The sequence below is a fragment of the Narcine bancroftii genome, chromosome 8, assembly GCF_036971445.1.
Source record: "Narcine bancroftii isolate sNarBan1 chromosome 8, sNarBan1.hap1, whole genome shotgun sequence".
Taxonomy (NCBI): Eukaryota; Metazoa; Chordata; class Chondrichthyes; order Torpediniformes; family Narcinidae; genus Narcine; species Narcine bancroftii.
In genome coordinates, this window is record NC_091476.1 from 157,404,410 (window position 1) to 157,692,767 (window position 288,358).

The 288,358-nt window shown below is 40.5% G+C and overlaps 6 protein-coding genes, 1 long non-coding RNA gene and 1 pseudogene across 19 annotated transcripts; 3 read left to right on the forward strand and 5 right to left on the reverse strand.

Annotated features, from left to right (window-relative positions):
• Positions 1 to 4,604: 4,604 nt before the first annotated feature.
• maco1b (macoilin 1b) lies at positions 4,605 to 138,890 on the reverse strand. Of its 4 annotated transcripts, XM_069895605.1 has the most exons (13): positions 138,814 to 138,883; positions 137,636 to 137,721; positions 116,071 to 116,190; positions 71,533 to 71,674; positions 56,201 to 56,327; positions 49,432 to 49,555; positions 43,541 to 43,719; positions 35,695 to 36,199; positions 14,124 to 14,282; positions 13,544 to 13,726; positions 8,671 to 8,791; positions 8,127 to 8,301; positions 4,605 to 4,973 (listed from the first exon to the last, which is right to left on the reverse strand). In XM_069895605.1, the coding sequence occupies exons 3-13, from the start codon at positions 116,148 to 116,150 to the stop codon at positions 4,771 to 4,773; spliced, it is 1,998 nt and encodes a 665-aa protein (XP_069751706.1). In that variant the 5' UTR covers positions 116,151 to 116,190; positions 137,636 to 137,721; positions 138,814 to 138,883; the 3' UTR covers positions 4,605 to 4,770. The 4 variants fall into 4 exon arrangements, with proteins under 4 accessions (XP_069751706.1, XP_069751707.1, XP_069751708.1 ...); XM_069895606.1 differs by lacking the exon at positions 137,636 to 137,721 and having other exon boundaries at positions 138,814 to 138,890; XM_069895607.1 differs by lacking the exons at positions 137,636 to 137,721; positions 138,814 to 138,883 and adding an exon at positions 88,012 to 88,055 and having other exon boundaries at positions 116,071 to 116,157.
• Positions 135,880 to 136,971, reverse strand: LOC138741915 (heterogeneous nuclear ribonucleoprotein D-like pseudogene; annotated as a pseudogene).
• An 88-nt stretch (positions 138,891 to 138,978) lies between the features above and the next one.
• LOC138741916 (uncharacterized) lies at positions 138,979 to 141,706 on the forward strand. The gene is made up of 2 exons (XR_011343878.1): positions 138,979 to 139,082; positions 141,491 to 141,706. It is a non-coding gene; the product is annotated as an uncharacterized lncRNA (long non-coding RNA).
• Positions 141,707 to 167,815: 26,109 nt separating this feature from the next.
• tmem50a (transmembrane protein 50A) lies at positions 167,816 to 183,281 on the reverse strand. Its single transcript, XM_069895610.1, has 7 exons — positions 183,173 to 183,281; positions 178,018 to 178,117; positions 176,715 to 176,827; positions 175,422 to 175,489; positions 173,817 to 173,909; positions 169,684 to 169,744; positions 167,816 to 169,582 (listed from the first exon to the last, which is right to left on the reverse strand). The coding sequence occupies exons 2-7, from the start codon at positions 178,114 to 178,116 to the stop codon at positions 169,537 to 169,539; spliced, it is 480 nt and encodes a 159-aa protein (XP_069751711.1). The 5' UTR covers position 178,117; positions 183,173 to 183,281; the 3' UTR covers positions 167,816 to 169,536.
• A 428-nt stretch (positions 183,282 to 183,709) lies between these two features.
• Positions 183,710 to 184,588, forward strand: snrpc (small nuclear ribonucleoprotein polypeptide C). Its single transcript, XM_069895609.1, has one exon. The coding sequence runs from the start codon at positions 183,773 to 183,775 to the stop codon at positions 184,256 to 184,258; it is 486 nt and encodes a 161-aa protein (XP_069751710.1). The 5' UTR covers positions 183,710 to 183,772; the 3' UTR covers positions 184,259 to 184,588.
• A 6,047-nt stretch (positions 184,589 to 190,635) lies between these two features.
• mgst3b (microsomal glutathione S-transferase 3b) lies at positions 190,636 to 205,087 on the reverse strand. Its single transcript, XM_069895611.1, has 4 exons — positions 204,827 to 205,087; positions 200,516 to 200,638; positions 198,206 to 198,278; positions 190,636 to 190,786 (listed from the first exon to the last, which is right to left on the reverse strand). Exons 1-4 carry the CDS (start codon positions 204,980 to 204,982, stop codon positions 190,686 to 190,688), a joined length of 453 nt encoding a protein of 150 aa, XP_069751712.1. The 5' UTR covers positions 204,983 to 205,087; the 3' UTR covers positions 190,636 to 190,685.
• A 3,170-nt stretch (positions 205,088 to 208,257) lies between these two features.
• On the forward strand, positions 208,258 to 222,887 carry rsrp1 (arginine/serine-rich protein 1). 8 transcript variants are annotated; one of them, XM_069895617.1, is made up of 7 exons: positions 208,258 to 208,357; positions 211,838 to 211,890; positions 213,063 to 213,893; positions 215,150 to 215,298; positions 215,460 to 215,493; positions 215,889 to 215,921; positions 221,124 to 221,146. In XM_069895617.1, exons 1-5 carry the CDS (start codon positions 208,284 to 208,286, stop codon positions 215,481 to 215,483), a joined length of 1,131 nt encoding a protein of 376 aa, XP_069751718.1. In that variant the 5' UTR covers positions 208,258 to 208,283; the 3' UTR covers positions 215,484 to 215,493; positions 215,889 to 215,921; positions 221,124 to 221,146. The 8 variants fall into 8 exon arrangements, with proteins under 8 accessions (XP_069751718.1, XP_069751717.1, XP_069751719.1 ...); XM_069895616.1 differs by lacking the exon at positions 221,124 to 221,146 and adding an exon at positions 218,978 to 219,004; XM_069895618.1 differs by lacking the exon at positions 215,889 to 215,921 and having other exon boundaries at positions 221,124 to 221,186.
• Positions 222,888 to 233,373: 10,486 nt separating this feature from the next.
• On the reverse strand, positions 233,374 to 246,994 carry syf2 (SYF2 pre-mRNA-splicing factor). Of its 3 annotated transcripts, XM_069895622.1 has the most exons (8): positions 246,372 to 246,552; positions 245,439 to 245,526; positions 241,124 to 241,228; positions 240,898 to 241,023; positions 237,907 to 238,024; positions 237,173 to 237,263; positions 235,994 to 236,092; positions 233,374 to 233,785 (listed from the first exon to the last, which is right to left on the reverse strand). In XM_069895622.1, exons 2-8 carry the CDS (start codon positions 245,511 to 245,513, stop codon positions 233,620 to 233,622), a joined length of 780 nt encoding a protein of 259 aa, XP_069751723.1. In that variant the 5' UTR covers positions 245,514 to 245,526; positions 246,372 to 246,552; the 3' UTR covers positions 233,374 to 233,619. The 3 variants fall into 3 exon arrangements, with proteins under 3 accessions (XP_069751723.1, XP_069751724.1, XP_069751725.1); XM_069895623.1 differs by lacking the exons at positions 245,439 to 245,526; positions 246,372 to 246,552 and adding an exon at positions 246,900 to 246,994; XM_069895624.1 differs by lacking the exon at positions 246,372 to 246,552 and having other exon boundaries at positions 245,471 to 245,491.
• Positions 246,995 to 288,358: the final 41,364 nt, after the last annotated feature.

The following is a 288,358-nucleotide window of genomic DNA, read 5'->3' on the forward strand; positions in this document are numbered from 1 at the left end:
TTTGAGGAGATCTAGCATGTCACCGAAGATGCCTGCAAATTTCTACAGGTGTACCCAAGGTTGGAGGAAACCCACAGACAGTGCTGGATTTGAACCCCCAATCACTCGCACTGCAAAAAAACAATGTGCCAACCACTATGTTAACCATGCCACCCATAGTTATATCTCAGTTTGAAATTCAAGATTTTAATTTAATGCTAACTCTATGCGGCATACTATATCATACACACTAAATGGCCAGATCATCATCAATTAAGAATTAATGTTAGGCTTTAGGATGCATAACATTTACCCTTGGCAAAGCCAATATTCTCTACCTTGATAAAGTACCTGTTATTTACAATCAGTGTGACAGAAAAGCTTTCAACAACTTAGAAATTAAGTCATTGTTTATACTCAAATAGCGTTGCGTAATTACCTGAATCTCCTGGTGCAAGTGGTACTTAGCAATCTAACACATGCATGTCATTTCTTTTTCGCCAAGATTTAAGTATACTTGGACATGAATTTTGTAATGAATGAAAAACAGCAGAATCCATCTGCAAGAAAAAATGTTTATTCTTTGTAAACCCCACAGAAAGAGAATGCAGCCAAGACCAGTTATATAAAGAAAAGTGCCAAAATGGCCACAGGAGGAGACGGGGTTGTTAACTTCAACACAAGAAAGAGTCAGTGACAATACTCATGTTCTGCACAATGCTCAAAGAATCCATGAGACCATTTTCTGCAACATTTTTATGGTGACAATTATACAAGGTGAATAAAAAAAATGACAGTCAAAGCCACTCTGATCTGGCTTTAAGTCAAAGAAAAATAACCAAGCACTATTTGCTGGTTGCAACAAAGTTCTGTCCGAAAAAAAAAGGCTAATTGTCATTTAAACAGGGTCTTCATATTGAACCAAGGGAGATGCATCAGTAAAACAAAGTTTTAAAAATACAAATCTGGAAATTGCTAACCCATTTGGAGTCTACTGCAAGCACACAAAGAGTTCTTGTAATAGTTCAGAATGAAAATCAAGCATCCAAATTAAGAGAATGTGGTTGAGGAAAATGACATTTGGACATCAAGAGCCACTGCATACTTTTGTAGACTTCAAAATCTGAAAATGGAGCTGCAGTGTTCATAGTTTAGCTTACAAAACTATTCACTCAGTTTGCCAAGGCTATAAAAGGTAACATATCGGAATAGATGGACAAGAACAATGTCTAAAAGTCAACTCCTGACCAAAAAAATTTGTTTGGATGAATTTTGAACAAGTTTATTTAAATCATTTAAATTACGTCCTGTACAGACAATGGTGATATTATTTGAGGTTCCTTTGGGATGGTATCACAATATAAACCAATACTCAATATTGTAGAATACTCTTTAAAGTATCAATTTGCTATGTTTTTGAAAAAGTAAATGTATCGCATTGTAACTCACCAAGGCTAATGTTCATTTCAAGGGAACAGCTGAATAGCTTCTTCCCACCTAATTGATGACAAGACAGCTTGGTACATGGACATGCCTGCCACAACGGAATAATCTTTGCTGGCATTATAGGGTTGTACTTTCTAATTATGGGAGAGGAAGTTGCAAGTCATGGACCACTGGACTAGATGGAGGGATACTCTTTTGGTAATCAAAACAAAGAATCGTAACTGCAAAACAAAAGTATTTCAAATTTAAAAAAAAGTTCTATGGGATTCGAACAGAATTCTAGTCTCATAATACATGGTGAAGATCTGCCAAATATGCATTTGCTTTCAAAAGTATATTTCATTAAATTGAACTGTAAACTGTCTAAATATATCACGTTTTCTAGACACATCTTACAACTGAGAGTCAGTTCTTTGTACAGTGCCACCTTTACTTTTGGGCTTAGGTGTTGGATGGATGCAAGGTGGACTTCATTTCAATCCAATAATTTATATTCATCCATTTATAAATTATTCATTTTTAGTATCTATGATGCACTAGTTAATGATAGTAACTTGTTTAAAGTCAAAACTAATTTTGTATAATTTAGTAACAAAGTTCTCTCAAGACTAATAGCTTTTTTAATGCTATCTTTGATGACCAGGAGGAACTCAAATCAGCCCAACATAAAATAATTTTAAACAAAACATTCACACTTGTGAATCCATACCTTGCTTTTTAACTTTTTATTTTAAAAACCAAAATTAATTCTCCTTTGCCCTATTCCACTCAAAACAATCACATTCTGGCATACACCAGGTAATAATATATATATGCCTCATGGTAAGAGAGTGGGGCACTTAAGCATTGGAAAAACTTAAACTAGATCTCGTTAGGTCAGATTATATACTGGAAACTCCTTCCTTCAGGGTAAATTTACATTCCATTTGGTCTGTATATTTTCTTATGCACTAAGTTTGTAGTACAGTAAATAATGGAAAATAGAGGTCGGTCTTTAATCAATAGTTTAACATCTGTCCATAACTGATTAATCAAGATCATTTATATAATTTGATCTAGCACAGCCCAATTTTTATAAAATCAAAAATATTTGCTTGAAGAAATTGGAATACAAGGGATTTCTCCTTTAACTGAATGCTAAGTGGTAATGTGAGCGACCATGTACAACAACTCTGGCACTGACCTGTGCAATACAAAAAAAATTGATAATACTTAGAATTGAGGAAGCGATGTCATGTATGCACGCTAGCTGTGTCAATACTTAAGGTTAAAGAGCATAACACTAATTTCAAATGCGTCAAGTGGTCTTAACTAAAGATCATTTGAAAATTTGACAAAACCTTGAACAGGATAAAAGGAGAGTGGGTGCTGAAGATGTAGTTTCCTCTGGCCACAAATCTGAAGGCACTAAGATTACTACTGTTCAGAATCGAAGGTAAAAACATTTCTCTTAACTGTGAGGCTTTGTTGCATTTTGTTACCCATTAAAGCCCGCAATTATACGTTGAACTCCAACTTGCCCTAGAGTATAGGGTTGTTAGACCTTAAATGGTAACGTGAAATATTGGAGAACACTTGAAAAGATTTTGTTAAAACTGTGTTGTTAATATGGTAATCATTGCAGTGTATGCATAGTATAAAAGAAATTCCAAAAATAGTAACATTGAAAAGTAATTAGGGAGTACTTTAACTAATCAGTTACTTACAAATGTACACCTTAATGATTCTCCCACTGATGAAGGAATGGCACCTTTAGGATTTATTTTTTCGCTAAATTTTACAGGAAAACAAATCATGTGACCCCTCCCCAAGATTACACTCTTCACCAATTGCCAAGATCTGTGGCAAATATTACGACACTGCATAAGCTTGGATTTCTATAGCACAATTATATTTTTTGTCAAAATAAAGTGTTGGCTTTTTCATATATAGAATTATTTGGGTAATTGTCAGCTTAACCAGTTGTGTAAATAATGTTAGCCTTTTAAATTGTCCAGTTACATGAGTGAAATAATAGATTGCTACAAAATGGAATTACTGCATTTATATTCCATTTACTGAGGAACTTTGTGGAAAAACACTCGGGTGTTTAGTGGTGCATACCAAAACAGTCAAATGTGTTATCAAATCTAACATCCAAACCACTCCACTCATTTTCCACCTTAATCATTTTCAACTGCTTGAATAGTGTCTTGTGTCTACAATGTCTTGACATTAGATTATTCAAGAGAAGCGGCATTCTGGTGAGTTTTTCCTGCTGCAATAATATTATGTCCATTAATATTGTTTGGATGCCATTAATAATGAATTTCAGAAAAGTATGTACATTTTGTGAATAAGAGCCTGGGAAAGAGATCCTTTAACTTGCAGATGTGCATGTTGGAGTTCTTCACAAATAAATTCAGTGTTCAATTTAAATTTATGGGAGCATTAATATTTTACTAGCATAGCCTTTTGTACTTCTCCAGGTATCTTAAGTCCCATTTTGGATAACCTCAAATTGCAAGGACCTCAAAGTCGGAGATAAACAAATCATATCTCACAACCTAATTGACAGATTTAATTTTTGTATTTCAATATCTAATTGACACTGTATATAAACTTATGACTAAGTTTGTTCCCTCTCCATTTGAAGTCTGCAGTCTTCTTCAATGTGATTAATGGGAATCAAAACATTTATTTTCCAGCTTGTACTGAGAAATTCACTGTTAAAATGTATATACATTTTGTTATCCTTAACAGCATCAGATAAGTTTAGAGCTAGAAATGCAAGTTAACAAATCTCAGAGGGACTGAAGTTACCCAGTCGATTCAGCAACTGATGCACATGAACTTGTCAGAAATTTAGTCAAAGTCTGTACTCCTGCACTCATGGTAGGTAGGACAGGTGATATGGCATTCAACAGATTAAATGGGTCATCAGTGAAGGAGCTAGTCAGCAACAACGATTCAAAATCAATCTAAAATTTATTGCTGAGTTTCTAACCCTGTCATTCTGCACGAGTGTGGGTTTGCAGATCTGCATTTTTTTTAAAAATTCTCCAAGAGGAAACAAAACCAAAATCAAAAGAAAGAACCTAGGAAAAGTCACAATGCACTGACCAAACTTTCCAAAAACAAACTGCAAAGTTCAGGGAATTTTCTAAAAATTTACAGGAAAAGAAGCAGCCATCAGGCAGTTCTAGTCGACACCATGATGTCATTTTTTGTATTTTTTTTACTACAACTAGTACGTACACACGTTACATTGTCATCTTGACTGCAGAACACTCTTGCATGATGTCACCACATCGATAAAGTTCAGGAAAGGATGGGGGAAATAGGAAGGACAGAAGAGTCACGTAGTCACTTCTTCATGGGCTGATAAACTGATGCATTTGGATCAAGTCCTGAAGGGCTAGTCTCCACAAATTTGGAGGAATAATGTGGTGTCACAGGGCTTAGAGTGCTGGTTGCTGCTGTGTAGGCAATACTGGGCATTACAGCCATGACTTCTGCAATTTTTTGTTTTAACTCCTTGATCTCCTGATCCTTCTGAATGATTTGCCCTGGATAAGACAACAAACACAATTAAGGTTGGAAACTTCCCCAATATGTAGACATATAACAAGTTTTTTTTGGGTATACAAAAGAGCAAAAAATAAAACATATAATAAAAAAAATTCTAATTCAAGATCTATTAATATGTGCTAACATCTCATTGATATAAAAAGTAAACAATTTATTTACAGAAGAATAGACAATCTACTACTTAAAGAAATCAGGATTAAATTATTAGATTTTATACCAATGGTGCAGCACGGCTGGCATAGCAGTTATTGCAATGCCATTACAGCACCAGCGATCGGGACTGGGTTCAAATCCCTCGCTGTCTGTAAGGAGTTGGTATGTTACGTTCTCATGTCTGCGAGGGTTTTCCCCGGATGCTTTGGTTTCCTCCCACCATTTGAAGCGTATCGGGGATTGTAGGTTAATTGGGCAGCGTGGGCTGAAAAGGCCTGTTACTGCATTTTTAATTTTAAAATTTAAATTTAACATTTAATTATTTCATATTCAGAAATGCTCAGCTTTATTGAATAGGATGTAGAGCAATAAACAAGCGGGTACATCATTCACCAACACACCATGAGGTGCATCATAGAGCAGCTCTCCAATTTCCTGGCCTTGAGAAAACATCTGCATATTGCCAATGACAGAAAGAGTCACTAAATAACATTTAGGCTCCAGTGATAAAAAGAAACAGCTATATTATGGTAGTAGAAAATGATGCAATAGAAAGAGTAAGATCGAGAAAAAAAACTCCAATTACCATTGCTGAAAGTTCAAGTTTAAAAGCTGAGGAAATGATTAAAAAAAAAACAAATTTTTCCACGTATCCAAAACCAACTTGGATTCTTCATTAGTTACCCAATTGGATTACGTCATTAAATTATTGAAAAACTGGTGATAAACCAAATACATCTCACTATATGATCAGAGGAGACCAGATATCTAACTGATCAGATTTATTGATCTGCTTAAGAGGAACACCTAGAGAACAGACAGAAGTTACATCACAGCAACCATCTGAAAATATCAAAGGGCAGACAATGACGAAATCCTTAGTGCCAAGACGTTAAAGCAAAAAGCCATTAAATGTGCTTAAGAAAAAGCTGTTCATACTTCACAAACTTTTATTTGATTAGAAATGATTATTATTCATCACATTTACTTTCTTCTAATTTTGATGAAAAGCCATCAACCTGAAATTACAAATGTTTTCTTTTCATAGGAAATCGCTGCTACCATCAGGAAAAGGGTGTAGGTGCCACAAGACTCGCACTGCCAGGTTCAGGAACAGCTGCTATCCCTCCACCATCAGACTCCTCAACAACAACCTCAATCAAAGTCTCATTTAGGGACTCTTGTGCACTTCATAGATTTTATTCTATTCTCTCTGTATTGCAATTTGTTTATATTTATTTGTTTACGGTGGTAATACTGCTTCATCCACAGGAAAAAGAATGTTCTCTGACAATAAATCTGAAATCTTCAAATTATTTTTAAAAAGGCCCTGCATCCAAGCTTTTATATCTTCCTTTATTGTCAAGGTCCTTTTGAGATTCAGATTCATTGTCAAGAGTACATACAACCTTGAGGTTCCTTTTTCCTGTGAGGCAGAATTACCACTAATTGGTAGTGCAAAAAATAAATTGGACACAGTGTAAAACTTGAAAACAAAGAACTGTAAATAGATAATGAATGAAAACAAACTGACTGGAATACAGAGAGAACAAAAAGAAAATCAATAAAGTGCACAAGTACTTTTGCAGAGGAGTAACAAAGTATCAACATACAGCTTGCCTCGGAGAGCATGTGATTTTAGCAGGCAGGGGCAGAACAGCTTTGCTCTCAGAGGGAGGGAGTGAGAGAAAGTCACAGAAATCAGTTCCAGAGGGATAAGCTGGCAAACTTTGGAAGGCTGCCTGGTCAAAGGAGAAGACTTGTGGTCTGAAAGGTGATCTGAAAGAAAGAGGATCATCTGGAGAACCCTGAAGGGGGCAAGTTTCGTCAGCAAGACTGATTGAGAAGGAATCAGTTGCGAATGTCCTGGAAAAGGAATCTCTCTCTGAAAACCAGCAAAAACCCTCCTGAGTGGTAACCATTTGCCTGTTAAGCACCAAAGACTGGTGAACGTTGTTAATGCTAACTTCTGGGCACAGTACAAGAATTGCCTGCAATCCGTGAGATTGGACTGTGATCCAAAGAACTTTTCTAATCTTAAATATACATTAAACACACCTGTGCTTAGTATTAGAGAGGGGATTAAGTGGGTTAGGTTGGTTAAGTAAGTAGGATAAGTAATAAGTTAAACTTTAAGTCTGTTTTCTTGTTCAAATAGAATTAAAAACTACTTTTGTTTAAATAACCCTGTGTGGTGGTGCAGATCTATTGCTGCTGGGTTTTAGGGCCCTCTGGACTCTGTAAGACTACCTTTTGAAGGACTTTACACTCAGGAGTATTGACCGAGATGCAGGCGGTCAGCACACTTTCCACCACACATCTATAGAAATTTTCCAGGGTTTCTGGCATCATACCAAACCACTGCAAACTTCTGAAGTAGAGGTGCTTTTTAAACACGATGCCACTGATGTGTTGGATCCAGGAAAGATCCTCTGAGAAAGTGACTCCCAAGAACTTTTCACCCTCTCCACCTCTGATCCCCAATGATCACTGGATTGAATACCTCTGGCTTTCCTTTCCTGAAGTCAACATTCAGCTCCTTAGTTTTGGTGACACTGAGTGCAAGGTTGTTGTTGGTGCACCATTCAGCCAAGTTTTCAATCTCCATCCTGTAAGATGACTCATCCCCTTCCTTTATACAACCCACTACTATGGTATCGTTGGCAAATTTGTCGAATGGTGTTAGTATTGTACCGAGATGTAGGCCAGACTACTCTAATTCTACAGAAAGAGGTATCTCCTCGGATGAAGCAAAATTTAGTTCACTTTCAATATTGCACAATAACGCATGAGCATCAATCTTATTTTGGATTAGAGGAGATGTGGAAAATCAACATTTTATTCAAACAATTTATTGATGGAGAGGCTATATTTTAGCTGCAACCTTAATTATGGATCAAACTCTCCTGTGATTTCATTTCCATTAAACCCATTCAATTGAGCAGGCAATGTAACCGCAGAAAATGTGAGTTTATTACCTTGTGCAATTTCCAGCTGTCGTTTGGCATCTCCTAATGCTGAGAAGAGGTCCAATTTAATCCGAGTTTCAGCACTCAGACTATTCTCCAAGTGCTGTGTCTTGTCCTGCATGGCTGAAAGCGCTGACATCAATACCTCAGTGTCTTTTTCATTTTCTTTATACTTACGCAGTTCCTTTGTTAAAAGAAGGAAAATTAAATAAATGCCACGAAAAATCGACAAATAGACTTTAAACCCAACATTTTCCATAGGTAAAGAATTCTGTTTCATGTCGAGTAAAATTTTGGCTGAATGAAAGTTTAATTAAAATTTAATTCCTTCTTCAAAACCAGCATACAATCTCGTGTTCGGACACATCTTCGGCCCTAAATTTAGATGACAGTAGGAAAACAAAATTACAGTAATTTGGGTGGAGAAAGAAGTTGAGGAAGTTGTGTGAAAAAGTTTTGTTCAATCCATCATTGAGTCGAATAAAGGCTTTCTGGAATAATATTAATAATTTCTATTTTCTATCACCAGACGCATTTTAAACTGCAGATTTACCTGTACTTTCATCTCTAGCTCGCGGATTTGGTCTTCTTTGACTTTCATGTCCATTGTTAACTTCTTGCACTCTGCCTCCAGGTCTCGAATACGTGTCCGTAGAGTTTCTGTACATTCCCCTCTTGAAAATACAAAAGGTTAAACTCTATTTTATTGCACAAGTATAAATCTTTAATGATGTTAAGTGGAAGTTAATAGCTTACAAATGTAAATTACATTATAGAACTTCAGCTACGTCATTGGAGTTTGGAATTTGTCTATCATACATTGTTTAATTATGAATAGTCCTGTTCTTTTTCATCGTATAGTAGTAAGTTTAAAAAGAATATAAACAAATTGTTGGTAAGTGATTATACACCTTTTTCATCTGTTATGAATAGATATTATTCATGTTTCATATACTTTGTAGGTGAAATGAAGGATGAAGGATTTCCTCCACAACATGGTTTGATTACAGTGAGGTCATCATTCTCCACTGTAGGAATTTTGTGACCAAGCATTCATAGAACACCCAAGAGATCTTCAAGTCTGTGTACTCCTGGGGGCGTGGCAAGATGGCGTAGGGAACAGACGTGCCTTCCAGACCTCTCCTGACTCTGATTTATTGTTTTGTCTTTAAGTGCCCGTTAAAGTTCTTTTAAAAGTTTATAAATAATAAGAGGTGTTGGATTAGTGCCTAATGGTTTATATGCAAAAAAAGGTAAAAGAAAATATCAACAGACTGTTAAAGAACTACATTTTCTGAAATTGTCTGAGCCTACTTGTTTACAAGAAGCCAGGTCTTAACGTAGAATGGATCCAGAGGAGGACGTGCAGAGTTCGGCATTGAAGCTTCGTTTTAAGCCGATGAGGCTCTCTGAAGGTCGCACTCAACAGCTTTCAGAACAAGGGGCTGGACGGGTGCCAGTGTTTCGCACGGTGGCCACTGTGGGAGCTGTTGCTGAGGCTTTGACAGTTGAATCAGCTGGGGCGCCACCAGCTGGAGAGTTAAAGAGTTGTCATTCGACTGCTACAGTGGTGGCGCTGCAAAATGCATCTTCAATTACAACGGTTTTTCCAGTCATCGATTCAGTGAAGATGATTAAAGAGATTTGGCTTAAAGATAACCCTGATCTTCAGTCTCCTGGCATTGCGACTTTGAGAGGGATTTTTACACGAAGTCAAACTGCTAGAAAAGATACTAAATTAAGGGAAGGGACAGAAGATCCCGTGGTCTCTAAGGAACAGCAAGACCCCATTATGCCTGAATCTACTTCTGTTGAAATGTCTGTTAAGGATCTTGAAGATAAGATATATTCTGTATCGAGTCACTTAGCTAATTTTGTGAACCTGTTTATTTCCAAGATTAATGCGATGGCGGAAGTCATTAATGGAGCTTTTAAGCTTGAAACCATTGAAAGATTTGAAATGTGTGATCAAGGTTTAGTCGATGCACAGGATCAACTGCAAGATGAAAATAGAATAATTGAAACATTGCAGATCCAAAATAAAAATTTAGCAAAAAAGGTTGATTATTTGGAGAATCAATCTAGACAGAACAACGTGAAAATTGTTGGTTTGCCAGAAGGCATAGAAGGACCAGATCCAAGAAAATTTTTTACTGAATGGATTCCACGAGTGTTAGGACAGGATAAATTCCCTGAAGGTTTAATACTGGAACGTGCTTATAGAGTTTTAAGAAGAAAATCTTTTTCAGGACAGAATCCAAGATCTGTTTTGATCCGTTGTTTAAACTATTGTGACAGAGAGACAATTTTACGTACGGCTATTAGAAATGCCCAGCAAAATAGATCTCCTTTGATGGTTCAGAATAATCCTGTTTTCTTCTATCAAGATTTGAGTCAAGAAATTATGTTTCAATGACGCGAATTTAATTCTGTGAAAGAACGGTTGTGGAGAAAAAGACATAAGGGAACATTCAGGTATTCTGCAGTACTGAAGATTTTTTAGGATGGAAATTAGCCAAAGTTCTTTGACAATCCTAAAGAGGTTATGGACTTTGCTCAGTCTCTACCAATCATGCAGTTTCAGGAACGATGTAGTCCTTCAAGGTCTCCAAAGAGAGTAGAGATGTAAGGTGGGATCCAGTTTTTTAAAAGAAATGGAAGCAATGGTGACCGAAGTGGTAACGTTGATTTAAAAAAAATAAATCTTTTATCTTTTTTTTGAGAAGAGTTTAAATAATGATGATAGTTTAATGAAATGGGAGTTGGGAGAGGGAACTGGGTGGGCACTAGTTTCCAGAAGTCATCAGCTACCTGTGAGTTATCTCACACCCAATATTTTGGGGGAATTACCGCTTTGGGCGGTTTAAACAGGAGGAGGTAGTTGTGACCGCTGACCTGTTTTTTTTTTCTTTTTAATTTTTGGGTTAAGAAGTGAAGGTTTTTTTATTATTATTTTTTTTTAATAAATAATTTTTTTTAAACTCTTTGTTTTCTGATTGTAATTGAGAGGGAATTAGGAGGTTTTTTTTCTCTCCTTTTTTTTCTCTTTTTTTGGGGGGGTTTTCTCTTTTTTCTTTCTTTTTTAAGAGGATGATGTCACAGAAGATAATAAGTCAAAAATTGAGGATGTTGAATTAGATGAAGAGGAAGATGAGGGGAAAGGTGATAAGAAAAAGAAGAAAATTAAGTACAAATACATTGAGGGAGAAGAGTTTAATAAAATTAAGTTAATTTCGATAGAGAATTTTGAAGATGTTATAAATGAAGAATATGGAGAATTTTATAAGAGTTTGAACTTTTTTCTTTTTTTATATAAGGGGAGGGGAAGGGAATAAAAAGTTTATCTGATTGTTTTTCCAAGGGATGTTTTTGTTCTCTCGATGAATTATAAAGGAAACTTGGTATTAATGGAAATTCTGTATTTATGTATTATTAATTATGATTTTTTTGAATAACAGATATGTGGTTGATATATGATTTAAATATTTGAACTTAGTTTTAAAGTGGATTTCATTTGTTAAATACATGTATTCTTTGGCTTGGCTTCGCGGACGAAGATTTATGGAGGGGGTAAAAAGTCCACGTCAGCTGCAGGCTCGTTTGTGGCTGACAAGTCCGATGCGGGACAGGCAGACACGATTGCAGCGGTTGCAGGGGAAAATTGGTTGGTTGGGGTTGGGTGTTGGGTTTTTCCTCCTTTGCCTTTTGTCAGTGAGGTGGGCTCTGCGGTCTTCTTCAAAGGAGGTTGCTGCCCGCCAAACTGTGAGGCGCCAAGATGCACGGTTTGAGGCGTTATCAGCCCACTGGCGGTGGTCAATGTGGCAGGCACCAAGAGACTCTTTGCAGATGATGCCGCTTTAGTTGCCCATTCAGAGCCAGCTCTTCAGCGCTTGACGTCCTGCTTTGCGGAAACTGCCAAAATGTTTGGCCTGGAAGTCAGCCTGAAGAAAACTGAGGTCCTCCATCAGCCAGCTCCCCACCATGACTATTATGTTTGATTTAAATATATGTTTAAGGGTATTATTTTAGTATTGATTTTTTTTGTTAGTAATTTTTTGTTGTTAAGTTTTATCCTTTTTTTGTAAGTGGGGTTTTTTCTATTTTATTTACAATATTGTTAATTAATTCTTCACTCTTTATTTTGGGGGGGGGAGGGTTGGACTAATTTTAAATTAGATGATTAATGTTGTGTTATAATTATTGGGGGGGTTAATTTGTGTAGTTTAATGATGTAGTATTCTAATTTTTATTATCTTATTTTTTATTATTTCTTTAAATGTAATTTTTATTTTATTCATGTCATAAAATTTTAAATAAAGTTTAAAAAAAAGTCTGTGTACTCCTGACTACTGGAATTAATACTGAAGTTTGGGTGTCACTGCACTGTGGACAGAGGAATAGCAAATCTGCATCCAGCTCTGTTTCCATCGATTCATTCTACTGGAATATCATTTGAAGGCTCACCATGTTTTCTGATCCAATATATAGGAACCATTTTAATGCCCATTTCTCCACTTTTGAATTGACCATTTGACCCTTGAAATATAGGATGGGATCACAATATTCAAATGACTAAAAATGGTAATACAGGCACCTAACCTTTTATCTGGGATTCCAAGCACTGGCAACCTCCAAAACCGGCACTTTCTTGGGTAATGAAAGCACTTGACCGCCTTGTTCCTAGCCCCCACCCCTGGCTGTTTGCTGCCCCTCAAGTAACTCCTGATACAGCAGCAGGGGTGCAGTGTTGGTTAGCGCAGAATTCACTTGCAGCTGCAGCTGGCGACAGCCCAATATGTGAGCAATGTCAGTCTTCGTTACCCATAATCCCCCAGGCAGCTGGAAGCACTCTCCTAGTGCCAGAGTGGTTCACAGCTGCCTGGGGGAATTATGGGTAAGGAAGACGGCCATTGATTCTGCATTGAGCCAGCCACTGCCTGCTTCACTCCCACAGGGTGCTTGGGTCTGAGAGTCACTTTTCTACCGAAGGTAAGAGAGAGCACCTACGGGAGTGGGGACGGGGTTGTGAGCCAGTTTTATTTTGAAGTTTTACTTTAAAATAAAAAAAACCCACATGTTTAGTGATATTTATGGCTTTTATTTAACAACCCACAACCCGTATTGCATGACTTTGAAACATCACATTTGCTTAAAGGACCACCATTTTAAAATGATTCTGAAATCCGAAGATTCTGAACAATGGCAGGTGTCCAGTCCCGACAATCCCAGATAAAAGGTTAGGCACCTGTAACACATTATCATTTGCACGATGATATCACTGCAGATTTAAAATACTGTAGCCTAAAAACGGAACAATTTGGTGCTGGAGTAGATCTGTGGAACTACATATGGCACATATAATATCTGAAGATGCTTATTTATTTTCTAATAATTTATGTGCCTTGTTGAATTGGCAATATTATTACCTAGTGGCTGCAGCAAGGGCCACGGCTCGAGCCGCTGATGCCTCCTCCAGTTTCTTCCTCTTCTTCTCTTCTATCAATTGTTTTTCAAGACAGGTCTTTGCCTCTTGCTCTGCCTTGAGTTTCTTTTCCAACTGGCTGATTGTTTGTTTGTCCTTCTGTTTGCCTTGCACTGCGGTATGTAATCTGAACCAAAGAGTAGTGAACTTCAATCTAAGCCTACTAAACTTCCCCCCCCCCCCCCCCACAGAAAATGGGATCTCCACATGTGGCATTACATTACCAAGTTCATGTTTTCACGTTTACTTCAGTGCACAAATATTTCTGGATTCTTAAATTATATTCAATTTTTTAAAAACCATATAAACAGATCTTTATTACAGACCAATTTGCAGTCATACAAGGGACTGGCCACTTATCTAGGAAAACGAGTTGAAATAAAATGCTATTAGAATTCAACTTAAGGGATTTCACCAATAGAATTTCTTAAGCCTTAATATGAAGATTATGGTAGCGCTGATCTGATTATTTGAAAAATAGGTAAAATACATTTACAAATACCACAGAATCATCCATTTCTTACTTGTTCTGGAGTAGCTCATTCTCTTGTCGGAGCTGCCCTACTTCTGAACGGATACTACGCTCAGTGCTGGTCAGGGAGTTGATCTGACTGCGCAATTCCTGTTCACACTGTCTGCTGGCTTGCAGGTCTGCTTTCAGCTTCTTAATGTCCTGTTCCAACCTAAAGAAAGCAAAGTCTTTAGTGCAAAATCTCAAGCTGTGTTGCTTAGAAAGAATGAGATTTACGTTGAGCAAAACTGAATGCTGATAATTCTTATTCAAGTTTTAAAAATCAAACAGGATTGGTTCATATGAAATTGGCAAGTTTAATGAGAAGCGCAGATGGGGGTGGCAGAAGAACACGAATGACCAATCTTTCATAACTTTAACATAGAACACGAGAAATATTCTATAACACTGTCAGAAAAGCCTAAGTAGATATTTTACATTACAAGCCATTTTCTGCATTGGATTATGTTCATCAATTCCTACCACCACACTCCCCCCAAAACCAGCACAATATACAATGAGCCACGGTGACTAATGAAATTATTAACAAGTGCAAAACTTCAGGGTCAATTTCTGAATTAATTCCTTTAAATGCATTGCTCTAATTACTTAGCTATAAAATCAGTACTATGGGTTAAATATTTTTAGATAAAAATTATTCTATGTATTTAGATTCCAAGTGGAGCTCTTTAACATACACACAAACACACGCAGAATATGCAAGCCAAACCTTGCCACTGAATTGAGAGAGCAGTGTGATCCTTCTTCCTCACTAGCAGGATGGAGCCCGCCTGGGTGAAAACACTCAAGTATACATGCTGAATGAACTAAATTGCGCTGATACACCACAAGCATCTCTATACTGGCAAGTTTTCAGCTTGTCAAGTTTCATATTCATATCCAAATCCTGGATAGCAGGATGGGTTGGTGACTCATTTTATCATTCCATTTCTTTAAGAAGCTAGTGTCTACTTCTAGGTCACTTTAAAGAAACTTTGAGGCTCCAGATTATTAATTAACACTGATGTTGCAAGAATTTCCAAAATATTTCAATTTTTTCCCCTCTGTATGTAACTTGGCTCTCACATATAACTGTTAATCATGTGGGTTTAAAACATTTTCTATCACAAGGCCCATTGCTTTGATTGGTCAGCTTCCACTGACTTTTGAACTAAATCCCCGTTTTGATGAATGCCATCAAGATAAAATCATCACACACTTGAGGACAAGGTGGTGGGGGGGGGGGGGTTTAAAAACTGAGCATGATGGGTGCTTGGAACAGGTTGCCAGGAGTAGCGGTGGAGGCAAATAGAAGAGTAGCAATGATAGACATGAATATGAATGGTATGGAGAGATATCCATCACAAGTAGCAAAGTTTTAGTTTGATTTGGAGATCAGATCACAACAAAACTGCTGACTATGGGGAGGAACATGCCAGGAGTAGCGGTGGAGGCAAATAGAAGAGTAGCAATGATAGACATGAATATGAATGGTATGGAGAGATATCCATCACAAGTAGCAAAGTTTTAGTTTGATTTGGAGATCAGATCACAACAAAACTGCTGACTATGGGGAGGAACATGCTAAGAGAGTTTGAGGCTGACAATATTCATGCAAATATAGTTCTCCAACAAGAGCATGCTCAGATGCACTTGTAAATTGTGGTTCCAACGATGAGAATATGTGCAACAATTTGTTCAGCCAAGGTATTTAGCAAAATTTTTATCGGAGTAATTACACAGGCATTTGTTGAAAATTTCTGGTATCAAAAGTCCATAGGAGTCCATGAATATCTCTTCTGCTTACTGGCAGAATATGTCCTTAAGAAATTATTCAAACTCTGCTTTATCTTAATGCATTTAATCCAGGGCACATGATTCTACAGTGATGCACCATTAACAACAATTTGTTTTTAATGAAGCAATGTTGAAGGTACAAGGTCCTCAAGGAGAAATTAGGAGTAAAAAGGTATGTTTTAAGGAAGGATTAGTGGCAGAGAAAGGTTCAAGAGCAAATTCTGAATCCTTCAGACCAAGGCAACTTGACAGTAAGCTACCATTGGAATAGCAAAAAGAAAGACAAAAAAAACCTCTACATTTGAAGGAATATGAATTTCTAGGAGGCAAGGGTTAAGTGCTGGAGATAAGAAAGACTAAAACAATGGAAGAATTTGAAAACAAATATAAATAATTTATTAACATACTTTCTTCAAATTTGAATAAGCAAACAAGTGATTGATGAGAAGAACTTTCGGCAAGTTAGAAGAGTTTTGGAACAAAATGAATTTTAGGAGGTTAGAATTGCATCGAAATAGTCAAATCTAAAGGACAGAAAGCATCAGCGTGTTTCACAGATCACTGTTGGATCCAAATCCTGAGGCTCTCCATACAGATAGAAATAGTTGATGTCTGCGGTCTTCAACCACTTTTGCAAGGTTTTTTTTCCAATTCAGGCAATAAAGGATTGCAATGAATATTGGTTATATCAGCAACATTCTTGCCCAATAAATGCATGAGAAAAGTTGAAACTCTGGTAGAAGTGGCCAATTTTTAAAGGTGTTACAATACTATCCAAGTGAATTAAAGATCAGAAACCAATCTTGGTAGCAAACGTTCAACAGTCCAATTCAAACTCAGACTTGGCAAGAAATAGGAATCAAGTTGGCTTCCATGGAATAATATTTATGAGAGTGGAAAAGACAAAGATTTCAATCTTCTCAATACATGGGAAACTTCTGTTTATCCAGTACTGGATAATAGACAAATGGCCTATAAATTTAGAGACATGGGAGGAGTCTACAGTGGTGGCAATGTAGCAGAGCAATACCGTGTCAATATTCAGGCATACCTTGGAAAACACGGTTTTGAAATGCATGGGTTTTGATATAACAGTTTGAAATTTCTGACAGTTTGAAATTTTCAACTTAAAATTTTATTGTTGTTGCAGTTTAAACTGCCTCATAATACTTTGTAAGACTCTAGTTTAAAATATTTGAAATCTAGGCACTGAGTTATGTTGAGAGTTATTGCTTTCCGTTGTGATCGGGCTCCCTGCACTATCCCGCAGCACACTGCCTTACACTGATGTGAATCTGGTTTTATTTAGTCTCTGCTCTGGTGTGGCCAAACCAGCAGAACAATGCCAGTTTGTATGGCGGGGAACCACTGGAATCTGCAGTAGAATAGAGAGAGTTAAGTGGCTGCATTGAAAGTTATTGCTGTCCCTCCTGCGATCGGGCATCCTGCACTATACCGCAGTGGTACTGATCTAACTTTGGAGAAAGTCTCAAGTGGGCGATTTGATGCAAATCTACATTACATAAATATTTTCTTAAATAAATAAGGTTCACTTATTGCCAATAAAGATCTATTGCCAATAAAGATCAGTTTTATATATCCTTTTTTATAGGATTGTAACACATAAAAGGAATAATGCTTTGAACAGTGAAGTTTTCCATAGCACTGAACATGCTTGGAACTTTTAATCTTCTTATACAGGGTATGCCTATATATGCAAATTTTTTAGATTTTGACATGTATCACTGTAACAGGCCAATTCAGCCCCTTGAGTCCATGCCACCCAGTTTACATCCCATTAACCTACACCCCTATACCTTTTTAAAGGGTGGGAGGAAACCAGAGCCCCTGGAGAATGTGTAAACTCGGCGAGGAGTCACGTGATGGAGTAGTGGCCGGTAGGGTAATACCAGCCCTCTCCAGAAAAAAGAAAAAAGTGAAGAAAACAATGGGGGGCAAAAAGAAAAGACGCTGGAAAAGAAAGGAGAAGGCCTTACCTGCACAAAGAAACAGGGACCCATAGTGGAGAAGACTGCCCGATCACAGAGGTTGGTGTCGGCCCCGTGGAGTTGTGACCCCCCACCCCCCGACCACTGGACTGCAAAAATGGCTCTCTGAGCCAAACAAAAGTGCGCCAACCAAGGAGAACACTGACGGGAGGGGTCTCAGCCAAGGAGCGGGCAACCACAGCACGACTAGCTGAGGGATGCCTGACACCAGAGCTCTCAACTGGAAGAGGAAAGCGGCAGGAGAGGGAGTGAAAGGAAAGAAGAGCAGCAGCAGGAGGCTCAGATGAGCAGCTCAGAAGAAGAGGACCAACAGCAAGAGGCCAAGCAAGAAGAGGCCTGACAAAGTGAGACAAGCAACTCATCAGGAAAGTCAGAAGAGACACAGATACAAAGAGAAGACAACAAATATAGGTAGAGACACAGAAGAAGAGGAAGACCAAGATCTTCACAGAGAAATAGAAGGTAAAACAGATGGAGTAGTGGTGGAGGCAAATAGAAAGCTATTTTTCAAGAACAAATGAAAGCATTAAAAGAATGGTTGTCATTGGAATTTAGTGCAATTAAAAGAAAAATGAAAAGAACAGAAGATAAAGTGCAAAGATTAGAGCTAGTCATGACAGAAATAGGGAAAAGAGTAGAAAATGTGGAAGAAAGTGATAAAAAAAATTAGACTCACAAGAGTTGTTAGCTCAGAAAATTGATATGTTTGAAAATTATAGTAGGCGAAACAACATAAAAATAGTGGACCTAAAGGAAGATGAAGGCACAGATATGAAGGAATTTATAAAAGAATGGATCCCAAAGGACCTGGAAATGACAGAAATGCAGGAAGGAATGGAAATAGAAAGGGCATACAGAACATTAGCTCAGAAACCGCAGACGCATCAAAAACCAAGATCCATTTTAGTAAAAGTTTTGAGATATACGACAAGAGAAAATATACTGGAGCGGGCAAGGAATAAAATTAGAGAAGACAATAAACCACTGGAATACAAGGGTCAAAAAATATATTTTTTTTTAACCCAGACACAAGTTTTGAACTCTTAAGGAAGAGGAAAGAGTTTAATACAACAAAATCGATCCTACGAAAAAAAGGTTATAAATTTATGTTAAGACATCCAGCTGTGCTTTAAAATATTTATCCCTAGGAAGCAAAACAGACTGTTCTCGGATCCGGAGGAAGCACAAGAATTTGCAGAATGCTTGCAGGACAGAAGGAGAGATGAAGAGATGTAACAAGAATGAAGAATGGCGATAAAGTATATATAAAGATGTAAAAACAATGTACAAGTAAAGAACTAAAGAAAGGAAAGAGAAGGGAAGAAAGGAAATAAGATGAAAAAAGGGAAAACCTTGTTACGTGTAAAAAAGTGTTTTCGGGGGATGTTGGGGGGGGGGGAAGAATAACCATCACTGCGAAATCAGTTGACGCATGCGAGCAGGTTCGCAATCCAAATGGAAAGGGGAGTTGTGGTTGCCCTGCAAGGGATAAGGGGCAACTCAGAGGTGGTGGTGGGGGGGGGGGATATTTGGGGTTAAGGGAATATTGGATGTAGGAGTTGTTAAGTATTTTATGTTTTAAATGTGTTGTCATACATCGAGTTTAAAAAGGGAAAACTGAGAGATGAAAATGGGGAAAAGGGGGATGGTGGTGGTGAGGAAGCGGAAATGAGGTATAAACAGGATATGAGATGGCCATGTTGAACTATATGACTATAAACATTAATGGAATACATAACCAAATTAAAAGGAAGAGGCTATTAAATTTACTGAAAAAAGAAAAAAATAGATATAGCATTTGTGCAGGAAACGCATCTAACTGAAGTGGAACATAACAAATTAAAGAGAGACTGGGTAGGGCACGTAGCGACAGCATCATATAATTCAAAAGCTGGAGGTGCAGCCATACTAGTTAACAAAAATCTACCAATCAAAGTAGAGGAGGAAATAATAGATCCAGCAGGGAGGTATGTAATGATAAAGTGTCAGATATATTCAGAATTTTGGAATTTGCTCAATATATATGCACCTAATGAAGAGGATCAAAAGTTTATGCAAGATTTTTTTTGAAGATTGTAGATACATAAGGAAATATATTGATAGGAGGGGATTTTAACCTTAATTTGGATCCAATGTTGGATAAAACTGGACAAAAGACTAGCAAAAGGAATAAAGTGGCCAAATTTATGGTTAAATCAATGAATGAAATGAAACTTATGGATATGTGGAGGAGGCAGCACCCAAGAGAGAAGGAATACTCATATTATTCGAGTAGGCATAAAACATACTCAAGGATTGATATGTTTTTGTTGTCGGCCCATATTCAAGGGAGAGTTAGGAAAACTGAAAATAAAGCTAGATTGTTATCTGATCATTCACCCCTGTTATTAGCAATAGAACTGGAGGACATCTCACCAAGAAGATATATATGGAGGTTAAACTCCATGCTACTTAAAAGGCAGGAATTTAGAGAGTTTATTGAACGCCAAATTAAAACATATTTTGAAATAAATATGGAATCAGTGAAAGACAAATTTATATTATGGGACACAATGAAAGCCTTCATTAGAGGGCTGATAATAAGTTATGTAACTAAGATGAAAAAGGACTACAATCGAGAAATAGAGCAGTTGGAAAGGGAGATAGTAAGTACAGAAAAGGAACTAGTAAAAAGGGATGATATAACAAAAAGGAGAGAATTGGCAGACAAAATATAAAATATGCAACATTCCAAACGTATAAGGAGGAGAAGAACAATAAAAAATAAAGCAAAAGTATTACGAACTAGGAGAAAAAAAAACACAAAATATTAGCCTGGCAACTTAGAACAAGGTAAAGAACTGTATTGGCATCAAGGAAAAAGGACAAACAAATTACATATAATCCAATAGAGATTAATGAGAACTTCAAGGAATTTTATGAACAATTATACCAAACAGAACGAGGGAAAGATGATAAAGTAGAAGAGTTTTTAGCTAAAATTGAACTGCTGAAATTGCAAGAAGAGGAACAAAACAAACTAATAAAACCATTTGAAATAGAGGAAGTACAGGATATATTAAAAAAGCTGCTGAACAATAAAATGCCTGGAGAGGATGGATTCCCAATGGAATTCTATAAAACATTTAAAGAGTTATTAATTCCTCCTCTCCTGGAAGTAATGAACCAGATATAAGAAACACAAAACTTGTCAGATTCATGTAAGACAGCAATAATTACAGTAATACCAAAGACAGGAAAGGATCCACTAACACCACCATCATATAGACCAATATCTCTACTTAAGTCAGATTATAAGATAATAGCAAAATTATTAGCAAACAGATTGGCCGATTGTGTACCAAAAATAGTTAAACAAGATCAAACTGGATTTATTAAGAAAAGACGAACAGCGGATAATGTCTGTAAATGTATTAATCTAATTCATGCAGTTCAAGGAAATAAGAAGCCAACAGTGGCTGTTGCTTTAGACGCAGAAAAAGCCTTTGACAGAGTAGAATGGAATTATTTATTCAAAGTATTACAGAGGTTCAATCTACCAGAAAAATATATTAATTGGATTAAAACATTGTATAATGGACCATTGGCCAAGGTAACAGTAAATGGATATGTATCGAACCAATTTAAATTAAGTAGGTCAACTAGGCAGGGATGTCCATTATCCCCCTCATTGTTCGCTTTAGCAATAGAACCATAGAAATGATAAGAACAGAAAATAAAAGGGATAAAAATAAAGGAGGAGTATAAAATCAGTTTATTTGCAGATGACATCATTGTATACTTAACAGAACCTGAAATATCAATAAAAGAATTACATAAGAAATTGAAGGAGTATGGAGAAATATCGGGGTACAAGATCAACGCAAATAAAAGTGAAGTGATGCCAATGAGTAATGCGGATTATACAGAATTTTAAAAAGAATCACCTTTTAAATGGCAAACACAAGCAATCCGATACCTAGGTATTAGGTTAGATAATAACTTCAGCCACCTGTACAAATTAAATTATCAGCCACTAATAAAGAAATTGCAGGAAGACTTAGAACATTGGAAAGAATTACCGCTAACATTGATAGGGAAGGTAAATTGCATTAAAATGAATGTTTTCAATCGTTACCAATTCCCTCAACAGAGAAATTCTTTAATGAACTAAAGAGAATAATAAGGAAATTCTTGTGGAAAGGGGGGAAACCGAGGATAGCGTTAGATAAATTAACAGAGAGGTACAACCAAGGTGGTTTGCAGTTACCAAACTTCAGCACAATTAAGGTATTCATCAGATTTTTACCAGACAAAGGAAAAACCAGACTGAACTAAGATAGAACTAGATAAAAAAGGGGAGAAGGTACCGGAACATATACTTTATAAGTGGGATGAAAAGCTGGTACAATATAAAACCTCACCAGTACTGCATCATTTACTCAATATATGGAAGAAGATTCACTTAGAAAGGAAAAAAAACGAATGATCAAATACCAAAATTACTATTGACGCAAAATCCGCTAATCCCTTTTACAATAGATAACCTTTCCTTTAGAGAATGGGAGAGAAAAGGAATTAAAAGAATAGAAATTTGTTTTTCGGGAAATAATTTATTAACATTTGAACAGTTGAAGTACAAATATGGAATAACTCATGGTACAATGTTTGCATATCATCAACTGAAAGCTTATTTAAAGGATAAATTGGGAAACAGACTGAGATTACCAGAAGGAAGCAACTTTGAATATGTGATTACAGACACAATGATAATTAAAGGATTTATAATGAACATGTACATTCTTCTTTCTTTGGCTTGGCTTCGCGGACGAAGATTTATGGAGGGGGTAAAGCTGAAATAAGCTATAAACCCAAACAAAAGTGGGAAAAGGATTTAAACAAAGATAAAAAATGAAACATGGGGAAAGTTACGTTCTGGAACTATGAAGAATATAATAAACACAAGGTTATGCATGATACAGTATAATTGGTTACACAAGTTATATATCACGACCCAAAATTTAAAAAAATGGGATCCAACATTATCAGATAGATGTTTTTGCTGTCAGGAGGAAATGGGAACAACAGTACATGCAATTTGGGCACATGAGAAAGTGAAAATGTTTTGGGAAGATCTAAATCAGATATTAAATAAAATCACAAAAAATAACAAACCTAAAAATCTTTCTTCTAAGTAATACAAGTAGTAAGGAATTAGGCCTCAAATTGGACAAAGCGCAAAAAAAAATTATTACGATAGCCTTAGCAGTAGCAAAAAAAATGTATAATGTCAACGTGGAAAATGGAAGAGCATGAGAATACAGCAATGGTACATTGAAATGAATAAATGTATTCCATTGGAAAAAAATAACATACAAGTTAAAAAAAATAAAGTCTCATTATTTGAACAAATTTGGGAACCATACATGGAACATAACAGAGAGGACTTGCCTCGGACCTCCACCCCCTAAAATGATAAGAAGACAAAACGACTTGATCCAGTGTGTAAAAGTAGATCACACATTTTTCTTGTTTATTTTTCACTGTGTGATGACATTTAATGGTTTTATTGTATTGAAAATGTTGAATATTATTGGTTTTGGAGGGGGTGGGAAGGAGGGAAGGAGGGGGAAAAAAGGATAAAATGCCACTGTGTATATTTAATGAGAAACATTTGTATATATTTTGGTTGATATGGTTCACAGTATGAAAAATAAAAAATTATTAAAAAAAGAGAATGTGTAAACTCCTTACAGACATTGCAGGATTCGAACCCTTGTCTGGTCCCAATTGCTGGCACTGTAAGGCGTTGCACTAACTGCTACACCAACTGTGCCACCCTATTTGATGTTCTGTTTTTGTACATTAAGGAAACATGTCGATAAAGCCAAAGATAGTTTTCCGAGCACGACAGAGGTAATGAAACATAGAAGATAGGAGCAGGTCATTTGACCCTTTGAGCCTGCTCCGCCATTCAACGAGATCATGGCTGATCTTAAAATTCAGTACCCCGTCCCCGCCTTCTCTCCGTAACCTTTAATACCCTTATACTGAAAAAATATATCTAATTCCCTCTTAAATATATTTAATGAACCTGCCTCTACTGCCCTCTGTGGCAATGAATTCCACAGATTCACCACCCTCTGGGTCAAGAAATTCCTCCTCATCTCGGTCCTAAATGGTTTGCCTATTATCCTCAAACCATGGCCCCGGGTTCTGGATTTTCCCATCCTTGGAAACATCCCATCTGCATCCATTCTGTCAAGTCCTGCCAGAATTTTATAGGTCTCTATGAGATCCCCTCTCAATCTTCTAAACTCCAGCGAGTACAATCCCAATTTGCGCAATCTTTCCTCATAAGTCATTCCTGCCATTCCAGGTATCAACCTGGTGAATCGCCTCTGCTCTCCCTCCATTGCAAGAACATCCTTCCTTAGATAAGGTGACCAAAACCGCACACAATACTCCAGATGGGGTCTCACCAAGGCCCTGTACAGCTGCAGTAAGGTATCCTTGTTCCTATACTCAAACCCTCTTGATATGAAGGCCAACATACCATTTGCCTTTTTAACCGCCTGCTGTACCTGCATGCTCGCCTTCAGAGACTGGTGTACAAGTACCCCTAGGTCTCTCTGCACTTCCCCATCTCTTAATCTATTGCCATTCAAATAGTAATCTGCCCTCCGGTTTGTGTTACCAAAGTGGACAACCTCACATTTATCCACATTGTAGTACATTTGCCATGGATCTGCCCAGTCCCTCAATTTATCCAAATTGGAACTTCCAGAAACAAAGTCATCAGAGATACTCTTCTACGATTAAATAGAAACCAACAGATTAGGTGAGCATGTTCCTTTTGCTTTGGATAGCAGAGGTGTTGGGAGAAAGCAATGTGATTAACAATGTACAATAAAAAGCTTAGAAAGTGAAGAGATTGTTCATCACAAATGGTATCTCATGAGGACTTACCAATAAGGTGATGATTGGAGACTTTCAGACAAAGTTTGGGAAAGATAAACAGTGATCCCACAATCAGAGAGGATTGGTAAAAACAGCTCCATAATCTCAGTTAGGACTAGACACCACAGGGCTGTTTTCTTAGCCCCCTGCTCCACTAGCTATTCACCTATTATTGTGTGGCTCAGTATGATAACACCACCATATACCAATTCACTGACGATGTCATGGTAGTAGGTGGTATCAAAAGGGGCGACGAGTCAGCATATAGGATGGAGATTGAATGGTGCAACAACAACAATAACAACCAAGGAGCTGTTTGTTGGCTTTTGGAAGGAAAAACCAAAGGTGCATAACCCAGTGATCATTGGGGGAAATCAAAGGTGGATAGGGTGAGAAAATGTAAGTTCTTAGAAGTCACAATCTCAGAGGATCTTTCCTGGATTCAACATAGCACGCCAAAGCCTCTACTTCCTCAGGAGTTTGGGGAAGTTTAGAATGACATCAGAAACCCTGGCAAATTTCTACAGATGTGTGGTGGATCATGGTCTGATATGGAGACACCAAGACCCCTGAGCATAAAGCCATGTAAAAGGTATTGATCACAAACCAGGATATCACAGACATAACTCCACCCCCCTCTCCCCGCCCCCCCCCCCCCCACCTGCCATCAAGGACATCTTCAGAGAATGCTGCTGTAGAGAGCTGCAGCAATTATCAAGGATCCACATTACCCAGCACACGCTTTGTTCTCGCTGCTAACATCAGGACAGGAAAGAGATAGATGCTACCAGACTCACACCACCTGGTTCAGGAACAGCTGCTACCCCATCACATCAGACTCCTCAACAATAAACTCATTCAGGGACTCATTTTAAGGATTTTTACCATAGAACATTACAACACAGAAACAAACCACTTTGGCCTTTCTAATCTGTGCTGAACCATTTTTCTGCCTAGTCCCACTGACCTGCATCCAGTCCGTAGCCCTCCATATTCCTCCCATCCAGGCACCTGTCCAAAATCTTCTTAAATGTTAAAATTGAGCCTGCATTCACCACTTTAGCTGGCAGATTGCTCCACACTCCCAACACTCTGTGCATGAAGAAGTTCCCTCACGTTCCCCCTGAACTTTTCCCTCCTTCTCCCTTAACCCATGTCTTCTAGTTTGGATCCATAAAAGTCTACCTATATTTAATCTGTCCCTTATCCCCCTTATCAATTTGTACACCTCTATCAAATCTCCCCTCATTCCTCTATGCTCCAGTGAATAAAGTCCTAACCTGATTTACCTTTTCCTCGTAAATCTCTGCACTCTTTCAATCTTATTGATTTATTTCCTGTCAATAGGTGACCCTCACACAATACTCTAAATTTGGCCTCACCAATGTCTTGTACAACTTTACCATAATATCCCAACTCCTATTCTCAATGCTTTGAATTATGAAGGCCAAGATGCCAAAAGCTCTCTTTACACCTGACACCACTTTCAGGGAATTATTACTTGATCCCTCTGTTCTACTGCACACCTCAGTGCCCTCCTATTTACTGTGCATGTCCTTTCATAGTTTGTCCTTCCAAAATGCAATTCCTCATATTTGTCTACATTAAATTTTATCTGCCATTTTTCCAGCTGGCCCAGATCCCTCTGCAAGCTGTGAAAACCTTTGCTGTCCACAACAGCTCCAATCTTAGTGTCATCTGCAAACTTTCTGATCCAATTTACAACATTATCATCCAAATCAATGATACAAATTACAAACAACAACGATCCCTGTACTGTTCGCTGAGGCACACCACTAGTCACAGGCCTCCAGTCTGAGAAGCCATCATCCATCACTACTCTCTGGCTTCTCCCGTCCAGCCATTGTCAAATCCACTTTCCTACTTCACCATGAATACCTAGTGTCTGAACCTTCCTGACTAACCTCCTACATGGGGCTTTGTCAAAGTCCTTACTGAAGTCCATGAAGACAACATACACAGCCTTCATCAACTTTCCTGGTAACCTCCTCAAAAAATTCCACAAGATTGGTTAAACACGACCTCCCATGCACAAAGGCATGTTAGCTATCCCTAATCAGCCCATGGCTATCCAAATAAGTGTATATCCGATCTCTTGGAACATCTTCCAATAATTTACCTACTACTGATATCAAGCTCACCGGCCTATCATTTCCAGGGTTACTTTTGGAGCCTTATTTAAATATGGAACAACATGAGCTACACTCCAATCCTCCAGCACCTCACCAGTGGATAAGGAGATTTTAAACATTTCGGCCAGAGCCCCTGCAATTTTAAAGTCCAAGGGCCCTGGGGATTTATCCACCCTTATTTGCTTTAAGTCAGCAAGCACCTCCTCCTTTTTAATCTGTCTAGGTTCCATGACCTCACTGCTTGTTTCGCTTACTTCCCTTGTCTCTGTGCCAGTTTCTCGAGTTAATACTAATGTTAAAAAAAACATTCAAGATCTCCCCCAACTCTTTTGGCTCAATACATAACCAACCACTCTGATCTTCAAGGGGACCAATTTTATCCCTTAATATCTTTTTGTTTTTAATATACCTGTAGAAACCCTTAGGATTTTCCTTCACATTGTCTGCCAAAGCAACCTCATGTCTTCTTTTAACATTCCGGATTTCTTTCCTGGGGTTTTTCTTGCATTTTTTATATTCTTCCAGTACCCCATTTGCTCCATGTTGCCTATACCTCCTATACACCTCTCTCTTCCTCTGAGCCTTATCCCCAATATCTCTCAAAAACCATGGTTCCCTATGCCTGCTAATTTTGCTTTTAATCGTGACAGGAAAAGACAAAATCTGTACTCTCAAAATTTCACCGTTGAAGGTCTTCCACTTAACTCGCAAAACCTTGCCCAAAAACCCCAATCCACACATTCTCGATCCTTATTTCCCCAAATTTGCCTTTCCTCAATTTAGAACCTCAACCTGAGGCCCAGACCTATCCTTCTCCATAATCAACTTGAAACTAATGGCATTATGATCACTGGACCCAAAATGTTCCCCTATAAATGTTTCTGTCACCTGTCTTGTCCCAGAAACAAGATGGAGTATTGCACTCTCTCTAGTTGGTACCTCTATATATGGATTTAGAAAACTTTCCTGAACACATTTGACAAACTCCAAGCCATCCAGTCCTTTTATAGTAGGAGAATCACAGTCAATGTGTGGAAAGTTAAAATCTCCTCGTCTCACAACCTTATGTTTCCTGTTGTGTCTGCTACCCCTCTACTGATTTGCTCCTCCAATTCTCATTGACTATTGAGCGGTCTATAATACAACACCATGATTGTGGTCATATCTTCCCTGTTACTCACATTCACCCATATAACTTCAGTAGATGAGCTTTCTGGTCTTCCTGCCTGAGCACAGCTGCGATATTTTCCCTGACAAGTAATGCCATTCCATACCACCACTGCCCCCAGCCCATTATAGTTCAGAAACAACGGAAGCCTGGAATACGGAGTTGCCAGTCCTGCCCCTCCTGCAACCAAGTTTCATGAATGGCCACAATGTCATAATTCCACATGCCAATCCATGCTCAAAGCTCGTTTGCCTTTCCCGAAATATTCCTTGCATTGAAACAGATGCACCTGAGAACATTTCCACCTTTTGACACCTAACATTACATTCAATTTTCACAATCTTTTCCCTCATCCACTCCTCTATCTGTTCTGGCACTCTGGTCCCCATCCCCTGCAAATCTAGCTTAAACTCCCCAGAGTAGCTCCAGCAAACCTTTCCACAAGGATATTAGTCCCCCTCCATTTCAGATGTAAACCCTCCTGTCGGAACAGGTTCCACCTTCCCTGATCCAGAAACTTGAAGCCCTCCTGCACCATGATTTTAGCAGCATTATTCTCCAATTTCTAAATCACTGGCACATGGCTCAGGTAGCAATCCTGAGATTACAACGCTGCTTTCAACCGGCGACCAACTCCCTAAACTCTCTTTGCAGGATCTCTTCACCCTTCCTACCCAAGTCATTGGTCCCTTCGTGGACCACGACATCTAGTTGCTCATCCTCCCCTCCTGAAAACACCGTGAACTTGATCTGAGATACCTCGCACCCTAGCAACAGGGAGGCAACATACCATCTGGAATTTTCAATCCCTTCCATAGAACCTCTTATTTTTGGCCCATACTATGGAATCTCCCATCACTACAGCTCACCTTTTTTTCCTCCCTTCTCTTCTTAGCCAAAGGCCCAGACTCAGATCACTGTGGTTGTCCCTGGTAGGTCAACCCTCCCAACAGTATCTCAAATGGTATACTTGTTATTGAGGGGAATGACCACAGGGAGTCTTTTGGCACATTTTATTTTTTTTCCTTTCTGTATTGCAGTTTGTTTACATTTATTTGTTTACATGTGCATGTGTGTACATTTTTTTGCACTACCAGTAAGTGATAGTTTTGCCTTGCCCGCAGGAAAACGAACCTCAGGGTTGCATGAGATGTCATGCATTTATTCTGACAATAAATCTGAAATTTGATTCAAGCAGCAAGAATGCATTCGAGGAAGATAAAGACCGACAGAGGTGAAATAAGTCCAGATTTGAAGGATGGGGCTGGGATAAACGTTCAAGTAGATGAGCAAAAGTATCTGCTCCTCAGGAATTTTTAAAAATAAATATCAGAAAGGGAAAATGAGTTATCAGTTTAGTGGGTAGAGCTGTCAATGAACATTGCCTGGGGCTCATGGGCATGTTCAGCTATGAAACTATAGCATATCGCTTTATCAACTTAATTGCTGTAGAATGATGTTTGTTGCTGCAAACAATTAAGCAAATTGTTGCAAGGTTAATGATCGTTCATCACTTTTTATATCTCAAGTACACCACATTTCACTATTATATGTTAGCAAATTCAGCAAATACTTTCCACAGGACAAGATTACAGAAGTATTCAAATAATAATTAGTTAGGGTTGCATTTTCAACATTTATTAACTTCAAAAGTTTGGCCCCTACTCCTGACTTTGAACACAAGTACTGTGAAAAATGCTGCGCCAGAATATAAATGTTCCCACAAGAAACTAATTTTTCATACTGGCGTTAAATTTTTCATTCCATATTTCAAAACATTGCCTATAACCATACAATTTACCAATTTATTTTAGAAATGGATATAATTTTGTGCTCTCTCTATGCGATTCAATTTTCTAATATAACATTACCAAGAAATTTTAATAAAACTATGTTCTCAACACTAACTTTCCCATTCTTTTTACCTATCATATAAGAATCATCTGTCAGAGTAAGAAATCCAAGAATCTCTAATGGTTTAATGAGCGCACGTCTCCAGTTTACTAATTGACCAACAGCTTCAGGACTCTAATACCAGTTTCCTCTCTCAGAACATTTAAATGGCACTAAACACTTAACCATAGAATCACAACATAATAAACAATTTCAATTCACCAACAGCAACTTTAAGTTGAAGTATTACAAGCAATTGAAATCTACATTTAACCAACATCTTAATTACTGTTGTGGGTTTTTGCACATAAATTATCAAGTGCACAATTATAAACTATGGATGTGGCATGACTAAAATTAGTTCAGTAAGCCTTTATTAGTTATGTCTTCTCAACTCTATGAACAGTCAGGGGTATTTCTACATTCAAAAATATCAGTTCAATTTTGAATCAAACTTTGCCCTCCAACAAAAAAAAATGTAATCCCTTTATTCCAGCTATTTTCATAACCATTTTCTCTTAAGTTTATGCCTCTTCTACCTTCCTTCGAAGATCAGCAAAGCACTAAAGTGTTCTTCCCGTGTGCTGAAATTTGTCCAAAAACGTCTGTTTTCAAACAGCCAAGGTTACGTTTTAATTAACTTTGACTACCACATCCACAGCTATCCCAAATTATTTTAATTAAATACCTCTGAAGAGTGGCTATTAACAAGGTCAATAGGAAGACAGACAGGTGAACTGCTCTTCCTGGTTCAGCATCTTGATGGGTCAGTGAATGTAAAGAATTTCAAGATGAAACCTTTGTGGTGAACCGCCATCAAAAACATAATCTCATTGTATTTTTTTCCAAGAGGCAGCAGGTCAGCAGTGGTGAGCTTCCTACATCATTCATTATTCATTAGAGCTTCAGAATGCAGCATCAAATGGGTCAAAATTCAAGCATTGGTATTTGGAGTAAAACTCAAATTGCTTAATCAAATTATTGAAGTCATTTTCATTCTTCCCTTTAAATTTATTTATTTTTTGAAATTTAGACATACAGCACTGTAACAGGCCCTTTTAGTCCATGAGCCTCTGCCGCCCAATCACACCCAATTGACTTACCCGGTGAAAACCCACGCAGACACAGGGAGAACATATAAACTCCTTACAGACAGCGTGGAATTTGAACCCATCCCAATCACTTGTGCTGGAACAGCATTGTGCTAACTGCTACACCAACCGTGCTGCCCTTGACTTGAAAGTAACAAGGATTGCAAAGCTCAACGTTTGATGAATATGTGAAAAGTAAAATCTAATATCAAACACACCGTTTGTTCTGTTAAAGTTAATTAATTTCATTGAAAAAGATCTCCCAATTATTTTTCATTAGGTACTCAGTTTAAAATTCTTGCAGTTCTTACCATTTGGATATTTTGTCTACATTTTCTTATCTACTTTGGTATGAATTGCAATCTCTTCTCCCCAAATTGTTTCATCTGCAAATGTTGCAAAGTTGCCTTAAAATTTGACCATAACTTGATCAGTAAAGAAAGTGTTCAGCGGTAACAAGGGACATCTACTCTTGCATCACCTGCAGCTTGGTTGGTTTTAAAATTAAAATTATATCTACTGTAGAAGCAGCTCACATGAAATTTTAAGATGATTTCCAGGAAGTGAGAATGAACTGCAGAGCTTAACATTCAATAAGAATCTGAGCAGCTGCTGAGGCTGCCGGAGCCCTGGAGGAGAATCCACAGAAGGGACAGTGAAAGGATTCTCTTTCTCTTTTGTTAGGGGCACGAGGCAATGCTCATGGTGATTCAGTTTTCCTTAGGGGAGACAAAAGTTGAAGTATATCTACATAACATTTTTATGTATTATAACGTGACAATAAAAGGAATCTAATGCAATTTCCTTAAAAAAAAGTCAGTTTGCTATATTTTTGAAAAAAAGGCAACCAAATTTTGAAGCAACACAAGTTGCGAAATCCAGCATACAATTTGTAAAGCTTCTATCAAGAGTCACAATTCTATTTTAAAAACTCTAAACATAGAAGCATGCATAGAAATATAGAAAATAGGTGTAGGAGTAGGCCATTTGGCCCTTCAAGCCTACACCACAGTTCATTATGATCATGGCTAATCAGTACCCGGTTCCTGCCTTCTCCCCATACCCCCTAATCCCCTTGGTCATAAGGGCCAAATCTAACCTACACTTAAATATTGACAGGGAACCAGCCTCAACTACTTCCTGTGGCAAAGAATTCCACACCTTTACCATTCTCTGAGAGAAGAAATTTTTCCTCATCTCAGTCCTAAAAAACTTCCCCCTTATCCTTAAACTATGGCTCCTGCTTCTGGTTTTTCCCAGCATTGGAAACAACCTACCTGCATCTAGTCTGTCTAAACCCTTAAGAATTTTATGTTTCTATAAGATCTCCCTCAATCTTCTAAATTCCAGAGAATACAAGCCTAGTCTATCCAACCTTTCTTCATATGCAAGTTCTTCCATTCCTGCTATCAGTCTAGTGAATCTTGTCTGCACCCCCTCCAGGGCGAGGATGTCCTTCTTCAGATAAGGTGACCAAACCTGCACGCAGTACTCCAGGTGTGGTCTCACCAAGGCCCTGTACAGCTGCAGCAGGATCTCCCTACTCCTGGACTCAAATCCTCTTGCTATGAACGCCAACATACCATTCGGCCTCCTCACCGCCTGCTGCACTTGCTCATCCACTTTCAACGACTGATGCACAGCAACATCCAAGTCTCGCTGCATCTCCCCTTTTCCTAAACAGATACCATTTAAATAATAATCCTCTTTCCTGTTCTTACCTCCAAAATGGATAACCTCGTATCTATCCACATTACACTGCATCTGCCACGTCCTGGCCCACTCGCCTAACTTGTCCAAATCACCCTACACTCTTCTAGCATCCTCCACACAGCTAACCCTGCCACCCAACTTCATATCGTCTGCAAATTTCGAGATACTGCTATCTATTCCCACATCCAAGTCGGTGATATATATCGTAAACAACTGTGGCCCCAGCACTGAGCCCTGCGGTACCCCACTAGTCTCTGGCTGCCATTCTGAAAAGAATCCATTTATTCCTACTCTTTACTTCCTGTCCCTCAATCAATTCTCTATCCACCTTAATACCATATCTCCTATACCATGCTCTTTAAGTTTATACGCTAGTCTTCTGTGCGGAACCTTATCAAACGCCTTACTAAAGTCCAGATACACTACATCCACTGGTTCTCCCCTATCCACTTGACTGGTTACATCCTCAAAAAACTCTTAGATTCATCACACATGATTTCCCCTTCACAAAGCCATGCTGACTCTGGGCGATGATACCACTACTTTCCAAATGTACTGCAATTGCATCTTTAATAACCGATTCTAGCACCTTCCCTACTACCGATGTCAGGCTAACTGGTCTGTAGTTTCCCGATTTCTCTCTCCCTCCCTTCTTAAAGAATGGGGTTACGTTGGCCACCCTTCAATCCTCAGGAACGAATCCAGTATCCAGAGGTTTGAAACATTATCACCAACACATCCACTATTTCCTAGGCTACTTCCTTCAGCACTCTCGGATGCAGACTATCCGGCCCCGGGGATTTATCCACCTTTAATCCCTGCAATTTAACTAATACAACTTCTCGACTTACAATTATTTCCTTTAGTCCCTCCGCCACAATAGATCCTTGATCCTCAATAATTTCCTGTAGATTAGTTATGTCTTCCTTGGTGAAAACAGAACTAAAATAGTCATTTAAACAGTCTGCCATACTCTTGTTCTCCATGATCAACTCACCCGTTTCTGTCCGCAACGGACCCACATTTGTCTTAACATATCTCGAAAAGCATCAGTTTCAAGTCCTGAATTATCTATTCCTATTTTCTTCTCCCTTGATTTTTTTCTTCCTCTGATTTAGTCAAGTCTATTGTCATCTGATTGTATAAGTACAACCCATTGGAATGGTGCTCTCTGGTCCTCAGTGCAAAAACATGCAAACAACCAGAAATAACACATACAGACAGACAATATATATGCAGGACAAGTAGTTCATCTATAATAAATATTGTTTTGTACAAATAAGAGTATCGGATGGTTAGTGTGAGTAGTTCCTGTGGTTGTTCAGCTTTCTCACTGCCTGTGGGGGAAAAAGCTGTTCCTCAGCCTGGGGGTGCTGGCTCTGATCCTCCTGTATCTCTTCCCCAGTGGGAGCAGCCGAAAGATGTTGTGTGTAGGGTGGAAGGGGGTCCTCAAGGATTTTGCATGTCCTCTTCAGACAACGATCCTGGTAGATCACATCAATTGTGGGGTGGGGTGGGGGGGGAAAGAGGATTGCAGTGATCCTCTCTGCTACTCAGTGTCCTGTGGACGTTTTAATCCTCTAAATCTTTATCATGCCTACTATCTTACATTTTTGGATATAAAGAACATTTTCTTTTTGCAGCTTACCAGTTTAGAGTGCATTTTTTTGATTTTAAAATGTAAGCTCTTTATCAAAACACAAAAGATGCTAAACAAACTACAGTGATAAACAGACAGTCTGAAGTTTAAAGATTTTTAATAGCTGGAAGCTAATCCTCTCATTTTATTTGCAAAAATATAATGGTAAATAAACACCATATTCTATTTAGTTCTAAGTTATATCATGTACATTTCCAGTCTTAATGGTTACAAACAATTGCATTAGATTATTTAGTTGGAGATGGTTTGAAAATAGACCTTAAAAAAAAGGCAAAAAAGCAACATCTGTTAATAAGTTGTTGTGTTTCAACTTTTACCTTGTTCTCAAATGGAACAAATCATTTATGTTAAAATAATCTTCATCTTAATCAGTTCAGCAAATAAACTGAAACCATTTGCTCCAAAATTTAAGAAATCTACTTCTCCAAAAGCTTCAGTATGCCAAGTGTCCCCTAAATTTATGTGTGAAAGTCTTCAACAGATAAATTTTGAATTCAAGGGAACGATTAACAAATACAAAGTTCTCAATAGGTTCCAGTGCAGAGCATCTTCAACACCTTTGGAACACAACACCTTTATGCAACTTTGAAACTATTTCATTCACCAGCAGCTATTTTGGTTTTTTTCCCCTATGGAACAAAACCACTATTTCACATTCAAAAGTAGATGCTGAAGAGATGTGTCTGTTTTCAGTCAGAAATTGGGAAGGGGGGTGGGGGGGTGGGGCAGGACAGAGCAGGGAAGTACCTCATTTAAAGTTCTGATTTTAATAAGTTTTACACCGGCAGCTAGATACATCATTTCAATATCATGCTATAATTACATAGATAACTTTCATTGTAACTACATTAGAAAATGGTTATCAACTCAAAACTTCCCTTTTCTAAAGGAAAATAGACATTAAAGAACTACAATTGGTCTTAAACAGTTTATTTAACAGCTTCTTTGACCAACGTCCTATACAAAAAAATTTCTATCGAATTCATCACAATTGAGATGCTGAAGATATTCCAAGAACTATCCGAAGAACAAACATGGAAAACTTAGGCCTTCGTCTTGTTTTCCAACAGTACCTTCACATTCATCTGGCACATTGTGATACCAACAATTCTTTGAAAATCTAAGAGAACAAATTTCCAAATATGAAAATAAAGATATTACCTTAATAATGTGTCTGGCTTGCTAAGCTGATTATTAGGTATACAGTTTTCCATTATTTCCTTATGCGTACTCAAGCTCTTGCCAGTGCATTTTTGCTTCTTTTCATTCTTAGCAGAAGAGGAGGAAGGAATGCTACCATTGGATGTACAATGACTCCTGGGTGAAGAATTTATCCCTCCAGGAGCGTTCTTGTAATTTTTTGAAGAAGCCGTAAATGAGTCTTCTTTCAAGAGATTCTCTGTACTTCCTACAAGCTCATTATTCAATCTTTTATTGATGTGATTTTCCATGTACTCAATTTCTTGTATTTTTGAGTCTACAGGCTGCAAAATATTATTGTTAATCCCAAGGTTGGGTTTTTTGGCTTCTTTGTCCTTATCTTTGCCTTTTTCTTTGTATTCTAGTTCTGGTAAAGCTGTTGTCAACTTTCTTGCTGCTGGAATTCCTCCATTGTGCTGAGGGAGTTGTGCAGAATCTAGATCGGTGATTCCTTTGGCTGCAGCAGCTGAGGGAAAAAAAGTGAGCGCAAAGAAAAATTTATACAAGACCAGCCTCATTCTCAATAAGTGAAACATTATGCATCTTCAACAAACACTTAAAATGATACACAAATTATCATATCCAGGGAGTACAATAGCTATCAGTTAAGTATTTTATTGCCAATCTAATGAGAACCAAACAACAAAATAAAAATGACTATGGTCGATTTGGGTATTTATTCGACACTGGCCCAAAGCCCAATTATTCTCAAATCCTCAAATAATTTTGCTTCTTCTGAACAATTGAGGGCAGCATTTAAATTACCTAATAGTCATTTTTTCAGATATCTACAAGTTGGGACATTTCATTCAGTCCAAACTTTCTGATTTTCCAGATTTCAGAAACAAATGTTCTTGATTTAGTTTTTGACTTTCAATTTTCTCATAGAGGCTCAAAATCAATTATTAATAGTAATTTGATGGATTTGAGAACAGCTTCTCTAGTTAAGATCAAGAGCGATTGGGGGCATGATTTGGATTTGTCACTTCCAGATGAGGACTGGGATATTGTTCTAAATTTAATTAATGAATCCTCATTTTGTGTGCGATGTTTTCTGTTGCAATTTTAGGTTGTGCACAGAGCACATAGTTCAAAAGTTGTTGTCTCACTTCTATTCTGATATTGATCCATTATGTGATAAATGTAAAATTTTTGAGGCCTCATTGATATATATGTTTTGGACTTGCCCTAGTTTAGAAAGATTTTGGAAAAATTACTTTGAAACTTTATCATTTTTTAGGTCAAATTAGAACCATAATTGCAGGTGTGCTCTGGAGAGAAAAGGGACAGCTGCGCTGTAGTGTACAGTTGCTAGGCCACACACGCAGCGAACATCAAGGCCACAACAACTGAACCACAAGAGGACTCCCCCATTGACCAGTACTGTTTCTAACATCAACGATGGGGTATGAAGGCCTGCGGATCCCACCCCCCATCCCGCGAGTTTCAGTGATACGCCGTGGCCAACTATCATTAATGGCTACGGCAGTTGGTCAACGATACACCCTCCTCCATGGCTGTGGCTCTCTCTCAGGATGGCATTTCCTGGTTGGCATGGGTGCCAAGATCATAGTCCTTTCCTCTTCAGCCCATGACACCCAGAACAGGAAGCCAGGCTTGACCCTGAGGTCAGCAAATAGTAGCAGTATAAAGACCTTCAACATCCGCACCATCCCACTCCACTTTGGCAACAGCCACTTCACATGGACCTTCACACTGGCAGTGCTGGCACAACCACTCCTGGGTGCAGACTTCCTCCAGGCCCACTGTCTACTAGTGGACCTCAAAGGGTGGCTTTTGGTGCATGCCAGGATTTTCCAGACTTTCTTTCTGGGTGAAGCGAAGTTACTGGTCGAACCAGCAGGTTCGTCGGCACAGCCTCTGAAAGCAGGTAAGTCAATGGGCAAAGGCCCGTAAACTCTGCCAGGCATCGAAGGTACCCACATATCAAGGCACCCCTCCCAAACCTTCGAGCCATCATGAAGGTGGTTCAGTTATGTCCACATAGACATTGTAGGACTATTGCCAGTCTTTTGGGTGGCAAGATACCTTTTGACAATGGTCAATCGCTTTATGAGGTGGACAGAAGCGGTCCCACTGGCAGAAACAATGACCGAGGCCTGCACCAGAGCCTTGATCAACACCTGGGTGGCAAGGTTTGGAGTTCATGAGCACACGACTTCAGATAGGGGTGTGCAATTCACCTTGAGGCTTTGGGCAGCACTGGCTAACCTTCTGGGAACCCAACTCCACCACACAACAGCATATCATCCTCTGGCCAACAGGTTGGTGGAGCGGTTCCACAGAAGGTGGCTCTGATGGCTTGGCTCAAGGGACCACATTGGACAGACAAACTACCATGGGTCTTCCTGGGGATCCACATGGCCATCAAAAGAAGACTTCAACATCTTGCGGCGTAAATTATATACAGTGTGCCCTTTGTCATCCGGGGGAGTTCTTGGCTGCTGCCAAGAACACAGGAGAATCACTAGTGGCAATGTTGTAAAAACAAAGGGAGCAACTAGGCACTCTAGCCCCGACACAGCCTTCTCTGCATGGCCAACCCAAAACATTCGACCCCAAAGATCTAGAGGCATGTAAATACATCTTTGTATGATGGGGAGCACACCGCATGTCTTTGCAGTGACCGTACAAGGGGCCCTACCAAGTGACCAGAAACAATGGATCCACATGCATGCTGGTCATTGGCGGTAAGGGGGAGGCATTCACTATTGCCACCTCAAACCAGCACACAAGGACACGACCCAATCAGTCACCATGCAGTCCCCATGATGCAAGGGCATGCTTCCAAAATCAGTGCCTGGATCGCCGGTTCTGGAGTGGGGGTCGTGTGGCGGCCCTCTATCCAGGAGGCAACCCAATGCACAGAATGGTGGATGAACAAGGCAATCCTGCAAAGCCTGCACAGACTAATAGCCTTTTCTTTTTGACCAACAGTCCACGCGACTGGAAAGCCGCTCAGCAGCCGGATTGCCATCGACGTCACTTCCACCACCAGCAACTGCAGGAAAACTGGGCCCAGCGGCACGAACCTAGGCCTATATAAGCAAGGGCAGGGAGAGATAATCGCATCGAGTGTGTCATTTTCCACTCTCTGCTGCAGCTTGCACTGCACCCTCTCCTTTTTTTGCTCCTAATTGTAAAAAAAAAACTCCATGGCCCTTGTTTGCACTATAGCAGTGAGCATATAAATGGAATGGCAGCAGTGTTCAGGGAAGTGGATGTTCCTCATAAAAGGACATTTTTTGAAGAAAAACTATGCCCAATACACATGCAGCCGATCTTAAAAACTAGCCAAATTGTGCATGGAAATCACCCAACTGGCAACTTTCAATGCAGTTCCTCTGTTTGCCGCTCCCACACTTTAGCTCACACGTAAACTGGATTTTGGGCTTAAAACTCTTCAGTGTCTGGAGTGGGTGGGTTAAAAATCTCAACATGACCCTCACATTTCATGCAGACTTACTCTAATAAAGTGGAAAGGAGTGACACAACTCTGCAAGGGATTGTGGGAGGTGAACGTTCAGACTGAAAGTATCTCACTCGAAACCAATCCTAACAACAATTCACTTCGAAATGAACAGTGGACACACACAGAGACAGGTGGGGATGGGGGTGAAATGAGACCAATCCCAAATTAAAAGACAAATGAGGAGATATAGCGATGGCAAAACAATCAGGTAGGAAACATGACCGATGGCTATTAAATTGACTGTGAAATAAGTGGTTTAAAGTATATGTTTTATTAACTGTTCTTTCGTTACTCTATACTGTGCTTGCAAATATAATTACTACAATTTTTTCTTCCTCCCAAATGCTCCCATACATCTGAGCGATTAATTCATCTATCTTGGCCAAAACTTCTACCATACGAGTCCAGCAATAATCAGAATATTTACATTGCCATCTCTGGTGGAACTTCCTGTCAGTGCGTAACGCGTCACTCGCAATGTCCCCCTTAAAATGTACAGTTGCCGAATTTCCAGCTAAGTAAGGTGAAAGGTCCAGGAGGTGCAGCCTTCCCAGGAACTTCACCCAGGTCCCAGGAGCATGGCCTAGATTCAACGATGTGAAAAGGCCTAGTGACTCCAGAAAATTATTCCACTACCTTTTTGAATTGCTAGTCTTAACTGCATTGGAGCTGCAATCAGCCGGAGATGTGGAAAGGAATCACTCCATTAGTCTCTGCCTCGTACCTTGCAGATGATGAGCAACTCAGCACAAAATAATGTCAATGTAGTCAATTTCATTCCCTCCCCCCTGCTCCCAGCAGGTGCAAGTGTTGGAGATGAATTAGAACAGGGTAGCAAAATATTAGACTAGTTCTGGAACACATCTTGAGTGCTATAATCAAAATAACTTTGGAGGCCAAAGCCTTTGTTATATCCAGTGCATTCAGCTGTTTCTTGACATGTGGTGTAAATGATAGTGGCAATGAAAATTGGTTGTGAGGACAGAGGGGTCAACAACACTAGCTTAAGGTGAACTCAAAAGCTTCAAGTTTTATTTCTGGACAGACATGCTGGTCTTTATTTCTAGGGAGGTTTCCTTCCATCAGTAGTTTAATTATTGACCACCAGACTGTAGACCTTATTTGTTCATGTAGGATCACTTGGTTCTGTCCAGAGCAGTGGTTTTCAAACTTTTTCTTTCCACTCACATACCACCTTAAGTAATCCCTATGCCATCGGTGCTTGTGATTAGAAAGAGATTACTTAAGATGGTATGTGAGTGGAAAGAAAAAGGTTGAGGACCACTGGTCTAGAGCATATTATCACCACCATTAAAGATGGAAGAAATTCTACACTGCAGTTTCACTAGGACCTCAAAATATGAATTACAATCCCAAGAACAAGGCCCTTCATTATTTTCCAGCTTTAAAGTGCTACATCTGCTCTGACATTATCCCAATTAGCATGCTGTTGGAGCTAACGAAGGGTACCCTGAGTGAACAGGCAGGACATCATCTCCACAAGGCTGAGAAAGAATCACTTTAGCAATATAATCACTGGCAGATGTATTTATGCAGGTAGAATAATTGGCTCCTACCACCACAGGAGATCTAGACTCTGTCCAATAGATAGAACCTTGAAGAATGGCCAGCTGTTCTGTTACTGAGACATTGTGTTTCCCTGCCACCCACCCCCCCCCCCGCCCCCACAAAATTAATTCCTCTGCTTCAAAACAGAGGAGCACAATGTCTTGAGCTAAATGCATAATGATAATTAGGAGGATTTTCATGGCAATATCTGACTTCCAGAACCAACACTGAGGCCACTAGTGACACTCCCACACTTTCATGCACAGCTGAAATTCACTGCTGGAAGGCCTACCCTGCTAGTAGGATGAGGCATATCTGGAAATCTCAGTGGAGGAACCTGGAACACTAGCTGAAAGATGAGACTCCGTGGTGACTATGACTATATTAGGCTGTTTGACTAGTTTTGTAATTAAAGCACAGGTGCAAAGATTTAAATAAGGAGGAATTTAAAACATTTACTGGAATTGTGCCTTTCCCCACCAGCCAAACAGAAAAAAAATTTGCAAATCACAAAATGACAAGGAGGAAATTCCAGTATAATAGATTAAAAGAATAGAATTACAGAGTAATCCAGTAACTAGCCTGTGTCCAAGTCAATAATAGAGAACTGAATACATCATACAATTCACTCATTCTTGAGCCAAGGCAACTGGAAGTAAAATTTGTCAGGAGAATATTGCAAAAGTCAGTACACCGCATTGGGCTCCTAACCAAACAGTTGCAACACAATGAATTTTTAGGACCATAACTAGTTTAATGACAATTATTAGTAAATAACTGATTTCATTAATAAATGACAAAAATCTCAGTCATCTTTTTGAATTAGTAACTTTGATGCAGAATTTTTATAATATACTTCATATCCTAATATATCAAGTAACAGATTTAAATTATTTGGGAGGATAATTAAAACTAAATTATAATAAATAAAAGAAAGATGGTATCAAATGCCATTCATTAAGTACTGCAGACATTCACAATACTTCCACAATTTCTGTAATTCTGACTTGTATAAATCGCCTCAAATTTGTTGCATCACTTGGAATTTGAGTGGCCTAACAAGACTTCCAAAACTAAAATATTACTCTGCCATGCGTTCCACCCCCCCCCCCCCCCACCACCCACCCCACCAAATAAACATGTGTCATTCAAATGACTCGAGTTCTATTGAGGCTAGCAAGGCATGATGAAATTGATCAGTGCTTTAGTCAAATAGTGGATGTACAACTGCTGTGCAATGAAAGTGGAAAGAAGCATCTTGCAACCTTACCACTTTTAGTTAATGAATGAGAAAACTTAATCACCTTCTTTATACAGGTCTTCCCTGAGTTATAATTGCCCAGACCAGTGGGATAGATTTGATGCTGCTGCAGGACAACAAGCATCTTCTGCCAGGTTGGAATGAGGCAGTTTCACATGCTTCCTTTCCCACAACTGAGCCATACAATTGGGGAGCAAATTGAGCAGGTTCACTCTCTTACTGAGTCAGTAAGCCAGGTTGGTGGTTACTCTTTTGCTTTCCCTTCACAGTCCTTTCCCACAAGTCAGATTTGTTCATTTCTGAAATAAGAACATTTCTCAAGACCAGAATCCTGCAATAACCCGGAAACTTCCTCTAGTGCACACGTGACAGATTATGTTGTGTTTGGATTGTATGTAGATAGGTTTCTGGGAGATAAATTAGGGAAGGGTTTTTAGTATAGGTCACATACAAACATTTTAAAATAGATCTTATTTAAAATACTGGAGCTCTGCTAATGTTCGACATGTTGGGGCCAGGAGCCTTTGCAAAAGCTTTGGAGAGTACCAAGAGACTTCACTAATGGATTGTTGTTTACAAAAAGGCAAAAAATGAAAGAACTTGGCGGAGCCGCATATTGTCTGCAGTGGAACTTGCTGTTCTAAGAGGGTCATGTGGTTTGGCAAGCAGAGAGAGTAAAACAGGCTTTTCTCTCAGGGAGAGAGACATACACAGAGATCAGTTCTGCAGTTTTACAGTCAGCAGCAACAGCTAGGACTGGAAAAAGACAAGCTGGCAAGCTTGTGGAAAACCCCATTTGGAAGATGGGTTGTGAGTTCTTAGTTCAGCCTGGTCAAAGCCCTTGTGGTCCATACAAGAGGAGAGGACTGGCTGCCTAATATTTCGCTTGAAATAAGGGAAACAAAAATGAACTCTGTGATGACCTGAAAGAAAGAGGTTATCATCTGGAGAACCCTGAGTGGGCAAGTTTCTTTGGCAAGACAATGAAGTGGCTGATTAAAAAGGAATCAGTTGTGGGTGTCCAGTGTACAACAAATCTCTCTCTGAAAAATCGACAAGAACCTTCCTGAGCGGAAACCATTTAATTTTCAAGCACCGAAGCCTGGTGAACTTTATAAATGTTAAATTCTGTGCACAGTATAAGAATTCCCTGCAGCCAGTGAACTTGGAGGAATGAGAAGTGAGATTGGACTGTGAATCAAAGAACTTTTATGAACTTACACACACATTACATATACGTGCACTTAGAATTAGAAGTTGGTTAAATTAGGTTAGTTCAGTCAATAGTGATAAGTTAAAGTTCGATCCTGTTTTCATGTTTAAAGATAATTAAAAGCAACTTTTGTTTAAGTAACCATTTGTCTTGGTGAATATCTATTGCTGCTGGGTTTTGAGGTCCTCAGGGCTCATAACACACACAATTCCAAATTACTGCAGCATTCATTAGTAAAACCATCGACAAACATTACTCAATAAATGCTTACCTTCTTCAGCTTCTCTTTCTTGCCTCTGTAGCATCTGTTGCTCTGGCGGCAACGCCTGTTGCAGGAGCTGCATATAGAACTCATTCTCCTTCTGGACTTCTTTCTGTTTTCTTAATCGCATTTTGTAGCTTACGTAACTTTTGAAGCCAAATCCCAGTGTCACCACAGGATAACCAATGCTTTATTTACAGGATGAGAAGAGAAAAGTCAAACTCCTAATCAATCACCAAACAGTTATCTTTCAAAAATCAATTCAATGAAAATAATAAAATATTTTGTGAAAACTACATCTCAAGATCCTCATTATTAAAACCTTGCATAAAATACATATCTCAGCAATAGAAAGAAGCTACTTAGGGCTAATTCGGCAATCCAGGAAGCACAGAAGCAGAATTGAATAAATAAATTCAGGATTTTTCACCATTCTCCAATTTCTCCTGCTCTTAAAAGATCTTCATTTTTTTTCTGGGCTGTGGTGCACAACCACAAGAAACATTACGGGCAGTCATTCTTGTGTACTTTTAAGCAGGAGATAACAGGTCACAGGAGACTTTTTCTCCTGCTTTGGCCTTCTCCAAAGATACCAAGGACACCAGTGGTGCTTTGAGTTGGGGAGTCTTAAATGAGACGGCAGGCTGAATGACAGAAGGGAACGATACAAGGGGGAATGAGTTGCCAGAGGAAGTGGCAGAGGCTGGGACACTTGCAAAGTTTAAAAAAGCATTTAGACAAGTACAGAGATAGGAAAGGCTTAACAGGATATAGGCCAAACACTAGCAAATGGGATTAGAAGGCTGGCATGGACAAGTTGGGACTAAGGATCTTTTGTTTTTATGCTGTGGAACTTTATGACTATGATTCTTTAAAAAAAAATTATGGTCGTAGAAACGATGGGAGGCATGGTTGGCGTAGCAGTTAGTGCAATGCTGTTACAGCTCAGAAATCAGGACTGGGGGTTGAATCCCATGCTTTCTGTAAGGAGTTTGTACATTCTCCCCGTGTCTGCATGGGTTTTCCCCAAGGGCTTCAGTTTTCTCCCACCCTTCAAAACTTATCGGGAGTGTAGGTCAATTGGGTGTAATTGGGCAGCACGAACTCATGAGCCAAAATGGCCTGTTACTGTGATATATGTCTAAATTTAAATAGTTTTCAAATGGTTGACAACTTCCAAATTATAAGAATTATTATAAGGCAATGTAAATTAGATTTCTCTCTTTTTTGAAGAGGAAGAGAAGCCAGCATGGATTAAGATACAGGTGGAAAACATAGTAAAGAAGTCGCTAGAAGATCTTACATATAAAAATGGTAATTGAGATTAATATCTGGTGAAAGGAAAACTCCACTGTTGAAGCATTTGATTAATATATGGTATAAAGTAAATCCTTAAATGGGAATGAGGAATTCGGTGTTATCTAAAATGCCTCCGAACCAAAATGTACATTAAATAATCATTGAAATTTAAAATATTTGGTTTTATAAGGGAATTAGAAACATAGCAGACTATTATGAATGAGGAAATTCGTCAGATAAATGTTTTATATGTAGTCAAGAGACATGGTCATGTCCAAAATTGATACCTTTTTTAATAGAATTAGGAAATTTTTTGGAACAAGTCACGGGAGTTAAATTTCCACAAGATCCAATGTTGTTTTTAATGGGTAATATTTTGGAGGTAAGACTAAAATTGATATTGAATTTATAACAAAAAGAATTGCATTAGCAGTTGCAATAAAATGTATAGCAGTGACATGGAAATCGGATTCATATTTAGGAATGAAATGATGACATGTAGAAATACAAAGATATCTACCTCTTGAGAAGATTTCATATAATTTAAGGATTAAATATGACACTTTTTGAAAATTTGGTGCCCATATTTACATATGTATAAATTTATAAATGGTTTTCCTTAAACCTCATGAAACTTGGTTAACTCCTCGGACTAAATAAATATATAAAGCTGAAAAGGCTAGAAATGAGTGATATCTTAGAAGCCAGGTTTTCTTCTTTCTTTTTCATTTCTTTCCTTACAAATCTCTTTTCTTTCTTCCTTTCTTATAACCATATAACCACTTACAGCACAGAACAGGCCAGTTCGGCCCTACTAGTCCATGCCGTAGCAAATCCCCACCCTCCTAGTCCCACTGACCAGCACCCGGTCCATACCCCTCTAGTCCCCTCCTATCCATGTAACGATCCAGTCTTTCCTTAAATGTAACCAATGATCCTGCCTCGACCACGTCTGCCGGAAGCTCATTCCACATCCCCACCACCCTCTGCGTAAAGAAATTTCCCCTCATGTTCCCCTTATAATTTTCCCCCTTCAATCTTAAACCATGCCCTCTAGTTTGAATCTCCCCCTTTCTTAATTGAAAAAGCCTATCCACATTTACTCTGTCTGTCCCTTTTAAAATCTTAAACACCTCTATCAAGTTCCACCTCAATCTTCTACGCTCCAGAGAAAAAAGCCCTAGTCTGCACCACCTTTCCCTGTAACTCAAACCTTGAAATCCTGTCAACATTCTCGTGAACCTTCTCTGCACTCTCTCTATTTTGTTTATATCTTTCCTATAATTTCGTGACCAAAACTGTACACAGTACTCCAAATTTGGCCTCACCAATGCCTTGTACAATTTCATCATAGCCTCCCTATTCTTGAATTCAATACTCCAATTTATGAAGGCCAACATTCCAAATGCCTTCTTCACCACACCATCTACCTGAGTATCAGCCTTGAGGGTACTATTTACCATCACTCCTAAATCCCTTTGTTGCTCTGCACTCCTCAATTGTCTACCATTCAATGTATATGACCTATTTAAATTTGCCTTTCCAAAATGCAGCACCTCACATTTATCTGTATTAAATTCCATCAGCCATTTCTCAGCCCACACCTCCAGCCTTCCTAAATCACCTTTTAATCTACGGTAATCTACCTCACTGTCCACAACACCACCAATCTTTGTGTCATCCGCAAACTTGCTTATCCAATTTTCTACCCCTACATCCAGATCATTAATATATATAACAAATAATAGTGGACCCAGGACCGAACCCTGAGGAACTCCACTAGTCACCGGCCTCCAATTGGACAAATAATTTTCTACCACTACTCTCTGACACCTTCCATCCAACCACTGCTGAATCCATTTTACTACCTCCTTATTTATACCTAATGCTTCCACCTTTTTCCTAACCTCCTGTGGGGAACTTTGTCAAAAGCTTTACTAAAGTCCAAATAGACAACATCCACAGCTTTCCCTTCATCAACCTTTTTTGTAACCCCCTTGAAGAACTCAATCAGGTTTGTCAAGCATGATCTACCCCTGACAAAACCATGCTGATTACTCCCTATCAATCCTTGTACCTCCAAAAATTTGTAAATAGCATCCCTCAGAACACTTTCCATCAACTTGCCCACCACAGACGTCAGACTTACAGGCCTATAATTCCCAGGTTTGCATTTGGACCCTTTCTTAAACAGAGGAACTACATGCGCCACCCTCCAATCCTTTGGTATCACCCCCGTGGCCAGTGACATCCTAAATATCTCTGTTAATGGCCCCACTAACTGTCCACTAGCCTCCCTGAGTGTCCTAGGGAATATTTTGTCTGGTCCGGGAGATTTATCCACCTTTATCTTTTTTAACACAGCAATCACTACCTCCTCGGTTATCCTTATATGCTTCATGACCTCCCCACTATTTTTCTTTACTTCAACTGGTTCAACATTTTTTTCCCTAGTGAATACCGAGGCAAAGAAATCATTCAAAATTTCCCCCATTTCCTCAGACTTCTCACTCAGTCTACCCTCGCTATCTACAAGGGGTCCAATTTTATCTCTCACTAATCTTTTACTTTTAATGTACTTATAGAAACCCTTTGGATTTATTTCTACTCTGTCAGCCAAAGCCTCTTCATGCCTTTTTTTGGCCTTTCTAATTTCTTTCTTAAGATTCCTTCTACACTCCTTATAGTCCTCCTTCTTTTTCTTTTTTTGTTTTTCATGGGGTTATTATTGGGGGGGAGGGGTTGGTGGCCTTTTTTGCGGGGGGGGGGGGGGTGGGGTATACAAACTATCACGTATAATAGATTAGATATAGTCATGACTATTACACTTTGTAGTTTGATGTAAATACATGTATGGAAAATAAAATGTTAAAAAAATCGCTTCAGGACAGTTAGTGTCATGTCAATCACCACTCAAAGCACAAAAACTAAATTACAATATTCATAAACACACAGAATCCATGCATTCACTTAAACTGATCCTTTTTTTATTCTCTGGACACTTCCACTGACACCAGATTCAAGACAATTTACAGTGGCCAATTAAGCCTCATTTCTTTGGGGTGTGGGAGGGAAATTGGGGAAAACCAGGCCATCATTGGGAGAATATACAAATTCCACACAGAAAGCACCTGGTCATAATTGAACCTGGAAGCCTCGGGTTACAAGGCAGCAGCTGAATGACTGGGCCACAGTTTCATCAGAACTATTAATCTCATCTCCTGCTAATCTGGTTTTCATGAAGATAATGAGACACTTTACAAAGTAAAACACTGCTCATAGGATACAAATTAAATACTGAACTCCAGGGTAAAGATGCTCTTTAAAACAAAGAAATGTGAAAAGACCACTCGGAACAAGAAGCCCAAAACATTTACACGAGTATGTTCTATTATAGATTCAGCCAAATTTAACTTTAGGAAAAAAATAAAATTTGATTTAAATATTCTACAAATTAAAAAAAGCAATGAAGACAGATGCCGGGTGACACATGGTTTCCATTCTCACGATCAGAAAATTCCAGTTGGATAATCTCTTAAAACTACCTATAATTAAACAAATAGAATAAAAACTGCATCCAGTCATTAATGAATACCATGACAAATTATTACGATTAGTTTGAAAGCTGCTTGAAAAACGTATGGAAAAATTCGTGAGAAGTTCGGTCATTTGTAACCCAGGGAGCCCCTGCATTGGGAAACAATAATCCCTACCAAACCACCACTCTCTAGAATAAAAACATAAAATACTGGAAAAACTCAGCAAGACAGATTGCATCCGTGGAAATTTAAACAGCTAAAATCTTGGGATGAAGACCCTTCAGAATTTTTTGATTTTCCTCTCCTAATTAAACCTGGCTTCTTGCTGTTACTGCGTCATTTGGAATTTTATCAGACCAGACTTTGCCTAATTTGGTCTCCAATTTCACCTCCACCCAGATGTTTACCACCTTCATTTTAAATTAATGAGTAACTTTTGCTGGGAGATGATTTACGCAATATTCCTAATCATAAGTGAAGATTTAAATTGTTTCCCTTGTGGCATAATTAAAACTAATTTACGCATTGTAAACAGCATCACACAAATTAAAATAATGTGGAAAAGTTATTTGAGCTCAAGAATTTCAAGAGGATTTTTAATATCTTCATTTCCTAATTCCCCAGTAAATTGATTCTCCTGCCAAACTAGATAACGTAAATAGAATATCACATGGAACAGAGGAAATGCTCAAAAAAGATTATAACTAAACATAACTATGTAAAATCATAATTTATAAAAACCTTCAAAATATGGGGCAACGGGTATCTTCAATGGTGTTGCATGCCTAGAGGTTGTTACAAGTGTCACAAGCAGTGCTTAAGGAGCAAAAGCTTATCGAATCACATCTCAATGTTATTCTGCTTAACATACAACAACCTTTGTTTTGTAGTGTTTGTTTTTGTAGTTCAAACGGAAGGGAGCTGTTGCTAGAATAAACAGCAGCAAAGACAAGATTGCACAAAAATCATTCCGGTATTGGGTTAACCTGACTGAATGATATGCAGATCCCAAAAGATCATAATTAAATTCACTAATGGATACGATGAAAAAAAATAACTTACCAGTGTGCAGCAAAAGGACGACAAAGATCCACATGAAAATTTTTTAAATCTTTAAATCTGATTGCTGCTTCTATATAAACAAATAATATCCATAGTGATACAGTTGGTAAACAAACACCTCTTTCTGAAAAAGAAAAAGTATCACCTGGTTAACCAAAAGTTTCAGTGGTCAATAAAACAACAGATTATCAGCAAAAACAAAAATGATCAAAGGTAATTTCTATTTATTTACATTGCATTGAAAATCATTCTTGTACAGAAAAACATGAATTTGCAAGTTATCTTACTTTTTTAAAAAATGTGTTCCATGCCATTAACAGCAACAGATGAAACATCTGTATTTAAAATATCAGAAACTGGAGGATTCAAATAAAGGAGTTGGATATGGTTTCAAGTTTTTTTTCAATACATTGGAACAAATAGAAGTTTATTAAAAATATCCAAATTTACTCTCATGTTTTTGATTCCTAAAATTACATCTAAATTGGAATGGAAAATATTGCAAAATGTACTTTTAATGCATATCAAATTACTTATCCTTTTTAAAGTCAAAGCTTATTACAAATCAAGGAAACATGAGAAAAGAAGATCATACATTTCAGAAGAATTTTGTACTCTTGTCGGTTGTGTGGGTTCTAACATTATTTTTTAATCTTAACTCAGTCATTTGTGAATGAATCTGCCAGCAATTCAAGATAATTTAGCATACTCATACAGCAGGGATTGAATAAGGAAATGGAATATGGCATGACAAAGATCAAACTATATCTCATGTTCTTATCTTTATCGCAGATACATCTGCATTGTAAGTTAGAATGAAGTGAAACTTACTATTTAATTCATGCCACAATTTTGTACATTTAAACACTTTTGTATTACCTTCCCTTGCACATGCCAGGCAATCTATTCACCACACTCCATTCCATTGCAGATGAAAAAATGCAATTATTTGCAAAATTGATTGAGCAAGATTTGTTCTTGACTCTTTTAGAATTAGAGTTTGCCTCTATGCAGTGTCTTCCCAAGCAAATTAGTTAAATTGCCAAGTCTGGGAGAACTTTGGGTCAACCTATGGGCTTTACCACATTCTAGCATTGCCCAGTGTGTTCAACTGTTAAAATGATTTGGGATAGAGTGGGTGAGAAAGCAACATAAAACAGAGCAATCAAATGCTCAGGAAAGAAGCTTTGCGAGACATAAATTTGAAAACTATCTTCCATTTCTTTGCAGTTTTCACTCAGTCTGAACCCAACTTGTAAATTAAAGACTTTTAAAATTAGGACCTTGCCCAAACGGAAAGCGATTGCTGAACAACACAGAAAAAGAGCTGATATTAAATAAAGTAAAAGATGGATATGTAGCTGCAAGATACTCAAAAGAAGACACACGCACATAGCGTAGTCAGGTTAAGCGCTGAGTTTTATTAGGGCTCAGACCCGACTTTTATACTTGTACTGTTCCTGCCGTGGTCCCCCCCTTGGCTGATGTTACAATATGCATAACAAAAGCAGGTTTCCTGCACATGGGTAATTTCCTGCATAACAATGCCCTTCCCCAAGCACTATCCCTATCTGTTGGTTGCCCAGCAAGGCCAGTGCCATTTTGGGGTCTCTGGCCTTTAAGCTGTCCTTACCGTTCACCCACCAGTTCACCTGTTGGGGCCAGTGCTGCAGCGCGGGCTGGTGGCCTTTGGTTGCGCTCACTGCTCAGATCACCAGCTCGATCATCGCAGCAGCAGGCCGCCCCTTGATCCCCCCCCCCCACCCCCCCGCACCCCTCCCCATAACAGGTTGAATTGTCTTTGTTATTCTCCTTGGTGCCCGGAGGCAAAGTCTCTGGCGCCTTCAGTGGCTTGCCTCTTTGGCATGGTGCTGGTGTCTCGACCAGGCCCGTCAGGTCCAAGTGTGCTGGCTTCAGCCTGTCTATGGTGAAGACCTCTGTCTTGCCTTCAACCGCCATCTCTAACGTGGCCCCATGGTTTCAGATGACCCGGAACGGATCCTCATATGGACCCCTGTGATTGAAAACAAACTCACAGTCCTGCAGGTCTTTGGGTATGTTGGTCTTCACATGTCCGTGTCTGAAAGGTAGAATCGGGGCCAGGTTGGCGACTCTTTCTCTTAGCCTGCTGAGGAATGCTGCTGAGTCATCCTGCTGTCCGCCTGGGGATGGTATGAATTCTCCTGGAACCACCAGTAGACAAGTTCGGCCAAAGAGGTGTTGATGTCCTCCTTGAGTGCCATGTGGATGCCCAACAGTGCCCATGGTAGCTCGCCTACCCAGTTGGGTCCTTGGAGACTGGTCATGAGCGAGATTTCCAGGTGCAGTTTGATGTCCTTGGGCAGTTGGTCAAGGAATGCCTGCTCAATCATGATGCAAGGCTCATGTTTGCCCAGGAGGTCAGCATCTCATTCCTGAGGGCTGATGGGAGCCTGTCCCCTAGCCCATCCCGGTGGAGCAGACGTGCCCCTCTCTCACACGGTGAGAGCCTGAAGGTCTACATCTGCAAGGCCTCAAAGATGGTATACGCGCCTTCCGATGGGGGGTCCTGGATGAAGTTGGCCACCTGGCCTGCTATGTTCTGGTCCAGGGCTCTCACTACATGGCAGTTCTGGGTGGATTCTGCTGTGATGTGCCGGATCTGGAACTATGCCTCAGCCTGGTCAAACCACACACATGGTCAATTCGTCCAGAAGGTCAGAAGCTTGAGAGCGACTGCATTGACTGCTGCCAAAGAAGATACACACACATTGTGTAGTCAGGTTAAGCTCTGAGTTTTATTAGGGCTCAAGCACAACTTTTATCCTTGTACTGTTTCCGGTGTGGTCCTCCTGGCTGACGTCACAACATGAATAACAAAAGTATGTTTCCCACGCGTGGTTACTTTCCCACATAACAATGCCCTTCTTCCCCGTGTGCTGTTCTCATCTGTTGGCTGCACAGCAAGGCCAACACCATTTTAGGGTCGCAGGTCTTTCAGCTGCCTTTGCCATTCACCTGCCGGTTCACTTGTTGGGGCCAGTGCCGTTGTGCGGGCTGCTGGCCTTTGATTGCGCTCACCACCCAGAGATCCAGCTCGATCACTGCAGCGGTGGGCCGCCACAGATATCATAATATATTTATTTTTCTTCATGGAAAAAAGCTTATTCAAAATCAGTTTGGAGTACAAGTTGTGCATTCATTGACCTTTGGCCTACAATATATTGGCAATGATATTAACAAACATTGGTTAACTTAACAATCCCATATCCTTGCTAGAGCTATGGAAATCATTTCACGAAATAAAAACCCATTTGTTTGACAGAAAGCTCGCATCAATGAAATTCAACACTACTAATAGATTTTTGTTTTCTTTAAAGTTAAAATTTATCAATGTATTTGAATGAAAAATTACAATGCATTTTATGCCGCATAACTGAGGATAAATTGGTAATGAGGAAAACTGCATCACTTCTTCAGTCACAATCCATTCAAGATCATTTCCTTTTAAATTTCACTTTCATAAGAAACAATTTAGGTCATAAAGCACATAAAAGTGAATAATCCTCTGGGCCTGACCAAACGTATTGTATAAAACCATAGGAAGCTAGGAAAGAAATTGTTGGGGACCTAGCAAAGATTTATGTATTATCATTAGCCAAGGGAAAAGAATTAGAAGACTGGAGGGTGACAATGTGCCTTCTTTAATCCTGGGAACTACAAGTCAGTGAGCCCAACAACAGTGCTGGGAAAGTTACTGGAGGGATTCCAAGAGTTGAGATCTATCAGCATTTGGAAAAGCAAAGATTGATTAGAGATTGTCAGCACAGTTTTGCATATGGGAAATCATGTCTCACAAATCTTGAGTGTTTTTGAAAAGATGACCAAAAGTGAAAGGACTTTAGTAAGAGTTTGACAAGGATTTGCAGAGGAAGCTAGTCCAGAAGGTTAGATCACATGGGATCTAGGCTGAGCCAGACAATTAGCTACAAAATTGGCTTGTTGTTCAATGTCAGAGGGTTTAAGAGGAAGACTGTTTTCAGGTTGGAGGCCTGTGACCAGTAGTCTGTGCTGAGTCTACTGTTGTTCATCATTAATATTAATAATTTGGATGAAAATATAGCTTGCATGATTAGTAGGTATGTGGTACAAGGGTTATCTCAGATGACAGTAGGAGTTAAATAAATGGATCAAGGAATAACAGATGGGATTTAACTTTGACAAGTGCAAACTGCTGCATTTTAGGAAGTTAAACCAGGGCAGGAATTGTACAGTAAATGGCAGGGCCTGGAGAATGTTGTAAAACATTAAGACCTTAGGTCTTATTACACAGTTCCCTGAAAGTGATGGCACAGGTAGAAAGAGTGCTGAAGAACTCAAGAGATAGGAGGAGCAGGAGTAGGCCATACAGCCTGATAAGCCTGCTCCACTATTCAATGTGATTATGGCTGATCTGATGATAGATTCATCTCCACCCATCTGCCTTTTCCTCTATATCCCTTAATTCCCTTACTATGGAGAAATCTATCCAACCTTGTCTTAAATACATTTACTGAAGTCGGCTCCACTGCTTCAATGGGGAGTAAATTCCACAGATTCACCACCTCTGGGGAAAAACAGTTCCTCTCATCTCTGTCCCAAATTTACTACCCTCAATTTTGAGGCCATGTCCCATATTTCTGATCTGCACTATCAATGGAAACAACTTAACTACCTAAATCTTATTTATGCCTTTCATAATTTTATATGTTTCTGTAAGATCCCCTCTCGTTCTTCTAAATTTCAGTGAGTACAGTCCCACACAACTCAATTTCTCCACATAGGCCAACCCCTTCATCCCTGGAATCAACCTGGGTGATGTTCAACATGCCTGCTTTCATACTGAGATCTCAGTAAATTGACATGTCAATGACCTGTGTTTAAAGCCAAGTTGGGTTGGATCGGAGCATTCACACTGGACCAAGAAAAGTGCGACATTTACACTGGAGCTGATGCAAAACAAATCGGCTCTGATACGACCTACCTTGGCGGATAAGTACCAGGATGAAAATGACCCCCACCCAAAACCGAGTTGGTCATGTTCACACACGCAAGTGAAACGGTAAAAAGGCAATTATATACCAGCTTTCAGGGGCAGTGTGAAAGTAACTAGAGAGGGCATGAAGTACCAGAGTTACAACTGTACAAGATATTGGTGAGAGCAAAGTTGTATATTGTGTGCAGTTCAGCCTACCTAGATGCTAGGACTGGACCATTTCCAAAAATATCAGAGATAAACACAATTTTAATATTCCACGTTAGGCTGCTTCAAAAAGCACAATAAAATGCAAAAGCATGAAGTATAGAAAAACATGAACTAAACTGGACAAAGAACCAAAGGACAATTATTCAATATTTACTCCATGACGTTTAACCTATTAATCACTATAAATGCTTAAAATTGTGATTGGACGTTATCTTCTGCTAATTTCAATAAAGTGGATTTCAAAGTCAAGAAACAGCAAACCATAAACCACATCCAAGTGAGTGGAAAAAGATATCAAGTGGAATTAAATTCTTCCACACGAGGACAAGTTAACCAGGAGCTAGACCTAAAAATTTGGATAATCCAAATCCAAAGCAGAAATCACAAGTACTCAGTATGTCAGGCAACATATTCACAAAAATAGAATGAATCACCATGAAGGATCTTTGACCAAAATTGTTGACTTGCAGATGCTGTCTGATCTGTTTAATATTTCTGGCATTTGATTTTTACAGCCAGAACATTCCCTAAACTCAACCCACCAGACTGAAGTAATGTCATGCCTTGAGGTGGTCATCCATCAAGTAGAAGATATGGGGGTGGGGGTGGAGAAAGAGAAGGGGAAAAGCAGAACTAACAAATAAACAAGTTGAGAAAACACTCACACATTTAAAAGTGTTTAAATGGATGAAATTCAAAGCTGAAAAATATTCATGTTGTGTTTCAATTTTGAATAATGAAGTGACTTTCAAAAATTGGAAAAAAAATTCAAGATATTCAATGAACATTAAAGCTCCAATGACCAGCTTTCAGATGTGGCTATAGCCTGATGTTGATAAAGCAAAATGCACACTAACTACATGAATAGCTTGTTTTTCATGCTTTAATATATAGAAACCAAAGCCATGTGCAGCATGTTTTGAAATTGTTATCATCTGAAAAAGTGTTAATCTGAAGAAAAAGTGCTCCTTTCTGTTCACAGCAATAATAGTTTTCTTAACTCTGCATGAAATGCTCCAGTTAATGTTTCAACACTGTTATATATAACATTAGTTTGCATAGAACATTAGGGATTAATATGCAGATCTTAAATGGCTTATGTCCATTCAAATCTTAAATGGCTTATGTCCATTCAAATCTTAAATGGCTTATGTCCATTCAAATCTTAAATGGCTTATGTCCATTCAAACAAATGCAATCAGGACAGGGAAGAAAAGGTATATTATAAATTCATTAGAATTAATGTCAAAAGCCAACAAGATGCAACATCTTAAACAGGATTAAGGGTATGCAAGAATGCCAATACTCAGTTACACAATCAATCCAACATTTACAAGTTAATTTTTTGAGAAAGTGCATTGTAAATGCTAAATGGTGGCATTCTCTTTCTCTTGGAATGGGTCTTCCTTTCCATGGTACTGCACCAATCTGCCATGGACTACATCAATAAGGTTAACACAAATTCCCCTAATTTAGTCATCCAAGTAATCCTACAGTTTATTTTTCTTCAAAGACAAACACATGTTGGAAAAAAATTGAACATACCTGTATGCCAGACATACTGAACCCATACGTAAGTACTGGCAGCAAAGAAAAGCCACTGCACTGGTATGAAGAGTAGGCATATTATATCTGATGTGAATGCTACACAAACAAAAAATACTGAAAAAGCCTGCAAGATAAACAGAGCAAAGGAATGCATTACAATCTCAAACCATCTTTCAAATTAATACATTGAGCTTCCTGAAGATCAATTGTTATTTCCTAAGGGCAAAAAAAATTGTGAAACAGGATTTTTTTTTTAAATGAGAGTCATTAGAAGTGTCTGGTAAAAAGGTAACTGCAATATAAAGTACTGTAGGTTTAAGAGGGTAGTTTACATTTCTCTTCCATTCTCTATTCATCACAATGCAACCATTAAATAACTTTCAGAGCAGATTCTCAATAGTTAAACAATATTTAATTGAATCATATGTTTAAGCATACCCCAATCGTTCCTGCTCTTTTACATGCTATGTTGATACTAGCCTAGAAAACCTTCAAAAAACAATTTCACTGGGTCAATTGGTTTTTTAAGTTAGAAAATGCATCAACATTAAAAAAAAGGCTGGACATTTTTAAAATATTTATACCAAAGCCAAGTGCTAACACATTAATGGTGTACAATAATCAACATACCCCTGTTGAACAGGAAAATATGTTGGACTTCATGAGCTCCTATTATTAATTTAGATATTCATTTGAAATGGCTAGTGGAAGAAACTAAAAACAAAAATAATTGAAGACATTATAGCAGGATGCTTAGTTGGGAAGAAAAGTGCCAGATGGAATTCAATCTGGAAAAGTGTGAAGTGATGCATTTTGGAAGATCAAACTTGAAGGGAGAGTACATGGTTAATGGCAGGATTCTTAACAGTGAGGAAAAACAGAGGGACCATGGTGTCTAAATTCATAGATCTCTCAAGGTTTGTCGCACAGGTTGATAAGGGAGTTAAAGCATATGGAATGCTGTTCCTCATTAGTCAGGGGATTGAGTTCAAGAGTCCCGAGGTAATGTTACAGCTCTATAAAAGTCTCCTATTCTCTCATGCATTATTTACCTAAAATAGGATTAATAAAAAGAATGAAAAAGTTCTGGTCACCTCATTATAGGAAGCTATGGAGAGGGTACAGAGGAGATTTACCAGGATGTTGTTTGGATTGGAGAATACATCTTATAAGACAAAGTAAACAGAGTTAGCTCATTTCTCTTTGGAGCAAAAAGGATGAGAGGTGACTTGGTGCCTGCCACATTGACCACCGCCAGTGGGCTGATAACGCCTCAAACCGTGCATCTTGGCGCCTCACAGTTTGGCGGGCAGCAGCCTCCTTTGAAGAAGACCGCAGAGCCCACCTCTCTGACAAAAGGCAAAGGAGGAAAAACCCAACACCCAACCCCAACCAACCAATTTTCCCTTGCAACCGCTGCAATCGTGTCTGCCTGTCCCGCATCGGACTGGTCAGCCACAAACGAGCCTGCAGCTGACGTGGACTTTTTACCCCCTCCATAAATCTTCGTCCGCGAAGCCAAGCCAAAGAAAGATAAAAGTCTAGTCAGACCATACTTGGAATATTGTGTTCAGTTCTGATCGTCTCAATTAAATTTTATTAATAAATTCTCAGGATACGCTGCCCAGTCTTTTTCTTTTTTAAGATTAGGTAGGGATTTATATAATTTTTAAAAACTTTTTTTGAAGATTTCAGTTTGAGGAGATAAGAACATTCGTTAATTGTAGTGGGGAATACAATATGTTATATCATATGATGTCAAACAGTGATTTTTTTTTCCCCTTTTTAATTATGTACTCCTATTCTCTCATGCATTATTTACCTAAAATAGGATTAATAAAAAGAATGAAAAAGTTCTGGTCACCTCATTATAGGAAGCTATGGAGAGGGTACAGAGGAGATTTACCAGGATGTTGTTTGGATTGGAGAATACATCTTATAAGACAAAGTAAACAGAGTTAGCTCATTTCTCTTTGGAGCAAAAAGGATGAGAGGTGACTTAATAAGAGGATTACAAGGTTATGAGATATCTATATAGGGTGGAGAGCCAACACCTCCCCCCCAAGGGTGAGCGCAGCAAACATCAGAAGACACCTGTAAAAGGTGAAGGGAGGAAAGTTTAGCAGAAACGTCAGGCGTAAATGTTTTATATGGAGAGTAGTGGATGCCTGGAATGCATTGTCAGGGGTGTTGATGGCGACTGTCATAATTTAAAGGACATGGATGTAAATAAAATAGAGGATTATGGGTGCGAGGTTGGGAAGGTTTAGTTTGTTGAATAGGTTTATATAGGTTGGCACAACACCATGGACCAAAGGGCCTGTGCTGTAATGTTCTATGTTTATCTGACAAATTTTCCAATGAAAATTCTGAATATGATTGTGTTTGATTTTCAATTAATCATTTTCACGTACACTCACTCTTGAGCCACATATTTTAATTTTTTTTAAATTTAGACATCACAGTAACAGGCCATTTCAGCCCAAGAGCCCCTGCTGTCTAATTTACACCCAATTAACCTACACCCCAGGTATATTTCGAATGGTGGGAGGAAACAGGAGATCTCAGGGAAAACCCATTCAGATATGCAGAGAACATACCAACTCCTTACAGACAGTGCGGGATTTGAACCCTGGACCTGATTGCTGGCACTGTAAAGGCACTGTGCGGCACAAGGTGAGAAATAGAAAGCCAAGAATTCTGTGACAGAGTTTAACTAGTTTCCAACATTATTTATATTAAATGAACAAAATAGGAAGTAGGTATTTAGGTCAAAATATGCTATAGTATTACTGTGGAATGCAATCTACTTTAGAATACATGAGTTTGAACATCTTGCATTGAAAATTATATTTGTTCAGCAAAATACAGGTATTATAAATTTTCCCATTTAGTTTCACTCTCTTCTTTGCACCTTTATTTTGGTTTGTAATACATAGCTATATTAAATTTAATTGCTCCAAATGTTTTCCAAATTGACATTTTTACTACATTTCTCATAGAAACTTCTGTAAACCAAATTATCCTGACACAGCCCCAAAATGTAAGTTTTCAAGAGCTAACCTTTAATCATTACACAGTAGTGTGTGCAGAGAAGGGCACACATCCTTTATTTTAAATTAAGAATAACTAAATTATTCCAGATCTTCACACTTAATGAGTCCACTGGTCAAGTTAATATGACTACAGAACAAGTTCACTCTTCAATAATACATCTTTTCTTGAAAGAAGCAGTGGATCCATAAAGCAAGCTGACAGTGTGAAATTAACAGGTTATGTGAAATAATAAAATTGGCCTAATTATCAGCTGGCAATTTTTTTTGTAGTCAATGAATGATTAGTCAAGTGTCTGTCCAAACATTCTCTTCAAAAGTTCAATGCTGACCTAATTTTAATACAAGTATCCCTGTCAAATTTCTGATAGTCCAAGTTTTCAAGCAAACTCTATGGCATTCTGCAATGAGATGCAGTAGTATTGTACTTGGAATTAGTCCTCTGCAACTCTCTGTTACACAGAGGACATGCCACTGCACAGCTGACACATAACTATATTGCTCGATGTAGATCAATTTCAAGAGACCCGACTGGAGATTTTGAAATCATCGGTCCTGATTTTACAATTTTGATGATAAAAAATTTATAGACATTTTGATAGGAAAATTGTGAAACTGCTGTCAGTGAGATAGAGTTCATTTAAACAATGTCCAGCTGAAATCTTTGCTCTAGGAATACTTAAAAATAGTGGAACTTCAACACTTGATCCAATCCCATCATTATGGCATTTTTAAAGTGAAGTTTAGCCCTATTGAAAAGAGATGCAACTGCAATTTTAAATGGCATGCCAAAGTACAGGTATTGAGCAAACCCTCTGCAGGATCTAATCACTTAAACTTTAAAATACCACGGTTATAAATTTTGTAACATTAACATCCCAGCTGCTACGTGTACATCCCAATAAGGCTGTTCATCACAATCTTCTCAAGAGCAATCATGAATAATAAATGTGTAGAAATATTAGTTATAGAATATCAAGTTATGCGAATTATGATGAAGAAACCATCACACAGACTTTGCCAGTAAAATGGAAAAGAGAGACAGAGAGAAACCAAGAACATTCCAGACAGGAATCAATTCTCACCCCTTCCACTGAGCCATACCCTAATGCCTGCCGCATCTCTTTTTAACACAATAGTGCTAACTGACTACTTACTACCTGTTACATGCAATCTAAACGCTGCAATAAGACATTCAGTCCCCGAGTGGCACCGTGGCAGTCTCCCTCCCCGAGTGGCACCGTGGCAGTCTCCCTCCCCGAGTGGCACCGTGGCAGTCTCCCTCCCCGAGTGGCACCGTGGCAGTCTCCCTCCCCGAGTGGCACCGTGGCAGTCTCCCTCCCCGAGTGGCACCGTGGCAGTCTCCCTCCCCGAGTGGCACCGTGGCAGTCTCCCTCCCCGAGTGGCACCGTGGCAGTCTCCCTCCCCGAGTGGCACCGTGGCAGTCTCCCTCCCCGAGTGGCACCGTGGCAGTCTCCCTCCCCGAGTGGCACCGTCTCCCTCCCCGAGTGGCACCGTCTCCCTCCCCGAGTGGCACCGTCTCCCTCCCCGAGTGGCACCGTCTCCCTCCCCGAGTGGCACCGTCTCCCTCCCCGAGTGGCACCGTCTCCCTCCCCGAGTGGCACCGTCTCCCTCCCCGAGTGGCACCGTCTCCCTCCCCGAGTGGCACCGTCTCCGTCCCCGAGTGGCACCGTCTCCGTCCCCGAGTGGCACCGTCTCCGTCCCCGAGTGGCACCGTCTCCGTCCCCGAGTGGCACCGTCTCCGTCCCCGAGTGGCACCGTCTCCGTCCCCGAGTGGCACCGTCTCCGTCCCCGAGTGGCACCGTCTCCGTCCCCGAGTGGCACCGTCTCCGTCCCCGAGTGGCACCGTCTCCCTCCCCGAGTGGCACCGTGGCAGTCTCCCTCCCCGAGTGGCACCGTGGCAGTCTCCCTCCCCGAGTGGCACCGTGGCAGTCTCCCTCCCCGAGTGGCACCGTGGCAGTCTCCCTCCCCGAGTGGCACCGTGGCAGTCTCCCTCCCCGAGTGGCACCGTGGCAGTCTCCCTCCCCGAGTGGCACCGTGGCAGTCTCCCTCCCCGAGTGGCACCGTGGCAGTCTCCCTCCCCGAGTGGCACCGTGGCAGTCTCCCTCCCCGAGTGGCACCGTCTCCCTCCCCGAGTGGCACCGTCTCCCTCCCCGAGTGGCACCGTCTCCCTCCCCGAGTGGCACCGTCTCCCTCCCCGAGTGGCACCGTCTCCCTCCCCGAGTGGCACCGTCTCCCTCCCCGAGTGGCACCGTCTCCGTCCCCGAGTGGCACCGTCTCCGTCCCCGAGTGGCACCGTCTCCGTCCCCGAGTGGCACCGTCTCCGTCCCCGAGTGGCACCGTCTCCGTCCCCGAGTGGCACCGTCTCCGTCCCCGAGTGGCACCGTCTCCGTCCCCGAGTGGCACCGTCTCCGTCCCCGAGTGGCACCGTCTCCGTCCCCGAGTGGCACCGTCTCCGTCCCCGAGTGGCACCGTCTCCGTCCCCGAGTGGCACCGTCTCCGTCCCCGAGTGGCACCGTCTCCGTCCCCGAATGGCACCGTCTCAGTCCCCGAATGGCATTGTCTCAGTCCCCGAATGGCATTGTCTCAGTCCCCGAATGGCATTGTCTCAGTCCCCGAATGGCATTGTCTCAGTCCCCGAATGGCATTGTCTCAGTCCCCGAATGGCATTGTCTCAGTCCCCGAATGGCATTGTCTCAGTCCCCGAAAGGCATTGTCTCAGTCCCCGAATGGCATTGTCTCAGTCCCCGAATGGCATTGTCTCAGTCCCCGAATGGCATTGTCTCAGTCCCCGAATGGCATTGTCTCAGTCCCCGAATGGCATTGTCTCAGTCCCCGAATGGCATTGTCTCAGTCCCCGAATGGCATTGTCTCAGTCCCCGAATGGCATTGTCTCAGTCCCCGAATGGCATTGTCTCAGTCCCCGAATGGCATTGTCTCAGTCCCCGAATGGCATTGTCTCAGTCCCCGAATGGCATTGTCTCAGTCCCCGAATGGCATTGTCTCAGTCCCCGAATGGCATTGTCTCAGTCCCCGAATGGCATTGTCTCAGTCCCCGAATGGCATTGTCTCAGTCCCCGAAATGCATTGTCTCAGTCCCCGAATGGCATTGTCTCAGTCCCCGAATGGCATTGTCTCAGTCCCCGAATGGCATTGTCTCAGTCCCCGAATGGCATTGTCTCAGTCCCCGAATGGCATTGTCTCAGTCCCCGAATGGCATTGTCTCAGTCCCCGAATGGCATTGTCTCAGTCCCCGAATGGCATTGTCTCAGTCCCCGAATGGCATTGTCTCAGTCCCCGAATGGCATTGTCTCAGTCGCTGAATGGCATTTTCTCAGTCCCTGAATGGCATTGTCTCAGTCCCTGAATGGCATTGTTTCAGTGCTGAAGTTTTGGTCACCATTGTCAACTTCAAGAATCTAAGATTAACTAAACTATCCATTTTCATGTGCAAATTGGAAACCAAAAATCAGACAGCCAGCGAATAAGCACTCATGTGTACTGTGAGCAACCCTTCCAGACTTCTGTTGATTTTTTGTATGTCAGAAGGATGTTAATTATAACTTGTACATTAGGTTAAATGACCAACAACAAATCATTTCCCTGTCTTTAGGAAGAGTATATGCAAAATGTAAAACATAAGCTGTAGCAATACCTTCAAAGAAATGTTATCCAATTTGTAAGCAGAAAATGCCTTAAATATTGTATCTGTGACCGTGTTCTTTAAATGAGTCCAGTCTTAGTGAGGTGACCTTCTCTACCCACCACTACAGACTGCTCATTCCCGCTAGCGTTATTCGAATAAAGTCGGTTTGAATTGTACTGCGTAGCTTGGTTGTACTTTTTGTATCTTGACAGGAGCCAGACTTTAACAAATGCTGGCCTAGTCACCTTTCATCAGCTCCTAAAAGAAAAAAAATCCTTTTTTCCTGTAAGAAGCAAGTTAAAAATGACAGGTTTTTTTTAAAAAAAACCTTCAAGTTTCCCACAAGAGAATTCTTAATTTTAACTTTTGCATAGCTTACTTGATGAGATCATGGTGGCTAAACACATGGATCCTATCTGACTGAAGAGAGATAATATTTAGTTGGCAAAATAAATTGTTCTATTGTTGCAGGCAACTTTTAAGAAAAGCAGATTGTGCTGCCAATTTGCCATTGACTACAAAATTCTTTAATTTATGTTACTGTTACAATTTGCATGCAATGGTAATACACAAATTGTGACAGTTTTGTACAAAATGGAGTAAGAAATCGCTCATGCAAAATTTTACAAAAACTTAGGATATTTAGGAATTAGGTTTTTATTAAAAGTTTATAGAATTTAAAGTCCAGTCCACCGACCCACCTTACTTTCCAAGCAAAAATTAGCAAGCAACTGGAAACTCAAAATCACTGCTGCAGACTGTGGGCAGGTGCTTCACAAAGCAATCACTCAAACGGTGTTTGGATTCTCTAGCATAGAGGCCACCCTTATGAACATCAAACACAGAGGACTACCTTGGAAGATGTGCTCTGCTTGGAAAGACCGTTTGGGAAAGGAGGTAAAGAGGTGAATGGACGGATACTACACTCCAGTGCAAAACGACAAGGGGTTGCAGTTGGGGTTGGAAGAGTGGACCAGGAAGACTAGAGGGGAGTGATCCATTTGAAATGCTCAGAAAGGAAGTGTAGGGGAAATCTATAGTTCTGGTTGTTGGATATAGTGGAAATTGCAAAAGGTGACCTATTGAAATGCTACTGGAGTGGAAGGCAAAGACAGGACATATTTGTTCTTGGTCTCATTAGCAACATCATCCAGACTTCACAACGTCACCCACACATTGCTTAGGTACAGCTTGACTAGTCATTTAATAGCTGGGTTATTTCAGCATATTATACACACTCTCTTTGTTCCACTTATTGCACTCGCCCTTCTCTACTATCAAGACTAACTATTAATTCGGACAAAAAAAAATTCAACCCAAAACAAAAACTGTTCCTCTCTCCAAAGAGGTGGCCTGACCCAAGTTTTTCCCCAACATTTTGTTTTTATTACAGATTTCTAGCCCCTGAATTTTATTTTTTATTTTCACCCACGTTTCCAAGATCCAGTTGCTGTTCCTTTGCTTTGATGGTAAACAATGCAAGAATAGGAAGTACTGCCAAAATAAGCTCATGTGATTTACTGCAGTGAATCCAGTAGCAGAAAAAAAAGTGCAAAAAATAGCCTGCGCTTATCATTATATTAAGTCTTTAGGATAAAGTCAAAGTTCACATTGATTGACAGAGTACATATAGGAGCACATGACCACAAAACATAGGTTATTCAGCACATTGAGTTGCCCTGCCATTCAATCATGAGTTGATCCATTTTCCTACTCAGCCCCACAACCTGGCCTTCTCCCTGTAACCTTTGATGCCCTGGATAATCAAGAACCTATCGATCTCTATCTTAAATACACCCAATGACATGGTCTCCTCAACTGCATGTGGCAACAAATTCCAAAGATTTACCACCTGCTGGCTGAAGTAATTCCTATGTTCTAAGTGGACACCCTTCAATTCTGAAGTTGCACCCTCTTGTCCTAGACTCTCCCACCATGGGGAAACAACCTTTTTACATCTACTCTGTCCATGCCTTTCAACATTCAAAATGTTTCAATGAGATTCTTTCCCCCTCCCCCCCACCCCCCACTCCCACCACTCTAAATGCGAATGAATACAGATGAACCGCAATTGAACTCTTCAACATTCGCAGATCTGTTCTTAACTGAGGAGCCCAAAACTAAACACAATACTTCAAGCGATGTCTCACCAGTACCTTATAAAACCTCAACATCATATCCCTGCTTTTGTATTCTATTCTTCTTGAAATGAATGCCAGAATTGAATTTGCCTTCTTAACCACTGTTTCAACATGCAAGTTTACCTTCAGGCTATCCTGCACAAGAACTCCTAGGTGACTATACATCTAGTATTTTCAATTTTCTCCCCACTTCGAAAAGTCTCCCCATTTATTTTTCTACCAAAGTGCATGACAGTACTCTTTCTGACATTATATTTCATTTGCCACATCTCTGCCCTTTCTCCTAATCTATAGCCTCAGTTTCCTCTACACTACTTGCTCCTCCACCTACTTTTGTATCATTTGCAAACTTGGCCACAAACCCATTCATTCCATAATCCAAATCATTAATATACAACATAAAAAGAAGCAGCCCCAACACGACCCCTGTGGAACACCACTGGCAACTAGGAGCCAATCAGAATACGATCATTGTATTCATATCCTCTTGACATATCATCATATGACATCACATACAACCCCAAGATTCTTTTTTCTGCATGCCAGGCAGAATTCCCACTTAACAGTAACTGTACTCAAGAAAAAGATACATATACAAAAAAATTGAAATGTAAATAAAGCAAGACATGTGAACAAAATGACTGTGTAATACAGAAAAAATATTCAGTAATAAATGAGGTGCAAAAAAGTAAGAGTTCTTCAACGAGTCTCTGATTGAGTTTGTTGTTGAGGAGTCTGATAGTGGAGGGGTAGCAACTGCTGCTGAACCTGGTGGTACAAGTCTTGTAGCACTTACCGTATACCTTTTTCCTGATGGCAGCAGTGAACAGAGTACTCCTAGGTGGTGTGGATCCTTGATGATTGTTGCTGCTCTCTGACGACAGTATTCCATGTATATTTTCTTGATTGTGGGGATAGTGGGCTGTTCCACTATCTTTTGACGAGCTTTCCGCTTAGAGGTTTTTGTGTCCCCCATACTAGGCTGTGATGCAGCTGGTCAGTATACTTTCCATGACATATCTGTGGAAGTTTGACAAGGTTTCCAATGTCATATCGAAAGTCCACAAATTCCTGAAGAAGTAGAGGCCCGGGCGTGCTTTCTTCACACATGTTGGGTCCAGGAAAATTCAGAAATTTCAATTTGTTCACCCTCTCTGCCTCTGAATCCCAGATGATCGCTGGATTGTACATTTGTTTTTTCCCTTCCTAATCAACTCCTTGGTTTTGCCAACATTGAAAACTTGGCTGAACGGTAACCTCACATTCAATCTCCCTCCTGTATGCTGACTCATCACATCTTTTTATATAGTCCATTACTGTGGTATCGTCAACAAATATGCAAATGATGTTGTTGCACCAAGCCACACAGTCTTAGATGCAAAATGAGTGAAGCAGGGGCTTAAGTACGCAGTCCTGCGGTACTCTCTGGTGCTGATGGAGATTTTGCATTGATTGTGGTCTGGAGGTAAGGGAACACAGGATCAAATTGCATACTGGGGTACTGAGGCCCAGGTCTTACATTTTACTGATCAGTTTTGAGGGGATGATTCTGTAGAATGCCACACTGATGTATATACCTTTGATGTCCAGGTGTTCCAGAGCTTTGTGTAGAGCTAATGAAATGGCTTCTTCTGTAGACCTTTTGCTGCAGTAGGCAAATTGGAATAAATCCATTTTGCTGATCAGACAGGAGTTGATATACTTCAACAGCGGCCTTTCAAAACACCAACACTGTGGACAGGTGGCCACACTCTTCTTGGGCACCAGTATGACTGAGGCCTGCTTGAAACAGGTGGGTAATATGCTCTGTGGGAGTGAGATGTTGAAGATATTTATGAAATCAATGGCCAGTTGATCAGCACAGGTTTTTGGTACTCAGCCAAGTACTCCACCTGGACCAGATGCTTTCCTTGGATTCACTCTCCTGAAGGCAGTCCACACATCATCCTTGAATATTGACAGTAGACGATCATGAGGGGACATGGGGATGTAGTGATTCTTCATTGTTCTGGTGGTCAAGTCAGGCATAGAAGCGATTGAGCAGTGAAGCTTTGCTTTCTCCTTCTGTACTGGATTTGTAGCATGTCATTTATGCTATACAACAGCAACAGCTGTTGGGTATCCTTCATTGTTTCATTATAACTGTAATAACAGTCATCCAGTATCTATCCCCTTGTTGTAACGCTCTATCAATTCAAAGCATTTCTCTTGAAACTTATTTTCTCACTGAGTGGAATGTTGCCTTGATAAGCAAAGATAGTTACACTCATATTCTTTGGCATTCAAACTTCTGGAAAACTCGGATCAAAGTTCAAGCAATGGGTCATTCTGTCAGAATTTAAAGTGAGAGCCACTGAACAGAGTTCCTTCAACATTTCAGTAAATAATCAGGAGCGTCATGGCAAAAGTTGGCTGGATGAACAAAATAGTCTACACTTGTGCAAAATTAGCAATTTTCAACATTGCTGAGAAGACATTATTGTCACTGACATAACTCTGTTGAAAAAGCTCCTTGATCCAGTGTAAACTCGAATTACAATATTTTATAACCCATCATATTTACCATAGCCAATCCTCCAATGTCTTAATATCAGGTAAAATAAAATAAAATAATCAAAAACTCACATTGATAAAGATGGAAATCACACCACAAGGTTATGGAATTATCCATCTGGTATTTTTGATTAAAATACCTACCAGCAAGTTATTGGAGCCTAATTCCATTCAAAATGGATATGGTACTTATAGTTGATTGCAGCATGGCTCAGGTGTTCAGTTCATGATCAAAGTGCAAGTAGTATTGTGCTGGGATCTCACGCTCACATAGAGCACAGTCCAAATGACCAATCCAAATGTTCAGTTAGTCTTACTTCTTTTCATCATCATCAAGCTTTGACCCAAGCTAGGAGACTGTACCTTTTAGTAGCATGCAAATAATAGGTTTTAAAGGCCCACAAAGCAACTAATGTCCTTTCTAATATGCTCTACTTCATATGGAAAATATGGATCTGCAGAGGGGAGGGTAGTTCTATGATAAAAATCTAATGTTGACAAAATAACTGTATGGTAGTCATTCCCAGTAATACTATTTTATTACATTACGATTGAACCAATTCTGGCAGAAAATTCTGTGCCTTAACTTTTGACAAGGCTTTCCCCAAAGAGCAAGTTTTTTGACATTGAAGTCCAGAGGGTTCAGGTTAAACAATGTACCTGAACTCAATTGTTATTCATGTAACTGCAAATACAAAAACCTGGATTTTGATAGCAGCAATTACACCTTTGCCACTGTTCTTAAAAGGGAACTGACCAGAAAGGTACAACAATCTGAGGCACACATTTCATCTCTTTGTCCAAAAGTTGTGCTCTAGGAATCTTTAGCAGATAAAGCAGCCAATCACCTTGACAAATTCTCAAGCAGCAAACTAAGTAATAGAAGATTCAGTAACATTAAACTAAGTTTTAAAATATTTTTTACAAGGAAGAAAAATCTGAATCCCCATGATTAAAACAGCAGAAATATCAAACTTGCTCAAAGAATTTTGAAATATCTCTGAGAATGCCAATTCATATTTTTTTTAATTAATTTTGTACTTGTGTTTATGTGCATTAAGCAATTTGAATTGTAATTGCTCCCATGAAAAAATATTACACTAAACCAAGTTTTTTAAAAATAAAACCAATGCAGAATTTTTGCAATTCCCATATCCACATTTGTTGACAGATTTCAGAAAATTACATTGGAAAACATTCCAAAGTAGTAGATTCTATAGTGGGTAATTCAATGCAAATAGTAATTTGTGGACTTCTTTTGTGGTTATAATGTTTTTGCAAACTCTAAAATCTACTCAAAATTTTCTCCAGTATAGCAACAAATTAATCACTACAAATTATCAAACTTAAATTCATCCATTATCTTAATATTTCCAAAACTTCATTTTGGAAATCACAAGTATGTTTATTCCATACATTTCTTCTTTCTGATATACATTTTAAATTTCTGCAGCATTAAATATTACTTCAAAAGGACAATTGGAAATTTTCTTTTGTTTTGTTAAATGGCCAAGTTTCAAAACTTTATTTCCACGTGTCACAATAAGTGCATTCTTTGCAATATGAAGGGCACAGAAAACTTATACCTATTTTCTTAGTCATCAATAGTAATAGACCCTGATCTTCATAGTAACAATCAATGAAGTCTAATATGCTTAGTCTAGCTCTTCAGAAACTTTGAAAATATAGCTTCAGCAAACCAAAGGGCAGTTGGGGAAAAGAAGGAGCATTTTTAAAAGTAATACATATCTTAAGAACCAAGAAAGATATTGTTAAATATGCAAAATCAAATATATGTGAAAGTTGGAATTATGGGAATTGAATTTTTTTAAAAACTTGCTCATCAGTACTCTTCACATCAGAATAAAGGAAACCAGAATGAGGGAAAGGGTACAGAAAGGCTTGCCTGAGTAGTTATCAAGCAAGTTTAAAAAACTTAAGACTTTTACCAAAGTAGATAAAAGTAAAGGGAACCAAGGAATCTTTACAAAGTTTTGCAAATGTAATTCATATTAAAAAAACTTCCAAATCAGTAACACAGAATAAGTTTAAAACAAATCAAGAAATGGCTTTTATAACACTGATAGTTAAAATACTATATTGGTATTTGAAAATAATATAGAAATAAGTGAAATGGAATTAGTGTACACTTTCAATTGACAATGGAATCACAAAGGAGGCAATAGATTAAGTGTCCTCTTTCCTTCATTCTAAAAGTTTTTTTTTGCCCAAATTAAACAAGCTTACCTTTAATTTTTACATCATTAATGTCTATTGCAAAAATGAGCTTGCTTTACCAGTTTACATGCTTTAAAATCGCATTAGATTTGGCTGTAAAAACTAAGCATATGAGATAATGCTTTAACTGGGTATTTGCAAATAAAAACAACCAAAAAACCTTGCCTCCAATTTGCAGCAAGAAAATTATAAAACACACAGGACATTCATGCTCTTTAAAAGCAACAGCCAATGAGCGCCATAAATAATATTTTCTCAATGCCTCTTTGAATATGATCAAATCTATTTCCACTATCCTTCTGGTGCATTCACAATCATAACTTTGAGCAAGGCTTACTACCTTGCTTTGCATTTGTGGGCAATTGTCCAATTCTGTGTCTTCGTGATATGGGTCCTTCCAAAAACTGACCAGAAAATGATTTTGAAAAGTATTCAGGATTTTGATTCTTGCATCAAATCTCATTACTCTAAGAACAATCTATCCCCACTTCCTAGTTTTCTATCCTGCTCCTGAGAAAGGATTCAAGTCCAAACCATTGACTGCCTTTTATTTACTGTGGATGCTGCGTGACCTGCTGAATTTCTCATCACTTTTGTCTATTGCCCTTGACCCCAGCATTGCATTTTTCTTGTTTAATCCCAAGCCCACCACCCAGTTATCTAACCTGCAGAAGTAATTGGAAACAACATTTTAATAAATCTCCTCTACATCCTTTATAAAATGTTGACAATTTCCAAAAAAGTACGACTCCTCGAGTTGACCACAATACTAATACTGAGCCACAAGTTCAAGTTAATACAAATTTGGAACAACTCCTATAGGGGCGACACGGTTAGCGAATGTTTAGTGCAATGGTGGTACAGTGCCAGCAACCGAGGTTGCTGTATGGAGTTTGTACATTCTTTCAATGTTTGTGTGGGTTTTCCCCGGGTGCTCCAGTTTCCTCCTGCCCTTCAAAAAGTACCGGAGTTGTAGGTCAATTGGGCACCATAGACTCGTGGGCCAAAAGATCCTGTTACTGTGCTGCATGTCTAAATTAAAATTTTTGTACTATCAGAACACAAGGAGATTAGCAATAAAGTGAGTAAGCTGTTCAGCTTGTCAAACATCCTCTGCCATTCATTGAAATAATTTTTGAACCTCAAGACCATTCTCTGACCTGATCTTGACATCCAGATGGCCAACTGCACACCAACCTCCTCACTTTTGCTAGTGTCCAAAAAGTTCATTTCAGTTTGGAAATACTCAACTGAGTTCTCACAACATTGTGTTTGAGAATTCCAAACATTTACAATCCTCGACCCAAATAAATTCATACCTCAGTCCTAAATGGCCGAAACAGCCTATCAACAACTATTCCATTGATCTTTCTTAGTCTTGTACATCTCAGAAAATATTGACCAACTTCCAGTGAGGACAAATCAATACATGCTTACATGTTTGATATAGCCAAGAGCACTGCACATTCTTAAACCTTTTCTACATCTCTACATGACTTTCTGCCTTCAAAGGCATATCCCCACTGGACTCTGAAACGGATTAAAATTGTATTATTTTAAACTAAAATGGGCTTTGATCACAGCTTCTTAATTAGAAGAGTGTATTAGTCGGTGTCAAACATATAACAGATTGTATGGTATATTTTAAGAACCATCAGAAGTCTCTAACCAACTTACCAGACCCTGGTATCTGAAGGAATCATAAACACTCCTGATGAAGAGCCAGAAAGGCCAAAGATATTCAAAGCGGAATTCGAGGACAAAATCAGCCAGCAACACCAGTGCCCACACAACAAGGAACTTAAGGTACAAGAAAGTGCTGCAAAATGGGAAAAAGAAAACAATTTAGACATTGAACTACAGATTGCAAAATTTGCTTTGAAATCAAGTACTCAGAACTTAGAAAGTCATCCATTTAAACAGATCAGTTGATGGAAATGTCTAGAAGTTAATAAATTTAGTTGACTAAAAGCATTCAACTCAGGCATTCATTTTTTTTATATAAATGATTGCCTTATACCTGGTTCCTAACTTCCCCTGGCTTGAACTACCTAACTTTTTCTTAAACTTCAATCAGTCTCTGCTTTGATAAATAGGGAATGCAGTGATTATGATGAAGCTTTTCACATCACCTTCATTAAATTTATTATAATCTTGTTATTTTGTATTGCTTTGCCCTTTTGTTTGCAATGATTCAAATGCTTTAAAACTGACAACCTATCTCAATTCCACCACCTCTAAATGGAAAAACTATTAAACCCTTCCACATGAGGGGTTTCTTCATTCACTGTAAGGAAATTCAGCTAATTCTTCCTGGTTTCATTAAACAGCGTTTGCATTATGCCATCTCCTTTATCTTCCTTCCAACAACATCATCACATTTTAAGTAAAAAAAAACACAAAAATGCTGGAGAAACACAGCTGGTCAAATAGTTTCCTTAACGTCGCAAAGGTAAAAATACATCACTGGCGTTTTGGGCTTGAGCCCTTCATCGAGACAAGAATGTCAGCAGGCATCAGAACAAAAGTGTCGGGGGGGGGGAGGGGGAGGCAGGAGGTGTGAGGTGGAGAAGGGAGGGAGGGTACAGCAGCGTTTAAATATTGCAAAAAGTTTTCCATTTATATTTAAAGAATCACAATCATTGACATTTTTTTCTTGGGGAAAATTGCATTTTAATTGGCAAAATGTTTAAAAGCTACAAAGCGAGTTTAAAAACTCAACAATGCAGGATTAAAGTCACAAGAATTCAATCAGCATGGGTCAGCCTTGCTGCCATTTTTCATGAAAACTGCAAATGTCAATATGGAATGTATCAACATTTTATAAGGCACCTTCAAAAGTGCTGCATCAAAGGTTATTGTGAAAAATAAAAGCTGACTAAGAGATAAAACCAACATAAATTGGAGATAAAACTAACATAAATTGAAGATTTGCTAACAGAAAACATTTGGCATTAATTGGTCCTTTTCTGGTTGATAAGATGCAACAAGTGGTGTGCCAAGGAGAGTGATGCCAGGATCCCACTCTTTTACAATTAGTCGAAAAGTTGAATGATGCCCCAAGGTGCTTTAACATGATTTAAATATTTCAGATATTCACTCATATGATGTGTACCTAACAGAATATTCACAGTTATTGTTGCTGCCTCAATAGACCAGTTACTAAGGTTTTATCCTGACCTTAGCTGATGTCTGTGTGAAATGTCCACTTTTTTTTTGAGAATTAAGGCAGAGGTGGACAGATTCTTAATAAGCAAAGAACTGAAAGATAACTTGGGGTAGTCAGGAATTCAGAGTTGAGGTTATAATCAAATTAGTGAGGAGGTGCAATCTTACTGAATGTATGTGTTTTGAGGGGAGGTCATAGGGTGCCCCTATTCCTAATTTAAATGTTTGTGTTATTGATCCACAGAAAATCTCTACATATTGATACTTCAAAAAAGAATCAATAAAACAAGCACACACAACTCCAGTGGAAGCTCTGTTCCTCAGTTCGACTGTGCTCAGGGCAAATGAATTCTTCTCTGTCTGAGGCAAGTTACCTCAAAAAAACTTCAAAGTTCAGATTTACTGTCAGAGTACATACATGACGTCAAACACAATCGTGAAATTTTTTTTTTTCCCTGCGGGCCAGTGTAAAAATTTGTACCCAAGAAAAGGTATGTATATAAAATAGAAATGTAAACAAACTGACTGTACAATACAGAAAAAAAACATTCAGCAATAAATAAAGTGCACAGTAAGAGTCCCTAAAGGAGTCTCTGAGTTTGTGGTTTAGGAATTTAATGGTGGAGTGTAACTGTTCCTGAACCTGGTGGCATGAGTCTTGCGGCAACTACACCTCTTTCCTGATGGCAGCAGCAAGAAGAGTACATCCTGAGCAGTGTGGTTCCTCGATGATTACTACTGCTCTCTTATGGCAGCATTCCATGTACATTTTCTCAACGGAGGGGAGAGTTTTGCCCGTGATGTACTGGGGTGTCTCTACAACCTTTTGTAGGGCTTTCCGTGACTGTTACCACTCTGCAGTTACTTGCAGTCTTGGGCAGAGAGCACTTAGTAGGCTGTGATGCATCTGAACAGGTGTGGCTAAGGTTTTCTCAGGCTTCCAAGGCTTTGGTGAGTTTTGATAGTTGTAACATAAATGTGGTTAGATGAAGCCAGGTTGTAACTGAGATGTACTAAAAACTACATTTTCCAAGAAAAAGTTAATACTTCAGGTTAATTCTGATGAAAGATCTTTAACGCAAGCTGGAAATCAGGCACATTTCAAGTTGCAGGAGGGAAAGGGGTGGAAAAACAGAGGAAATGTCCATAACAGAATAAACAGAGGAGAGGGTGAATAACAAACAATAGTTGTACCAGCCAAATTAGACTTCAGGCATTCCTAATTCAAATGAAAGATATTCAAATGTTAATTATATTTCTCTCTACACCAATGCTAATTCAACTGCTATTTCCAAAATGTTTTTATTTCAAATTTCCAACCTCTCTATTTTTGTCTTTCTTTTCAATCACCTTTGATTTCATTACAATTTGTTTTTTAATCTGGTGTTTGGAAAGACCAAAGTTTAGTCCCAAACCCTATTTTACCAAATCCTGCAGATAGAGGAAAGGCCTTTTGTGCACAAAGTGTCTGTTATGAATGGTAGGTGCCCTGGGCCTCACACTGAGCATTTGTGTTGGCCATTGACAGCATCAACATTCCATGCAATTTCCAGTCCAGTGAAAATGCATTCTTCTGTAATCGTACACGATGTTCACTCACGTATGAAAAAAAATTCTGGCAAACTATATGAAATGTTAAAAATGCTGGAATAATATGGTCATGGAAATGTTCCTCTCCAGCCAGAATCAGAAATCCAAGATGGTTACAGGAAAATTTATAATTGGCTTTTTTTTTGAGGAAAATAATTGCAGCTTCCTGCCACAGGTGGAGAGATCCGTTTCCTGCCACAGGTGGAGAGATCCGTTTCCTGCCACAGGTGGAGAGATCCGTTTCCTGCCACAGGTGGAGAGATCCGTTTCCTGCCACAGGTGGAGAGATCCGTTTCCTGCCACAGGTGGAGAGATCCGTTTCCTGCCACAGGTGGAGAGATCCGTTTCCTGCCACAGGTGGAGAGATCCGTTTCCTGCCACAGGTGGAGAGATCCGTTTCCTGCCACAGGTGGAGAGATCCGTTTCCTGCCACAGGTGGAGAGATCCGTTTCCTGCCACAGGTGGAGAGATCCGTTTCCTGCCACAGGTGGAGAGATCCGTTTCCTGCCACAGGTGGAGAGATCCGTTTCCTGCCACAGGTGGAGAGATCCGTTTCCTGCCACAGGTGGAGAGATCCGTTTCCTGCCACAGGTGGAGAGATCCGTTTCCTGCCACAGGTGGAGAGATCCGTTTCCTGCCACAGGTGGAGAGATCCGTTTCCTGCCACAGGTGGAGAGATCCGTTTCCTGCCACAGGTGGAGAGATCCGTTTCCTGCCACAGGTGGAGAGATCCGTTTCCTGCCACAGGTGGAGAGATCCGTTTCCAAGGCTCCCCTTCCTTACATTTCACTTTATCCACAAGGTCATTTGCATGCTTCAGTAAATTAAGCCCATGAGAAAGAAAAGGATTGAGCCATTTGGCCATGCAATATTCATTTGTTGAAAACTGTAAAAAATGAAATCGGGTTTAATATTTCAATTGGATAATTTTGTTAAATAACCTTTGTTAAAAGTTTAAATTTTGTAATTCAAGATATTCAAAAATCTTAACACCTGAGAAAAGTTAGATTATCACAGCTGAAATGTTGCATGAAACCTTGATAAAACAATCAGCATTTACCAGCTTAATGTCCAACATACTACAATAGAGAAATTAAACCCCATCATTTTAACTGGATTTATATGGAGTTCTAATCATTGAACTATCAATTCCGTTTAAAGCAAAAAAAAATTGCATTGCAATAGAAAAAGATTCAACTCCACATAATTTGAATGAACACTTGTTTTCTGGAGGACAAAAAAAGGACCAGATCTCATCATGTACTGTACTTCCTGCAGTCACCCATGCTTAAATTCACCTGGCACAAATGTGTTGGATCTATCACACTGGCCTAAGTTTTAGGCCTCAGTAGCAATACTCTAGTGGCTGCAAAGACACAAATAGATCACTGGAAAATCTGGTTTCCACCCCCATCCAGCCCCAAATTTCCCTGAAAGCTTTAATTAGCTTATAAAATTTTGTAAGTTTCAAACCTACAAACAATTAAAATCATGATAGAAAATCAGTTCAAAACAATTTATGTAACTTCAAACTGGGGGTAGGTGAAATTATAAACCAGAGGACAGTGGCAGTGCACATCTCTCGAGGCGAACCGGCCCCGCTTGTATCGCCGCGCCGGCAGGGCAGCCGCGGGAAGATGGGTCCGTCGGGGGACCTCGGTGTCTTGTGGCTTAGGCCAAAGCATGCGCCTTGAGCGAACATGATGATGTCACTGCCAGCGTGGCGCGGAGCCAACGCCGCCCTTAAAGGGCACGCGTGACGTTTGAATAAATCAGTTCAACTGAAACCCCTCAGTGTCCTGTGGTGTGTTTCAGAGTTAGTAGCTGCCGCTACATTGGTGACCTGAGCGAGTCCAGACGTTTTTCTGGCCGCCATGATGTTTACCACGTCGAGAGTGCGCTCGATCAAGAAACCACGGCTAGGGTGGTGACCTGTTCCACAACCCACCGGATGAAGGTAAATACCTCTCTCTCAAAAGCCTCCTCCTCGGTATCTTTGGCCTCTCCCATCGCCAGCGTGCTGCCAGGTTCCTACACCTGGATGGTTTGGGCGACAGAACTCCATCTGCCCTCATTGATGAGATGCTCGCATTGGCAGAAGTCCACAGACCCTGTCTGATGTTTGAGCAGGCTTTCCTTAAGCAGACGCCTGAAGACATCCAACTCCTGCCGGCAGATGAGAATTTCTCGGATCCACAGAGTTGAAGCCCGCGCGTACGTGCCGGATCCACAGAGTTGAAGCCCGCGCGTACGTGCCGGATCCACAGAGTTGAAGCCCGCGCGTATGTGCTCTGGCAAACAAAGCGAGGCCACCCTCAGCCAGGTCACCCGCCCTGGACCCAGCCGACCACAGGTGCCGCCCAAGCACAAACTGGAAGAGCCCCTCTCCACCTGGTGCTTCTATCATCAACGCCAGGAGGCCCATGCCCGCAAGTGCAGGTAGCCCTGTTCGCTTCAGGGAAACGACCCGGCCAGCCGCCGTTGATGGCTGGAACGGATGGGCACACTAATAGCCTCCTGTACGTGACCGATAAGACCAATAGCCGACGTTTCCTGGTAGATACTAGAGCAGAGTGGAGTGTGCTTCCCCCGACTGCCCTCGAGATCTGCACCCGAGCACAAGGCCCCATGCTACAGGCAGCCAACGGATCCACGATCAAGATTTTTGGCACACGCAGCACCCAGATGCAGATTGGCAAGGACAGGTTTCGCTGGAAGTTCGTACTGGCCACGATGGGCACAGTGCTGTTGGGAGCCGATTTCCTCCGGGCACACAGCCTGTTGGTGGTCATTAAAGACAAGCAGTTGGTGCATGCCCGCACGTTTCAATCCATCCGCCTCAAGTCCACAAGCATGTGCTGCCCCAGGGATAGCTTCCATTAGCGCCCCCAAGAACAATATTCTCGTATACTCAATGAATTCCCCACCATCCTGTGGCTTGAGTTAACTTCCACCATGCTGCAGCACAGCACCCAACACCACATTTCGACCCAAGGCTCCCCCTACGCCAAAGCCAGACATTTGCCCCTCCCACCCCAAGAAACTACAACTGGCAAAGGAGGAGTTCTCCCAACTAGAGGAGCTGGGGATCGTCCGCAGGTCGGATAGCCCTTGGGCCACCCCCTTCCACATGGTCCCAAAGGCTTTCAGGGGCTGGTGCCCATGCGGTGACTACCATCACCTGAACTATGCGACCACGCCGGACCAATACTCTATCCCACATATACAGGACTTCACACCCAACTTGCACAGTGCCAGTTTTCTCGAAGGTCGACCTGGTACGTGGATACCATCAAATCCCTGTCCACCCCAATGATATCGGCAAGACCGCCATCATCACCCACTTTGGCCTATTCGAGTTTCTGCGGATGCCCTTTGGTCTTAAAAATGCGGCCCAGACATTTCAACGGCTAATGGATGCAGTGGACAGAGACCTGGATTTTCTGTTTATCTATCTCGATGACATTCTCAGTGCCAGTCGGGACCACGATGAACACAAAGTCCATCTCTGCGCACCATTTGCTCGCCTGGCAGAGTTTGGCCTCACCGTCAAAGTGGCCAGGTCCCAGTTCGGCAAGGAATCCCTGCAGTTCCTGGGCCATACTATTTCTGCAGACGGGGCCGCCCCATCACCCGAGAAGGTCACAGCTGTATACCAGTTCCCGAGGCCAGACAACCTCAAGGGTTTTCAAGAATTCACCAGGATGGTCAACTTCTACCACCTTTTCATCCTGGGTGCAGCTTACATCATGCAGTCGTTGTTCACACTGCTCACCACCAAAAGTAAGACTCTGGAATGGACAGAAGAGGCAGAGAACACTTTCAACGCGACGAAGGACACCCTGGCGAGCGCCAATCTACTGGCCCACCCACAGCCTGACGCCCACCCTGCACTCTCAGCGAACACATCAGTTACGGCCATCGGGGGTGTCCTGGAACAGTCGGTCAATGTCCACTTACATTCTTCAGCAAGCACCTCCGCCCTCCTGATCTTAAATACAGTGCCTTTGACAGGGAGATCCTGGCCCTGTATCTTTCCATCAGGCACTTCTCTTATTTCCTGGAGGGCAGGCCATTCACGGTATTCACTGATCACAAACCGCTCGCCCAGGCCCGAGCAATGTCCAAAGATCCATGGTCAACGCAGCAGCAGTGACATCTGTCCTACGTCTCGGAATTCACCACTGACGTTTGACACTGAGAAGGTTAGGACAATGTCGTTGCAGACATGCTCTCAAGGCGCACCATCCACAACCTGTCCCCCAGCCTGGACTATGCCCAGCTAGCGTAGGCGCAGAAGGGGAACGAGGAAACACAGACCTTCCGCACCGCCATCACGGGCCTCCACCTCAAGGACCTTAAACTGCCAGACAGTCCTAACACTCTGCTCTGCGACATCTCCACCGGCTCACAAATGGAGGTCACAGGCTTTCAGCATGGACAACGACTTGACTAACCCCTCAATCAAGGCCTTGGTGCACATGGTAGAACATTTCAGATACGCCCGCTACTTGTTGACGGTGGCCGACTGCACGGCCAGGTGGCCGACTGCACGGCCAGGTGGCCGACTGCACGGCCAGGTGGCCGACTGCACGGCCAGGTGGCCGACTGCACGGCCAGGTGGCCGACTGCACGGCCAGGTGGCCGACTGCACGGCCAGGTGGCCGACTGCACGGCCAGGTGGCCGACTGCACGGCCAGGTGGCCGACTGCACGGCCAGGTGGCCGACTGCACGGCCAGGTGGCCGACTGCACGGCCAGGTGGCCGACTGCACGGCCAGGTGGCCGACTGCACGGCCAGGTGGCCGACTGCACGGCCAGGTGGCCGACTGCACGGCCAGGTGGCCGACTGCACGGCCAGGTGGCCGACTGCACGGCCAGGTGGCCGACTGCACGGCCAGGTGGCCGACTGCACGGCCAGGTGGCCGACTGCACGGCCAGGTGGCCGACTGCACGGCCAGGTGGCCGACTGCACGGCCAGGTGGCCGACTGCACGGCCAGGTGGCCGACTGCACGGCCAGGTGGCCGACTGCACGGCCAGGTGGCCGACTGCACGGCCAGGTGGCCGACTGCACGGCCAGGTGGCCGACTGCACGGCCAGGTGGCCGACTGCACGGCCAGGTGGCCGACTGCACGGCCAGGTGGCCGACTGCACGGCCAGGTGGCCGACTGCACGGCCAGGTGGCCGACTGCACGGCCAGGTGGCCGACTGCACGGCCAGGTGGCCGACTGCACGGCCAGGTGGCCGACTGCACGGCCAGGTGGCCGACTGCACGGCCAGGTGGCCGACTGCACGGCCAGGTGGCCGACTGCACGGCCAGGTGGCCGACTGCACGGCCAGGTGGCCGACTGCACGGCCAGGTGGCCGACTGCACGGCCAGGTGGCCGACTGCACGGCCAGGTGGCCGACTGCACGGCCAGGTGGCCGACTGCACGGCCAGGTGGCCGACTGCACGGCCAGGTGGCCGACTGCACGGCCAGGTGGCCGACTGCACGGCCAGGTGGCCGACTGCACGGCCAGGTGGCCGACTGCACGGCCAGGTGGCCGACTGCACGGCCAGGTGGCCGGACACCATCCTGCTGAAAGACACTTCCACCGATTCCTGCACACTCACTGGATCGCCAGTTTCAGTATTCTGGCACAAATGACGAGTAACAGGGGCGCCCTTTGGTCACAGCTGGCAAACTCTTGGGCATCAAGCTCCATCATACCACCGCATACTACCCCCAGGTCAACGGTCTCGTGGAGTGTTTCCACCAGCACCTCAAGTCAGCTCTCATGGCATGCCTCACTGGCCCCAACTGGGTGGACGAATTGCCCTGGGACCTGCTCGGCATCAGAACGGCCCCAAAGGAAGACCTACAGGTATAGTCCACAGAGCTGGTCAACGGCGCACTATTGTCGCTGCCCGGGGAGTTCTTTGACCCAAGCATTGGTTCTGCGACAGAGAATCAGACCCTACTGGCAGACTTGTGGGACAAGCTCACCTCTCTTGCGCCCCCACCACTGACCCACCGCGGCAGCCGTGCGTCTTGCACCCCCAAGGAACTGGCCATGACAAATTCCACACCCTGTGCCCCTGCAGTGCCCCTACGAGAGCCCCTACAAAGTCCTGAAACGCTCAGGCAAGACGTTCACTTTGGACATTGGGGGCAAGGAGGAGATAATGATGGTTGGTAAACTCAAGGAGGCACACTTGGACCTTAGCCAGCCAGTACTGACGGCCCAACTAAAACGACGGGGTTGGCCGCCAAGCGGCGAGACGCATAAGTCAGTTCTGGGAGGGGTGGGGGGGTTGTGTGGCAGCTCACATCTCTCGTGGTAAACCGGTCCCGTTTGCCATGGGAAGATGGCGCCGTTGGGGGACCTCAGTGCTTCGTGGCTTAGGCCAAAGGACAAACATGATGATGTCACCGCCAGAGTGGGGCAGAGCTCACGCCGCCCTTAAAGGGCACGCACGAAGTTTGAATAAATCAATTCAATTGAAACCCCTCCGCGTCCTGTGGTGTGTTTCAGAGTTAGTAGCTGCCGCTACATGTCATTAGTTAAGGGTGAAAGGGAAAAGTTAGGGGAAACATCAGGGGAATTTCTTCACACAGAGAGAAGTGAAAATGTGGAATGAGCTGCCAGCTGAAGTAGTAAATGCAGGCTCAATTTTAACATTTAAGAATTTTGACAGGTACATAGGAGGACTATGGACTGAATGCAGGTCAGTGGGACAAGACAGAATAATAGATTGGCACAGACTAGACGGGCCAAAGGGCTTGTTTCTGTGCTGTAAAAAAGAAAAAAAAACACCTGAATTTATCATTCACTCTTCATATATTCCTAACATATTATTGTAACATGTATCCTGTACACATTAATTGCGAGGAGTGGGTGGATGGACGCTTAATGATGAAATCTATATATGGTTTCCAAATCATATAAAAATTCTCAGGTTGATTCCTTAAATTATAAGTAATCTTTTCCAATGAAATACAATTTTGAATTTCCGTATGCCATCTATCCAACCTTATAAAATTATTTGACTTCCATGTTACTGCATTTCCATACCACTGCTATTGCTACACTCAAGAATTTTCATTGATATTTGTCTAACTTCATTTTAGTATCAGTGTTATATAATTCACCAAGCAAAAATATTCTGGAATCTTTTGGTATCTGTATCTTCATAATTTGTCCCAATAAGATATTCAAGTCTTCCCAAAATGTTCTCACTTTTTCACAAAACCAAACTGCATGTCATAATGTTTCTGTTTCTTTAGTTACATCTGAAACATTTGTCAGAACAATTTGAAATGACCATGTAATTTATATGGAGTGTAGTATAATTGGTGTAAAAGATTATATTGTACAATTTGATATCTAACATTAATTGTACTATCCTGGCAAAATTTCTTGATCTTTCTCCAACTGAGCACTACAATCCTTACATAACTGATGTGGTCAAGATGAATTACAGTAGGGTGGAACCCTGCCAAATCTTGCCCATTTTTGTGTTTGACTAAGCATCAAGTACCAAATAATGGCATTTAAATGGGTAAATTCCAGAGGTTGCCTCTGGCATTTACCAGCAAACTGGGTCAATTAACTAAGGAAACAATTTTTTCAGAACCATTCCAAGCTCATCCTGGAATTTAAAGGTTGACCTCAATTTGTTTGCTCTATTGCAAACAATATCCATCATCTGAAACCCACATTTGCCCCTCTTCACCTTCCGTAGGGTCCGATCCCTTCATGACTCCTCATCCACTTGCCCTTTCTACTAATTGCCCCTTGGTACCTTCTGTTGTGACCACAGGAAGGGCCACACTTGTGCCCACCACCATTCAAAGCAATGAGTCATCAACTGCATTCTGTGCTCCCGTTGTGGTTTTCTCTACATCACAGAGACTGGATGCAGACAGGAAGGTGGAGTGGCTGACCTCTGCTTTGTCTGCATCAATAACAGGGATCTCCCAGTGGCTACCCATTTCAATTCTGCGCTGACATGTCTGTTCACGGCCTCGTGCACTGCCAAACTAAGGCTACCCATAAATTGGAGGAGCAACACCTCGTATTCCATTTGTGTAAATCTTCGTCCGTGAAGCCAAGCCAAAGAAACTATGGGATTAACATCGACTTCTCCAGTTTCTGGTAGACCACTCACCATTCTCCCTCTCTTCCCTATCTGTCTCCTTTCCTCCACTTCTCCACCCCTTTCCACCTCCATTCACAGAGCTATCCCCTTCCCCTCTTTTCTCTTGTGTTCTCTCTCCTTTATCCACCTATTACATCTTACCTATACATCTCCCCCAGACCCCCACAACCATTTTATTCCAGCACCTGTCTACATTTTGCTCATAACCTGCCAAGTTGCTCCAGCATTGTGTTTTCACTTCAAACACTGTGACTGCAGACTTTCATGTTTTACTCCAATCAAACTTTTTTCCTCATTACCTCAGCCTCACAACAACTCCATGGAGTTCTATTGACAAGGTTCAGGACATTCAGTCAACCACCTCTCAGTGCTTCCAACCTTTTCCATTTAACAACTTTCTTAATTTTCCTCATCTTCTAAATAAATCTCAGCCATGCAATACTCCTTCAGCTCTCTCAGTTCTATTCCTACAAAATTGCTGGCTACAATTTTCATTGGTCCCACATTACCTGTCATCAGTTATTTCTCCTCTGGTACTAACTTCTTCAAACCTGCCATATCAACCCATTCCTTAAAAAGCAAGTCTTAATCCTTATATCCATGATCTCTAAACATTTATTTTCCATTACATAGGTCTTTGTACATGCTGCCCTTCCCAAATCTAATGTTTTGTAGAAACATTCCCATCTAAATTCTTTGGCCCATTTGCTGTCTCATGTAAGGTTATTTGCACCACTTTTTAAAAAAAGATTTTACCACCATCCTTTGTGATCTTGCTCCAAACATCTGATTTTGTGTGTTGACAACTGCCAAGACTACAAATCCTATTCGTCATCTGTATTCAATCTTTGATTTAATTTTCTCCACTGCAAGCAAGCACGTCCTAACCTGTAAAAGGTCCTAAGCTCTGGAACTTCTCTCAAATTCTCTGCCTCATTTGTCCTCAAGATGCTCAATAAAGCATGCCTCTGAACAAGATCCTGTAACCATGAAAGTCATTGAAAATATTTAAACATTATTTATGCCATCTTTATGTACTGTTTTTGTGTGTGCACCATGGTCTGGAGAGACATTGTTTCATCGGATTGTACATGTACAATCAGAAGATAATAAACATGAACTTATCCCTGTCACCCAATATTTGATGTGAAAGACCTCTTAGTTGCAAACAATCTTAGAATATTATTTGGATATGAAAAGAAAAAAATTGCATCTACATAGTTTAAGGCAAGATATTTAAATTGCATGAGTCAATATGTCAGGAACAACTAGTCAAAAAAATTAGAGCAGAGGTCAAGTGGTTCAGACATTTGCAAACATGATTCCAATAGTATGAATTTAATTTTATAGTTAAAAGGATTGAACAATATTACAGAAGGCAGATGGAAGAATATCTTATACAAACAAACTATATTTTTATTAGATCAATTATTTCATTGGTAAAAATACTATTCTTTGTGCCAATTCCCAACAACGTATCAGTCAACCATTGGGAGTTGAATGAGATTAGCATCTGCCAAGGATTAGCAATAAAATTACAGGCTTAAACATGTATCTTATATTTTTCAGCCAATTCCCAGTTAATATAACCATATAACCATTACAGCACGGAAACAGGCCAATTTGGCCCTTCTAGTCCGCACTGATCCAAGTACCCTCCTCTAATCCCACTTACCAGCACTCTGCCCATATCCCTCCATCTGCCCTCCCATCCATATCCTTATCCAACTCTTTCTTAAATGACAAAATTGACCCTGCCTCCACCACCTTTCCCGGAAGCCCATTCCATACAGTAACCACTCTCCGAGTAAAGACGTTCCCCCTCATGATACTCCTAAACCTTTGCCTGTCATCTCTCAACCCATGACCTCTTGTATCCATCTCTCCTACTCTCAATGGGAAAAGCCTTTCCACATCAACTCTATCTATCCCTCTCATTATCTTAAATACCTCTATCAAATCCCCTCTCAGCCTTCTACGTTCCAAGGAATAAAGACCTAATTTGCTCAATCTCTCCTTGTGTTCAAGATGCTGAAACCCAGGTCACATTTTTGTAAATCTTCTCAGCACTCTTTCTATCCTGTTAATATCCTTCCTATAAATCGGTGACCAGAACTGCACAAAGTACTCTAAATTTGGCCTCATAATGCCTTGTACAGTTTCATCATTACTTCACAACTCCTATATTCTGTGCACTGGTTTATATAGGCAAGCACCACCCTATCCACATGCGCTCCTACCTTCAGGGAACAATGCACCGTTATTCCTAGATCTTTCTGCTCCACTGCATTCTTCAATGCCCTCTCATTTACCACATATGTCTTGCTTTAATTATTCTTTCCAAAATGAAGCACCTCATACTTATCAGCATTAAACTCCATCTGCCATCTTTCTGCCCACTCCTCTAATTTTTCAATCAAATTATTCTTTAAAACAAATTCAAACTCACAAACTTATTGTAGTACAAGCAAAGCAAATGAAACAATTAGAGATTTAAGCATCCACAACAGTTAAGCAAAGTTCTCTCTTACACTGTTAAAATAAACAATGACTAAAACCAATGTTTACACAAGCAGGGCCTACAGATAACCAATAGTTGGGCAACACAATTTCTGCCTGTTTCTTGATCAACATAATTGAGCAAGAAAAATAAAGTGCATGGGTTCATCATGATCGAAAAGCAAATCATTGGAGATCCTAAATGAAATTGTATCTTATCCATTCATTAAAATGAAATCCAGTTTAATTCCCAAGTGTATGCAAGGAAGGAACAGAATCAGAATTTATTGTTAGGAACAAGTCACAAAATTCGGTGCTTTGCAGCAGCATCTTAGAGCAAATGTTTATATTATAAACAATCTTAAAACAGTAAATATTAAAAAAAATAATAGTGCAAAAAAGTAGCCAGCATGTTTGGTTCATTAATTTTTTAGGAGTCGGATGACAGCAGGGAAGAAGCTGCCCTTGTGCTGCTGAATGCCTGTCTTTCGGCTCCTGTACCTCTCTTTCCCCCACCCCCCCCCCCCCACCAAATGGGAGCAGAATGGTGGTCTTTTGAGGATAGAGGCTGTTTTTTTTTTTAAAAAGACACTGCTTCATGTCAACATCCTCCATGAAGTCTGGTGCCTGTGATGTCAGAGGCAGAGTTAAAGACCCTCTGGAGTTTTTTCTTGTCCTGAAATTTGGCGCTTCCAACCAGCCAGAATGGTCTACACAGTACACCTGTAGAGATTTTCGACAGTTTTTGGTCACATACCTAATCTCCTCAAACACCTCACAAAGTATAACCGTTGGCGAGCCTTCCTTGTGATTGCATCAACATGGAGGCTCCAGGACAGATCTTGGAATCCTGGTTGACACCCAGGAATTTGAAGTTCTTGATCCTCTCCACCTCTGAGCCCTCGAAGAGGACTGGTCGTGCTCCCCTGACTTCCTCCTGAAGTCCACAATGGTCTCCTTGGTTTTGCTAACATTGAGCGCAAGGTTGTTGGTGTGACACCACTCAAAGAGCTGATCTATCTTTCTCCTGTACATTTCTTCATTGCCATTTGTGGTTTTGCCGACAACTGTGGTGTCATCGGCTAATTTGTATATAACCCTCCACTAACCACATTTAACCAACAGGATTGTGCAGCTCTCGCTCGCCACCCCCCCCACTTTGTTTTTTCACTTTACATATTGTCCAATTTGTCTTTTGCCTCTCCCTTGCAGCTTCCATCATCATCATCTTCTCAATTTGAGGTTCCAGCATCAAGAGCCTTTGTCACCACTTATCACCTCGACCTACCCACCTTCTTCATCCAGAACTTCTTCCCCTCCCCCATTTTTATAATGTCGCATAAACCTTCCTTCCCTCATTCAACCAAGATATTGAAGAGATCCATTACACCCTGGCCACTCTCCTTCCTCCCATCATTGGGGGAAGTACATAGGTGTGTGAGCACGCATCAACAGGTTCAAAGTGTCTCTTCCCTGCAGCCATCAGGCTCCTGAATTAAATTCACAACAGTGCTCTCATGTTGCCCACCCCATGTACTAATTTATCTTTTTGAGCACTTTTTGTAAAGTGCTCTTGTTTGTCTACTTCATAAATCTGTATGCATATTGGTGAAGACTTGCTGGAGAGCTCACAAAATGGACCCTTGCCAATGTGACAAAATTAAATTAAAACTATGTAGAGAACTATAACAGAACAATGGTTAAAAGAGAATAAATAGATACTTGCAATACATAACAGAAAATACAATAAATGAAAATATTTTGGGGCATGGAAGAAATTGTATAATCAATTCATATTGATATATTAGAACAATTATTTTGTTGGTAATAATTTACACTGTAATCAACCTGTACTATGTTGCTATACATGTTGACAAGAATTGCAAACATATACAGGTACACGATCCTTTATCTGGGACCCTTGGGGGACAGTGTGTTCAGAATTTCGGATTTTTCCAGATTTCAGAAAGCCCACTCGAATTGTGCTACCATATCCACACCCTCCCCCTTCCAGTCCTGCTGACGTCTCTTCCCCACACCCCCCCCATGCCCCCACCTAGCGCTGCCGGTCTCTCGCCCTTGCCTGCCCAACCTGCCATATTTTGGAGCCTTCCGGATTTTAGATGTCCGGATAAAGGATTGTGCACCTGTACAATTTACTGTGCTCCACCCAAATGCCTACAAGTGTCTGTCATACCATATGCTTATAGATATTTCAATAAGAATGAAATGAATAAATATTGTGACATTCAAATCAGCTGGGAATTAACAGATTAAAGCTAATTTATCCATACAAATATAATAAATTATAAAACTATTTTTCAAAAAGTTTCACAATTTACTCAAGTACCAAGAATTGTGATAATTTATTTAGATAATCCCTTTAGTATGATATTAAACAATTGGAAATTGATGACCAAAGTAGTTCAAGATCTTACCTAACAAGGCTAATTTCGCCCTCCTGTTTATAGTACTCCACATAAATTCCATACCCTGTTCACAAGCAACAGATGTAGGAATATTCGATCAAACATTAAATCCCAAAACATCACCCAAATGTTGAATCCTAAAACTGCCACAAACAGAAATATTACATTGACATGATTCTAAACCTGTACATTTTAATGCTAAAAAGCTTACAGGTCTGTTTTATTAAAAATAAAAGTTTTTTTTTAAAATGATGAATAGTTACCTCCAGCACCTCTGCAATGCCACCAAGATTTGACAAATAACTCATTTCTTCACAGTCATCTTACCTATCAATATAATCCATTCCTTTGAATCTTAAAAACTTTAAAATCTGCAGGAAAAATAACAAATTTTCAAAGATCCACCAAATCACAAGAGCTGATGCAATTTTAACCATCACAACTTGATTAAAATACTTTCCGATTTTAATGGCAAATTCTGCATGGTCATCAGAATTCCATCAATATCAATGGGTGAATACCTGAAGAATTCATTATACACATTTTAAAAAAGCAAATTAAAAGTGTGTTGATGCATAAAGAGCCAAGTAAACCTGCCAACCCAGCACCAAATTATCAGAATTGTGTTGTACTTTTCATCAGGGCTAAGTTGTAAAAAAATACTGTAATGAATGATAACAAAAAAGGCACAAAAATGTTTTTTTGAACTTTGAAATGCTGAAAGAGGTCAACAAATTCCTTTTCCAAGATTCTAGCTTATTTTTTGAAAATAAATTTAGACATAACAGGCCATTTCAGCTCACGAGACTGTGCTACCAAATTTACACTCAAAAAAAAACCTCCACCCTGGTACATTTCAAACAGTTGGAGGAAACTGGAGCTCCCAGGAAAACCCACACAGACAGGGAAGAACGTACCAACTCCTTACAGACAGCATGGGTTTCGAACCCAATCGCTGGCACTGTAAGGGTATTGTGCTAACCACTACACCAACTGTACCGCTCCTTGTGAAAAGGTAAAATGTAAAGACATTTGGCAAATAATGTTTTACGCTCAAAACTCCAATCAGGTTTGTACAGTCATTTGTTAAGAATTAGTCTCTCTTTGCCAACCAAATGGGAAGTTTGAATCAGACAAACGTTAACCCAGACAGTTCCTATTTCCAAGGTCTTTACTGCCAAGAACTACATGTGAACAGGAACAATATAACACCAATTTTTGTTGTGATTAAATCCGAAGCAGAATTCAGTGAAAAAGAATAGGACTGTTTTATCGTCAAATAAAATCTCTTCCAAAAAGACAAATGTTCACAACTCCCACTTTGTAGCAAAATAACTTGACAGCATAATACAGGCTGATTGCAAACATACAAAACAGATGAGCATTAATTTTGTGAGATAGACACAAAGGGTGATCTCTTTCTGAAATTATTTCATCCTTTCCAACAGCTGGAAAAGCACAGATTACTTTTTTTTAAATACACAATTGCTAGATCCCAATGAAATGGACTAAATTAAGTCACAAACAGACTTCACTTTTGAAGTGTGAACATATTCCTACCTAGTTTTGATCTTGCAATATGAAAGATGCTCATATAAAACCTAAATCAGTTTGTACAGACTCCCAAATAAAGTTTCTAACGACAGAGACAAAGAGAAAACAAACATACTTTTTTTCCATAATCTTCAGGTCTGTAAACAAAACCAAAGCACTGGGATGAAAATGCATTAGCAAAGACACCTAAAGCATATTTATTCCAGATTGTATTGAGCACAAAATATAACAAACACATTGTTACGCTGAAATCTCAATAGCATGCTGCATAATAAAATATTGCACTTAAAAGACCCTCAAAACAACACTGGAATTTTGCTGAATTAGAACATCAATCTACAATTTGAGACATCATGTGCTCAATTACTAAAATCTACTGTAAAGGTGAATCTGATCAGCTGTTGAGTGACTAAATCTTGGATGTGAAGCTAAAAGGTGCAATACAAAAGTCATTTTGGTCAAAGAATCAGACTCATTTCAACATGTAGACAGGACAAAGAGGAAGAAGGTTTATTCCAAGAGCAGGAATAACCAAGAGTTGAAATATTTTCCATACATTTCCACAGTAGAAGACAATGAATAAACAGAACCAATCTGTGCCAACTCCAAGTATAAAGAGTCGACACTACCACATAAGAATTTTGTTTACCTCACTGAAGTCTCCAAAGCTATCAACCCCCAGGAGTCAATTTAAATAGTGCCTCCACACCAGCCCCACCGATCCAGCACAGTTTGGGAGGTAGGGGGGGTGAGGCTTACCTGCCATGAACCTTCCTCCTCATCGCACTTACTCCAACTGGCCACGCACAGCCTGCGGTGGCTGGAATGCCGCATTTAACAGGTAAGTGCCCCTCCCGTCCTTTCTGCCCCTTAATTTGTTCTCCATTTAGAGGTGTAGGGCCAAATTAACATCTAGTTCAAGGTGGCACCAGACAGAAACTGGACATCTGACCACCCTACCCATCCCCAACCCCTTTCCAATGCCAGAATTCCATGCCTGGGGGGTTGATGAGGGACCACATAATCCCTGAAGGGGTTGATGGTCTAAAATGTTTGGGGACACCTGAACTTGAGCATCCTTCTGTCCACATAAATTCACCTCCCTTATAGATCTACTACACGATAGCATGCACTGGGTTGAGCATTAGCATGTCCGTTCCTAACAATTTTCCCTCAATCTTTCTTGGGCCATGCTGCACTTCACCTCAAAAAAAACTTCCTTTCACAGTAGAACTAATCTGCTGAGACAAATGGGAAACCATTCAACTGACATAATCTCTTTCCACAACCAGGATCACTCCAATTTGAATTGTTTATTGTCGCATATCAAAAATACCACAAAAAGCTTGTTTTGCATACTATGCTGGTAAATCACCTTGTACAATAGCAACAAAAGGAAAGAAATTGTCCTTGAATCTGGAGTTTTGTTTAAAAGCATGTGCATCTTCTGCCTGACAGAAGGAGGGAGGAGAATATGACCAATTTGGGATAGGTCCTGGAATATTTCAAGTAGCTTTTCAAGTAGCTGGAGGTACAAGCAGAGCTCGTGTGATGGCCTGAGCTGTGTTTACAACTCTGTATTAGTTTAATCTTGGGCAGAGCAGTTTCTGTACCCAGCAGCAATGCATCAAGACAGAATACTTTCTGTAGTGCATCTGTAAAAGTTGCCAAGACACTCAGGATGTGTGAGAAAGTAGAACCTTTGGTATGTTCCTTGCTTGTAACATGGTGGTTGGATCTGGGCAGATCACTGATGATATTTACTCCAAGAACTTAAAGTTCTCCATCATCTCCACCTCAGCATCATTGATATATTTAGACGTGTGATCTGATCCATTTCCTGAGTCTCTGAACAGCTCCTTCACTTTGCTGGCATTAATCGAAAGGTTGTTATTTGGCAACCATGATACCAGACACTTCATCACCTTCCTAATTCCATCCAGTCTTTGTCGGACATCAGTCCTGCGAATTGTAGATGGAGTTAGAGCAGTGTGACCATACAATCACAGTACATTGAGAAAATAAGAGATTCAGTATGCAGTCTTGTAAGCCTCTGGCGTTAAAGATAATTGTGAAGCATTATTAATCCCAATCCTTGCAATTTGTGGTCGACAGGTCAAGGACTCTGATGAAGATAGGGGTGCCGAGACCCACATCTTGGAATTTGAGGTTGATCTTATTTGGGAGTATTATGTTGAAGGCAGAACAGTGGTCATAAATATATAGGTGTTCCAGTTATCCAGGTGTACCAGGATACAGTGCAAGGCCAGGGACACAGCATCTGCCATGGAACTGTTGTGATAGTAGGCAAATTGTATTGAATTGATGCCACTTAAGAGGCTGGAGTTAATATAGACCATGATCATCTTTCAAAGAACTTCATAATGATGCCAGAACTACCAGGCAACAGTCATTGAAGAACAATGTCTTACTTTTCTTTGGTACCAGATTAACAGGGAGGGGTTAAAATGTTTAAAAAATGAATACTCCCACCAGCTGACTTGTACAGATTTTCAGGATTTAGCGATCCATAGTACACAGATGATACTTGCATATCTTCATAATTAAAGGCAGAACTCCAGGTCATCATCACTCATTCACTAAATGGGCTTTACACTTAATATATACAAGACAATATCCTCTCCCAATCTTTCCAACACCTGCCAACAATACGGTCTGCGGACCATTTCTCATATTTTGGAATATACCCCTGCAATGAAGGCAAATCCTGATGATGCAATTCATCGTCACTTTCAGTGAGAAAAGTTATTCTGAAGATCAAGACCTCAGTCTAGTGATCTCTGCTTTCCTCTTTACTTCTGAAGCATGGACTGCCTTATTGAAACACCTGAGAAGGTCTAATTCATCAGATCTGAGAAGTAGGCAAAGATGCTCACACATCCATCAAACTCCAAAATTTTTTTCAAAGCTATCATGGCAAAAGATTTCCTTTGTCTATCTGGCAAAGAATCTAGAATCATGTTACAGCCCGCTTAGAGTAGTAAGGTAACTGGCTTAATAACTATCAACCAGTAGCACTTACATCAAGAGTGAGGAGGGATTTTGAAAGGCTGGTTTGGAAGCATATCAGCTCATGTCTGACCGGTTACATGGATACATTCCTGTTCACATATTGTAGAAACAAGTCTACAGCGGATGCCATCTCACTGGCTCTACACAAGGCCATGGAACACCTGGACAGCAAAGATGCATACATCAGGATGCTCTTTATCGACTGTAGTTTGCTATTTAACACCATCGTCCCCTCAAAACTGATCAGCAAACTCCAAACCTGGGTCTCGACACCCTACTGTGTAATTGGATCATGGATTTCTTCACCTCCTGACCCAATCAGTGAAGAATGGCAAGAACTTCTTCTTCACAATCTCCATCAGTTCCGGAGCACCACAGGTCTGTGTTCTTAGCTCCCTGCTCTACTCACTTTACACCTAAGATTGTTGTAGCACAGTACGACAATAATTCCATCTCCAATCTTGCTGACAACAGTGGGTTATATAAAGGAAGGGGACAGCATACAGAATGGAGATTGAAAACTTGGCTGAATAGTGCACCAACAACAACTTGCACACAATGTCATCAAAACAAAGGAGCTGATTGTCAACTTCAGGAAAGGAAAGCCAGAAGTATACAATCCAGTGACCACTGGGGGAAATCAGAGGTGGAGAGCATGAGCAGATTCTTGGGAGTCACTATCTCGGAAGATCTTCCTTGGTCCCAACACACCAATGGCAGCGTGAATAAAGTTTGTCCTCAGGAGTTTGCGGAGGTTTGGTATGACACCTGAAACCCTAGCAAATTTCTACAGAGGTGTGGTGGAAAGTGTGCTGACCAACTGCATCATGGTCTGGTATTAGAACACCAATACCCGAGCGTAAAGCCCTCCAAAAGGTAGTGGACACAGTCCAGGACAAAGGCAAAACACTCCCCGCTATAGAGTACATCTACAGGGAATGCTGCCGTCAGAGGACAGCAAAAATCATCAAAGATCCACACCACCCTGCACACACTGTTCTCGCTGCTGCCATCAGGAAAAGGAGACAGGTGCCACAAGGTTCAGGAACTCCAGCTACACCATCAGATTCCTCAACAACAAACTCAATCAGGGACTCAGTTAAGGAACTTACTTGTGCACTTTTTTGATTTTCTTTTGTTCTCTTTGTATTGCACAGTTTGTTTTCATTTGTTATCTGTTTACAGTTCTTTTATTTGTTTACGCTGTGTGAAGTTAATTTTTTTGGCACTACCTTCCGTCGCGCATGCAGCCATCTTCAGCGCAAACTCCGGGAGATCCAAAATGAGTGGTGGACTAGCCTCGCCAAACGAACACAGCTCAGCGCGGACATTGGCGACTTCAGGGGTTTCTACGAGGCTCTAAAGGCTGTGTACGGCCCCTCACCCCAAGTCCAAAGCCCGCTGCGCAGCTCAGACGGCAAAGTCCTCCTCAGCGACAAGATCTCCATCCTCAACCGATGGTCAGAACACTTCCAATCTCTTTTCAGTGCCAACCGCTCAGTCCAAGATTCCGCCCTGCTCCAGCTCCCTCAACAGCCCCTAAGGCTAGAGCTGGATGAGGTTCCTACCCTGGATGAGACATATAAGGCAATCGAACAACTAAAAAGTGGCAAAGCAGCAGGTATGGATGGAATCCCCCCAGAAGTCTGGAAGGCTGGCGGCAAAACTCTGCATGCCAAACTGCATGAGTTTTTCAAGCTTTGTTGGGACCAAGGTAAACTGCCTCAGGATCTTCGTGATGCCACCATCATCACCCTGTACAAAAACAAAGGCGAGAAATCAGACTGCTCAAACTACAGGGGAATCACGTTGCTCTCCATTGCAGGCAAAATCTTCGCTAGGATTCTACTAAATAGAATAATACCTAGTGTCGCCGAGAATATTCTCCCAGAATCACAGTGCGGCTTTCGCGCAAACAGAGGAACCACTGACATGGTCTTTGCCCTCAGACAGCTCCAAGAAAAGTGCAGAGAACAAAACAAAGGACTCTACATCACCTTTGTTGACCTCACCAAAGCCTTCGACACCGTGAGCAGGAAAGGGCTTTGGCAAATACTAGAGCGCATCGGATGTCCCCCAAAGTTCCTCAACATGATTATCCAACTGCACGAAAACCAACAAGGTCGGGTCAGATACAGCAATGAGCTCTCTGAACCCTTCTCCATTAACAATGGCGTGAAGCAAGGCTGTGTTCTCGCACCAACCCTCTTTTCAATCTTCTTCAGCATGATGCTGAACCAAGCCATGAAAGACCCCAACAATGAAGACGCTGTTTACATCCGGTACCGCATGGATGGCAGTCTCTTCAATCTGAGGCGCCTGCACGCTCACACCAAGACACAAGAGAAACTTGTCCGTGAACTACTCTTTGCAGATGATGCCGCTTTAGTTGCCCATTCAGAGCCAGCTCTTCAGCGCTTGACGTCCTGCTTTGCGGAAACTGCCAAAATGTTTGGCCTGGAAGTCAGCCTGAAGAAAACTGAGGTCCTCCATCAGCCAGCTCCCCACCATGACTACCAGCCCCCCCACATCTCCATCGGGCACACAAAACTCAAAACGGTCAACCAGTTTACCTATCTCGGCTGCACCATTTCATCAGATGCAAGGATCGACAATGAGATAGACAGCAGACTCGCCAAGGCAAATAGCGCCTTTGGAAGACTACACAAAAGAGTCTGGAAAAACAACCAACTGAAAAACCTCACAAAGGTAAGCGTATACAGAGCCGTTGTCATACCCACACTCCTGTTCGGCTCCGAATCATGGGTCCTCTACCGGCACCACCTACGGCTCCTAGAACGCTTCCACCAGCGTTGTCTCCGCTCCATCCTCAACATCCATTGGAGCGCTTACACCCCTAACGTCGAAGTACTCGAGATGGCAGAGGTCGACAGCATTGAGTCCACGCTGCTGAAGATCCAGCTGCGCTGGATGGGTCACGTCTCCAGAATGGAGGACCATCGCCTTCCCAAGATATATGGCGAGCTCTCCACTGGCCACCGTGACAGAGGTGCACCAAAGAAAAGGTACAAGGACTGCCTAAAGAAATCTCTTGGTGCCTGCCACATTGACCACCGCCAGTGGGCTGATAACGCCTCAAACCGTGCATCTTGGCGCCTCACAGTTTGGCGGGCAGCAACCTCCTTTGAAGAAGACCGCAGAGCCCACCTCACTGACAAAAGGCAAAGGAGGAAAAACCCAACACCCAACCCCAACCAACCAATTTTCCCTTGCAACCGCTGCAATCGTGTCTGCCTGTCCCGCATCGGACTTGTCAGCCACAAACGAGCCTGCAGCTGACGTGGACTTTTTACCCCCTCCATAAATCTTCGTCCGCGAAGCCAAGCCAAAGAGAAGACCAATTAATGGTAATTCAGCTACGCCTGCAGAAAAAAGGAGGTGCTGACGTGCTTTCTTCATGATGCCATTTGTGTGTTGGGACCAGGAAAGATCTTCTGAGAGGGACTCCCAAGAACTTAAATTTGCTCACCCTCTCCACCTCTGATCACCCAATGATCACTGGATTGTACACCTCTGGATTCCCTCTCCTTTCTTAAAGTCAACAATCAGTTCCTTAGGTTTGGTGACAATGAGTGCAAGATTGTTGTTAGTCCACCATTCAGCCAAATTTTCAATCTCCATCCTGTAAGATGACTCATCCCCTTCCAGAGATCTGCACTGGGCAAATTTGTAGATAGTATTATCATTGTACCGTGCTACGACAATTGTAGGTGTAAAGTGAGTAGAGCAAGGCGCTAAGAACACAGCCCTGTGGTCCTCCGGTACTGATGGAGATTGTGGAGAAGTTCTTCGCCATGACATCAAATCGGGTGTGGAAGGCATTGAGTTCACACTTGAAGCTATGCCTATGAAAATCTAAAAATCAATGTGGATGGATTTGCCACAGCAGTGGAATAATTACTGGTTTGGGCTTAATTCTTGGCAGACTGAAGAATCAGGTATCAGACTATATTGAGTTCACACTTGAAGCTATGCCTATGAAAATCTAAAAATCAATGTGGATGGATTTGCCACAGCAGTGGAATAATTACTGGTTTGGGCTTAATTCTTGGCAGACTGAAGAATCAGGTATCAGACTACAAAGTAAAATTCAAAATCTCTCAGAGAGCTGGAAGCTTCTGTCTTCATGGTTATGAAACTAGTCCTAAAACATCCACTAAGTCAATGAGCTTGACAATTTTCAGCTGTGCTATTTTACACATATCCAGGCGACAACCTAACCCACTGCAACACGTCAAAATGTGGAAAATCAGCAAAAACAGAAAAGAGCACAAGTCAGACTATGGATGGAGCATACAAGATAGATGGAAACACCTCTGATCATGTGCTGCACAGGTTACAACAAAACAGATATTTGTGCATTAGACAAGTTTTGCATTGAGAATGCATTGAAATGCAATATAGTCACAAAAGATGTATATATTCGTAAGACAGCATACAAATACTGCACAGTCAATAGAATGAGAAAAGTTGTTGACTGAAATGGACCAAAACAGAAATGTTTGGCCAACATTTAATGGATTTTGCAACAGCCAGAAGTCAGCGAATTTAAAAAAAGCAAACTCATTTTCATAATCTAAAAGAATTACAATGCAAAGTAATGATATTAAAAGGAAATATTAAAAGAACTGAAAAAAAGAGCTACACACACATTTCACAAAATGCAGTAATGAATAAATACAAATATGCAATATTAAAAATTGAAATTAACTTATAGGATATTTTGGAGAGAAGTTCATTCATCTGCTCGTGGAAGCTAATTGGGTTATGGGGCTGTAATAAAAAATTCCTTTAGGTCTCTGAAGATTCATATAGTTTGCATTTAAAAGATCAAGGAACAAGACTGGTGAATTTGTACAGAGATAAAGTCAAGGATATTGTGGTGGCTTAAAGAGAAAAGTCAGCTAATATTGTTGTACTACAATTAGCCTCTCATACTACAACGAATTATTAATAGGCCCCCATACAGCTGTAAAAATGTGCAACTACAGGAGTCATCCCTTTAAGAGGTTTTTAAATACATTGCAAATTTTATTCTTTAGCTAGTCTTCAGGGTCAAGGATGACTTACCCCCACTCTGATTTTGCGTGTTATGTGGCGGTTAATAATGTCAATGTGGAAACCACAGTTGAGACTGGTGTTGATTGACAAGACAGACAGCTTCAGAAAGTGGACTGTTCATTTAGCCACTTCAGAATATCTGTGTGCTGATTCATGGTCTCAATGTTCTGACTACAACCCCAAATGATGCTTCTCCATTTTGATCAGCCATGGGCCAATCAGATTCCCATTGGTGATGTTCCATTTCTTCAAGTCAATTTTGAGCACAAGCTTTTTTTCTCTGTCCACCTGGTAATATTATTTTGAGCTGTGTCTTGGGATTGAGTGAGTGCAATTCCAACATTTGATATCTGGAAGGATAACAATTTGGCATACCCTTTGTAGCCGACGGAGTGGAAAAAAAACACGCTAATGCAAAAGGTTTGTGGTCTGGAAGATGAGACTGATGTTGATTCATTTCTTCTTCCATTAACTTTAGGATTCTGTGAAAATCTTAATAGTATTGTTTTGTCAATGCTTTGGGATGGTCAAAAAACACAAAGCGTAGGGATCACTGCTGTCTGGCAAGTTGAGTCAGGTTGGTCAAAAGACTGGACTTGCAGATGTTGAACGTCAGAATTGTGAATACCATATATTTAACATCCTCTGAGCAGAGAAAAAGGGGTACAAGGAAGGGAAAACATCGCAAGAAAAAGGTGAAGCAAATAGTTTAGACTTGATTTGTGTCAAGCTTTACAAACTATTGTTGAAGTTCAATCCCAGCAGATTACTACACAACTCCAATTACATAATTTCTGCTTTGGGTCTTGCAAACCGTGAAGTAACCATAGAGGTCAGGTACCTAACTCGGCCAGTAAGAGAATGCCTAATGTCACAGAAAAGCTACACATCTTCTCGTATGAGAGAGGAACACCAATAAGCATCAAGGTGACAGAAAAAAAGTTATCTGCAGATGGCTTGGCTTGATTTGTTGCCAAAATCTGTTGCAAATTGGGATGGGTAACTTCATTACATGAGGATGTGTCATCAAAGCCATTTATTGAAATCATGAACAAATAGCTTTTTCCTGGTGTCATAAAAGGATTTGAAGATGGCTAGAATGAAGGCACTACCATTAAAGATGGACAACGTGACCAGAAGGATTTTCCATCAAAAACCATCGCAAACTGAGTCAGATATGACTGGAAGATATTCTCCTTGATCTTAGATCGCTCAAATACTATCCTGATACCAAGATGGGTCATTCATCTCTCTTTAGAATTAAGGTTTCCTGCAATGGTTATTTAAAACTGTGAAAAGGTTTGGAGCAAAAAAAAAATTCCAGGTGGAACCCTGAACAGTACACAACCTATCAAGTATTCTTGATCAAGGATTCTGCTGGAATCATTGATAGTCCCATCTACAATTTAAACAGTTGAAGATCAACAACATTTGTGGGCATTATATATTCTTATGTAGATGCCAATTATTACCACACTGGAATAATTTGATTTAATCAGATCTTCGTACAGGAACCACAATATTGTTATGGACCACACAAGTTATTCCATACTGTACACTCTGCTGAAAGTCCCATTACATTCACATGGATGAAGGTTAACATCTGGAGACATGAGCAGGGTGGTAAGATTGGCAATGAATTTACAATAACCTCTCCATGGTTGAGATATTCAAAACTCAAAAGATTAACAAATGAAAAATCTCATGGCCTCAAGAACTCCATCTTCCAGAAAGTACAAAAATTCAAGAAGAAAATACAAATGGTTTTAAAAATAAGTACTGGAATCAACGAAAAGAAAGTGTCTATTTTTCAACAGTTGGCTAATAACAGTGATAGTTGTTTGGGAATAAATGCACTTTAGGCTTTGTTTCGTCAGTTTAAAGAAGAATATTATGCTGCAATTTAGACAAGCTGACTAGTTCTGAGAACATCCCTCTTCATTCAGAACTTTAAACATTCAATCCAGAAGTTCAGATGTTGGATTTGAACTTTGATCACCCAATCAGGCTATCGAACCTGTATAGCTTTTTATTTGTGGATGCCATCACAAGTATTCATTAATCCAACAAAATTTGAATCCACACATTACATTTTTTTTTGCAAATTTTTAAACTGGTGTACTTTTTTATTTTTTTCCTCCCATTAATTTTTTTTTTAAAAAGACAACTTTATAAAAAATGAAACAGAAACAAATTGATGGAAGAATATGTCTGTCTATGGTCTGCCAGACTGAGACCACCCACATATAGGAGGAACATATTCTGCCTGGGCACCCTCCAACCATCTGGTATTAACATCGGTTTCTCTTAATCACCCCTTCCCCCTGTCACCTTTCCTCCAGGTCTCTCAATTTTCACCTCTCCTCTTGTATCCAATTAACACCTTTTGTTGGTCTGGACCTCCCCCGGAGAGTCTTCAGTATTTATTCTGACGCCTTCCTGTTCTTTGCTTATTCCTGAAAGAAGGGCTCAGGTCAAAATTTCAGTAATATACAGTGTCCTCCATAATGTTTGGCATCAAGATACTTTTTTTTCCTTTTTTGCCCCTGTGTGCCACAATTTTAAATTTGGTATCAAACGATTCACAGGCGATTCAAGTGCACGTTCCAGATTTTATTCAAAGTTATTTCGGTTTGACCATGTAGAAATTACTGCACATTTTTTTCTATATATACATAGTTCCCCCATTTCGGAGCACTGTTTGGGACTTCACAAGTATTTTTGATTAATCAGGTATATGTAATTGCTTCAATGGTGCAGGTTTAAGAGAGCTAAGCTTGCTTCTTTTGTGGAGTCTGTTGTTGCCATTTTTCAACACGAGTATCGGAGTTGTGCCAATGAAAATCAAAGAAAACATTATGAGGCTGAAAAACAAGAATAAAATATTAAGAGACATTGTCCAAACCTTAGGATTACCAAAATCAACTACTTACAATATCATTAAGAAGAAAGAGCCTACTGGTAAGCTCAATAATCGCAAAGGAACTGGTAGGCCAAGGAAGACCGCCACTGCTGATGGCAGAAGAATTCTCATCACAATGAAGAAAAAAAAAATCCCCAAACATCTGTCCAACTGATCAGAAACACTCTTCAGGAGGCAGATGTGGATGTGTCAATGACTACTGTCCACAGAAGATTTCATGAACAAAAATACAGAGGTTGCGACGCAAGCCACTAGTTAGCCGCAGAAACACGATGGCCAGATTACAGTTTGCTAAGAAGTATTTTAAAAAAACTGTAGATTTATGGAAAAACGTCTTGGAGACAAATGAGATCAAGATTAACTGTATCAGTGTGATGGCAAGAACAAAGTGTGGTGGTGTAAAGGAACTGCCCAAGATCGAAAGCATACCCACTCATCTGCGAAACATGGTGGGTGTGTTATGCCCTGAGTACGTATGGCTGCCCTCATCTTCAATGATGTAACTGCTGATGGCGGTAGTAAAATGAATTCTGAGGTGAATAATCTTTTCTACTCACGTTTGAGGAAATCCCTCCAAACTCATGGAGGGTGCTTCATCCTTCTGCCAGACAATGATCCCAAACATACTGCTAAAGCAACAAAGAAATTTTTCAAAGCTAAAAACTGGAAAATTCCTGAATGGCCAAGTCAGCCACGAGATCCAAATACAATTGAGCATGCCTTCCATATGCTGACGAGGAGATTTAAGGTGACAAGTCCCCGAAACAAGCAGAAGCTGAAGATTGCTGCAGTGGAGGCATGGCAGAGAATCACCAGAGAAGATACTCAGCACCTGGTGATATCTATGAATCACAGACTTCAAGCAGCCATTGCATGCAAGGGATATGCAACAAAGTACTAAGCATGACTACTTTAATATACACACCATTGCTATGTCCCAAATATTATGTTGCCCTGAAATGAGGGGACTATGTATAAAAATTACTGTAATTTCTCCAAGGTCACAGCAAAATATACACAAATACCCTTGAGTAAAATCTAGAATGTGCACTTTAACAACATGTGAATTGTTTAGTTACAAATTTAAAATTGTGGAGCACAGGAGCAAATAAAGGGAAAAAGTGTATTTGCCCCAAACATTATGGAGGGCACTGTAGTCTTTACCTCCTACACCACTGCGAGTTCTTTGAGCATTTCTTTGTGTTTTTGCTTACCATTGGATTTATACCAAATGGCTTCTGTAAATCAATTTCAAATCATAGGATCTCACAACCCGGAAGTTAATAATTTACCTCCATCCTGAAGGCAATTGGAGGAGTGAGCCATTTGGCCTTTTGAGTCATCTCAACTATTCAACAATATTATGACTAACAATTAATTTCAATATTTCTATCCTTGACTTTTCTAATATCCAGAAAAGTATGAATTGTTTCTGGAAATGCATACTGATAAGCGCAAGGCTATTAAATGACTAACCAATGGTGCACCTAAACAACTAACAAAATTTAAAGACAATATGTGAAAGATGATAGAGAAGGGTTTAAAAAAACTACATTAGGCAAAGCATTCATGAAAATATTGCCATAAACAGGTAATCAGATAAGGTTCCATCTCTATTATGAAAATAAATCTGCCATAAAAAGAGTTAACATGAAAATTATGCATCAGGAATACATACACCATTAAGTCCCTTGAGCCTATATCATTTGATTAGTTCAGGACATGATTCGTGACCCAACTCCATGCTTTTTCCTCACATCTCAATGCCTTTGGTTAACAATCTAAAACATAAGTAAACAATTGGCCTGGCATCAGTCATTCTTTACAGTCAAGCTCCAAATTTCTACCACACTCCAATCATACATATAATGTTTTCAATTTCACCCTTGAGAGGTCTGGCAACGAAACTTAGACATGGTTCTCGGATCCTAGATAATCCAACAGAAATAGTTTCTTGCTCATTAACCTACTGATTGTACTTAATAGTAAGACAACTTCAATCAAATCACTACTTTGCCTTCCAACTTTCATAGAAGACTAAATTCAAATTTATTGTCAAAGTACATACAACATCCCGTACAACCCTGAGGTTCTATTTCCTGTAGACCAGGCAGAATATCTATCAATAGTGTAAATTGCACTCAAGAAGAAAAATTAGATTCAAGATTCAATTTATTATCATACACTAAAATATGCCCTTTTACATGAAATTTCCTTTTGTCTGCTGCAAGGTAGACAGATTTGACATGAGCAGAAATTGTCTGAAGCACCACTGACAGTCAGGGAAAGCAGCAAAAGCATCTCCAGCCACACAGAGTCTAGGCCAAGACATCAGCAACTTGACCCCCAGATCCAAACCTCCATACGATTAAGAACTTTCGGCACCCTCTGCACCTTCTAGCATCCCAGTTCCAACACCTGGTACCCATTCAGCCAGGTTCAAGCCAGTCTCCAGCAGCCCACAGAGTGTGTGGGTTCCTCTACAAGTCATCAACAGCCCACCGCCTGTGGGAGTCCTTCAGCCACAATACCCCTCATTGGACCGTTGCCGTGGTCACCATCTTGTGGGTCATCTCCTCTGCATATTCTTCTCAGACAGGGGTGTTCTGGTGTCCTCGTGGATCTTGCCGATCATAGGCGCCACCATCTTGGTGCAGAACCCGCAGTTGTACACAAAAATATAAACAAACTGACTGTGTAAATGCAGAAATAAATATTCAGTAATAAATAAGATCCAAAGTAAGAGTCCTTAAATGAGTCTCTGATTAAGTCTGCTGTTTTGGACTTTGATAGTACTGTTTCTAAACCTGGTAGTACAAGTCATTTGGCACCTGCACCTCTTTCTTGATGACAGCAGCGAAAACAGAGCATGGGATGGGTGGTGTGGATCCTTGATGAGGACTGCTGTTCTCCAATGGCAGCGTTCCATGCATACGTTCTCAATAGTGGGGAGAATTTTGCCTGTGGATCTACTGGGCTACGTCCACTACCTTTTGCAGGACTTTCTGCTGAGTTATTGGTACATCCATATCTGGCCACGTTGCAGCTGATCAGCACAATTTCCATTAAACATCTGTAGAAGTTTGTCAAGGTTTTCAATATTGTTACCAAACCTCTGCAAACTCCTGAGGAAGCAGAGCTGCTGTGGTTTCTACATGATTACATTAGTAAGATGGGCCCAAAAAAAATCCTCCAAGATAGTAGGCACTTTCATGCCAGGCCTCCCCATGGAGGCTGACTATAAACGCGGAGGGGAAACATGGAACAGCCCTAAAAGGCTGCTCCTGCGCCACATTCATGTCGAGCAGCACCTCATAGTGCCTCTGGTGCCGATGGAGGAGTCATCAGCCAGCCCCTAACAAACCACAACAGCAGCTGTACAAGCCAGGCACTGGAGCACTGCGCTCTGCCGATTATCCTTCCCCGAATTATCAAAGTCGGCGCCTCAGAGCCCGCCAGAGCATAACAAGAAATTAAGTCCCCCGATGGAAGGGCAGAGAATCTCCGCCTTTACAGTTAGGTTTTTTTGTTGCCTTAAAGGGCCTAGTGACTCCCAGGAATTTAAATTTACTCACCTTCTCCACCTCTCCCCAATGATCATGGGATCACAGACCTCTGGTTTTTCCTTCCTAAAATCTATAATTAGATTCTTGGTTTTGGTGACTGACTGAGATGGTTGTTAGTACTCCATTCATTCATGCAATAAACCCAACAAGTTAATAAAATTAATGGGTCCAGGACAGTACATCAACTGCACCATGGTGAAGCAACAGAAATCATCTGCTATTTTCAGTAAATTCACAGCACTTGCTACATCTGAACTTGCCAACCAAGCTTGTTAATAAAAGGGTGTCTCATTATTAGGATTATTTTGTAAACCCAAGATATCCCTCTAATTTTTCTGACAAATTGCCCTTCACCAGAAGATCTATCCTGATGTTTTTAATTGACAAATCAAATTTTAACTGTTTGGATTTACCTGGTGAATAAATCAAATTCAGTCTTTACACCAGATTGTTGTAATCCATTCCTACATGAAATTCACATTAAATTTATAACAGAATACAAAAGCATTACAAGCATGAAACTCAACTGATTATGCTAAGTGAATATGAAAAAAGTTTCAACCTGTGTTTACAATGAACTCTAGGAAGGCTAAATATCAACCACGTGTAACAATATGAAATCTGTGCCATGGCATGAGAAAAATAATTTATACTGGCAACAAAAAGTACCTGTGAATAAATTCTCACCGTTTACATCCTTTCACTAATAGATGAAGCAGGTATGTGTTGCACTGACATGCCATCTCCAAAAATGCAAATTGTTAAACAGCTCAAATAAGAACACCTACCCAACTCAGAATTGTTGCAAAGAAACTAATTAACACAGCACCTTTACATTTTAAAGTATGAACACAGAGGTGAATTTGAAATTCAATGCATACCACCCAGTTTCAATTTTAAAAGCAACCAAACCTACATTGGATTAGTATTGACAATAACATGACAGAGGATTCAAATAGTTGACCACTTTGACATCAGTACAGAATCAGAGAGCTTTTAGTATTTATTTTGGTCCAAAAAAGTTAGAATCAAGTGTTCTTTTGGATAACTTCAAGCTTTTTAAAAAATATCTATAACACTCCAATCTTCTCAGGAACTTTTAGATCAATCTTGTAAACGATGCTCAATCCAAAGACTTGGAAGAATCTACGTTAGACTTTTCTTTTGAAAACTCTTACAGCTAGTCCCTTAATTCAGTATATTGCAGAGCTGGTGCTTATGAACAAAAGACAAATATTAGCAGTCAGGCTGCCTGGAATCCTCCAAGGAACTACTGCCCACATAACAGTTCAATCTAGCCCACAGCTGAAACTGGACACTAAATTGCTTAACATCCAAATTTAAGATTGCAAAGTAAAGATAATTGACTATGCGAAAGAACAACTTTCAAGTAGGTATTATTTTCTGATTGGTCGGAGACAACAATTTTGTTCCAATTATGCACCAGTGGATTAGATGACCATTCATAAGATATGCAAACTTTAACATGAATCATTTTGAACCTAACTGAACTGCAGGTCAAACTTTTGGGTGTTGTTTTCAAGCCCTGAAGAAGACCACTGAAAGATTAATTATAACTTTGCAGTTTCTGAATCAATACTTTGCTGCATTTTCCACTGATATTCTAAAAAAAACTTGCTTCTTCTGAACACAATTTTGTCACTTCTTAATCAAGTTCCACCTTCAACAATTGTACACTACTACCAATACAAGGCTCAGTCACGAATATCAGATGTGCATTGTAAATATTTAATTATAGGAAACAATTATAAATGATCAACTGAAAGTTCCTCTTAAGGTTGACATCAACCTTACCCAATAAATGCAATTCAGTTTCAAAGAAATCAAATTTTGCTCCTAACCCTGGGGAACAAGCAACCTCACCTAGCACAGAAAGATACCCGTTCAAGCTGCAGTCCCGAAGTTCATTCTCAGCTGATACTTCAATACATACAGTTGCAGTGTTACACCAGCACTAGTGCTTTCCCAATTAGACATTTACCCTATTGTTATTAACCCACTTAACTATACATTAAAAAGCCTATAGCACTACTTTTAAGTACAAGAAGTTCTCATAACTACACCTGCATTTCTCTTTCAGATTATGTAATTTAATACAAACATACATCATTTAGCTATTTACTTCTTGTTGTTGCAGGGACGGGTGGGGGTCTTGGTGTGGGTATATATTAATTTCCATGATTCTACTCATTAAAATAGTGACAATGTTAAAAAGAACTAGAATGCCTTTGAATTATTTCAGATCAATAATCAAGTACATGCTTAGAACACTACACGTTAGCCAGGTATAAATAGGCTTGATTATAAATGCCTGTATTCAGTTTAATATGCAAACAAAATCTGTCATTCTCAATTGATGCATTGTTGCATTATTAATTTTGCAAGATACTTTTAATACAACCACCAAAAAAAAAGACTTGGTCAATGATTTCAGAATGTCTGTTGTTAACATTCAACTTTCATTAAATGTGTTAGTTTAATCCACACGGACTAAACTTAGTATAGTTTTCATTTCACATCTGCCACAAAGAAAACAAGAACAGATCCAAAGAAATTAATTTTTCTTTTGGCAGAAATAAATGTTTAAAATCCCATAAAGTTAAAGTTTTTAAGAACAATGACAATTATAATCAATGGTACAGGTTTTACATTTAACCTGTGTGAAAAGTAATCAAACTTAGTGCTGGAGAGAGCGGCAACGTTACAATATGCAGGGAGAGGGAGGGGGGGAAAGAGAACAAGCAGAGAGAGAGAGAGAGGGAGAGAGGGAACAGAGAGAGAGAGGGGGAACAAACCGAGGGAGGGGGAACAAGCAGAGAGAGAGAGAGAGGGAGAGAGGGAACAGAGAGAGAGAGGGGGAACAGAGAGAGAGAGAGGGGGAACAGAGAGAGAGAGAGGGGGAACAGAGAGAGAGAGAGGGGGAACAGAGAGAGAGAGAGGGGGAACAGAGAGAGAGAGAGGGGGAACAGAGAGAGAGAGAGGGGGAACAGAGAGAGAGAGAGGGGGAACAGAGAGAGAGAGAGGGGGAACAGAGAGAGAGAGAGGGGGAACAGAGAGAGAGAGAGGGGGAACAGAGAGAGAGAGAGGGGGAACAGAGAGAGAGAGAGGGGGAACAGAGAGAGAGAGAGGGGGAACAGAGAGAGAGAGAGGGGGAACAGAGAGAGAGAGAGGGGGAACAGAGAGAGAGAGAGGGGGAACAGAGAGAGAGAGAGGGGGAACAGAGAGAGAGAGAGGGGGAACAGAGAGAGAGAGAGGGGGAACAGAGAGAGAGAGAGGGGGAACAGAGAGAGAGAGAGGGGGAACAGAGAGAGAGAGAGGGGGAACAGAGAGAGAGAGAGGGGGAACAGAGAGAGAGAGAGGGGGAACAGAGAGAGAGAGAGGGGGAACAGAGAGAGAGAGAGGGGGAACAGAGAGAGAGAGAGGGGGAACAGAGAGAGAGAGAGGGGGAACAGAGAGAGAGAGAGGGGGAACAGAGAGAGAGAGAGGGGGAACAGAGAGAGAGAGAGGGGGAACAGAGAGAGAGAGAGGGGGAACAGAGAGAGAGAGAGGGGGAACAGAGAGAGAGAGAGGGGGAACAGAGAGAGAGAGAGGGGGAACAGAGAGAGAGAGAGGGGGAACAGAGAGAGAGAGAGGGGGAACAGAGAGAGAGAGAGGGGGAACAGAGAGAGAGAGAGGGGGAACAGAGAGAGAGAGAGGGGGAACAGAGAGAGAGAGAGGGGGAACAGAGAGAGAGAGAGGGGGAACAGAGAGAGAGAGAGGGGGAACAGAGAGAGAGAGAGGGGGAACAGAGAGAGAGAGAGGGGGAACAGAGAGAGAGAGAGGGGGAACAGAGAGAGAGAGAGGGGGAACAGAGAGAGAGAGAGGGGGAACAGAGAGAGAGAGAGGGGGAACAGAGAGAGAGAGAGGGGGAACAGAGAGAGAGAGAGGGGGAACAGAGAGAGAGAGAGGGGGAACAGAGAGAGAGAGAGGGGGAACAGAGAGAGAGAGAGGGGGAACAGAGAGAGAGAGAGGGGGAACAGAGAGAGGGAGGGGGAACAGAGAGAGGGAGGGGGAACAGAGAGAGGGAGGGGGAACAGAGAGAGGGAGGGGGAACAGAGAGAGGGAGGGGGAACAGAGAGAGGGAGGGGGAACAGAGAGAGGGAGGGGGAACAGAGAGAGGGAGGGGGAACAAACGAGGGAGAGGGAACAAACCGAGGGAGAGGGAACAAACCGAGGGAGAGGGAACAAACCGAGGGAGAGGGAACAAACCGAGGGAGAGGGAACAAACCGAGGGAGAGGGAACAAACCGAGGGAGAGGGAACAAACCGAGGGAGAGGGAACAAACCGAGGGAGAGGGAACAAACCGAGGGAGAGGGAACAAACCGAGGGAGAGGGAACAAACCGAGGGAGAGGGAACAAACCGAGGGAGAGGGAACAAACCGAGGGAGAGGGAACAAACCGAGGGAGAGGGAACAAACCGAGGGAGAGGGAACAAACCGAGGGAGAGGGAACAAACCGAGGGAGAGGGAACAAACCGAGGGAGAGGGAACAAACCGAGGGAGAGGGAACAAACCGAGGAGAGGGAACAAACCGAGGGAGAGGGAACAAACCGAGGGAGAGGGAACAAACCGAGGGAGAGGGAACAAACCGAGGGAGAGGGAACAAACCGAGAGAGAGGGAACAAACCGAGAGAGAGGGAACAAACCGAGAGAGAGGGAACAAACCGAGAGAGAGGGAACAAACCGAGAGAGAGGGAACAAACCGAGAGAGAGGGAACAAACCGAGAGAGAGGGAACAAACCGAGAGAGAGGGAACAAACCGAGAGAGAGGGAACAAACCGAGAGAGAGGGAACAAACCGAGAGAGAGGGAACAAACCGAGAGAGAGGGAACAAACCGAGAGAGAGGGAACAAACCGAGAGAGAGGGAACAAACCGAGAGAGAGGGAACAAACCGAGAGAGAGGGAACAAACCGAGAGAGAGGGAACAAACCGAGAGAGAGGGAACAAACCGAGAGAGAGGGAACAAACCGAGAGAGAGGGAAACAAACCGAGAGAGAGGGAACAAACCGAGAGAGAGGGAACAAACCGAGAGAGAGGGAACAAACCGAGAGAGAGGGAACAAACCGAGAGAGAGGGAACAAACCGAGAGAGAGGGAACAAACCGAGAGAGAGGGAACAAACCGAGAGAGAGGGAACAAACCGAGAGAGAGGGAACAAACCGAGAGAGAGGGAACAAACCGAGAGAGAGGGAACAAACCGAGAGAGAGGGAACAAACCGAGAGAGAGGGAACAAACCGAGAGAGAGGGAACAAACCGAGAGAGAGGGAACAAACCGAGAGAGAGGGAACAAACCGAGAGAGAGGGAACAAACCGAGAGAGAGGGAACAAACCGAGAGAGAGGGAACAAACCGAGAGAGAGGGAACAAACCGAGAGAGAGGGAACAAACCGAGAGAGAGGGAACAAACCGAGAGAGAGGGAACAAACCGAGAGAGAGGGAACAAACCGAGAGAGAGGGAACAAACCGAGAGAGAGGGAACAAACCGAGAGAGAGGGAACAAACCGAGAGAGAGGGAACAAACCGAGAGAGAGGGAACAAACCGAGAGAGAGGGAACAAACCGAGAGAGAGGGAACAAACCGAGAGAGAGGGAACAAACCGAGAGAGAGGGAACAAACCGAGAGAGAGGGAACAAACCGAGAGAGAGGGAACAAACCGAGAGAGAGGGAACAAACCGAGAGAGAGGGAACAAACCGAGAGAGAGGGAACAAACCGAGAGAGAGGGAACAAACCGAGAGAGAGGGAACAAACCGAGAGAGAGGGAACAAACCGAGAGAGAGGGAACAAACCGAGAGAGAGGGAACAAACCGAGAGAGAGGGAACAAACCGAGAGAGAGGGAACAAACCGAGAGAGAGGGAACAAACCGAGAGAGAGGGAACAAACCGAGAGAGAGGGAACAAACCGAGAGAGAGGGAACAAACCGAGAGAGAGGGAACAAACCGAGAGAGAGGGAACAAACCGAGAGAGAGGGAACAAACCGAGAGAGAGGGAACAAACCGAGAGAGAGGGAACAAACCGAGAGAGAGGGAACAAACCGAGAGAGAGGGAACAAACCGAGAGAGAGGGAACAAACCGAGAGAGAGGGAACAAACCGAGAGAGAGGGAACAAACCGAGAGAGAGGGAACAAACCGAGAGAGAGGGAACAAACCGAGAGAGAGGGAACAAACCGAGAGAGAGGGAACAAACCGAGAGAGAGGGAACAAACCGAGAGAGAGGGAACAAACCGAGAGAGAGGGAACAAACCGAGAGAGAGGGAACAAACCGAGAGAGAGGGAACAAACCGAGAGAGAGGGAACAAACCGAGAGAGAGGGAACAAACCGAGAGAGAGGGAACAAACCGAGAGAGAGGGAACAAACCGAGAGAGAGGGAACAAACCGAGAGAGAGGGAACAAACCGAGAGAGAGGGAACAAACCGAGAGAGAGGGAACAAACCGAGAGAGAGGGAACAAACCGAGAGAGAGGGAACAAACCGAGAGAGAGGGAACAAACCGAGAGAGAGGGAACAAACCGAGAGAGAGGGAACAAACCGAGAGAGAGGGAACAAACCGAGAGAGAGGGAACAAACCGAGAGAGAGGGAACAAACCGAGAGAGAGGGAACAAACCGAGAGAGAGGGAACAAACCGAGAGAGAGGGAACAAACCGAGAGAGAGGGAACAAACCGAGAGAGAGGGAACAAACCGAGAGAGAGGGAACAAACCGAGAGAGAGGGAACAAACCGAGAGAGAGGGAACAAACCGAGAGAGAGGGAACAAACCGAGAGAGAGGGAACAAACCGAGAGAGAGGGAACAAACCGAGAGAGAGGGAACAAACCGAGAGAGAGGGAACAAACCGAGAGAGAGGGAACAAACCGAGAGAGAGGGAACAAACCGAGAGAGAGGGAACAAACCGAGAGAGAGGGAACAAACCGAGAGAGAGGGAACAAACCGAGAGAGAGGGAACAAACCGAGAGAGAGGGAACAAACCGAGAGAGAGGGAACAAACCGAGAGAGAGGGAACAAACCGAGAGAGAGGGAACAAACCGAGAGAGAGGGAACAAACCGAGAGAGAGGGAACAAACCGAGAGAGAGGGAACAAACCGAGAGAGAGGGAACAAACCGAGAGAGAGGGAACAAACCGAGAGAGAGGGAACAAACCGAGAGAGAGGGAACAAACCGAGAGAGAGGAACAAACCGAGAGAGAGGGAACAAACCGAGAGAGAGGGAACAAACCGAGAGAGAGGGAACAAACCGAGAGAGAGGGAACAAACCGAGAGAGAGGGAACAAACCGAGAGAGAGGGAACAAACCGAGAGAGAGGGAACAAACCGAGAGAGAGGGAACAAACCGAGAGAGAGGGAACAAACCGAGAGAGAGGGAACAAACCGAGAGAGAGGGAACAAACCGAGAGAGAGGGAACAAACCGAGAGAGAGGGAACAAACCGAGAGAGAGGGAACAAACCGAGAGAGAGGGAACAAACCGAGAGAGAGGGAACAAACCGAGAGAGAGGGAACAAACCGAGAGAGAGGGAACAAACCGAGAGAGAGGGAACAAACCGAGAGAGAGGGAACAAACCGAGAGAGAGGGAACAAACCGAGAGAGAGGGAACAAACCGAGAGAGAGGGAACAAACCGAGAGAGAGAGGGAACAAACCGAGAGAGAGGGAACAAACCGAGAGAGAGGGAACAAACCGAGAGAGAGGGAACAAACCGAGAGAGAGGGAACAAACCGAGAGAGAGAGGGAACAAACCGAGAGAGAGAGGGAACAAACCGAGAGAGAGAGGGAACAAACCGAGAGAGAGAGGGAACAAACCGAGAGAGAGAGGAACAAACCGAGAGAGAGAGGGAACAAACCGAGAGAGAGAGAGAACAAACCGAGAGAGAGAGAGAACAAACCGAGAGAGAGAGAGAACAAACCGAGAGAGAGAGAGAACAAACCGAGAGAGAGAGAGAACAAACCGAGAGAGAGGGAACAAACCGAGAGAGAGAGGGAACAAACCGAGAGAGAGAGGGAACAAACCGAGAGAGAGAGGGAACAAACCGAGAGAGAGAGGGAACAAACCGAGAGAGAGAGAGAACAAACCGAGAGAGAGAGAGAACAAACCGAGAGAGAGAACAAACCGAGAGAGAGAGAGAACAAACCGAGAGAGAGAGAGAACAAACCGAGAGAGAGAGAGAACAAACCGAGAGAGAGAGAGAACAAACCGAGAGAGAGAGAGAACAAACCGAGAGAGAGAGAGAACAAACCGAGAGAGAGAGAGAACAAACCGAGAGAGAGAGAGAACAAACCGAGAGAGAGAGAGAACAAACCGAGAGAGAGAGAGAACAAACCGAGAGAGAGAGAGAACAAACCGAGAGAGAGAGAGAACAAACCGAGAGAGAGAGAGAACAAACCGAGAGAGAGAGAGAACAAACCGAGAGAGAGAGAGAACAAACCGAGAGAGAGAGAGAACAAACCGAGAGAGAGAGAGAACAAACCGAGAGAGAGAGAGAACAAACCGAGAGAGAGAGAGAACAAACCGAGAGAGAGAGAACAAACCGAGAGAGAGAGAGAACAAACCGAGAGAGAGAGAGAACAAACCGAGAGAGAGAGAGAACAAACCGAGAGAGAGAGAGAACAAACCGAGAGAGAGAGAGAACAAACCGAGAGAGAGAGAGAACAAACCGAGAGAGAGAGAGAACAAACCGAGAGAGAGAGAGAACAAACCGAGAGAGAGAGAGAACAAACCGAGAGAGAGAGAACAAACCGAGAGAGAGAGAACAAACCGAGAGAGAGAGAGAACAAACCGAGAGAGAGAGAGAACAAACCGAGAGAGAGAGAGAACAAACCGAGAGAGAGAGAGAACAAACCGAGAGAGAGAGAGAACAAACCGAGAGAGAGAGAGAACAAACCGAGAGAGAGAGAGAACAAACCGAGAGAGAGAGAGAACAAACCGAGAGAGAGAGAGAACAAACCGAGAGAGAGAGAGAACAAACCGAGAGAGAGAGAGAACAAACCGAGAGAGAGAGAGAACAAACCGAGAGAGAGAGAGAACAAACCGAGAGAGAGAGAGAACAAACCGAGAGAGAGAGAGAACAAACCGAGAGAGAGAGAGAACAAACCGAGAGAGAGAGAGAACAAACCGAGAGAGAGAGAGAACAAACCGAGAGAGAGAGAGAACAAACCGAGAGAGAGAGAGAACAAACCGAGAGAGAGAGAACAAACCGAGAGAGAGAGAGAACAAACCGAGAGAGAGAGAGAACAAACCGAGAGAGAGAGAGAAGAAACCGAGAGAGAGAGAGAACAAACCGAGAGAGAGAGAGAACAAACCGAGAGAGAGAGAGAACAAACCGAGAGAGAGAGAGAACAAACCGAGAGAGAGAGAGAACAAACCGAGAGAGAGAGAGAACAAACCGAGAGAGAGAGAGAGAACAAACCGAGAGAGAGAGAGAGAACAAACCGAGAGAGAGAGAGAGAACAAACCGAGAGAGAGAGAGAGAACAAACCGAGAGAGGGAGAGAACAAACCGAGAGAGGGAGAGAACAAACCGAGAGAGGGAGAGAACAAACCGAGAGAGGGAGAGAACAAACCAAGAGAGAGAGAGAACAAACCAAGAGAGAGAGAGAACAAACCAAGAGAGAGAACAAACCAAGAGAGAGAACAAACCAAGAGAGAGAACAAACCAAGAGAGAGAACAAACCAAGAGAGAGAACAAACCAAGAGAGAGAACAAACCAAGAGAGAGAACAAACCAAGAGAGAGAACAAACCAAGAGAGAGAACAAACCAAGAGAGAGAGAGAACAAACCAAGAGAGAGAGAGAACAAACCAAGAGAGAGAGAGAACAAACCAAGAGAGAGAGAGAACAAACCAAGAGAGAGAGAGAACAAACCAAGAGAGAGAGAGAACAAACCAAGAGAGAGAACAAACCAAGAGAGAGAGTGATCAAACCGAGAGAGAGTGATCAAACCGAGAGAGAGTGATCAAACCGAGAGAGAGTGATCAAACCGAGAGAGAGTGATCAAACCGAGAGAGAGTGATCAAACCGAGAGAGAGTGATCAAACCGAGAGAGAGAGTGATCAAACCAAGAGAGAGAGTGATCAAACCAAGAGAGAGAGTGAACAAACCAAGAGAGAGAGTGAACAAACCAAGAGAGAGAGTGAACAAACCAAGAGAGAGAGTGAACAAACCAAGAGAGAGAGTGAACAAACCAAGAGAGAGAGAGAGAACAAACCAAGAGAGAGAGAGAACAAACCAAGAGAGAGAGAGAACAAACCAAGAGAGAGAGAGAACAAACCAAGAGAGAGAGAGAACAAACCAAGAGAGAGAGAGAACAAACCGAGAGAGAGAGAGAACAAACCGAGAGAGAGAGAGAACAAACCGAGAGAGAGAGAGAGAACAAACCGAGAGAGAGAGAGAGAACAAACCGAGAGAGAGAGAGAGAACAAACCGAGAGAGGGAGAGAACAAACCGAGAGAGGGAGAGAACAAACCGAGAGAGGGAGAGAACAAACCGAGAGAGGGAGAGAACAAACCGAGAGAGGGAGAGAACAAACCAAGAGAGAGAGAGAACAAACCAAGAGAGAGAGAGAACAAACCAAGAGAGAGAACAAACCAAGAGAGAGAACAAACCAAGAGAGAGAACAAACCAAGAGAGAGAACAAACCAAGAGAGAGAACAAACCAAGAGAGAGAACAAACCAAGAGAGAGAACAAACCAAGAGAGAGAACAAACCAAGAGAGAGAACAAACCAAGAGAGAGAACAAACCAAGAGAGAGAGAGAACAAACCAAGAGAGAGAGAGAACAAACCAAGAGAGAGAGAGAACAAACCAAGAGAGAGAGAGAACAAACCAAGAGAGAGAGAGAACAAACCAAGAGAGAGAGAGAACAAACCAAGAGAGAGAACAAACCAAGAGAGAGAGTGATCAAACCGAGAGAGAGTGATCAAACCGAGAGAGAGTGATCAAACCGAGAGAGAGTGATCAAACCGAGAGAGAGTGATCAAACCGAGAGAGAGTGATCAAACCGAGAGAGAGTGATCAAACCGAGAGAGAGTGATCAAACCGAGAGAGAGAGTGATCAAACCAAGAGAGAGAGTGATCAAACCAAGAGAGAGAGTGAACAAACCAAGAGAGAGAGTGAACAAACCAAGAGAGAGAGTGAACAAACCAAGAGAGAGAGTGAACAAACCAAGAGAGAGAGTGAACAAACCAAGAGAGAGAGAGAGAACAAACCAAGAGAGAGAGAGAACAAACCAAGAGAGAGAGAACAAACCAAGAGAGAGAGAACAAACCAAGAGAGAGAGAGAACAAACCAAGAGAGAGAGAGAACAAACCAAGAGAGAGAGAGAACAAACCAAGAGAGAGAGAGAACAAACCGAGAGAGAGAGAGAACAAACCGAGAGAGAGAGAGAACAAACCGAGAGAGAGAGAACAAACCGAGAGAGAGGGAACAAACCGAGAGAGAGGGAACAAACCGAGAGAGAGGGAACAAACGGAGAGAGAGGGAACAAACCGAGAGAGAGGGAACAAACCGAGAGAGAGGGAACAAACCGAGAGAGAGGGAACAAACCGAGAGAGAGGGAACAAACCGAGAGAGAGGGAACAAACCGAGAGAGAGGGAACAAACCGAGAGAGAGGGAACAAACGGAGAGAGAGGGAACAAACGGAGAGAGAGGGAACAAACCGAGAGAGAGGGAACAAACCGAGAGAGAGGGAACAAACCGAGAGAGAGGGAACAAACCGAGAGAGAGGGAACAAACAAACGGAAGAAAAATGGATCCAGCAGTGCCCTGACGGGATAGAATTGCTTGCAAAGACCAGAGTTCCTTGGAGAAGGAGCTAAAACTGAGCGCACAGGCTCGAGGAGGAACTTTCCCCGTGACGCCCTGGCATTTTGCGAGCACGTTGACAGCTCTCCTCCAAGTGTCTGGGGCTGATCAGGATCCAAACTCCAATGTCATCGGAAACGGTGCCACTTGGTCCAGATTTGGTTAGTTTTAACTATAGATCCAAAATACTTTTTTTTTTAAATAAGAACAATTCTCCAGATCTCCTAAATACCCACCCCCCCCCCTCCCCCTCACACACACACACTTCCCTCACGCGAGCCCCAGGCTTTTCCGCGGCCTACGCCGCAGCCTCACCCGAAGCGGCCCCCGCGGTTTATGTTCGCCCTGAAGCCCAGGCTCGGTGCTTTCTGTTGTAACCTACCTGCCGTAGATCCCCTCGGTGATCCGGTTCCGTTTTAACGGCCTCCTGATCTTGCTGCAATCAGCATTGCGCCTCTTCATTGTCCTTCGCTGCCTTTCCCTTCTTCCACACTGTTTGCTCCTTGTATTAAATATATTACACACACAAAAAAAAAGGGATCATTAATTGCACTCGCATTAAAATTGTGGAAATGCTATTTCTCTCCCTCCGCTTCTCTTCTTCTTCCAAACAAAGAATTAAATCAAATGAAACCAGCCCCTCTCAATTCAAACCCCGATCTTCTCTCTTCTATCTTTGGGCTCCAGGCTGGCCGAGGGGCGGGACCGGCTGCGCTCGCCTGCCCCAATCAGGTTGACGAACAGCGCCGCCTACCCAATCGTCGGTCCGGTTCCTCTGATTGACGCGTCCGCTCGCCTCTCGGCGCTGCAGACACCCGCGCCAACGGTGGATGTCAATCACTCGCGGTGACCCAATAGACGGACGTCAGGGGCGGACGTCAGGGTGGGCAGAGCGCTCTCTCACGCAGGCGCGTTGGCGGCGAAAGGGTCCGCGCAAGGTCCCGCGCAATCGCTGTTCAGAGTTTCATTCCAATCGGTGTCAATCACCAGCGGGGAGCCAATGAGCCACGGGCAAAGGTAGGGCGGGAGAATTCGCGGGAGCATGGTTTGGTTGGTTGACGCTCATTAAGGAGGTGTTTTCACTTGGAGAAATGGATGGGCTTCCACGTCCGCAGGTTTCCCATTCAACCGTAGGCCAGCGCTTTGCAATTTTTAAAAGTGCCATTTGAGCCCCATTCACCTGAATTCTGCTACTAAATAGGAACTTCTAGGGTTCTCTAGACACTACTTCACCATCTGATCCAAAAGTGGCTACCTGGTGTGCAAATATGCAAGCAAGACCCTTGGCTTAAAAAAGAATTTGGCAAACTGTGAGATGGAAAATGTCTTGGGCGTTTTCTTTGTCATGTGGCTTTCTTTAATGTGGCATATTCCCAAAGACTCAATATCTGCTTCCCAAAATGCGATTAAGTCTTTTTGAGGTGTGTCGCGCTGCAGTCTGCCAAAATCATGCAACGAATGGGTAACTAGCTTCTGATGAAGGGTGTCAGACTTGAAATAATTAATTGCTTCTGTTTACACAGATCCCGGAATGTTCTCCGGCATTTTCTGTGTTTATTTCAGATTTTTAAAACCTCCAGTTTTTTTTAAAAAATAGTCAATTATGGATGGAAACTGGAAATACAGTACAACTCCAATTACCCAAAATCCTCAGTTATCCAAAAAGTGGCATTATTCACCTCCAAAAAAAAAATTGGGACAAATGAGGATAACTCGAAACAATCAGAAATCTTCATTTATCCCAATTTTTTTTGGAGATGAACAGATGTGATAGGTTAAAAAGAATTTTGAGTTTTTGGTGTTGGATTTATCTTTTTTTCAGGGTTTTTTTTGGTGAGAATTATAAACATTTCATACTTTAAAAGCCTTCCCTTGTTGTTTGTTGTTGTTTAACACCGTTACAAGTGATTTGCTGTTGCTACTGGGCTGTTTTTAAAAAATGACCAGTTATCCTAAAATAGGATCCCAACCATTTCAGATAATTGGAGTTGCACTGTACTCTAAACAAGCTACCAATCTTTTCTCATACAGATTACTTCTGAGTGTCCATCACTTTTGGATTGTTTTGCAATTCCTGAATTATTATCAATTGGGCAACAGGGGACATTATCTCACTCCTCATTGTCAATGTTTCAGGTGCACCAAATAGATTTGTTCTGATCAAGTTTATGGAACCCAGCAGCACAGTTACTCATAGCACAATTTTTCATTTCCTTTTGCAGCCCCCACCCAACTTCACTCTGTTCCAGTGAAAACAACAGTCTGCAGATGATAGTAAAAATCTAACTTGGTCTTGCAGCATCCATAGGAGATAAAGATGTATTACTTGTGTTTTGGTCCTGAGCCCATCCTCAAGGTTTGAGTGAAAAAACACGGGTGTCTGAATTAAAGGCTCAGAAAAGAATGGGAAGGGGAGGAGAACAGACCAACAGACAAGCGATGTTAAGAGGAACAGTGAAATTGATTTTGGCTCTGTGAAAAGAGACAGAGGGAGAGAGAGAGAGAGACACACACAGGAGACAGGGAAGAAGATAGGGATGAGAATTCTCTAACTGAAACATGAGGCGTTGTTCCTCCAATTTGTGGGTGGTTTCAGCTGGCAGTGCATGAGACCCTGGATATAGACATGCCAGCAAGAGAATAGGGAAGGGAATTGAAATGGGTGGTCACTGGGAGATCCACACTATTGCAGCGGACGAAGCTGAGATGCTTATCGAAGCCATCTCCCCAGTTTGTGACCTGTCTCTCCAAAGTAGAGAGGACCACAACGGGAGCACCAGATGCAGATTCACAAGTGTTGCTTCACTTGGAAGGAAAGTTGGGGCCCTGAACGATGGTAAGGGAGGAGGTATGGGCGCAAGTGGAACATCTGCAATCACGGGGGTAGTTGCCAAGGGACGATTGGTGGGGAGGGGGGGTGTGGACAAGGGAATCATGGAGGAAGCAATCCTCCATGGAGAGGGGAATATGTGTCTCGTGGTAGGGTCACGTATGAAATGGCGGAGGAAGGTGTATGGATGTGGAGCTGGTGGGGTGGTAGGTGAGGACAAAGAGAATCCTGTCCTTGTCGTGCTTGGGGGCAGAGGGGGCCAGGGCAGATATGCGGGTAGTGGCAGAGTTAATGGTGGTAGAGGGGAAGCCTCGTTTGAAGAAGGGGGTATCTCCTGACACAATCAGGAAGCCTTCAGCCCCTGAGGCCCTTCAGGAGCCTGTCTTGCCCTCAGCACCCTCTTGAATTCTGGCTCTGATACTTAGTTAGCATGACACAGTTTCTAGCAGCCCACAAGCCTGTGTGGGTCCCCTGAATGTAAGTCACCTGCAGCCTGTGTGGGTCCCTCAGCTGCTGAGCCCTTCGCTAGTCCACTGCTGTAGGGTCATCTCCTCTGCTTTGCCTTCTTAACAGATGGTATTATCGCCATTTCTGATGCCCTGACCTAGACTACTGCTCTCTAGAGTTTGCAATCCCTTGTGGCTGCTGTTGAGCTCAGGTGCTGCCATCTTGGGTGTGGAGCTCGCAGTTGCAGGATTTTACTACTTCGAAACCCCGTTGGCTCTTTTAATAGGCTGTTTAAAGCCTATACAGATCCACCAACATTAGGGCTCTGTCTCCACTATCTGGAGTCTGCGCCAGCAGCAGGGCCAGCAGCACCACCCCCATTGTTTAAACAATTTGTTACTTAACTTTATTACTTAACAATTTGACTCGTACCCCTTTAAAACTATGGTTAGTTCCTATCAGATGGTGACAAATATTTTCTAACCGAACATCTTCACTTGGAGCAATGCAATTGTCCCCTATAACTGTACTTGGATCTGAATTTACTTAAAATATGGGAAGTATATTCAACAAATAAAAACATATAGTATTCAGTCACAGAAATATATTTGAAAGTTCATACTATAATCCTGTTGCTCCACTACAACACTTGCTTTATAAACTCAAAAGAGTTTTACTATATTATATGGCAACCAACGTGACCACAAGATGAAGAGCTGGCAATTTAAGAGGGATTTAGCATCACTGTATTAATGCTTTTTTATTACAAATCTTTCAAATCAGTTTTAAATGATATGCCACCATCCATATTTTCTAATATTCAGGTTATGAGTTAGGAGTCATTATCTTCTAAACTATATATTTGTATTCAGTAAACACTTGCTGACCTCTCATCAGAAGCCTTGGAATTTATGACCTTCCCACATTTAATATATTCTCTTTTGATTGCACTTAACCTAGAGGCAATGTGGCGTGTGTGTTTTTTTTTTGGATTCTTAATGTTTAGAGTGATTTACCATTGATTGCTGCCCCTTTAAACTCAGCAAGACATGTCATGTTTCATTTACAGAACTAGATATAGGTTACATACCCCATAAATCTGAAGACTGCTCTGTATTTTAATAGACAATAGCTATCTGTATTATTATTTGTGTAGTTTAATGAGATCATATAACACACCCAATTCTAAAGTGATTTTATGTTTGCTGGATGTGGAAAACCATTGTTATACTGTGGACACGGCCGGACATGACTCGCGAGACCGATCCTACCCATAGCCCCTTTGCAAGCTCCCCATTCACCCTGCCATGATCAGTCGATAAGGTTGGTTGCTGATCCAGTCTATAGTAAATAAATGCCAAGTAGTTTCACAGCCTCAGTCTTTTGTGGAAATTGATGGTGCATCAATTTTATTGACTATAAACTTTCAAGAAAATGGAGCAATATCTGAAGCCCAAGAGACTCAACATAGACCCTCGATCGTCCGTCGCCCGTTAGAACTCTGGCTACGCTGCTTCAAGGACTTCCTGATAGTGACCACTAGTGTCGTTAACATGGATGAGGAAGACTGAATTTCGTCTTCTCACAAGTCCAACCCTTGGTCTTCCCAATGATCAATGACACCAAATAGTATGTGGAGTCCATGGGTATACTGAAGGTCCAGTATTGCAGAAGGGTGAACGAGGTCTACGCAAGGCACCACCTTGGCCGCCAGGAAGCAGCGACCCGGTGAGGGCCCTCTGGAGGGCGTGCAACTGCAAACCCATGTCAGCTGCCCAGAATGCAGAGGACCTCATCTATGAGGTTATATGTGGCTAGGATCCTCTTTGGGTATGTAAGACAATGACTCCTGGAACAGAAGTTACTCGATCTGTAAGGGGTGGTTGAATTAACAGAGACGCTGGAGAATGCCCTCCAAAACTCAGGTGACTACTCAGCTGCACTTTGGCCACCACAGGTGCCGTTATCTTGGGGCAGGGGAATCATCCTGCACCATGAGTGACTGTTCGTAGACATCATTGAACTCCTTTAGCAATCTGACCTCAGCTGCCATGGCAGGTGATCACCCCAAATGCTACTTCTGCAGGCAGGGCAAGCACCCAAGGAAATGCTGCCCTGCCAACGATGCAGTGTGAGCTAGATGCGGGAAAAGAGAACATTACGCAAAGTATGGCCAGTTAACCATAAGATATCACTCGTGTCCAAATCCCATATGGCAGACGTCCATGTGTCCTGAGTAGTGACTTTGACCGTTTGAGGCACAGTTTACAAATACTTCAAGCTCCTTGTCATGCCTCAGCTCTGTGCCCCCTTGCTACTTGGGCTGGACTTATAATGCCAACTTAAGAGTGTTACATTGGAGTTCAATCCCCCGTCCCCCCCTTCAAGGTTTGCAACTAACAGTTCCTAGATGGTCCTCTGCGCACGACCTGTTAGCGTTCGATCCTAAAGGTTACCACTTCACTGCTGTTTGCGAATTTCACCCCTGACTGCAAGCCGGTGGTCAGCAGAAGGAGGCAATACTGAGCCACAAACAAAGTATTCATCAAGTCAGAGATTCAGCGTTTGTTGGGCGAGGTCATCACCGAGGCCAGTAACAACCCCTGGGGATGGCCCAGGTGGTCATAGTAAAGAACAGGGAAAAGAACAGAATGGTCATAGATTATAGCCAGACCATCAACCGGTACACACAGCTCAATGCGTACCCCCTTTCCTGTTTATTCGATATTGTTAATCAGATTGTGCAATATCAGGTGTTTTCCACAAACTATCTGAAGTCGGCCTATCACCAACTCCTGATCCACCTAGAGGACCACCAGTATAGTGCAGTTATCTCTACCCCTTCCTCCGGGTCCCTTTCGGCGTCACCAACAAGGTGTTCGTTTTCCAGCGGGAGATGGACTGCATGGTGGACCACTATAAACGGCAGGCCGCCTTCCCATACCTCAATAATGTGACTATCTGTGGCCACAACCTGCCAATTTTCAAAAATTCCTCTGGGCTACAAAACTCCTGAACCTTACTTATAACAAGGAGAAATGTGTGTTCCAGACCACCCGACTAGCCATTCGTGGTAGCGTGGTCAAAAACAGCATCATTGGTCCTGACCCTGCTGTATGCGCCCTCTACTGGAGCTACCCCTTCCCCACACCCTCAGAGCCTTGATTTCTTCTCATATGTTTTCCCAACTATGCGGACGAGGCTTGGCCATTGGACAAACGCACCTCTTTCTACCTGTCGGTAGAGGCCCGCGCAGCTTTCAGCCAAATCAAGGACAACATCGCCAAGGCGGCTATGCATTCTATGGAGAGCGATGCATCCAACTTTGCCCTGGCTGCCACACTCAACCAAGTGGGCAGACCCATCGCCTTCTTCTCAAACACCCTCCAAGACCCCAAAATCCACCATTCTTCAGTTGTAAAGGTGGCCTAGGCCATCATGGAGGCAGTTCTCCTCAAGAGGCACTATCTCATTGGCAAACGATTCACCCTCCTCACAGACCAGTGGGCGGTCACCTTCATGTTCAATAATAAGCAGAGGGGCAAAATCAAGAATGATAAAATCCTCAAGTGGAGAATTGAACTGTCCACCTATAATTACGATATCCTATACTGGCTTTGCAAACTTAATGAGCCCTCAGACACCCTATCCCACAGGATCTGCCAGTATCCAAATGGACAAATTCCATACCCTCCACAACAACCTCTGCCACCCCGGAATGATTAGGTTCTTCCATTTCATCAAAGCCCAGAACCTGCCATACTCGATTGAGAAAGTCAGAACAATGACTAAAAACTGCCAGGTCTGCAGTGAGTGCCAACAACACTTTTACCACCCTGACAAGGCACACCTGATCAAAGCTACCTGCCCCTTTGAGCTCCTGAGCATTGATTTCAAGGGGCCATCATCAATGAATACTCTCGCTTCCCTTTCACCACCCCCTGTCCGACGTGACCACAGCTACAGTCATCAAGGCCCTCCACAATGTCTTCAGGCTCTTTGGATACCCCTGCTTCATCCACAGCCACCAGGGGACCTCATTCATGAGTGATGAGCTGAGGCAGTACCTGCTGGCCAAGGGCATCACCATGAGCAGGACCACCAGCTAGAATCCTGAAGGGAACAGGCAGGCAGAAAGGGAGAATACAACAGTCTAGAAAACTATCCTCCTGACACTAAGGTTTCCACTGCCAAGAGGTCCTCGCTGACGCGCTCCACTCCGTATGGTCACTCTTATGTATGGCAACAAACAATATGCTTCATGAAAGCATGTTTACCTTCCCTAGAAAGTCTACATCAGGCATTATGTTGCCTGCCTGGCTGACCTCCTTGGGACTGGTCGTGAGAGTCCACCTCCTACATGCAAACCCCCAGAATACCTACATGGCCTTCCCTCATGGGTGCCAGGACATGGTCTTGATCAAAGATTTTGCACCACTGGACGCCCCTCTGACCGCTATCAACCACCAACAGACACTTTCTCCCACAGCCATCTTGAGGGACCCTAAACTTGCTGCCGACCACAATCCACCCTGACAACTTTCGTTGCCCATGATGCACCAGTAGCACATTCCCTCCTCCCTTCACCTGTCCCTTCCCCCCAAAGAACTGTAACTGCTGACAGCAGACCACCCCACAGGCTGCTCAGGTTGCCATGGCTGCGCCCCAACCATTACCATGCCATTTGCTACGGCAGAGGAGATCCTCGTGACAGACTTGACCTGTAAAATATGTATACGTTTATATATTTTCTTCATTTTGCTTTTTTTTCTCACCCCGCAGGACTCTTCTTAAAAAGGAGGGTGAATGTGGTTATACTGTGATTGATTACTGCCGGCTAGACATGCTTCTTGAGACCGATCCTACCCATAACTCCTTTGCATGCTCCCCATTCACCCTGCCATGATCAGTCAGAGGTTGGTTGCTGCTCCAGTTTATAGTCAATAAAAGCCTATCAGTTTCACAAATTCAGTCTTTTGTGATGCATCACTGATAAATTAATTAAAAAGAAAAATATTGTTCAACTAATGTTGGTTCAAATTCTCAATTCTTTGTATGCAGAAACGTCCGAGGAAACAGAAAATCTCTCACCATGTCATAATGATAGGAATACATCAATATATAGTTTCTCCTGAATGTTCTTAGGCTCTATACATGTGATTGATGAATTTAAGTTGGCATTCTTATGGCCAAAACCACATACATTTCATACGCTTGAATAAACTAGAAATAAGGACAAGGAATCACTCTCAGTTGAAGTAAAAAAAAACCTACCTATATATTAACTCAACAAAGATGGCAACATACAATGCAAGAAATCAGTGCCTCTTCCCACCAGTAAGGTAGTGGAAGTATCAGAGCTAGTGCATTGTATTTAACCAAACTAAATATTATGCTTCAGCAGAGAATAGAAAGTTGTCCTCCAGAATCACAAGATAGAAGAATTTTGTCTGTTCCAACTGGATGGGCCTAGCATTGGAAAATCAGAAAAACCAGTTCATCTAACAGATATGAAAGCAGATTTAAAAAAAAACCTGGACTTAAATTGCACTTGCTTCAGATCCTCAGGTCATCTTGACATGGTTTCCAAAGGATTGCATGAGGTGTAATGGCAGTTACTGTGCTAAATGCACTTATCATTTCAACATATACCAAATGAACCTGGTGTTGATGGCATTGATTAAAAACAAATACAGTATGTTGAATACAAGAGAAATACATTGATATGGAATTTCTTGTATCTATCTGAATTAGAAGGGTTGGAGTATTCAACATGATTTTTGTGAAATTAAGTAATTTTGCATGCTAGGCTAACCACATCTACCTGTCCTCTTCTATGGCCAGATTACCTAAGCTTATTGCCATGCTCATATGTACATATTAATTTTTACATTTATGATAATAATTATAATGTCTTGCACCTTTTTAAAAAAGCATCTATTCTTGGTGTTACAAATTGAAGTAAAAATTCAAATGTTGTTCGTATGGTTTTGAACACACAATATATAACTATTGGGATCACAAAGCAGTTTTGTTACTGGAATTGTAATCCAGACACCAGATCTAATGATCCAAGGACAAGTGATCAAAACCACCAGGTAATTTAAATTTTGTTGAAAAAATAAACTGGAATAAAAACCTAATATCAGTAATATGGCAGCTATATGAAGTAATAATCCTTCAAGTCCATCAATGGACCTGAAAGAAGGAAGCATTTCATTAGCCTAACTATCCTTTGAAGTGAATAAGTAACTCACTTAGTTCAATGGGACATTTCTGTCATGATCTCCAAGGCAGCTGGTGCTGGAGCTTGAATCTCAAGGCTTCTGCTCTACATTACCAAATCAACTTGCTTCATAGTCCAGTTGTCCACATGTTGTATGCTTTGGAGCTATTAAACTTTGGAGTCCATGATCCTGAGATGACTGCTTGGCTGCCATATCTCAGGGTTCCTGCCTCCCTCAAAACTAGATAGACTTGTTATCTTCTCCATTTGATATTGCCAATCTGCTATGAATTGATCATTTCTCCAAAACCTCAAAAAACCAAACACCTACTAACAATCTCAAGATCCAACATTCTTACGTGACATTTCAGAAAAATAAAAGAATCACAAATACAAATACTGCCAGCAAACTGTAAAGCCACTTTAGAAATATATTAGGAAAGAAGCCCGGGGGTGCAGGTTCAGACTAAAGATCTGACATCAACAATATTTAGCTTCAGCAAAGATTTCCCATAGTTATTGCTGGCCAAACCATTTTAAGAATGTAATCAAACCATCTTTACTATTAACAAATACCACCCCACCCTTCTACTGAAAGAAGCTATCATTCATCACCCCGCACTTCTGTTAGCTTCTCTCATCTGGTGTTTCTCCAATGTCCCTACATCTACAATTTTCTTTTACCCCACAGGTAATCTTTTGCCTGAGGAAAGGTTTATTGACAGAATTTTGTCAACAGTATTATACATCATCTTACCAAATCTAGAACCATTGGTGTATCCAATACTCCTCCATTTCAGCTCTTTAACACACAACACTGCCCTCCCAATGTTGCCAGACACCTTAAGGTAGTATTCAGCATTGACATCTTTCTCCCACCATTTTCCCTTCCCTGAACTTCCATTTATTATAATTGTCTCGCCATTTTCCCTCATCTCCCACAAGATTTTCCAGATCCTTCACAATCATCAAAACCACTGGGTAAATTAAATTTTGTTGAATAAATAAACCTGGAATAAAATACTGCTATGGCATCCATATGAAGTAATAACCCTTAAAGTCCATCAATGCACCTGAAAGAAGGAAGCATTTCATTAGCCTAACTATCCTTTGAAGTGAACAAGTAACTCATTTAGTTCAATGGGACATTTCTGTCATGATCCCCAAGGCAGCTGGTGATCGAGCTTGAATCTCAAGACTTCTGCTCTACATTACCAAATCAACTTGTTTCATGGTCCAATTGTCCACATGTTGTATATTTTGGAGCTATTAAACTTTGGAGTCCATTTGTAATTGCACTTGGTTGTTGAAGCAGTTACAAGAGTGTTTGTTGAAATTTGGAGAATTATATGGATATAAAGTTAATTGGGATAAGAGTGAAATTTTACCAGTTGGAACAGGAGATTATTCTGAATTTAAAATTATTACAAAATTAAAGTGGACAAATAAAATTAAATATTTGGGTATGTTTGTAGATGCTAACTATCAATCATTGTATCAGTTAAATTATGTGCCTATATTAAAATAGATTAAAGCGGATTTGATTAAATGGAAAGATCTTCCATTAACTTTGATTGGCTGTGTCAATTGTATTAAAATGAATATTTTTCCCCAAATTCAATATTTATTTCAGTCACTACCTTGTTTACTTTCAAAGGGCTTTTTTTCAGGATCTGAATAAGGCAGTGTGGGAGTCTTTATGGAAGGGTAAATTAGCTTGAGTGGCTTTGCATAAACTTACATGGAAATACGCGTTGGGTGAACTTCAGTTACTACATTTTCAAAATTATTACGAAGCAGCCCAGTTGAAATTTATTAGTAGATTGATGGATTTAGATCAACCCCCGAGCTGGGCCAGGATGGAAATGGTGTGTATTTCTGAGGCTGAAGTACATAAATTTATATTTAGTTGGAATTCAAATTTGTTACAGGAACATAATATGCCAGTATTGAAATATTTGTTAAAGATTTGAATTAAAAGAAATATGGTTTTGAGATCAAAAGGTAAATTATCAATTTTAACTCCGTTGTATAATAACCAGCTTATTCCTTTTTCAATGTTTAATAATTATTTAGAGTTGGGATTCTTAGGGCATAAAGACAATACAGGATTGTTTTGAGGAGGGACAATTTCTTTCTTTTAATCAAGTGAGGGAAAGATTTGGTATATCTGTAAATTCTTTGTTTGTGTGTTATCAACTCAGAGCCTTGGTAAAAAGATAATTATGTTAGAGAGAAGAATTTACCTACTTTGACAAGATTTGAATCTTTGATTTCCTCTGTACCAAAGAAGGATTATATTTCGATTATGTACCACTTGTTAAAGGATAATATGGATAAACCGGATTGGGAAAAATCTAAACTTAAATGGGAAAGTGACTTAGGATTTATTTTCCCTGAAGATGATTGGGCGGGGAGGAGTCACGTGATGGAGTAGTGGCCGGACGGTGAACTCCAGCCCTCTCCAGAAAAGTCGGGAAAAACAAAGAAAAACACAAAGGCACAGAAATAAAAGTTACAGAAAAGTGAGTATAAAGGTGGAAAGAAGATGGCGACAAAAAAAGAAAAATCGAAAGCAACGGTAAGAAGAGAGGAAGAGAAGACAAAGGAGGAAAAAGGTGAAGGCCTTACCTGTCCGAAGAGGCCCGCTGCGGAGAGAGAAACCCGCTCCCTCAGGTCGGTAAATAATGGACTACAAAAATGGCTCGCAGAGCCGAGTAAAAGTGTGCAACCGCGCATGCGCGATACTTCGCGCATGCGCGATGCGAAAGAAAAAAAACACACCGACGGGAGGGGGGACCAGCTGGGGAGTCGATCTCCACAGCCGGCAACGACAGCTGCAGAACACCTGCAGCAAGAAGAGACCACAGAAGACAATAGAAACAAGAAAGAAGAGGAGGAAAGGGCACCAAAGAAACAACAGATGGCCAACCCAGAGGAAGAAGAAGAGGAAGAGGAAGAGTACAGAGAAATAGAAGAAGAAAAGAAAGGCAAGGTAAAGGATATACTTGCTCTTATTAAAGGATACATGGAGTCATTTAAAGAATGGCAAACACAGGAATTTAAGGATTTAAGAAAAAGAATAAACAACACAGAAGAGAAAATAAATAAAATGGAGATGACCTTAACAGAAATGGGAAAGAAAATGGACAAGATGGAAGAGCGGGCAGTAGCAGCAGAAATGGAGGTAGAAGACTTAAAAAAGAAATTGGAGAAATCTAATAAAAAAACTAAAGAGACACAAGAACTACTAGCTCAAAAAATAGATACAATGGAAAACCATAACAGAAGAAATAACATAAAGATAGTGGGCCTTAAGGAAGATGAAGAAGGCAAGAATATGAGGGAGTTTATAAAAGAGTGGATCCCTAAGACCCTAGGATGTCCAGAACTACAGCATGAAATGGAAATAGAAAGGGCACATAGAGTATTGGCCTCTAAACCACAACCACAACAAAAACCAAGATCAATTGTAGTAAAATTCCTAAGATATACTACAAGAGAAAAGGTACTGGAGAAGACAATGGAAAAAGTAAGAGAGGGCAACAAACCACTGGAGTATAAAGGGCAAAAAATCTTCATTTATCCAGATATAAGTTTTGAACTCCTAAAGAAGAGAAAAGAGTTCAATACAGCAAAGGCGATTTTATGGAAGAAAGGGTATAAATTTATACTAAAGCATTCAGCGGTATTGAAAATATTTATTCCAGGACAACAAAACAGACTATTCTCGGATCCAGAAGAAGCACGAAAATTTGCAGAACAATTACAAAAATAGACTGAGGGAGGAAGACGGGTAATGAGAGTTAAAATGATCACGATTGATATGTATGTGGGTAAAGACAAAAATAGACTGAGGGATGAAGACGGGTAATGAGAGTAAAAATGATCACGATTGATATGTATGCGGGTAAAGAGGTATAAGAGTGAATAGAGACAATGAGCATACTTAGAGGAAAATATAGATAGTATAGACAAGAATTAATAAGGGAAGGTAATGGAATAGAGAGAATAAGGAGGGAATTAAAAGAGTGACCTTTGTGACATATGAAAAGTGAAATCTTTTCTGGGGGAGGCGGGGTGGGGGGAAATAGCGGTCACTGCAAAATCAGTTGACGCTTGCGAGTGGATTCGCAAATCCAAATGGAGAGGGGAGATGTGGTTGTCCGACAAGGGATAAAGGACAACTCAGGAGGTGAAGGGGAGATTGGGGATAAATAAGATAGAAATAGGAGAATAAGGAAAATGTTGGATGTTGTAGGAATGTTGTCTTATAAAGAGTTGAAAATAAGAAAACAGAAATGGAAAAGGAGGAAAGGTAATGATGGAAAAACGGAAAGAGAAGATAAACAAAATATAAAAGGGCTACGCTGAACTATATGTCTTTAAATATTATTGGAATACATAACCAAATTAAAAGGAAGAAACTACTAAATTTAAATGAATAAATGTATTCCATTAGAAAATATAACAGATAGGTTAAGAAATAATATTGAAATATTCGAGCAAGTATAGGAGCCTTACATTAAATACAATAGCGAAAACCTACCGGGGACAAACAGTACCTAAGTTGATGGAAGGAGAAGGAGAGAAAAGAATGGACTCAGTAGAATTTCTGGTGTAATTATGTTGAATGACAACATTGTCTGACTGGCTTAATGCAACCTAGATTGTATACCTAAAATGGATGAGGGGGGGGGTGGGGGGGTGGTTTGGGAGGAAAGGGGGGGGAGAAAAAGTCACTGTATATGTGTGAAAAAGAAATAGTGTATATCATGGCTAATGTGATTTATGGTGTGAAAAATAAAAAATTTTAAAAAAAAATTAAAAAAAAAGATGATTGGGCGGATATATGTCAGGATAATGTAATTAAATTGACTAATGTAAGATATGGAATGGTTAATTATAATTTTCTACATCAATTATATTTGACCCCGGAGAAATTGAAAAAAATATGGGTTTAGTAATTTGGATTCTTGTTTTAGATGTGGTTTATGTACTGAAACTTTTTTATATGCTGTTTGGTCTTGTGTTAAAGTTCAACCATTTTGGCAAGGAATTAAGATAGATTTGGAAAAATTATATAACTTTAAATTACCATTAGATCCAATGATTTTTTTTGTTGGGTGATATAGTTTCTCTGAGAGGAATGGGGCGGATAAAATTCAAATTGCTTTTGTACGTTTAGTGCTATCAGTAGCGCGTAAATGTGTAGCTAGTACCTGAAAAGATACTACAGAGATTAATATAGCACGCGGGCATAATGAATCGAAAGCTTGTATTGTTATGGAAAAAAATTACATAATTTACATGAAAATTATTCTTTCTTTGTTGATAAATGGTTTCCATATTTGGAGTATATGCATTTAGATATACTCTGAATTGTTATTAATACATAATAATTTTTTATATAATTCATATTTTTGGCTCCCCTTAAGGGAACTGGCTGATGGGGTGGGTGGGTGGGATGGTTGTTTTTTTTTTGGGTTGTTGTTTTTTTATATATATCTATTTCTGTAAAATTACTTTTTGATTGTTATTAGATTGCATGTTATGTTTTTATTATCTTTTAAATAAAGCTTGGAAAAAAAAGAACAGCAAGGAAGTTATTGTTAATAGGCTGAGTATTGTCACTCCACGTGTCTAAAATGTTGACGAGTCATTTTTAACACAGGCTGACTGTGTGCAAATTGCCTTGAAGAATCTCCTATATACACAGTAACTCATAAATTCTTCGTTGATTGTAAATTACTTTGAAACTTCCTGAAAGGTCACTATATAAATGCAAATCTCCATTTTAACTGAATCTGAAAAATGAGTCAAACAAGAATCCAATAATACATTTTATAAAAATCCAATCTAACATGAAGATGCTGATAATATGGTTGACTTTTACAATTCAAATTAAATCGTAAACCTTCCTGACATACACTGCCATGGATGTCCACAATTCAAATTAATGAGAATATGATTTATAATCACGAGTAGGTGAAGGTATTTCTTTGAAAAATCCAACTCTGTTTAAAGTTAAATGCAAACTCATTGTAGAAATATTCATATCAGAATGATTTATGTTGGGTATGCTGTCATTGATATTTATCAAACTGGGAATTTGATCCTAACTGTAACTAGGAAGCAATTTTTGTGTCACCGGAGTCAGTTATCATTTTCCTAGCCAAGAAATGACACACTATGGACACCATTCTGAAATCTATTCATATAAAAAATATGTCATCATTGTCAATGTGTTATCAAAATGATTAATTCACCCTCATATTTTTCTACATTCTAATTTCACATATTTGAAGTGATTGATGATTGACTTCATAATATTTGCTGAAGAATGGAATAAAGTTAAAACGGGCCTCCCTGACCCATGGAAATCTCACTCTATTTAAGTGATAAAAATTAGGATAACACCATGGAAACTTGCAATTTAATACTTTGTTTCTGAACTGTTGATGTGCCACATGCATTGATTACTGCACTGGATTTGTTCATTTTACTTGACCACATGTAATAAATTCATCTGCATTACTTTGACACCTTCACAATGAAAATAACTAAACCTAACAAAAGTTCATAATCTGTAAATTACAATCATGTTGTAACAAAGAGAAAGTTGGGTGCTCCCTTCAGTACTATGGCAATGGCTTAAACATTTTAAATTTGAATGCTTCCATCAAAAATGTGAAAATTAACTTTGCCATTACTGTAACACATTTGCATTACAAGAAGGTTGTAATTATTGATTCACAACCATCTTTCCATTATAACCGTCTTAGTCCCCTACTCTATTCACCATCCACCTACAACCCTATGGTAGGTTGCGTAAAAAGGGGTGATGAGTCAGCATACAGGACGTGTGAAAGAATAAGTGTAACAAATATGCTTAACAAAGGGTTAATGGATTATGTGAGAAAATTCAGTAGCTGCTTGTTCAATGGTGGGAACATGTTTGCCTTCTTAAGATCTGTGTCATAGCTAACTCCACAAGAACGTCAATATACCTTGAGTGAAGGACACTGACATTTCCCACACATTTCTAGACACTACAGGGTAACATGTTATTGTCAACACAAAATTGCCAGGTGTGTGAAACTTGTAAGGGTCTCATGCAGACCCTTTCCCAAAATGTGTATAAAAGTACTATGAGCACTCCGGTGCTTTGAGTGTGGGTTCAGTGTATAGAACGAGTTAATAAACTCTTTCTTTAACACTCCTCACTCCTGCTTACATTACCAAGGTGAAATAAAGAAACGCTGATTTGGTTTGGATGTTTTCTGCTGTTCATTTTATTACAGTGCAGGATGACTTTAACAGATGGAGATTGAAAACTTGGCGGAATGATGCATCAACGTCACACACAATTTCACCAAAACCAAGGAGATGATTGTTGACTTCAGGAAGAGAAAATCAAAGGTGTGTGATCTGTGATCATTGGGCGATCAGATGACGAGAGGGTGAGTAAATTTAAATTCCTGGGAGTCACTATCTTGAAGGATCTTTTTTAGACTCAACACACAAATGGCATCATGAAGAAAGCACATAAGTGCCTCTACTTCGTCAGGAGTTTGCAGAAGTTTGGTATGACATTGGAAACCCTGGCAAATTTCTACAGATGTGTGGTGGAAAGTGTGCCAATACGCCTGAGCATAAAGCTCTGCAAAAAGTAATGGACATAGCCTAGGATATCATGGTAAAATCCATTGAGAATATCTACAGGAAACACTGCCATTGGAGAGCTCCAGCCATCATCAAGGATCTACACCACCCAGCACACACTCTGTTCTTGCTGCTACCAACAGGAAAGAAGTATAGTTGCTACAAGACTTGCACCACCAGGTTTGGGACCAGCAGTTATTCCTCCGCCATCAGACTCCTCACAACAAACTCAATCAAGGGCTTATTTAAGAACTCTTACTTTTACACTTTATTGATTTTTTTTTCTCTATCTCTGAATTGCACAGTCAGTTTGTTTACATTTCTTTATTAGTTTACATGTGTATGTGGAGTCCGGTTTTTTTCACACTGCTGATAAGTGGTGATTCTGCCTCGTCCAAAGGAAAACAAATCTCAGGGTTGTATGTGATGCCATATATGTACTCTGACAATAAATTTGAAATTTAAAAGTGGGCATTATATGAAAAAATAATTGCTTGATTTGAAATACTCCTCTCTTTTGAAAGGGGTTAATCATCTACTATGAATGGTTTGATGAGAAGAGCAGGCTGATGCCAAAGAAAGCTTTGTGTCTCCTCGATGAATGGGCCCCTGCACAGCTTCAGCTGAGGTGAGGACAACCCTATCCAAGGTGAATCCATACAAGACACGGGGATCAGAAAATATACCTGGTTGGGTACTGAAGGACTGCACAGACAAACTGATGGCGGTCCTTACAGATATATTCAACACATCACTGCAGCAGTCCATCATCCTCGCGCGTTTCAAAGCAGCTACCACCATCCCAGTATCCAAGGGCTCAATGACTACCACTCTGTGGCACTGACCTCCATCGTTATAAAATGCTTTGAGCGTCTAGTGATAGAACGCATCAAAGCACACCTCCCAGTTGGAACTGTTCCACTGATGATGTTATAGCCTGTCCCTCCATACCGTCCTGATCCACCTAGAGAACGGATGCTGTTCAATACTTCAGCTAGGCATTTAATAGGGTCATTCCCAGAGCTACTGGAGAAGCTGTCCTTGCTGGGACTCATCACGCCTCTCTGAAACTTGATTCTGGACTTCCTAACAGAAAAACCACCATCTGTCTGGGTTGGCAGCAGAATGTCGAGCATCGTTACACTGAGCACTGGTGTACCTCAGGGTACACTCAGCTCACTCCTGTTCACGCTGCTGACCCATGACTGCAACACCAGATCCAGCTCCAACAATCATCAAGTTTGCAGATGATATGACAGTGGTTGGCCTCATGAGCAACAATGATGAGTCGCACTACAGAGAAGAGAGAAAAATCTCATGAAATGGTGCGAGAATGACAACCTAAGTCAAAACGTGGACAAGAGAAAGTGGACAATTGTGGACTTCAGGTCAGGTGGACCAGAGATCCACGCCATTGCAGCAGAGAGAGCCGAGGTGCTCAACAAAGCCATCTCTCAGTCTGCATTCAATCTCTCCGATGTAGAGGAGACCACAGCGGGAGGACTGGATGCCGTGGATGATCCCTGCAGATTCACAAGTGAAATATTGCTTCAGTTAGAAGGACTGTTTGGGGCCCTGAATGGTGAAGAGGAAGGAGGTGTGGGCACAAGTGGAGCATCTCCTGCAGTCGCAGGAGTAGATCCCAAGGAGACAATTGGTGGAGAGTGGACAAGGGAGTCATGGATGGAGCGGTCCCTGTGGAAGATGTAGAGGGGAGGAGATGGGAATATGTGTCTAGTGGCAGGATCACATTGTAGGTGGCAGAAATTTTGGAGGAGGCTGGTGACGTGGTAGGTGAGTACAAGGGGAATCTTGTCCTTGTTGCATGCAGGAGCGGAGAGGGCTAGGGCAGATGTGCAGGTAATGGAGGCTATGCGGGTGATGGTGGTAGAGGGAAAGCCACATTGTTTGAAGAAGGAGGACATCTCTGATGATCTAGCATGAAAGTTAGAACTGCCATTGCTGCATCTGCCAAGCATTCTGCATATACTCACTGAATCTGGACACAATTATCTCAACCAACACCACAAGCAAGTTCAAAGGGGTCATCCCCAGGATGATCCATCGCTGACTCCTTCTATGCATCTCCACACAAGTTTTCTACCCATTTTATTTTTGGCTCTTCAGCCTGACTAACCAATGCTGAACAAGTTGGCATTCTGGGCTAGTCTCATTTATCTGCATTTTATTTTTAAATTACATTTTTTTTTAATTTAGACGTACAGTATGACAACAGGCCCTTTCGACCCTTGAACACATGCTGCCCAATTTACAACCAATTAACTTACACCCCCGGAACGTTTTTAAACGGTGGGATAAAACCAGTGACCCCCCCTCCCCGGGGAATCCTTACAGGCAGAGTGGGATTCGAACCCCAGTCCCGATTGGTGGCACTGTAACGGCATTGTGCTAACCGCTACACCAACAGTGCCACCCTAATTTGATCCATATCCTTCTGTAGTAAAAGTCCAAAAATCTGGATGCCAGAAATCCAGATCACCTGAAAATCCGGGCTTCTCGAAAGCACCTAGCTGAAATCCAGATCACCCAAGATTCTGGATTTCTCAAAACTTCTTAGCTTTTGTGTGTGTGCGTGCATTGCATAAGTGCCACAGATGTACTGACCAAGAATCCGGAAAATCCGAAAATCCAGACTGACCCAATCGCAGGTCTTTTACTGTATACCCTTCATTTTGAATGTCAGAATTCTGCCCAATTACATTTTCATCTGGCTGCTTTTTCCAGATTTGGACTAACTTCTAAGTGAAAAAGTTGCCCTTCAGCTCCCTCTTAAATCTCTCCTTTCTCACCTTAAATCTATGTCCTCTGTTCTCGAATCATCTACCTTGGAAAAAAGGCTATGATGATATTATTAACCTTGATATGATCACCTCTCAGCCTTTTGCATTCTAAGAAGTAAAGACCCAAGCCGATCTAACTTTTCTCTATAATTCATGTAAAATTTTTTTTTTTTTTTTCATATTCATACTCCTTTTTTTAAGCAACAGATGCAATGCAGCACATAACAGGGTACGCTAACAAACAAGTGTTGCATCACACCAGTTAGTAGCAACTTTATTGTATACTATCACACTACACAAAAGTTAAGGAATGTGTTTCTCAAGTAATAAAAAGCAGTAACCAGAACAAAAAAAATGTTGAGATGCTATATACATTTGGGACACAAAAAGATGCCGGCGTTGTATTTCATGTGGTACAAAAGTCTCAAAGGAAAACACAGATGCTCTCAGGTATAACATTTCCTCTTGACATGCGCTTCGGCTATACTGATGTTTATACCTCCGTTTCTCCACTATTGTAGGTATCATATTCTGGAGCATATCCGTAGTTGTTGTAGTTATACCCAGAGTAATCATAACCTCCATATCCATTGTAACCCGGATTGCTGTAGCCATTGTTGTAACTACTATAACCGTGATTCCAGTAGCTGTTGTATCCCTGGTTCCAGTTCTGATTTTGTCCTCCACCTCTGCCTCCTCGTTGCTGCTGTTGCCTGTAGACTTCCTTGGGCTGTGCCACTTTAATTTCACACTTGCTTGAGCCTATGTTGTGATACTTATTCTCCAGCAGCCTTTTCACTGGTTCTTCTTCCTTGAATGTGATAAAGCAGAATCCTCTTCGTTCATTCGTTTTGTTGTCGATGCCTTCAATCTTTCCATATGCTGCAAAGTAGTCCTTAACCATTTCTTCAGGTACATCAGGACTGAGGCCACCAACAAAAACTTTCTTAGCTGGCTCCTTGCCTTTTATTGCCTTTGCTCTTTTTGGGTCAATAAGTCTCCCGTCAAGCTTGTGTTCCTTCAGTTCCAACACCCTGTCCACACTTGCAGGTTCTCTGAATAGTACAAATCCAAATCCTCTTGACCGTCCCGTCACAGCGTCCATTTTTATCGTACAGTCCACTACTTCACTGAACCTGGACAAGTAATCTGTCAAATCCTTCTTGCTTGTATCCCAGCTCAGGCCACCAATGAACATTTTTCCTTCGTCCTCCTCGTTTTTACTGGCGTTTATTTTCGCTCCTTCAGGAAACTCCTCGGAGCCCGCGGCTGCAATGGGCTGCTCCATGAGACTGACGGACGGGGACTTGTATCCGTACATTTACTATGAATGTCTTTTCTTGGTTTGTCCTTCCAAAATGCAACACTTCAGACTTGTCTGCATTAAATTCCATCTGCTATTTTTCCAGCTGGTCCAGATACCTCTGCAAGCTTTGAATTCCTTCTTTGCTGTCCATGACACCTCAAGTCTTATTGTCATCTCTGTAAAAATTTCTTCATGTAAACATACATCACAGCACAACCTTCAATTTGGCACACATTGAGGAATCAATGCAGCCATATTTATTGCATGGAAGGAAAATTGCAATGCCCACCTGATGCCAATTTCTTGGCATTGCTTTTAAACACAGAAAATATTCACGAACAATAACTAGAGTGCTGTTCCTTTGGTACCAATTTAGCAAACTACAGGCAAAAAATATGCCGGACATTCAAGACTTAAAGCAATACAAGAGGAGAGAGTGGATGGTTTACCAACATAAAGAGGCTGAATCATCTGGAAGAAGATGTCTTATCCCCAAAGTATGTGAACAGGAAAATGAGAACAAATTGAAATGTGCCTGCAACAACATAATGACCATGAAAGGCTGTTCAAATACTGACCAGGTCCAGATCAAAATATATATTTTTCACATTTAACTGTTTAACTTTGCACAAACAAACCTTTCCCTGTGATTAAAAAAACTAGACCACCTACCCTGGGAAATAGAGTATCCCATGATAAGAGTGTTAATTTCATCAGGCTTCTTCTGTGATTATAATTTTTGTTGATCCATGGAATAACTGCCACATAATAACAGAGGAAAGCATAAGATATTCAAAGCAATAGAACAGAGTTGGGTGAGTCCTGATCTGTGAAGAAGCAGATCACAGATAATTTAACCTGATAAACAAGCATTGAATATGTGGCACCATACAAAGAATTATGAATATATGATTACTTGTCTATATATTTGTCTTAAATCTCTGGTAGAAAGATTCACGGTGTATCATTCAATTGCCTAACTACAACTGGACGAAGCAGGATTCTTCGATCCTCAGTGTAAAAGCATAGACACGTATATAGACATAGCACACATATTTTCCAGTGATTTATGTGCAGTACATTCTGTATGTAAAAATAAATAAATACTGTTAAATAAATAGTAGAATCTCGGAGGGTTTGTATCAGTCATTCGGCAGACTGCCTGTGGGAAAAAGCTGTTTCTTAGCCTGGTGGTTCTGGCCCTGGTACTTCTGTATTTCTTTCCCGACAGGAGCAGCTGAAAGATGCTGTGTGCAGGGTGGTAGGGGTCGCCAACGATTGTACAAGTCGTCTTTAGACAATGATCTCGGTAGATCTCGTCAATGGGGGGGGGGGGGGGGGGGAGGTGGACCCAAGTGATCCTCTTTGCCACTCCTATGATACTGTGGATTGTCTTTCAATCCAATGCTCAACAGCAACCTTACCACACTGTGATGCAGTTGGTCAGGACGCTCTCTGTACAGCTCCTGTAGAAAGATGATAGAATGGTGGCCAGTAGCCTTGCCCACCTCAGTCTTCATGCTTGCACAGTTACATAGCCATGTAGTTACTTTGATCAGTTACATCATATAATTTATCTCAGAATATAAACAATGAATCAACATTAAGGAAATAGAAAATTATCCAGTTTATAATGAGCTCGTATTATAACAAACTAAATTATTTAATTTTATAATTTTCTATCAATCTAAAGTTTTCAATGTTGACTTTAAGTGAATGGAACAGGATTATTACAGTTCACGTTGCCTGGTGAGTTAAATAATGTTCTTCAATAACTCTTTGCCATTATTTGCTTTATTTAAACTTTATCAACCTTAAATACATCATAAAACTAACTATAATTCCATTACCTGAAAAACCTGTAACACTTAGCGGTGTTCCATAATCTCTTCTTGAAAGCTAGATTATCCTGTAGAATTGTTGGAAGCTGACATTTTGAGTGGAACTCTGCTTTCTATGACATCATGAATGGAGGATTCTACCCATAATGCATTTTCCATTAATGATGGCAATGGGATGGAACTTTTTGAAAGCTAAAGGGGATTACATTTGGAACAAAAAGTCTGGTGTCATGTTGCCTGTATCAACAGCTTTAGGGCACGTTACAGGGCAACAACAGGTAATTATGTGATATGGGGGTGAATTTGTTAGTGGGATGGTTGCATCACCAGAGGAGAGCCAGAATAGGATTTTTGGCATCTGTGATTGTGTGAGTTTGATTAATTATCTAGGGTGAGCTCCAGATTACATCTCTATTGCCTTGGAAATGGAACAGAACAAATAGTATTCCAACAAGGCACTCAAGCATGTATGCCTCGTTTAAAGATGGCAGGAAAATCCTTAACTATCAAGGACTTCAGTAAAGGTGTGTGTGAGGAACAGGAGCTCATGACATAGATCCATAAAATTTACGTGAGTAAGCTTATCCTATGAGCAATCTTATCCCTGGTGGACGATAGAAGGCAGGGAAATTCATTAGACTACTGGGTTATCGTTGCTCATTGTGAGATTAATCCATTTCTCTAATTCACCATACTTTAAGCAAATCCATCCTCGTGCAATTCCCATCTATTTTGAATCTACACCTGTGGTGGTACACCACTGGCCTACTGCAGGGGGGCAACCTACCTGCAGGAGTGTAAGGGGACAGGACAACGCCTGGCCGGCTGTCAATCAGTCGGCCTGAATGGATCAAGCCCCACCCGGTCGGGTGTCAATCACCCTCCGGGATATAAGCCTGCGCCGGCCTCCCGAGGCCTCACTCAGAGTTGCTGCAGCCATAGCCAACCTGGCTCTGTGAACGTCTTTGTGGATTAAAGCCTGTTGTACAGTCTTTATCTTTTATGTGTTTCTGATTCTGGCTAACAGCGCACCACAACACCCATTCAAGCATGGGAACTTAATCAAATACATTCATTAAGTTTTACAGCATGAAAGCAGGCCCTTATGCCCAATGTCCACACTGACCATGCTAGTCCCATTTGTCCACATGCATCTAATTTAACTCTAAATGTCCTTACCATCTACCTGTCAAAAGATCTTTTTAAATGTTCCACATACCCACCACCCTCTGTGACAAAGGTACCCTTCAGGTCTCTTTTAAATCTTTCCCCTCTCATCTTAAATGCATGACCTCTCGTTTTTGATTCCCCTATCCTGGGAAAAAGACTGCCACTATTTTCCTTGTCTGTGCCCTTCATGTTTTTATATTGCTCGATAAGGTGCCCACTCAGCCTCCTACGCACCAGGGAGAAAAGTCCCAACTTATCCGGCCCCTCCTTGTAATTCAAGCCCAATAGAACTAGTTATATTCTCCTGAATCTTACCTGCCCCATTTTCAGACATTTTTCCATGGATGAGTGAGCAGAATTGTGCACAGTACTCAAACTGCAGCTTAGCCAATGTCTTGTACAGTTACATTGCCATATCGTTACTTAGATCAGTTACAGTATGAATTTAAATTTAGATGTAAAGTACCCCCCAAATACACCAACAGGCCTACAACCCCTGTAAGTTTTTGGAATGTGGGAAGAAACTGGAGCACCCAGAAGAAACCCATGCAGACATGGAACCTCCTTACAGACAGCACTGGAATTGAACCTGGGTGGCTGGTGTTGTTACAGCGTTATGCTATTGCTACTCGAGCTGTGTTGTCTATGATTTCATCTTGTAATTCTAAAGCAGACAATAAATTTGAAGAAGTATTGGAGAACAGTTGATGGGTATATCTTCTTGAATCGGCATCTGGTACATTGAGGGGTAAAAGCCCCCATTCAGCATTTAATAGACACTATGGGCAGTACAATTGGCTCAGCGGTTAGTGCATCACCTCTACAGCACCAGCGATCAGGGTTCGAATCCTGCGCTGTCTACAAAGACATTGTACGTTCTCCTAATCTTTTTGTGGGTTTTCTCTGGGGACTCCGGTTTCCTCCCACCATTCAAAATGTATTGGGGGTTGTAAGGTAAAACATCATGAGATGGGAATGTGTAGGGAGTTACCCTGTACAGGGCTGTAACAAGAAGGGGAGGTGTCCTTGTACTCCTGTTAGGTAAAACATCATGAGATGGGAATGTGCAGGGCTGTAACAAGATGTGAATGCATCCTTGTACTTACAAGATAAGAGAGACATTGATGGATTGAGAGGCAGGAAGCTAGCAGGGAAAGGATAGCAACAGTTTTAGTCATTGGACAAGTAATGATATGATGATGTTCTAAGCACATATCCAAGGGTATAAAAAATCACCATTTTGCTGATAACGGCAGAATGCATTCTCCGACTAACATGTTTAGTCGCAAGTGTTACAATCCGGTAATAAAGAACAAAGAACCCTGATTTCGACTCAGCCTGGTGTTTGTCTCACTCATTCATGAACAAAGCAGACTTAACAGGGTGCAGGTTCATTGGGTGTAAACTGAGCAGCATGGACTCATTGCCAAAATGGCCTGTTACTGTGCTGTATGTCTAAATATTTTTTTAAATTAAAATTGAAAATTAATATTTAATCCATTTCTCAATTCCTCAGTTCATTGAAGAAATATAATAATGCACCTGCCATGGAGAGCAATTATAAATGAAGCATTCTAAACCTAAAGTGTTTGGGCCATGCAAGGTCAAAGCACATTCTGGAGCAGACGATCCCTGCCACTGAATCTTCTGCAACATTGCATAGTATTACCACTGGTGTTACAAATGTGGATCGCTTTTTCTTGTGACTGAATAAGAGCAAAGTGAAAAAATATTCATGTGGACTTCATACTTGGTCTTTTTACTGGTGTGTTGAATCTGTGGAAGTCAAGTATTAGAAACATCACTGTCTCCAAAGTTAGTTACCAGCATTAGAAATCACTGGCTCTGATTAATGCAATTTACAATAGGAATGGTATTACACATGTTCACTAGTCAGAGAAAATTCACCACTAGGTAAGAATGAGTAAAATTATTGTCCTATATGCCGTCTTATAGGATGATCCTCGAAACTTAAAAATGATACCTCAAAATCAGGGTCGTCTGATACGCCGAGTATAAAATCCAAATCTTGGATCTATAGGACATTACAGTACACAAATAGGCCCCTTCGGACCTTCTCCCCATCATAAAGGACATCTTCAGGAAATGCTGCTGTAGAGAGGCTGCAGCAATCATCAAGGATCCACATTACCCAGCGCATGCTTTGTTCTCACTGCTAACATTAGGAAAATGGCACAGGTGCCACAAGACTCACACCACCAGGTTCAGGAACAGCTGCTACCCCTCCACCATCAGACTCCTCAACAATAAACTCAATCAGGGACTCATTTAAGGATTTTTACCATAGAACATTACAACACAGAAACAAACCCCTTCGGCCTTTCTAATCTGTGCCGAACCATTTTTCTGCCTCGTCCCACTGACTTGAATCCAGTCTGTAGCCCTCCATACTTCTTCCATTCATGTACCTGTCCAAATTCTTCTAAAGTATTAAAATTAAGCCTACTTTCACCACTTTAGCTGGAAGCTCGTTCCACACTCCCACCCCACTCTGTGTGAAGGAGTTCCCCCTAAACTTGTCCCCTTTCACCCTTAACCCATGTCCTCTGGTTTGTATCTCACCTACCCTTAGTGGAAAAAGCCTACCTACATTTACCCTACACCTCATGATTTTAAGTACTTCTATCAAATCTCCCCTCATTTTTCTACACTCCTGGGAATAGAGGCTGTAAAAGGCAGGAGCCGACGGTAGTTTATTTTAAAATATGATAATAAAATTAAAACCTATACAGGGAAATTTGGTATTAAAATATTGTGATTTTCTTTTAACAGCATCCACTGGTCAGTGATAAGTGCCAAACTTGGGATGTCATCCTATACAATGGGTATCACTCAAAACAAATTTTAGGTGGAAATTCCAGGGCTGTCCTATATGCCAGCAAGTACTTTATATTATTTTATCCATTCATAGAATTTGGAGGGCATTGGTAAAGCGGATATTTGTCCATCACCTCCAAATGAACATGTACTGAGGAGATTGGTGGGTCTGGACTTACAGATGCACTTGGCAAAGACAGCAGGTTTCCTTCTCCTAAGGAAGTGGTTTTCAAACTTTTTCTTTCCACTCACATACCACCTTAATTTATCCCTACGCCATAGGTTTTCTTTGATTAGTAAAGGATACTTAAGGTGGTACGTGAGTGGGAATGGAAGGTTGAGAACCACTGCTCTAAATCCAATTGTTACTGAAATATTTGGCTTGAGAAAAATTGTCATTGTCCCATTTTCTTTGGAGTTATGAAACCGTGCATCTAACGAGTCAATTGGGTACGATGAAAGCAGTGCTTTTCAAACTTTTTCTTTCCTCCTACATTCCACCTTAAACAATCCCTTACTGATCACAGAGTACCTATGGCATAGGAGTGGAAAGAAAAAGCTTGAACAACTACTGACCTAAAGCAATGTTTCTCAATCTTTATTTTTCCATTCACATACACCTTAAATAATCCCTAACTAACCAAAGAGCACATCTTGAATCCTATGACATAGGAGCTCTGTGGTCTGTAAGGGATTAATTAAGGTGGTATGTGGGTCGAAAAAAGGTTGAGAACCACTGACCTAAGAATTTTAGTAAAGAAGATGTGTTACATGGTTACAGTCAGTGAAACTATTTTTAAAAAATGTTTCAGATATATTTATTGTTTCAAAATGTGTGCAAAATACGTTAATACATATGAATTAGAAGTAAAAAGTCAAAGAATCATAAAGCACAGAACAGGCCCTTTGGCCCAACTTGTCCATGCTAACTCAGTTGACAGTCTATTCAAGTTGATTGAGACTAGTTTCACTTAACTGATCCATATCCTTCTCAATCCATCCTTCTCAATCAAATGCCTTTTCAACATCATAATTGAACCCACTTTATAGATTCCAATTGAAACTATAGAATTACTTGATGCAGGAACCTTATGAAAATCTTCAACTATGAACGACAATAGCAAGTTTCTTTTATGCACCTGTCTGTATAATTATTGCAAAAACAATAAAAGGGATTAGAATTGCAATTTTTTGAGGCAAGGCTATTTAGGTTAAAAATACAGGAATGATATTTAGCCTCAGCCAATATGGCTGAGGCTAAAATGTTATCATGAATGTAGACTGGAGTTCCATTTTGCCGTGGCTTAACTATTTTTCATTGAACACCAGAGCCCAAAAATAAAGTTAACAAATACGTAGGTTCAGAGATTAAGATCAGCATCTTGGGGGTGCTGCTGTTAACCCACTAATGACTCAAGGTTTTTTATGATTAATCTTATGCAAAATTTCATTTTATTTGTAGTTTCATTGCCATGTTTCCTCTCCTTTTATTATTCAATTATCTTCCCACTCTTGTTAATATTCCCACACACTCTCTGACTCATCAATCTGAGAAGTAAATCAAAAGGGCAAGAATAGCTCACCATGCAATTTCTCCGTTTACTATGGAGAATAAACTGCTATTAAACTTCATTTAATGTACTGAAAAATCCCAAATTTGTCATGTGCTGTGTGACAAGCAAGAACTTTGTTTTTATTCACTAGTGGGAACGTCACTGGAGGCTACTCACTTGCTCCTGCAGCATTTTATTACATTTGTTCACATTTCTCTAACATTCCAAATCAAAAATATTTTCAATATTGAAAATTATATTTTGAAACAGGTGCTCTTTCTTTTCTTTCTTTGGCTTGGCTTCGCGGACGAAGATTTATGGAGGGGGTAAAAAAGTCCACGTCAGCTGCAGGCTCGTTTGTGGCTGACCAGTCCGATGCGGGACAGGCAGACACGATTGCAGCGGTTGCAAGGGAAAATTGGTTGGTTGGGGTTGGGTGTTGGGTTTTTCCTCCTTTGCCTTTTGTCAGTGAGGTGGGCTCTGCGGTCTTCTTCAAAGGAGGCTGCTGCCCGCCAAACTGTGAGGCGCCAAGATGCACGGTTTGAGGCGTTATCAGCCCACTGGCGGTGGTCAATGTGGCAGGCACCAAGAGATTTCTTTAGGCAGTCCTTGTACCTTTTCTTTGGTGCACCTCTGTCACGGTGGCCAGTGGAGAGCTCTCCATATAATACGATCTTGGGAAGGCGATGGTCCTCCATTCTGGAGACGTGACCCATCCAGCGCAGCTGGATCTTCAGCAGCGTGGACTCGATGCTGTCGACCTCTGCCATCTCGAGTACCTCGACGTTAGGGGTGTGAGCGCTCCAATGGATGTTGAGGATGGAGCGGAGACAACGCTGGTGGAAGCGTTCTAGGAGCCGTAGGTGGTGCCGGTAGAGGACCCATGATTCGGAGCCGAACAGGAGTGTGGGTATGACAACGGCTCTGTATACGCTTATCTTTGTGAGGTTTTTCAGTTGGTTGTTTTTCCAGACTCTTTTGTGTAGTCTTCCAAAGGCACTATTTGCCTTGGCGAGTCTGTTGTCTATTTCATTGTCGATCCTTGCATCTGATGAAATGGTGCAGCCGAGATAGGTAAACTGGTTGACCGTTTTGAGTTTTGTGTGCCCGATGGAGATGTGGGGGGGCTGGTAGTCATGGTGGGGAGCTGGCTGATGGAGGACCTCAGTTTTCTTCAGGCTGACTTCCAGGCCAAACATTTTGGCAGTTTCCGCAAAGCAGGACGTCAAGCGCTGAAGAGCTGGCTCTGAATGGGCAACTAAAGCGGCATCATCTGCAAAGAGTAGTTCACGGACAAGTTTCTCTTGTGTCTTGGTGTGAGCTTGCAGGCGCCTCAGATTGAAGAGACTGCCATCCGTGCGGTACCGGATGTAAACAGCGTCTTCATTGTTGGGGTCTTTCATGGCTTGGTTCAGCATCATGCTGAAGAAGATTGAAAAGAGGGTTGGTGCGAGAACACAGCCTTGCTTCACGCCATTGTTAATGGAGAAGGGTTCAGAGAGCTCATTGCTGTATCTGACCCGACCTTGTTGGTTTTCGTGCAGTTGGATAATCATGTTGAGGAACTTTGGGGGACATCCGATGCGCTCTAGTATTTGCCAAAGCCCTTTCCTGCTCACGGTGTCGAAGGCTTTGGTGAGGTCAACAAAGGTGATGTAGAGTCCTTTTTTTTGTTCTCTGCACTTTTCTTGGAGCTGTCTGAGGGCAAAGACCATGTCAGTGGTTCCTCTGTTTGCGCGAAAGCCGCACTGTGATTCTGGGAGAATATTCTCAGCGACACTAGGTATTATTCTATTTAGTAGAATCCTAGCGAAGATTTTGCCTGCAATGGAGAGCAACGTGATTCCCCTGTAGTTTGAGCAGTCTGATTTCTCGCCTTTGTTTTTGTACAGGGTGATGATGGTGGCATCACGAAGATCCTGAGGCAGTTTACCTTGGTCCCAACAAAGCTTGAAAAACTCATGCAGTTTGGCATGCAGAGTTTTGCCGCCAGCCTTCCAGACTTCTGGGGGGATTCCATCCATACCTGCTGCTTTGCCACTTTTCAGTTGTTCGATTGCCTTATATGTCTCATCCAGGGTGGGAACCTCATCCAGCTCTAGCCTTAGGGGCTGTTGAGGGAGCTGGAGCAGGGCGGAATCTTGGACTGAGCGGTTGGTACTGAAAAGAGATTGGAAGTGTTCTGACCATCGGTTGAGGATGGAGATCTTGTCGCTGAGGAGGACTTTGCCGTCTGAGCTGCGCAGCGGGCTTTGGACTTGGGGTGAGGGGCCGTACACAGCCTTTAGAGCCTCGTAGAAACCCCTGAAGTCGCCAATGTCCGCGCTGAGCTGTGTTCGTTTGGCGAGGCTAGTCCACCACTCATTTTGGATCTCCCGGAGTTTGCGCTGAAGATGGCTGCATGCGCGACGGAAGGCTTGTTTCTTCTCTGGACAGGTGCTCTACTAACACAGTAAAACCCCTGGTGGACAGCATCTATGGGGATTGGTAGATGCTGGAAAAGTGTATTTTCCGGTGGCTTAAGACTTATTCTTACAATGCCTAACGAATACATGTGCATTCAGAATAATCAGTTTGTTAGAAACTGAAGTACCTTCACAGAATTTGCTTGAGACAAAAATTGAGAACAAAGAACATTTATTATACCTCAATGCAAAGTTGGGTGCTTCCCCTTACCCTGGGAATACACACATACACTGGGGCTCACCCAACTTTTATATAGTTTATTTCAGTATAGGAATACCCTCCCCCTTACATTCTTCTGCCTCCTGTCGGTGTCATCATGTCATTATCCTCATTGTCCTTATTCACAAACCTGTCTTTCTAATTTACACCTTCCCAACTCTCAGGGCTACAACCTCTTCATATGTAGAACTTGCTAATACTAGGGCTTACTAATTACACATGCAAAACCTGCTAATTCTATCTAGGGCTAGAAGACCCTTATCTTATTTCAGACTAACTCTACTTCCTACATTCTAATATCCATTTCTTATCCTGTTCATACTGGCTTTATTCATTTACCCATATATCTATATTAGTTTCCTCATCCTCATATATTTATATCAGTTTTACTCATCTCTCACAAGTTCAAAAGACAAAAATACTGGTCTGCTCACAAAACAACCTCTATCGTTGCATTTTGCTGCATGTAGCCAATAAACTTGAACTTGATGTTGAAAGTGATACCAGTAGAAAGGATGAGAGAAATTATTTATACACTTGACTTAAAGTATGACTCCAAATGGATGCAACAAAGGAACCTAAATAATATAGATCATCTGAGTTGGTTTGCCCAGCAGTTTAATTTAAAGGAATTATACACTGTTCCATTTGGCAAGGTGTCAATAACAAACTAAATTACTAAAATGTCAACAGTTCACCAAGTTCAACTCATTGATGTGCATCTCCATGTGGCTTTATAACAATTTTGAGAAAAACATTTAATGGAGTCAATCTTCAAGAGTTTTGTACTTTATTTCTGTCACATTTTTGAATGGATCTTCTAATGTGCGGTGTGAATACATTTGAAGGCCACACACATGGGTAGGCTATAAAGCTCTATAATTCACAACAGTAAATCCCAAGACTTGATCAGGCCAAGCCACTGGTGTCAGTGTCAATAGGAGTTATGCTCTATGAGAAACCATTTCTTTCTAAAAAGCCATTTGGAAGTCTATTCATCCCATTGGATTTTAAACTGAGAAACGATACAGAAAGAAATTGGAAACTGTGAAAGTAGTATTTACCTGAACTGAAAATGTAGTTTGTTTTCATCCAGCTAGTGTCCATTCCTGTGAACATGATCCTTGTGTGGTTTTCTCATTCCTAGAAAAATTGATTTGGAATGGCACAAAATCACTTTTCTTTTTTTAATTTTTTTTATTTTTCACACTATGAACCATACTGACCAAAATGCACACAAACATTTCCCTCTTGAATATACAGTGTCATTTTCTCCCCTTTCCCCCCTCCCTTCCCTCCCTCCTTCACCCCCCTCCCCACCCACTCAACGTTCAACATATATGATACATTAAACCCATTAAACAATGTCATCACACAATGAAAATAAACAAGAAATTTGTGTCTTCTACTTTTACACTGGGTCAGTTCATTTTGCCTTCTTCTCCTTCTGTCATTTTCTTGAAGAAACTTTGAAGCATTTCACCAATGGTTGAAGGAGGAATATTGACAGGTCAGACAAGTATACACTAACTAAAACATTGTCATTAACTCCTCAATATTCATCTGTACATCGAGACTAGAAAGGAGTACGACTTGTATTGTCTTGCAACATCACAGTGATGTGTGATATATGTTCAAGTCATAAGGCTTAGATTTTCTTATCAATTTTGACATACCTGGTCCATGTTCCATGACTTAATTTGCATCTGGTTCTCGAAACAGCCAGAAGAAGACAACTAGATCCTTTGTGGCAGGGGCTTGAGTGATAGAAGGTTCATTATAACTGAGGCATGAGTGCAGAAGTATACCTTCATGAAAGGTCAAGGTGCTGAGGGCTATTGTGAACTGGGACAGAAGAGGAGTTGAGGCTAACGTGGAGCAGCCAAGATTAAATTGAATACTCCTGCTCCTCTTGTGTTCTTATCTACAGCTTGCTGGATGAAGCTTTAATCATAACAAACACAATCTTTGGTTAAACCACAGTGTGAGAGATGAGCAACATTGATCTAAAAGAGAAGTAAGGATTGTGAGAGATGAGTAAAACTGATATAAAAATATGAAGATGAGGAAACTAGTATAGATATATGGGTAAATGAATAAAGCCAGTGTGAACAGGATAAGAATAGATATTAGAATGTAGGAAGTAAAGTTTGTCTGAATAAGATAAGGGTCTTCTAGCCTTTTAGACGGAATCAGCAAGTTCACCAGTATGAATAAGATAAGGATAGATAATAGATAATAGAATGTCGGAAGTAAAGTTTGTCTGAATAAGATAAGGGTCTTCTAGCCTTTTAGACGGAATCAGCAAGTTCACTAGTATGAATAAGATAAGGATAGATAATTGAATGTAGGAAGTAAAGTAGTCTGAATAAGATAAGGTCTTCTAGCCTTAGACAGAATTAGCAAGTTCTGCCTTAGTCAGCCCTGAGAGTCAGGAAGGTGTGAATAAGGACAATGACATGATGGGACACTGACAGGATACCCCCTGGTCCTCCAAGTTCACAGAAACAGCACGTAGGCAGACAGGATTGCCTAATGCCAAACTCATCCAGGAGGCAGAAGAATGTAAGGGGGAGGGTACTAACTGTATAAAAGTTGGGTGAGCCCCAGTGTATGTGTGTATTCCCAGGGTAAGGAGAAGCACCCAACTTTGCATTGTTGTATAATAAATGTTCTTTGTTCTCAATTTTTGTCTCGAGCAATTTCTGTGAAGGTACTTCTGTTTCTAACAACAGCTATAAACAATATTAAAAACGTTAATATTGTTTTGGATCATACACCACAGAAACAAGTCCTTTAGCCAAACTCATTTCTGCTGATCAGGTTGTCTACCTGAGCCCATCTCATTAGTTTGCCGTAGGCCTATATCTCTTAAGCCTTTCTTATCCATATAGCTTTAAAAGTATTTAAACAAAAAAAAAATTGTACCCATCTCTATCACTTGCTGTGCCAGCTTGTTCCACTGTGTGTGTGGAAAAGGTGCTAAGGAGCAGGACAGGTACCAATTGAGAAGAGTCATACGGTGAATTCGTAGACACCACATCCCTAACAAGTGCCTCTACCTGGAAACACCACCAAATTTAGTGTCTCCTCTAAGCTCCACCACATCCTGTTTTGGAAATATACTGTTGTAATCTCTGTAAGTCTCTCCCCAACGGTATTGAAGGCAACTCAATGATCACTGGAGTCTCCCTCCCTCCACCATCGACATGATTTACTGGGATCGCTGTCTGAAGAGAGGGCGGCACGGTTAAGAGAACACTGTTTCGTCGGGTGCACTTGTGCCATCATATGACAATAAGTTTCGCTTGACTATGGGAAATGAGGGCATACAATACATACCGGCTAAGGCAGTGTGCTGTTACTTAAATAAAAAAAAAACATTGCTTACATTTTATATTTTGCAAAGAAAACAATGAACATTTTAATGCTTCATGAGAAATAGATTTGAAGAACATGATAATGATAATTAGTTTATTATACAATGTACATATGCCCTGGAATTCTTACTTGCTACAACTGAACAGGTATTTATAAAGGAAATCAAAAATAGTGAACTAATTGAATTAAATTAAAAGAGGCAATAAAAAGATAACATAGATAATAAATCGTCACAGTAATCCTAGTGCAAACAAAGTGGCTGGCAATAGCACGGACAGTCCCCTTGTGGTGTCTCTAAGTGTAACAAGAATTGGATGGCCAAAGAAAAGAAACAATTCTTGAACCAAGAGGTACTGGTCTTCAGGCTTCTGACTGGCTTTGCACTGTTTATAGCTGGGGGTTAACCAAAGATTGTGTTTGTTATGATTAAAGCTTCATCCAGCAAGAGGAGCAGGAGTATTCAATTTAATCTTGGCTGCTCCACGTTAGCCTCAACACCTCTTCTGTCCCAGTTCACAATAGCCCTCAGCACCTTGACCTTTCATGAAGGTATACTTCTGCACTCATGCCTCAGTTATAATGAACCTTCTATCACTCAAGCCCCTGCCACTGCTACCATGGAAATGGGAGTCCTTTATGGTATTGGCTGCCTCATAAAGGATCAATGGTGTTACTATATAGATAAACATGCCACCCTATTTCCATGAAAGATATTATTAAAGGCATTGCACCTTTGCGAGCATCACCAGTTGGGGGAGGTGGGGGGGGGGGGGGGCGGGGGGGAGGGGGACACATTTCCAGAGAACTCTTCAATCATTGATTGTAATAAAGATGTATCACAGGAACAGGCAAATGGAAACTCAGGGTGACAATTTCATCTACTTGCTAATAGATTTATTTCTGCAGTCATAATGTTTTAGAAAACCAGTCCCATCCATTAAAAACTGCGACTAGTACTTTTTCAAAATAAGCAAAAGGAAAAAAATGCTCAAATTTTGTAAAATAACTAAACTGTATTAGTTAAATGAGAGAAAATGAATTCAAAAACTTTCCTCAAAATCTCCATAGAAGCATTTGGGGTCTGATTTCTGAATTGAATTTTTTTCTTCTTGTCATGTGTACCAAAATACATGGGAAAACTTTGTTTAGCGTGCAGTTAAAAGTGCAGTTAAATGTGCAGGGGCTGCAATGAGGACACTTTGTGAGATCAAGAGATCAGCTTTGGCATACGAGAGGCCTGTTCAAGAGTCTGGTCACAGCTGGGAAGAACCTATGCTTGAATGTGTGCTGGAAATTTTTGGAACATTCCAGTTTGGTTTACATTGTGTTATTTTGATATGACACGTAGCTGCCCGATAAATTTGCTCTCGTTCCAACCTCAGAGTCCACCAAGTGTTCACAAGCATTATCTTTCTGTGCATGCTCCAGGCCACTTTTAATTCAGTCCTAGATATGTAATCTAGGATATGTAATCTGATGAATCAGATGCAAGGATCGACAATGAGATAGACAACAGACTCGCCAAGGCAAATAGCGCCTTTGGAAGACTACACAAAAGAGTCTGGAAAAACAACCAACTGAAAAACCTCACAAAGATAAGCGTATACAGAGCCGTTGTCATACCCACACTCCTGTTCGGCTCCGAATCATGGGTCCTCTACCGGCATCACCTACGGCTCCTAGAACGCTTCCACCAGCGTTGTCTCCGCTCCATCCTCAACATCCATTGGAGCGCTTTCATCCCTAACGTCGAAGTACTCGAGATGGCAGAGGTCGACAGCATCGAGTCCACGCTGCTGAAGATCCAGCTGCGCTGGGTGGGTCACGTCTCCAGAATGGAGGACCATCGCCTTCCCAAGATCGTGTTATATGGCGAGCTCTCCACTGGCCACCGTGACAGAGGTGCACCAAAGAAAAGGTACAAGGACTGCTTAAAGAAATCTCTTGGTGCCTGCCCCATTGACCACCGCCAGTGGGCTGATCTCGCCTCAAACCGTGCATATTGGCGCCTCACAGTTTGGCGGGCAGCAACCTCCTTTGAAGAAGACCGCAGAGCCCACCTCACTGACAAAAGGCAAAGGAGGAAAAACCCAACACCCAACCAACCAATTTTCCCCTGCAGCCGCTGCAGCCGCTGCAACCGTGTCTGCCTGTCCCGCATCGGACTTGTCAGCCACAAACGAGCCTGCAGCAGACGTGGACTTTTACCCCCTCCATAAATCTTCATCCGTGAAGCCAAGCCAAAGAAAGAGAAACAGAGAGCAATTTTCACATCTTTTAACCCTGGACTGCATATATTGTTGCAACCCTTGCAGTTGCCAGTCATATCTAAAATAAAGTTAGACATGAAATAGAATACCTTAATTTACATTGATCAAGTGTGTTGATCAAAATTCTACCAGTGACAGTTACCCTGCTTGTTCCCTATAATTACTGTACTACTGTTGCCAGGTTATTATTCTGAGCTGTAAACAATGATCTTGAGTGGGATCACATAGCTTAATTATTCACTCAAAATGAAAAATATATACCAGCAAAGCAGAGTGCTTTAAATAATAGCTTTTTTTTAAACTTGAAAGTAGGCAATTCATTCTTGCATCAAACAAACTGAAACAATACAATGAACAGTAAGAGTAATGCATTTGTTAAAAAGAAGTATCTTATTACTGTGCCAAGATGTATTGTCACTGGTTAAACCGATGCTTAAATACGAGCAAAGTAGAAAGAATAAAAATGTGTTTAGAGTTTCACTTTAAGGATCATGCCCATGTAATGCAACATTTTCCTTTCTTACGGCAACGTGATGTACGTAATTTATTAAATAGCTGCCAGAAACAAACCCAATGGAGATTGCTTTCCTTTATAATCCCATTTAGTTAAAAACAAAATGCAGGAATAAAGGGAATCGAGCGGCACGGTGAGCATAGCACTGTAGCATGGTTGGTGTAATGGTTAGCGCAATGCTGTTACAGCGCCAGCAACCCAGATTCGAATCTGGCGCTGTCTGTAAGGAGTTTGTGCATTCTCCCTATGTCTGTGTGGGTTTCCTCGTGGGCTTGGGTTTCTTCCCACCATTCAGATGATGTTTTAGTTGAGCTTTTAGATTCCAAATTTGTTTAGAATGGATATTGCTTCCTGTTTGGAATTATAATTTTTCATTATTTAAAGACTAAACAGGTGGGATCAGGTGGCAGTACTGGGTCGACCTTCACTGAAGGTGGGCCCCAAGGTTGGCTGCACAGACCTGGCTTCGTTGAAGTTGGGGTCTGAAAACAATTAACGGTGATGCTGATCTACCTCCACTGGGGTGGGATCAGGCAGCAGAGATCTACCTTCACTGAAGGTGGGGTCCGAGTCTAGCTGTACTGATCTGGCTTTGTGGAAGTCAGGGTCTCAGAAAGCAAGCAGTGATACCATTATGCCACTGCATAAGGTGAGCTGCAGGAGACGATTGGACCTCAGTGTGAGTGGCAGTGAGGGGGATTACCCCACTCAAGAGCAGGTAGGACCTGAGCCAAACTTAACACGTCGTGTAGCGAAGCCGCCCACTCAACGGGCGAGAATAACCAGAAAAAGCCCGAAGAAGGACGTGGTCTCTGCACGACGGGCACCCGCTCGATCGGGGCCCGAGAGTAAGGCCTGCCAGAAAGCAGAGGCCTTGACCAGCGACAAAATTGTAAGTCTGGACAAATTAGAGGAACTGGTGACAGCCATGGTGTAGGTTTCCTACATCATCAGAGCAGGGGGAGGACATTTATGATTATACATGGGAAGATGATGAAGGGCCGGTAATGGAGGCCAAGTCACCCAAATCCCCATATACTGCTCAGGCAAGTCAGGAGGAGAATATACCGGCTATTGCTATGAAGTTTGCAGTACCGAGGGGTAGAGGCCAGCCACTAGTGGAGAATATTGCGGAATCAATAACTTATATGGTATCGAATGCTTTTCAGGAGACGGTACTAGAAGAATCCATCAAGAGGTACCCCTGCCCTGTTAACTGCCCTCTGTTGGAAGTGACCAAGGTAAACCCCACGATATGGGACAATTTGAAGGATCCCATAAGGGCAAAAGACATGAAATTGCAAAGACTACAGGGGTCAGTGGTTAAAGGTATCACTCCATTCGTACAAACACTCTCACATGATCTATCAGAGACCCAACAAGACACTCTGGGGCTGTTATCCCATGCAAACTATGAACTGAATGCCTTCAGGAAGGAGCTGATTAAACCTGACCTAAATGTAAGCTATGCTCATCTGTGCAGACCATCTAACCCTGTAATGAAATTTCTATTTGGTGACGATCTCAGCAAACAAGTGAAAGATTTGAATGAGCAGCAGAGGGCAGCGGTTGGCGTGGTCAGAGGTCCGAGACCACCGGCATGAGAACCTGTTATGTTTCACCCCTATCTCGGGTATGGAGGGGAATTTAAGCAGGTTACCCGAGGCGGTTTCCCACTCCAAGAGGCAACAGCCAGCAGGACTTTTTTAGGGAAATGCCCTCTGTGGAGACAGTGACAGCAGAATTTTCCCACTCAAAGTGCTTCACGGAGGTGGGCCCAGAATGCATCAGCCCACGGACTAGGCAGGTCGAGGAAGTGAACATTACGCATTTACAGTTGAGTGCACTTGATAATTACAAGGCTTTAAAGGTTGGCTGTTCTATCGGTATTCTATGATAGATGGTGTAATATTACCACTGATGCTTCTATTCGGCAAACAGTGAAGGGGTATAAAATCGATCCCAAGAAAACCGCTCTGATAAGGAGGAAGCATCCATATGCATACATACGCAGACTGCAACTGACGGAGGCTGTATGTGCTGAGATCATGGCATTAAAAAAGAAAAACATTATTGAATGTTGTAGCCATGCGTTTGTATCAAACATCTTTACACGACCCAAAAGAAGTGGCGACACTAGAATGATACTGGATCGATCGGATCTTAATGAATATGTCTTGTACAGGAATTTTAAAATGGATAACGTATATTCTGTGATGCCTATGTTATGTAAGGGCTATTACATGGCCTCGATGGATTTGCAAGACACATACTATTTGGTTGCGATCTGCCCACAGTACAGGAAATTCTTGAAACTTACCTGGAAGGGAGAGCTATGGCAGTATAAGGCCTTGCTGAATGGGCTGAGCTCAGTGCCCAGGGCATTTACCAAGTTACTGAAGCTAGTGTTTGCAAGGCTCAGGAAAGAGGGGCACATGGTAATTGGTTACCTAGATAATACCCTTATTGAGGAAACAAAAAGGGCAGTAGCAGCCATCTCGAGATTATTAAGCCATGTGGGGTTTATTATACATCCCAAGAAATCAGTGCTAGTGCCTACTAAAAGGTTAAAGTTCCTCGTCTTCATTATTTGTCTTTTTCAGGTGCATTCTACGCTAAGAATGCGCCTGAAGAAGCAGAAGCGGCCCTTTAAATTGACGTTCAGGTGGCAGCGTTTAAAGCACAACGCTGACCACCTGAAGGACACAACTGCACAGGATGTGGCTTTGAGCACATTCGGCTCCTGCCCAGTATCAGCTGTGATCCCGCCCACTGACATGATGTCATTTTGAGCGCAACAAGAAGGAACACAGGACAATGGCCGACCCTGTGCAGGAAGGAGACATAATGATGATGATTTCAGTGTTTCTGAGTGTTCAGAATGAGATAAAGCAGATCCTTGGTAAGGCTATTTGTGCTGGTAAAGCTCTTCAATCTTCCTTGAGATCTGAAAATCGCATGGGTGCCATCAGGAGAAGGTTCCTGCAAAGGTTGAGGGCAAGAAGACAGCAGTTAGCGGTCAAAAGGCACGTGGAGCGTAAGCACCGCAGATGAAGGCAAATGCTGGTGGTCAGTCAATTAGCTATGGTGACACATTGGTCTCTCTGGAGGTTGAATCGACTGCAGGGTGCTGAGTTCTGGAGTAATGTCCTCACCAAATATGATGATGCTGAGTAGAGCAGACACTTTCGTATGTCACGTGGCACCTTTCACTTCATGCTGGAACTCATAGAACCTCACCTGAAGGTGCATTGACCGGACTTGCAACGACCATTGGAGCCCGGACTTCGATTAGCTGTGGCCTTGTGGTGGTATGCCATCCCTTGTGAGTATTGATCCATCAGTACCATCTTTGGAATAGGCGTCAGCACCGTGTGCATGGTGGTGCAGGAGGTGACTGCTGCCTTGAGGAAGTTCCTCGGTAAATGTTTAATCTCCTTGCCAAGTGGAACACATCTCCAGGAGACCATTGATGATTTTGCGCAAAAGGGGATACCCAATGTGATGGGTCACACATTCCCATTATCACACCCAGCGTGGATGCTGCAGCCTACTTCAATCGCAAAGGGTGGCATTTGGCGGTTCTGCAAGTGGTGGTTGACCACAGATTCTGGTGAGTTAAGCCTCTATTGATGTACATCACATCACATTTCCAATGACTATGACTTCACTGTGTGATTTCCACTCATGTTACAGCTTCTCAGATGTGTTTGTGGGGTAACTGGGCTGCACGCATGACGTCCGAGTGCTTGCCAACTCTCCTCTGTATAGAAAAGCTGAGGACCAGGGCAGGTACCTCTTCCCAGGTGACGTGAGTGTTCACCCTTCAAAGCTTCATGTTTCAAATGTTATGCATGCTTGCTGTGTCAACATTCAGGTGCATGAATTAACTACATGTCTGCATTGTTGTGCCTGCAGGTGTCCAAGGATGTTGAGGGAGTGGAGGTTCCAGTGCATCTTGTGGGTGATGCGGCGAACCCCCTACGAAACTGGCTGATGAAGGGGTTCACACAGCACCGAGTACTGGATCAGCGAAGATTTAACAAGGCCCTTAATTCAGTAAGGATAGTGGTGGAACATGCATTTGGCCGTCTAAAAGGTTGCTGGCGATGCCTGTCGAAGCGTCTAGATATCTCTACCACCTTAGTCCCAGATGTTGTGTTTGCCTGCTGTGTACTGCACAACATATGTGAGATTAACAAGGAAAACTTCCCTTCAGAGTGGACATTGGTTGAAGCAGATGGTCCTGCACCCAATAGCGCAGATTGTGCTGATCAGCAGGGCCATGGGCATCAGGCCATTCGTTCTGTCATCATGTCCGTCCTGTAAGGGTACGTCCCTGCTACCCAGCTCCCCATTTTCCATGACTTGTACCCCCCTCCACCCTCCCCACCCAATGTGGTGACATGAGCCTGCTGCCGGGCATGTTATGTGCTCTCGCGAATGAATAGGTGCATATAAATGAAACTTGTGACTTGTGTGCTTGTTAAAAAATTTAATAATATTTTATAAAAGACATTCTTTGAGAAATCACACTGCTTCATAAATATCTGAGGTAGATATCTGAACGTTAACATTTCACATCATTCTTAAACTTGAAGGAAACCATGGAGTGGACAAATAACAGTGCAAATCCACTCCACACTTGAACACAGCAGATAAAACACTGAAACAGTAAACACAACCACCCGGCACCACAGCATCTCACTGCTAAATGTTTCCATCCTTGAAGTGTCGCACAGAACATTACACTTCTGCGGGGCTTCATGAACAACAAAAGTGAATAGTGTGTTAGCAGCATTAAGGATGTTTAGCCCGACATAAACTTCATTCCAGCATTGAGAGGAACGAGTTGGAGGAGGGGTGGGGGATGAGGAACTGGTACCAGACTCCAGCATCTCAGTCATGCCAAAGCGTCCACTACTATGATGCACTGGTGTGGAATGAAATGGCATACTGGATGGAGGGGCCAGGTACATGGGATGAGACTGACCATACGACTGTGGCCTCCAATCGTTTGACTATACGACTGTGGCCTCCAATCTGTTGAAGATGACTGACTGCCTGTCCATTGTGGCACTCAGTCCCCACAGGGAAGCCGCAAACTCGGACATCGACTGGGCATCCTTCTCCACTTCGGAGCGGTGCGTTGCTTCCTTGTCCTCCCTCTGGTCGGCAAGCATGACTCTCTCGCGATCCAGCGCCTCCTCTGCACGCTGGCGGTCTCTCTCAGTCCTCCCTGTCAAGTGCCAACATCATCGCTTGCAGCTTCTTTGCGAGAACCTGCCCCTTCGTCAGTCACTGGCGCTTGCATCTGGGACCAGAGGCTGTGGGTGGAAACAGGAAAAGTGCATCAGCATTGGACTTAAGTGCTTCTCCATAAACACAACCTCATTGCTACTGTACCTGTATTCTCTGTTGAGAGTGCCACCTCGCCACTTCCAGGGACAGTGACCTCTGCGCTTCCTCTCTCGGAGGCATCCAAATCCATGGCTGCTGGGTCCTTGGCGGTGGCCTCCTCCTCCTGGACTGGCATGTCTACTCCATTGCTGCTGTGTGAACCCTGAGATTCCTCAGGGATGAGTTCTGGGGATTCAGGGGTCTCCAGAGTGCTGGCTACATTCAAGGGAGTAGCTGAGCACCTATCCTCCCCAGAGAGTGTGGCACTGGTCGAAGTACTGCCACTCCTTGTGCCCATTGCCACTCCTCCTCTTGTGGTCCAGGACTGCGTGGAATTTCTTCCTCATGCTCTTCAGCTTCGTGTCCACCTGATTTTTACTGTGCTTGTGCCCAGGTGCTGCGAGCACTCTGGACAGCTGCTCAAAAGTGGAACCATCCCTAACTGTCCCAGTGAGCTCCCTTTCCTGGGATTCCTGAGTCAGATGGTCTAGAAGCAGTCTTACCTCTTCTTCAGACCAGTTATTAGCCTTTCTTGGAGCCATTGTTCAAATACACTCTTCCTTCACTGCTAAACAGAATGACTGAACCTACACTAGCCTGCCTGCGCAACGTGCTTCAAGACTTGAGCCAGGCATCTCAGGCTGACGACGTCACTGCCATGTCAGCAGCCTGACCCTTTAACATCCACTTTCAGACAGCTGCATTCAGGTGGCTGGGGGAGCCACTGAGCTGAGCTGATTATCCCTCTCGGAGGAGGGTTATGTAGCTCGCCTCAAGTGCGCCTCCTGCACATTCAGGTGGCCTCAAAACAGCCGCATATTGCCTAAACATGCAGCTTTACATGCGGGGCAATTGGCCACCTGAAAGTGCCTATTGATACAGAAGGAATGAAAATTAACCTGCCAGAGGATAAAGTGGCAGAGATTAGGACAGCCTGCAGAGGGCTCATGACAGAGTCTTGTCCCTCCAATAAGAAAGGTGGCCAGGTTGATTGGGAAACTGGTGGCGGCTTTCCCGGTGGTACAATATGGTCTGCTAAATTATAGGTTCCTACAAAGAGACAAAGTATCAGCTCTAAGGCAGCTAGGGAACATTTTGACAGGCCCATGAGGCTAACCATATCTTGCTGGCTTAAGCAAGGATCGAGCTCAGAAAGGTGGAGCTGAAGATCAGGTCAGACACCAGTGGTGAAGGTTGGGAAGCCACGAATCTAAAGGTCTCTACTGGGGGCAGATGGACAGATGTAGAGCTCAGGGTGGCCTCTAAATCAGGCATCAATTACTTAGAAATTAAAATGAGGTTTCTAGCACTAAAGTCTTTCTGTGCGAGGGAAGCTGACATTCATGTATTGCTGAGGTTAGATAACACTTCAGCTGTGGCCCACCTCAATAATATGGGAGGTCTTAAATCTTCTTCCTGTAACAAGCTAGCCATTGAGACTTGGAGCTGGCATATTCAGAGGAGCATTTGGGTTACTGCCACCTACCTGCCGGGTCGGATCAACGTACAGGCGGACCGAATGTCTGGACTCTGGGTAAAAAATATTTTAAACCGCCGGAGATAAATTTGTTTGCCTCCAGGCTTAATGCCCAGGTTCTGAGGCTCGTGTCCTGGCTGCGGGATCCACAAGCGGAGGCCATTGACACCTTTACCCTAGTCTGGTCAAAATTTAATTTTTATGCGTTCCCTCTATTCGCCTTGGTGGGGAAGTGCCTGAATAAGATACAGGAAGACGGTGCCTCGGGATTGCTGGTAATGCCAAATTGGCCTTCCCAATGTTCGTTCCCCGAACTCCTTAGGCTTATGGTGGGGAGTCCATTGGTATTCACAAACAACAAAGGGCTGCTAATTCAACTGGTGTCAAAGATATCTCATCCATTGTGAGGATCGACATAAACACTCTGCAGACTAGAACTCTAGACATCCAGCGGGCATCTTGGAGAAAGTCTACAAATACAGAATGCCTCCTATGAAGGGAAATGGAAAAGTACTGTGCCCAAATCAGACTGAATGAATAGACAGCCTCTATCGGAGGTGAACTGGGTTTTCCAACCGATATGTTCTACGTGCAGGGAGCCAGCTACAGCACGGTGAATACAGCAAAGAGTGCACTGGCTGCTTTCTTGCTACACCAGGACTCTGAGCATGAGATGATGAACCATCCCCTGATCAAAAGATTCATGAGGAGTGTTTCACTTGCATCCTCAGCTACACAGATATAAATTAATTTGGGACGTAAAGATTGTTTTGGACTATTTAAGGCTACTGTCACCAACTTCCAGTTTGGACTTGCATAGCCTGTCTCATAAGCCGATAATGATAGCAGCCTTGACATTGGCCCAGAGGGTATAAACCTTGTCTTTCATTCATATGGACGACATCCATTGGGAATATGACTGTAAACATTCAAGTTACAGACATTTTGTAACATAACAGGCAAAGGAGAATCGCGACAGAATTTTCATTGTATGCATATGGGAAAAATTATGTGTGTTGGATTGTTCAAAAAGATGCATTACATGTACAAAACATATTAGACTAAATGAGAAATACCTCTTTATATGTAATAAAAAACTGCATCAGCAGGCTACCTCCCAGACATTGGCCAGATGGCTACAGGAGGTAATGAGAGCGGCTGGAGTGGATATTTCTCAGTTTAGGTTACAATCAGCCAATAGGGCTGAGGTTCCAGGCAGGATTGAGTAATGAGAGAACCTTTAATAGGTTTTACAATAAGGCTTTAAATTCAGAGGGGCAGAGTTTCACGGCTTCCATCCCACATGCGACAGATTGAGTAAGACCATGGGAAGGGGACCCGTTGAACTGATTATGGTCTGTCGGACCACCCGAAGGGGATAAGCCACTGAGCTACAAACTCTCACGTTGGTGAACCAACGAACATCGTGAGGAATAATGGAACATTAAATGAGCACTTACCTGTGCGAAGTTCAATGATTATTATTTGAGTAATGGGAGTTGGTGAGTCAATGTGCCCACCTCTCCCTCCCTTTTTTCTTGTTTATGGATAAAGATGTTTGTTATATAATAAATAATGTTCAGTCGCAGGTTCGTGTTATGGTTGGCTTGTTTAGTTTAGCTCATTTAAGTTCAATGGCTTCTCCCTTCTGGACTGCAAAGGAATGGCTGCGCATGCGCAGATAGGATCTCACGTTGACTCACCAACTCCCATTACTCGAATAATCATCATCAAATTTCTCACAGGTAAGTGCTCATTTAATGTTCGATTTTATAGCTTTTGTTTACATGTCAGAATCTTCTGAAATGCAAGTTCTGAGGCTAAAATAAGGAATAGAGAATTATGGGGCAGGGATACTTGCAAAAATCATTTCCCAGTAGCTAAAGCCTCCTTATCCAATCCATTTGAGAGTTGGGGCTGCAACTCAGGCCATCATGCACCGACCTCCCCTCGACTCTGTCCATACCTCCCACTGCCTCAGGAAGGTTGCTCACATTAAAAGGCACATCCAGTCTCAGTCACACTCTCTTCTTCCTCCCTTCAGACAGAAGGTACACGAGCATGAAAACACAAACCTTCAGATTCAAGAGCAGTTTCTTTCATGTTAATTTACACATACAGCATTGGTAACAGTTCCATTTCATCCCATAAGTCCATGCCACCCAATTTACACCCCATTAACCTACACCACTGGTATGTTTTGAATGGTGGGAGGAAACTGGAGCCCTGGAAAAAACCCATGTAGACACAGGGTCCTTACAGTGTGGGATTTGAAACCCAGTCCAGTCCCAATCGCTGGCGCTGTAAAGGTGTTGCACCAACTGTGCAGCCCTGCTGTGATTAGTCAGAAATGGATCTCACTAGAAAAACATGATGTCCTTGCACCGTTCTTGTTTCTTTTCATTTGTACTTAACCATATTTTTTTGGCTAGATCCCACCAGGACTCTCAAAATTTATGGGCCTGCTCCCCTGTGAAGCAGTGAAGTTTAGTTGGTTTCTTTTGTACTTCTCTCCTACTGACAACTTCTAAAATATTTTAATGATTTATCCATGATTCCCCCTTAAATGTGCAGTGACACCCCCCCCACCCAGTAGAGAGGGGGTGTACATCCCCTGTTGAGAATGGCTGCCCTAGAACCTGCACAATTTTACTTATTGAAACACACTTCCCTCTGATGTTGACTTGCCTGGATAGCATGCTAAACAAAGCTTTTCACTGTATCTTGGAATCCATGACAATAATTTAATTTAGAAATCTTATCAATTTGCTGCTCTATATTAATTTGTAAATGCACCTTTAAGACTGAGCAACATCTTTGCTGCGTTTTAAGCCACATCATTGTTAAGGCACAGATGGCTATCAGAAACAGATTGTGGAAAGTCTGTTTGAGGAGCTCTCCAGCAGCCAGTCAAATGTACTGAGCATATGCTAATACAAGGAAGCATCCATGCATGCTCTCTGCAAGGTCCCAGGTTTAATCTCCCTGGTTTGTGCTGAGGTGTTTTGTTGGCATGGTCTAAACAAGAACAAAAATAAAATCCCAGCGAGAGTCCAGAGTGCAGTGACACACAAGGACCACAGAAATCTGCTTGGTTCCTCTAAATATCCACAGCTGAGCTACCTGCTGATATGTGCTGCCAAAATTTACATGTGAAGAAAGGGGAGTTGGCTGATGTAGCAGTTATTTGACTGCACACGTGTGAAACTGTAAACTAAAAGTGAACTTTTTTTTTAAAAAAGCCTTTGAATTATAACTGGGTGCACTTTCTGCACCCAATGCTTAACAGGGTCATTGAATATTTATAAAGATATATTTGGCAAGAATAGCCAAACTGCCAGAGCCCTTTTGTCCTACAATAACATTATCCAAACCTTTAACATGAAATTAACACTCAATTTCGTAATCCAGGATTTAAAATATAAACATATTCATTATGCGTGAAATATTATTTTGTTAAAAGTTCTTTATTTCTTCCCCACATATTTTTTAAAAACTATTCTTACAATGTCCATGAAAAATTCAAATTTTGTCATTTTTGTTAAAATCATATATTTCCAATTTTTGTAAATGTCCGAGGAAAAGCATTCTCACAATCGGCAATTTGTCGTAATGTTACCTCTAATCTGAACCAGACTTCACTCCATCGACATCAGGTGGTGTCTTAAAAGAGCAGCCTCTATTTTCAAAGTCCCCCACCACCTCGGCTCTTCTCGATGTTATTAATTTTGCCACGTTCCCCACAATCACACCACATAATTACCTGTAATCCCAAGGCCCTTGGAATTCTGCCCAAAGGGAATTTGTTGTTTCTCAGAAAAAGAGCATTTGTAACTTGTCTCAGTGTGAAGCAGCGTTCATCAGGTTAATAAGGCAATTGACAAGAGACAACACTTCAAATGCATAGATAGAGTTGCCCTTTAGTGATGGCTGCATCAAAGGTCTCAGCTGCAGGAATTTTGCGTTTGTCAGTCATCAACATATTTGCATTCAAGATGCAGTTAGATTTCCTTTGGGGGGGGGTGGGAAATTGGAATGTTTCTCTATTGTGAAAAATATCAATAGCTAGACAATAGAGAGCTTCTGAATCCCCCCCCCCCAAGGCTCGAGACCACCAACTTGTTAACTGACAATAAGATAGTCATTTGCCTGTGTCCAATCATCTATCAATAGACTGGTGCCTCACTTTAGATGTCTTGCAGCTGATCCCAAGTCTTAGCTTCCATGCATGCTCAATTTTATGTAGCAATTCTTCCTCCATAACCAACTCCCACTGTTACACATTTCTCAAGGGTCAAAATTAGACAGCAAACTTGGTACTTTGTTGCAGAATTTACATGGCCCTGAGTGTCAACATTTCAGAGGATCTGTCCTAGAACGTCCATGTGGATGCAATCACAAAGAAGGCCTGCCAGTGGCTATACTTTGAGGTGTCACCGAAGACGCTCAAAAACTTCTACAGGTGTACTGTGGAAATCATTCTGGCTGGTTGCATCACTGTCTGGTATGGAGGCACCAAATCTCAGAACAAGAAAAAAAAACTCTTGGTTTGTTAACTCGGCCTGTGAGATCACCAGACTTCACTCCATCGACATCAGGTGGTGTCTTAAAAGAGGAGCCTCTATTTTCAAAGTCCCCCACCACCTAGGCCATGGCCTCCTCACGCCGATACCATTGGAAAGGAGGTACAGGAGCCTGAAGACGAGCACTCAGAGGCACAGGAATTCTTCCCTGTTGCCATCAAACCAAAGACACTGCCTTACTTTTCATGCACAACTAATTTTATTTATACATTAGTATTGTAAGATGGATCATAATATGAATGTTTGCACTACAATGCTGTCCAACCAACCAATTTTCCCCTGCAACCGCTGCAATCGTGTCTGCCTGTCCCGCATCGGACTTGTCAGCCACAAACGAGCCTGCAGCTGACGTGGACTTTTTACCCCCTCCATAAATCTTCGTCCGCGAAGCCAAGCCAAAGAAGAAAGACAATGCTGTCACAAACACCGAATTTCATGACAATAAATTCTGATTCTAATTGGAGAGCTCATTCAAATATCCACTAGGAGCACCTGGGCCAAAGTAGTCGCCCTTTCCTGTAGCATTGTTTGACTATTATTTTCTGTTGTAGAAATTTACTTAATTGCTCCAGGATTATACTCTGAGGTGCTGCAGAATTCAAGGGATCCAGCTTAGAAAAATAATTGTTGGGAGGAACTCAGCAAGTGCCAGACACCATCCATGGGTAGAAATGGTTAGTCAATATTTTGGGTATGAACCTTTCTCAATCCTAGAGTACTGGCCAGGTGATTGGGATGTGGAGACAGACTTTATTTTCAAATCTGTTTAAGTCAGTGGTTCTCAACCTTTTGTTTCCCTATGCCATTGGTGTTGTGATTAGTAAGGGAGTACTTAAGGTACTCAAACCGTGCATCTTGGCGCCTCACAGTTTGGCGGGCAGCAACTTCCTTTGAAGAAGACCGCAGAGCCCACCTCACGAACAAAAGGCAAAGGAGGAAAAACCCAACACCCAACCCCAACCAACCAATTTTCCCTTGCAACCGCTGCAATCGTGTCTGCCTGTCCCGCATCGGACAGGTCAGCCACAAACGAGCCTGCAGCAGACGTGGACTTTTTACCCCCTCCATAAATCTTCGTCCGCGAAGCCAAGCCAAAGAACTTAAGGTAGTACGTCGCTGGGAAGGGAAGGTTGAGAATCTTTCTCTAGACCAAATTATTACTGAAATATATTACTTGAGAAAAATTGTCGTTGGCCCATTTCCTTTGAAGTTATGAAACTGGGCACATGGTCAATAAGGTACTATTAAAACAGTGGTTTTCAAACATTTTCCTTTCCACCCTCATACCACCTTAAGCAATCCCTTACTAATCAGAGTACCCATGGCATAGGGAATACTTAAGGTGGAGTGAGAGTGGAAAGAAAAACGTTGAGAACCATTGGTTTGTGGCTGAAATCAAGGACATCACTATTGTTTATTCAAGCAGTGGAGGGGGGGGAAATAATAGGGGAGTGTGTACAGAAGTAGCTAAAGAGATGGAATCGGGTAGGGATGGAGGTTGCTCAAAAGGAGAAAAAAAATCGATGTTCATGCTTTTCCTTCCCCAGCACTTCCTCTCCTCCTCTCCCCCCCCCCCCCCCAATTTTTCTCCCCCATCTCTGGAAAGATATGTCAAATCAGTTTGGGTTCCTTTTTCACATCCCTCCAGCTTCTCATTGTTTGGTCTAGATTCTGGTTTTGCTTGATAGACCAAAGCTGGTATCCAGATAGTGGCATAGAGATCAGGAAGAACAGTCAGTTACACTAGATCTCCTCCCAGCCCCAACTCCATAGAGCACGGTGAACTGATTTGCTCCCAGAAAGTTGTGAAGGCCCAATTTGTCACAGATACTTATGAATATTTGCTGATGGATATCGATTCCAAATCCACCAGGGAACATATTTGGGCAGTAACTTTAAAAACAAAATTTGTATAGTATTTTAATAATTTTTCTTCTTTCAAATGATAACCAAAGATCTTCCAGCCACTGCGACCAAGGATCGTGACCATAAATTTTTGCAAAATGGATAAAGCTGACATTCAACAGCATTTTTCCCCTTTTCATTTAAATTGATCTCTCCTCCATTGCTTATTTATTTCTCCACTTTGCCTTGACAAAATGCAGGCCTGAAGAGGCAGCACACACCTGTTTTGTGTAAGGCTGCCTATGGAATTAAAAGACCCTTTATAAGAACACTTACCATTTCTCTCCAATGGATGCAACCTGACCTGCAGTTTCTTCGTTCGCTCAGCATTTGCCATTTGTGTATCAGCCAGATTCTGCCTCTGGAGACTTGCTTGTGTTGGCTCTGCTGTGGAAATTAGTGTAAGGCCTCCCCCTTGTGGTTCGAGGAATAAACCGTTACACAGAAACTTGAAATAAAACACAAAAGTCTGTAGACATCATGGTTTAAATAGAAATGCAATGCTGGAGAAACTCCGATCTTTATATAGCAAAGATGAAGAAAGATAACCAATGTTTCGGGCTTGAGCCCTTCATACCCTAAAGCCTCAAGCCTGAAACATTGGTTATGTATCTTTATCTTTGCTACGTAAAGAACAAGTCGACCTGCTGAGTTCCTCCAGTATTGTTTTTACTCAGCAGCTTGAATTGGGCAGTGCCATGAAAACACAGCTGCTTGGGGTTGAACAAGGAATGACGAGTTTTTTCCCCTCATTGTAAACATCACTATGGAAATCCCATGTAATTCATATCAGAGAGCAAACAGACCATTTTCAGAATTGAAGCAGGGCTTTAGGTATATGAATCCTTTATAATTTGCTTTAAAATACAATTTTGAACGAGTTGAAATATCATCATCCTAAGCAGTTAGAAATCACCCAGAAGTTATCTTGGGGAAAATATTCTGCAGATAAATGGTCATGATTCCCAGAAACCTGGAGGTGACCAAGGTGGAGATGGCAATCATGGCAGAGATCAACCAAATCCCTGCCAGAGGTGCTTTATTTAGCACGGTGCAGAATTGTTTCACAGCTTTGGGAAGTGCGAGGAAACAAGGGTCCTTGAAGGAACTAGAGCTGTGAGGCAGCAACTCTGCTGCCTGTAGTAATTTACAGACCCTTCATTTATCCTTCTATTAAAGTATATTATACAAACAACTACATGTGCAAAAACATGCCAATTGAATTCACTGTCATATGGACTTTGAAATCTGACTTTAATTGAACTGATTTTTTTTAAACAATACATCAAATTAAATATCAATTACTCAAAATAGCAAGTCATTAAAATACATAATTTAGCCTCATGCTAACTTGCCAAGAGAAAGGTTGTCAGTAATTGCATTAAACTTAAGTTTGCATTGCATTTCTGTGCAAAACTAAATTAGGTCCAAAAGGAATGAATATACAAAAAGCATTTGAATCTTTTGCACTTTAACAAACCCCAAATGGAACAGCAAAGTGACTTATTAGCTACCTATTTACTGCACAACAATTAGGATTATGATGACCATCTAACACAAAAAAAGGGCAGGTGCTGGAAACTTGAAACGAGGAGGCGGTGGGCTCCTAATGTCCGTTATTTCCCTGTCCCACTGATTCTGCTTGACTTGCTGAGCACTTCCAGCGGGGGTTCCCCCCCCATCCCCCATCATGATTAATAGTGGACAGGTCAGTCAGCTTTGTTTATTTGCAAATCTTGTTCAAGTGGTTGAAATCAAGCACATGACCACTGCTTATTCAATTATCTGTTGTGTCCTCAATGCTTAATTGTTTAATGAAAGTTGTAATACAAAACTAGCCATGTCTCCCTCAAAATTTGACAAATAACCTTCTAACCAAATTCTCGGTTTCTTCTCGCTTTTAAATCAACTGAAAACACAAATTCATAACTTTGAGCAACTTTTTTTAAAAAAGGGAAAAAGAGCATGAAAGCTGGAGATCTTTATCAGGATTCCCTACAACTTGTGAAATCTTTGAAGTATCAAACATGCTGTAGATAATCAGCTCATCATCAGATTCAACTTTAAAGTTGCTTGAAATCTGCTAAATTTTCACTCATTATTTATGGAGCAGGTTAATTGGTAGACATATAGCAATAATGGTTTGCAAATGCACGTCATTGCAAAGCTCGAAGACATTAGCATCATACAAATTAGTTATTTTTCTATAGATATTTTCCACATTTAAAATCCATTGGATACAAATTTCCCAGAAAGGCCTACAAATATGATGCAGCTTTGTCATATCGTAGTTTTCCAGTCTGAAACTCAAGTGGAAAATATTGTGGTGTAATTAGCTCACATTTCAAATTTCCTTTATATTTTTGTAAACAATTCCAATTCTCCCAGTTTTAAATTAGCTTCAATTATGATTTTCTGGAATCATAATGAGAATGGGCCTGGTGACAATTACAGTAGCTTCCATCGTGACTTGCAGGATGCTCAGCCAGGCAGGACCATTCACAATTTAGTTCACGATGATTTCCTTTACCGAACTATTTTCCGGACTAAGAGTCTTGGTCTCTAATCAATGGGTTCAAAAATGACAAAGCATTCTCATTTGTTGAACAGCTTTATGAAAATGCTCCCACACTTAGTCACATCTGGTCTGTTACAGAGATGAACAATTTCCAAAGTATGAAATATTGCAACTGAATGTTGAGCATGAAAACCACTAAAAGTTACTAAATAAACTCTGCCAGTTAATTTCCACCCATTAAAACTTTACACTATACTGCAATCTGCAATAATTCTGAATCATGTTCCAACTTCATGTTTCAATTTTGTCCATCCTGATAATGCACCTTTTAAAGGAAGCTATATTACAGAGTCAAATAAAAGTGTCAGTATTGAGAAAAATAAAACAGATATAGGAAGGACAAGGAAAATGGACAAATATAGTGCATTTCCTGGATATTTACTGCCACAGATCCTCAGTGCGCCCAAATTTGAAGACCAAGCCCCTGCAAAAAAAAAAGTTACAATTTCAATGACTGAGAGGTACTTCTGTTTTATAAAAGCTTCAGGATTAGATCGGAGATCAGAACTCTCCTCTTCTACTTACCCAAAGAAGATAAAAGCATTTTGGAAGAAGACAGCAATCCCAGGGTAAACATCATCCTTTTCTAAAGAGGTAAAAAAACATCCAATTTCTTTTGTACAATGTAAATGAAAGTAATTCAAAACAGACAACATTAAATGCATAAAACATCCAGTTGCATAGCTTTTCAATTGAACTCAAGTATTCAGGTCATTAAATCAAACAAGTATGGGGATCTTCCACCTTCAGTCAGTCCTAGTTTCTCCATCTTTACCCCTCAAGTACACTTCTTTAAGTCCTTAATATTTCATTTCGAAAGCCACACTTTTCAACATTGGCAGAATTATAAAGCCACAATAACTCAACCTTCCCAAAGAAATCCAGTTTGGATTGTGCCATGACCACTTCACTGAAGACTTATTCACAGCCTGCAATCAAACCTGGATCAAACAACGAGCCAGGCAAAAGTAACTGCTTTGGCAGAATGAAACAAAAATCTCTGGCAGAATTGAAGTTAATAACATTGAGGGGAGAGCATTCCAATGGCTGGAGTTGTTGATCATATACAAGGAAGAAAGGTTGTCGTTGAGGGAATACACAAATATGCTGGAGGAATTCAGGTCATGCAGCATCCACAAAATCACAAGACCCAGGAGCAGAAATAGGCTATTCAGCCCATCAAGTCTACTCGTTATGTGCCAATCTATTTTTGCATTCAGCTCTACTTCCTGGGCTTCTCCCCATAACCTTTGATGTCCATCAATCTCACGAACCCATCAATCTCACGAACCCATCAATCTCACGAACCCATCAATCTCACGAACCCATCAATCTCACGAACCCATCAATCTCACGAACCCATCAATCTCACGAACCCATCAATCTCACGAACCCATCAATCTCACGAACCCATCAATCTCACGAACCCATCAATCTCACGAACCCATCAATCTCACGAACCCATCAATCTCACGAACCCATCAATCTCACGAACCCATCAATCTCACGAACCCATCAATCTCACGAACCCATCAATCTCACGAACCCATCAATCTCACGAACCCATCAATCTCACGAACCCATCAATCTCACGAACCCATCAATCTCACGAACCCATCAATCTCACGAACCCATCAATCTCACGAACCCATCAATCTCACGAACCCATCAATCTCACGAACCCATCAATCTCACGAACCCATCAATCTCACGAACCCATCAATCTCACGAACCCATCAATCTCACGAACCCATCAATCTCACGAACCCATCAATCTCACGAACCCATCAATCTCACGAACCCATCAATCTCACGAACCCATCAATCTCACGAACCCATCAATCTCACGAACCCATCAATCTCACGAACCCATCAATCTCACGAACCCATCAATCTCACGAACCCATCAATCTCACGAACCCATCAATCTCACGAACCCATCAATCTCACGAACCCATCAATCTCACGAACCCATCAATCTCACGAACCCATCAATCTCACGAACCCATCAATCTCACGAACCCATCAATCTCACGAACCCATCAATCTCACGAACCCATCAATCTCACGAACCCATCAATCTCACGAACCCATCAATCTCACGAACCCATCAATCTCACGAACCCATCAATCTCACGAACCCATCAATCTCACGAACCCATCAATCTCACGAACCCATCAATCTCACGAACCCATCAATCTCACGAACCCATCAATCTCACGAACCCATCAATCTCACGAACCCATCAATCTCACGAACCCATCAATCTCACGAACCCATCAATCTCACGAACCCATCAATCTCACGAACCCATCAATCTCACGAACCCATCAATCTCACGAACCCATCAATCTCACGAACCCATCAATCTCACGAACCCATCAATCTCACGAACCCATCAATCTCACGAACCCATCAATCTCACGAACCCATCAATCTCACGAACCCATCAATCTCACGAACCCATCAATCTCACGAACCCATCAATCTCACGAACCCATCAATCTCACGAACCCATCAATCTCACGAACCCATCAATCTCACGAACCCATCAATCTCACGAACCCATCAATCTCACGAACCCATCAATCTCACGAACCCATCAATCTCACGAACCCATCAATCTCACGAACCCATCAATCTCACGAACCCATCAATCTCACGAACCCATCAATCTCACGAACCCATCAATCTCACGAACCCATCAATCTCACGAACCCATCAATCTCACGAACCCATCAATCTGTCTTGAATGCATCCTGGATTCCACAACTGGGTGGCAACAAATTCCACATATTTACCACTCTCTGACTGAAGAAATGCCTGCTCATTTCTATACTCAGCAGATACCCTTCAAGCTTGACGTTGTGCCTTCTTGACCGAGAGGTAAAGGGCAACTAACGCTTCAGGCCTGGGCCTTTCGTCAGATACATATTTACTTTCTATGAATGTTGCATGATCTGCTGAATTTCTCCAGCATACTTATGTATTGCACTCAACCCAGCTTCTTCAGACTTTGTCTAACTGTAGATGTTGGAAGTCAAACAAGCCGGACTGAGGATATTATCACACACATTTGTCAGATTAGAAGGGGGGGGGGGGGGGGGGCGGAATGTTTACTTACAGTTGCACAACATTCATTTCTATTTGCAACTCCTCAGCAATCAGTTCATGCCTGCATGCAGAAAATCCAGACAATATTCAGGCCTGGGCAGATAAATGGTGAGCCAGGCAATGACCATTTCGAATAAGTACTGAATATGGATTTTCAATGATAACACCATCGCTCAGTTACCCCTCACAACAACATAGAGCTATCACTGACCAAAAGCTCAATTGAACCAGCTACAGAAACACAGTGGCTACAAGGACAGACCAGTGGTTGGGTATTGTGTGGGTGATTCACCTTCTGACATCTCAGGCCTTTTCACCATCTCTTCACTTGCCTGGACAAATGCAACTCCAACAATGGCCATCAGGATAAAGCAGCCCACTTGCCTGGCACTCACCAACCATCTTAAACATTCATTTCCTTCACTACCATTACACAATATTTACTGTTGTATCATCTACACAAGGCACCAAGGTATTTACCTTTCAAGAAAGAACAAAGGTGGCATATGCACAAGAGCACCATCACCCTAGATATGCCCTTGAACATTCCAATTTAGATCACTCCCAATTTCTCAAGGGTAATTAGAACCTAACCCTAAAAATGAATTACAAAAACTGAATCTGCATTCACTGTGATTTCATGCAAATGTTTCTCCTCGTTACCTCGAGACTTTAAGCCCATGTCCCAGTTATGGTAACATTTCTCTATTTACCCTATCCAAACCAATCAACTGCTTGAGCCCTAGATAGAATTTCTAAAATTTTTTCTCCTCCATTCCTAGAAACACATTAATCCCAAAGATTAGAGACTTTATTTTGGATATTTTAGCTGTTGATGGCAAGAAAAATATTTAGTTCTTTTTACATTTTCAGGATATTCCTGAAGTATTTGAAAGTTTCTGAATTTGTTGTAAAATACTTTGGGAATATCCTGAAAAATGCACAATGAAATTAGACAAATGCTTTAATGACTTGCGTTTCATGGTGATGGTTCAAGACTGTGGGGGTATTGAATATTAAAACACAGTACAGGCCCTTTGCCAACAATGCTGTACTGACCTATATAAACCTACTCCACAAGCTAATCCTTGAATGTTCCTGCCTGGTTTTGAACCAGGAACCTTTCGTATGTTAGGCGAACATGATAACCACTACACTGGAGGGTATATTCTAATGGCACTTGACATATTGGTGCAGCTAGAGGAACACATGATAGCACAATAGTTCTGGTCTTATTAAACAGGTCATGTTTGAATAATTACGGGAGGTAGAATGTGACCAGCTCCCAAAATGGCAAAGTTAACATGAACACACAACTAAATGTAATCTCAAACTGAAACAGTAACTATTTGTTAGTTACATTTCTTAGCAATGTGATCAATCAGTACATTTTTGTTAATTAAAAAAAAATCTTCACAAGACATTGACATAAGGAAGAAATTAATCATACCCACTTATTTCTGTCAATTTTAGTCTACGTGGGACAAAGCAGGTCAACCATTTTCATAAAGCAAAATTGGAAGAATTATTTTCATAAACTTACGTGGGACTACATAACCTCCAAAAAGAATCCACATAGATGCAATGAGAGATCCAAATGCCAACATAAAACCAATGAACAACCAAATTCGAGCACCTGAAAATCAAATGACTACTTGAGGGTATGGCAACACATTGAGAACAAAATTGTCAATTTGATTAAAATGAATGGAAGCACTTTCTTCAAAATGTCATCTGAAGAAATGTTCTAAGCAGTACACAAGATTGAGATTACCTTAATGGGCCATAAGTCATTGCATAATTGCAATGTTCGGAGGAATTATTGTACCAATATTTGAACACATCCATTTTAATTATGGTATATAACAAAAGGATGAATAACTGTATGTGCGAGTTATAGATGCAATATCTTTGAATTGATTAAGAGATCATCCTTCAAATCAAGTGGTTCAAGAGATAGATGGAAAATCTAGGCTGCTACTCTACTGAAGGAGTGCTCCACTGTTGGAGGTGTCAGGTTTCAGATGAGATTAAAAAAGATTCAATTGCAAAATATCTAACATCAGAAAGTGAGTTTTGGATCAATGAAATCACTGGAATAGTCTGGTCATTACTGCAGTTGTGTGAGACTTTCACAATGTCTGCTGTACGATTGAATAGCAACACATTTCAAATCCACTTCCTTGATAGCTGAATGAATCGAGCCAAATTTCCCAAGCCAGCAGAATCAAGCAAAAGTTGGCATGATCCACAAAAGCAGAGACAGCCAAATGTTTGCAGGAGAACACAAGAAGGAATTTAAGAGGTTTGGGCTTTGGTTGAAATCCAGCAACCCACTGATGGCTCTGGTCTTTGAAATATTTACTTGGAAATTTCTCCTCATCCAGTGTTGGATGTCATCTGCATACGCGAGGATGTTAATGTTATTTTCAGAAGGTGGCAACATGTAGATGAGAAGTGAGAAGGTGAAGAGTGTCGTGAAGAGACACTTGCTAGATGCAAGAGGGAATGTTTCAATTGAGGGAATTGCTTGCACCTGATTCTCTAGCTACAACTAGATGGTTAGAATGGAATGATGCATGGATGGTCCTGCTGAGAGATGACCAGAAGAAAGCTTAGCCAGGTATATCAGAGGCTTCAAATGGATTGAAGGTGAGAAGCGATGGATTGCCTTGACAATGATTACAGAAGGTACCATTAGTGTCTGCAATGCCACATTGGTGCTGTGTGGCTGACCATGTTATTTTAGGAAAATCAATTTTTCTGAGTTGAAACTCATTTTGTTAAATCAAGTTGCATCTGTTAGGATTGATAAGACTGGTTGAAGCTAATTGTAGCACATCCAATCAGAATAGAATAAAATGGTCAAAAAGCCCAAAAGGGCAGTATAATTAGCACAACGGTATTACTGCACCAGAGTCCCAGGTTAGAATCCAGCACTATCGATAAGGAGTTTGTATGCTCTCCCTATGACTGTGTTGATTTCTTCCCACCCTTCCAAAATATACAGGGTTTTGTAGAATAATTAGTGCATTTGGGCCTCTTGGGTTTAAAGGCTGGAAGGGCGTGTTACTGTGTTGTATATCAAAATTTAAATTAAGAACAAGATTTAACAAAAACAGATTTAAATCTAAATTAAATGAGATACCTGTTTGGCCCATACAGCCTTCACTGTAGCCATCTCCACGGACCTGTCCATTTGAAACAGCATTTATCCTAAAAAAAAAACACACCACCGATTCAAGCTTCATCAGCAATATCAAAGTGGGAATGAAACAAACCCTTTTTTGTCAGGGAAAAAAATTGTTACCCTTCATAACATATGGTGGTTGTAGGTTAATTGGGTGGCATGGGCTCATGGGCTGGATGGGCCTGTTGCCAAGCTGCACGTCTAAATTTAAAATTTAGAAACAAAGGCCAAAAATGCTGGAAACCCTCTGCAGGTCAGGTAGTAACTGAAGAGAAAACAGATGCTGCCTTTCAGGTTGAATCTTCCAGCATTTTCTGTTTCTCTTTCCAATTTAAAGAAAATAAAGAACATGGTTAAGGTTTTCATCATAACCATATACCATAACCATATAACCGTTTACAGCATGGAAACAGGCTACGTCGGCCCTTCAAGTCCATACCGGTTCACTTGAACAACTCCACTAACTCCTCCGCAAACTCCTGAGGAAGTAGAACACTGTTCAAAAGAAAAACTACAAGAAAAATCAGTCATGAGTACTGGTTTGATAAATAATTCATGTTATTTAATGCTCTGGTCAGGTAACACCTTGATTCAGCTCACTGATACTTGAGAGATGTTTAAGAGTCCGAGGCAGGACTTGAAATTGATCAGAGGTCCAAGGTAAACAAGAATCCTCTGTAGTTTCAAAAGGAAGAGATTAGCTAACAGGCCATATTTGCATAATGGATCACATCATGTTCATTCAAGGTTATTATTATTTCACTCTATATTTGTATTTCTTTAGAGATGCAAACACTTGGCATCTCCAAAGAAATACAAATACAAGAGGGAAAATTCTGCTTCATTCAGTTGAATCAGGAGAGGGGGCGAGCATCTAAACATTAATGTGACTTTTATTTACACAAATCACACAAACATACAGAAATGGCATCAAGGCAAATTACCTTTTAGACATTAAAATAAACTTCTAAGAGTTCATCAATGAGGCAGTTTAGGGCAGAAGAGTAGCCAGTTGAAGTTCAAACAAATTCAAATTGAACTACTTGGCCATCTTGTAAAATTTAAATTTTTACCCTCTAAGAATTGGTCAGATCAGAATACTACTAGAAGTGAAAGAGACTTCAAAAAGGTTTAGCACCAGTGTGCTGTCCTTTTATCATTAAGACAGGGAATATAAATATCGATATAGAGGCATATTCAAAACCCAAGAAACAAGTACAACTCTCATTGCTAAAATTAATCTGTACTTACATGAGAAATGCAAGTGTAGCTATAACACCACAGGTATGGTAGGAGTGGTTGAACCGGTCCATATCAGGGTACTTCACAGCAGCATCAATGATAATCCACCAGCCTGTGAAAAACTGAGAGCAAGTCATTTAAAATTTTCCTAGTATATGTAGTAGTCATTTTCCCCAATTCACATTAGTCCCAAGGATACAAAATATTGGTAAAACATCATCAGAATGAAAGGCAGAGAGAAAGCAACACCAACTGGAATACTCCTGGATTCGGGGTCTCATCCCTGCAGTTTGATGCTCAAGGCAAAGGTAGTCACAACAATGACTTCTCTCAATCCTTCAGGTTGGGATAATCAGACAAAATTCCTCATCACAACTGTGTACATCGTTCATCTAATGATGTACAAGGATAAGATTTGGCTTGACTTTCTATATCCCAAATTCAAACAGTCCATAGACTTCATTAATGAGACACCATAATCTAATTGTAAAAGATTTATTACTTTCTGCAAAAAGGGAGGGGAAATGCCACATCCTTTCCTCACAATATGGAAGGAGGCATTCTGCTCAGTCTATGCTGGCTCTCAGAGCAGATCCATTTATTTCCCAGTTGCCACAAGGAACCCTCCCCATCCCATTTTTCCATCACCTATCCACACCAGGGGCACCTTAGAGCTGCCAATTAACCCAAAAGCCAACATACTTTGGGATGTGGGAAGAAACCAGAAGACCCGAGGAAAGCAACACAGTGACAGGGAGAAAGTGCAAATTGCACAAGCACAGGAGTTAGGATTGATCATGGACTGAAAGAGCTCCAAGGGAAATGCAGCACTAATGTGCTTGCTTGGAAAATGGAGATGGGAATTAAAAAGTACATTTATATACATGTGAATAGTTCGCATGTTCAACGTGTTGAACTCTGAACTAATTTAGCAACTAGCTCATGTTTTACTTGGTGCTCTTCTAAAATACACCCGTGAATGTTATGGAGGCATTATTTAATACTGAAGAATAATTTGAGTGGGTGTTTAAAAGCAAAAACATCTGCATATACTGGAAACCAAGCAAACACAAAATACTGTATATTAAAAATATTTAGGTCAGATAACATCAATTAAAAAGATTTCACCTTTCATCAGAATCGATGCTATTTGGATGAAGCAGGCAAATTCTGAAATCAAGATATTCTAGACCTTTGCTATAATGTCATTATTGCTATTATTTTCTTAAGTCATAAGGTTTCTTCAACCTAATCTTTCACAAAATATTACTACTATAATTATCAAAAAGTCTAGTTTGCAAGAAATACATACCAAAACACCAGCTGCTATGGATGCAATGGCATTTCGCTTCTCACTCCAATCAATACATTCACATTCTGGACATTTGATGTTATCTAAAAATCCTGACATCCTGCAAGACCAAAATGGAATATTTATAATTTCAATTTAGAAAGTTGTTCTTGTCACACAAATCAGAAATTTAATAGAAGCTCAAAGTCTACCTCGGCTGTTTTAAAACAACAAAATTCTTCCTCAATTTGCTTGGAAAGGCTCATTTTGAGGGGGGGGGGGAGGTTCTTTTTTTTCCCTTTTTTTTTAATATAAAATTTTTTTATTGTTCACAATATGTACTTTTTTTTACTGTATGTAATAACCTTGTTGAATGAATAAATAAAGTTGTGAAAAAAAAGGAAAGGCTCATTTTGCCAAGTATTTCAATTTTTTTTAGGCTCCTGTTTTATATACTCCCAACTTTTATTTCATGTGTTTTTTTTCTTGAACTAATTTCTGCTTCTTTTGTTTTAAACCTATGCCCTCAGTGATCTCCACACACCAAACCAAATTTCTTTATTACAATCAAGATTTTATCCCCCATCATGTCAGCTCTTAGAAGATCAGCAGGTGAAACATTGTCCTTTATGTAGCAAAGATAAAAAGACATAACTGACATTTACGGCTTGAACTCTTCATCAAGTTATGATGAAAGGCTCAAGGTTGAACCCTTCACCATGCCTTGAAGTATTCAGATGAAGCAAGTTGTTTAGAAAGGTTAGAGTTTAGAAATAGAAAGGCATTGTTACAATTGTACAGAATGTTGGTGTGCACTCAGAATATTGTGTACAGCTTTGGCCTCTAAAATTTAAGCAGGAATAATATTAACAATAAAGGTAAATTAGAAGCAATCCATGAGTCCAATTCCTAGGATGAGAGGGTTATCCCATCACAAACGGCTAAGATAGATTCATAATCTTTGTATTAAGAACAAGAGATGATCGTATTGAAATATACAACTCCTATGGGGACAATGAAGGGGTAGATAGATGTTAGGATGACTGAGCCTTGACAAGGAGACAGGCATTAAAACTCAAGTTGTATAGAAATTGCTTCTTGTAGAAGTTGATGAATTTATGGAATTCTCTATTCCAGAAGGTGTGGAAGCTGCAATCAGTGCCACATTTAGAAAGATTGATACATTTTTGAAAGATCAGGGAACTGATCTGGTGCAGACGAGTTGAGATTGATACAGGCCAGCTATGATTATAATGTATCCCAAGGCAGGCTCATGGAGTCAGGTGGCTTAATCCTGCTTCCGTTTTCTTCTGTACAGAGCGCTGCTGCATGGAGAGTTCTGGGTGCCCACACACTTGAAACATGGGTCGCAAAGGCAAGCAAGTCTTGCTGAAATTATGCTGGGTACTGGCAAGACCACATGTGGAGTAGGCATAACATTTTGGCTTGCTTATACAAGGAAGAATCTCCTTGCATTATGGACATGTCAGAAAATTCACTTGGTTGATTCCTGAGAATGAAGGGTTACTGCATGAAGAATAATTGAGCAGGGTGGGCCCAGATTCATTGGAATTTAGATGAGGCAATAGTTTGGAACACACAGACGAAGTAGATAAATTTATGAAAAATAAACAAATAAAAGGCTCATAGATATCAAATAAAACTGTAGAGGTTGAAATTAGATCAATCATGATTTTTTTTTCAAATTATAGAGTTGTCACCTTTACTTGTCATTCATACCTCGCATTTCATGGTAAAGATGAGATAGCGTTTCTCCAGGACTACGGAGCAGATTACACAAATACAAGATAAAATAGAACTTAAAATATTAAAACATATACAATAAAAGTCCACGGTGCACTATCTACACATGTTCTGGGAATTCAAGAGCTTGATGGCTTGGGGGGATAAAACTGTTGCCCAATGTGGACATCAACACTCAGTCATATTTTATCCTTTGCATACAGAGTCTCCCTCACAACTTGCTTTCCCGAGCTAAAATGGCATTCTCTTATTCCTATTTTGGATTCTATTGTGTTTTTCAAATGCTGGAATTCTGAAATGAAAAATTATTGTAAACATTCTCTGCATTCGGTAACAACTGTGGAGAAAGTTAACATTTTCAGCCCTTAAACATAGAAAATAGGTGTAGGAATAGGCCATTTGGCCCTTCAAGCCTACACCACCATTCATTTTGATCATGGCTGATCATCCACTCAGCACCCTGTTCCAGCTCTCTCTCCATACCCCCGATCCCCCTCGTCACAAATACTAAATCTAACCCTCTCTTAAATATAGCTATGGAACCGGCCTCAATCACTTCCTGTGGCAAAGAATTCCATAAATTCACCACCCTCTGAGTGAAAAAAATTCTTCCTCATCTCAGTCCTAAAGGACTTCCCCTTCATCCTTAAACTGTGACCCCTGGTTCTAGACTTGCTCAACATTGAGAACAATCTTCCTGCATCTAGCCTGTCAAATCCCTTAAGAATTTTGAACGTTTCTATTAAATCTCCTCTTAATCATCTAAACTCCAGCGAGTACAAGCCCAGTCATTCTGGCCTTTCTTCATGTGCAAGTCCTGCCATCCCTGGTATCAATCTGGTAAACCTTTTCTGCACTCTCTCCATGGCAATGATGTCCTTCCTCAGATAAGGAGACCAAAACTGAACACAATACTCCAGGTGAGGTCTCACCAAGGCCCTGTACAACTGCATCAATACCTCCCTGCTCCTGAACTTGAATCCTCTTGATATGAATGGCAACATACCATTCGCCTTTTTTACTGCTTGCTGCACCTGCCTGCCCACTTGGAATGCTGTTCTCTATTTCCTCATCTAAATCATTAATATATATCGTAAATAACTGGGGTCCTAGCACTGAGCCTTGTGGTACCCCACTAGTAACTGACTGCCATTCTGAAAAGTACCCGTTTATTCCTACTCTTTGCTTCCTATCTGTCAACCAATTCTCTATCCACCTCAATACCATATCCCCTAGACCGTGTGCCTTAAGTTTGTATAGTAATCTCCTGTGTGGGACCTTATCAAAAGCCTTCTGAAAATCCAGGTAAACCATATCTACTGGTTCTCCCCTATCCACTCTACTAGTTTCATCCTCAAAAAATTCAATAAGATTAGTCAGACACGATTTTCCCTTCATAAAACCATGCTGCTCTGACCAATGAATTCACCAATTTCCAGATGTGCCGCAATCACATCTTTAATAACTGACTCTAACATTTTCCCCACTACTAATGTCAAGCTAACTGGTCTATAATTCCCTGATTTCTCGTTCCCTCCCTTTTTAAAAAAGTGGAGTTACATTAGCCACCCTCCAGTCCTCAGGAACTACTCCAGAATCTAAAGAGTTTTGAAAAATGATCCACAATGCATCCACTATTTCATGGGCTACTTCCTTTAGCACTCTGGGATGCAGACCATCTGGCCCTGGGGACTTGTCCGCCTTTAATCCCTTCTATTTATCAACACGACCTCATAACTGACATTTATTTTCCCCAGTCCTTCCGTCACATTAGCCCCATGGTCCCCTAATATTTCCTGAAGATTATTCCGATTACTGGGTACATCGAGGGGGAAACTGGACTTTAAATGGCAGAAAAGATGGGAAGAACAGAAAGGGCAAAAAGGCAGGTTGGTTAAGTGATGATGACAGTGCAAAGGTCGTGTCAAATTTGAGGTACCGGAAACTACAATTCATAACAAGGCGTCACATGCAGATCACATGGGTGGAGAGACCAGAGACTGAAGATGCTGGCATCTGGAACAAAAAACCAAAGAGCTGGAGGCCTTCAGTCAATTAAGCAACATGCATGGAGGAAAACAGACACTTGATGCTTCTGGTCAAAACACTACATTAGGACTGAGAAGGGAGAAAAGACAGAAGAGAGGGGTCAGTAGGTGATACTGAGGGGTGAAGGAAGGCAGACAGATATTGGTAATGGGTGAAGGAAAAAGGCAAAGTGAGCTAGAAGAGGGAAGAGGGTGGTGAATTTAGAGACAGCTGCTGAAGGAAGGAGATTGACAGAAGTAAGGGACAGGATACAGTGCAGTGAGAAGCTTATTTCTTTGCAAATTTTGGTTGTCTAAAAACTTTTCTACCTCTCAATTAGATTTGAAACTTTTAAAACATTAACTTTCTTCATATAATCCCATGCAACATTAGCTTAAAGCTCCTCCCACTCTCCTTAAGGACCTCAACAGCACTGGGATTACAAAGCCTACAATACCCCTTCCTCCCAGAGAACTAGATCCAATGCCCAGGAACTAAAACATTCCCTCTACCACACTTTTATTGTAGCTGGTGCACACGAGTTGTCCAGTCATTGTTGTTCTGAGATCCTGCTTCCTATCTCCATCTTACCTTAATCAAAGTAAGCCTGGAAATCCCCACCCCTTTTTCAAAATACAGTTACAATCTGGACCAAAACTTCAGGCTGTCCAGTCTTCCAAAGTTTTCTGCAGTTCTTTAGCAATGTCATTCACCCTCACAACAAGAAACCAACATATTTTTTTCTTCCAAAAAAACTTTATTCGCAATAAATAATTTACAAAAGAGAAAGCTGTTCAAAGCCTTTTCACACGCACAGTGTCCATCATATTTATACATTACATTTGTCCTCTAAACACACTGTGGTACCTTGTCTCTTCTCTCCTTCTGCCACCCCCACCCACACAAACCAACTCAGACTCATCTTTGCAACTACCTGCTATGCAAACCATTCAATCCCTTTTGCTCTCTTGGCCTTTCATCCCGTTGCCTTAGACAGACAAGCCACTAGCTCTGGCTTTAGTTCTGGTTATACACCCCAGGGGACATCTCTCCGCCATCATAACTCAGTAAAAAGCCAGTTAGCCAAAATATTTTTGCTGAATGCTGAAATAGGCCAACTGATGGCGATGAACGCTCTCTGGGGTAGCTACCTCTCCATATTCAAATGTTAGCAGCTTAAATAAAAAGCCCCATTAACTGGACTGAGAGAAATGGACAGATTTGCATCCAAACTTTGGTGCACAACTGCGGAGAGCCTTTAACAATTCAGCTTTGGCCCAAGGAGAGCCAGGTCCACCACTGGAAAAATGCACGACACGTGCTGTGAACCAAGAGCAGTCGAACGGCGCCTCGAGTTTTCACAAAAAACACAACCGACACCAACCTTTCCACCTCCAGATCCCACCACAGACAATAGGGAGCCCCGGGCCGAGGGAGGACTAAATGCGCATGCCTGAAAAAAGGCGATTAACTATCACGTGACCGCTCGCTTCCTCCTCCCCCGCGCGCTTCAGTCTCTTCCTCTCAAAGTGCCAGGTCACGGTCCGGAGCGGAACAACGCGCATGCGCGGCGCTCCGGTGACGTCATCCCATTGGTTCTCCAAGCACTTGTCCTGCGACAAGAGGCACTTGGAAAACGGGAGCCTTCCCGTCAAAATACGAATTTGCAGCAATTTCTGAAATAAAAATACGAGTGGCTGTGGAAAGACACACAATTAAAATTTCAGCTTTCAGAACCTGAAACCCTATTTCTCTTTCCGCAGACGTTGCACGACCTGATAAGAGTTCCAACCCTAAATGGTTTCATTTTCAGATCTGCAGCTCGTCCCTAATTGCGTTTTTTTTAAAATTAACTTGCAGTGGAGTCATGTGACCAGCGGCATCACAACCCGGGTCATTCCCTATTACTGCGCATGTCTCTTCCTCGGCGATCACGTGTTTCTCGTCGCCTGCGCCTGCGCGGAAGTCCAGCCGAGAAGACAAGATGCCGAAGTATTACTGCGATTACTGTGACACCTACCTCACCCACGACTCTCCGTCCGTCCGCAAAACGCACTGTGAGGGCCGCAAGCACAAGGAAAATGTCAAGGACTACTACCAGAAGTGGATGGAGGAACAGGCCCAGAGCCTGATCGACAAGACCACCGCCGCTTTCCGCCAGGGCAAGATCCCGCCCACTGCTCCGTTCCCGGCGCCGACTGGGCCTCCCCCGGCCGGGGCCACCATTCCGCCCCCGCCTGGTAACGTCGGCGTGCCTCCGCCGCGGCCCGCCATTCTCCCTGGGCCGCCGATGGGGGGGCCGCCCATGATGCCGATGATGGGCCCCGCGCCGCCTGGTATGATGTTGGTGGGCCCGGGTATGAGGCCGCCGATCGGTGGGCCGGTGCCCATGATGCCGGGCCCGATGATGGGGCCACACCGGCCCATGATGGTGCCTTCGAGACCCGGATTAATACGATCGACCAGATAGAGAGACTGGAAGATGGACATTAGCCAGTGCAACGTTTCACCACCCACCCAACCAAGACGACAGTGCCGCCGTTTCAAAGGCTGTTGATGAGGTGCCCCCGCTCCCAACCAGGAGAGAATGCGAACGGATTTCCAATTTGCAATTGAACGTGCAACGTCCAGTGTGGAGATGCACTGAATCTGCCTCAGTTTTGCAGGAGTCGATGGGCTTGCGTGCTATTTTTCTCGCTGTACTATTGTTTTCCCCAAAATATTTGGCAGATAAAAGACAACGATTTCAGTTGTCCATATTTTGGCTAAAAAAATAAAGATGGATAGTTTAAAAACCTTATTCTTTTGTGGGTCTAAATTTTGTCGAAAGAATTGAAGACCCCAAAACACAATGTTGGACCCATCTATATTGAGGTGTTTGGTCAAAATATTGATAAACACCTACACATTGTTCTTTTGCATGTTTTGTATGCAGGTGAATCGACTCTGAAAACCTTTTACTTGAAAGTGCACTGTTAGTAAAAAAATTGTTTTGCCATCTTTGGTAGCAGAAATATTAATTTTGTTACAATTTTTAATAAACTTATTTGGTTGATTTAATAATATTTTGGCAGCTGCTTTACAATTGTCTCCAGGCAAATTTCTACTAAATCAGCTGTGAATGGTCTTAATATCTGATGTTATAATCATTCACCCTATTATCACCTCTTGGTCAGCTGTTTAAAACAGAACACGTGATTGCTATCAAATCACAACTTAGCAAGAGATTTATCATTAGAGCTTTCAGATTTATTGTCAGAGTTCATACAACCCTGAGATTCTGTCTCCTTAGGGCAAGGTGAGGGTAAAAAATATTGTGCAATGTACATATATAAACAAATAAATGTAAACAAACTAACTGCAATACCAAAAGTTTAAAAAAAAATTCCTTAAATGAGACCCTGAATGAGTCTATTGTTGAGGAGTCTGATGGTGGAGGGGTAGCAGCTGTTTCTGAACCTGATGGTGACACTCTTCCTCTTTCCTGTTGGTAGCAGTGGGAACAGCATGTGGTAGGTGATGTGGATCCTTGATGATTGCTGCTGGTGAGAGCAGTTTTTTCTGTAGATGTTTTCAATGGTGGGGAGAGTTTTTCATGTGATGTCCTGGACTGTGTCCACTACCTTTTGCAGGGCTTTATGCTCAAGGGTATTGTTGCCCTATACCAGACTGATGTAGCCAGACAATGCACTTTCTACCTGTATGCATCTAGAAGTTTGCCAGGGTTTTCCGGGTCATACTAAATCACCTGAGGAAGTAGAGGTGCTGATGTGCTTTATTCATGATGCCATTAGTGTGTTGGGTCCAGGAAAGATTCTCCAAGATAGTGACTCCCGAGAACATTACTGATTTCCCATGAATATTCCCAAGCATCTATTAATTTCTCTTCTATCTAATACTTTTTGATGATGCAGTCCAACTTTTGGAATTGCTTCCTTTAACTTGCCTTGCTGACCAAATCTTTGGTCTTGTATCCTATTATTCATTATAGTGTGACAAAACTGTTCGATAACACTTGTATGAAGTACAGCTTTAAAGACATCACAGAAGTTGTTAACTAACAATTGATCCCATTTCGGATGGGCTTACCAATGATTAAAATAGGTTAGCTGATTTGACCCAAGAATTTGCAAATAATATTTCACTTGAGAAAATCTTGTGCAGCATTATTCTGCCAAGCAAATTTGCTAAATGAATTGATGTAGTTATACTAGAGCTTGTGAATTCACATACATAGAATTCTTGCTTTAAATGTATTTGTTTTCTACTACTTTTGTGTGATACATGTACATCACGTCAGTTCTGCTAAAAATGAGATTTAGAATCAGCAAAAAATTTCTAGCCTGCCATCAAACTAATGGTACCGTACATGGAAGAATATGTTTGCAGCCAATATTATCTTCATGAATATTCTGATTTATGCACATTGTTGCATTTTCATTGCAATTTTTTGACATTAGTAATTCTCAAATTGTCCATATTCAGTGATAGCAATCTGAATTTCTAGGTCAAAATTTGAAATTTAATCTGATAATTAAATTTTTTATATGTAATGGAGACTGAAATATTGGTATTCGTAATCACTTGTATTATTTCTAGATATAATAGATGGACATGGATTTAAATGGAAAAAAGCATTCTGTCACAAAAATCTTTGTTCTCTCCTTGCTGAAAGAATGTTGGTTGTCATCTGCAGGTCTAATTAATTCTCCAGGACATCTCAGTATGGGTTGGAATCAGATATCCAGTTTTGTTGAACAGCCATGTAGCTAGTATTTCAAGGTGAAAACTTGTTTAAAAGTGGTCTTGATGCAATGAGGCAGCAATTTGAACAAAATCTTTCAAAAATATACTTTGAATTTACTCGTGGACAAATTCATGCTTCAGAAGTGCTTCTAATGAAATCACATCTTTTATGAGAAATGAAACAAATTAATATTAACTGAACCCTATATAATAGTTTCCTACTGAATCATCAATACATTTTTCTCTCTTCTGCTTACTCCATTGAGATATGGCGTAGAGTCTAGACATGTAATCTCGACCTCTCTGGCCAGACTTTTAAGAACCCCTTTTTAACTCTTTGTTTTCAGGTTTAAATTTTTTAAAACTTAGTTTAAAGTATCAAGGAATTGTTATGGCTATTAATGGTAAAAAGATTAAACCTCAAGTACAGAAGAAACTACATTTTCGGAGAGTTGAAGATTTAGAGCCTAAACAGTCTGCTACAACTTCAGGTTTGCTTTCTTTCAAGCCTAAATCACAGAGATTGCCTGTGGGAGCTGAAAAAATGACTACTACTCACCAGGAGAAGGACATCGCTGGAATTACCCGTTCTCAGGAGGAAGGTGCATGCGCCTCCAATGTGGATCCTGATTCTGGCAGCCTGCCGACTTTAACGGAGGAGGCACGCAAGAAGACGACTCCATTGCTTGAACCCCAGGAAATACTCCAATCTGAATATTTTGATCTTCTTTGTGAGTTTTTGAAACAACAATGGGCTGTGGGGGGAGAACAGCGTCGGCCCCCTGAGGAAGTTGGGGTGCCGTCGCTGGGAGTCCAGACCCGCAGTAAAACTCTTAAACTGCCTGTTGTTGAGATGCAGCAGGAGCTGCAGTTACCTGGTTCTGCCACTACACAAGAGAAAGCAGGGCTGAGCTTTTCTGAATTACTATGTAAACAGCTAAGCCTTATCATTCAGCCTATGTTGAATGAAATGTCTCAGAGGCTCAGTTTGGAACTGGATACAGTTAAAATACGCGTGGAAGCATCTTGTGAGGATTTTAAGCAATTTCAGGCTGCTTTTTTGAAATGTCAACTACAAATGGCTTCTAATACAGAAAAAGTGTTGGAGGTGGAAGAATCCGTTAAAGAATTGTGAGAACGTGAGAGAGAGTTAGAGAGGAAAGTAGATTATTTGGAGAATCAAAGTAGAAGGAATAATGTGAAGATTGTTGGTTTGCCAGAAGGTATGGAAGAACAAGACCCTCTTCGTTTTTTTTACTGAATGGATTCCACAAATACTGGAGCAGGAATTTTTCTCTGGAGGTCTGGTATTGGAAAGAGCTCATAGAGCCTTAAGAAGAAGACCTCTACCTGGTCAACCACCGAGACCCGTGATAATTCGATGTTTGAATTATTTGGACAGAGAAACGATACTTCGTCTAGCAGTGCAAAATGCGAGACAACGACAAGCTCCGTTAATGATTCAGAATAGTAGAGTTTTTTTCTATCCTGATTTGAGTCAAGAGGTTATTCAGTGTCGGCATCGATTTAATCCAGTTGAAGAAGTTTTGTGGCGTAAAGGTTATAAGTCTACTTTTCACTATCCGGCAGTGTTGAAGGTGTTGTGGAGACTTTCAATCTCGGTTTTTTGAGAATGAGTGTGAGGCAATGAGTTTTGCTGACTCGTTGCCAGATGTAAGAGGACAAAGACGTAGTCCACCATTGTCTCCTAAAGAAAAATCTGGTTGTTCTGGGAATGGAAGAAACGGCAGAAATGGGAATGGAAAGAGTCCGTTTCCTTGAAATGGGGTCACCAAGTCTGGAATTTCTTGGATGAATAGAAGAACTTTTTTATTTTTATTTTCTTTTTATGTCATTACGATATCTTGTTGTTATTCTTTGTTTGGCTGAGGAGGGAGAAATTTGTTCCATGTTCTACTAGTCATCAGCCATTGGTGGGTGATCCACACCCAACTTTTGTTTAGGGATTACTACCTTTCGGTAGTTTTTTTTTGGGGGGGGGTTTCTTTTTAATTTTTTTTATTTAGACTTTAATTTGTAGTTTCTTTTTCTCCTATTGGAGGGCCTATTTATGTTGATCTGAGTCTTTATATATTGATATTATTAGTTTTTAGTAATATTAATGGATATGTCAAAGTTGAGGTTTGCTACTTTTAATGTTTGGGGTTTAAACAGTCTGATTAAGCATAAGCATATTTTTATCAAGTTCGATCTTTGGTAAAACATGTGTTTGGTAGAGATATGATTTTACCTGAAATGATTAAATTTGAGACTTTGGCATAATGAGATGAAATATTGTTTAATAATGGAAAAAATTACATGTTTCGTGGATAACTATAGTTTTTTTTATTAATAGGTGGTTGTTATATTCAGAATATTTACATTTTGATTTATATTGACTAGATTTTAATATGTATGCTTTACTTTTCTTTATTTTTTTCTTTTTTCTTTATGGCTCTCCTTAGGAGAGTTGGCTGAAAGAGGGGGGGTGGGTTTTCCTTTTTCTTTTTTTTAAAAATATATATAAAATATAACGTTCATGCTTTGTTTATTGTTATATATGTTACTTATTATCTGTACTTTGAACAAATAAATAAAGTTTAAAAAAAAAATAGCATGTTAAAAACATTGTTTGGTAATAGTACATTATTCACCTTTGTGTATAGTTCATTTCAACTGTAGCACCATCTAACAATGCCAAGCTCTGAGGCTGAGGAGCTCAATTTTTTTTCATCTGTCAAAGCCTAATCCTAGATTACTCTTTTAACTTGGTAGATTTGACAGTTGAATATTCCCCTTTATTTACTGTGAACCAAAAATGGAAATAGAAAGTTGAGTGGGTATACAAACTAAACCATTTTTGCAATAGAATAAAATGCCCTTTTGCTTCGCCTTCCTGACAACAAGAATTAAAATAACAAAGGGGCAGATGATTGGGTGAAGGAAAAGAAAATTTTTGTACCACTGTGTATATTTGAGTAGGCACAAATTTTATTTTTTATTGCATAAAGGAAATAAAGGAATAAATATTTTAGTGTTGTTTACAGTAGTTCACTATAATTTGTGTGTAGAATTTTACCTGACTCTCATTGCAGTTTCTTACTTGGATGGATTGTTGCTGCCATTTATAGATTGGTATAAAACAGTAAGAAAGCGGCTTGTATGTTTTTAAAGAAAAATAACTATCATTGGGCTTTAAAATTGACATTTCTTTAGAAATTAATTCTGAAACAGCCACATCAATATTTGTACTTGAAGAAATGCACTTTTGAGGAAATAATTAACTATAGTCGGATCCTGATAAATTGTTACAAAATGCATAAAATTTAAGGCAAAATTATACTTCAAGCTATTTCATTGTTTAATCTGGAAAATAAAGTTTAATTTTTTAAAATTTAAATTTAGACATACAGCACAGTAACAGGCCATTTTGGCCCATGAGCCAATTGACCTACAACTCCTGGTACGTTTTGAACTGTGGGAGGAAATCGGAGCTCCTGGGGAAAACCCATGCAGACATGATAACATACAAACTCCTTAAAGCTAGTGTGGGATTTTAACTCCGGTCCCAATTGCTGGTGCCATAACAGTGTTGTGCTAACCGGCCACCCTAAAATAGATAACTAAAAATAGCTAATGTACAAATCAGTGAATGTATATGAAAGATTGTCAAAAACTGATAAAGAATCAGACACGCTTCCATTAACTTAAGTATAGCCTAGTTTTCTTTCAAATGTTCTGTACGCTTATACCATTCTCCATATGTGCTTCAGATGATTTTAAATTTAAATCATAACATAATCTTGGGTCTTGGATTAAACTTTTGAAATAACTTGAGTTACTGAGCATCCTAAAAGGTGGAAAAAAAAAAGTAAACTCAATTCAATACTGCATATTCACTTTAAACTAGTAGAAAATACATATCCTTTAGCAAAAGAACAAAAATCACTTTGGCAGAAGAAGCCACGGTTATCTGCGTAATCATTTTTTTAAAATTAGAATTTAATCTTGTTTTTTAGTGTACCATTTTACGATGAACAAGAAGCAGGAATTTCTAAAATGATATTCGTTTCAAAATGGCTGGATATGTACAATAGCTGATAAATATCACAGGTACTTTTATTCAACCCATTGAAGTGGTAGAAAGTTTATCAAATTGAAATGAGGTTTTGAAAAGCAATGAATGTCGATAGGAAAATGACTCCCAGAGAACCAATGTATCCATAGGACCCAGCCATTCTTCTCTCTGGAACTGGAGAAAAAGCAGATAACATAGCTGAACTATGATCCAAAAATCATAAATACAATTTTTTTATACGAGATAGCTAATATTTTGAAAATCTAAATTGCAGGTTTTATATGGTTGAGATTTATTTTAATGAAGGATTTCACACAGAGGTTATTGAAGCCTTTCTGGAGTATGGGACCTCGATGGATGATAATGAGAGAAAAGAGTCAGGAATGGACAATTTGGTGGATGTGGCCAGGATTACAGTGCTGGAAGAGACCAGGCATTTGAAGCTGAGAATGATTTGAGAGGCAGTGTTATTTGTAAAAGGTGAGTCATGCCTAGGAATATTAATAAATTATTTAAAGTACAAATTATGGTGGAAAAGAGAAGGTCCACATCCCCTAAAATTATAAAAAGACAAAATGACTTGATCCAGTGTGTAAAAGTAGATGACACAATTTTCTTGTTTATTTTCAATGTGTGATGACATTGTTTAATGGTTTTATCGTATATGTTGAAGGGGGGAGGGAAGGTGGGGGGGGTGAAGAAAATGCCAATGTACATATTCAAGAGGGAAATGTTTGTATGTATTTTGATTGATATGGTTCATAGTGTGAAAAATTTAAAAAAGAGAAGGTCCAGACAGCAGAAGCCATTCAAGATTTCTCAAAACAATGAAATTGAAAGCTCATGAAACTGGAGGCAACCTGCTGGCTTGAGCAAGGAATAAGATAGTGGGGAAAGAACATGCGGTCAAGTTGGATCAACATAACAATCTGTTGGAGGAATCTGGGTTGAGTGGCGTCAGTGGAAGAAAAAGAATGTTTGAGCTCAAAATTATCTGCTTCGTTCCTCCAGTAGATTGTTTGTTGCTCCAGATTCCAAAATCTGCAGTCTCTCCTTTGTTTCTCCAGATGGGTCAATGCAAGATTTCACCAGTGATGAAATCAGTCATTTAATCATCATTCAAATAAATAACAGTGTTGTATCATACAGTTGTTATCCCAATAAATAGAGAAAAGTTGATGGATTATAACCTAAAAAAAAATGATCAAAGGATTGTCTAAAATGGCAATCTACATAAATGAACATTAAGGAACATAAATCACTGGTGGACAGGCAAATGAAATAGTATCTTTTATCTTGAAGGGAATAAAAACAATAAAGGGTGGATGTTATATCACAGCCTTACTCTAGCCCAAGTTCTATATTCCACCTTTCATAATACATTGGCCTTGGACAGGTATTTGAAGTGATTAATTAACATGACAGTTAATTTTAACATTCACAAGGCTTGTATTCATTTCAAAATTGGGGAACAAATCTTGATCAACTCGATGCTTGGGATGATTAGAGTTTTTTTTTAGGATGGATGGAAAAACAATTTCCTGTGCTGCAAGAACAAAGGAGCATTGCCTTGCTTCTCAATGCACCAATTCACCCAAAGGGTAGTGAAGATCTGGAATTATTCCAGTGAGTATTCAGTTTAATACTGATTTTTTTTTGTCAAGCAATGATGTTACAGGCTGCAAACCCACTCCATGAAAAGCTACTTGTAACAGATCTGTTTTAATATCAATCCTTAGTTTAATGTTAAAACTATATTTTATATAGATATGGTTTAATAAATGTTTTGGGTGTTCAGGGAAACAGATAACACATTAGCATTTTAAACACACAGTTCTTTGCAGCTAGTAGTTGGGTTCAGCATCAAGTGCATTTGGATTTTAAACATCATTGACCATAGAAGCCAGTTTGAAAGATGGATTGGCTGCCGATTGCAGTTGAGAAGATACGAAAGATTTTTAATGATGCCTCTGAGATAAGTGGGACAATGGATTGTTTGTTTGAGTATACAAGAAGCCATTTTGTTGGTAAATTCCAGACAGCCTGGAACCAGAGAGAACCATCAAACAATGTTAATTTGATTCTGTGAGTTAAATGGACAGAGTTTTTAATTTGTGATTTTTATTTATTGGAGGGCCAAAATATATTGATTTAAGTTTTTATATAAAGATATTTTTAGTATTTAGTAATATAGTAGATATGTCAAAGTTGAGGTTTGCTACTTTTAATGTTCGAGGATTAAATAGTACGATTAAACGTAAGTGAGTCTTGGCGTATATTAAGAAAATGAAAATTGATATTGCCTTTTTACAAGAAACACATTTGAATATGAAGGAAAGCGTGAAATTAAAAAGGGATTGGGTTGGGCATTATATTCTTCTTTATTTAATTCTAGAGCTAAAGGTGTAGCAATTTTGATACATAAAAATTTATCTTTTGAATTACAATCAATGGACGAAAAGGCAGGATGTATTCTTAAATTGAATTATAAGATTTTTAGTGAATTTTGGACTTAATATTTATGCTCCAAATGCGATGAAGTATTTATTTTGGATGCATTTTTATGATTGGGTCAAGCTAATGATAATATTTTAGTTGGTGGTGATTTTAATTGTGTTTTGGAACCTTTATTAAATCTCCGAAGAAAGTTTAAAAAAATCCAAGGTGGCAATCCAGGTCCAAGCATTGATGAAAGATCTTAATTTAGTAGATATTTGGAGACGCCTTAATCCGACAGAGAAAGACTTTTCCTTTTATTCATCTAGACATGAATCGTTTTCATGGATCGACTTCTTTTTAGTATCGGCACATTTACAAGGGAAAATACAACAAGTGGAATATAAAAATAGGGTGATTTCAGATCATTCTCTGTTATATTTTACATATGAAACTTCTGAGAAAATTCAAATTGCTTATCGTTGGAGATTTAATATAATGTTGTTAAAAATACAGAATTTATTGATTTTTTGAAAAAAAAACATTAATTTTTTTGAAAGAAAATTCTAAATCTGTTCAAAGTAAGTTTGTATTATGGGATGCTATGAAAGCCTATTTGAGAGGACAAATAATTAGTTATACTTATAAAATAAAAAAAGAATCTATTAGAGAAACAGATCGATGAGTTAGAAAAGAAATTTCAGAAAGATGCTACAGAAGATCAGAAAATAGAATTATCTAGGTTGAAACTGAAATATAATACTTTGCAATCTTATCAATTTGAATGTGTGATTAATAGGACTAAAGAACGGTATTATGAATGGGGAGAGAAAGCACATAAGGTATTGGCGTGGCAATTAAAGAAAGAACAGATATCGAGGACTATTAATGCTGTTAGGCGGAATTCTCTTATTACTTATAAACCTTGTGAGATTAATGATGAATTTTATTCATTTTATAAACCGTTATAAACATCTGAAGCAAAACAAAAAACTGGATCGATTGATTTTTTTAAAATCACAGCTGAATTTAACGATATTAGAGGATGGAGATATACAGGAGTTAGAAGAACCATTTACTGATTCGGAAATTAAAATGGCTATGCTGGAAATGCCGAATGGTAAATCGCCTGGTGATGATGGATTTTCGGTTGAATTTTATAAATTTTTTAATGATGATTTATCTATGGTGTTTGGGGATGTATTACGTCAAGTTGGAGAACATTATGATTTACCTGAGTCTTGTTCTAGTGCTTTAATTACAATAATTCCTAAAAAAGATAGAGATCCTTTGAAGGTATCTTCATATAGACCAATCTCGTTGTTAAATGTAGATTATAAAATAATAGCTAAAATATGAGCGAATAGATTGGCTAAATTTTTACCAAAGTTGATTCATATTGATCAAACAGGTTTTATAAAGAATAGATATGCTTCAGATAATATTTTGCGAGTGATTAGTTTAATAGATTTTGACAATCTTTAGATCATCCGATGGTGATATCCTTAGATGCAGAAAAAGCATTTGATAGAGTTGAATGGAGTTTTTGTTTAAAGTTTTGGAGAAATTTAAGTTTGGTCCTTTTATTGGATTAGGGCTCTATATAGTAAACTGGTAGCTAGAGTATTGACGAATGGTTTAATTTCAGAAGCTTTTAAGTTAACTCGATCAACTCGTCAAGGTTGTCCTTTATCACCAGCTTTGTTTGTGTTAGTGATTGAACCTTTAGCACAGTTGATAAGACAAAATACACAGATACAAGGTATGAAAATTTTAGATGAGGAGCATAAAATTAATTTATTTGCTGATGATGTATTGGTGTATTTAATAAACCCAGCTCAGTCACTTTTGCACTTGAAGGAGTGTTTAATACAATATGGACATCTTTCTGGATATAAAGTTAATTGGGGAAAAAAGTGAAATATTACCGGTAAGTGAAGGAGATTATTCAGTTTATAAGATTATTATTAATTTGAAGTGGACTGATCAAATTAAATATCTGGGTATAATTTTGAATGTTAATTATCAATCTTTATATAAATTAAATTATGCTCTGTTAATGAATAAAATTAAAACTGATTTGATTAAATGGAAATATTTACCTATTAATTTAATGGGAAGGATAAATACAATTAAGATGAATATCTTTCCGCGTATGCAATATTTGTTTCAATCTATTCTTTATTTACTTGATAAAAACTTTTTTGAGATTTAAATAAAATGGCTAGGAAGTTTTTATGGAGGGGTAAATTTTCAAGAGTGGCTTTAAATAAATTAACTTGGAAATAGGAGTTGGAGGATTACGTTTCCCACATTTTCAAAATTATTATGAGGCAGCCCAACTTAAATTTATTAGTTCATTGATGGATTTGGTATGGCCTCCTAGTTGGGCTAAAATTGAGATGGCAAGTATTTCTGAATTTGAAATACATCAATTTTTGTTTAGGTGGAATATGAATTTGTTACAACAATATAATGTGCCTATACTAAAACATTTAGTGAAGTTATGGATAAATAAAAATAAAATGATACATTCTCGGGGTAAATTATTGGCTTTGACTCCGTTGTATAATAATCAACTTATTTCTTTTTCAATACATAATCAAAGTTTATTGCATTGGAGATTTAAAGGTATGAAAAATTTGGGAGGTTGTTTTAAAGAGGGTAAGTTTTTATCTTTTAATCAGATGAGGGAAGATTTTGGTATTGATAAGAATTCTTTACTTTATTATCAAATTCGATCTTTGGTAAAATGTATGTTTGGTAGAGATGATTTTTACCTAAATTTGAGACTTTTCTTATGAAGGTACCAGAGAAGGGTTATATTTCATTTATGTATCAAATATTACAGAATGGTATGGATAAAAAGGGTTGGGATAGATCTAAAATTAAATGGGAAGTGGTATTGGTTTTATTTTTTTCTGAAGAGGATTGGTTAGATATCTGTTATGATAGTGTAACTAGATTGATAAATGCACATTATGCAATGATTAATTACAATTTTTTACATCAATTATACTTAACACCTGAAAAATTTAAAAAAATATGGTTTTAATGAATCAGATTTGTGTTTTAGATGTGGTGATACGGTTGGAACTTTTTTTCATGCTGTTTGGTCATGTATACATATACAATCTTTTTGGAAGAAAATTCAATTGTTTTTAGAATATCTGTATAAGATTAAAATAGTTTTAGATCCAACAGTATTTTTATTGGGTAGTTTGCAACCTCTGAAAGGCTTGGGATTAAATAAGTTTCAGCTTACTTTTGTATATTTACCTTTATCCATAGCAAAAAAATGTATTGTTAGTACGTGGAAAGATACAAATATGATTGATATTAATAGATGGCATAATGAGATCAAAAGATGGCATAATGAGATCAAATATTGTTTAATAATGGAAAAAATTACATGTTTTGCATGATAATTATAATTTTAAAAATTAATAAGTGGCTGTTATATTCAGAATATTTACATTTCAATTTATATTGATTAGATTTTAATATGTATATTTAACTTTTTTAATAGCCTTTCTTTTTTTATGGCTCTCCTTAGGAGAGTTGGCTGAAGGGGGGGGGGGGGTTTCTCTACTTTTTTTTATATATATATAAAATCTTCATGTTCATGTTTAATTGCTGTATATATCATATATTATTTGTTTTTTGAACGAATAAATAAAGTTTTTTAAAAAAAATTCAAGAAGTAAGCAGACTCTGGAACTCATATGGAAGTTAAGAGGGAGTCTGTTAAATCACTGATATGAAAGATTCTCTCTGAAGGACAACTCATCGGAAGAATTGTGTTTAAAGAGGCCTGAAGATACGATGTTTAAAAGTGCTTTATAATTATTTCTGAATTGAAAATTTAAGACCTTCGAGCAAAATGATTCTGAAGTTTTAAAATGGACTTTTCAGAGTTTTGGACTTTAACATACACACACATTTATATTTGTGATTAGTGAGGATTTAAATTTACAGTTTAAGTTAGATAAGTAAGAGAAATGTTATTATAGTTTAATAAAAACTATTATTTTGAATTTACCATTGTCTGGTGAATTTTGGCATTGCTCTTACTTTGTTAGTGTTAACAAAGTCTCTTTAGTCCCTAACAAAATTGAGAGGGTTGCTGGTTTGTGACATACCAAAATTCAGATCAGTCACAACTGGAATGAAAGACAAAACCATTTTGATCATCTGAATGTACATTTTTGTTTCCAGGAGAAATTGAAATTGCTGAGGCACAGAGTATCAATTTAGATCACCAAAAACAAATGTAATAATCACTTGATATTTAGTTCAAAATAGGTCACGTTAGTGTTTTGGATAAACTTATGGAGGATGAAAAGTTGCCTAGGAGAGGAATGCTTGAACCCAAAAGTTACAAAACCAGCCTGGAAGAGTGTTCCAGCAGCAGAGATTTGATAGCTGAGCAGAGATGAGCGTAATATACAGAGATGCAAATAATTAATTTTATGTCTTCAAGCCCGTATTAAATGTGTTTTTTGTATTAGCTTTTCTGAAACTATAGAGCAACTTTTGTTTGTTTTGAGGTTTGTGCATTTACATCATTGCCATCTCTGACACTAAACTACATTACTGTTTTTCATTAAAATACAATTATTTCAGATGGAAAATACATTGCTTTCTTGTCCACGCTGACTCTTCATGCAAGTTTTCTTGAGTTGGCAATGTCTATGTTTGGATCCGTAGTTGAATTAGAACTCCCTTCCAGGACTTTGGCTTTCATTGCTACATTACTCGAGGGGTTATCTTTTGTAAGGGATATTACATTGCAATATATTCCATTGAATTTGATAGGGACTAAAAAAAACCTGTATATCGTCTAAATTCATTTCCAAAATGACAGAGCCAAAGAAGTCAGCAGAAATCGTGGTTGAAGTAAAAACTCAATGATGGAGAAACCCAGCTGGTCAAAGATGTATCTTTGATACAGCAAAAATTGTTCATTGTAATTAGTGGGAATACTTGCTGAATTTGCATTGTACTCTTACAATATAATGTTCTGATTTGTTTTGATTCCTGTGATGTATATATAAAAAAAAACCCAATATTGTACTTTACTGAAAACAATCATTTATCTGTTTAATATTTTCCAGTCAAATATTTGTATAACAATATGGTTCAGGTAATACCTACCACCTGTGTAATATCCCCATGCATAAGTAAATCGACTGGTTACCCAAATGATTCCAAGCACTGAAGCAGTGATCTATGAAATATTAAATAAACTAAATTAACGTTCAGTGTGAGAAACATAAATTTGGTCTATTCAGAGGCGTAACCACAGTAACTGTTGTTTGCTTGACTAAAATTAACAAATTTTGTTTGTACTGAAAGTAGGCAAGATTTATTGTCAGAGTACATACAAAAAGAAAAAAAAGAAAGAAAGAAAAAGAAAACATACATGACATCACATACAACCCAAAGATCCTTTTTCCTGTGGACCAAGCAGAATTGGTAGTGCAAAAAAGCTGCTCAGTCTTTGGCTAAAGTTACAGCACTTTAAAGTGTAAAACACTTCTAATTAAGACATTTGGCTGATTTATTTTAAATATCAGTCATGATAGGAGTTACAAGAAAAACTTCTCAATCCAAAGAGTAGTAAGAATATAAACTGAAATGTCATGCCCAATTTTACCTGACTAGTATCATTTGGAAGAGGTAGTGCACAATTAAGTATGTCCATGGCCTGGGGGGAGAGTTAAAATTATTCTTTGACAAAGAAAATAATGTGTTCCTATTGCAAGAATCCTTCTGAAACTGTGATGGTCAGAGTTAACGATTCAAGAATCACTGCACAGAAATGGATTTTCCGAAAGCTGAATTGTCAACTGGATAATACAAATCATTTTTTTTTTGCTGGAATTCAATGAAAGTCCCATAATAATAAAAGCTCTGTTATCTAGCACTTCAGCAACTGACATTGTCCAGTAATTAGAAGTTCAAAGGGGACAACCTGGAGCAAAACCAGCACTGGTGAGGAAGCTCTCTAGCCATTATCAAGCTATTACTGTTGAAGTAGCTATGACAATATGAATGAGGGAGCAATGAGGAACATATGGAATGACATGCAGGCAGAATTGCAAAAACACCTGACTAATAAGGGGACACCACTGAGGGAGTACTCAATTTGAGATGGGGACATACCAAGGAAGCACCTGAGATGAAAAAGGATCAGTACTACGGGAGCAGCTGGACATCTGGGACAGCATAGTTCGTGTAGAGGTGAGCGCTATGCTATTACAGCACCACCGGCCCAGATTTGAATCGGTGCTGTCTGTAAGGAGTTCATAAGTACTCCCCGTGACTGCATGGGTTTCCTCCTTGTGCTCCTGTTTCCTCCCACCTTCCACATTAATTGGGGTATTTGGGCAGTATAGTCTCAAAGGCCACAAGGACCTATTACCGTGCTATGTATCTAAATTTAAAAATTTTACAAAAAAATCCCTTGCCACTGTCTTTTTCTTTCCTGCTGAGTAATACCAATTGGTGGTATTCTGAATTGCAGTTCCCTTATATTTTTAACCTTTAAATATTAAATAGAAGGTTATGGGTTTGAAGCAAGGAAAAATTAGATTCTTGTGGATTAAGTTTATATTGCTCAGCACAACATTGTGGGCCAAAGGGCCTGTACTGTGTTGTACTGCCCACTGTTCCATATTACTCTGGACTTTAAGACACCTCCCCATTTCTCATGGATCATAAAGCCTTTATGGGCAAGAATTTTTAATATATAACTATTTAACAGAAACAAGTCAGACCTTCAGATAAAAGATGGAGGAATTGTGTGGAAAGTCATCTGGAGAGCAGGATGATTATTTATGGCTGTGCCTATGATCAGACACGAGGGGTTGCAGAGTCCAGGGAGGGGGAGGCACCAAAAAAACAGGGAGACTGCCCCATATTTGAGAAGGAGAAGTAGAGAAGATGACCCTGTGGGGTGGTGACCATGGCAGCACACCAGTGAGAGGGTCTGAGGTTGAAGAATACACAAGCGGCGGACGGTTAGTGACTAGAGGTCAGGAACCCCATGTAGGCTGTGGGTGACTGCAGTCAAGGGACTCACGCCAGGCTGCTGACTGCTGAATAATAATGGCAGAAGGAGTACCAGGTATCAGAACTGGAATGAAAGAGGGTGCTGGATGCTTCCTGATCATGTCAGAGGTGTGCATTTGGAGCTTGGGTTGCTGATGGTTTGGACTGAAGTCTGTGTGGCTGCAGGATCGCTGGAGGTGAAGCCATGGACATTCAGTAACTCAAAAGGGACTCTCTTTTGCTTCTCTTTCTCTAGCTGTAAGGGGGTGCTGGGCAATTTTTGCTGATAGTAAATCTTTGCCTTACTGTAAAGGAAATTTTGTGTAATATCACATTTTCTGTTTTATTACATGACAATAAAATAATCTTGAATCTTAATTCAGACTATTTCTCTGAGCTGTATTCTCTTACCGGATAGACAACTCCAGCTATCAGTTGGAAGATCAGCCATTGAGGATATATCTCCAATGTGTTTTGATGAGCTCGTTGGATGCAGTTAAATATTGGATCTTTATCACTGTACATGTTTGGATACTGGAAAGAAATTGGGAGACATTATCACTAAATTTATGAGTAGTTTTTGTGAATACCTTGGCTTCAAAATTACATTTCCAACGTAGGCGAATGGAAAGTGAATCCACAAAAATTCCCATTTCAAATAAACAGATCCTCGCAAAACCACAGATACTGGAATCCAGAGTAAACAATGAGATGCTGGAGGAACTCTGACAGTATCTGTGGGGATAACTGGCCAGTCAATGTTTCGGGACAGACCTTTTATCAAGACTTGCCCCAACTGTTAAAGAATGTTTTGAATGACTTAGCACAATAATGTGCAAATGGAGTATAGATTTTGATGAGGGAGTAGTGGCAACAATGTAGCTGTGCATTTAACGTCTTAAACAAATTAAAATACATGAATTATTAATCAATATATCACCTGCCCTGGAGAGATCTCTTGAAATTTACAAAATTGCTAAAGGTTTTAACGGGTGAGATGCAAAGAGCATGATTTCCTCTGATTTAGTCGGGGGGGGGGGGGGGGGGGGGGTGGTATCCCACAATTTGACATCAAGGTATAAGTGGTTTGAGACTGAGACCAGGAATGATTTCTTCATCCAGGGAATGATAAACCTTTGGAATTCTCTCGTCCAGATGACTCAGTCTTTGAGTTCGTTCGAAACAGTGATCAATAGATTTCTGGGCATTAAAACAAATCAAGGGATATGAGGTCATGATCTCAATGAACAACCGAGCAGGCTTGAATAGAAATCTGGTCTAATCATGGTTTCTATCCTTACGACCCTAAGTACAGAGCCTTGTCCCATCAGGTTTAGATCATGGTCACCGAGGGCAGAATGAAACTAACATATGAGACCTCATGATCGATCACTGGCTTAATTACTTCCCCGCTGATTGCAAGATCCTGGGCAATCCCTTTAATTTAATGATACAGCACAGTAAGGGGCCCTTTTGGCACACGATCCCATGCTATCCAAATACAACCATGTAACCAATTAACCTACTAACCTTGTACTTCTTTGGAACACCAGAGGAAACTGGAGTACCTGGAGGAGACCCACATTCTTTCCCACAGCCTTAAAACTAAAATTCCTATGAAAACTAGAGCAGCTCATACATCAGACCGTGTGGCATCCACGACTAAAACAATGGTCTTAGTTATAAAGTATAAAACTTTAAAAAAAAACCCCAACAAATCAGCATTAACTACTTTGAATGGTTTCTTGCAGGCCAATGTTGTAAATGCATCGATGCATTTATTCAACCTTTGATTAATCTGTCAATCAGTCCCTAAAGGCCTTAAATAGGATGAGAAAATCTTGAAAGGAAATCAGTTGTTGCTATTGAGGAAGTTTGTTACCTCAAATAATAGCATTGTTATGAGCCCAAAGAACCCCAAAACCCAGGAGCAATAGATATTCACCACGACAAATGGTTACTTAAACAAAAGTTGTTTTTAATTATCTTTAAACATGAAAACAGAATCAAACTTTAACTTATCACTGTTAACTTAATTAACCTAACTTAACCCCCTTCCAATTCTAAGTGCATGTGTATGTAATGTGTGTGTAAATTTAAGAAAAGTTCTTTGGTTCACAGTTCAATCTCACTTCTCATTCTTCCAAGTTCACTGGTTGCAGGCAATTCTTATACTGTGCACAGAATTTAACATGTATTAAGTTCACCAGGCTTTGGTGGTTGAAAGGTAAATGGTTACCACTCAGGAAGGTTCATGTAGGTTTGCAGAGAGAGATATGTGGTTCTAGGGATTTCCACAACTGAGGTACCACCATTAGTCACCTCAATGTCTTGCTGATGAAACTGGCCCCATCAGGGTTCTCCAGATGATAACCTCTTTCTTTCAGGTTATCACAGAGTTCCTTTCTGTTCCACTCATTCCAAGAGAAACATCAGACAGATAGCACTTCCACCTATCTGCCACTCTGAAGCTTCTGTTTCAGTTCCAACAACCTGTCTTGTTACAGCATTCTGTGTCGCACACAGTCCAAGACTCCCTTCTGTCTCTCTCTCCTCAGATATAAACTCCCAGAAAACCCATGTGACTCTCTCACTTGCAAAACACCTAACCTTTTCCAGCAAACAATAGGAGTTAGTCTTCTGATCCATCTGTGGTTTTTAGGTGAACAAGAACCTCTCGATGACCTCTGAGTGAGCACTTTGCAGAGAGGACCAAAGCCTTGCAAAAAGGTCCAAAACGGACAACCTGGCTCTGGCTGTTCTTCCAAAACATGACAATTCATGACATCATTTTAATTAGCACCTACTTGTGAAATGTGCATAGCATTCCTCACAGCTCCTCTTCAAAGTACTGTGGATATGAATTCTCCAATATTTTAAATAAAATTTCTTTTAAACTGTGTGTATGTAAGTGACATACTTTTTCTATCACAGCATCAATTCCAATAATCATCTTTACTTTATAGTTTACGTGTAAAAAATAAACTGAGGCAATATTGCTTTATTAAAAGCAAAGTTCAAAGTTCAGATTTATTGTCAGAGTAAACAAAGAATCACTCGCCATGAGCATTGCCTGGCGCCCCTAACAAAAGGAAACAGAAAACCAAAAGAGAGCCATTACAGCAGCTCCGGCACCATTCCACATTTTTTATAATACCTTGGTTAGATGCCACTTAGAATATTATATTCAGTTCTGGTCACCTCATTGAAGGAAAGATGTGGATGCTGTAGAGAGGGTGCAGAGTGATTAATAAGAATGTTGCCAGGTTGGAGGGCATGCCTTCTGAGGAAAGGTTAAGTCAACATGGACTTTTCTCCTTGGAGTGACAGAGAATAACGGATGATCTGATAGAGGTGGGCAAGATGATGAGAGGCATTAATGATGTGGATGGTCAGAGGCAGTTTCCCAGGGCAGAAATGATTAACATGAGGGAGCATAGACTTAAGGTGCTTGGGAGTAAATACGGAGTGGGGGTGGGTGTAAGAAGCAAGTTCTTTTCATAGAAAATGGAAGGTACATGGAATGCGGTGCTGACACTGGTGGTGGAGCCAGGTAAGAATAGGATCTTTTATTAGATAGGTATATGGAACTGAAATAAATGGAAGGTTATGCAGAAGGGAAATTCTAGGCAGTAGATACAGTAGGTATTAGGTCAGCACAACACTGTGGGCTGAAGGGCCCGTTCTGAGATGTGGATATCTACAAACATACATGTCATTACATACAACTCTGAAACTGTCCAAAATATGAGCCCTGATTGTTTGTCTTATTCATTTTAACTGAATGAGCCTAAACTCCAGGTGTTGTTCCCCCACCAAAAGATTTTTACATAATCAGCAACATATGCCATTCTCATGATCTTTTATGAACTGTGAAGACCTCCCTTTGAGGAGATGGACCCAATGGACCTCTCCTTCAGAGGAAACTTCCTCACTTCTTACCTCGACGTTGCACCCCTTACCTTGACGTTGCACCCCTTACCTTGACGTTGCACCCCTTACCTTGACGTTGCACCCCTTACCTTGACGTTGCACCCCTTACCTTGACGTTGCACCCCTTACCTTGACGTTGCACCCCTTACCTTGACGTTGCACCCCTTACCTTGACGTTGCACCCCTTACCTTGACGTTGCACCCCTTACCTTGACGTTGCACCCCTTACCTTGACGTTGCACCCCTTACCTTGACGTTGCACCCCTTACCTTGACGTTGCACCCCTTACCTTGACGTTGCACCCCTTACCTTGACGTTGCACCCCTTACCTTGACGTTGCACCCCTTACCTTGACGTTGCACCCCTTACCTTGACGTTGCACCCCTTACCTTGACGTTGCACCCCTTACCTTGACGTTGCACCCCTTACCTTGACGTTGCACCCCTTACCTTGACGTTGCACCCCTTACCTTGACGTTGCACCCCTTACCTTGACGTTGCACCCCTTACCTTGACGTTGCACCCCTTACCTTGACGTTGCACCCCTTACCTTGACGTTGCACCCCTTACCTTGACGTTGCACCCCTTACCTTGACGTTGCACCCCTTACCTTGACGTTGCACCCCTTACCTTGACGTTGCACCCCTTACCTTGACGTTGCACCCCTTACCTTGACGTTGCACCCCTTACCTTGACGTTGCACCCCTTACCTTGACGTTGCACCCCTTACCTTGACGTTGCACCCCTTACCTTGACGTTGCACCCCTTACCTTGACGTTGCACCCCTTACCTTGACGTTGTACTTCTTCCTGGCGATGCCCACTTTGACTCCCAGGTAAGCCAGCATGACCCAGCTGTAAATGAACACCAGGATGACGTAGCCGAACTGAGGGGGGACGAGGTGAGTCGGGTGGGGGGTCGCGCTTTGTGGCGGCACGTACTGCATCGGGGCGGCGGGTGACCTGGAAGATGTACGCCCTGCAGACTCCGGTACAGACCGAGGCCGCTGATCCCTCCGCGGGTCAAAGGAGCTCGCGGAGGCGCGACCTCCCAGCGCAACTCCCCCTGGCGTCTCGGGAGCTGGTCATCACCCACCTACATTCCTGCTGCATCCACCCCTCCTGCACATAACCTGTTGGACTTCATTCCTCTTACATGAAAATTATTGCTTTACTTTCTCTTGTGGTTTTATTTTGCTGCATCTTTCTTTCTGGGTGAAAATTGTTGCTCTCTTCTGCAAAAAATTAAATGTTTATCCTGTATTTCTACACAGTGAGTTCTGGTTAAAGATTTGTTTTCCATATTGTTGGAAAGTTCTGAATTCTGATACAGTTTCCCCCTCAAAATTCTTTCATTTCCATCTCCATGGGTAAACATTGGTAAATCCTTTCGCTCTGTGGATGAATTGTTTGCTCTGGTTGGATATAAACTGTTATTTGAAAACTATTATCCTTCTTTCCCCTCTATATCATTTAAAAATTCTCTACATTGATGAAAATTTGTTTTTTTTTCTTTCTGTGTGCTTCTCATGTTTTCTTTCTTTTTCAATTTTGTTATTTTACTATTGAGAAGTTTAGATTAGTTTATTAAAGGTTACGTTGCTCAGGTAATAAATTTAGTCATCTACTCCAATGTTGCAGTAGAAAAATGAACCATTTGGCCCAACTGGTGTATCTGCATTATTGATTCGTGTATATATTCTTGTGTCCTGGAAAAATAATTCTTCCTAATTCCTTACTGGAAATAATTGCATTTTAATCATATTTATGTCTCTTAGTTTTAATCTTCCCTGCAAGTGGAATTATCCCTACAAACTGAATGCTCTAGATTCCAGCACCTGTGGCTTTTGTATTTTTCTTGTCTAAATCTTTTCATATCTATTTAGAAAATGATTTTTTTCTTGGAGGCAGGGAAGCAAGTATTAAGTATAGTTAGATGAAATATTCCCCATGATTGGAATTATTGCAGTCTTCCATTCTTTTCTGTTTCTTCTAAAATGGAGGAACACTTATTTTATTTCAGATGAAAGAATCATAGTTGTTTTAGTACTTTTGCTTTTATAAGATGTCTACATGTTTGTAAGAATTCTTACTCTGGGCAAGATAAAAGGTGAGTGACTATTGCTGTAGCCGGGTGTTTCTCTAATTAATCACACGCTTATGTCAAGGGCTTACTAATTGCATTTCACTTTGACAACAATGGACATGAACCCTCGCAGCCACAGTTAAGAGTTGGTGGTAAATGCTAAGAGGATTATTTGCTGATGTTTGACCCGACCTGAAGAGATCTTGTGGAATCAATGTTGAAGACTGTCACAACACTACCCTTTGACTAGAAACAGCTGAACCATCCCTCATGGAGGATCAAGCAGAAGATGATTTTTTTTGAGTTCAACTATCAGCCAGTCTCTGGACTAGTCTTTGGGATATTTTTGGCCAATTTGGATAGTCGTCCTAGACATTTTGGAAAAGGATTTTGGAAGGTCAAGTAGAAGAACTTCCTCATGTCTGAACAGGTTCCATGTGCACTGTTCCTTCCATTTTTATGTAAATTTCAAGTTCATTATCTGACTGTACATATTACAACCCGAGAGAGAAAGAGCAATATCAAAGCTAGGAAACAATCATACATTAAGTTTTCATAATAGTAGAACACAAAATTCTGCAGTCACCGCGATTGAATTAAAAACACAATGCTCGAGAAACTCAACCCATCAAACAGTGTACTTTATATAGTAAAAATAAAGGTACATAATCAACATTTCAGACGTGAGCTCCTTATCAAGATATAAGCAAAATGTAGGCAGGCACCATGTACTTTATAAGGCAAAGATAAAGATAAATAACCCACATTTGGGCTTGAGCCCTTCAAGGTATGAGCAAAATGAACCTGAGCCTACCTACATTTTACTCATGCCTTGATGAAGGACGCAAGCCCGAAATGTTGTTATGTAGGAAAATGGCAGTGCTTCTGGAACTGCTCTAACAGCAGCCCTGCCATTGGTGCGTCCCACGGAGGTCGAAGAGGAGTCACAGTTCTCTCGCAGGATCTGACTGCCCATTCAGACCGCCGTCAGTTCCACTCAGACTTCAAATAGTCTATTAAAGGAGCCGTCGGTGCTTTTATTTGAAAATCCTGTGACCGCGGGATCTGGCCCAAGATGGCAGTGTCTCTGATTGTCAGCAGAGTCCGTGGAAGGAGAGGTCACCAGAAAAATTGGGAAACCACACCATTTGAGGAGAAGCAGAAGAGACGATCCACGGGACGGTGACCTCAACAGTGAACTAATTCTGCAGCTGAAGAACACACAGGCGGCAGGCAGTTGGCGACTCAAAGCGAGGAACCCACACAGGCTGCGAGCTGCTGGCAACTGCGATTTAGGGATTCACACTGGGTTGCAGACTGCTAGGACTGGCTGAAGGGTAACCAGGTGTTAGGACTGGGATGCGAGAGGGTGCCAAAGGACCTGAGGGGTCCTGATCATGTAGGAGGATCAGATCTGGAGCACGGGCTCCTGATGATTTGAACTGGACTCTGCATGGCTGGTGGGGCTTGCGGGAGTGCTGGAGGTGAAACCGTGGACACATGGTGACTTTGAGGAGATTTTCTTTTGATTCTCTTTCTCTGACTGTAAAAAGTTTTTTCAGGCAATTTCTGCCGATGGCGAATCTGTCTGCTTTATGGCAGATGATATCAAAATTTCATGTACTATTGCACTCTATTACATGACAATAAATTGAATCTTGTATCTTCATCTGTTTGACCTGCTGAGTTTCTCCAGCACTTTTTTAAAAAAAAAATTCTCTTAAATAAGGACAAAATGTTGATGATGTTTTAACCAAGGGCTTCACACAGGAAATGGTGGTAACTCTGATTAGTGTTTTGAGTTGAAGCCTCTTCATCCAGAAGATTCCTTCGCTCCAGCCCATAGACGCTGACCGACCCCGGTCAAGTCTGACGTTGCTTCTCCTTGACTGGGTTTGTCCTTGATTGACAGGTACTCTGTCCAATTGTGCGTCGAGATGGCAGAAATCAGGCGGGTACGGAGCTTTGACTGACGACCGCCTGAACCAATCATAAATTCTCTGGGCGAAGCTTGATAGGTTAGAACTGCTGTCTGTTGTCAAAGAAGCCAATAGGCGTGGCGGCTGACAGCAAAGAGCCAGTCAGAATAGAATAAAGGCGGGCCTCCGCGTCCCACCGCTTATAAAAGGAGGCAGCGACGGCGTTTTGCCGCAGTTGACAAGATGGCGCTAACGGAGGGGAAGGGGCGTAATGGCGGCACGGAGTCGCAAGGGAAACGAGGCCGTAACGACAAACTGTAAGTTCTCCGGCGGAGTCGAGGGCTCTGGGTTCATAATCGAAGGGGCTCCCGGTGTGTTTAAAGACAAGCAGTTTTAATGCCGCGTGTTTGGGGGGGGGGGGGGGGGTGACGCAGTCTCCCGGTGCAGATGGCCGAGGGTTGAGGGTGGGCTCGTCACCGTCCCAGCCGAGCTCTCTACCCACTCTGCCTTTTCACGGCTGTCATCGGCACCAAGTTGTGGGCAGGCCTCGAGTGGTGGTGTCTGGCCATCGATGCGAAGGTCAATGTCGATGGGTGGGGTTCGTTCGGGTTCAAAGTACTGGCAGGGGGAAGGGTTGGGTTAGATGTCACTGAAATGTGGTTAACTTTTTGTTTAAGATCATCGGCTAATAATTTCCATCACTTCAGGAAGCAAAGGTCGGATCTCTGAACGAAGGTTGATCTGATTGATCCCCAAGGGCGTTTGACTCCTCACTCATCTAGGGCAGTTCTCCCTGCCCCTCCCTCTCGTCGTATGAGTTTGGTGAACTCCACACTACAGTAGTCTACAATCCTGAATCCCCTTTGGATGGGCGTTGATTTCTTGAAAACCTTATCCTCAAGATCAAGTGACAAATGTGGATGCCCCTACCCCCCCCCCCCCCCCCCCCCCCCCCCCGGTCACAGCACGAATTCAAAAGGATCCCCCACTTCCCAAATAATGTGATATAAACTGGGTGCACAGCCGATGCCGCTTTAGTTGCCCATTCAGAGCCAGCTCTTCAGCGCTTGACGTCCTGCTTTGCGGAAACTGCCAAAATGTTTGGCCTGGAAGTCAGCCTGAAGAAAACTGAGGTCCTCCATCAGCCAGCTCCCCACCATGACTACCAGCCCCCCCACATCTCCATCGGGCACACAAAACTCAAAACGGTCAACCAGTTTACCTATCTCGGCTGCACCATTTCATCAGATGCAAGGATCGACAATGAGATAGACAACAGACTCGCCAAGGCAAATAGTGCCTTTGGAAGACTACACAAAAGAGTCTGGAAAAACAACCAACTGAAAAACCTTACAAAGATAAGCGTATACAGAGCCGTTGTCATACCCACACTCCTGTTCGGCTCCGAATCATGGGTCCTCTACCGGCATCACCTACGGCTCCTGGAACGCTTCCACCAGCGTTGTCTCCGCTCCATCCTCAACATCCATTGGAGCGCTTTCATCCCTAACGTCGAAGTACTCGAGATGGCAGAGGTCGACAGCATCGAGTCCACGCTGCTGAAGATCCAGCTGCGCTGGATGGGTCACGTCTCCAGAATGGAGGACCATCGCCTTCCCAAGATTGTGTTATATGGCGAGCTCTCCACTGGCCACCGTGACAGAGGTGCACCAAAGAAAAGGTACAAGGACTGCCTAAAGAAATCTCTTGGTGCCTGCCACATTGACCACCGCCAGTGGGCTGGTATCGCCTCAAACCGTGCATCTTGGCGCCTCACAGTTTGGCGGGCAGCAACCTCCTTTGAAGAAGACCGCAGAGCCCACCTCACTGACAAAAGGCAAAGGAGGAAAAACCCAACACCCAACCCCAACCCACCAATTTTCCCCTGCATCCGCTGCAACCGTGTCTGCCTGTCCCGCATCGGACTTGTCAGCCTCAAACGAGCCTGCAGCTGACGTGGACTTTTACCCCCTCCATAAATCTTCGTCCGCGAAGCCAAGCCAAAGAAAAAAACAGCCAATGGTACTGATCAAGTGACAAATGTGGATGCCCCCCCCCCGTCACAGCGCGAATTCAAAAGGATCCCTCACTTCCCAAATAATGTGATATAAACTGGGTGCACAGCCAATGGTACTGATCAAGTGACAAATGTGGATGCCCCTACCCCCCCCCCCCCCCCCCCGCTCTGTCACAGCATGAATTCAAAAGGATCCCCCACTTCCCAAATGATGTGATATAAACTGGGTGCACAGCCAATGGTACTGATCACTTGTCACCTTTTTGGCTGTAACATTAACAACTAGTGATTCCATTTAAATAAAAATTGTGACACCATTTTATATTTTTGGACATTTCATTTAATGCAGAAAAGATTCTTCGTGGGGCGAATCTGAACATGAACGTCGCATCTTCTACATGTAGAATGGGTAGTTGAGAGCGGTGTTCAAATGAGTGAGGCCAATGGGATGGATGGTTTAGGACTATTTTCCATTGTGTCTAGTTGGAATGGAATAAGACAGTTTAAACCAAAGGGCAGAATGCACTGCTGCAGTGAAGTCGCTTGGAACAATGGTTTGGATTTTGTGGTTTGCAGTCATGACGCAGTGAAATTGCCAACATCTTTTAGGAATGTTTAAAGACTAGCTGGAATATGGCAGTATAATTGGTATGCACCTAGTTTATATAACATTATTTGCGAAATTGGGGATCCTTTTGAATTCGTGGTGTGAGAGAGGGGGTAGGGGCATCCACATTTGTTACTTGATCTTGAGGATAAGGTTTTCAAGAAATCAATCCTCAATGCTGCTGTTCTGACTGCTGTATCAAATATGGTAGAGTTAATGGGCTGGAAAAAAGTTGATTTTAGAAGAAACGAGGTTTTGGATGGAACAAGGAGCATTTTTAGAACTTGTCACTAAAGTTAAATTTTGTCAAGATCCAGTGATTTTCTTATTGGGTTATATATGTGGGACAAGGGTGAAACTTAACGGTTCAAAAGAAATTTATGAAAATTGCAGTACCAGGGTCAAGAAAATTTATAGCAGTTACACTTTTGGGAATGGACAGATGACGTGCTGAACGTGAAATACATAGTTGTATACCTCTTCAGAAAATTACTTAACAATTTAAGAAATAAGACACTTTAAAAAAAAAATAAAAATTTGGTGCCCATATTTACATATTGTAGGTGTTATTTTATGAAAGCTATCCCAAAACCACAGAACCTCATCAACACCTTAGAATTAGTATATATTTAATAATGTAAAGGCAATACTTAACAGAATGTATTGAAATTTTAGTAACCAGGTGTCTTTTTTCTCTGGGTCATTTGCTGGGAAGGGGTGAGGGGTTGGAGCACGTGCTACTGATTTGAGACATATGAGGGATATTTTCTGTATCTGGATATTAATGCATGTATAGAATATTTAAAAAAGAAGCAAGGTCATGACTGAAATTAATTTTGAAGCTCCAGTGCATGTGGGGATCAGAAGGTAACAGTAGAACATGGAAGGTTCCACAGATTAGATAGCCTGTTCCCACTCCTAGTTCTTGTAACAGCATTGGAATAATGAAATGTACACAGAAATAGTTGTTAGGAAGGGTTTTGCGGCAGATAGATTAAGATGGAGACAGTTAATTAGGTTCATTTTCTATGATCTGTAGATTAAACCTTTGGATAAGAGCTGGGAGTTAATAATGCCTGACTTATTCTCTTCATTTTTAACATGGGAACTTTAGAATAAATGGAACAACTGTACTAAATGTCCATGTTTCATTTAAAATTTGTTCTGTTACAGGCTAAATTCAGTTGATTTATCCTGCAAACTGACGAAAGAGAAATCCAATATAGGTAAGTGTGGACTTGAGGGTTTTTTCATCATTGCAGAGAAATGTAACTTTTCATGGTTGTATTGATAAGAAAAGTTATAGTCTCATGTTTATTAACTAGAGTACAATAATTAAAATTAATTCACACAAGAACCAGGGGAATATTGAAAATAGTTTTGTGCATTGAGATATTCTTTAGATTTTGTTGCTTGAAAAGAAAATGGAAACATGTACAATAAAACCCACGGCATCTGGCAGCTACGGTATTGGTAGATGTTGGATATGCAACTTTTCCAGTTGCTTGAGGCTCACTCTTACAATGCCTATTATACCAGCATTAAGAATAAACAGCTTAAAAAACAGAAGACAGTGCAAAATGTAAAGTCGTTTGGGGGGAAAAAAAACCTATCAGTATTGTAGTTCTTAATTAGTGTAAATTTCACTGTAATCAGGTAATTCCTGTAATTTACAAAATTTAAGTTTAAATTCGAACCCTGGTCACTGGCACTGTAACTGCATTGTGCTAACTATGCTTCCATCATAATTAGCTCCCTTCTCCCAGGTTTACAGCTAAAGCCTTAGACTTGCTAGGCAGGAATAGGGAGACACTTTGGGAGAGTCACCCCAGCGGGAGAGTCACCCCAGCGGTGAATGGCATCTGCCAGCTCTTCATCCTGTGTGATGCCATTTTATTCCAACTTTATTCAGATGGTTGCTGCGGATGGAGCATGACTGGGGTATTCTGCTGGCTGAATGTTTACTCCCATCTTCAAGGGTTTGGGTGTTTTGTAAACAATCTATTTTTACAATTTTAAACTTTTATTTCCATTTTTATCTATTATTTATTTTAATTTTATTTATTTCCTCCATTTTTTTTCTGCTTGCTTGGGGTTGTCGGTTTGCTTGAATTCTGGAAAACTGGGATTTTACTTCATATGGAATTGCCTTTAAAGGGAATGGAATCTATTACTTAATTGATAAGGAAATTATTCAGAGGAATGAACAATTGAATTTAAAGAGTCAACACAGCTGGAATGTTTCTTGCTCCTTGATTCAAAGAAATGGAGTTGTATTTAGTTTTATCTCTGAATTAGTATAGTACTGTAAAAATAGCAGCCGTTGAAATTTGGCTGTATTGCACTATATATAGTTAAGTTCCTGTGTTCAATATAATTAAATGTAATTTTATTTCAGGTAAAAATAAATTGCACAAAGATCTGGAACATGAACAAATGTTTAAAATGGATGTTGGAATGAAATTGGGAACAGATAGATCCAGTGCACAGAAGCAAAAGGCTGAGAAAATAGCTGCTGGCATGGATGAATTAAGGCTTGCTTCTCCTGATAAGATTCAAAAAAATAAGAGACCATCACGGTCCAGGACTCCTGGTTTCCTGAAATCTAAAATCTCCAGGGCAAGTTCAGTATCATCTTTGGGAAGCTCTCGATCGTCCTCTGCCAGCTCACGATCGGACTCTGTTTCGTCCTCTTCCAGTAGTTTTCGATCCGATTCAGTGTCCTCTTCTGGTCGTTCTCGATCAAGTTCTGTTTCTTCAGCTAGTTCTCGATCCAGTTCTGTATCATCATCATCATCTGAAAGCTCCAGATCAAGTTCTGTGTCCTCTTCAGGCAGTTCCCAATTTGATTCATTGCCCTCTTTAGAAAAGAATCACCCAAGTTCAAATTATGCAACTTTGACTTCAAGGCCCAGATATTCATCACGAGAGGAGAAATACAGAAGATCAAGGCAAATCCGTTCAAGGTCCAGATCTCGAAGCTTGTCAAAGTCTTGCTACCGACAATCCAGGTATCGTGTGTCCTATCGATCACCATTCAGGTACAGATCAAGATCCAGATCTAGATCAAGGTCCAACTTGAGACGTAGAAGATCCCGGTCAGGGTCAAGGTCAAGTTATTCATCTCGATTTCCGAAGAACTGCCATAATTCGGTGGACAAAACCCAACCATTACACAGAAGAAGTCGAAGCAGATCCTGGGAAAGATCTATTCACTTAACACAAAAAGGTAGGATATGTTGAAATGGGGATGTGGAGAAAGTAAGATCATAATAGGAGTGGGAGTAACTATTGCCTTGATTTTTGGACTTCAACTAGATTACTATTAATATTCTGTCTCAATGTTTTCCTACTGGAATGGATCTTTTCATTTGCAAAAGTTGAATGAATTCACTAACTGAGCTGAATGAACTTTCAATTAGTGTGAGATGATGCCTTGCACTGTAATTACTTTTCCTTTTAACACCATCTACAGTTTTTTATTGCAACACACTTTATTCTTCCACTGCCTTGCTGTATTGTGTAAAGGTTGAATTGGCTGGATAGCATACAAAACTCAGTTACAGGTACACAATCCTTTATCTGGACATCTAAAATCTGGAAAGCACCAAAATCTGGCAAGTAGGGACCGGCGGTTGGAGGAGGCGGCCAGGGGACTGGCGGCCGAGGGACTGGAAGAGGGTGGGGGTGGATGCGGTAGCACAATTCGGGTGGGCTTTCCGAAGTCCGGAAAAATCCGAAATTCGGAACACACCGTCCCCCAAGGGTTCCGGATAAAGGATTGTGTTCCTGTATTGCATTAATTTGTAATCTAAATCACTTTGATAGTGTTAAATTTTATTTTCTAATTTTGGATAGAAACTATTTTGCTACACATTACTAAACAATTCCTTCCACAATAATTTGTAGTTTGTAGGTCTAAAGATTCACCACCCTTTAAACTGAGGAAATTCTCCTTGTTTTGGGACAAAATGACCAAATGTGAATGTTCTCAGCTCAGGGAGCATCTCCAAAATGTACCCATTAAGCCTTTTAAGAATTTTGTCTGTTTCATTAAGGTTGTCTTGCTCTAAATTCCTAAAGGCCTAGCCTGTTTGACTCTCCAGTCATTCAAGGGATCAGTAAATGCAGTAATTTGTGCTCATCCTCCACATTCCAGTTTCCTTCCATTTGCCTGCTACATCCACATCTTGACTTTTAATGGCTTGTGTTCAAGGCATCCAGATCCCTTTAAACACAAGCACTTCCAGATTTTTATTTTATTTTAATACAATCTGCCATTTTATTTTGCCAACTGAAGTAATTAATCTTGTATTTTCCACATTGCCATCTGTCACGTAGTTGCCCTCAAACTCGGGTCATGTATACTCTGCTAAAGCCTCTATACATCATTGGAGCAGGAGGTCATGTGTCCAGTCAAACATGCTCCTCCATTTAATTAGATCAAGGCTGAACCTAAAATTCATCATTTTGGTTTCCTTTCAGATAAAAAGACGTTGCTAGAAATAGCAAAGGCAAATGCTAGCAAATTATTTGGAAAAGACAGCATCCAGTTGCCACCTAGCCTGAGGTCTACCAGTCTCAAAGATGAGAATTTTAATTTTAACATTGCAGCAAAAGAGGTGACGGGAAGGGTGAGTGATTATTGTTTTAATATAATTCTAATGTTTTTGCATGTTGGAATATAGAGGGAGGCTACTTCTATCCAAATTTTTGAACACCAATTCTTGCATATTGGTTGGTCTTGATTATTAAGTTGCTGTATCTATTTAAATACATTTTGACTCTTTTGCAGACTGGTGTTCCTGCGGTGGGGTAGAATAAATTTTGTGAGTTGTACTCCTTTTCTAGCTCAACTGTTGTTGCACTGGTTTGTTATCCAAATTACTTTGATCAAGTTCAATTTATTCTCTAATTTCTGATGGAAACCAAATATAAGAAGCTTGCAGGTGTAGTCATTCCTAATAGACCATAGTAGAAATGTTTTGCTCTCTTATGCTGTAAGAAAATCTCACGTAGTTCTTTGCAAACTCTGGACATTCCCTAAAGTGCTTAACTCTCAACTAAGTGCTTTCAAGTGTATTTACTGTTCATAAATTGGAGATTGTAATATGCAGTAATGATTCAGCTAGCTTTGTAGTTTTAGTCAACTTGTCATTCAAACACTTTCCAGATAAAAGCTTTAAGTTTAGTTTGTATGACTTGATTTATTTCTGTTTTATAGAAGCCTTGAAATGGACTGCTCTTCTTGGAAGATGTGAGGTGGTATTTTTGTATCTGTATGTGTGCAGTGATTAGGGGCAGTTTAGCCAAAGTACATTTTAAAAATACAAAAGGTGTGATGTAGGTGAACCTAGCTATTGTGTATCACCAAAAAAATCTATAAATGGAGGTGTATTTTTGCTACTAAAAATAATTGCCTTTCCACATCTATACTTTAGGGGTGAAGCATTGTCTTTTTTTTGATCAGGAAGTTTGTGACCTCTTAGGCCATCTAGAAGTATAGGGAGAATGGAGAAACTTGTTGTATTTCTTCCCTATCAAATGCCAAGACATTGCAAAATGTGAGTTTTCACTCTTTTGTCTCCTAAATAGGCTGGTCACAATGCATCTTAATTCAGACTGATTTTTAATACACTAGTGTTAATAGAAATTAAAGTGGAATGTGAGCCATGTCCATTTTCTGTAATATAAATTTATAAAAGTAGCTGCTTTAATAACTAAAATATGGTGTAACTATAGCTCAAACAGCCCCAACAGAAAGGTATATGTGCCTCTTTCCATTCATCTACTTCATTGTGGCCTTTCAGTGTACTTCCCCATTTTCCCCTTTTTATCTTCTGAAAGCTATTTCACTTGACTACTTCTGTGGCACTAAGTTTCACCTAGTAATTACTGAGTAGCCAATAGGTTTTGTGTTCTATTTATGGATTTCTAATTTGATTCCCAAACTCCCAAGCAATCTCTACATAATCTCTCCAATTCATCCATACTTTAAAAATGTCTTGAGTCTCCCCTCTGCCCAAACTGTCATCAAACTGTATCATCTTTCCTCTCTTGCACAGACACAAGTGATTCCATATTCTGTCTCCAGGATGGAGACCAAACTATGCACTCAGCCCCAGCAGGGGCCTTGTATAAACTTGGGAAACAAATTGTAACTAGCATTTTTAAATTATTTTAATGACTTTTTTTGTGCATTGTTTATCACTTTCTAAGGTGGAGTAATACTTTTTTGATTGGAGTGAATTGCAAATTTGATGAATTTCATTTGCCATTTAACTGTTCAACTTCCAATATTACACTCCTGTGTTGGGTGATTTTAGTATTTTTTCAATTTTTTTATTAATATTGAAATTTCACATCCAAAAATACATGTTAAAAGTCAAAATGATACACTTAAACCATATCATTTCATCCAAGGTACTCCACATGTTAAACAGAATATATTGTATTGATATTTTATTATTTTTAAAAAAGAAAATCTAAACCACTACCAAAAGTAAGCTGTTTGGCCAAAAAAGACAGATCAGTGATAAATTACCTCATTAGTCGATATTTCTATCTTCATTACAAATCAAAGATTATAAAAGTAATTCAAAAAGGTTCCCACAGTGTTTGAAAATTTGAATTCAATCTGAAATTAGCATCTAATCTTTAAATTTAAACATGACGTGACTTCACATAGCCATCGAGCCTGATTAGGCGGGATATTGTCCCTCCATCTGAGCAACACAGCCCACCAAGCCATAAGAGAAATTAAAGGTAATATCTGAAGCTCAGATGCCATTAAACTAAATAAAGCAAGGATTAGGTTTAAAATCAACTTTAAAAAGTATAGGGAAAGTTTTAAATACTTCGTTCCAATATTTCTCAAGACTCTGGCATATGAATTAATGAAATATCTCCATTGTTGCATTTATCACAATGAGGAGATACGTCTGCATAAAAGTGAGCTGGTTTGACTTTGGACATGTGAGCCATATGGACTACTTTAAATTGTACTTTAATATTGATGTTTCTTGAAACCACCTTGACATTGTTTTTAAATAGTGGTCAAAGTAGAACAGTTTTCTAACATCTTTATCAGATAACTGCATTGTCACTTCTAACTAACCTACTTTTATTTGTCCCCTTATTCCATTTCTTTAAGACCATCGTGTCACTATTGTAGATTTATTTGTTGGTGGGAAAGAGGCTATTTTTATACTTTCAATTGAACCCAAGTATTAAAACTACTTTGAACATGGCAAACCCAGAAAGGCCATTATAATGAGAGAAGGTTTTTGTTGTGAATGATTATAACAGAATTTGGGCAATGTGTTGTGAAACAGTAGTTTTACACCAAGTACTGCTTGTCAAGAGTTCAACACATCTGGTAATTTTCATACTTTTTGCCTACAAAATTATTCTTTTTGACATTTCACTAATAATTAGGTAATTTGTGGGTATAATCCAACAATTTATATTGCCAAAAACTGCTTTAACCATTTCCTTTTACTTTATTGGTAGCCACAAGTATTGATTGGTTTCAAAGTAACAAGCTACAAATCTCGAAAGACCCATTCTTAAAAAGAACAATGGCAGCTACTGTCTCTTGTGTGTGGGGTTGAGTCATGAATAAAATATTGCACCTTTCAATGTGTCACAACCTCTACTTTGAAAGCCATTGATCTTGGGACATTTTCCCCTTTCAGCACTTAGTTTTCTAAATTGAATCCTTGATGTTGAGTTTGAACAGAGCTCAGATAGCCCATCTTTTGTTTTCTGGTGCAGCTTTGATCAGAGCAGTAGTGTACCCACATCAGGCATTGGTTTGATTATCTCGTTGTGTAATGGTGATGTGAGTGGAATTGTTTCTTGAATTTGAGATATGATGCATAATTGGATGCAGTATGGAGGGAGCTTCACTTTGCATATTAATACTGAGCTTGCCCTTGGAGAGCCAGATCTGATATTGGGTTAGAATGCCCATTTGTTACTCAATAAGCAAAGAGAAAATGACTTTTATTCCATGTTTTGTGCAGAAATGCTATGTGATATGGAATAGAATTTGATTTGCCATCTAGTCTGGAACACAGTTAAAGCATTAAGAACTTCAAATAATAATAATTAATTAAGTCTGCATAACACAGATCAGTTCTTGAAACTTACTATCTAGCATTGCCCATTGATAAATAGACTTAATTCCTTCAAGTGCACGGAGGCATATGAAGCAGAGGTTTGACTGACTGCTGTTGGATTTGGTATTGTCCATGCATAAACTTTGTTCCAGGATTTTCTTGTCCTCCTAACTTATTCACTGTGTTCCAGGAGGTTTTGAATATCAGATCTTTGCCGAAGAAGAGGCCAACGTTTTTTGAAGATAAGTCCATTGGCTTTAATAGCCTAGAATATACCGTATCAACATGGCTGCATACAGTAGTACATTTCTCCAGTCACTTTTAATAGCCTAGAATATACCGTATCAACATGGCTGCATACAGTAGTACATTTCTCCAGTCACTTTAATAGCCTAGAATATACCGTATCAACACAGCTGCATACAGTAGTACATTTCTCCAGTCACTTTTAATAGCCTAGAATATACCGTATCAACATGGCTGCATACAGTAGTACATTTCTCCAGTCACTTTAATAGCCTAGAATATACCGTATCAACATGGCTGTATACAGTAGTACACTTCTCGAATCACTTTTAATAGCCTAGAATATACCGTATCAACATGGCTGCATACAGTAGTACATTTCTCCAGTCACTTTAATAGCCTAGAATATACCGTATCAACATGGCTGTATACAGTAGTACACTTCTCGAATCACTTTAATAGCTTAGAATATACCGTATCAACATGGCTGCATACAGTAGTACATTTCTCCAGTCACTTTAATAGCTTAGAATATACCGTATCAACATGGCTGCATACAGTAGTACATTTCTCCAGTCACTTTAATAGCCTAGAATATACCGTATCAACACAGCTGCATACAGTAGTACATTTCTCCAGTCACTTTTAATAGCCTAGAATATACCGTATCAACATGGCTGCATACAGTAGTACATTTCTCCAGTCACTTTAATAGCCTAGAATATACCGTATCAACACAGCTGCATACAGTAGTACATTTCTCCTGTCACTTTTAATAGCCTAGAATATACCGTATCAACATGGCTGCATACAGTAGTACATTTCTCCAGTCACTTTAATAGCCTAGAATATACCGTATCAACATGGCTGCATACAGTAGTACATTTCTCCAGTCACTTTAATAGCCTAGAATATACCGTATCAACATGGCTGTATACAGTAGTACACTTCTCGAATCACTTTAATAGCTTAGAATATACCGTATCAACATGGCTGCATACAGTAGTACATTTCTCCAGTCACTTTAATAGCTTAGAATATACCGTATCAACATGGCTGCATACAGTAGTACATTTCTCCAGTCACTTTAATAGCCTAGAATATACCGTATCAACACAGCTGCATACAGTAGTACATTTCTCCAGTCACTTTTAATAGCCTAGAATATACCGTATCAACATGGCTGCATACAGTAGTACATTTCTCCAGTCACTTTAATAGCCTAGAATATACCATATCAACATGGCTGCATACAGTAGTACATTTCTCCAGTCACTTTAATAGCCTAGAATATACCATATCAACACGGCTGCATACAGTAGTACATTTCTCCAGTCACTTTAATAGCCTAGAATATACCGTATCAACACGACTGCATACAGTAGTACATTTCTCCAGTCACTTTTAATATCCTAGAATATACCGTATCAACATGGCTGCATACAGTATACAGTAGTACATTTCTCCAGTCACTTTTAATAGCCTAGAATATACCGTATCAACATGGCTGCATACAGTATACAGTAGTACATTTCTCCAGTCACTTTAATAGCCTAGAATATACCGTATCAACATGGCTGCATACAGTAGTACATTTCTCCAGTCACTTTAATAGCCTAGAATATACCGTATCAATATGGCTGCATACAGTAGTACATTTCTCGAATCACTTGACACATTACTGAAAATTCTCAAAAGCATTTTCAGTTTAAATTGGAATTATGTGAACTAAATGTTCATGGTCATTCTTTTTTTTAAATGTAAATCATATTTTGTGCTGTAATTTTTTGCCATTAATCTGGAAGGTCAAAATTTCAAATCTCAATCCAGTATCCTTGGTTGAACATTAAAATAAGGTTTGATGTTATCTAAATTGTTGGCCATCTTGTAACACATTTGTAAAGTTAAATAGTACCAAGTTTCAAGAAGTAATAGCAATTTTTTTTGCAGATTCAATCACAGCAGGTAGAATAATAGGGATGTATGATTCAAAAATAATAGGTTTGTCCAGCCAGTGCTACAAGGGTTTTTATGGTGAATGTTGATCAAAATTTTCATTGGATTGGCTGTTTTCTTTTTTTCTAATGCAGAAACACATCAATGAATCGGAAGATGAAGAACCAGTACAGAAGTTACAAAGTGCCCCTACAAGATTAGAAACAAACCATTGGATAGCTTTCAGCATGAAAGTAAGTCGATATTTTTATATACAATTACATTCTATTCTTCCCCTTTGACCAATTTAAATTTTGGATTGATACTTGTGTCTTTATCCAGTATTTAAAAAAAAAAAAAAAAAAAAAATTACAAAAAAGAATCTTATGGAGGGTTATGAGCAGGGAGCAGGTAGGTGGAATTAGTGGAGTTTCAATTAAATCGTTGCGGACTAGAAGAGCCGATTAAGGCCTTTTTCTGTACTGTAATTGTATATCCAAATATATTGTATATGGCGAGCTCTCCACTGGCCACCGTGACAGAGGTGCACCAAAGAAAAGGTTCAAGGACTGCCTAAAGAAATCTCTTGGTGCCTGCCACATTGACCACCGCCAGTGGGCTGATATCGCCTCAAACCGTGCATCTTGGTGCCTCACAGTTCGGCGGGCAGCAACCTCCTTTGAAGAAGACCGCAGAGCCCACCTCACTGACAAAAGGCAAAGGAGGAAAAACCCAACCCCAACCCACCAATTTTCCGCTGCAACCGTGTCTGCCTGTCCCGCATCGGAATTGTCAGCCACAAACGAGCCTGCAGCTGACGTGGACATTTACCCCCTCCTTAAATCTTCGTCCGCGAAGCCAAGCCAAAGAAAGAATTGTTATATGGTTAACAAATGTTTCTCCTCATCTGATGCAGGAGATTGTGTACTATTAATAGCATTAAACTGAAATTAATATAACTGTTTTCTGGCCCCTAAGGTGTTTCTCTTCTATTAGAATATGGCACATTTGTGGGTATAATCTGATGTAAGGCTTCTTTTTTTAAAATTTTTTTTATTTTTCACACTATAAACCATACTGACCAAGATACATACAGACATTTTTTCTCTTGAATATATACAGTATCATTTTCTCCCCCTTTTTCCCCCCCTCCCTTCCCTCCCTCCCTCACCCCCTTTCCCATTTATTTGAAGTTCAATCTATAAGATACTTGAAGTAATTTTAAACTTGCGCTAGTTATTCTTGCATTTCTGCTTGTCACTGTTATAGCTAGCTTGATTTGATACATTTTGTTTGAATAAAGCTGACAAACTCCTGTATTTAAAATTTTAATTGAATTAAGATAACTTTACAAAAGCTCTTTGGCATTTACTTACATTTAGCCTCTTATTTTACAGAATGCAGTGGCAAAGCCATTGAATCAAAAACCATCAAATGGACCAGTAAAAGGGTCTCCAGAGAATAAACGTAAAGGAAGCCCATATGGACAGTGGATACTGGTACAGAGTGGTTGCAAGAATGGTGAAAAAACCAAGGCACGATGAAGATAAAGAAGGGTATATTTAAAAAAAAAAAATTAAGTCAGCACACAGTGTAGCTGAGCAAAATGTTATGTTAATATTTGGCTTGATTTGTAACATATATATCATTAAATTTGAAACTTGGGAAGAATTTGTAGTTTTGTATAAAATTAAGCATTTATTTGGATTAACACTTTAATAAATGTTAAGCAGATGTACTGGCAATGTTCAGGCTGATAGATTCATGCCCAAGCCAATCGTCTGAAATAACACTTTTTCAGGTAAGATAAGTAATTTACTAAGATATCACATGCGACTTAGTTTATGCAAATAAATACTGAAATTTGTTTTGTAAATCCAGTTTTTACAGAATTCAATAAAGATGGTTTGTATATCTGATTTTTTTTTGTTTCCTTGTAATTATTGAAGATATAGCTTGAATCATGTTTTAAGATTTTTCTGATATGAAAAATGGTCAAGCTGATTGATGTCTATAATTGTCAAAGCTTGTCTGAGAGCATTTGTTCATGATGACCAATAATTTCTCAATTTCATTATATAATTTGCACCATTTAAAATGTGAACTTCCACCATGGATATTCACATTGCGACCTGGAGCCTTTTTGCTGAATTTCCCAAGGCTAATAGAATGGCGCCGTTAACATAAGGGTTAGAGCAATGCTATTACAACAGGAGCGACCTGGGTTCAGATCTGGCACTGTCTAAGGAGTTTGTAGTTTTCCCAGTATCTGAGTAGGTTTCTTCGAGGTGTTTGCATTCCTCCCACCTTTCAAACCTGTTGCGATTGTAGATTAATTGGGGAATTTGGGTGGCACGAAGGGGCTGTTACTGTGCTGTATGTCTAAATTTTTAAAAATGAACATTCAATTAAGTAGTGTAAACTGCAACAAAGGCTTATGCTTGTCAAAATTCACTGTTGTATCTCTATTGGTTCAGATACATTTACACAAACTTTTCTTGAATATTTAAAAGAAAAACTACCATGATTACAAGAATAATACAATATATTTTAATTCTATATATAAACCTAAAAAAAGCTAAGAAAATACACCAAAACCCCCTCCACCCCCTACCCCTACAAATATACCCCACCCTTGTTAGGTCTGCTTTGTTCATGAATGAGTGAGACAAACACCAGGCTGAGTCGAAATCAGGGTTCTTTGTTCTTTATTACCGGATTGTAACACTTGCGACTAACCATGTTAGTCGGAGAATGCATTCTGCCGTTATCAGCAAAATGGTGATTTTTTTATACCCTTGGATACATGCTTAGAACATCATCATATCATTACTTGTCCAATGACTAAAACTGTTGCTATCCTTTCCCTGCTAGCTTCCTGCCTCTCAATCCATCAATGTCTCTCTTATCTTGTAAGTACAAGGATGCATTCACATCTTGTTACAGCCCTGCACATTCCCATCTCATGATGTTTTACCTAACACCCTCCAAACTTACCCCTATTTAAAAAAAAAAGTAAAAAGAGAATACCAAAACACCAATTCTTGTATTGTGGAATAAGGAAGCCCCATTATAACCAGATCACTGTCTTCAAATTTTCCAATTGAAATATCCAAATATGGGCTTCAAATCTTTTTAAAAACATAATATTTATTCCTTAAGTTGTACATTATCTTCTCCAATGGATACAAGTCCTTGATTCTGAATGCCATCTTTGTAAATTGAGTTTCACCTGGTCTTTCCATGAAATAACTATACATTTCCTCGCCAATGCCAATCTCAAAGCTATTTGAAATTTATCCAATTTAAAAAGCAAACCAAACTCCCTAATATCCCCAATTTAAAAAAATTTTTTGATCTAAAGAATTTTATTTTCAAAATATTCTGTTAACAATCCTTAACTCGAGGCCAAAAGAGTTTAACCTTATCACACAACCATACTGACAATTACATCAAAAACACAAATCAGAAATACTCAAATTATAACTTTTCAAATGCTCCAGAGTCGAGTATAATTGATGTATAGGTTACAAACCTATACCTAACATTTATAATTTTTGTCATGCAAATAATTTTATCCAAATCATCTCCCAAATCTTTCTCCCATTTAAGTCTTGATTTATGCAAATCAGTTTTAGGCATTTTCTGTTGCAATAATTTATACATCTCAGAAATAAAATCTTTCTTCCCTCCATCATGAACTAACATTTCAAATTTCGACTCTGGGTAAAAACAAATTCTTCCCAAAATAATCATGTAACATTGATTTAATTTGATAACAAAAAAAGAGTTTGAATGGTATTTGATATCTTTCTTTCAAATGATAAAAAACTGACTTAATTCATAACAATTATTTATCATCTTAATCCCTTTCTGATCCCAAATCTTAAGAAGGTAATTATTAACCATAAAAGAAAAAAACTGAAGTATTTCTGCAATTGTGTTTCAAGTCTTAGTGTTTTGCCATTGGTTAATTTCACTTTTGAATACTGTGAGCTCTTCAAAGAAAAAGGATACTGAAGCTCTCAAATGACAGCAGTCCCTAATTGGCTATCTGGAAACCGAAATCACAATTGTCATTTCTATAGCTTTCAAAAATCAGGATTTTGGACAATTAGTCTTCAAGGCAGGAAAGGGCTGAACAATGCTTTATTGAAAAGTACTATTTGTGGACCTGTTTATTGAGGATGGTGTTTGTGATCAAGGTTGTATTGACTCAGTGAAAATGCAAATAGAATGTAAGAAAGATGTTGAAATTGGACAAGTACGGTGGGCATGTGATGTTAATTTGTTGGAATAGTATTGATTAGCAAGTATGGTGTAAATGAAAAATGCCACAATAGCAATGTTTGATGTTTTCCATTACCTGAAGATTTTTTTTGCCCAAAAAGTTGACAAGATCAGTAATTTCACAGAAAGACAAAGAAAGCAACATGTAAGCTTCCACCCCAACTCCATGTGCTCCAAATATATTAACATGCACAGAACTGTTTAATGTGTACAAATGGAGATGTATCCTATATTAGAACTGTAAACAATGTTTGGAAATAATGGTTTGAATATGAAGGATGTGGGTTGTGATGTAGTTTCAACATGCACCAACCACATTGTTCCTTGGCAGAATACCTGAAAACTGGTATTGAGTGTACACTTTATTAAATAAAAGCTTTGCCACAAGCTTTTAGTGGGATATGCATGTACCTTGCAAAAATAAAGCTTGGACCAGTAGCTGCTTTTATTATATCTGACTTCTCTACATTAGCTGTCGTGTTCATCAATTAAGGCATTTGAATTGCTGAGGTTTCAATAAGGTCCACATGGATTGCTGTGCTTGGAGTGCACCTTATGACTTGGGCAGCACTATGGCACAACCTGGCTCTACCACTTGGATAGAGGTTACACATGACCATGTGAGTTTTCTCCACAATCTTAAAAAAGGGTTGGTTGATTGGAACTAAATTGTCCCAATTGTGATGGTAGAATCTGGGGTGCGTTGATGGGAATGTGATCCAAATTAAAAAAAAAGCTGATTGTAAATTGATAATTATGTGCATTTGGGCCTGCTTCCATTCTGCATGACTGAGATAACCTGAACTGCATGTCCGGAAACTTTGGTTTGTCCATTCATTGCTAGTTTTCCACTGGGCTCCATCAAAAGCTTTGCTTTGGAAGCAGTGTAATATTTTGAGTTAAAAGCTGCAACCTTCCTGCATGTTAATGAAACTTAGCATCCAACTTGGCGCTGAAATGTGTTGCCCAATAAGCAATAGAGTTGATGTTTCTGAGTAAATTTGGGGCATATTAAGAGCTTTGCCATTGCTCCTATTGTGTCCTCGTTTCTTCTGTGTCCCCAACACCAAAAAAGGATTAAAAATATGCTAGCATTTTATGAAAGTGCGGCCTTGAATGTAATATGTCAATCTTACAAGGGCAAGATGTGAAAACTTTGTTCACATGCTCAGGCATCCATAAGTGTGAAATGACGATGCTGTTTGAATCAAGATTTTTCCTCTTAATTTATGAAGTGCTTGGTACCATGGATTCCACTAGTATTTCCAGCTTCTACAGATGGTTCTGTGTAGATGTTTGGGGTAAATTTAATAGTACCAAAGTGGTCACTTACACAAACTTTATTGACATGAGCTTGGAGCCATTTTGATTGCAATTTGATAAGGATATTTGGTTCATGGATTAACAATTCAGGAGTACTTCTGTACTTGTGTGTTGTTTGGAGTGCTGCTCTATTTACCTTGATGATTTTGATGTTTCTGCATTAGGTGGATTTGAATTTGACCACTACTTTTGGCTAACAGCTACCCTCTTTTTGGAGCTTTCAGCTGGGCACCCTGGATTCCCACAAGATGGCAGTAACAGTACAGTACACTTTCCAATGTGAGAGGCTCATTCACTTGGTTTGGAAGCTTTATCTATTTGAACATCACTTTTTAAAAATGTTGGATTGCAATCAACTCATTGAAAATGCAATTCATTATTTCATATTACTTTGTTGCCTAGGGATAGAGTAATACAGCACCTGGACCTTTGTGCTGATCATTGTCTATTCCTACCTACCACACTTGGCCTCTGGCCTATGCTGTGTAATTCAAATGCTCATTCAGATTCAATATTGTGAAAGTATGTCTCCTTCATCTTCGCAGGCCCTGCATTCCAGATTGCCGTCACCCACTGCTTAAAGAATTCTTACTTTGATCCCCTTAAACATCAGCCCTCTTCTCATCGACACTTATTTTTTTTACTATGTATTCTATGTCCCTCCTAATGTTGAATACGTCTAATAAGAGGTTCTGCCCTCAGCCTCTGCTCCAAAGGAACTTAACTACCCAGTGTTTCTTAACTGAACAGTTCCATCCTGGTGAATCTTTGCCTCCTCTGGGACAATTACTCTTGAGAATAAGAGAGTGTTCACTATTTGAGTTGTGGCTAATCATTGTTTTATAGTGTGAAGTACATGCTCTTATATTCTATGCTCTAATGAAGGCCAATATCTTGTGTTCTACTCTCACCACTAACAGTACAAAGAGATTTCAAGGATTTGGATCAATGATGCAGGAAGTACATTTCAATAGAATATTTACCAAAGCTACAAGTACACTATTAAAGAATCTCAGTCCTTTCTGCTGTTGGTAATTTTATTTGACTGGAGGTACTTGTCACCGTCTTCTATTCCAGTGGTTGGCGAGGTCTGTTGAGCTGGTTTATAGCACATGCATATAGTACTAAGCTTGTGCTTCTTTCCCAATATACATGCAATCATTGATAATATTGCAAAGCTAATTTGCCCACCATACACAAAATCACTTACAGCACTGGGTTTATCAGCTACATATTTTAGGTCAGATGTTTATTCTCAAATAATCAAAAGGAAATGTCATACTAAGGCAGACAAAGATTTGCCATTAACATTGACCAGTCCCCTTGCAATCAGAGAAAGAAGCAAAAGGGTCCCAGTGCTCACTAGACTCCAAATTATTACCAACTTGAGCCCAGATCCAAACCGCCGACACAATTAAGTCTTTGGCACCCTGGGCCCTTCGGAGCTCTTCTTGCACTCTGCACCCTCTCAAATATCTGGTTCTCATAAGTTGGTCTCCTGCCGCCTGGTGGGAGTCCGCTGATCTCAAGTTGCCAGTGTGGTTTCCTCATTGCCAACGGCTTGATGCCTACGTGGGTCCTTCAGCAGTGAGCCCCTTGCTGATCTGCCACTGGGGTCATTGTCCATGGGGATTGTCTCTGCTTCTCAATGGAGGTGGTTTTCTCTCTCTGTTTCTGGCTGTCTGCTGTTCACCTGGAGTTGGCAATCCCTTGTGGCCACTGGCAAAGACGGGTGCTGACATCTTAGGCCCAAATCCCATGGCCTCAGGTTTTTAAATCAAACCCTGTCTGCTCCTTTAACAGGCTGTGTAAAGCCTTTGAGTGATCAGCAGAAGGACCCTTCAGGGGAGTGAGTGCTGTGTCACCACTCCCTGGGTCAGCACTCGCAGTGTGCTGCAGTTGTAGCAGCTCCAGCAGTGGCATAACTCAAGGCCTTGAGGTTTTTATTTATTTATTGTTTTCCCCAGGCGTGTGTGCTGTTGGCTAACTCTTACAATATATTAAAATCATTACCTCTGTTGCTATTTTTAGGGAGTAATGGACTTGTTCACCAAGATCCCTCTAATCGTCAGTATTTTGTAGTCTCTTCTTTGGCTTGGCTTCGCGGACGAAGATTTATGGAGGGGTAATGTCCACGTCAGCTGCAGGCTCGTTTGTGGCTGACAAGTCCGATGCGGGACAGGCAGGCACGGTTGCAGCGGCTGCAGGGGAAAATTGGTTGGTTGGGGTTGGGTGTTGGGTTTTTCCTCCTTTGCCTTTTGTCAGTGACCTTCACTATTCATGTGTGTTCTATTCTTATATGACCCACCAAAAACGCATTAGCTTACACTTAACCAGAATTAAATTCCACCTGCTGAACTTACTAGTTAATATTATTCTTCAGGTGAACACCCACCCTCCTCACTATCAACAATATTATCAATTGCAAAGAGAGTGGTAATGGATGGTTACTTCTCAGACTGGAGGCCTGTGACTAGTGCCTCAGGGATCCGTGTCGAGACCGTTGCTGTTTGTTGTCTACATCGATCTGGATGATAATGTGGTAAATTTGCTAGGAGGCATTGTGGACAGCAAGGAAGATTTTCAAAGCTTGCAGAGGGGTCTGGACCAACTGGGAGAATGGGCCAAATAATGGCAGATGGAGTTTAATGCTGTCAAGTGTTGCATTTTGCAAGAGCAAACCAAGGTAGGTCATACACAGTAAATGGAAGGGTGCAGAGGAGCAAAGAGAGCTGGGAATACAGATACATAATTCCCTGAAAGTGGTGACAGGGTTGTAAAAAAAACTTTTGACATCCGAGCCTTAATAAATCAAAGTATTGAGTAGAGGAGTTGGGATGTTATATTAAAGTTGTTTAAGACATTGGTGAGGCCAAAATTGGAATATTGTGTGCAGTTCTGGTTGCCTAACAACAGGAAGGATATCAATATGATTGAAAGAGTGCAGAGAAGATTTACTAGGATGTTGCTGGGTCTTCAGGAGTTGGGTTACAGCGAAAGATGAAACAAGTTAGAACTTTAATTCCTTGGAGTGTAGAAGAATGAGGGGAGATTTGATAGAGGTTTACAAGATTGAGAGGTATAGACTGAATGCAAGTAGGCTTTTTCCTATTAGATTGGGGGATGGGGGAGATAAATACGAGAGGTCATAATTTTAAGCTGGAGGAAAGGTTTAGGGAGAACATTAGGGGGAAGTTCTTCACTCAGAGTGGTGGAAGTGTGGAATGAGCTGCCAACTGATGTGAATGCAGGCTCTATCTTAAGTTTAAAGAATAAATTGGATAAATACATAGATGGGAGAGGACTGGAAGGTTATGGAATGATGGTTGGCACAGACTAAAGGGCTAAATGGCCTGTTTTCTTTGATACGGCTTTCTATAGTTCTAATCATATTTTCTAATATTAACATCTAAGTCAATATTGAAAAACAATATGGGTCCATGTGCTACATTACTGGCTACAGTCTTTCATTCTCAAAAACAACCCTTTTCTGTCACCCTCTGCAAACAATAAAAAGCCATTTTTGATTCAAAAATAAAACATGAAAGTCTGAGACATCGTGGTTGAAGTAAAAATGCAATGCTGGAGAAACTCCGGTCAAACAATGTCCTTTATATAGAAAAGATCAAAATACATAATTGATGTTATGGGCTTGAGCTCTTCATCAAGGTATGGGAAAAATGTTGGCAGGCATACAAATAAAAGGGTAAGGGGGAGGTAATAGGTGGAGAAGGGAGGGAGGACACAGCAGCAAGCAAGGGGAGGAGGGATGGCTAGGTGAATAGAGAGGGAAGGGGGTGGAGAGCTGAGGGGAAGGGAAGTTTTGGCAGGTGGTGGTAGAGGGTGACTGGTTGGGTCTCAGGCCCAGAAAGTGAAGTGCTTTAAAATCTTCTGTGTGGGGGAATGGAAGTATAAAAAGATTGGATATTCATTGTTAAAATTAGGTGGTCCAGTTCAGGGAATTTGAAGTCATTGAAGAGATGGAAGATATCTGAGGTATTTTGCCTTCCCTCTAGTGTTTTTTAGACAGCAATGTTGGAAAAATCTGAAAAATGTAATATAAATGAACATAATTACTCCCTTTGTGGTCATATACACTGTGCACCCTAAGTTCCTGTGCCCCTTTGTCCCAGTGCTTTTACGTGGAGCAACATGGCCTGAGTCATCAGCTGGATGTCAGATTCATGATGTGAGTTTTGCGGTGCAATTTCGACTGCAGGCTTCCCCCTAAAAGTAGTAGGGGTCCTGCAGAATAAATCAGGGTGCAGGAATTAACTTCCTGAACTGTCCTTTTTAGATTGCCCATGTAACAGTTGATTGTACCATTACATGCCTAGAGTCTAAAAACCCTATCTGTCTTCTTTCCCTCAGCTTTCCACCCCCTTCTGTTTACCTAGCCTTCCATCCGTTCTCCATCTATTAGTTCCTCCTTTTGTGAACATGCTCCTCCCCCTTCCTATTTTATGCAGATACATGCTAACATTTTTCCAAACTCAATGCAGGGTTCAAGCCTGAAATATCAGTTATGTATTTTATTCTGTTCTAAAGAGCACTTGACCTGCTGAGTTTCTACAGCATTGTTTTTCTTTCCCATTTTTGGAAATAATTTGCTATGGTTCACTTGGGCTTTCATCTTTTGGATCAGCCTTACATTTGGAACTTTGTCAAAGGTCTGACTCAAGTCCATGCAAACTATATCAGCTGCACTCCATAATATATTTGGCCAGCTATTCAAAAAAGATGAATCAAGTTAGATAGGATCTCCCACCAAAAGTTTTATCCCCATCTTTCTTGGTGTAGATTAATCCTCCCCACTCCTCCAATTTTTTTCACAAATTTCACTGTAAATTGCATTAGACTGGCTTTAATTTCCTGCATTATTGCTGCTGTCTATCTTGAATAAATTTATGCATCTCTCTCATCTTTCAGTCACCTGGTGTGTCACTTGTGGCTAATGAAGATTTAAATATTCCAGGAACATAGCAATCTGCTGCCTTACCTCCCATAGCAACCTGGAGTTTATCTCATCAGGTCCCAGGGATTTACACATGCTAAAACATCTGACACTTACCAACTCCAACTACAATGTCTTTCTCCTAAGGGATGACAAGTGAAAACTATTCTTTAAAGAGCTTAGCCCATGCCATTCTGCTTATTTAGGACACTTTATTGGCAAGTAATTTACATTTCTGGCTTGCAGATGCTGGAGACGTTTTGAAGGTATCAGGGAAGATCCTGATTAAGCAATAGAGAAAGGAGATCCTATTGTTTTTCCAGCTGCAATGTTTAGATGGCGGGCCTATCAATCACTGAATTTCTTTATCACATCTACTTTCTGAAACTCTGTCGGTTAGATTTCAATCTTTCTCTGAACATTGATGCTGTAGGTCATCTAACGAGGAAGCCGTGTTATGCAAGCTGAACATTTTTTAAATTGTCCATGCACCTGTTTTTCCAGCAGAGGTCAGGAGCTGGCCAACCTTGCTTGATGCAGAATCACATTTCACAACAGATCTTGTCCACGTCATTCAAATGAAGCAGAAACAATGAAAAATAAATGAGTGTGTGAACGACAAAACATCAAGGATTGGAAAATTGACATACTCCACAGGCCACCTTAAGCCAACATTCACAGATGTTCATTTCTCAGCAAATTAAAGATCAGAAACACTGCCTTACTGATTCTCTACCTTCCCAGCCCAGATTTAGACATTTCTATTCACTATAATTAGAAATTATAATGAACTTCCCATTTTTCACTTGCCCCTTTCCCAAGTTCTCAACTGTGATGATCTCCACTGCTAATTTCAACAGTTTTACAGACTACTTGTCTTTCCCACCCAGAAAACCTTTCCTGGTCCTCTGACCTCTATATTTGAGAGCATTCTACTGGTCGCACCAAACACATCACCCAAAGTTCCAAAAGGGCATCCACCTGGGTCTACTCTCTTCATTGCACATTGATTGTGATCCAATACAGCCCCTCTCCTCAAAAGCAGTGTTCCAATAGCCACCAGCCTGCTTGGGAATGATGCTAGTGAGATCTGAAACATGGACTTGGGGAAGGAGGATGAGATTGCCCACTCATAAGTGAATGCATGCAGTGTCTCGGCTTAAAGTGAACTTGAGTCTTTAAGGGGTAGGTGCATTTGATTTCTTGGTAAGACTACCATGAACAAATAAAATGCACCTTTACCTTCATGATGTGGTGGCAGAGTTGAATTACAATTCTATAGGGAATAAGTTAGATCACCACTATTTTGTCCTTAACCAGAAGCTAATTGGTGGGTGGCTCTGCATTTCTCATGAACCCATTTTCAAAGTGCAAGCCCATTAACAGATGTTGCAGCCTTAAATTAACCATGGTCTTCACTATTAGTGTTGTAGGTTTTAGAAAGGCTGAAGAATTATAGGTTTTAGAAAGGCCAAAGAATTACAGATTAGAAAGTTTGACCACTGTTTAATATCTAAATGTGTAAATAGCAGGGAAGTTTTAAAAATGAATTTTATTTTAGCTCTATAACATGCACAAGGTATTTAAATATTAGAAAAAACCAGCTTTAGCTTGATGTGGTATCCAAATGATCAGTTTACCAACTGATCAAAATCTTCTCAGAAACCATACATCAGATTACCAACCTGCAAAATAAACAAGCAAACATCCTCTTGCATTTTATGTTTGAAGTAAAAGTTTCACTGTTATAAATGTTATCTGAGCAGTGAATCTTAAATCTTTGAGAAATGCATGTGTCAGCATCTAAGGGAGTGAAACAATTAATCACAATACTTGGGTTCTCCAAAATAAAACTCTGCTTGGAGCTTTTTTTAATCCACCAAACAAGTTATAAACTTCCAAAATTACTCAGAACATTGCACAGGATTTTTATCAAAGATGGATCCATCATTGAGATCATTGCACAAAAGATTTTGCAGGTACATTTCTACTGAAAACCCTATTTACACAATACAAAGGTATAAAACATCACAACCCCTGCATCACCTGGGAGGTTGAGCTTTTGAAGTAGTCACGAAAACAAGTTAAACAGCTGTGCCTCTCTCCAAATTCTGTTTGATCTCGGCAGTATATTTTCCATAGAAGCGCTCTGCCTTCTTGTTGAAGTTGGCATTTCTCTCATTAATATAGTCAATATCAGCATCATCGTTGTAACGGCGGCGTCTGCTGTACTTGGCACGCTTCTCAATTCTGCAAAAGATTCAGAGTACATACGTACATTATATACAACCCGCTTTCTTTTTCCTGCGGGCGAGGCCGAATGTCCTCTTATTGGTAGTGCAAAGAACTGTACTCAACTTACATATGTAAACTGACTGTGCCACAGAGAGAGAGAAAAAAAATCAATCTAGTGCAAATGTAAGAGTCCTTAAGTGCCTCACTGATTGAGTTTGTTGTCGAGGAGTCTGATGGTCCAGAACCTTGAGGTGTGCGTCTCATGGCACATATACCTCTTTCCTAATGGTAGTAGTGAGAGCAGAGCGTGTGCTGGGTGGTGTGGAGCCTTGATGATTGCTGCTGCTCTCCCACAACATCGTTCCCTGTAGACATTCTTGATGGTGGGGAGGGTTTACAGGTGAGATGGAAAGGAATTCAAACCAGAGACTGTTGTCTTGCATTTATACAGTGGCTGTCATTTCCCCATCCAGCATGTATAAAAGCATTTTGCAGGTAACAAATTATTTGTTTTAAACTAGTCACTGTTGAAATATGGAAGAATAGATCTAACTCACAGCTCTAGCGGACTCCTACAAACTTATGTTGCAGCTCCACTTGTTTGCTATGGCACAGCAAGATAAGTTGCACTGTAGGATGCCACTTAGCACCCATCTGTAAAGCAGAGGAGGCTGTACAAATGGCCTTTTACTGCTCTAAAGGGGTTATTTCATTATTTTATATGTCCCAGATATTCAGAGGCTTTTAAAAGTTTAAACTGATTTTAAAAGATTTATTTGCAAAATAACATAAGCAATAAATTTAGTTAAAATATATTGGAATTGAAAATATAAATACACTGTACAATAAAATCAAAACATTTAACAACTTATTTTTTAAGGGAAGTCAAATGGTAACCATGACTGGTGCAGAACTGAAAACCAGATACAAATGCACTTGCTCCCTCCACTTTGTACATTTTTCTGGAACCCACACTGGACTTCATGGCAAAATGTGGAAGTCAAAGATGTATCGGAGGCAGGAATTACAAATCTGATTCAATGTTTTTGCACTGTTGATCAAGTGTAAAATAATGAGTAAAACAAAATAATAATTTTTTAAATATCCAAAGAGGCAGTCAGGATCTCCCATAAGATGGCATTCCTGACTGTGTAATGCTTCCACAGTAATGGACTGAAGCATCAGCCTAGATTTCATGTTCTATTTTCAACCCACATTGATGGTGCCACCAACATAAATGTTAGCAACAACCCTAGAGTAAGTTATGCTTCTTCACTAAAAACATGTAATTGATATTTTCAAAGATTTTATCTTTCCATAATTATTTTCACTATTTTAGAGATACATAGGGACTTGAGGCTGTGGTATCCCAAAGAAATGTTATTTCCCACTGGCTACTGATAGTTAACTCAGACTGTCCAGCATGTCTGATTGTCTTATATTCTGACAGGCTGTTTAGCCATTGAAGTCTGAAAGTGGAAGTATAAAAGGGTTGACATGCAGGAACTTTGTCATTCTCAGAAAAAGTTCTCCTCTCAACAAGACTGTAAAATAACAACTTTATTTCCGTTCAGTAACAAAGTCAAGGAGGCCCTCTGTGCTGGGTTTCTTATCCAGAAAAAAAAATCTTATTTGGATAATATATTCAATGGATTTATTTCTTGACAGCTAGGATATTAGCTCCTTCCACATTTTTGGAGGCTATTCCTGGCATCAGAAAACAATTACATCATTCAGAATTTACCAACAGCCCCACAGGGTCCATTCAGAAATTTGATGCACATTCTTCCATGGTCATATACAAGAATAACTTGAAAATTGGAATTCTTCCAGCAAAAGGACACACTACAGGCATGCAATTTAATTAGAAGTACAGTCATCATTAAACCCTTGTATCATCTTAGAAAATATAAATTATTACAATAAACAGCTGGAATTATCTAGTAATTGTTGTAGTACAGATTCATCTGTTTAATACTAATAGGAAGACATTACAAAATGATTGATATAAGGTGCTAGCTGAATAATCAAAGCAATTTCTTCATAGGTTTCCAGCTAGGCATTATTACAATTTTGCATGGTAAATAATAGTTTCTATCAGCAGTAGATGGTTAAAGGAATGTTTGCACTTCTATTCCTTCGGCAGGATTAATTAATCTTCTCTGTTATGCATATTTTACAACAACATAATACATAATGATGGATTAAAAAAATAACACTTACTGTTTATCGACATCAGCCACTAGTCTGTCCACACCTTCTTTGGTAGGAACATGCGTACCATGAAGAAGACTATTTGCAGTTGCATAGAATTCCTCTCCTCTGTCCATAAGAAATATAAAAAACCCTGAGCGTGGTTGAAAGACGCTTTATATTTCCAGTATTCAGAGCAGAAAAATATATAATGTTATCAGTGATTGTCCTACATGAAAGAGATGCTCTTTTAAGCCAAGGAATCCAAATACAAGTGCACCTTCAACCTTGAAGAATTATTCCTTAGAAGGAATGCTCCAAATAAAAATATAAGCAATCAGATATTTGCATGTGGCTTTTTTATATGGGGGGGGGGGAAGAGAGAGAGAGCGAGAGAGAGAGAGAGAGAGAGAGAAAAGCAGAGCGGTGGGATCAGTGGTAGGCTATCGGGGGAGCGGGACCAGTGCGGGGACCGACAGCAGGCTGCCAGGAGAGTCTCCTGACAGGCCGTTACCAGGCCCCACAATGATCCCACTGCCCCGTTCCCCTACCCCCACCCTGACAGCCCTCCTCCATGATAGATGGTGGTGATACTAGTGAGCCACACAGCGACGATGATCACTCTTGATATTTCTCACCATCACCCTAATTTCAACTTCGCATACCAGACTAGGGGATATTTTTTAGTGAATAAAGTGGGTCTTGCATGTCATCTAATATGGTAAGATGAGGCAACACTGATATGTAAAGTACAAATTATGTTAATCCAATTTGATAGAATTATTTGATGAGTCTTGACGTAGATAATGTTGTTTATGGAAGTCATATTATCAAAATCTTAGCAGCTATTTGCCTTTTGACCCTTTTGAACATTATACAAACAGGACTGTGATAGTTATTTGATCAATATTCACAAACCTTTTGACTTTTAACTAAATTTGACTTCTTAATCAATACCAAATCTAAAATGGGCAGTTCCAAGCGTTTAGAGGCATTTTAGCAATTAACAAAGTGGCATATAAAGACAGCTCTATATTATAAAGTCCAACACAGGTCAGTGTCAGTGGATATAAAACTCCTTGTTTATGTCTAAACAAAGTGGAAATAATCAATTAATTAAACAATTGATTCTAGGCCATTCTCACATTCCAGTTTTACTCTTGCACTGAATAGATAGATTGGAAAGTGTATTTTTAAATAGCAACTCACGTATCATTCTTCTGCTTCTTATATTGCTCCATGTCTGGTTTAATCTGCTTCACTAATCTTTGATACTGCCGGAACTGGGCAGCTGCAAAATCTGAAAGGGACACATAAAAACATCTAACAAATATCTTACCATCAGAATTGTCATCTCCAGTTTAGAAATGTACAATTTTAATTAAATAATATTTCTTTAATTCCATGTGAAGATGTATTTTCCTAGCAAAAAGGCTTAAAATGTTCAAACTGTAGCACTGATTATGTCATCTTAGACCAGTATCTTAGCTTGGATGAGGTAGTTGGACGGGTAGGAGTGAAAGTAAAGCCTGGGTTTCTACCCCTGATTCTATCACCAGCCTCTATTCAGTGAGCACAATGTTATGCAAGGTCTCATTCCGGTTCTGGAAATATTCACTCCACAGGTTCGTATCAGAAAATGTCAAAATATTGACATTGTATCAATCAATTTTTAAAACAGAGGGAACACTGGGAACCACAAAGTTGCCTTCTGGCATAATACAATCGGACATTTTTAGTTACATTCGATCCTTTGGAATACATTAAAAAGTGGTGGCCATGAACGTGGAGCCACAGTTACTTTACCTCATCTCACTTGCAACCAAATGACAAGATAATTCATACGAAATTAAGTATTCTTAATATGATAGCACAATCGACTGATGTTCAGCACACACTTGTTGAATTTCTAGCATTGCCTGGATATTAAACAAACTGAATACCTGAAAATCCAGGATCTGCATTTTTCTTTTTCTTCTTTCGTTCCCAACGCTCTGCATCTTCAGCACCAATTTCTAACAGCTTAACTCGTTCATAATCTTCTCCCTTTTCTAGACACTCCTAAAGGTCAAGACAAACAAAAAAGGAAATTGCAACTCCCGAATTGTAATACACATTTTCAGCCTCATACTGAGGTCCAAACAAATATGTTGTGATGAGTTATAAGAAAAATTAATCAAAATTTATATTCAAATTAAATAATAGACTTGATTCTTTTTGCTGAACCATTCAATGATTCGAATTTAATTTCATCCTAATTGCTAAAACTGATGGTGCCAATACCTGGTACAAAATTTCTTCTTTTAACAAAACCGTATTCATTCTGAGTTCTGGGTATACCAACAACAGTATCTGTAACAGCCTTATTTATTTTCAAGGAGTGAACTGCCTTCCTGCTGAAGGTGCTCCACAATGCTGTTAGGAAGAGTATTATGCCTTGATAATTTGTCTTGACTCAAGGTGTTGGCTATTCCTTTTCCTCCTCAGACGCTGAGTTCATCCAGCAGTTTAAAAAAATTTCTTTTAGGTTCCACCATCTTCAGAGTGCAGGCCTTTTTATGGTGAAAACCCACATTAAAGCTGGCTGAAATTTAAATAAAAGGCAATTTTATCTTTTATGGTGACGACCTATAATGAGGATCCTGCGTTGCCTTTATGAAGAACAGAGTTGGGAGCTGGCTTCCAGTGCAGAGGGACACAGGGCAAGTGGTGCAGCAGTGCCGCCCGCACCGTGATATCAAATATATGCGCCGGGAAGTGAAAGTGTAGAGCTTGCAGATGGGTACAGCATTGTGTTTTTACTATATTGACCTGCAGTTTCTCCAGCATTGTGTGTTTTCACTTTAAAAATTGTGCTTGGGTCGAGGGCTGATGGCATCGCGATGACATCATCAGCCCTCCCCTTTGCAGCTGCTTTCAGTGATATTCCTTTCATGGAGGAGATGGAGCGACTATACTCCACCTTTAAGTGTACCCCCCCAGGCTGATGTAAGCTGGAGCATATTCCAGCAGTCCACCCGCCTTCGGAGCTTTTCTGGAGGTAAGTGCAGCAATGTAAAGATGGCGAATCTCTGTCTTTATATTTGCCTTTTATTTCTTTATAAAATGGACTTATGTCATACAATCAAATGATACTTTGATGTCAAAGCATTTCAATTCCCCTCTGGTTTTCAGCTCCTTAATCCATGGTTGGACGAGGCTGTGATGAGTATGAAGCTGAATTGTTCCAGCAAAATCTAAACTGGAGATCAGAGACTAGGTGGTTAAGTGTTATTTGATGGCATTGTTGTTGGTGTCTTTCAGTCCCTTTGCTAATGACGGGATGGTAATTTGTTCTGCTTTTTATAAAAATGATATTCTGGAAAGTTTTCCACAGTACTGTGTAAATGCTAGTGATGTAAATGCACCGTAAGGGTTTGGCTTGAGATATGGCTAGACCTGGACCTTAGATCTTCATTAGTATTGCTCAGTGTTTCCCTTGATGCCCATTAATTTCAGTTTTACCATAGCTCCTTGCTGACATATTCCGTTAAATGCTGCCTTGCTTTTGAGAGCAGTCACTTTCATTTCCGATGTAGAATTCTGCTTAAACAAATAGAAGCACATCCATCTCATTTGCTGCACATCAATGACGTACTGAATCTATCATAAATATCCTGATGTCTCACGTTATGTAAAATGTCGAACAAAAATAGAACATGACAGCACAGTACTGGCCCTTCAGCCCTCAATGTTGCACCGACCCATATATTCCTTAAAAAAAACCTAAACCCTTTCTACCCCTGAGGCCCTCGATTTTTATTTCATCCATGTGCTGTCTAAGAATCTCTTAAATGCCCTTCATGTTTCAGCCTCCACCACCATCCTTGGTAAGGCATTCCAGGCACCCACAACTCTCTGTATAAAAAAACTTACCCCTGATGAAGTATTCAAATACACATCAAGATGCCCTATTTCAGCAGACATGATAGGCAAGTTAAATGGCAAAATATTTAATGAATTGAGATGAAAACAGGGCATAACCAGTCCAATTTTGTACCTGTAAATGTATTGTTTCAATTGATGGAGTACCTCCAAATATACTCTGGACCTTTGTGTTTCAAGATCTTTATCTATATCTCGGATATTGCATATATTATGAATTTACTACTACGTCACATAGTATGAATTTCTTTGAACAATAATGAAACCATATCAGCAAATGTAGGAATCATTTTGTGTTTAAAAGGTCCATCAGTAATTTTAGTGACACCCAATGGGTATTGTTGATCAGTAGTCCAATCTTTATGGAAAGTTAATGCTCATTAGAAATGCAGCCCTTATGTGATATCACACCCAAATTGTCCCAACTTTGAGAATTGCTGAGAAAGATCAATCTCTAGTAAGTCAAGTGTAACTAAATCAAAACCTCCTTATTCAGAGAGAATAGATCAAACTGAACCAAACAGATGCATTGCTATTTCCTTACCATGTGACATGTTGCAATAAGTTATAAGAAAAAGATTTTTAAAATAACATACAAATTAGACTTGATTCTTTCTGCTACACCATTCAATTTAATTTCATCCTTTTTGCTGAAAGAGATGGTGTCAACCCTTGGTGCAAAACTGTCAACAAGCATGTTGCTAACAATATTAACTTGCTAATTTGAATCTTTAAACCTTTAAATAATATTTCAGATTAAAATAAATGATGAGATCTGTTTTACTGCTTATTAATTCAAAAATCTATTAAGTTTCATTATTTAAAAATTATATTTAAGGGGTAATCACATTGTCTAACACAGAAAAAGGCAACATTTTATTCAAGATAGAGGGTTAACCATTTATTTCATTTAAGGAATCTTATTTCTGAATTTCCCATTTATAAATTGCTACAAAGAATTCTATTTTATAGCAAGTTTGGAATCAATTTTTACAAAATACTTCAAAAACCTTTTTTTTCTCTTCCACCTTCAGCTCCCATTCTAATCGTGCTCTTTTGGACTCCCAGTTAGCTGGTAGCTTCAAAATTCTGTCCTCTTCTGCCACTGCCTGGTGATTCAATTTCCGAGATTCATTCTGCAAATAAAGAGTATAAATCCAAAATGTCTCAATTAATCTAGCACAGTGATAGAAAAGATACATCTTCGGAATCTTTAACAGGAGAAATATTTCTCACTCGTTTAAGATGGAGATCACGGAACTTCTTCAGTCTTTCTTCCCGTTTCTGTGCAGCTGAGGTCTCACCCTCTGCATTGGTACAAGGGGCATCCAGCAACTGTGTCTGTTGAGAGAAAACAAAATTCTTACACATTAAAATTTATTTTCAAAAATGAAAATTTCCATGAGCTTTGATGCAGAAGAAAATATGGACATAAAGTTAATATGTGTATTGAAAGAAACATCTAGGTGTTGAACAATAAGAGGAAATTTGAGGGAACATGGCCGAGGAAGAAAAAAGACAAGATTTTTAAAAAAGTAACCTGAGGTGGATGGAGAGAGGTTGTCATTTGTTTGAGGAAGTGGCTGGAATGCCACAGTTGGGGTCTGAAGACTGTTTAAGGGGTGGATAAAGTTTCAGAGGTAGGAAGGATGAGGATCTGGGCCACACTTTAACCTTATGATAAATCTATTTATTACCAATCTCTCCAGCACCAAATATTTACAAGCTTGGGGTTGCAATAATAGAACCACAGAACAGAGACAAGTCCCTTTGGCCTTTCTAGTCTGTGCTGAACCATTTTTTGTTTAGCTTAGTCCCTCTAACCTGCACCCATTCCATAGCTTTCCATACCTCTCCCATCCATGTACCTGTCCAAATTCTTCTTAAATGTTAAAATTGAGCCCACATACACCATCTCTGCTTTCTACTAGTTCCACACTCCCTCCACTCTCTGTATGAAGAAGTTGTCTCTCATGTTCCCCCTAAACTTTTGCCCTTTCACTCTTATCCCATGTCCTCTGGTTTGTATCTCACCTACTCTCAGTGGAAAAAGCCTAACTACATTAACTCTGTCTATCCCCCTCATAATTTAAAATACCTCTATCAAATCTCCCCTCATTCTTCTATGCTTCGGGGAATAAAGTCCTGATCTGCTTAACCTTTCCCTGTTACTTGGTTCCTGAAGTCCAGACAACATCCTAGTAAATCTTCTCTGTACTCTTTATCTTAATGATAAACAGCACCTAATAGCCTGAATACACCTGAGATTGTCTGATCTCGGAAGCTAAGCAGGGTCAGGACTGGTCAGTATTTGATGGGGAGGCTGCCAAGGAACACCAGGTGCTGGAGGTTTCTGTGAGGGGCACTGGATAAAGTGGTGACTCTCTGCCTGCCTTGTGGTAGCCAAAAGTCACAGAATTTCATGTATATTACATTCTAAATGTAGTCTTATGTGACAATAATGGAACCTTATTTTTCCTGTGGTTAGTTAAGGTCACCAAAACTGCACACAATACTCCAAATTTAGCCTCATCAATGCTTTATACAACTTTACCATTACATCCCAGCTCTTATACTCAATACTTTGATTTATGAAGGCCAATATGCCAAAAGCTCTCTCTACAACCTTACCCACCTGTGATGCTACTTTCAGGGAATTATGTATCTGAATTCTCAGGTCCTTCTGTTCTACTGCACTCCTCTGTGCCCTACCATTCTTTATTGGTTTGTTCTTCCAAAGCACCTCACATTTGTCTGCATTTTTACCGCTGGTCCAGATCCCTCTGGAACCTTTGAAAACCTTCTTTGCTGTCCACAATACCTCCAATCTTATGGTCATCTGCAAACTTGCTAATCCAATTGACCACATTATCATCCAGATCATTGATAAAGATGACAAACAACAATGGTCCCAGCACTGATCTCTGATGCACAACACTAGTTAAGGTCTCCAGCCTGAGAAGCAATCATCCACCACTATTCTCTGGCTTCTCCCATCCAGTCATTGTCAAATCCAGTTTACTACTTCACCATGAATACCTAGCGTCTGAATCTTCCTGACTAACCTCCCATGAAGGACCTTGTTAAAAGCCTTACTAAACTCCATGGAGACAACATCCACAGCATTTCCTTTGTTAACTTTCCTGGTAACCTCGTAGAAAAACTCTATAAGATTGGTTAAACTTGTCCTACCACACACAAATCCATGTTGACTATCCCTAATCAGTTTCTGGCTATCCAAATAATTGTATATCTGATCTCTTAGAACACCTTCCAATAATTTACCTACTACTGATGTCAAGTTCACTGGCCTATTATTTCTACAGTTACTTCATAGATAGAACATTATAGCACAGTAGAGGCCCTTCAGCCCTTGTTGTTGTATTGAAACCCATGTAGACCTTAAAAACATACTAATCCCTTCTAACCCCTATCCCATAACCTTCTATTTTTCTTCCATCCATGTGCCTAAGAATCTCTTAAATGCCCTGAATAATTCAGCCTCCACCACCATCCCTGGCAACTCTCTTCTGTGTTTAAACAAAAAACCTTACCCCTGATGTCTCCCCTAAACTTCCCTCCCTTCACTTTGTACGTATGTTCTCTGGTGTTTGCTATTCCTGCCTTAGGAAAAAGGCAATGGCTGTCCACTCTATCCTTCAGCCTTAACTATCGATGATTTATTAAATAATTTTTTTCTTTTAAATCAACTTTAATTTCACTTTCTGAACTTCACTTGACACTGAATTCAATAGTCTTATTTATACACAGCACAGACTGTTAGCAATTTTGCACATTGGGTGGCATGTTAGGCAAATCACTAGAGCTCCATCAATCAGGGTTTGAAACCGGAGCTGTCCATAAGGAGTTTGTACATTCTCTGTGTCTGCATGGGTTTACACCAGGTGCTCCAATTTCCTCCCACCCTTCAAAAACTTACTGATGTTGTAGGTCAATTGGGTGGCACCGGCTTGTGGGCCTTTCACTGTGTCGTCAGTCAAAAAAAATGTCTTTTTACCTGTTACAGGATTCACCTGCTCAAAGGCAGACATTGGTCATTTTCATATTCTATTTGCAGCAATTAATTTGCTTGCACAAATTGCATTTTCTTGTCACCAATTGCTTGTGGGACACAGTCCAAACAAAGAATATTTGCAAACTACCATCCTAAAAGATCCTGACTTTTTTAAAACTTTGCTCATTCTTGGCCCTACTTCATTTTTCTCTGCCAAATTTTTTTTTTTGAAAGTTTTATTTATTAAATCATGGTTAAACATACAATAATGGATACAGCTTAGAAAAACAAAATACATACATGATATTTTTTATGTAAATAATAACCCCTACAACTCTCCATCACCCAACCCCCTCTAATCTACCCCCAAAAAGAAAGAGGAAATCACATAACATAAAATTCATCAATTAATTACCATGGTTCGGAACAACACCACTAACATGTGGAAAGAAGATTTAATAATTCAACCCCATGTAATCCAAATATTGGCTCCAAGTTTTATAAAAAAAATGGAATAATTATTATGTAAATTATAGTTAATCTTTTCCAATGGAATACAAGATCTCATCTTCATATACCATCTCTGAATACTCTAATTTTTCCAAGTAATTGCCAAACATTTTCTAACCACAGCTAAAGCCAGTCGCAAAAAAACAATTTGAAATTTATATAATTTTAATTTCAAACTTAATCTTTTAATATAACCTAACAAAAATACTAAAGGATCTAGTGGAAGTTTCAATTTAAAAATATCTAAGAGTTCCTTAAATCTATTCCAAAAGATGGTTTCACCATCTCGCAACCAAGTAGAATGTAAAAAAAGAGTCTATTTCCTTATGATATCTAAAACATAAATCTGAGGAAATAAACTTATATTTCCTTAATTTCTCTGGAGTTAAATATAATTGATAAATAAAATTATAATGAACATTACATTTAGAATTTTAGTAATACTATCCAATCATCCTGAGAAATAGATATAGCTAAATCTTTTTCCCATTTTTATCTAGATTTATGAATATCCAGTTTAAGCATTTTATTCTGTAAAAGAGCATTCATCTCATATTTAAATCCCTTCTTGCCACCTTCAGTAAGTAAAATTTCAAACTTAGATTGTCTAGATAACTGTAAAGTACATCCAAAATTATCCAACAATAAGGCTTTGATTTGATAATAAGAAAAAGTATGAGAGGATATATATTTCTTTTTCATTCTTTGAAAACATCCTGCTTCTTTACATTCTTGCACCAATTTAATACCCTTTTGATCCCATAATTTTAAAAGTTGATTATTAAGTGTAAAAGAAAAAAGCTCATTTTGATACAGATCCATCTTCTTCTCACCAAACTGAGATAACACCACATCAGCCCATATCAAAGGTTTATCCACTTCAAACATCCTATTAATAAATTTCAACTGTGCTGATTCATAATAATTTTGAAAGTTAGGGTGTTTCAAGCCTCCTAATTCATAGTTCCAAGTTAATTTCTGTAATGATACCCTTACGATTTTATCTTTCTATAAAATTTTCCTCACCAAAGCATTTAAAACTCTGCCAAATTCTTCACCTGCATTTTTCTTTATGCACAACTGGCCTCCAAAAGCGTTCATCCTTGAAATGAGCCTGTATGGTAAGTCAGACCATGACAATAACTGATTCAGTATTACAGGTACTCTAAATCTATTTTTATCTATTGCTTCACATCTCTAACTCCTAACCTCTGCAACTTCCCATTCATCGCAACCCATTTTTGCTATATTTTTTCTCATTGGTTCAAGTTTGATCATTGTCCTCATTCCCCTTCTTTGGTTTTATGGTAACCTTTGTCAAATTACTCTATTACCTTGCCTCTGGATATTTTTTTTACCGCATTATACACATTGAGCTGTTAAAAAGTGTGCTGAGAATCACAGAAAGATCAGTGTTTGTCAAATTACTCTATTACCTTGCCTCTTGATATTTTTATTAACCGCATTATACACATTGAGCTGTTAAAAAGTGTGCTGAGAATCACAGAAAGATCATTGCAGTTTGTCAATCTTTAATTCATAATACACTTCAAGCTGAGTGCAGTAGCCAACCATTTCAGTTCTGTGTCACACTCTCACGTCTGTTCATGGCCTCGTACTATCCCACCAACACCACCTGTACATTGGGGGAACAACACTTGCTTTTCCGTCTGGGCACTCTCCAACTAGATGGCATTAACACAGGCTTTTCGAGTTTCTGCTAACCTGCTCTCCTTGTGTTCACCCCCCCCTTCCTTCCCTTTCTATTCACCTAGCTATCCCTCCTCCCCATCGCTTGCTGCTGTCCCCTTCCTCTCTTCACCAATTACCTCCTGACCACACCTCTTCTCCACCCCCCCCCCCACACCCACCCCTTACTCTTTTGTTTGGTTGCCTGCCGACATTTTTCCATAATCGATGAATGGATTTAAACCCAAGAGGTCGGTTCTGTATCTTTACCTTTGCTATTTAAAGGACACTGTTTGACCTGCTGAGTTTCTCATTTTCAGATTTTCATGGTTTACTTTTGCCGAAGAGTGGGATGAGGGTGAATTACAGTTTCTTTCAGGCTCTTACAACGTGCCGAATAAACACGATCTGCGTCAGAATTTCTCCGAGTTCACTTCGAGCCACATTCATACCCTTAATGACGCCCACTTTACTGGGGGGGGGGGGGGGGATAAAAACCGAAAGAATGGTTCCAATTTACGGTCAAGATGATTTTCTTCAGGACGACTTTCTCGCTTAGTTTACTGAACTTCCTCGGTGAGATGGCCTGGCTTTTGGATACATTTATTAGGCCTGACCGTTCGGGGTTCATAGGACATGGAAAGCCTCTGAGCTCCGCCGACTCAACAAACACCCAACGTCTCATTCATCAAGCCACCCCCCACCCCCCACCCCCCACCCCGATTGCACGACTCACCGAACACCCAAAGTCTCATTCATCAAGCTAACCCCCCCCCCCTCCCCGATCGCACAGCTCACCTCACAGAACTCCGCCATCTTTCTCCCGTCTCCAGGAGTGCCGGAGTGACGCAATAATCAGGCGTCGCCAAGTGAACCGGGCAAGGTTTGACGCAGTCGACTGACGTCACTGCGCGGCATCTGAGGCACGGAGGTCGGGCCCGTCGCCTTCAGTTCTATCTTGGTGCGTGCTGCAAGGGTCCAAGGCGTTGAGTGGTGCGACCACCTCTTGTGACAGCCTTCTGAACTAAAGGTGACAAGGGCTCATGCTGGAGAACGTCGGCCGCCTCCGTTGCACTCGACCACAACCATCTGCAGAACGTGCTGGTTGAACCCTTGAGGTGCTGAAGTTGTCTGAACAGAGAGTGCTGGAAGTGCCCAGCAGGTCAGGCAGCGGCTGGAGGGTGGGGGTTGCTTCCTGACCAAAACAAATTGGGGATTATGATGGACAATTCCAAGCTGAACGCAAAGTGTTGCTGCCTCACGTAGGAAGTTGGAGAGACATTCAATGAACTTTTATTGAGTTTAGTAGGTTTAATGTGATGCTGATGTCAACCAGTTTACCTATCTCGGCTGCACCATTTCATCAGATGCAAGGATCGACAATGAGATAGACAACAGACTCGCCAAGGCAAATAGCGCCTTTGGAAGACTACACAAAAGAGTCTGGAAAAACAACCAACTGAAAAACCTCACAAAGATAAGCGTATACAGAGCCGTTGTCATACCCACACTCCTGTTCGGCTCCGAATCATGGGTCCTCTACCGGCATCACCTACGGCTCCTAGAACGCTTCCACCAGCGTTGTCTCCGTTCCATCCTCAACATCCATTGGAGCGCTTTCATCCCTAACGTCGAAGTACTCGAGATGGCAGAGGTCGACAGCATCGAGTCCACGCTGCTGAAGATCCAGCTGCGCTGGGTGGGTCACGTCTCCAGAATGGAGGACCATCGCCTTCCCAAGATCGTGTTATATGGCGAGCTCTCCACTGGCCACCGTGACAGAGGTGCACCAAAGAAAAGGTACAAGGACTGCCTAAAGAAATCTCTTGGTGCCTGCCACATTGACCACCGCCAGTGGGCTGATAACGCCTCAAACCGTGCATCTTGGCGCCTCACAGTTGGCGGGCAGCAACCTCCTTTGAAGAAGACCGCAGAGCCCACCTCACTGACAAAAGGCAAAGGAGGAAAAACCCAACACCCAACCCCAACCAACCAATTTTCCCCTGCAACCGCTGCAATCGTGACTGCCTGTCCCGCATCGGACTTGTCAGCCACAAACGAGCCTGCAGCTGACGTGGACTTTTTACCCCCTCCATAAATCTTCGTACGCGAAGCCAAGCCAAAGAGAGAGAAGATGTATTGCATTAATTCTACTTGCCTAAAATGTTTTGAGTTCAGATTTATTGTCCGAGTATATAAATGACACCCTAAGATTCTTTTTTTTTTGTGTGTGGGCGAGGCACTTATTAATAGTGCAAAAAAAGATTGCACTATTGTTATGCCTCACCAGCAGCAATTGAAAGAGATATAAATAAATGGGTTAAGTTTAACTCAAAAAATTTATTAGCAATTGGCCATAATATGATTATCTCCAACCTAAGCCGTTATGGCAACAATATAGTAACAATGTGTATGTGAAAAAAATACTCAGACCATTACAGTCTAAGCCCAAAATAAACTCCCAAAACAAAACCTCAAGTTAGTCTCATCAAGTAAGTCAGTCAAAAGAACAGTCCACAGAATCTGCTCTCCAGGTTTTAATGTGTTAGTTCAGTTGTGCACTGGTCTTTGAGTTGAATGTGGAGAGAGATGACTTATCACTGAGCAGACTTACAACCTTGGCGGGTGAATACAGGAAACTTTCCTTAGTTTCTCGTGTGGTAGCGACCACCTTCAGTTTTCTCTCAAGGGAGTTTCTCACTAGTCAATAGCATGAAGTCTGCATCTCCGAAACCCTCTTTGGGGTTAGATCAGGTGACCCTCTGCCATACGGACTGTGTTAGTTCAGTTGTGCACTGGTCTTTGAGTTGAATGTGGAGAGAGATGACTTATCACTGAGCAGACTTACAACCTTGGCGGGTGAATACAGGAAACTTTCCTTAGTTTCTCGTGTGGTAGCGACCACCTTCAGTTTTCTCTCAAGGGAGTTTCTCACTAGTCAATAGCATGAAGTCTGCATCTCCGAAACCCTCTTTGGGGTTAGATCAGGTGACCCTCTGCCATACGGACTTCTCTGCCAAAACCCTGCCTTGGGTTATACCAAATAACTTTTGTCACACAAAGTCCTCTTCTCGAAAGGGGACTGGAGAAGCATAGGTTAGACACACACTCTGGAAATTAGAGTGTAAAATTTGCTGTCAGAGTAGCAATGCTGTCACTGCAAATAGAGCAGCTCAGCATCTTGCCTTTTGGCTGAAGCTGCCAGGTGAACACACTGATAGCTTGTTCCTCAGTGCGTTGGATTGTTTAACTACCACAGCACGCGTCTTCAGCACTCCTGATTGGAGGAGAGGGGTAGACAACAGCGGGCGAGCCCACTGGTTTCAACGTGCGGCTCTCATGTTCCACACAGTTGTTCACTCTCCCAGCTTGCTACTCTAGTGTTCCACACAGCACATGCTCCTTTCTCCCGCTGCACAGTCAATCACGACCCCTGGTCAGAAATAAAGCTGACCATGGTCCATAACTGTTTACATGTAAACAGATAATGAATGTAAACAAACCAACTGCAATACAGAGAAAATTTAAAAAAAAGTGCACAAGTAAGAGTCCCTATTGAGTTTGTCATTGAGGAGTCTGATGGTGGAGGGGTAGCAGCTGTTCCTGAACCTGGTGGTGCAAGTCTTGTGGCACCTGTACCTCTTTCCTGACGGCAGCAGCAAGAACAGATTATGTGCTGGATGGTGTGGATCCTTGATGATTGCTGCTGCTCTCTGACGGCAGTGTTCCCTGTACATTTTACCTGTGATGTCATGGCCTGTGTCCACTACTCTTTAGAGGGCTTTACACTCAGGGGTATTGTTGTCCCCATACCAGACCATCATGCAGCTGGTCAGCCTACTTTCCACTGCACATCTGTAGAAATTTGCCAATGTTTCTGGTGCCTTTCCAGAAACCTCTGCCAACTCCTGAGGAAGTAGAGGCACTGATGTGTTTCATGATCCTCCGAGATAGTGACTCCCAAGAACTTAAATTTGCTCACCCTCCCCACCTCTGATCCACCAGTAATCACTGGATTGTACACCTCTGGCTTTCTCTTCCTGAAGTTAACAATTAGCTCTTTAGTTTTGGTGACATTGAGTGCAAGGTTGTTAGTGCACCATTCAACCAAGTTTTCAATCTCCCTTCTGTGTGGTGACTCATCACCTTTCTTTATACAGCCCACTACAGTGGTATCCTTGGCAAATTTGTAGATGGTGTTATTGTCATACTGAGCCACACAGTCGAAAGTATAAAGTGAGTAGAGCGGGGGCTAAAAATGCAGTCCTATGGTGTTCCGGTACTGATGGAGATTGCTTGACACTCCTCATTGATGGTGATTTTCATGATCAGCAACTTAAAATCCATAAAATGCACCCATAAGTGTTCAGGAAGAAAATCTTTGTTGTCCAGTGTTATTCCTCTGTACTGGGCAAAATGAGCAAACTGCCAAGAGAAAGGACTGAGGAAGGGAGGGATCGTGAAGAATAAAGAAATTATACCTATTAGGAAGGAGTCCAAAGTTGTCGAGGTGGTACAATGCTAGTGGTGCAGTCTAACCACTGAGGACAATTAGAGAAAGAAAACAAAACAAACAAGGTAAAAGAGGCAGGTAGAATTTCGTTTGAAGAGAGAAGCGATTTCCTTGGTTTATTTTTCATCTCTCTGCTGCATTCTTTTATCTCCATCCTCACAGAATGTTCCCATGCCATGTCTTTGATTGAGTTCATAACATTCTGGAGGTGGAGGGTGAGCAATGACATTGATAGAAACAGGGATGAGGTCTTGGAGGGAATATAGGGAGTTAGGAAAAAAGTTGAAAAGCAGGGCCTCAGATGTGGTAATCTTGGGATTGCTGCCTGTGCTACATGCCAGAGAGGATAGGAATAGGAAGTTATGTGTGGTAAACCACTATTACACTATGATTGGCCACTGCCGGCTGGGCATGCCTCCCGAGACTGATCCTACCCATTACCCCTTGCATTCTTCCCAGTCTTCCAACCATGATCAGTTGATGAGGTTGGTTGGTGCTCCAGTTTATAGTCAATAAAAGCCTATCAGTTTCACAATCTCAGTTTTTTGTGGTAATCGACGGTGCATCAATTTTATTGACTATAATTTTTCAAAGAAAATGGATCAATAGCTGAAGGCAGAGAGATTCTACATAGACCCTTGATGCTCTGGTGCTCAGAACACGTTCGAACTCTGGCTACGTTGCTTTGAGGACTTCTAAATGGTGATCGTGAACGTTGTTAACATGGACGAGGACAGACTGAAACTCCTCTCCTCACGAGTCAGATGCCTGGCCGTCCCAATGATCAACAACACCAAATCATATGTGGAGTCTATGAGCACACTGAAGGTCCAGTATCGCAGAAGGGTGAATAAGGTCTATGCATGACACCTCTTGACTACCAGTAAGCAGTGACCCAGTGAGTACCTACGGGCCCTCTGCAGAGTGTGCAACTGTAAAGCTGTGACGGCCACCCAGAATACAGAGGACCTCATCCAGATGCCTACGTGGCCAGCATCTGGTCTGGAATCATAAGACAGTGACTCCTGGAGCAGAAGGTACTTGACCTGCAAAGGGCAGTTGAATTAACAGAGATGCTGGAGATGGCCCTCCAAAACTCGGACGACTACTTGGCTGCCGCAATCCTAGGACAGGACCATCTCACACAGTGAGCAAATGGTCGCAAGCATCACCACACTTCTCCAGCGACCTGACCTTGGCAGCCATGGTGGGTGATTGCCCCAAATGTTTCTTCTGCAGGCAGGGCAAGCACCCGAGGAAATGCTGCCCTGCCTAGAAGGTGGTATGTGCAAGATGCGGGAAAAGAGGACATTACACAAATATCTGCAAGTCTAACTTAGCCACGAAGCCTAGCAGCACCGCGTAGGGACAGTCAGCATGATCAGCGCCAGCCCCCCGTGGACCAATGACGCCACATGCAAGACACATGGGGGGCCATCATCTCGGACTGCTCAACTGGCACCATCTTGAGCCTATGGCAACACAGGGGAACAGTGAGGGCAGCCATCTTGGGAACTTGGGCCCTGATCAGATTTGGACAGTGAGTGACCACATGAACTCGCCAGATCCATGATGGATGTCCAGGTAAATGGGTGCATAACAAACTGTTTGTTTGATAGCAGGAGTATGGAAAACTTTATTTACCCCCAATACAGCTAAGCTCCTATCCCTCGTAGAGCAGCCAGTCAACCATAAGATAACACTTGCATTCATATCCCAAATGGCAGATATCTACGGGTCCTGTACGATGACTTTGACCATTAGAGGCACAGTTTACAAGCACTTCAGGTTCCTCGTCATGCCATAGCTCTGCGTCCCCTTGCTACTGGGGTTGGACTTCTAGTGCCAACTTAAGAGCATTTCATTGGAGTTTGATAGGCCCCCTTCGCCCCCTCACCATTTGCAACAAACAGCTTCTAGATGGCCCTCTGTGCATGACCTGTAAGCTCTTGACCTTCAAAGTCACCACTCCACTGCTGTTCGTGAACCATACTCCTGACTGCAAGCTGGTGGCCACCAGGAGCAGGCAATACTGGGCCGCAGACAGAGGATTCATCAAATCAGAGGTGCAGTATTTGTTGGGCGAAGGCATCATTGAGGCTAGCAATAGTCTCTGGAGAGCTCAGGTGGTTGTTGTAAAGAACGGGGCGAAGAACTGGATAACCATATAACCATATAATAATTACAGCACGGAAACAGGCCAATTTGGCCCTTCTAGTCTGCACTGATCCAAGTACCCTCCTCTAATCCCACTTACCAGCACTCTGCCCATATCCCTGCAACCACCTTAAAAAATAAAGTCACAATGTTTGAACAAATTTGGGAACCATACATGGATCATAACAGAGAGAGCTTGCCTATGACTTCCAACCCCTAAAATGAGAATGAAAATGATAAAAAGACAAAACGACTAGATTCAGTGTGTAATAAATAGATGACATATTTTTCTCGTTTATTTTCCTTTGTGTGAAAATATTGTTTTATGGTTTTATTGTATTGTATATGTTGAATGTTTATGGGTTTTGGAGGGGGATGGGTAGAGGGGAAGGAGGGAAGTGGGGGGGGGAAGGGGAGAAAAGACCACTGTGTAAATTTAATGAGATACGTTTGTACATATTTTGGTTGATATGGTTCACAGTGTTAAAAATTTTAAAAAATTAAAAAAAGGACAACATTGCCAAGGCGGCAATGCATACTATAGATGAGTTCATGCCATTCCAGATGGAGAGCAATGCACCTGACTTCACCCTGGCTGCCACACTCAACCAAGCAGACAGACCCATCGCCTTCTCCTCATGCACCCTCCAAGGCCCTGAAGACTGCCATTCCTCATTCGAAAAGGAGCCCCAGGCCATCATGGAGGCAGTATGCCTCTGGAGGCCGTACCTCGCTGGCAAACGATTCACCCTCCTCACGGACTAGTGGGCGGCCACTTTCATGTTCAATAGTAAGCAGAAGGGCAAAATCAAGAATGATAAAATCAAACTGTCCATATCCTGTACAGGCCTGGCAAGCTTAATGAGCCCCCAGATGCCCACTTCTGCGGGACATGCTAGTATGCAGATGGACAAATTGCAGACTCTCCACAACAACCTCTGCCACCCTGAAGTGACTAGGTTCTTCCATTTCATTAAAGCATGGAACCTACCATACTCTTTCTTTTCTTTTCCAATCTTTTATTATTATTATAATTTATAAACACATACAGTTCAAAGAGATATGAAAAATACATAGTAAATAACAAATTAATACAGAGATATTAAACAATAATATTGCAGAATAAAAATATATCATAAAATTTTTTTTTAGATCAGTTTAGAGTATGAACTATCTCTAAAAAAAATGATATAATTAATAAAAATATATAAAAAAAAGAGAGAAAAAAACCCCAAAAAGGAAGAAAAAACAAATCTGAATTAAAAACTTTAAAAAAAACCTACCGATATAGTTAAATCACGCCGATCACTCCGATCTCATCTAACAGCCCAATTATCATACATAATCATAAAAAGAAAACAGAGCCAGATCAACTCACCACAAATGAAAATATTGAATAAATGGTCGCCAGGTTAACTCAAACTTAGAAGGGGATTCATAGACAGAGTTTCTAATTTTCTCTAAATTCAAACATAGTATAGTTTGGGTAAACCATTGGAAAACAGTGGGAGGATTAACCTCTTTCCAATTCAATAGTATAGATCTTCTAGCCATTAGTGTAAGAAAAGCAATCATACGATCCGCAGGAAGAGATAAATAAGTCAAATCTATCATAGGTAATCCAAAAATTGCAGTAATGGGATGTGGTTGTAATTCAATATTCAAAACGGTAGATATAATGGAAAAAATTTCCTTCCAATAATTCTGTAAAGAGGGACAGGACCAAAACATTTGTGTAAGGGAAGCTATTTCCAATTGACATTTATCACATATAGGATCGATAGGAAAATAAAAACGATGGAGTTTATCTTTAGACATATGAGCTCTATGAACAACTTTAAACTGTATCAGTGAATGTTTTGCACATAGAGAAGAGGAGTTTACCAGTCGCAGAATTTTATTCCAATTTTCATTGGAAATATGAAGGTTGAGTTCTCTTTCCCAATCATTTTTAAACTTTCCAAAAGTCCCAGAATTTATTTTTGTAATTATATAATTTAGATATCACAACTTTTGGAGGGAATTTTGAATATAGTATATCCTCTAAAACAGTCGTAGTCTCCCGATTGGGAAAAGAGGGTAAAGTCGAAACTAAGAAACTCCTAATCTGCAAATATCGAAAGAAATGAGATCTAGGTAAATTATATTTCATGGATAATTGTTCAAATGACATGAAAGAGTTATCCAAGAATAAATTGGAAAAGCATGTTATACCTTTAACTTTCCAGAGTAAATAAGCTTGATCAATTAGAGAGGGATGAAAAAAGAAATTTAGTACAATAGGGGTTTCCAAGATAAAATGACTTAGGCCAAAAAATCTCCGGAATTGAAACCATATACGTAGTGTATGTTTAGCCATTGGATTATCAATTAGTTTATATAGTTTAGTAAGAGTAAAAGGGAGAGCTACCATACTCCATTGAGGAAGTCAGAACAATGACCAAAAACAGCCAGGTCTGTGCTGAGTGCAAACTGGACTTCTACCGTCCAACAAGGTGCACATGATCAAAGCTACTCACCCCTTCGAGCACCTGAGCATCAATTTCAAGGGGCCAGAGAGGTCACATGACTCCACAATACATATCCTCACCAGATTCCAGACAGAATGGCCACATTATCCTGACAAGCCACACTCCCACCAGTTTACAGAAGGAGAAGCCACATGACCCTCCACAATACAGATCTTTGCTCTTTGTGATTTTAATAAATGACCTAGATGAAGAGACAGAAGAATGGATCAGTACATTTGTGGATAATATAAAGGTTGGAGGAGTTGTGGGTGGTTCAGAAGTTTGTCGTAGGTTACAAAAGGATATAGACAGGATGCAGAGTTAGGAGAAAAAGTGGCAGATGGAGTTCAATCTGGATAAGTGTGAGGTGATGCATTTTGGAAGGCCAACCCAGAAGGTTGAGTACAGGTCGGTAACTTAAGAGTGTGAATGAACAGAGTAACTTGGTGTCCAAATCCATACATCTCTCAAGGTTGCTGCACAGTTTTTAAGGATAAGTTAAGAAAACTGCTAGGATGTTCGGCTTAATTAATAGGGGGATTGAATTCAAGAGCAAAGAGGTTATGTTGCAACTCTATAAATCTTTGTTGAGACTATACTTACAGTATTGTGTTCCATTCTGGTCACCTCATTGTAGGAAGGATGTGGAAGCTATGGAGAGGCTGCAGTGGAGATTTACCAGGATTCTGTCTGGATTGGAAAATAAGTCTTATGAGGCAAGGTTAGCAGAGCTGGGATTTTTCTCTTTGGCATGTAAAAGAATGAGAGGCAACTTAATCGAGGTCTTCAAGATTATGAGAAGCTTTGATAAGGTGGACAGCCAACACCTTTTTTCTAAGGGCAGGAATAGCAAAGTCCGATGTATATATGTACAAAGCAAAGTTTAGGGGATACATTGGGTTTTTTGTTTTTGCAGAGAGTTATGGGTTCCTGGAATGCCTTGCTAGGGGTGGTGGTGGAGGCTGAAACATTAGGAGTATTTAAGAGGCTCAGAGAGGAGAAATAGAGAGTTACGAGTACGGAGAGTTTAATACTTTTTTTTAAAGGAATATATGGATCTGCACAATGTTGAGGACTGTGCTGTGTGTTCGACATTCCCTTCCCATCATCTTGGAACAGAAACAGACCTTCCAGATGGAGTAGCATTTCAATTGCTTTTCTTCGAATTTAATGTGCTTGTTTTGGTACCATAGCATGGTGTCTTCTGCATTTTGCTTCTGATTTCCATCAGTTGCTATATTTGACATCTCACAGCCACAGAATGCTCTTTATTTATTTTGTCTCCTGATTCTCAGCCACTTGTTACTACCATATTGAACACCAAAAACATTGCACAACCGTTGGTCTCCAGCCAATGATAGATCTTCCCTTTTTCCACTCCATTTATCCCTTTAGAACGATTCATCTCCTGAGCCCCTCATTTTTTTTTGTGTCTTAACTAATTGTTTGAAAGGCTGCATGTGGAATTTCCACGACAGCCATTGAGATGCCTCTGAGACGTAGATGGAAAAGAAACGCAGGTGCTGAAAATAAAATCCAAAAATGCTGGCAGCACTCAGCAAGGCCGGCAGAATAGTTGGAAAGACAATCTGAGTTCACATTTCGGGTCCGAGAACCTATGTCAGTCAACCTGGAGGTTTTTCCATTTCGTATGTCTTTCAATACCTGAACATGATGATGTACAGATTTGAGATGGATCACTGGCTATTTCTCTCCACTTCAACCTAAGAACATGGAGGAGAGTAAATCCTTCAGAGAAAGATTTCTCCTTTCATTCATTTAGATCATCAGAGAAAGTCAGAGAGAATCCACTGAAAACAATAATCCATTTTTATGGATAATATTTCAGTTACAAAAAGTGAGAGATATGGGAGGTGTGGCAAGATGGCGTAGAGGGAAGACGTGTAGTTCCACCTTTCCCCAGTTAGACTTATACATATCCAATTTTAAAACTTGTAAAAGTGGTTAAAAATAGTTTTTACAGACTTTGGAATAGTGGAGGATTGAAATGGCTACAAACGTGAAGAAATCAAAAGCTCAATTGCAAAAGAAATGACCTTATATAAGTGTTGAAAAATCGAGGCCTACCTACCAAGTTGAAGCCATGGAGTTATCGATTGGAGCTCCCAAGCCTCAGAGGACTCCTGCCCGGCTAAGTATTATGCCGGCGCCGATCACGCGTTCGCAAGATAGTGCCGGTTCAGTGACAAGCTCAGCCAGCCCTGACCTCACATGCCTGTGAACCCAGGTGCGTGGGCGGATCAGCTGAGTGAGGACAGACTCGTGAGCCCGCAGTAATTCCTGGTGGTCCAGGGGCGCGCAGTATAGCGTCAGAAGACGCACCTGTGCGGTCAGTGACTTTGCCGGGCATGTGCGGTGCATCGCGGGTCTGTGAGTTATTGGAAAAGGTGTGGGCTGTGGGGGAGCCCGAAAGATGGCGGGCTGATGAGGTCGCCGCACTGTCGATGGGTGTCCAGACCCGCAGCTTCACTGGAAGAGGAGCCACTGCGTTAGGGGAGGAAGAGAGCTCAACGATACTGGAATTAACACAGGAAGAAATGGGGACTGAGACTAGAGAAGGTAGGCCTCAAGGGGAAGTGATGGAACCTGGACTGTATTTTGTGTTTACAATATTGGAAGGAATTGTTCATCAAATGGAAAACATGTCAATGCAGATGTCTATTCAGATAAACCAAGGATTTATGGAAGTGAAAACTAAACTGAATAATGTGTGAAGAAATGACTTCTATGAAGAAAGATATGACTGTAGTTAAAAGTGATGTTAGCAGATGTATAAAAACAGTAGATACTGTACAGGATAATCTTTTAAAAATTGAAGAAGCTTTTTTTGAATAAGAATTAAGCAGAGCGAAATAGAGAAAAAGTGGAGGACTCTTTCGTGGACTAGGGGGATTCAGAAGAAGGAATTATTGTAGATTGATTCATTAGAGAATCAAGATCGAAGAAAAAATGTAAAAATAGTAGGTCTTCCAGAAGATATGGAAGGCTCAGATCTGGTAAAATTTTAAAAGAAATAGATTCGTGAGGTACTGGGCAAGGAATTTTTTCCGGATGGTCTCGAGTTGGATCAAATGCATAGAGCATTGAGGAAAAAACCGTTTCCAGGTCAACCACCGAGGGCAGTTCTGATTCATTGTTTGAAATATCAAGATAGAGAAATGATATTACGAGTTGTGGTGCAGAAGCCATGGCAAAATCAGACTCCAATGATGGTTCAAAATAACAGAGTGTTTTTCTATGCAGATTTGAGTCAAGAAATTTTTAGAAGGCGCCGAGAATTTAATTCAGCTAAAGAAATGTTGTGGCGAAAGGGTTACAAGTTTGCCTTTCATTACCTGGCTGTACTTAAAAGTTTTTTATGGAAATTTTCAGTCTCAACTTTTTGAAAATGATCATAATGCATTAATTTTTGCTAATTCGTTGCCAGATTTGCGAGGAAATGGTCGGTCACCATTATTGTCGGAAACACGGAAAGAAAGGAAAGAAGGTTGAATTTACGCAAAGTCTTCTTGATATTGAAGACCCGGAACAATCAATGGGATTGGAATCACTGTGTTGAATATGTCTGAATAATTACTTTGTGAAAGTCTGATTTGATGGGGGGGGGGGGCGGGGCGGGGTGGATGACACTGAGACCTGTTAGTCATCTGCCACTAGTGGGTTTTACCACACCCAGATTTTTAGGGAGTTACTACTTTTTAGTAGTTTACTGAGGGGAAGTTTATATATATTTATGTTTTTGTGGTATTTTTATATTGGGGGAGGGTTTAGAATATTTAGGGAATTAGAAAGGGGAGTAATATTTTATAGTAAAGTTTTTACTGAAATGTCTAATTTGAACTTTGCAACTTTTAATGTGCAAGAATTGAATAATCATGTTAAGCGTAAACGGGTATTGGCTTATATAAAAAAAAATGGAAGTCGATATTGCTTTTTTTCAAGAGACACATTTGTCTGAAAAAGAACATATGAAATTGAAGAGAGATTGGGTTGGTCATGTATTTTCTTCTTCTTTTAATTCCAAGGCGAGAGGAGTAGCAATCTTAATTCATAAGAAATTACCATTTGAATTAGAATCCTTTGAAGGTAATGCAGGGAGGGTTTTGAAGGTGAATTGTAAATTTTTTGCTGAATCATGGACTTTGTCAAATATCTACGCACCAAATGTGGATGAAGAAAGGTTTATGTCGGAGGCTTTTTTTCTTGTTAAATCAGGCCAAGGAAAATATTTTGGTTGGGGGAGATTTTAACTGTGTTTTAGACTCTTTGTTGGAACGGTCTCCGAAAAGTATAATGAAATCAAAGATGGCAATACAAATAGGGGCCTTGATGAAAGATTTGAATTTAATTGATATTTGGAGGATAGTAAATCCTACAGAGAAAGATTTCTCCTTTCATTCATTTAGACATGATTCATTTTTAGAATATATATTTACAAGGTAGAGTACTCCAAGCCAAATATAAAAGCCGGGTCATATCGTATTATTCTAATTTGTTTTTCTCTTGGGCAAGTCTGGAAGTCATGCAATTGTCTTATAGATGGTGGCTTAATACAATGCTGTTAAAGAACCAGAATTTGTTACTTTTGTTAAGGAGCAGATTGCTTTATTTCTGGCTGAGAATATTAATACAGTAAGTAGTACTTTTGTATTATGGGATGCTTTGAAAGCATATTTCTGTGGGCAAATTATTAATTATACTACGAAAGTTAAAAAAAAACAATATGTGGTGGAAAGCTTAACATTGGAGAAACAAATTACTGAGTTGGAGAAGGAATTTCAGAAAGATGTTACAGAAGATAAAAAGGCAGCTTTAGTGAAGCTGAAACTACGTTATGATACACTACAAACCTATCAGTATGAGCGTTTAATCAGTCGATCTAAGCAACGTTATTATGAATTAGGTGAGAGGGCTCATAAGGTGTTAACATGGTAATTAAAAACAGAACAGACATCGCTAATTATTAATGCTGTTAAAAAGAAGTCAATAGTTACTGATAAACCTCAGGAAATTAATGACCAGTTTTATTCATTTTATCAACAATTATATACTTCTGAGGGAAAGCAGGAAGCTGGTTCTATTGATTCTTATTTATCTAAATTAAATTTACTTGTTTTAGGGGAGGAGGAGGTTAGGGAATTAGAAGCTCCGTTTACAGATTTTGAGATTAAAGAAGCTATACAAGAGATGCCGAATGGGAAGTCACCAGGGGATGATGGATTTTCAGCTGAATTTTATAAAGTATTTTATGAAGATTTATCCTCCGTATTTGGAGATGTTCTACAGCAAATAACTGAGGATCAGGTGTTACCAGAAACTTGTTCGAGTGCTATAATTACTGTGATTTTCAAGAAAGATAGGGATCCATTGAAAATATCTTCATATAGGTCTACTTCTTTACTAAATGTAGATTATAAAATTATGGCGAAAGTATTAGCGAATAGACTTGCTAAATATTTACCTCAGTTGATACATGTAGATCAAGCAGTTTTTATTAAGGATAGAAATGCATGTGATAACATTCTAAGATTGATCACATTGGTCAATGCATCTAGACAGCAACCCAACCACTGGTTGCACTAGATGCGGAAAAAGTTTTTGATGGGGTTGAATGGAATTTTTTATTTAAGGTGTTAGAGAAGAGTAATTTTGGCCCTTATTTTATTGGCTGGGTTAAAGCTTTATATAAAAACCCAATTGCTAGGGTGGTGGGAAATGGTCAAACTTATTTACCATTTAAATTAACGTGGTCAACTCGGCAAGGTTGTCCATTATCACCAGCCTTGTTTGCATTGGCTATTGAACTGTTAGCTTAGACAATACAACAGAATGATAAGATTAAAGGGATGAGAATTGCAGATGATGAATATAAGTAATTTATTTGCGGATTATTTGTTGGTCTATTTGACAGAACTGGAGCAGACTTTGAAATATTTGCAAGATTGCTCACTGAAATTTGGGAAGTTATCTGGATATAAGGTAAATTGGGATAAGAGTGAAATATTACCAGTTGGGGAAGGAGACTATTCGGAATATAAAAATATTATAAAATTGAAATGGTCAGATAGAATTAAATATTTGGGAGTAATAGTAAGTGCAGATTATCAATCTTCATATAAATTAAATTATGCTTCTTTATTAAAAAGGATTAAAATGGATTTCATTAAATGGAAAGATCTTCCGTTAACGTTAATTGGTCAAGTAAATTGTATTAAAATGAATATTTTTCCTTGAATCCAATATTTGTTTCAATCGATACCTTGTTTACTTTCAAAGAGTTTCAGGATTTGAATAGAGTGGTACAGGAATTTTTATGGAAGGGGAAATTAGCATGAGTAGCTTTACATAAACTTACATGGAAATGTGAATTAGGTGGTCTTCAATTACTTCATTTTCAAAATTATTACGAAGCAGCTCAGTTGAAATTTGTTAGTAGATAGATGGATATGGACCAACCTCCGAGTTGGGCGAAGGTAGAAATGGCTTGTATTTCTGAAGTTGAGGTACAACAGTTTATATCTAAATGGAATATGAATTTATTGCGGGAATGTAATATGCCAGTATTAAAACACTTATTAAAGATATGAGGTAAAAGAAATATGGTTTTAGGGTCGAAGGGTAACCTATCAATTCAAACTCCATTATACCATAATCAACTTATTCCCTTTTCAATGTTTAATAATCATTTAAAGAGATGAAATTTTAAGGTTATAAGGATAGTTCAGGATTGTTTTAAAGAAGGACAGTTCCTTTCCTTTAATCAATTGAGGGAGAAATTTGATATATCTGTAAATTCTTTATTTGTATACTATCAACTCAGAGCTTTGATAAAAGATAATTATGGTAAAGAGATGAATTTACCTATGTTGATGAAATTTGAGTCTTTGATTTCCTCTATACCAAAGAAAGGTTATATTTCGGTAATGTATCAATTTTTACAAGATAGTATGGATAAACTGGAATGGGAGAAATCTAGGCTTAAATGGGAAGGTGATTTAACTTATATTTTTCCTGAAGACAATTGGGAGGTTATGTGTCACGACGGTGTAACTAAATTGATGAATGTAAGCTATGGAATGGTTATTTATAATTTTTTACATCAGCTATATTTGACTCCAGAGAAATTTAAAAAATATGGGTTTAGCAATTCGGACTCTTGTTTTCGATGTGGACTATGTACTGGAACATATTTACATTCTGTTTGGTCTTGAGTTAAAGTACAACCATTTTGGGAAGGAATTAGATTGGTCTTGGAAAAATTATTTAAGATTAAACTACCACTAGACCCATTGATTTTTTTGTTGGGCTATATGATTTCTTTGAAGGGATTGGGGTTGGATAAATTTCAAATTGCATTTGTACGTTTAGCGTTATCTGTAGCATGAAAATGTGTAGCCAGTACTTGGAAAGATAATGTGGAGATTAATATAGTACGTTGGTATAATGAATTAAGAGCTTGTATTCCGTTGGAAAAAAATTACATGTAACTTGCATGATAATTATTGCTTCTTTGTTAATATGTGGTCTTCTTATTTGGAATATATGAATTTGAAAATACTTTGAAATATTCTATATATTCTATATATTCTGTTTTAAGGGTAGGGAGGGTTTTTCTTTATGTATCTAAAAATTTCTTGCTGTTATTTGATTGTATTTTGTTTTTACAAAAATCTTTTTAATAAAATTTGAAAAAAAATGTGAGAGATACAAGATAATGCAGATGCTGGAGTATGAAGTGTGGAACAATCTCCTGGATGAGTAACTTCAGTGGAAGATGAAGAATTTTTGCATCGAATCTTGAATGGTATCTTTGATTGTTAATCCTATCTGCATTCTGGATTCAGCTATTCATCATTTAACTCCAGTATTTAAAAAAAAAGAAACAAGATATTATAGATAGGTATGTTGTTGATCTGCTTCATCCTAGAATTGTCTCACTTACATCCAGATTATGAGCTGTGAATTCATGTAAATTTTGTGATGACTGAAGATACAGCATGTTTATAAAATGCCATATCAAAGATAGCTTTGTACCAAATCCACAATTTTCTAAAATGACCCAAAAAGTGATGATCTGCTTTTAAAGATTAGTTCTCACTACAGACTTAATATGAACAGAAATTGGGGAGAATGAACAGCATAATGCAAAAAAGATCAGATTACAAAATATGGAAAATGAATAATTATTATTATTGAGTAAGTAGTCATGGGGAAAGCGATTTCTATGGTTGTAGGGAATGAGTGAAACTGGTACAAATAGGATAGATCTTTTAAAATTCAGACATGATGGACTAAATGGTTTCTTTCTATGGTGATTTACTCTTTCCTTCATCTTCCTTTCCTGGTGCATGTTAAAACATTACTGGTCGCTGGATCTTAATTACCTACAAGGTAATTGAAGAAATCTATGTTACCCATTAACGCACACTTTTTTGAGAGTCAACTGCATGTTTTTGATTCTGAAACACCCAGCAATTTCCCAGAAACCAGCTCTAATTCTCATTGTCTAAGTGGAAACAAATCCCACTCGGGGAACAAAATTAATCCCATTAAACCAATATGCTGCAGAATTCCCCAGTGGCAACTTTGGCTACATTCACATACATCTCACAGACAATAAGGCCCTGATAAAGTAGTGTCCTGGCTCGGAGTTGCTGATGGATTCACTGACAGCTTTTAAAGCTATCAGTCACATACTTAAAACCTATTCAAGAGATCAGGTTGACAAATATTGATAAATGATTTCCCGGCATTATATTGAATGGCATACTGCTTCAATTGACTTCCCCATTTAATGCATACTTTCCCATTTGTTTAAAGTTCAGGGTTCAAGGGCATAATATCTTTCTATATAACCAAACATTAGTGCTGGGTCTGTAACTCTCATATGACCTTTCCATTTTCCCATGGAACGCCAGACCTAGTAATGATTCACAAAACAAATACAGCACAAACATTATATGGAGGTAGGAGAAACAATGGTCTTTCAGATTCTTTGTTTTAATCGTAGGTTGTGTTTCTCTTAAGTCGTCAATGTATTTTAATAAATAATGACTTTTATGATATTTGAATTTTCAAATGATCTGACGTAGGCTGTACATAGAACATAGATTATTACCACACAGTACAGACCCTTTAGTCTGTGATGTTGTGCCGACTTATGTAAATCTACTCCTTTCAAACTGCTTAAGAGTTCGTGGAATTCCAAGAGAAAAATTAAATAATAGGAAATAAATAAAGAATGAATATAAAATAAATCACTCGTAACAATTTGAATGTGAATGCAAAAGTTAGTAGGAGGATGATATGAAAATTGATAATGAAGGCAGGTAGTCTGAATCAACAGTATGATATTGATAAATTGGTAAGATAGGCAGTGCAATGTCAGATGGAATTTAATCCTGATAAGGGAAGGAAAAATAAGGCTAATGACCCATTTATCTCCATAGTAAATGGTGGAAACCTAGAAAGTTTTGAACAACAGAGGCTCCTTGATATACTGTATAAATTAAAGATTTCTGAGGTGATAGTAAATGGTGATAAACTAGTTAAAAAGGCTTACTGGATATTTGCCCTCAATAGCCAAGGCATATAATATGGGAGCAGGGTGGTTATGCTACAACTTAATAAAACGTTAGTTAGTCTATAGCTGGAATAGTGTGTACATTTCATGTCCACACTGAACCTGAGCCGCTAGCATCTTTGGAACATTAAGAACTCGGACACTTTCAATCTTCAACTTTTACCACATTCAAATGAATTGTGATTTCATATTTTATTTGGCTTATGTTCTGCTGATCAAATCTTACTTTAATGTCACGGGACAGTTAATACGATGTTAATACTGATACCATTCATTAAAACAATCAAATCCATGCATAAGCTGGTTAAAAAAGGCAGGTTAAGCAGTCTGTAATTGAATGTAAATTTATCTTATTAGTCTTTAAGGAATCTAGGGGAATAAATTCTTATCCTGGTGTAACCTTAAATTAGAATGAATAACTTTGCTGATAACTCCAGACTTTTTTCCTACTTATTTGCCTTTAGTAAATTGGCGCCAAATTTTGAACCCATTTCTCGGAATTATTCTTATCCAGTTTTGCTCAGTTATATTCTGTTGACACATATGTGTTTTAGTTAAGTCTGATCTTAAAAAAAATTGATTTTGATACATGAAATGAAAAGGTAAGTAATATTGGTCAGAGTCTCAGTGGGCATCCTGGTTTATTCTAGGACATATTTCCTCTTTGTCCATATGCTGTTGTTTCATTGTCGATCTAAAGCATAATATGCAATTGGAAGTACTTTAATTCTTATGACAGGTGGTGAATAATAGAGTAGCAAGAGATAGTTTATGGTTGTTTGTTCTTCAATATTTTAACTTGACGATTAATTTTTAAAATGTCATTAAGAATTTGGAATAAATTGCTGCAATGTATTCATGAAATTGTCAGATTTCAAATCTTTAGATTTCAGATTTATTGTCAGAGTACATATATGACATCACATATATGATTCTTTTATCTGCGGGTGAGGCAGAATTACCACTTATTGTTAGTACAAAGAAACTGTACATAGCTATACATTTAAGCAAATAAAGAACTGTAAACAGATAATGAATATAAACAAACTATGCAATATAGAGAGAATTTTTAAAAATCAATAAAATGCACAAGAATCCTTGAATGAGTCCCTGATTGAGTTTGTTATTGAGGAGTCTGATGGTGGAGGGGTAGCAGCTATACCTGAATCTGGTCATGCGGTTTTTGTGGCACCTACACCTCTTTCCTGATGGCACAGCAGGAATAGATCATGTGGTGAGTGGTGTAGATCCTTAATGATTGCTGCTGCTCTCCGATGGTAGCATTCCCTGTAGATGTACTGAATAGTAGCGAGGGTTTTTCCTATGATGTCCTGGGGTGTGTCCACTTCCCTTTAGAGGGCTTTATGCTCAGGGGTATTAATGTCCCCATACCAGACGAAGATGCAGCACACTTTCCACCACACATCTGTTGAAATTTACCAGGGTTTCTGGTGTCATTTCAAATCTCCGCAAACTCCTGAGGAAGTGGACATGCTGATGTGCTTTCCTCATGATGCCATTAGTGTGTGGGATCCAGGAATGATCCTCTGTGATTCCCAAGGACTTAAATTTGCTTACCCTCTCCACCTCTGATCCACCAATAATCACTGGATTGTATACCTCTGGCTTTCCCTTCCTGAAGACAATAGTCAGCTCCTTAGTTTTGGTGACATTGAGTGCAAGGTTGTTGTTGCACCATTCAACCAAGTTTTCAATCTCCCTCCTGTATGTTGACTCATCACCTTTCTTTATACAACCCACTGCAGTGGTATTATTGGCAAGTTGCAGATGGTGTTATTGTTGTACCGAGCCACACAGTTGTAGGTGTAACATGAGTAGGGCACGGGGCTAAGAATGCAGCTGTGTGGTGCTCTGGTACTGTTGGGGATTGTGGAGGGGATGTTTTTACCAATCCTCACTGATTATGGTCTTAAGATGAAGAAATCCATGATCCAATTACTCGGAGTGGTGTTGAGTCCCAGGTCTTGGAATTTGCTGATCAGTTTTGAGGGGATGATGGTATTAAATTCTGAAGTGTAGTTGATAGAGGATTCTGATGTATGCATTTTTACTCTTCCAGGGCTTTGCTTAGAGCCAGTGAGATGGTGTCTGCTGTAGATCTGTTGCTATGATAGGTGAACTGGAATGTATCCATGTCATTGCTCAGATTGGAGGTGATATGTTTCAATATCAGCCTTTCAAAACACTTCATCACTGTTGATATAAGTGCTACTGGCCGACAGTCATTTAGGCAGGTTACTACATTCTTCTTATGTTTTAAACAGGTGGGTACCATGGCCTGCTGGAGTGAGAAATTGAAGATATTCATGAATACATTGGTAAGTTGGTCAGCTCAGATTTTTATTACTTGGCCAGGTATACTGTCCAAGCTGGATGCTTTCCTCGGATTCACTCTCCTGAAGGCAGCACCTATGCTGAAGGCATTGTTCCTCTGGAGTGAAACTTTGCTGTCTGCTATTTTATAGATTTAGTTTTGTGACAGGTTATGCCATTTAGGCCCTGCCATAGCTGTCGGGTGTCCCTTGTTATTTCCATTTTCATCCTGAATCTCCACTTCACCCGGGAGATAGCTTTTCACAGATGACACCTGCTCCTTCTGTATTGACCCGCATCTCCAGAGTAAAATGCCCGTGATCTGGCTTTCAGCAGGTTTTGGATTTCATTGTTCATCCAGGCCTTCTTGTTGGGGAAAACTCTGAACAATTTGGTTCGGACACACTCATCCACAACCATTTTGATTAAGTCTGTGACAGCCCTGGTGTAATCATTCAGACCCTCAGCTAAGTCCTTGAGCCAGTGATGTCATTAGGGTTGGTGTCTCTCTTCTCCACCTCCCCCCCCCCACCAATGGACCAAGTTTATGAGTGTACCAAGCGTAGAAGAAACAGTGTATGCTCCTTGTATGTCTGGGGTGGTGGTAGCGCTGAACAGGGGAAAGTGGGGGGGGGGGGGGGGATGGTGGTGGTGCTGAGCTGCGGGTGGCAGGGGGCTCTGACCAGAGCACATTAGAAGGTTCAAAATTAGCATAGAGTTTTAGTTTTGTAGGTATATTGATACATGTTAGCAGGGCTTACGAAAAATGCTTTTGTTGTTATAACTGGCTACAGGGATATTTTTATAAAAAATAATAAATTTCTGCTGAAGCACTGCAAAAATTTTTTATAGACAGTCATTTAGGTGTCACCCCTCCCTCTGATGGTGTCACCCGGAGTGGTCGGCACCCTGGCACTCCTCTAGTGACGCCAATAGCTTGAACACCACCCAATCGGCTGACTCAAGGAAGTTCTATAACTTCTTCAGCCTCCTGTGATCACCATCCAGCTGTCCTGATCTGGTTATTTAACGAATCATCAGATAGCTGTGCAAAGATTAATACTCTTTTTTTAGTGGTTGATGCTGCTCCCTGCATTTTTCTTGGTGTGGCATAGGGAATATCACTGTTGAGACTGTAGCTAGATTGAATTCGTTCTTCAATTTGGGGAACAATTCTTTGATCACTGGGAAGTGACATCTGAGGAAAATACTTTCATTGTCTTTCCATGTTGAGAAGCTGAGAGATCCTTCTGTAATGATGCAATCAGTCTTGTCTCCTTTGAAAATTTCATAAGAACATAACTAATAAGAGCATCTAATCTGGCTCATCTCCACCTACCTGCCTTTTCCTTATATCCCTTAATTCCCCTACTTATTAAAAATGTATCCAACCTCGTCATAAATATATTTACTGAGGTTGCCTCCATTGCTTCAATGGGCAGCAAATTACATCGATTCACCACCTTTCTAATACTAATTATTTTCTAATAAGGGCTTATTAGCACAAAACAATGATTAAACATTGTTCTTTAAAATTTTAACTTTATTTGTGGAATAATCTGTGATTATTAAATTATTAATTAGATCATGGTAGAAACAAATACAAAACTAACATTTAAGAGGCTGTTCAGGAAGATGCAAGAAACAGGGAAATAATGCATCATACGCAAGCAGCAGAGATTTGGTTTAATTTAGCATCATGTTCAGCTCAGACATTGTTGGCCACAGGACCAATTTCTGTCCTACACTATTTTGTGTTTTATTAATGGCAACGTTGCTTTATAATGCCAAGGGCTGGAAGATTTCAAGGTATTGTATGGTTTAAATATTTACATTAGCACTGTGCTTTCTTCATGCAAACATGTTCTACCATTGATTTTAATTTTCCTTATCAACCAAGTCTTCATGTAAACCGAATCAATGGAAGTCTTAGATAGAATGAGGAAAATGTGTTAAGTGAAAGTGAAATATTATTGAAAATAATCTCATGAAGCAGTTCATTCTGGTGTTAGTGATTTCTTGAAAAGCAATAGGATATCAATTACCAAAAGAATCATGTGTTTTCCAGTACTTTTCTATAGGTAGTGAGAGTAGCCAGTGGAAACTGAGAGCCATTAACTCACATCAGTAAGATCCTACATTTCGGAACTCGATAAGCACTGCAGCCTGCAAACACTCATTTACTTTAAAGATTATTCAAGCTAATGACCTCTTTGGAAGCTCAGGTAACCTCTTGAGAGCTCTGTTTACAAATCCACCCACTCTTCAATATTTTTATAGCATCACTGATTTTTGTCAAACAGTCAGTTCAGTGGGAAACCTGATTCCTAGATTTAGATCTTAAAATGAACCTGAAAGCACATTTTCAAATATTGAATAGCTAGAGGGGTGACAGTAAAGTTAATTTAAAAAAAGAATATATGATTCCAATTTAGTTAAAATTTATATTAGATAGGAACTGCACCTTGTAAATAAATTTGTAGAAGTTTTTTTTGTGCAACTTCTCCAGCTTACAAAGAAACCCAAACTTCACGGATATCTTTGTTGATTATCAATTCCGGGATAAGAAATTAGATAAACAGAAGGTAACACTGAGCAATATTATTTCACACCTTTGCTTTGTCAGTATTTTAATGGAAGCGTTAAGTTGTTCATTTTAACAAGTGAAATTTATGAAAATAGGAAGAAATTACTAACAAATCTAAAAATTCAAGATTAGTACAATATTATTTCAAAATATAAATCATAATTTTTGTTCAAATCAATGTGCAGATCTTTGAGTTTGATTTGGTGTTTAGGGCTTAATTGCTGTACAATGTACATTTAGCACCTTTATGCAAAATGAATCACATGGTGGAGGGAGTGATAGCCACATCTTGATCCAAGTTTCTTAAGAACCTTTTAAAATGATAAAAGGATAAGTTGATTGTTACTTCATGCCAATTTTTGTAAATACTCTTACAACTCGTTAGAGTGACATGGATAAGGAATAGGGCCTGCTGCTCTTTTCCAGAGAGAAAGGTCAAAAGGATGGAAAATATTGAAACAATGGGTTATAAGAAAGAAAACTTGCAAAGGGATTCAGATTAGTTGTAAAAGAAAAGGAAGCAGAGAATTTTGAACAAATAAATATTTTGTGATTATTTGTTTGGTTAGACTAAGAATAGTGGTGGGAAAAATAGATGAGAAATTTCAGTTGCCCTTATGGTGTTCAAGGTATAAACAGAATTGGCTTCCTTTGTATCTGTCCTATACTTTCTTTACTTGAGAAATCATTGGTGTCGACAAATAGAAAAATAATCTCCCTTTTCTTTATAACGAAGGTATAAAGTAACTGTTGGTGACAGGGACCATTCATCCCAAGCAATAATTTGTGACAACTATTAGTAGAATCGAGCAACCTAATTATAGGGGATTAATTTTGAATCTCTTCCTAGCAGATCACTTCAACCAACCCTGTTGGGTCAACTTGGAATTGCTGATGCTCTAAGTAACTATCAACCGAATGAACTTTTCAGCCATGAATTTCTAGTATAATGCATACAGTCTTGTTACTTAAGCAAGATCCTCAAAACAGAAGTTTTCAGTTTATCTACTTTTGGTGATGGTGGATGAGGGAAGAATATTGGGAAATCTTCCTTTTCTTTCAGTAGTACCTTGGGCTCTCAGTCGGTATCCATCTCAATGAGCATTTCAACTTCTCTTTTTAAAGACAATCAATGACAACACTATGTTATCTCGGTGTTGCACTAAAATGTCCAACTAGATTAGACCCAGATCTGGAACTGGATGTAGAATTTCATAGAGAGTGGTTGACAAACATGTTGATGTGTCATATTTCTTTAATGAAATGCCAACTCATGGTAATGCTGTAATCAGCAGGTCACGCTTGTGTTGTGCCTGCTTGTCAACTTGTTCACTGAAGGATATGAGAGAATATCTGTAAGTTAAATCCCAGGACATGCAGGCAACAATGGAAATCGTTGAGTTCACAATACACCACAAGGTACTGGGGCGGATTGTACTGACTTTATACTGCTGGCTTTATGGCAGAGGTCATACCACGCTCACTAGTTTTTTTTTCAGTTGAAGCAGTCTATTTGAAACAGTAAATGGACAGAAAGTAAATGACCTGAGAAGAAGAGTTCTCAAAAAGTGAATGAGTTGATCATGGTAAAGACATTCTTTTGAAAATGGGAAAAATAACATTAGCTGTAGTACAGCTGCTTCACATCTGGCACTGTCAACTAAACAGTGAGGTTTATAAATCCGTTCTGTGCTCTTAATTACTATTCCTGTAATTTCCACTCTGAGTGCACAGTTATTCATGGCTTTCCAAAATAAATACACTTTGCTAAAAGCTAAGAGTCTTTAGGAACAAACTCTCCTCTTTCCTCTACCTGTTTTTGAGCTACAGAAATTTAAAATGTCATTTGAAACATGCAGACCTGTTTTTTAAAATAGCAAAATCCATCTGTGTGGGCTTTTCGGTGGAATGCTTTGCCACATTCGGAATTAATTTTAATGCCCATTTCTTCCCTTGCATGATTAAAACACAGAAAGAGAAAATGATGAATTGAAAGTATGTCAGTATCCGAGGCTGTCTTTATTGCCATGATTTTTCCCCTCTAATTTTCATAAAGAGGTGGTTAGAATTGTTATTAATGGACAAGCAGTCATGATAACGTTGGTGCCACTTCAACAACCGGCTAGATGGAATAAACTCTTGCAACATGATGCTCAGATGTACAGCAATCCTGTACCATGTGACTTTCCATTAACCAGTACCAGCTTAGTATTATTTTCTGAAGTTTGTATATGCTGAAAAGAAAATGTTGAAAATTTAAAACCTGAGGTTAAGTAGGAAGCAACTTTACGTTGTTGGTACAATAGAAGATCCTTTTATTTGGTGTGACATAGATCTGTGTCATTAAAGTGTTTCATAGTTAAAGTAGCTTATTATTGGCTAATATCCTTTTATTGCAAAAGTGGACACATTTTTCCATACATTGGCTCTAACTTGTCAATTATTGTAATCTTTTAATGACTCAAAAAAAACCCAAAAAGGCATGACTATCCGATCAAATACTTCAGAAGAGGAAAGACATTTTAAAGCTGTCATGTAAACTTTCTGAATTAATTTGTACAGGTAAGGAATGACACTAAGGGAGATCATTAACCTGATTCCTGGTTTAATGCTGAGCTAGCTATCCTTTAGTCAGAATGGTCACTGAGGTGCCATTTAAAGGTTCAGTGCTTTGGCAGAAAATCAGACTGGCATTTTAATCCTGGTTGCTATCCAAAACCCATTTCACAAAGCTTGTATTTGTAGACATCAGGTGAGGCAGAAGCAGACTTGTCTGTGGTCCTTCGCCATCCACATTCCAACGTCCCCAAAACTCAGAAATCGGTATTTCCACTTTCTTTGAATATCTTTCTTAATAACCATAAAATTAACCAAACAATTCAATAAAATTAAATAGATCAATACAAGGCAGAAAGTTTCAGATACCAAATGTAATTAGAACGACTTTGTTTTTGATTGATTGGGCTGTGCATTTCCTTGCTGACAGGCTCTGGAATGTGGAGTACCTGTAATTCAAAGCATACTCTTATGTTATTTCAGCTGGACTTCACCTGGATGCAAGTGTGTTAGAAACTAACTCAGTATTTACTTTTAGGTTTTTGACCTCACTCCAGTGCTTCTAAATTCCAACTGAGGATTATACTAGCATTCCTGGATATCTATGAAAATCTGCAGTGACCACATTCTACCTTGTTTGTTATTTCACTGATCAAAACAGTGTATGGGGTTCAAGCATGCTCTGGAATATCTTTCTGTTCCAATAAATTCTGGAAAAGAAACAGCATTGAATCTTTAAAGTACTTCATATTGTACCTTCTTAAGGAGTGCTTAACTTGTGTCTTTTATATGACAAGCTAAATGCAACTAAATCAGAATTTCTGCATTGGTTGAATTTGACATTCCAGACACAAATTGTGCTAGTTTTCAAAAATGAAAATTTCTGCCTATTAGGCAATAAACAACACAAAGGCAGGCATAATAGGGCAGTATTTTGGCAAAATGAAAATTAGCATTAGCTATATTCCTTGTGATATTTAGAGAAAGGTTGAATGTCAACTCCTTACATTCAACTATTCTCATGTTACAGAATAAAAAATGGGTTTCAATAATTTTTATTCTCAATTCCCTATTTGTAGATTTTATTTCAGTTAAGTATTTGATTTAATGTTAGTAATGCTTCCAGTGAGAATGAGTTTGGTGGTGCACACCTCTTCTGCATCTCCTAAGCACCCCCCCCCCCCCTTCCTGGTTCCTCACACTGCTTGTTACCTTGCTAAGAGAGAAAAGGGGCAGAAAAAGATGAAAACCCAGAAGGAAATTATTGTAAATGTGGTGATGTAACCACGACTATAGCCGCACTCCTTCTGGGCTACTGCAAGGGGCAACCACTGTAACTGCAGGTAGGCAACCTGGGAGGCTGCCCCCACCATGCTGGCTGTCAATCACCTGCCCATGTAAAAACTCGAGTCAGCCCCTTCCTAAATCAGTCGGGCATGTGGAAGCAGAGGCCGCAGAGACATGATGTTCAACTTTAAGCTGATTAAAGCCTTTAGTACAGTCTTCTCAAGCTTTGTATCTGTTTGCTGCACCACAGCGCATCACAGTATTAGTTTGCCTTCCACAGGGAATGAATAAATTCTGGAAAACAATTCTGAGTCATTTCTTTTTCTACGCCCTATGCGAACCCGTTACACTCACATAAATCATTAATTTACGTGGATCCACTGTAACATACTAACTGACAGTTACATTACTTTGGGAATTTGCTTGACAGTAGACTGGCTTGTGAATGGAGTCACAGGTAAGTTATTTGTTTATTTGCTTGTATTTTATTTTAATGTTTTAAAAATTAATTTATTAGGATCTTACATCTAATTTTAATCTTTTTGATTATAACAATTTTAATAGTTTTTAAATATCTGAATGTCAGAGATACTTAAAAGCTATAAATCAAGCTTCAAAGGTTTTGATAGCAGGCAATACTCTGCCCTAAGGCTTTGCTTCCTTTCAAAGTCTGGCTTTCCAGGGCTGGGCAAAAATTCCTCCAGACAGCTAAAGGCCTAAACCTCACGTTTAACCAGAAGAACTGTGTGTTCCACACATCACGTCTAGCTATATTAGGGTGCGTGGTGGAGAATGGAGTAATTGGACCTTACCCTGAGCATACACAGCCCCTGCTGGAGCCCACTCCCCCATAGCCTCAAGACCCTGAAAAGATGCCTGGCGTTCTTTTCATATTATGCAGAATGGGTCCTTAATTATGCAGACAAAGCCCACCTTCTGGTAAAAACTACCATCTTTCTCCCATTGGCATCAAAAGCGTAGACAAATCCATCCCATTCCAGGTGGAAAGTGATGGGTCCGACCGCCCTGGCTGCCCGCTTAATCAGGCAGGCACGATGGTGGCATTTTTCTCCCGTACCCTCCAGGTCCCTGAACTCTGGCACTCACCTATTGAGAATGGAGTCTAGGCCATAGTGGAAGCTGTGTGCCACTGCAGGCATTATCTAGCTGGCAAACCATTCACCTTGCTGACTGACCATTGTGCAGTCGCATTTATGTTTAACAACAAATTAAGAATGACATGATCCAGAGGTGGAGAACTGAACTGTCCACCTACAACTACGAGATCTTGTACCAGCTCGGGAAGCTCAACGAGACTTCCGGAGCCCTGTCCCAGGGTAGCTGTGCCAATGCGCAAGCAGACCACCACCAAGTCCTTCACAACAGCCTCTGCCAACCTGGAGTCACCAGGCTCTATCACTTTGTGAGATCCTGCAACCTCCCATTAGGGAGCTGACCCGCAGCTGCCTGGTCGGTGCAGAATGCAAGCTGCACTTCTACTGGCCAGAGAAAGCTCAACTGATCAAGGCCACCCACCCCTTCAAACGTCTAAGTATGGACTTCAAGGATCCCCTCCCCTCCACGAACCGGAATGTGTACTTTCTCAACAATGTTGATGAATACTCATTATTCCCGTTTGCCATCCCCTGCCCAGATATGACCACAGCCACAGTTATTAAGTCCCTGCGTAACCTCTTTACGCTCTTTGGATACCCAGTGACATCCACAGGAACTAGGAGTCCTCATTCATGATTGAGGAGTTGCACAATACCTGCTGGCCAAAGTCATAGCCACGAGCAGGACCACCTGCAAAAACCCCTGAGGGAATGGCCAGGTGGAAAGAGAGAATGGCACAATTTGTAGGGCAGCCCTCCTGGCCCTTGTCAAAAGGACTACCTGTCTGCCAGTGGCAAGGACCTACCAGAGGCACTCCATGCCACCAGGTCCCTCCTCTGTACTGCAACAAATCCATCCCTGCATGAAAAATTATTCTTCCCCAGGCAGTTGATGCCAGGAACCATGCTACGGGTCTGGCTGATGACCCCAGAGCCTGTGCTACTCTGGAGACACACCAGAACCCATAAAGCAGATCCCCTGGTCAAGAAGGTCCAACTCCTCTACGCGAACTCACAGTATGCCTATGTGAAGTACCAGGATGGGTGGAGAGACACCTGTCTGGGACCTGGCACAAGCAGGAGCCCCCACAACTGAGACACTTGCTGGACCCCCCACAGTCAACTAACCAGCACCCCCCTTCCCCACAACCACCAAGGATATGGTCGGTATCCAACCCCACCATTGGCACTACTTACACTGCCCAACCCCACCATTGGCATTACTTACATCGCCCAACCCCAACCTGCACACACTCTCCCCCCCCCCCCCTAAATCCAGCCCAACTGATTCTGTTCAGCCATCTGAATCACAGCCCGTCACACAGAGCACCGCCCAGTCGCCAACATGTACACCATAGGTGGCACTGCAACATTCAGTTCGACAGACGAAACCACTGGACAGGCTGAACCTGTAAATAGACTCTGAATGGACTCTTGACACTTCACCCTGCCGGACTTTGTTTTAAAAGAAGGGGTGAATATAGTGGAACACTGTAATACATGCATTGTAATGGTTGGCCTGGCCCTGATACTGTAACTCCTCCCACTCAGGGTTCCTAATAATGGCGGTATCACCCAATCCCCTCCCTCAGTACTGCCTTGGAATCCGGCCAACAGTATGTAAAATATGCCTGTAAGTTTACAGCAATTAAAGCCTATTAATCTTGACTTCTGGACTGTCAGGCCTAATTGATAATGCTACACCTATGTTTCTTTTCTCCCTAGAATTCCATCAACACTGCCCAGATACTATTATTCACCTACACACTAGGGGCAATTTACAATGGCTAGTTAACCTATCAATATAAATTCCTGCCCAGTTTTGCGTGAGATGTAGATGAGTGATCTCTGGAGACTGGCTGATTGCTTTTAAAATATCTTACTTGGAATGAAATTGGAATGAAATGGGATCTTTTAGAGAAACAACGGCCTAGAAATTTCATTGCCTTTATTTTTAGACACTATCAAAAAATCTGATTGAGGATGCAATCAAATATTTAAGATGCATCTGGATTTTGTTATGCATTCTTCATGCACATGTCATACATGTGCACGGATATCAATGAGTAAGTATATTTTTTTGGCATATAGCACTTTTCTTTTGCTTCCTGAACAAAATTGTTTTGCACTTAAATGGTGTGACATCTTATATTTATGCAGACTTTTAACAGTCCTGCATTGATATTAGTTATGTGTCTGTTGTTGTTATTCAAGGTACAAGTTCCATCACTACTTCTTGCCTGCCAGTGACCTCAGAACTCTCTGATTGATCTCAGTCCTTGAACCCAAATCGCCTCTCTGTCAGAAATCATATTTCTGCCTTTCTCTTTGACCTTTGTGTCTGACCCCAGCATCATCGTCACTTTGACTGACTCCAACCCCCTGATCTTTGGTACTCCTGATTCCATCTCTGCCTTCCTTCCTCCACCGATTCTGTCCCTATGTAACCACTTGACTCTCACTGCTTCCCTGATACCATCCACCCAAAATATTGCAATCGATTTCTTTCACCAACAAATCAATTGTGGGAGCAGCGAAGAAAAGTTTTGAATGCATAATACGTGTAGGGCCTATCCAATCATACAGGATACCTAGATGCTTCATATAATAGACTGCCAATTGCCACATCAAAACCAGGTACTGTTGATATGAACTGCTGTTTTAGGTAGAGCCCAACATGTGGCCCAGTTGCATTCTGCCCTGATCCACCACCATCAACATGTCATGTTGTCTGGTCATTCATTGATTTATTATTGATTTTGACTGTATAGCATCACTCTAAAAAGTAATTGATTGGCTATGAAAATTTTAGGACTTGTATTGGGCATGATGAAGTTTAAAGCATTTGAAATAGAGATGAGGAGAGATTTCTTCAGCCAGCTAGTGGTAAATCTGTGGAAATTGTAGCTACAGATGGCTGTGGAGGCCAAGGGTTGTTAACTCGGCCTGTGACATCATAGGCACCAGACTCTACTTCATCGACATGAGGTGGTCTTAAAAAAACAGCCTTTATCCTCAAAGAACACAACCACCCAGACTATGCCCTCTTCACTCTGCTACCAACAGGAAAAAGGTACAGGAGCCTAAAGACAAGCACTCAGTGGCACTGGGTTAGCTTCTTCCCCACTGCCATCAGATACTTGAATAATCAATGAACAGAAGACACTTTAATTTTTATTTTTGAATATTATCGTTGTAAGGTGGTTCATAAGATGAATGTTTGCACTGTGATGCTGCCACAAAACACCCGTTTTGCTACTTGTACTGGAGGACCAGAATAGCAAACAGAATAAATAATAATAAAAGGTGACTATATGGTCAACTTTTACCAAAGTTGCTGCCTGTAATGCAAATACTCTTCCTCCAGCCGAGTCTCTGAGAAACCTGCTGTTATTTGATGATTCCTTAAAAAAAGTGTGTGATAGTACAGATCTATCACCAGTGTATATAGTGTATATAGTTACAGTATCTAGACTGTGCTTACAGCGATTGGCTGAGAGCTAAGCCACGCCTACTGTCTGGGCCTTAAAGGGTTGTGTCCCTGGCCAGGTCGAATCATTCTGGACTGGTCGGCCACCTGTGAATAGCTCCTGTCTTTTGGTAATAAAAGCCTTGGTTTGGATCAACAAGTCTTTGGTTCTTTCGACGAGCTCTACAAAGTGCACATGGTAAATCTTAACCTTGCTATTAAGGTATGATTTCCTGTGTGTGTTCACTGAGAATTACTTATATAAGTAATATATATTACTACTCGAGATGGCAGAGGTCGACAGCATCGAGTCCACGCTGCTGAAGATCCAGCTGCGCTGGATGGGTCACGTCTCCAGAATGGAGGACCATCGCCTTCCCAAGATCGTGTTATATGGCGAGCTCTCCACTGGCCACCGTGACAGAGGTGCACCAAAGAAAAGGTACAAGGACTGCCTAAAGAAATCTCTTGGTGCCTGCCACATTGACCACCGCCAGTGGGCTGATAACGCCTCAAACCGTGCATCTTGGCGCCTCACAGTTTGGCGGGCAGCAACCTCCTTTGAAGAAGACCGCAGAGCCCACCTCACTGACAAAAGGCAAAGGAGGAAAAACCCAACACCCAACCCCAACCAACCAATTTTCCCCTGCAACCGCTGCAATCGTGTCTGCCTGTCCCGCATCGGACTTGTCAGCCACAAACGAGCCTGCAGCTGACGTGGACTTTTTACCCCCTCCATAAATCTTCGTCCGCGAAGCCAAGCCAAAGAAAGAAGATATTACTTATATATTAAGGATTATCCATTCTTGATTCAGTTTTGTAAGGGATTGGCTGTGGAAAGTGGATTGAAGTCACCTATGATGGCCTCAGATGTGGTCCATCTTTGACACACCACAACAAAAGTATGAGTGCTACGAGATTGTGATCGTGTTTTATGATCAATTTTACATTGTAAATCAATCCTGTTGTGCATTAAAAAAAGGTGCTGAACATTTAAATTTATCTGCCTGGCGTCAGCAGTTCATTACTTAATTCTATTTGGGCTTTGCAACAGCAGAAATTAAATGTCTTAAAACATTTGCAAAAGCTAGTTATTTGTCATTTAACATTTAGGGTAACATTTAACAGGCCAATGTAATGTGAAATTTGAAGAAAAATTGAATTGAAAGCAAGAATTGCTGAGAGTGTACAACAGGTCCATTGACATCCGAACAAAAAGATGTAATAGTTAGCCAAAGATGCTTCATCATCAGTTTTGGTGAACTGCATTGACCCAAACTATAATGTATATATTTTTTCTCTTTTCAGATGTTGACATGTCTGCTGAGATTTCCAGCAGGTTCTAAAGAAATACAAAACATTTGTTAAAATTATCAATTTTCCTTTTCAATTTTGCCTTTCATTTCCTATCAAAGCATTGCATGTAAAGCAGTTTAAATTTGAAGGAAGCAGAGGAATTTTTCCTTTACCCAGGCAATATCTATATCAAAGTCAAAAATACCATTTCATTCCTAACTGTAAATTACCACTTTTTCTTTGGCTTGGCTTCGCGGACGAAGATTTATGGAGGGGGTAAAAAAAATTACCACTAAGCTTGATGATAAAGTGAGATCTAAACTTAAATGGTAATTAATTAGAAAGAAGGTACCAGAGAGCATTCTGACAATATGAAGAGGATTACATAAATGCAATATAAATTCAGAATATGAAGGTTTTTCCTGATTGACCTACACGAACCTTTTGAAAGAACTAATTTCCAAAATGGATTAGGGTTTGAAAATTGATCATCTAAACAGCAAGTTTAAGGGAAGTATGATACTTTGACTATGCTTGTGAGAAGAAATGGGGAGACATTACCTAGAAGTGGAGATGTCTGGTCTTTCATTAAGAGCTTCATTGCATCTAATGAGTTGGGACCATGTTATAAATGGGGTAAGGTATTGATTTTGTGGCTTTGATAGTGTGATTTGGATCAGGGCCTTGAGGAGTTAGGGTGATGAAAGAGTTGAGGATTTGGGACAATCTGGGATTGCGAGATAGGGTAGTTGAGACCCAGGGCAAGAGTCAGTATCCTGTCAAGTTGATATGCTAGCTACTCTATATCAATCTCTAGGGATCAACATGCATTTTAGGACAAAGCAATTGTGTTTTACAACAACAATTGTACATTCCAATTACAAAAAAAATTAGGGAAGCAGTCTTTCATTTTTATTTGGATTCCAAGAAAGCGATTCATACATTTTAACATGATGTGATTAATACATTTTGAAGGCAGAAGAAGAGTCACTAAAGAGATCACTAATTGATCAAAGTTCTTGTATTTTTATACTTCATCTACATTTACTTGTGAATTTCTTGACTTTTCTAAATGTGTACATGCTCAATAATCATGTGAAAGTTCCAGGCTTCTATGACAACTTCCAAACCTGTGAGCTCTACCATGTAAAAAAGACAGGGAGAGCAGATACATGGGAACACCACCAAGTTACACATCATCAGGATTTGGAAATCTGTCCTCAGTATTTCACTGTCACTGATTGAAATTCTGGAACTACCTCCCCAATAGCATTGTGGGACTGCTTTTGGTTCAAGAAGCCAGTTCATCACCACCTTCCAAAAAGCAATTAGGGATGGGCAATATGTGCCAGCTTTGCAGCAATGCCCAGATCTCAAAATTGATAAAATCAAATGTAGATGGCAATAAGCAACAGCTCATTGCACAATATTCAGAGATGGGTCAATTTGTGGTAAGTAACAGTCATATCCACACTAGGGCTTGACAAACTTTGAATAATAAAAAGTCTAATCATCTATCCTTGGCATTGTTTGCCATTAACATTCTACAGGTCACAGTTGAGTAGAGATAAATTGGACCATGCATGTAAATATTGTGGATAGTAGAACAGATCGGAGGCTACATATTTAGGGATGCCAGGCAATACTAAAGGTGATCCTTTGTCTATCAATGAAAAACCTTTTTTTTTACAATCTACAAAGTAGAAATGATTGAATATTCTCTTGCCTGGATAAGTTCCGCTCAGCACCATCAAGGACAAAGCAACCTGATTAATTGGCACCCATCCATCATCCTAAGTGTCCATTCCCTCCAGAACGAAAGCATTGCTCTTCTGTGTACCACCTGCAAAATGTACAACACCTGTTCAACTTACCACTCAAATAACAGTTCCCAAATTGCATGAACCTGTCATAGTGAAGGACAAAAGCAACAGGTTCATGGAAAGACACCAACTGCAAGTACCCCTCCCAAGTCACACGTCTCCCAGACTTAGAAATACATGATTCGTCCTTCAAAGCCAGTTATGCCTAAATTTTAGCACACCCTACTCAACAGCACTGTGGGAGTATCTTCACCAGAAGCAATACAGCAATTAAAGAAGGATCACCATCTTTATCTTGAGGGAAATTATGGTTGGAAAATAAGTGCTGGCTTTGCCAGTTATGTTAGAGAAATGAATACATAAAGAAACCAATAACATTGCAATTTCTTGACTGTGTTCACATGGAAGGGCAAGGCCACAATGATATAGTTGAGTTGGAAGGGCAATGTAACAATTATATTGTTGAGTTGAAAGCATAGGCAGTGGGGTGGTGGATTTAATCCCCAAAAATGTGAATTAATGCATTTTGGGAGCACAAATTGGAGTTGGATGGACTTAGGAACAGAGGGTCCCTGATGTTCATGTCACAGGATCCCTGATGGCAGCTGCAGTGATGTGGTTGAGAAGGCATGTAGGGTTCTTGCTTTCATTTGTCAAAGCATAGAATATAAAAGCAGGGAGATTATGGTACAACTTTATAAAACATTGGTTAGGACATTGCTGGAATACTGTAAACATTTCTCATCACCACATTGTGGGAGGCGCATGATTGCACAGGAGGGGGAAGAGGAAATTCACCTGGATATTGCCTAAGAGGAGACATTCAGGTACGAGTATTTAATTAATTGAGCAGAGAAGAGCAAGGACTGATTTGATTGAGGTGCACAATATTATGAGGGAAATAGATACAGCAGATAGTAGCAAAAGTTCTCCTTCTAGTATTGTCTATAACCAGAGAGCATAGTTTAAGGTAGGAGTTTGAAAACAGACTTGAGGAAGAACCTTATCACTTCAAAAGTGATTAAAATCTAGACACACTGCCTCAGTGTGTGGAAACAACAGTTTAAGAGGAATTTAGAAATGTATTTTTGTCACCACCACATGGAGTGCTGGAAACTGCAATTGGTATAGATAGGTCGGCTCAGATGAGGTGGCCCTAAAGGCCTGTTTCTGTGCTGTATGACTCTATGACCAAAAATGCAATCTGCAACCAATCAAGGGGAAAAAATGGTAATAAACAAAACTAACATCTGTAAATAACGTCATTTATTTGGAAATGAATTCAAATTGTGTTTACACTCACATGTTAACTATTTCTTGGTCCTGTCCAACTGTGAAGTATATTCATATAGTGGTTTGGACACTTCACTTTTATTCCAGATCAGATTAATGTGGTCAAGTTTTCTATTTGGTAATACAACTATGTGGTTTAACAGTTTTCCTTCTGGGTATGGAGTTAAACAAATTATTTTTTAACAACTGTCAGGACAAATGATGATAAGTTTGAGGAATGGAACAAGTTGTACCCTGCTTTTGTACCTTATTTAGGTTGGGGTTGGTGTACTAAGTTGAGGAAGATTTCCTCCCTTTTGCTCACACTGGCATCAGAAGTGGAAAGTGTTCCATTCCTCAACATTAACTTCCATCACCTCGAGAAGAAAATAAAAACATGCTGTAAAATGTATTTTAAGATGCATGACCTTAGGTACTTTTAATAGATTTCACAATAATAATTTCCTGTTTATACTCAACATTGGATGCAGTTTGAATCAGATGAAGGATTTAATAAATAAACAGCAGAGGGCATCGTCATCATAGTTTTTAAGTACAATCTCTGCCCTGGAACTTTTACACTAACTGCAATGGTTCCAAATATATTAAATCACTTCAAGATCACTTGACATATGGAATTTCAGAACACATTCACAAATATTGACTCTAGAATAAAATAATTCCAGATGAGAAATTTGATTCACTTGTTAATTTTTAATATTCCTTTATTTCTGAAATATGATTTATGATGGCGAATTATGTTTGTTTTAATTTATCTCTTTTGGGGAAGAATTCTTTTCAGTCGATGGATGGGGGTCTAGTAACTGAAACTAATCTTTTATAATATTTATATGCTTCATTACCAAGCCATGTATTAATCTACAGATGTCACAGCAGGGCATTATAACTTGCCTGAAATTACTGTACATTAAAAGATCTTACTATAAGAGTAATTTATTTTCAAATCCTGTGGAATTTACTTGGTATAACATGATGAACCATAGTTGCTACAGTAGTCCCAACAGGAGTTGTGCAGGAGGAGACTTGGGCTGGATTAGCCTCTGTTACTGCAGCCCAGATTGTGTAACCACGTTATCCTTTAGACCGGGCTGAACCCTTTGGGTTAGAACTAACAAAATAGTTTGACAGAACCATCGGCTCAATGCAAAACTATCATTTGTTAGAAAATCACAGAAGTCTAATACCTTTTTGCTTGGGGATGTTTCCCAGTGCAACTGATTAGAGTAGATATGATAGGAAAGTGGATCATATTTTCTTGTTGAGTACTTAAAAAGACATTATTTCAAATACAGTAAAAATCCCCATTATTTGGAATTCAAGCAATTGGCAATCTGAAGCAATCAGCAAAAAAATTCAGATTTCAGATTTATGGTCAGAGCACATACAACCCTGAGATATTTTTTTCATGCGGGCATGACAAAATTACCACTAATTGGTAGTGCAAAAAAAAGTACACAGTATATACATGTAAACAAACAAAGAACTGTAAACAGTTAACGAATGCAAACAAACTGCAATACAGAGAGAACAAAAAAGAAAATCAATAAGGTGCTCAAGTAAAAGTCCTTAAATGAGTCTCTGATTGAGTTTGTCATTGAGGAGTCAGAATAAATAGGTAAAATATACGAAAGTTTAAAATTTGCGCTCCAAGTGATTAGCTCGCCAATCATGCAACACTCAATCTCAAGCAAGTGGAAAATTCACTTATCTGGCATCTACCAATCCCTATTGATGCTGGATCCCAGGGTTTTATTGTTCTATACTTTTGGAAAAAGTTCACTATGCCTTCACAGGTATGAAGATATCTGGATAGGAACTGAATTGTGCATTATTTTCTTGTATGCATTCTGTATGCCATTACAATATGACTGGTATTTTCTTGGAGCTACTTGCCGCATCATTACATTTGTATTGGAAACTTACTATTAGTAGGGAGTAAGGACAAAAAAAATTGTACGGCATCAAGCAGAGACTTTACTAATTGCAATTGAGATGTTGAAAGTTACAGGGTTAATTGTCCCAACTCCAGGAAGCTCTGATTTTCTGAAATAACAATTAAGATCTAATTTGAATCAAGTATCCAAAAGGAGAAAATAATTTTTGTTAACTGTTCAACAGTTCTGCAAAATATGTGGATGATCAGAAGTTGCTGATGGTTTGAGTGGCTACACTATTTAGCAGTGATTTAATGACTTTGCCATTGAGGTAGAATTACATGTCAGCTGTGCTTGAAGATGCATAGCACTTAAAATAATCTGCTCTTCACTATACTATGTTTGCCATTATAGTTTATTATGCAATTTTCCATTATGTATGGTTACTTAAACACAGCCATTGTGGCTCAGTTCTGACACATGATTATCTTCCTGCTAAGTTTAATTTCTTCCCTTTTCTCAGAATCAGAATTTATTAACATGAGCTTGTCACGAAATTCATTGTTTTGCGGCAGCATTACAGTGTAAAATTGCATTTAAAATAAATAAATTAGTGCAAAAATAGAAAATGCAGAGGTGTCTACGATTCATTGTCCATTCAGAAATCTGATGGCAGAGGGGAAGAGGCTATACTTGTGCCACTGGATGTTTGTATTCAGGCTCCTGTACCTCCTTTCCTATGGCAGCAGTGTAATGAAGGCATGACCTGGGTGCTGAGGGTCCTTGAGGATAGAGACCACCTCTTGTAGATGTACTCAATGGAATGGAAACTGATACCTGTGATGGTGCTGACTGAGTTCACAACTCTGTAGTTTTTTTCGCTTCCACCAGCGTTGTCTCCGCTCCATCCTCAACATCCATTGGAGCGCTCACACCCCTAACGTCGAGGTACTCGAGATGGCAGAGGTCGACAGCATCGAGTCCACGCTGCTGAAGATCCAGCTGCGCTGGATGGGTCACGTCTCCAGAATGGAGGACCATCGCCTTCCCAAGATCGTATTATATGGCGAGCTCTCCACTGGCCACCGTGACAGAGGTGCACCAAAGAAAAGGTACAAGGACTGCCTAAAGAAATCTCTTGGTGCCTGCCACATTGACCACCGCCAGTGGGCTGATAACGCCTCAAACCGTGCATCTTGGCGCCTCACAGTTTGGCGGGCAGCAACCTCCTTTGAAGAAGACCGCAGAGCCCACCTCACTGACAAAAGGCAAAGGAGGAAAAACCCAACACCCAACCCCAACCAACCAATTTTCCCCTGCAACCGCTGCAATCGTGTCTGCCTGTCCCGCATCGGACTTGTCAGCCACAAACGAGCCTGCAGCTGACGTGGACTTTTTACCCCCTCCATAAATCTTCGTCCGCGAAGCCAAGCCAAAGAAAGAAAGGGCATTGGCTCCTCCATACCTTACAGTGATACAACCAGGCAGAATGCTCTCTAATGTAGAAATTTGCAAGAGTCTTTGGTGACCTACCAAGTTGATTCAAACTCCGCACGAAGCACAGGCACTGGCGAGCCTTCTTCATGATTGCGTTGACATGGAAGCCCAGGGGCAGGTCCTCAGAGATGATGACACCCAGGAATTTGAAGTTCTTAACTCTTTCAATTGCTGATCTCTCAATAGGCACTTTTAAGCTGCAGCACCTGGGTAGTCCTCCTGGGACCCAGGTGCGATTATTGGGGCAAAGGTACTGGAGGGGGAAATCGACCCATCAGATCACCAACTTGGCGATTTAAGGGGGATCCCGCCCATTTGATGACACAATAAGTGATGTATCACGCACTCGGGATCTATCAGTAAGCCTCCCCCCCCTCCCCCACAGGCCGTCAGTCATTCCCCCTCCCCTTGTCAGACCCTACTCACCATCAATCAGTCACTCTGCCCCATCAGTCACGACACCCACCCTGTCAATCGTGCTGCCCCCCCTCCCAGCAACGTCCCGCTGCCACGAACGTGGAGCTGTCACAACCGGAGTGGCATTCACAGCAGCGGCAGTTCGTGGTCCCCCACTCCCTCTCCACCATGGCAGTGACTCCTCTCTCCCCCCGTAGCAGTGACCTCTCCCACTGCAGCAGCAACCTCTGTCCCACTGATCGTGGTAACCCCCCCCCCCCCCCCCCCGCAGCATCAACCTCTCCCCCCATGGCAGCGAATTCACTTCCCCCAATTGTGGCTCTATCCCTTTCCCCACTGCGGCAGTGACCTCTCTCTCTCCCCATCCCAATCACGGCACTCAAGGGTTTCCCTGTGATGCCAGCATGCAAGTGCTGACATCACAGGAGTAACCGGGTTGGCCATTTGGCTGTTCAAGCCACCAGAGGACGCATCCTGGTTAAGTTTAACTGGCTTCCCTGACTACCTCTGAGGTAGGTCAGGGACCCGGTTGGATTTGGACCACGCTGACTGGGTTGGACCCTTTCAAGTTGCTGCGTGAGTGGGGAGCTAACCGGGCAAATTGCCTGGTTAACCCCATTTTACATGGCAGCTTGAAAGGGCCTAATGAGGACTGGTTCATGTACTCCTGATTTCTTCCTGAATTCCACAATCAGCTGCTTGGTTTCGGTAACATTGAGTGCAAGATTGTTGTTGTGGCACCCACTCAACTAGCTGATCTATCTCCCTCCTGTACATTTCCTCATTGCTGTCTGATTCTGCTGGCATCCATGGCGTCACTGGCAAACTTGAAGTGTGCCTAGCCACACAGTTATGTGTGTAGAGCTAGTAGAGCAGTGGGTTAAGTACACATCCTTGAGGTGCGCCTGTGATGATTATCATGAGGAGGAAACATTTCCAATTTGTACTGACTGTGGTCTTCCAATGAGGAAGTCAAGGATCTAATTGTTGTCTTATCTGTTTATTGAGGAAACAAAAAAGACTGAACCCACACTGGAGCTGGGTTATATATTCTATACTGTATATTTACCCTAATAGAGCAGTTAGACCAGAAGTTCTTTGAAGGTTCAGGACATCTCAAAGTAGGAGGCCAGGCTCAAGTCGAGAGCTTGAGTCTTCTGTCTCATTCTTCCTCAGGTATTAAAGTCATGAACTGCAGCAACCCCTCCACATTAATTGGAAAGTGGACAAAGATGGCATGTTTTGAACAATGGCTCTCAGAAGGTTTCCATTGTAAATTTGAATCCTTGCTACCTCACTGCTTGTGCTACAATTGTTGGACGATAGCTGAGTTGTTGGGATTATTCTTGGTCCTTAAATTCCACAGCAACACTTTCATTTGAAGATTGTGACAGTGCGAGGTTACCTTTATCATCTCTTTGATGCTACTATCTCAGCTTTCAAATTGTTCTGTGCTCATTGTTTGTTGATGCCTTGCTTTTCTCCCCTCTCAGAAATTTGGAGAGATTTAACTACCATTTGACTGATCGAATTGACCAATTTTACATTGTTTATACTTAGCTGTAATTTCCCCTGCAACTCAATTTGTGTAACTTTTACTAATCTAGTCACTTACACTCCTTATAAAAGATGAACAGATCCCCTCAAGGAATTTTCCTGATTCCTTGTTCCACCAAAGCAATGAATACATTAATAACGAGGAAGGCAGTAGGAAGATGATTATTATAAATGGTTAAAGAAAAGTGGAAATGTATTTTTTAAAAAAAAATGGGAATTAGTATGAATTCTTTTCCAATAGCCAGTTCTTTTACAATAGATACCAGTCTTAACATATTCATACTAGTTACCAATATTTTGCCTTCATCAATGGGGTCCAGATTGATATGCCCTGTTGGCAATGTTTCTGTCCTGTGATTTTGATTTCT

Excerpts from the sequence above, each read along its gene's own strand:
- maco1b (XM_069895606.1), bottom strand. The coding sequence starts at position 116,150 with ATGAAGAGGCGCAATGCTGATTGCAGCAAGATCAGGAGGCCGTTAAAA. Across the intron at positions 56,328-71,532 it reads CCTTCAGATACCAGGGTCTG|GCTTTTTCAGTATTTTTTGT; the intron begins GTAAGTTGGTTA and ends TTTATCTTGCAG. Across the intron at positions 8,302-8,670 it reads AGCTAGAGATGAAAGTACAG|GAACTGCGTAAGTATAAAGA; the intron begins GTAAATCTGCAG and ends CTTTTAACAAAG.
- tmem50a (XM_069895610.1), bottom strand. The coding sequence starts at position 178,116 with ATGTCAGGATTTTTAGATAACATCAAATGTCCAGAATGTGAATGTATT. Across the intron at positions 176,828-178,017 it reads CCATAGCAGCTGGTGTTTTG|TTTTTCACAGGCTGGTGGAT; the intron begins GTATGTATTTCT and ends ACTTGCTCTCAG. Across the intron at positions 175,490-176,714 it reads GCTACACTTGCATTTCTCAT|GATAAATGCTGTTTCAAATG; the intron begins GTAAGTACAGAT and ends TTTTTTTTTTAG.
- snrpc (XM_069895609.1), top strand. The coding sequence starts at position 183,773 with ATGCCGAAGTATTACTGCGATTACTGTGACACCTACCTCACCCACGAC.
- mgst3b (XM_069895611.1), bottom strand. The coding sequence starts at position 204,982 with ATGCAGTACGTGCCGCCACAAAGCGCGACCCCCCACCCGACTCACCTC. Across the intron at positions 200,639-204,826 it reads GGAAGAAGTACAACGTCAAG|TATCCAAACATGTACAGTGA; the intron begins GTAAGGGGTGCA and ends ATTTCTTTCCAG. Across the intron at positions 190,787-198,205 it reads ATGGGGATATTACACAGGTG|TTCCAGAGAGAAGAATGGCT; the intron begins GTAGGTATTACC and ends CTTTTTCTCCAG.
- rsrp1 (XM_069895613.1), top strand. The coding sequence starts at position 208,284 with ATGGCGCTAACGGAGGGGAAGGGGCGTAATGGCGGCACGGAGTCGCAA. Across the intron at positions 213,894-215,149 it reads TATTCACTTAACACAAAAAG|ATAAAAAGACGTTGCTAGAA; the intron begins GTAGGATATGTT and ends GTTTCCTTTCAG. Across the intron at positions 221,223-222,365 it reads GGATAGCTTTCAGCATGAAA|AATGCAGTGGCAAAGCCATT; the intron begins GTAAGTCGATAT and ends CTTATTTTACAG.
- syf2 (XM_069895622.1), bottom strand. The coding sequence starts at position 245,513 with ATGAACGCTTTTGGAGGCCAGTTGTGCATAAAGAAAAATGCAGGTGAA. Across the intron at positions 238,025-240,897 it reads AGGTGGAAGAGAAAAAAAAG|GAGTGTCTAGAAAAGGGAGA; the intron begins GTTTTTGAAGTA and ends CTTGACCTTTAG. Across the intron at positions 233,786-235,993 it reads GTGGCTGATGTCGATAAACA|AATTGAGAAGCGTGCCAAGT; the intron begins GTAAGTGTTATT and ends AATCTTTTGCAG.